Below are 288,358 nucleotides of genomic sequence, written 5' to 3'. Positions count from 1 at the left end.
TAGATGTTGGTCCAGCAATGTGTGTGCTTTGTACATCCTCTGGTGGCAACATATGGAAATGCCTGTCTTTCTGTTTGCTGACCTAATGCTCTAAATGCATTTGTGTTACCTTTTCTTTAACATTGGCTTTGCTGTGTGTATGGGAAACAGAGATTTCACAAGCAACCCAAAGCGCCAGAAGGACAGCTGCCCTACAACACATAGGAATGCTTTCAGCAGATATGCAAGTGTTTGTTTGCTATGTAGTTTCAGGACAGCTGATGGCACTATCACTCCACAGGTCTGATATTGCATGCTGCTGTTTCATAGAGAAAAACAACATTGGCAAGTTCTTGGGTCAATCTTGGGTAACCAAGAAATCTGCATTCTAAATTGGAAAAGAGACTCAGGTATTTTCTTAAACGTAATATTGTCATCACCAGGTGCAGGTCAGCAGTGAGACTGCTCATGTCAGTAAAAGTATATATATTTATATGTTTTAAAGATAATGGGGGAGGCAAAAGTGGCAAGTGTATCCTCTTTAAAACATATAAGACTTTTATGGGCTTGAATTGTATATATACTTTTACTGACACGAGCAGTCTTATGTCATATGTGAACATAATTTTGAAACGAGTTACATCATCTAAGTAGGTAATTTCTTCAGAGGATGAAGGTGGCACTGTCTTAGGGCCAAAGCACATGTTTCATTAGCTATGTCTTTAAATGCACAGGTTGTTTTTCTTTCACACACAAATGGCCAATGCAAAGGGCCTGATCCAGATTGAGAAATCAGTGTAGGGAGCTTGTTTTGTAATTTAATTTTGTATCAAAGCCAGCTTGGCAAAGTATTTACATTAAAGTGCATCTCAAAAAATATTTTTTTAAAGCATTTACCACATTCCCGCAGTGGTTATGATCCAGCTCAACACCCCAATCCACTCAGTGCATGAGAAAAAATCATCATCTTGTTTACTTCAGTGGGCGGTATTTTTTCCATGCAAATTACAGGGTCCCCAGTCCAGATAGGATCCATGCGGGCAAGATTTTGTGTCGCAATCTGGATCAAGGGGCCCTGCACAAGCAATTTGTATTTTTGAAAAATGCACGCAATTGCATTGAATAAATAAATGAAATAATTCATTAATTAATTGGCAGCATCATTGGTAGCTATAGTCCCCAAACCAGGTGGAAGCGGGCCAGAGAAAGTAAGAAATCTGGCCTTCAAGGAAGTAGCAGGTGGTTTCCAGGCATGTTGAGCACCTCCAGGATTGATTAGGCAGAGGGAGGCAATGTCCTCAGGTAGCAGGTGCAGGGGGGAAGCAGCAACCACCACTCCAGCCATTCCCTTGAGCTCCCTGGCCATTCCCTCTACTGAAGGAAGTCATCTGTCAAGTCTGGCTGACTGCTGTACATGAAATTGAAGGGATGGGAAGTAGGAAATTTGTATTTTGCATCAGGCAGAGAAAGAGTTTGGGGCAGCCTTGCCAGCCTCTATAGCCAGAGTCAGTTGGAATTGGGCCAGACAAAGAGCAGGGTACGAGGGGTGACTGGAAATTCAGAGCTAGAAGAAATAATCCAAAAAGATACCAGCAGTACACACTGCAATGAAATAGAACAGATCTCTCTTTTGTATCTAACAGATGGCATTTGGGAGAGTCACGGACATTCTTTTCTAAAATATACGCCTCACACCTGGAGCAGTCAAATGCCAAGATAGCAGGCTTGATTCTCCATGCGCCTCTGAGTATCTGTGTACACATTACATGCATTGCCCACCAGCCCCCTGACCCATGGGACACGTCAACAGTCAGTAGTATTATTGTGTTAAGATGAGTTATGGATATGATCTACTAATCACTTTTGGCACCAACCTTTCAGTTATGCCTACTCACTTCTACTGAAGACAACAGACACTATCCAGAGCAAGATAGGCATACTTGTATCTCACTGAAATCAACACACGATATAAATGCACAGTTAAGCTTAATGGAGTTGTCCTTGGCAAGAAGGGTCTTTGTGTGTCCTCTCCAACATATTTCATTTTACAGTGCTGTTACAGTAAATGTAGTGTATTCTCTGTGTTTGTAATAGACACATACTTGTCAAAAATTAGAATAGGTCTTTGGAGTTTGTTTGGTTGACTGTTCATTTGCTACATTTCTATACATCCAGCCAGACAACTTTTTTTGAGTAATTTGCATAAGGAAAGACAATTTGCAACAAACACCAATTTATTCCGCCCAAAAATAAGTTGCAAAGCAGAAAGCCCAGTAAAAATGCAACTAATGATTTGCTAAGGAAGTGTGGGCTCCCTTCCCTCAGGCCAGTTTTATGTATTTTAAGCAGACCAGAAGGTGGACGTTAGTGAAGAGCTCCTTAAGAACAATTTATACATGACCCATTGAATGAGCAAATGGTTCTATTCTGCTACATGTCTTAAGCATAAAAGAAAGCAGCAGGCGGATATTTTTCAGAGGCTGGTTGAGGCTGCCATGGAGGGTCCTTCCCTGCACTCACCTACTCCCATGCCAAGGGCTAAAGCAAGTTCTGGGACAGGTTTTCTTGACCACAAAGAAGGAGGCTGATGGCTGGCTTCTAGTGACCAGGACAAGGTGGTGTAAGGTGTGCCCATGGCACTTTTACTTCAGTCCATGGGGGAAGGTAAATGTTGGGATGGATCTCCAGCAGGTGCCATGGTCAAGCACTGACTAAATAAGCAAGGACTAGTTAGTTCACATGGCTGCTGCAAGCACATGATGTGGTTGGTCTGCGCAGACCACCGGAAGCCTCTTTGCAGGTGCAATATCACATCACCTGCAATGTATAAATTAAAATCTCCCCCTCCCATTTTACATGCATAGCTATGAGATCTAAAATCCCATTTAAGGCTTCAGTTAATCACATTGTGCCTCTAACAATCTTCCACTTTCTCCACACCGCTCTCAAGAACAACTTTAATGCTTCCCTGGACATCAGACCAATAAATAGGTAAAGGCTCTATTGCCTGAAGGTTTAGAAGGATAATTTAACTCTCACAACTACAGAAATCTAACTTTGGGTCCTGGTTGTTTTTATTCATCCAAGTGCAGGATCACTCTAATACAAGCTGAGAAAGGTATAACCTTGCTCCTGTCCCTATTTTCAGAGTTCAGAACTCACATTTTGCTCGCTCACTCTCTTTTCTTGTAGATTAGAGTATTTCATTTAAATAAATGGTGAGTGTGTTAGGCACTCGTGATTTCCATGTATTTCTACATGCTGTTCCACATTGGTTGCCACTCCTTTAACAAATGCTTGCTTTCTTGTAATGAAAAATCTCACTTTTTAAATAAGCCTTGTATGATTATATGTTTGGGGGACTAAATAAGGGTTAGGTAGGCCCACTTTGGGGGACGCGGGTGGCGCTGTGGGTAAAAGCCTCAGCGCCTAGGGCTTGCCGATCGCATGGTCGGCGGTTCGAATCCCCGCGGCGGGGTGCGCTCCCGTTGTTCAGTCCCAGCGCCTGCCAACCTAGCAGTTTGAAAGCACCCCCGGGTGCAAGTAGATAAATAGGGACCGCTTACTAGCGGGAAGGTAAACGGCGTTTCCGTGTGCTGCACTGGCTCGCCAGATGCAGCTTTGTCACGCTGGCCACGTGACCCGGAAGTGTCTCCGGACAGCGCTGGCCCCCGGCCTCTTGAGTGAGATGAGCGCACAACCCTAGAGTCTGTCAAGACTGGCCCGTACGGGCAGGGGTACCTTTACCTTTACCTAGGCCCACTTTAGAACAGCACTTGATTGCTTCTCCTGCAAATGTTCCCACCTCTTATGAGTGTGTGTCTAAGGTCATGTTTGAAGTCCATACACCTGCATGCTCCTGCATGCATAGCAAATGTTGATGACAGAAAGGAGAAGCTTGGTTCCAATTCCTCAAATAATCTCAGGAACATATCACAAGCACTACTGAACTGAACAGAAGCAACACATGTTTTTCTGCACATCTATACCCTTTGGTTGCTGTAACCAGGTTTGTGTAGGAAACTTCTCATTGGATCCTGCTCCCACTGACTTCCATTAATGCCAACAGGAATCGAATGCATTAGCTGTTTGGGTTGTCTGTTCTCAAATAATTGAGTATCACCTTTAAACAGAAGAGGAATCAGTATGTCTTTTCAGCTTCCATTCTGTGAATCTTAAATCCACTGCTGTGAGTCAAGGATTAGGAAACTTTCTATGTTCTTTTAAAGTCACTCATCCACTCACAGTAATTACAGGGTGGGTGGGTGGGTGTGGGTGTAAAGATATCACAGCAAAGGAATGCACTGAAGAAGGCAGGGTTTATGAAACTCTTATAAAATATATTCTCTGCTGGTGATTGGCTTCTATATATACCCCGTTTCCTGGATATTTAGCTGAAGAAGTGGCTTAATCCAACACAAGCATCCTTTCGGATGCCTTCTTCCATGTGTATGAAAGGCTTAAAAGAACCACAGGATCCAGGAGACATGAAACAGGAATCTGATTTCTTTAACTGTGGAAATAAGTAACTATTTTTTATTTTCCAGAAGTCATGTTGTGCTCCAAAATTTAAATCTTCCATCATTATAAAAACTGAATCTGCTGGAGAGTGTGCCCTATATTTAGTTGTATGAAAGTAAACATGCACCTTGATACATTTGAAGCTATAGAGGTTTTTTCCCCTTTGATGCAGTCCCTTCAGAACCCAGGTATAGAGGGTTTTAATACAAAGGTCTTGTGCAAGCTAAATATAACTGTTGTACAATACCTCTGTATCTGGTTTTTTTTTAAAGCACCACACCCAAAAAAAGCACAAGCTTCCATTGTGCCCAATTTGAAACATGATAACTAAGGGCTGTTAATGTTTGCTCTTGCATACTTCCTGTGAAAAAGAAATACCGTATTTTTTGCACTATAAGACTCACTTTTTCCCTCCTAAAAAGTAAGGGGAAATGTGTGTGCGTCTTATGGAGCGAATGCAGGCTGCGCAGCTATCCCAGAAGCCAGAACAGCAAGAGGGATCGCTGCTTTCGCTGCACAGCGATCCCTCTTGCTGTTCTGGCTTCTGGGATTCAGAATATATTTTTTCTTGTTTTCCTCCTCCAAAAACTAGGTGCTTCTTATGGTCTGGTGCGTCTTATAGAGCGAAAAATACGGTAGCTTAAATGTCCATGGCTCAGACTCAGAAATATCGGCATGCAGGGTCTGAACAGGAAAAGGTAGTGGAGGGTGAAAGAGGAATTATTGAGGTGAGGGGCAAGAACGCTTAGTGGCATGGACAGGACAACGGTAGTATGTTGTTGTTGTTTAGTGGTTTAGTCGTGTCCGACTCTTCGTGACCCCATGGACCAGAGCACGCCAGGCACTCCTGTCTTCCACTGCCTCCCGCAGTTTGGTCAAACTCATGCTGGTAGCTTCAAAAACACTGTCCAACCATCTCGTCCTTTGTCGTCCCCTTCTCCTTGTGCCCTCAATCTTTCCCAAAACAGTAGTATAGCTATGTGAAAACAAATAAATTAAAATTGCACATGTGGGATTCTCACATGCCAGGCTCCTGTTAAAAGACCTACTTATTTACCAACACACTTGCTGTTTATGAATAAAAAACTCTTAGTCTTTTGTTTTAGATCTTGCCAATATTGTGGTTTTCATGTATTGATCTTATAGAGATTGGATTACATTGCCTGGAACTCGTTTATTTATTTTAATGGAGGGTAGTATAGAATTGTGTTTAATAATTTAAATAGATATTTATTCCCCAAATAAAACATGCTTCTTATCTAAGACTGCGCTTGAGTATCTTGGCTATGAGATGGAGAATATGTTGCAGAGTAAATGACGTAACGTCTCCCCTTTAAAGAAACCATTATTTTCCTTTCCTGTGCTCCTTTCCTGTGTTTATTGTAGTTTCAGTTATTACCTTAACACTGTAATTTCCAATGCTGAAAGCTGCACAGTGAGAAAAGGTAGTTGATCAACATGTGTATTTAAAAAACAACAACCCACAATTACTACCCAAGCATTAATTTTGAGCACATTGGCCCAGATCCAGTGCTGGTCATGCATGATAATGAGAAGCTCCTGGGGCAAGGATGCACATCCACATCAAATCAAGTGATTTTAACAGGGCCCTGGCAGATTGTTTATTTCCTCAAAATATCCTCATAAAAAACAAAAACTTAAAAGAATTCTTCAAATGTTCCTCCACATGAAAAAACCAAATTCATTTCTAGAATAAAGGCCATGTTTTGCTTACTAAAAATTGTGAAGTTGGCATAAAAATGGCTAGTTGTCACCACAGTTCTGCTGGTAAATGGCCTGCCTCTTTAAGAAGCATGCTTGGTCTGTAACTTGGGTTGCAAGTAGTGAAAATCCAGAGCTTTTTAAAGAAAATTCCCAAAGCTGAGATTTTTCGGTTATGTTGACAAAAATGTGGACATATGGCAACCCTACAGTGGGTGTGGTTCCCTCCATAGTTAAGAGGGAACTGGTTAGAACCTTAGTCTTCCCTATAAGTCCAGGCTCCTATGCTGAATATTACTCTGTACTAATAAATCTAGTTTTTGATGTTATCTTGATTCATGCTGCTTCCTAGTATTTGGGCAGACTCATTGCAAGGTTTCCTCACACAGTGAGTACCCTTCCCCAACCCACAGGATGCTACACACATGGTCTGCTATCTGAGATAACTGTTCTCAATGTTTCCTTTAAAAATGCCCCCTTTTAAAGAAAAAAGCCTTGTTCCCTGCCATCTGTCCTGAATCAAGTTACATTTTCTTGAGTCAACAAATGCTGGACCCTTATGAATCTTGTGCTACCCCAATACATATCCAGATATACATTTGCCTCTGCATCACATGTAACCCTGGCAGCCTAGCCCAGTCTATGGATCTTCCTTCCTGAATAGAAATGACCATATTTATATTAAAAGAATAATGTCCTAGCCTATTTACAAGAATATCCTGAAGGTTTCGGGAGTACAAATTGTCTCTTTTAAAAAATGAGAAAATGATAATGGGGCATTTGGGTGCTTAAAGAGCCTGTGAAGAATTAACATGCAGCTGCTTAGGCAGCCATGTCTGAGCTTGATTTATTTCCTTGTTGACCTGCTGAGGCCAAAAATCCTGCAGAAGAATGGCAGTCGGGACATCTAAGGACTGAGATGGGAACTTCTAACATCTTTGCTGCCCCAGAACCTCCTGCATCTGCCCCCAGGTTCAGAGGCTATGGGAGACATCAGCAGTAGCCCAGGGAGGGGAAATTTGGCCTACAGAGAGCTATCACCAGGCTGCTTCAACACTCTGTTCCAGGCCCTGAGATTCAGATCCAGAGTGGCAGCTGGAACATCTAAAGCCTAAGGTGGAACTCATAGACACCTTTGCCCAACTCCAGTTACTATTGTATCATTGCCTATTATATTGCATTTAAACTACATTATAAGCTACTTCAAGAACTTCAGTTAGTAGGCAGCATAAATACTCCAAAAATAACAACAACAGGTCCCGGGTTCAATGCCTCACAAACCCAGTTGAAAGTATGGTGGAGCAAATGATGGTGTTGGCCTAAGATGCCAAAGAGCCTGAGCCTACAATCTTAGGCTTAGCTCAACCCTGGTACAAGGCAAGCTTTCTACGTTTGTGGAAAACGCAACAGAATTTTCTTACATTTGCATGACTTTGTCACTGTGGCTACCTTATTCCGTCTTGATTTATTACCACAATAAACTTCCTAAACACCTTTTCCTAAACTGAAAAGTCAGAACTCTTTGTCAGGCTTCATGTTAACTGGAAACAAAACAAAGGGATGGGGTCAGGGACAGAGAAAGATGTTGCTGGATAAAAGCCCCAGTCTTCCATTTTTGTAATAGGTTTTAAGATTAAATGGAAGTGGTGTCACGAAAACTTGATTAGGTAAGATTACGCCAAGTGTAAAAAACCTCTGGTTGCCCAAAGCATAGCTGGGGGATGGGGTGCTTTGGATCTGTCTTCAGAACTACATTTCAAAGAACACAGCAGAAATAAAGAAAAATGTTGCCATCCTTATACTGTTACCTGTTTCTACATGTTATATACATTTACATAAATATAAATGTAAAAGTGTATACAGCACATGGAAGAGTCCTTATTTTCATGTAAATTTTCCTTCCATTCCTAGAATGGGTTCTATCCAGTATAGACTACCATGAGTGGAAGGGGAGGAGCTGTTTTAGTTTATTCCCCTCTCATCCTGTAAAAACACACCCACACATACACATCACCTCCCATGCTTTTCTCCAATAGGGTATGTGCAAATTTTCAGACAGTAAGAGAGCTTGATGTGTGTTACTGAATGCACATGTCATACTTGCAGGTCATATGATGTTTAGCATCAATGACTATTGCAAAGGTAGGAGATATATAACCATTACAGATGTCTTCATGAATGGCGAGCCTCAGGATATTTTTATTATTTTTGCATTTCATTATAACTTGGTCTTACCAGCTATCCCTTTGTTTCACAATCACAAAAATATGATTTATATGGTTTCCAATCTCAATAATATAATCTTAATATTCCCTGTGATGAAGGGGATATCTCTGGCCAACTCCTATAATGTTTTTGGCTACAATCTTATATGCTCTTGCCTGGGAGTTAAGTCCCATTGAACCCATTGAACTCAGTACAGTTGTACCTTGCTTCTTGAATGGAATCCAACTTCCAAAAACGTTTGAAAACCAAGACATGGTTTCTGATTATCTGCAGGAGCTTCCTGCACTCAATCGGAAGCTGCAGAAGCCACATCAAATGTTTGACTTCCAAAAATAGTTCACAAACCAGAACAGTCACTTCCGTGTTTGTGATGTTCAGAAGCCAAAACATTCGAGAACTAAGCTGTTTGTAAACCAAGGTATGACTGTAGTCCTGTGTCTGTGTAAATATGTAGAGGATTGCATTGTTGTTGCTGAAACAGCTTTGGCCACTATATCCAGGCCTTTGACTTCATCCCCTACCCAATAGCCTAGCTGCTTCAAAAGAGGAGGTGTAAGTTCTGCACTAATGTTTTGCAGTTGTGCAGTCAAATCTGTGCAGTGTGGCAAAGAATAGCAGTGAACTGTACTATGTACCCAGATATATAAGTCAAGATCTAAACTGTAATTAAATTTTGTTCTCATTTGAGAAAGGACCCTAATTCAGTGATTCAGCTGCAGAAGTTTCCAGGTTCAATTACTGGCATCTCCGGTTAAAAGGAATATGCTACAGGTGCTGGGAAAGATTTTTGTCTGAGACTCGGGAAAGCCACTGCCAGGCAGGGTAGACTAAGGATAGCCACTATGGTACTCACCAGATACTGTTGAACTACAACTCCCATCAGTCCCAGCTATGGTCTGGGATGTTGAAAGTTGAAGAGCAGCTTCTAAAAGGCACCACATTGGCTCTCTCTGCAGGGGACAAATCTGTACAAAAGTATGGCCTGCTATAAGGTTTGCCTAGCCAGCATTTTAAATCTCTTTGTGGTGGTTAGAGCTTCCTTTTTTGCAGCATCACTTTCCACTGGATATAAAAGCAGTGGTTTGGATCTGTCACTTTTGCTCTGTTTGCAGAAGGGGCTTCCATTTAGATCACGTCAATGAGTACAAGTTGCCTTCCATTAATGAGGGTCCTGTCAGGAGAAAAGGTAGGCAGATGATGATGATGATGAAGATGATGATGATGATGATGATTATGGAGCATCTGCACCTTTTATACTAGAATGATGCAAGAGAGGAGAATACTAAAAAAAGATGTTGAGAGCTGTCATTATTTATACAATCCCTTTGAGGTGTGTTGTTTACACTCATAATTTCCCCACCAAACATGCTGGGAGTTGCAGACTACTATAGAGTAGTGCAGTGCAAAACCTGGATGTCATGAGCAATAAAAAGTTAAGACTAGCTAGTTGGGAGTTTTAATGTGTTTTCTCCTTGTAATATAAAGCTCATTCCCAGAATTTCACTGGACCGTGTGGACAGGGCAACTGTCATAGCTGTCTATCAAGGCTGAATTAGATGAAGGCAGACAAAGCAGGCTTTGTGGCGAGACTGAAGCTGCAGCCTCAAACGTTTCCATTTCTCATCCAAAGGCACTGTGGGGGCATTGTCTTTCCCCTCTCTGAAAAGAGAATGGAACAATTATGTTACTGAAATTCCACAGTGAGCCTGAAAGACTGTTTATGTCCAGCCAGGGAGACAGTGAAAACTGAAAGGAGTTTCATGACAGCAGGGGTGGAGGTTTCTCGATATATTCTTCAATAGTATGGTGAGCCTGACTCTTCTCTCTCTCAGCAGTGTAAATCAGGAGAAAATCCACTAATGCTAATGGAGTGGAACTAGTTAGAACAAGTCTCACTTATCCCTGACATTTTCATCGAGTTGCCTCACTCTGTGCACTGTGAATTTTATTACTTTCAATCAGTTGCGTACCTTCTTTCCAAATGTAACCTAAAAGCCTTATGTTTTGTACAGAAACAGAAAACAGCAATGTCTTGAATGGTGCACAGAACTTTGGAAATTCCCACAGTTTTTGCTTTGAACAAATCCTCTGTATACAACTATAATACCAAGTTTCCCTTCATGAAGTAAAAAGGAAAAAGCTAATAGGAGTCCAGTTGTTTAAAGTTCCCATAGAATATTATACATTTAGTTCCTTTTGATGTGCACATAGAGGACAATGAAATCCCCACAGCTCCTAAAGCAAATGATCTATCACTCCTGGGGTGAGTCAGGAATAGCCACCCATAATTCCTTGGTAACTTCCCAGCTGCAACTATAGATTATATCAGTCTGTTTAATAGTGTTGTTTACTGATATTAATTCTGCACCAAGAATATTATAAGCATGTAAGAGCAAATGCACAGAGATTATCTTAAGCAGCATGCTCTCCTTTCACAAGAAGTTACTCTTGGGAGTAAGTCCCAAAATGAAGTGGGACTTCGCTGCGTCCAACACTGCTGTTCCACACCTGAAGCAGACTTCCATTTACACAGTAGAACTTCCCCTTCCCCTTCTCTCCTTTCCAGGGCTCCATGCTTCTTGAATCTCTCTCCACCAGCAGCACCTTCAAAACAGCAGTGGGGTAGACTGAATAGCTGAAAAAAAAGTCAGCCTTTCATGGCACACATAGTCTACATAGTCAAACTGGTATAAGGCTTTGATTTGACGTGTTAACTTTACTTCTGAATTATTTGGAAGCTGAAGCTATTGTTGCAGATTTTCTTAGTTGCTGCACACACACAAAAAACCATCCTAGCTTATAATTGGAAAGCTGCACCAAACTCTAATGATTATGGAATGGTTAATTAGCATTATGGAGAAAGCAGCCTTGCATTTTGCACATGTAGTCAGATTTCCACAGATGTCTTGTCAACTGATGTCTTTTATTTTCAGTCTTGCACAGAGTTTTTGCTAATTGCTATTTTTTATCATCGGAACTGTGAAGATGTTTGTTGTTCACTGACTTTTACTGCAGCTCTCGCTTTTACTGAATAGATGTTTCACACTTGCTTGCACTGCCTTCAAGATCACCTGTGAGCTCCCTGATTGCCTAAACTCTTTTTCCTGAGCATCTCACAAGTATTAATTTGAGTATGTCTGATGGTTGTTGCCCCACCTTTGGAGTGTGAGCTGTCCCCAGTTCCTCTCTATACCTTACAGGATCTCTTCAGTAGCTCACATTCTAGAAGTTCTTGTTTGCTTCCATGATCAGAAGTCTGGTTTTGCTTTTTTCTGCTAGCCTCTAATTATAACCTCCAGTGTTCTGTGTTATATCCAAACCTACAGAATGATCCATCACTAACCAATTACTTCCCACTCATGCTTGTAGCTTTTCCATGTGTGATATTCCCCTACTGTTGATTTCTTCCTCCCTACACCTGCAGGACATGGCCTGGATCGAGCTCTTAGATTTAGAAATTATTCTTCCATATCAAACTTACATTGTACAGTGGTACCTCGGGTTAAGAACTTAATTTGTTCCGGAGGTCCATTCTTAACCTGAAACTGTTCTTAACCTGAAGCACCACTTTAGCTAATGGGGCCTCCCGCTGCCACCGCGCCGCTGGAGCATGATTTCTGTTCTCATCCTGAAGCAAAGTTCTTAACCCGAGGTACTATTTCTGGGTTAGGGGAGTCTGTAACCTGAAGCGAATGTAACCTGAAGCGTATGTAACCCGAGGTACCACTGTACTTTCCATATTACTATTGCAGTCTTCTCCATGCTCTGAATTATCAGCTGTTGGTACTTTTGCCAGGCCCTTTTGGCATAGTAGACATACTGGCTTCAGACTTTACTAACAGCACTTCAGCTATAATAATAATAATAATAATAATAATAATAATAATAATAATAATAATAATTTTATTATTTATACCCCACCCATCTGGCTGGGTTTCCCCAGCTAAGTGACTCATGTATCAGTTTTCCATAACAATGTCCAAAACAAGTCTGTACTATAATATTTTGACAAGGTACAACTGGGTGCAACTGCACCTATGTAGCCACCCAACAGATGATTGGCAAAATTTGCTTTGAAAGTGCAAGCCACCTTTCAGTGTGAGCGATTTTTTTCCTCTACTCATGTAGCCAAATAGGTGATTGCATCACAGGCCATTGCTAGGCACTTGACTAAGTCAAGCAGAATCACACCTGCGGTCCTCAAAGAATTACCAGTGAAACAATGAGATAAAGAACCATTTAACCACTTCCCAGGCCTTTGAGGGACTAAGCTGGTTTTGTTCTGCTGTTAGCTTCCAAAGCTTCGTGTGACTGTTATAGGGGGTAGATATGTGGTGTTTGTGAATGAATTGTCGGTGCTGCATGAAAATGTTGATATTATATATTATTCCCCCTCGCCATGGTATATTACAAGTTGCTTTGAAACCTTTTAGATAACAGGCAGCTAATAAGTCTAATAAATAATAAGAATGAACTGTATTAAGGGTCATATTAATAGAAGTTAAAATTCTGAGCTGTGTTGGATCTCAGTTGCATAAATTACAAAAGTCACCTTCAGTGAATCAGGCTCATCTCTTGTAAATAATAGAAGGATACAATTACAGGAATCTTTGGCTCATTGTTTGGCTATTGACTAAATGAGAAAATTAGTACAGTACTGATTTAAGAGAGCACAGTTTACACACACACACACACACACACACACACACACACACACACCAAGCAAGCACTCCTCAGAGAAGATGAAAACACATAGTTTAATTTGGGCTGTGGCTTACTGTGAAAGTTCCATGTTACAATATGCAGAAATAAACTGAAGCACTGTTGTTATGACAGCTTTTGCTAAAATCTATCTCATGGCAGTCACATACTTTCTCAGCTTCAATTAGCACTAAACTAATTAACACACTGCTCTCCCATATACTTGTGAACAGTGGCTTTTTTCTTTCTTAGCCAGTCCCAAGTGTGATGTAAGAGTGATTGAGTAGCTAATTACTCTTTAATTGAATTTACACATTATACCCTTTTCACTTGTTCAAGCAGAATATTCGTTCAGAAATGAAATTAAGCTGTACCAGCATGTGAAATATACCCACTGTATTAAAGAAATGAAACATAACTATAAGGAACCATGTGAAAGCGTGTTTTATTGCATTTATTATAGCTGTGTTGAACAGGAGGCGACACAAACAGCTTTTCGTGTTAATTATAAATTAGGTTAATTGAAAAGAAATGTGTGACCTATAGTTTTCCTTAAAGGTAAAAGTCTCAATATAAAAACAAATCTTAATATGAAAATTAGAAATGCTTTAGGAAAAAGTTTTATTGGAAATTATCAAATAAACACATCCCAACATTAGGTGTTGATTTTGGATATGGATTTATATCCCTTTTTCATATATTCATGTTATTTATTTTTGTTGGTTTATTTATTTATGTTCCACCTATATTATAGCACAGGTTATATTTGATGAGAACCAGTGTGGTGCAATGATTAGAGTGTTGGACTAGGACAGAGAAGACCCGGGTTCAAATTCCCACTCCTGGGTGATAGTAGGCCTGCTCTGTGCTTTCTTTGTAACTACCTCAAAAGGTTGTTGTGAGAATATAACAGAAGGGGAAGAAAACTGTGTATGTATGCACCTTTAGAGAAAACGTAACATATAAATACAATAAATAAATATTAAAGGCCTGTGTGATGTCCTGACTTGAATGACATTCATTTGAATTAAATATTAGCATAACCCTGTCAGAAAAAGCTTACAGAATATTGGGAGCTCAGGGTTCCATCAATACATTACTATACAGTGGTACCTCAGGTTACATACGCTTCAGGTTACATACGCTTCAGGTTACAGACTCCACTAACCCAGAAATAGTGCTTCAGTTTAAGAACTTTGCTTCAGGATGAGAACAGAAATCGGGCTTCGGCGGCGCGGCAGCAGCAGGAGGCCCCATTAGCTAAAGTGGTGCTTCAGGTTAAGAACAGTTTCAGGTTAAGTACGGACCTCCGGAACGAATTAAGTACTTAACCTGAGTTACCACTGTATTGTCTGTTTTACTTTTAACTGGAGATTATTCTACAGCTTCCAAAAATGTAATTGTGAAACTATTGGCTGAAAACCCAGGAAATTTCTGGAAAACCAATGAATGTAGCATTTGTTATTAATAAGTTTAATCAAGGGAAAAACAGTCCTCATCATTTGCAATGCTGTTTAAATGTAATTATGATTTGGTTGACATAGAGATGCATACTCTTCTTGCTATAGTGCATGCTGATCAGTAAACAATATTTCAAATAATTAGTACTAATACATATTGTGGACAGATTACGTTGAAGCAAGTTCAAAGGGGCTCATGTTTTTTCAATATTCTGAGAGTGAGATTTGTTACTTCCTAAGTCCTATTTTTCTCTTCTTCATGTTAGAGAATTCTTTATTCTCTGTCTCTTATCTTTCCTGTCAGGCCTCTTCATATTGGCAGGAGCACATCTGATCCCTTTGGTAGAGACCGTCTGATCTCTAGATTCTGGAAATAAAGAAATACTGACTTTCCCTCATTGTTATTTCTTCATTACTTTCAATAAATTAATATTCATATTTTCAAATAGGCTTATGTTTGCATTATTAAATAAAAAAACAGGAAAGAGAGAAGAATGACTTATGGAAGACCATTCCAGCTACTGAGTTAAGATATTGGAAAAGGACAGAATTCTAAAACGTTATATTCCTCTCCCTCAGGCCACTCCTTAGTATGGCTCAGAAATCCACAAAGGCTTCTAGTAATCAGGATAGAATAAATACATATCGACTCGAAACATCAAGGACTCTTAGAAAACATCAAGCCAGCAGAAATCAACTTATTTAATTCAATCTTATTTCACAGGGATATACTGTATCATGTATAATTGTTTATCAAAGCATATGAATCGTAAATCACTTCAAAATGTGTAGGATACAGAGGGAGTCATATATTTACCAGCATTACACAGGTTTTACTATGCATTTTTCAACTCTTATTTTCAAGAGGATGTTAGGGTCTCATCTGCAAAATAGTTTAAAAGATGTATTATACCACCTAAACAGTCATGACTGTAGTTTATTACGGATGGTGAGAGTTGTTGGAGATTCCCGTTCCCCTCACAGAGCTGAAATTTCAAAGTGGTTTACTGTATTTTCCCATGTATAAGACAACCTTTCTTTCTTAAAATTTTTAGTAATAAAATGGGGTTCATCTTATATTCAACAACTTCCTTAATTTTTAATTTTTTAAATTTTGGGCTCCCAAAAATACTGTAGTCTTATACATGGGGTCGTGTTATACATGGAAAAATACAGTAACAATCAACCCCTCTTCCCCAGGGACTTCTGGGGATTGTTGCTCTCTGAGGGGAATAGGGGTTTCCTAGCAACTCTTAGAACCCTTAGCAACCTTACAGTTTCGAGGATTCTTTGTGGAAAGCCATAAAGTGGTACAGTAGTGCTTTAAATGTGCAGATGGGCCCTAGAATGGGTTAGCTATGTGTGACAAAAAAATGGCAAATGTTTTTCTGGGGTGTAGTGACGCCTCGCTTTCTGCATACCTGTAGATGCCTCAAATTACCTTCAGGCCTATTCTTCCATTATTTGATTGCAGAAGTAAAATAGACAGTAACATAAATGAAATAACACTTGAGAAGGATACAATAACTACTTGGACTTTTCCTATATGGGAACAGATTCCAAGATACATTTTCCTTCAGCTCTCCTCCAGCAAAAGTAATAATCATGTATTCAACCAGGCACAAGATGTCCTATTCCAGATGCAGTGGACAACTTCTAGATCCTGGGCTAGGCCATGGATGACTGACTCAGGTGCTTGAGGTTACCAGCAGGTGGTGGAAATTTGTAATTGGAACTGAGCAAGTAGTGTAGAAGGGTACCAAAGGTCTGCCAAACTTAGAACAGCTTCACAGGTAACAGAAGTTGCTCCAATAAAGGCTAAAATTCAGTGCAATCTGAAGGCTGTCTAAGCTGAGGTTGAAAGGAACAGTGTGTTCCAGATTGCATCCTAGCTCTGTGACATTGATGAATGGCCTAATGTTCCACATCCAGTCATCTTTACTGGAGAGCCTACAGGGGAACAAACAGTAATAGGTGAGTTGGTGTGTTGATTCAGAATCCCTGCTGGAAAGATCTGGTTGACTGCTCTTGAGAACAGAGTGCAGCAGCATGTCCTCCTGGAAAGTGCTGCCTTTGAGGTGTACTGCCCACTGATCTGTTTAGGTAAATCTGGGGGACACAGAATCCCCAGGGCAGGATCCCCTAACTCAAGATCACTATGAAGAGCTCTGTCATGACACAACATGAATACTTTAATATTGTATTGATTACTATTGGTGCACACTTTTTACCAGTTTCTCAGCATTAATGTTGGCCCAGCACTGTGACATAACCATGGCCAAGGGAAGAACCAATACTCCCTGGGATCTTGTGGGGTTTCCTCCTCTTGCATGGCCCAGCAAGATCTTGGGGCCATTCTAGTCGTCCCTCACCTTGTGGCTGGAGGTGGGTTTTCCTAGCCTACACACACACAGAGGTCCTCGGTTTTAAAGTCTTCCATTGAGGCATTGAGTGGCTGCTACTTAACAGAGCTGGAAAGTAATCTTACTCTTTAACCACAATTAGCCTTCAAGTTGAGAAGTTTCTTTCAATGGATAGCAGGTGACTGTTAGGCATCATCTACATAGCTGTTGATCATAACTTGGGCTTAAATGGCATTGAGTAGGATCTCAAGGCCCTCTTAAGTGGTCTTGAGTTGGGCACACCAGCTCTCCAACTGAGCTCTGTCCAGGCCAAAGCCAGCGCCATTCATCTCAGGTTACTAGCAGGATTCCAGTCACATGACATCATCCCCCAGCTTCAGATCTTAGGGGGTTAATGAATCCTGACCCAATGCCATGCCAACCCCCGTTTACCTCACTTTGGTCAATAAATATTGTGGCCTGTTTCTACCCACACCCGTGTCCTGTATTATTTAATCTCTACCTGGTTTGGGAAGCTGACCACAATGCGCCTGTCAATGTGGTGCTTATTGTGGTCAGTCAGGGATGAAGGGAACCAAAGATTAACAGGATCCGAAGGATACTAAATTGCTGTGTGGGATAAAATAATGTGTGGCAAAACACATTCTTTTGATTCTAAATTCCTAAATTATTTAATTGGCTCAACCTTTCAGTGAATACCCACTTATATTGTTTTGAATCTAAGCATTACCTTATAAATTAGGGGCAGGTTGACAAAGCTGTTCCCAAGAATTATTTTTAGATGCTGTTAAATGTATTGAAAGAGATTTGCCATTTCAGATCAATACTTTTTAGAAGTAACTCTTGCATGCTTAAAATTCAAAGTCATCTCAAATAACTTTGGTGCTACTGATATTTGAATTACCGGCAGTGGCCTTAGGACATTATTCATTCTCTCACAAATAAAATTTACATGAGTATGTCTGTGACTTCCCCCTCAAGTAATCTCTATGCAGGAATCCAGATGCATTTGAAATCACTCCTTCCAAAAACAAAGTAATTATATTGTGGAACTGCAGAAGAGTACCATATAATTGAAATTCCAATATGGTGAAGGGTAGGCACACAACGGGAGAACAAGCAAAAAATCAGGAAGAGAGGGCAGTGGTTCCTTGGCTTATGCAGTCATCTGCAAAGTTTTCAGATGTGGGACTCACATTTAACTGAGTGCCAATGCAAGAAACACTGCTATTTCTATGCCATGCATGACTCTCTCTTTTCTTCTCTGCTCATGATAAGGGAGACAGCACTCCTCTATCTGTAGGCCTTCAACAGTTGTGTGGAAGAGTGAATTTTGACAGGTGTAGCTTGTCCTGTAAGGATGAAGGCAAACTACACCTGCCCAAAATCTAAGTTGGACACAAACCTTAAAGAATTCTGCGCCCTTTGCATTTGGTCTCCACTCCCACATGTCCCTTTCTATTTTGTTTTTACTTACCTACATTATGATTATTTCCATTATTTGTCTTTGCTACTGGAAGGCAGCCCTTATGACTCTGTCACTTAGTGGCTGTGTGGGTCTAAAGTTATCTCCTAGTGTTCCATCGCTGCCTTCTAGCAGTTCTGCGCCTTTAACATGTGTCCTCAGTCTTCGAAACTCTTCTATCTAATAAAAACAAGGAAACAGTTGTTGTTTTATACATCAGCTCCATTGTAAGGAAATGTTAATACTGTTTATTTTTCTCTCTCTCTAAACTATATCCCACCATTCTACTATTTGTGCTATGGCTTTTCTTTTCTTTTTTAGAAAACCTTATAAAATCAGGAATCTTATTATAATCCCTACACATTCCTACTCCAAATCCTGTAGAAAACAGGGTTTTGTTTACAAGTGAGTTTTAATGTTCAGTTCAGTGCTGGTACTAATTCCTAGGCCCAGAATTCTTTAAGTGCCTTGTGTCTTTTGCGCCAGACTGTGGTTGGCAGATCTCAGGGTTCTAAAAAAAACAAAGTAGATCCCACAAGTTGCCTTCCCGAATTTTGACAGGGCATTCTTTGTGATAATGCCCAGCTTGTGGAACTCCCTCCTTGGGAAGGTACGTCTGCCCCCATACAGGCTTTTAAACACAAATGAAAAACATATCTGTTCTCCTGGGCCTTTGAGACATGAGTGTTGACTGCAATTTCAACTGGTGGTATTCTTTTAGCATATGGGTTTTTTTCTGTTTTGTGGTATTGTAACACATTTTCATGGATTGTTTTTATGATGTTCACTGCCCTGGGTTCCTATGGGAAGCCAGGTTGTATAGAAGCAACAGGAACAACAACTTCTTTACATTGATGAGCAGCAGCTTGCCAGGGCTTCAGATGTGTTTCCCTTCCACACTTTGCTTGGAAAGGCCAGGAAATGACCCTGGCACTTCCGGCATACAAAGCATGTGATTTGCTACTAAGCTCTTCCTTAAGCTTCTTTCTCCCAAAGCTCCCACTACATAATGAGCCATTTGCTTTGGGATCCACACAATAGCTGAGATGTTAAATATATATTGCTTAGAGTCTAAGACAAACCTCTGCAATATGAATTTTTTTTTTAACCACTTGGTTCTTATTAATGTTTCAATTATATTTTAATGCAGTTTTTTCTGATTTTATTCTTATTAGGTTTACACCTTCTTGATATATTTTTATGAAAATGTGGGTTATATGCTAAGCAAGTACAGGCGTACCTTAGATCTCAAACACCTTGCAGCTCGAATGTTTTGGTTCCTGAACTCCACAAACCCGGAAGCGAGTGTTCCAGTTTGCAAACGTTCTTTGGAACCTGAACATCTGATGCGGCTTCCACAGCTTCCAATTGAGTACAGGAAGCGAGTGTTCCAGTTTGCAAACGTTCTTCGGAACCTGAACATCTGATGCGGCTTCCACAGCTTCCAATTGAGTACAGGAAGCTCCTGCAGCCAATCGGAAGCTGCGCCTTGGTTGTCGAACGTTTTCAGAAGTCGAATGGACTTCTGGAATGCATTCTGTTTGACAACCAAGGTACAACTGTACTGTATTTTTCCATGTATAAGAAGTCCCCATGTATAAGACAACCCCTATTTTTTTGAACCCAAAATTAAGGGGGGAAATCACCCCTAAAATAGATAGCATTTCCATAAGGTGTATCATATATTCCACAGGACGTACGTTCACACCCCCATGCTTTAAACACAACAACAACAACAATCTGTTCTTGCCCTTACCCAGATGACAAATTTTACTCCTCATAGAAAATATTGCCAAGGTTTAAGAACGGGGACAGGAGGCTTCTCTGTGTGCAAGTCAGTGTAGGATTAGATTCAACTCAAGATTTATCTTCACATTGGTACAGTGCAAGGACAACGCCATTTCAGAAAATAACTGTAATTGTGGTTGCCATCTACTTCAAAACTGACTTCTTTCAATACGCTTGTTTATTTGATGAACAGCTTGGGTTGCTAAGATTATTGTTCCTCAGAGTAGTGCTTTTGAAATCCATATTGTTTCTTTTTAGCTTTGAAAGGCAGAATGGAGCAGCTTTCATAGAGGAGATGAAAGGAAGGAAGATGATGGAGGTTCTTGGGAGATACTTAAAAGGGAAAGTTCAGATTGTGAAGATGTTCATTGATTTTATGTCTATTTAAGTGGATTAAGAAAAAAAAAGTTTCCCTGAAAACGTAAGTATCTTACAGAAGAACAGTAAGATCTTGAGTATCTTACAGAGAGGTAACATGGTTCAAATGAAACCTGAACTGAAACTTCACTAAGATAGTTTGATGTCATTGCAGTTTAGGAAAAAGTGATTTCTCCAACACACTTCAAAAGTTTCAATCTTTGGAGTCTTGGAGAGATAAAGCAAACAAAAATGAGATGAGAAAAAAGCTCCATCACAGTTGCAGTACTTCTGAGTAGTACTAGGAGACCTTCAAATAAATGCATGTTGAATAGAGTGCCTCACACTTGTAACAAAAGCTTTATTTTAATGATGTTTTCGATAAGGGAGGGACTCAACATCATTCCGTGGGAAGCACTTCTCAGTCCTTACTTCAGTAGGAGAAGTGAATACCAGATATACTTAGCAACTGTTTACTCCGGACAACCATAACAGAACATAAATGGGCAGAGAAATCCTAAGGCGGTTAGCAGGGGGAGGATCTGGCAGACGTGCCCCTTCACTGGGTTCTTCTGATGAGGGGATTCCACCACCAGTGGCATGCGGTGAAATTTTTCGTAGGGGAACAGTTAGGGCCAGAGGTGCTAGCTTGCAAGGGGCATGGGGAGTCGGTGTCATGCATGGGGTGTTGTGATGTCCTGACGTTGTGCACATGAGCATCGTGCCTCCCTCCCTAAGCCAGGCAGAAGCTTCCCAGGCTTTGCTAAGGAGGTGCCAGGGCTCTGACAGGATGACTAAACTCCCCCCCCCCCGCCTCCTTCCAAAAGCCAGATGGGCTTTGGGAAGATGGTAGGACAGCTCTTGGGCCCATCAGAGACTTGCGCCTGCCTCCCTAAGCCGGGCAGAAGCTTCCCGGGCTTTGGGAAGGAGACACCAGGGGAACATTTAGGGGACTAGCCTAGTCCCCTTCGTCCAGTGACCACACTGGCCACCCCCATGGGGACCTCTGCTGCACCCACCCAAAGTGCAGCAGGTTGCAGGATACCATTGGAAGTTAAATGCTTAATGTAGAAGCACTCTCACACACACACATGCCAGCAAAGGTTTTGGGGTGGTCACACTGCTTCGTTTCACATTAGCTCATTTCTTGTAGCACCCTGCTGAAATCCCATAGCTTTGTATACCACAAATATCCTGGTTTAATTTTGGTTTTGTTGCGCTACAGCCCCTCTGGTAGGATTGCGGAAGTGTTGCAGAACAAAGTAAAGCTGAAGAAATGTACCACTAATGTACTGTTACTTTGTCAATACTATATGTTGCATAATGCATCCCCAATAGAACAGGAGCCCTGTGTCTGCGGGGGGGGGGGGTGTCAGACGTAAGCAGGCGGGCATGTTCAGTACCCACAGGAACCCTCACTGCACAAACACAGCTATTGTGTGCCTTTGTTCAAACAACTAGCAGTAATTATTTAAAGGCAGACGATGACAAGGGGCTACATTTCTTTTTTACTCTGTGATTTTTTTTTGTCTTTCCCATATATATATATATATATATATATATATATATATATATATATTTGGCGCATAGAATAAAAGTCAACAGAGTTCTTTTTTTTTCATTTCTGACCTTTCTATTGCTTTCAGTGACACAAAAGATTTAACCTTTATTTTAAAAGCCATGCTCCAACTGATCTAATGAGATCTTGAAGATGAAGCAGGTATCCTGCCCTGCAATATATTTTGCACGCTGTAACCTTTCACTCGGAATTACATTCTAAGGTCATTATAAGCACAGCCATTACCTGAAGTTGGGATACAGTTAAAGGATATCTAAATAAGATCCATGTAACACCTTCGCTGCAGGGGGGAACCGTGAGAGAGCCTTCGTACACCCAGTAATCTCGTAGCAGGGGGTCTGAAATTAAATGGAAGAGATTGGTTTGAAAACCTGCCATTATGCTCCATCTTTCTTTTTAAAATCAAGGGCATGATCCTGTCTTCAGTCTAGAGCTGTGCCAGGAGCAGCTGGCAGGGAGCATGTTGGAAAACTTTGCTGCAGGCACTTCATCCCCAAACTACATCCCTGCAAAGAGATGTTGAATGGAACATCAGACTGCAGCAAACTGCATCTGAATGCTTTTCCCAAGAAGGGTCTAAGATGGGCTGCAATCCCCACTGGCATGGGATACTCTCCTCTCGTCACGGACTACCAGCAAGGGCTTTCACTAGCATGCCCCTTCTCAGTTTATGTGTCTCTCTGTGCAACACCATACCATAACAAGGGCTTTCCTCAGTAAAGCCCAGATTTCCCCAAATCCAGGCTGTCTGAGCATGTCAAATATGAGGGTCAGCCTGTGCTCCTCACTTGCTGCCATCATTGTGCAAGGCGCATTCCATGGCCAGGTAACTACCTTCTAAAGAGGAAACATGCCTAGAGCAGTCATGGTACAGCCATGGGTTTGCCTCTATCAAAGCTTTCAGGGTCTGGCTGCAGGCACTGGCAGCACCACTCTTGGCCTCTGTAGTCTTTTGTACATGCATGGTGTTGTGGCATACAAATAAGCACTTACCTGGTAATAATGTGTTGGGATTAAAACACGGTATTGTCTTGGACTTTCCCTGAAAATTTAACAGAAATCAGTCTTGTCTCTCTTGTTTTTAAGAGAGAGCAGATTTTGAAACAATTGACTATCTAATAAAAATACCAAATTATAAGATAAATTATTTATCAAACTCTCTCTTTTCTATTTTTCTATTTTTACAAAATGATGCCGCCTATGTTGGATATAGCTAAGCTACTTAATAAATCAGAGAACTCAAATGTAGCCTGCAGCTATCATACTTAGTTCATTTCAAAACATTTTTAGAAAGCAGAATTAACAGCTTTACCTTATATTGGATGTCTTGCAGAATTTCAGTAACAGCCTTCAGGCCTGAATGCTCTTTTCCTATCTGAAACATAATGCACAATAAATAAAGATAAACGCACAGTATTCCCTCCTCTGATGAAACACAGGTTTCAAAGTTCTCAACAAGTGAAGTCAGTTCCGTATTCATTTCCACCAAATTGGATGACCTTTTGCATGACGTTCAAGCAAAGATGCAGAATGAAGTAATTGACAAAAAGGTAAATAGAGTGGACAAGATAAAAACAAGAGTACCAAGCTATCAAACCTCAGGATAAGCCAACTTGCTTGCCATAATCAAGCATCATTGCGTGACATAGAGAGCAAGGTTATCGTTTGCTCATCTCCCAAAAGTACACGGATAAAGTTCAGATCTTTGACTCCTCTTGTTCTGAGTGGATCTGCACATTACAAAGAGGGCAAGAGTAAATTATTTTACTCCTGGCACTGTATCCTGCCCTTCCTCTGAGCAGTTCAAGGTGGCATATATATATCCTCCCCACGCCCCCCCCCCCATCTTATCCTCACAACCACCTTAGGAGACTAGCCCAAGATTACCTTAGGGAGCCTCACTGCAGAGTTTGAGCCCCAGTTCAAATCTGATATAACCTACTACACAACTAGCACAACTAACTACTACACAGGTAGCTGAAGACCATATGCTATGAACCATGAGGATAATGTGCATGCCAACACCATACACCTCACTCGGGTTTTTGAGAGCTAGAAGTCTTTACAGAGAGCTGGTTCATTGTGACTGAAGAGGTCAGCATGGTTTCACTGAAAGCTGCCTTATACCATATATCCGGAGAAGGCCAGGAAGCGAGCCCTTCAGTCGCTTCAGTCATGTTGCGGGGGGTCCTGTGTACATATGGGGCTTCCATAACTCATGAGTAGGGTTGGAGGAGAACTTCAATCAGTTCACATTTAAAACTGAATTTGTCCAATTTGCACTTTCAAAAAATAATATGAGAACCATATCAAAGACATTCGTCAGCAGTTGCACTTATCAGAATTTTGCAGTGTAATTCTCCAACCCAACAACACTTATGAACATGTGTAAATCAGCGGGAAATGTAAATAAAAATGAATGCATTGCTGAAAATAACTTACAGAAATGCATTATTTTAGGGGAAATTGCTTGAAAAAATGTGTATGTTGGTCAAAACTGCATCCAGAACTGTGGTTATTAGGAGAAATTCTTCAGGATTTTTAAAAAAGAAAAATTCACAACTTGCTGGACAAATGTGGAGAACTGAATTTAAGATTGATAAAAATTAGAAACTAAGAAAACTCAAATGTGCCAAGCCTTCCCTCACCCCTCATGATAAAGTAAATGGAGGACACTCCCATCTCAACATTGCAGGGTACACGGGACTCTTGTCAGAAGATTTCTGTTACTTTAGATAACTTTGTTTCAGATGCCAAATTCAAACAACATGTTTAGAAGCATTTCAAGTGTCAAAACATTCACCCCAACCCAGCAAGAGGGATCCGTATGGTTAAACAACTTTATACATGTGTTGCCAGTGCAGACGTACCAATGCAGATTGCCATCTGTTCAGCTTAGCATCAGATTTGCTTTAAGCCATAGGCCATAACAAGAAAAATGTCAGACCAAAGTAACCACTTAAGCAATAAATAAATCTCAGCGATCAGGGAACAGAGACACAAACAGCAACTTTGAAACGTACACAGAAAGTTCTTTAAGAGCTTGCTTCTTGATTACTATCCATTTACGAGAATTGTAATAGATCTGTCATTGTTTTGCGGCTGTCAAGGCAAAAGTAGCCATGGTGCCAGGAATGTCTTTGTTTTCACTGGCCAGAAAAAATTCTAATTTTGTGCAGTGTTGACCAATATTCCTCATTTTTCAGCTGCTTGATAAGAAAGCTATTCCTTGAATATTTCAATGTAATGTAGGAAACTGTCTCATACTGAGTGACACCACTGCTCCATCTTGCTCAGTTGTGTCTACACTGACTGACAGCAGCAGCTCCCCAGGATTTCAGGCAGAGATGTCTCCTAGCCCTGCCTGGAGATGCTGGGGATTGAAACAGGACAACTACAGCTGGATGAAATCCACTGAGTGAAGTTGGCTTTCTTCTAGTAGGCCATTAAGCAAAGGGCACCCAACTCTCCATCTAGTTTAAGGATGCAGTGCAGAAACATTTTCAATTAAAATAAAAATACTGAGCAACGCAAAAAAGAAAAAAGGGGTGGGTGGGAGCCCCTTGATTAAATTGAATTGAAAAAGTGGAGAGAGATTATTAAGCTAAAGAGTTTTATTTAACAATTTTACAAAACTTTCTGAGTAACTCCAAGGTTAGTTCTGCTGAAATTGGAAGGCTGCTTCAGAAGCAATTATGGAACAGTCCTCTAGGATACAAAACCGAGTGAACTGAGAGCTGCTTCCATTATTTTTAACAGTCCTATTTCTGCATCAGGACCATAATCAATACACTTTTACATTCAAACAGTCTTGGAGGCATTTATAATCATATTATAAAACCTGACAAATTAATAGAAGCAAAAAAATAAATAAAAACCTAACCCAGAATCAATTTGAAACGTGAAGGACAACTTTCCCCACTCCATCCATACAATATTGAAATGGCACAACTACTTATGAAAAGGCAGCCTTCACCAACCTGGTGCCCCCTGGATATTTGAGACTACAACTCCCATCAACCGGCATCAACGTGTTCTTGCTGGCTTGGGCTGATGGGAATTGAAGCTCAAAATATGTGAAGGGTAGAGGGGTAGCCCAACCACCTGTTTGGGCTGCACAGAAGTCTTAGATTTGTGTAGTCTTCTTTGGCAACTCTGCTTCCAAGGTAATTTGTTCTGGCTAAAACTGCAATCCTAAGCATACTTAAGTAAAGGTAAAGGACCCCTGACCAGTCATGGCCAACTTTGGGGTTGCGGCGCTCATCTCGCTTTACTGGCCGAGGGAGCCGGCATACAGCTTCTGCGTCATGTGGCCAGCATGACTAAACTGCTTCTGGCGAACCAGAGCAGTGCACGGAAACGCCGTTTACCTTCCCGCCGGAGCAGTACCTATTTATCTACTTGCACTTTGAGGTGCTTTCGAACTGCTAGGTTGGCAGGAGCAGGGACCGAGCAATGGGAGCTCACCCCGTCGCGGGGATTCGAACTGCCAACCTTCTGATCAGCAAGTCCTAGGCTCTGTGGTTTAACCCACAGCGCCACCCGCGTCCTTAAGCATACTTACTTGGAAGTAAATTGAAATCAGTAGGGCTTACTTCCACATAAACATAGTTAGGGTCATGGTGCACAAATATGGCTCATAAAGGAGCATTTGCCTAGTACTTAAAGCAATAAACACTCGTGAATTCTTCTGCAGTAAAGTTGTTTTTCCACAGAAACCCCAGACAACCACTACACTCAAATCCAGTGCTTTTTTCTAGGGGGACGCAGGGGTCGCATACCCCTAAACATTTTCTGAATCTAAGTTTGGCCTCATTGAGGGGCAGTATTTCAATATGAGTAGGAAAATGAGAGTACCCCTAAACATTTTTTTAGGGAAAAAAGCACTGCCCACATCCCTTTCACTTTGACATAATCAAACCATTCTTTCTCTGTATATATTCCAAGCACTTAAATAGATAAGCAGCATGTTTTGTGTAAAGTTGAATTTAGATCGGCAATTTATATCTTAATATAAAACACCATTCTCACTTAGGAATGTTGGAGAATTCTGGGGGGAAATGGAAAGAGAAAGGGAAATTGGCATCAGTTTGCATGTTTGTCTGTGGTCAGGAACAGAAGTCTCTTCAGCGATTGGTAGTAGTTCACATCATCCTTGTTAGTACACATACAATACGTAATTAATGACTTAAAAAACATTTTGGCATTTCCTTTACGTGGAAATGAAAGGAAGTTACATAAATAGTTACACAAGTCATCCAACTTACATTAAATAGCAGACAGCAAGATGATTAACACAGTATTTGGCAGAAACCAAAGTGCAGTGGAATGGAAACAGTGCTGATGGAGATGAAAACAGATCAGAATGGGAATTGCTGCCTTAATTCATTCATTCATTGCATTATTCCTGTTCTGATTGCTGTATGTCATCTACAAACTCAAATAAACCACAAAGCTGAACTTTGAAAACCATATTCATGCTCTTCTGCAAAGAGATAAGCTCTGCCATATCATAAAAAATAAGTCCATTTGCAGCTGTCCTTATTTGAAATATTATCACTGCACATCCTAAGTTTCTTTAACCAAGTCATTAAATCTGATCCATTTTGATCCATTTTGATCTTGTAGACTTGTTCTAATGCCCACTACAAAATAAAAAATAATGTTATTTTCTCACCAGCCCACTAATAATCCCACATAATCATTTTCATTTCCAGGGACAATTTATAACCTAAGTTTGACTATGTTCAGAATGCCTTTCTCTTTCTTCTCTTAAACCTAGTATTTCAAGGTATTCTACTGCACACATGATGACATTTTTTGAACACAGCGTTTACAAGAAATAGTCATGATAAATGGTCATGAGCTGCCCGTGGCAAAAAAGCATCTAATGAATTTAATTATGATTATGATTATGACAAAGACAGTAGAAAGTTACCTGCACAAATAAAGCAATAATGGCTATGCCGTTCTTCTTCCCCACTGCTTCATCAATGTTGTGGTACATTGTGGAGTTCCAGTGAACTAGATGGAGCTAGGGAGAGAAACAGAGAGGGAGTTACAATATTTTTGTCCTATCTTAGCAGAGAAATTTCCAAAATGGTTCACAAAACAAATTTTAAAACTATCACATAGGAACAGTAATATAGCATAATCAAAAATACTAAAAAAAAAAAAAAAAAACCCCAAGCAAACACTGTAAAAGCCATAATAAATCAGCACGCTCCTTACGGGAAAATATTATTTCCCCACTGCACCTGAAAAAAAGGAGTTTGCGCCAGATTGCTCTTTTGGAATTTGGGGTGCTGCATCAGAAAAGTCCTTCTCTAGTAGCACAAAAGGGAATGGGAAGCTATAGCAGGCCTTCTAATAATATCATCAGTAAATTTGGCCAAGTTTACATAGAAAAAGGACATCCTTCAGATACCCTAGCCCTGGGACTCCTCTACACATGGTTTTTAACACTAAAACTGAGTTTTAAAGGGTTATGATATAGCCCATGGGTAGACAAACTAAGGCCCGAGGGCCGGATACGGCCCAATCGCCTTCTAACAGACAGTCTGGGAATCAGCGTGTTTTTACATGAGTAGAATGTGTGCTTTTATTTAAAATGCATCTCTGGGTTATTTGTGGGGCATAGGAATTCATTCATGTATTTTTTTCAAAATATATTCCGGCCCCCCACAAAGTCTGAGGGACAGTGGACCGGCCCCCTGCTGAAAACGTTTGCTGGCCCCTGATATAGCCATATACAGTGGTACCTTGGGTTAAGTACTTAATTCGTTCCGGAGGTCCGTTCTTAACCTGAAACTGTACTTAACCTGAAGCACCACTTTAGCTAATGGGGCCTCCCGCTGATGCCGCACCGCCGGAGCCCGATTTCTGTTCTCATCCTGAAGCAAAGTTCTTAACCTGAGGTATTATTTCTGGGTTAGCGGAGTCTGTAACCTGAAGTGTATGTAACCTGAAGTGTATGTAACCTGAGGTACCACTGTAATGTTCTTTAAAATGTTAATGATGTGTTATCAGAATGTGACACCAGAGGGTGCTGCAGAGCTTGCCCCGTCAAATAAGTGGGTAGACCTTGTAGAAAAGGAAGTGAAAACAAATGCCCTTATGTTTTAAAGTGATATAAAAAAAAAATATCATTCTAAGAACATTTAAAGAGTGAGTATAGATCCAGCCCTAGAGTGTTTAGGGCTTTCTCAGTTGTATTCCCACTGACAGTAGCTGGCAGCTAACGTGCAGATCTTATCTGCCCCATTCCTCCCCCTTGAGCCTTGCCCAGGGTGAGAGGCAAGCGTCCATATGCAGGAATGGCTCCCTCATGCCATTAAGCCCTGCTGCTGCCTACCAGAGTCCGGAAGAGTATATCACTGCATCCACTCTCAGAATTTGCAATAATCTTTTGCAAGTCTTGTTAACATGTGATAAAGGTATGTTAAGTGTCTTCATCAAGTATATGTTACAAGATGAAAAATGAATAGTGAAACCCAAGCTTCCAAAATTTAAGTGCCTAATTCTAAAGCACTCGCCACCAGGGCTGACCCACCCATAAAGGCAAGGTGAGGCAACTGCCTCAGGCAACCACCTTTGGCAACAGGGGCCACAGGGGCCACAGATCCCAATACAGTGGTACCTCGGGTTAAGAACTTAATTCGTTCTGGAGGTCTGTTCTTAACCTGAAACTGTACTTAATCTGAAGCACCACTTTAGCTAATGGGGCCTCCCGCTGCCGCTGCCGCCACCGGAGCATGATTTCTGTTCTCATCCTGAGGTAAAGTTTTCTCTAAACATGAGGTACTATTTCTGGGTTAGCGGAGCCTGTAACCTGAATTGTATGTAACCTGAGATACCACTGTATAGATCATTACCCCCCCCCCCCCCGTTCCTGATGTATTTCTTCACTTGCTCCTACTTTCCTGGCAGAGAGAGGGACGTCGTTTTGTGGTTCACCTCAGGCACCAAAATGTCTTGGGCTGGCCCTACTCGCCACCAGCTAGTTAAGTGCTGGACATTGAAAAATCTTCACCTGTAAGGTATTCAGAAAGTGTGGCATGTTGAATGAATATGAAGAAGCAAATTATGCTGTTATACTTCGCTCTTTTCAGTTGTTTGTCAATTTTACAAGCATGCTTAATTCTACCTTTGACTAATGTTAAATGATCCATTTAAATACCAAATCCTATGTTGACATTTCAGCCCCAGTCTCTTCTACAGGAAAAGCAATAGAAATGAAACCACATTATTCAGACGGGATATTGAAGTCTATGTGTGATGGGTGCCCCAAGACAAAATGGCAAATTTAGGTTGCACAATTACGGTTGATTTGGTGCTCTTGCAGAACAAACCCAGTTTCTCCTCTGCTCCCAAATCAGACAAGGAAAGTAATGGGGAAATGAACTGGAAAGTGTAGGATATGCAATGTCAGTCACATCTGCACTACACATTTAAAGCACTATTATACTGCTTTCAGTATCATAGGGAATCCTACAAACTGCAGTTTAAAGGTGCTGATCACACAAAGCTACAATTCCCATCCCAGGGCAATGTGCAGAGCGATTTAACTCTCTTCACAGAGAATTCTGGGATTTGTAATTCCCAGTATAATTTGGGGGAAGCCATGGCTGTTTAAAGTAGTATCATAGTGCTTTAAATGTATGGTGTGCATGTGGCCTAAGAGGTGGGCATGACTGTCATCTGACCTCTCTGCAAATGATTTGGAATGAATGCTTATTAAATAGTCAAAAAGAAATCAGGATGTATGCTTAATAAGCAGGTCCATCTGGAAGCAACCTGCATCTAATCTCCTAGAAAACTTGGTACAAAGAAATAAAGATTAATGCTGAATGAATGGATTGTCTAGGATTGTGCCTTTTATCGATTGCTTTTGCTCTTGATCGCCACAAGAGGGCACTCATGCCGCCTGATGAGCATAATATATACAGCGCGAAAAAGAAACTCCATGTATGGAAAGATACTCATTGAATTAAAGAGTTAACGTTTTAGCTACTGACCCTATTGGGAAAACAATGCTCAGTTCCACTCCTATTGTTATCTTGTTAAGGTCAACATATACCTTGCTGTAACAATGCTCCAATGGATAATAACCAAGTTTAGAGTGACCACTTTGCCACCTCTTGGATGGAGCTACCATGACTTTCTTGACGGGTCACATTTGAGAGGTAAGGATCTGAAGCAGACTCCCTCCCCACCCCCGCACCGAAGCCCCCAAAACTAATATATATCTGGGAGTTATTTTAGGATTCTTAAAAGAAAAGTATGTTTGTGTGTGTGCTCCATAAATGAGAGAAAATATTGTACTCCCCATTAAAAAGAGCCTAACTATTTTGTGCAGGGCAATCACATTTTATCTTTTAACCTGAAACACAAAACTTACTTATAATACTCCCCAAAAACTTGAGAGTAAGGCTCTGTATACACTGTCCTGTTTAATCTGCATCCGGGGCACTCCTGCTGCTGGTTTGGGAAGCGCTAGTCACTATATGGATCTTGTTGTTTCTTAGCTTTGCTTTAAGCAGGTAACGTTGTACTGAGATGGGCACTGGTTGTCACTTTGATTTTAATTTACAGTTTTAACTGTTTTGCTTTGCTTTGGGACACACCCAGAGAATTCCTGTTTTGGGAAGTGATATAAATGTAGTTAATAAATGAACAGACCCAATGTAACTGGCTTGTCCATGTTGCTACCCTCCCATGGCCAGTTATTCTGCATTGAACCAACTAAAAACAAGCAAGCCTGGTTTCCTTTCATGCACATAAAGTTCTGTTGGTTGGGTGTGTGCATATCCAATCATACTTGGAACATTTGGTCCTCTTCCTACTGATATTAATTCTGCTGCATCTTTCTTGTCATCCGTGGCCTTGAGAGGTCTTCTGCTAACTCCACCAGAGTGATTGGCCCCTTCCTAATTCTTCATTTTGCCAGTAAGGCAATATTTTTTGAGGACATATGTTCTCCAATTAAACCATTTCATTTCTTGAAGGACCTTACGTTGGCATTCATGACTCTCCTCTTCCACATTTTACCCTCGCAACCCTGAGACCTAGGCTGACAGGGAATAGCCCAAGGTCACCCAGGAAGATTTCATAAATGAGTGGTGATTTTAACCCTGTCGTCCTGCACTCTAATCCATTTACTATCACCCCACATTCTGGAAAGAAGGCATAGAAGCGAGTAAGTTGGTGGCAGGAGGAATAAAAGTTTAGGGGGGGACTTTGTTAAATAGTTCTGTGTGGCATCTTTAAGACTAACCAGTTCAGGCTCCAGTCCTATCTGGGAGCTATCCCCATGGAATTTAATTGGGCTTACTTCTAAGTAATATATGGTTATTGCAACATTATCCCATACTAGACATTGTGACAGCAGGGACCACTTCTAAACCAAGGTTGGACACACACACACACACACACAGAGAGAGAGAGAGAGAGAGAGAGAGAGAGAGAGAGAGAGATCATTATTTTCCATATATTCAGTAAGTGTTTTCCACTCTTCTTTAAATATAAGTTCTTCTTGTTCTTTTATTCTATGTGTTAAACCTGTAAGTTCTTCATATCCTAACATCTTAAGTTGCAAATCCTCTTTGTCTGGGACCTCACTTATTTTCCATTTGGGGGCTAACAAAACACAGACCACTGTTGTTACATACATAAATAAGCTTTTCTGACACCTAGGAATTTCTGTCAGGGTTATTCCTAATAAAAAGGACTCTGGTCTTTTGGGGAAGGTAATTGTAAACATTTTTTCCAACTCATTATAAATCATTTCCCAATATTCTTTTACTTTTTTACATGTCCACCACATATGAAAAAAGGCCCCCTCCTTTTCTTTACATGTCCAACACATATCTGATGGTACTTTATATATCATAGCCAACCTACTCAGAGTTAGGTACCATCTATGAATCATTTTCAAATAGTTAAGGTTGGACATTTTTCAGGTGAGTTAGGCACTAAGGGCTGTAGTGTCTACACCTTTGCATAGAATGAGAATGGGAAGAAAACCAGAACTTTGGCCTGCCCATGTGACCACATTGGCCCTGCCTAAATGGCCACTTTGGGCACAGGCCACCCTACCAGCTCTAGGGGTTGTCAGACACTACAGCTTAGCCTAACACCTCTTTTTAGATAGTGGGTCTGTTGGATAATTAAGCTGTACAACGCTTCTGAAATTCACAGCAATATTTAACCTGTTGCAGCTGTTCATGAAATCATCCAATTCATCTTTGAATAGATGGGGGGAGGGCAACATGGATGCATGGAGATATAATACACTTATATTATGCACATATAATACACACATATACATATTGCACTGATTTGACTGTATGGCTAGTAAACATCAATAACTGATGTGAATATGAACATGCATCTTTTCAAATAGCAGACTCAGATTCCAGGAATTTGCCATGATGTTGCACTGTCATCCATCATTCACAGTACAAACAAGCCAGAGATACCAGGAAAACAAGTGAAGGTTATGTACAAGTTGCTCAATCTAAGACTTTGATTTACAGTAGCTCCAAAGTTACTAAGGAACAGTGCTCGCTTCAGCAGCACATATACTAAAATTCAAAGTTACTAAGGAACAAAAACATACACAAAAAGCCACACAGCTATTGTGCTACTGAATTATTTCAAGTAGAAGTGGATTGGGATCTGAAAAAAAAATATTTGGCTGAATCAGCAAACATTTACAGAAAATGGTTACAATATTTGAGAGAGGGTCTTCTATGCCATAAAGTTGTTTGTGTTTAAAATACAGGGAAATAAGAAATTTTAAGCAACTAAATATCCCAGTTGTGGCTGGTATGAAATTGGAAAATTTCCATTTCAAAATTGGAAATGTAGGAAGGGGGAAAATGTTTCTTCTTTAGAAAAATTACATGCAAATAGCATAGTTCCCTGGGGAGATTATGGACTCTCCTTCCTTGAAGGTTTTTAATACTTCCTTTTAAGGTTGGACGGTCATTTGTCATGGATGCTTTAGTTGAGATTCCTACATTGCAGGGGGTTGGACTAGATGACCCTTGGGGACCTCTTCCAACTCTACAGTTCTATGACTTCAGACTTTTATGGGTGCTTCCACATGAGCGTTTATTGGAGGATCAGTGCTGCTCATGCATGAAAGGGTTTTTTGGCAGAATTTCTGTGGGTGCATTGGCATCAAAATGCCAGCCTGCACCCCCCCCCCATTTAATCTGGATTTACCCTCTGAAAAGATGGCAAGTTTAAAAATGCTGCTCCCACTTACCTGCTTGCAATATCCAATGAGCCATTTAGAAGGGCTCTGTATTTTGGAATACCAGAACAATTATTTTCAATATCAAAAGAAAATGGCCTGGAGAAAAGCAGTTCTTTAAATGGACTGTCAGTACTACTGATGAAGTTTTTCTCATTTAAAACAAAGCTTATTTAGACAGTATTTGCTTTTGAAAAATAAGCTTCATTTTTTAATATGGGGCTTGCAAAGGTTGTGAGTTCAGAGAACAGAAATATTATATTAAGATCTAAGAGCATGCACTTTAACCCTGTTACCAGAATACACACCAAGAAGCCCAGCCAGGAAATACTAGCTCAGGTGCCTGAACTCAGACATCCAGGAATACAAACTGAAGATTGAAATGTAGCTCTCTTGTTCCTCCAAACTGTTCCTAGCTGACCATATCCTCCAAAGAGCAATGAGGTCAATATGAACCCCGCCTCTCTCATTTCCTTCCGTCATTCTTGAAAAGTACATCATTTGTGACAAGCTTCTGTGTAGCAATGCCCTGTGAAAAAGCCACAGCTCGTTTCCTCTTACTACAGCACCCCAAACAAATGTAAGCATATTGCAATTTGCATACTAAGGCAAGAACGCTGATACTTAGCTCTGCAATTAGGGATTGTACCCAGGGAAAGATGAGCCATTTGTAGCTCACACTGCATTGGACTGGAAGCAAGTGGAAGCATTTCTCCCCTGAATGCAGGAAAAAGCTTGCTTCCTTTCCAGGCCAATCTGAATTTGATCTACCACCTCAAAGGATAGCTTCACCAAGCAGGAGATGGAAATCTCCTGGCAGTGCAAAGCAGGCCTAGGTACACTTGCCCTGGGCCTCAGAGGGCTAAGCCCATGGGGGTCCTGCCATTAACCAGCTGCTTTTCTGTTTGAGTTTATAACTGCATTCAAACAAGACTCCTTCCTTGGGCCTCAGACAAGCTTTGCATGGGCCTGGTGCAGAGTAATCTGCAGGCAGCCAGAGATCATGGGAGCTTTGGACAAGTTAGTACAGCCAAATAAGGTCTCTCTTTCAAAAGCTTTGACACTGGATTGCTCAGAGTAGTGCACAGAAAGGGCCTACCACAAAGAAAACCACACAGTGTGGGACAATGGTTTTAAGGGGTGCAGATTTTTTTCCCCATTGATGCAATTCAAATGGAGACAGTTGAATCAAATGTGCTGCTGGCAAAAACACAAAAGGAAAGAAAAACCACAGGTAGAAGACAAACAGCCCAATATCACCACCACCAAGGAGCCCCGGGCCAAAAAAGAAAAAAAAAGACCTGGGTAGACATTTGCTTCTCATTTGTTTGCTTCCTCCTTTTCCTTTCCTGGAATTTGAAAGGAATGGGTGGGGAAAAATGAGTATTGGAGGAAAGGCCAGTAGGAGGCAAGAAGCTGGGGGTGCTTCTCCAGGGGTCCTGGTGCTTACCTCTTCTTTGAGAATCCCAGAGGTATACATATTCAGGCCCAAGCTCAAGGAGTTTTCATCACATTTATGGTATATGAGCAGGACATGAAACAGAAACTATGGTAGGAAGCTGGCTCAATAAGTTCAGCTGTTTCTCTCCCACCCCCTTTGAAAGATCGGTTCACATCATTTGCTAGAAGTATAAGAAACTGGTAAGGACACAGTGACCCTGGATCTGGGCACCAGACGCCAGCACATCACAGGAAGTCTGTGGCAATTCCACGCCATTAGTCCAGACAGACTGAAGAGGCTTAGAGCAGAGGTCTCAGCACCCACTGCACGAAACCAAGACTAGTAGAGGGATTCAGATGGTAGGTCCTTCCTCTTCCTAGAAGCACATTTCGGGCAGCATTCATTTCAAAGCACATTTAAAGCACATGACTCCCCCCCCCCCGAGTCCTGGAAGCAGTAGTTTGTTAAGGGTGTTTGGAACTATGGTTCCCAGGGTTCTTTGGGGGAAGTGATGTGCTTTAAACGTATGATGTATACACTTAAACCAGGCATAGGCAAACTCGACCCTCCAGATGCTTTGAGACTACAATTCCCATCATCCCAGACCACTGGTCCTGTTAGCTAGGGATGATGGGAGTTGTAGTCCCAAGACATCTGGAGGGCCGAGTTTGCGTATGCCTACTTACACCTATAGCCTTGGTGCTATAGGTGTAGGAAGAAGCAGCAATTGAGAAATACACCATTGTGAAGTAGGATGACAAAATTCTGGAATGATGGGTAGATCCACAACAAAAATTTAAAGAACATCCAATGCACTTTTAAAACACATGACATTCCTCAAAGAATCCTGGGAACTGTAGTTTTGTCCTTACAGAAATACATTTGGCCAGCACCCTTAACAAACTTAAAGAACTACAACTCCCAGGATTCTTAGATGTGCTTTAATGTATAGGGAAGATCTGAAACACACCTGGACAAATATGTTTGTAAATTTATTCTGTGGTACCGGTATATATCATTACACCAGGGAGAGAGACATTGTGGCTCTTCAGATGTTGTTCTGACAACTCCCATCAGCCCCAGCCAGCTTTGTTTATTAGAGTCGGAGTCCAACAACAGCTGGAGGGCCACAGGTTCACCATTCCTGCCTTACACTCCGTTTTCTAATTTCTTTATTTAAAATTCTGTGCTGCCAACATTAAGGGGGGGAATTGTGGCAGTGAACATCATAAAATCAATTGCATTCATAAAGCAAATACAAAACACATGTAAACACTGGATCAGATTAATACAGCAACATAACTAGATCACCCCGCAGGGAAAGCTTAGGTGAACAGATAAATTTTAAGTAGATGCATAAATGCTAATACTATAGGCATTATTATTTGAGCTAACAAGGCTGGGTTTTTTGTAAGTTAAGGTGTTGAATTGGGAATACATTGCATACAAGTGACTTTAATGGTGTGCTAATATGAACCTACCTAAACCCTTAGATTGTCATCAGAGGTCCCACCTCAGCTGTAGCTCCCTGTCTGTGGAATACTCTCCCCAGTGAGTTTTGCAGGGCACTAACAGCATGTATGGGTGGCTCCATAGCTCAGTGGTCTTGTAAACTAGGGGTCATGAGTTCAATCCTCACAGGGGACGCGGGTGGCGCTGTGGTCTAAACCACAGAGCCTCTTGCGCTTGCCGATCAGAAGGTCAGCAGTTCGAATCCCCAAAACAGGGTGAGCTCCCATTGCTCGGTCCCTGCTCCTGCCAACCTAGCAGTTCGAAAACACGTCAAAGTGTAAGTAGATAAATAGGTACTGCTCCGACGGGAATGTAAACGGCGTTTCAGTGCACTGCTCTGGTTTTGGTGTTCCTTTGTGCCAGAAGTGGCTTAGTCATGCTGGGCACATGACCTGGCAAAGCTGTCTGCGGACAAACACCGGCTCCCTCGGTCTGTAAAGCGAGATGAGTGCCGCAACCCCAGAGTCTTCTGCGACTGGACTTAGCTGTCAGGGGTCCTTTACCTTTAACAGGTTTTTGGTGCCAAATAAAATCTTACCTTTCCCCCAGGACTTTGAAATACTGTTGTTTTTGTTTTATTGTTAGTGTGCTGTCAGAGCTTCTCATTGCTTTGGGGGGGGGGGGGTTGTATTGTTTTTTATATGTTGTAGGAACTGTTAGTGTTTTCTATTACAGTATTTTTTCTATGGTATGTTTTTAATTGTAAGTAAATCTCTTGGAGACCTTTGGGGCTTATTGAGCCAAATATAGGAGTTGATTTCAGCATAGTAGTAATACCTAGATGACCTCTTGAACCTACAAATGCTACAGTGATTTTAAAAGCCTTTGCTATTTAGCCTAATAGAAGCAATGGTGGGAAGCTATATCTGTTGATCAATAGCTATTATAAACTACTTAACATTTTAGCAAAATGTAAAGTTGGAAAACCAGCTTCTATAAATAAAAATAACATCTAGTAATTTACAAGAATCTACATTAGTACAAAGTTGAAAACTTATCTACGGTAGATCAATTGAGAAAGCCACTAAGGATCCTGATATGATAACTGAGCTCCATATCTTCACAGGAGTTCATTCTGACTTGGTGATACTAGAGCATTCAATTTCAATAAAGGTGATTTAAAACAATATATGTTAGCCATTAACCGCCTGGAGGAGGAAAGGAACAGAATTAAAATTCATAGAATCAGTATGTGGGCTGCTTAAGAAAACAGCGTAGTGGTATTTTGGCATTGCCCAAAACAAAAAAAAGAGCATTTTGCATCAAATAGGAAATGGAGAATGGCAAGGGGCAAGAGTTCAGCAGAACTAAAGATGCATGTTTTAAAAGTGAAATTTAGCCAAAGAGAAATAAAACTGAACAAATGCAAATCTGGGGGAAATGTAGGCTGTCTTTACTGTTCTCCTTTCTCCATGGCAGCAGATATTTTACAGGCTGTGGGAGCAACACTGATTCTGTTGCATTAAAGGGGGCTGTGACTGAAGCCCACATGGTCTATGAAGTGGGGAAAGAATAACCATTGGGTAACCTGACCCTTTGTTTTGGTGAAGTAAAGAATCCAATATTATCAGCAAAGCTCCTAAGCTGTGATGGACTCATAGCTTAATTGTAGACCATGTGCTTTCAGTCGTACCTCTGGTTACATACTTAATTCGTTCCGGAGGTCCGTTCTTAACCTGAAACTGTTCTTCACCTGAAGCACCACTTTAGCTAATGGGGCCTCCTGCTGCTGCCGCGCCGCCGGAGCACAATTTCTGTTCTTATCCTGAAGCAAAGTTCTTAACCCGAGGTACTATCTCTGGGTTAGCGGAGTCTGTAACCTGAAGCGTCTGTAACCTGAAGTGTATGTAACCCGAGGTACCACTGTATTCATAAGTTCAGTCTATTATCTCTCCAGCTGAAATGCAGCAAAATTGGGAAAATTCTCTGTGGGACACTAGGTAGATAATAGTAGGCCTTACAGCTGGCATCTGTCTGTCTCGGGAGAAAATAGAGGAGTGCACCTTTGGGGATGAAGTCAAATGGTTGAAGAGTTCCAGTGCCCACTTTGGCTGTAGAGACCAATACAGAAGAGACATGTTTTGTTGAAGCTGGGGCAGATGCTTGTTCCCTCTGCACTCCTCCCAGTGGTCATTTCTCCTCTGGTCACTGCTGTGGATACACAATCTGACGGTCTGTCTCCAAGCACTGTACAGTGGTTACCTCGGGTTAAGAACTTAATTCGTTTTGGAGGTCCGTTCTTAACCTGAAACTGTTCTTAACCTGAGGTACCACTTTAGCTAAGGGGGCCTCCCGCTGCCACCGCCACGTGATTTCTGTTCTCATCCTGAAGTGCAGAGTGTTTGAAGACCGGGACATTTGCAGGGAAACCAAAATGCTTGTTTACAAAGCTATTGTACTACCAACTTAACTGCATGCTTGTGAAACATGGACCACTTATAAATGTCATCTCCAACTCCTCAAAAGATTCCATCAGCGGTGTCTCAATTTTGCACATCACCTGGGAAGACAGGCGAACTAATGCCAGTGTACTGGAAGAAGCAAAGCTCACCAGTGATTCTTCAACATCAACTTCGTTGGACTGGCCATGTTGTGCGGATGCCTGATTATCATCTTCCAAAGCAACTACTCTACTCCCAACTTAAAATTGGTAAGCGTAATGCTGGTGGTCAACATAAGAGGTTCAAAGACTCTCTCAAGGCAAATCTTTAAAAATGTAGTATAAACACCAACAACTTGGAAACACTGGCCTGCCAGCACTCCAGTTGGAGAACAGCCTTTATTAAAGGTGTCATGGGCTTTGAAGATGCTCAAACTCAGGACAAAAGGGAGAAGACATGCTTGGCAAACCCTCACCATGATCAACTCCCACCTGGAAACCTATGCCTCCACTGTGGAAGGACGTGTGGATCCAGAATTGGCCTCCACAGTCACTTACGGACTCACTGTTAAAACTGTGTTTATGGAAGACAATCTTACTCAGCTATGAGTGATCCCTAAAGAAGAAGACTGGTGTAGCTGTAGCCACAAGCATTACTATAGCAGCAGTCCATCTAAGTAACTACATGGCACAGATGAACATGGAAATGGAACAAGGAAGGAAGATGCAGCACCAACAACAGTTCCTTACAGCTTTCCAAAAGCCACTGGAGCACCCCTGCCTCCATGCATGATGCATCTGATTGTAGACTCTACAAAAGTTCAAGCTGCAATAAATTAGTTAGTTTTCCCAGCTGGCCACGGGAATCTTTGTTCTGTTAGCTGCAATAGATAATTACATGGCAACTTTCCCAGAACTTGCCTGCACTGTGCCAGTGAAAAGGCATCGCAGCAAAGCATTTTCAACAAGCAAGTGGAGAAAAACTGTAGGGTTCTGCCCGCTGTATGTAACTTGCAACTGGGCAAAGTTCCTCCCTGAAGTGTAGCAGCTGAACTGGCAGCATAACATCACACTGCCAGTCTGTAAAACCATTGGAAATTTCTTACATATTATATGGATCTTAGTGTTAGTGGTTATAACTGAAAAAGAAATTAAAGGAATCATGGTTCAACACCTGATTAAATCTAAGTATTCTTATATAGTCATCTCAAAGTAGCAGGATTTGAATGGTTTTTGCTTGATTGGACAATGGAGATTCCAGCCCATGTCATCCTAAGAAATTACCGTAAGTGGTACTAAATCATCTTATTTAAACTCTGGACAATTTGTTCCACTCTGAACCTCAATGCACTTCATGAAAACAAAATCCTATGCAATCTAAATCTTTGATCTGAACATTTCAGTGTTCTGGGTAGTAGGTTGACTGACTCCACCCCACCTTACAGCTGGATTCCTGGCAAAGTGTCTCTTTGATTCCAAATAATTGCCATTTATTGAGTCTATGGGCAATTTTTCAAAAGATATTATGGCACCATGGCTTCCATTTATTTCAAGCTTCTGCTCAAATTCTGAATGAGTACAAGTGCTCATTGTCATGGCCATTGACCAGGACTCCTTGGAGGCACTGTCCTTCAACTGCTGCAGCTCTGAGGAGGAAATGGACCCACCCCCTGGTTTGTACAATGTGGGTCTGCAGGCACCAGAGCCTGCCTCCCTTCCTCTGAGCCATGAGGAGACATTGGTGCCACCAGACTCTGATGGGCTGGTCCACAGACGCCTTAGGGCAGGGGTCTGCAACCCGCGGCTCCGGAGCCGCATGTGGCTCTTTTACACCTTTGCCGCGGCTCCGGGGCGGATACTAGTGAGGGGAGGAGGTGCATTGTGCGCCCCGACACTCCCCACTGTGGCGGGCGCTGTACTGGCTGTGACGTCGCATGGGGGCGGTGCGTGCATTAGTCACGCACCGTCCCAGTGTCACCTTCCCGCCCGCTGTCAGATCGCGGCTCCGGAGATATATTTGTTTTAAATGTCGCAATGGTTTTGCGGCTCCCAGTTGTTGTTTTCTTTGGAAACGGGTCCAAGTGGCTCTTTTTGTCTTAAAGGTTGCAGACCCCTGCCTTAGGGGCTCCAGAGAGCCCTGAATGGGAACCGCTCCCCACCTCAATGGAATGACAAAAGAAGGTTCCAGCCCTTTAAATGTCAAGCGGTGAGGCCTCCAGTCAATGACTATGTATCCCTGCCAGAAATTCAACCAGTTGCTCCAAGACCTCACTAAAACAACTTGAATGTTTGACCCCAGCTTCAGGGGCACAGTTGGTCATCCTGAACCAACACCTTGACTCCATCTCCAAAGTTTTGCCTTGCCAGTCAGGAACTACTAACCTTCTCTGTTGCACCATCATTTCTCTCCGAAGTAGTGAGCATCCCTGTGGATTCTAGGCAATCCTATTTTCAATACTTTTTTGGCTAATAAAAGTTTCAGAGTAGACATGCTGCTTTGTTCCCAATCGTTGCTGAAACTCTGCGACTTTTCATACCACAGATATTTTCGGGGTGTGCTTTTGTCCCACTTTCGTTGTGCTGTAGCACAATGGTGCTCCTCCTCCAGAGAGCAATAATGCTGTCTCATTGGGGAAGCATTGCAGAACAATTTAACGGAATGATTTCTGGACGGTCCAGTATAATCCCACCATTAATGCACATCAATGCACATGTACATCAATGACATGTTGCCAAATTCTCACACACACACCCCAAAAAAACCACCAGCATGGAAGAGCCCTTTGAAGAGTTGTTAGGTATGAACAAAAAATTGTTCACACTTTAAAAAAATAGATTTTTTAAAAAAAGGATATACAGACCTTTCCCCAAACTGTCATGAGGAATGCACATGAACAAAGCCTTCCCAAAAGAACAGAATATTAGAAACAGTTAAAAATATTGATGCAGAAGAAAGGCGGTGTTCTTCACTTTCTCCCCGCATCCTTAGAGATGGATCAAGTAACTCTGATAAAACTCTACTGCTCACGTAGATGGCTAGCTTACTGTGCAATCAGTCCTGCCAGCCTACAGCACTTTGGGGCTCATCCTCAGAGCTATGCATTTTATGCAGTTTATTTATACTTTGTCTCCCAAGACAGCTCACAAAAAGTTAAACATTACAATAAAGCAGATGCATACAGTGTCTCACCAGTTTGGAGCTGACTGGGCAGCGTGCTTCACAGCCAGTTCCTCTCTGGCGTGGCAACATCGAGCTTCAGTGCCAACTATGCAGTAAGGAGAGGGGGTGGCCCCTAGGTTGTCGCCATCCCCTTCCACAAAAACCCTTTCCAATAATTGCCTTAAAGAACCACAAGTTCTCAGCCTCCTGGCTCACTGAAAGCTTTTCATGAAAAGGATCCCCATTGAATATAAAAGCTATCCATTTTCAAAGGACTTATAACGAAATCCTGCTAAAGATCACTCTGTTTAGGCTGCAGCTCTATATACCCACTTAAAGGTAAAGGTAAAGGTAGCCCTGACCATTAGGTCAGTCGCGGATGACTCTGGCGTTGCACGCTCATCTTACTCTATAGGCCAAGGGAGCTGGCGTTTGTCCGAAGACAGCTCCTGGGTCATGTGGCCAGCATGACTAAGCCACTTCTGGCGAACCAGAGCAGCGCATGGAAACGCCGTTTACCTTCCCGCCAGAGAACCTATTTATCTACTTGCACTTCGATGCGCTTTCAAACTGCTAGTTTGGCAGGAGCAGGGACCGAGCAACGGGAGCTCACCCCGTCACGGGGATTCGAACTGCCGACCTTCTGATCGGCAAGCCCTAGGCTCTGTGGTTTAGACCACAGCGCCACCTGCGTCCCACTTACCTGGGAGTAAATCCCCTTGAAAAGTAAGCCCAGCCGTGTATAATGATCTAAGCCCATGACATGCCAAATTATGAAAGATAGCAGTGCACACCCAGAAATGCCAGGCATGAGTGAGCTTACAACTTGAAATGAGAGATAGCAAGCAAATACAATAGACAAGCCTCAAACTAACAGTGAAATGTTATTGCAGTAAACATAGCAGCAACTCAGTGAGATGAAGCTGATTATATGTCTGGAATGATAAAGTGGGCAAAAGCAGGAAAGCTCTGAATAGGAAAAATGGCCAGTTTGAGAGAATGGATTTGTTGATGGGATAGTGCCAAATCAGTGTTTGTTCAGAACATTGGTTTTGGGGAAACGATGAATAGTTAATGATATGGAAATCTCAGAGACCACTGGAATTATTTCGTGCTTAATTGAATGGGGCATTAAGCACCACGCAGAGCACAGATTTTACACCATTCCTATCCACAGAGCAGCTGCAACAGTTTTACAGGCAATGAAGTTAAGATTTGTTGTGAATTTGGAGCAAATGGTCAGACAGAATGCTTGCCTGAAATTCAAAAGATTTCAAGAAGTAAACTGACCTGATCCATTCGCTCTTCTTAACATTTCAGGAAAAGTTCTATGTACAATGTTAACAACTGCAACAGCAACAACAAAAGTTCTGGTGCAGGGAAACAATTGTGGAAGATAAAGTAGAAGTGGGATATCTTTACTTTAATCAAAGAGTGTACATGTTAGTAACCTCATTTCAAACCAAACAGAATAATTTTTTTTAAAAGTATTATGGCATTATCAGAAGAACTTCCCACAAGGGCAGAGATTTAATATGGTAAGATGTTGTATGCTAGTCCAGGCTAGTCCAGACTAGGTACCTTGTCAGGGACAGGTTTCCAGAGTCTCGGTTCTTTGGCACTACCTAAGATCTGTTTCCTTTCCTCAGCTCCCATTTCCTGAGGGTGGATCGGCTTAATTTGTACAGCACACACCTAATGGGACTGCCATGTAATGCTGGAAAAGAATTTTCAGCCTAGCAAACTATGTAGCAGGAGGGAATTTTATTTTTCATGAATATGAGATTAGAGACCATGCTTTTGACTTAGGCAACATGGTCTAATGAACAAAGCACCCTGGGGTAGATCTGTTCCGGCTACTTTTGTAGCACACTGTTAATTTTCAGCAAAGCATGAAACGTCTCATGTCACCTTATCCACTTCTGGAAGGCAATCAGAAGCCGTGTGGCTTCTTATGAGAAGCTACACACCACTGCTTTCTTTATCTTCAGACCCATTGCTGCCTCGGCTAATGTAAGAGGAATAACACTGAGCATGGCGATAGGATACGAAGCCTACTCCTAACAATCAGTCCCTCTGGAAGGGCAGCCAACCACCAAAGGCTTCCTCTTTGAATGTGCAGCACAGAGAGGTTATGCTTTCATGCCAGTCTGCACACTTCACTAGCTGCATTCACGTATCCCCGTTGCCCTGCTGCCCTGACTTGGAGGAAAGAAGGATAGATGACTCATTCATCCACAAACCCCTTTTAATCCCTACACACAAACCCTTTTATTCTGGTTTTGCTTAGAAATCCGAGGTGCCACAAAAAGTTGAGAAGAGGGGAAAGAGGGGCAGTGAGGGTACCACTATAAATCTCTGCTCTGCAGTTCCCTGTACTATTTCAGCAGCCTAGCTGTGGCAATATTGTTGTGTTAGATTTAAACAGCATCACTCTCACTCTCTTGTCTTACATTTATGTGCAGAACAGATCAAAAGAAAAACACCACTTCCAATCAAAATTCTAATGTTATTGTTTCAAATGTAGCCGTAGAGCAGTTAGAAGGATCTGTTGTTTGTTCTGTGTGCCTCTGTAGGTTTGCAGCATCTGTCTATATCTATGCAAAGAAATAGCTCTGGAAAATATGGAGAATCTGGAGCCTTAAAATGATACGTCTTTTCACTTTCAGCTCTTCTGTGATCTGCTTACTTCCATAGGGTTCAATACTGCTTTGAGTGGTATAATACTGCTTTAAATGTATAGTGCAGATGGGTTCCTAATTCATGGCCTTTTTCACTATGCTATTATACTGCTATTTAAAATATTATTTGAAGTATTTTAAATTAGCATCGATGCATATATATATATATATATATATATATTTGCTTTCGTAGATTTTCACGGGTACAGGAATGCAGGTTTTGGTGTCCTCGGGTATCTTCCCGTGTAAAAGTTGGGGTGTCCTAGACACCCCAACTTTTACACGGGAAGATACCCGAGGACACCAAAACCTGCATATATATATATATATATATATATATATATGCACATTATACATATCTGTATACTCCTTGTCCTCTTCTTTGGATGATGACTTAGCTTTTGAGGCCACCCTAGCTTTTCCTGCAACATTTCCCAGGAAAGGAGACCAGTTTTTGAACATGCCCCAGGTCATGACAGCAGTGCAGCGCCAAGTTGTTAAGTGTTCTATCTGCAAGTAATATGTGTCGTTAATATGTCTTAGTTAATTAGCAGCTGCAGTATTCAGTACCCTCATTACTCAATTACCTGAAACCAAAGTCCATCTCAGGCCCTGCGAATGTACCACTTGCATCAAATAAAACCTGATCAAACAAACCTAATATTCTGAAGACCTTATCAACAGATAATAAAATAACTGCTACGCTCTCATGCCTCTTCTTTGTATTTAAGGGTGGTATCAACTGCTTCCCGCACACACACACACACACTTTTCATTCTGTGACAGAAGGTTAAGGATAAGACTTCAATTTTATAAAGCATACAAATTTACCATTCTCTACAATCTGCTACTAGGAAAACATTGAATGCATTTAACAACTGTGAACGTAAGACTGTGAAACATCTGCTGTTGCGCTGTTCTCTATGCCTGCTCTAAGGGTCAAACAAGATGGGGTATTAAGTGTGTCATGAGCGCTTACATTAGTGACTTTAAAAATGCCTTTCAACAGGGGTGGAGGGTGGGATGGGAAAGGGACAATGGCCTGGGGAGGAGAGGAGCTTTAACCCTTCCCCCCCCCCCCGTTCTAATCTGAATTTGGACACCAAGCTTTTGCTATTTTTCCAGGGGGGAAGCTTTCATTGAATGGAAGCTTTCCTCCTGGAGCAACTAGCAGGCACTGGGGGTCCTAGTTTTGATTGGGACCATAGTGGGGCAAAGGAGTAAAGCATTCTTTCTCAGCATGCTGATTTTTGTGGAGAGGGCTGAGCTTTTTTAGTTGTGGCTATGAGTAAGCAACTGGGAAGCAGATACCCTTGACTATCTACTGCAAGTCATCCAGAGGTCTACCAGGAGATTCCAATCTACCTTCAGCCTACCCCTGGTCTACCATGCCTGGCTGCAGCTGTCCAGAGCATTTTTGTGAAGATTGTACTGAATGTTAACAAAGACATCCAAGAACAACTTCTGAATTGCATAAGGAGATTTGGTCAAAAGACAACGCAATAATTAATTTTGAGCATGTCAGTTTCCAGAGGTCATACTGGAAACCTCTAGTTAGCTAATCTGTTAAGCCATGAACCAAAAAGTCCTAACCTTGAGTACCAGTTTCCCAGATATGCAGGAAGAATGAAATTACATTGTTTCACTTAAAGATACAGGATGTTGTTTTATTCTCATTTTACAAATGAAAAACAACATGGAACTTGGCAGTATTGAGCTCCTCCAAGTATTGGAAAAAAATAATAATAACATTCTTCTCAATGTTTCTATACGGATATATTTTTGGTATTCTGCAGCTTTCTGGCAGAAACTAAAATGAAAAAGCAAGTGAATATGCAAAGCTAGAATCTTTTGTCATTTGCTCCATTGGCTTCAGTAGATTTAGCTATCTAACATCATTCAGTAGCTAAAGCCTGTGGTTCCCGTCTTAAAGCTGTTCACAGATTTAGCTAAATCTCTTTTTGTACCACATGATTAGCTTTCTCCTTAAAACTTTATCCAGATTATTCATTGTCAGTCTTTAAAATATATTCCAGTCTTTAAAATATATTCCAGGTTTCCAAGGCCAAAAAAAAAAAAAAAAGGATTTTAAAAATGTATTTTAACATTACGCTGTATTAGCTAGAAATTTTAGGGCCTATAATTCTGAAAATTAAGCTAATGTTCTTTTTATTTTTTGTACAACTAGAGGAGACAGAAATACATGAAGACCTGAGGTTCACAAGTTATGAAATTAATGAGTACACACCTACATGTATATTATGAGTATATTTACTGTATACATTGAGAGGTAGGTGATGATAACGTGCAATTTATAGGTTGCAGAGATCCCAAGCCAATCGTGCTACTCCACCTTATGCATGCAGTTTTTAAAGGGCATGTTTTCTCTTTCATATTATTAGGCAATGGGGGCTGGTGCCCATTGAGATCAGCAGGGCATCCTGTTTCACCACTTGAGCCACCTTGCCACTGCTGCCTGCATTGCCAGCCCCGCCACCTCCACCACCAGTTGAGAAGCAGCATTAGCGTCACGGCCAATTTGAGGCAAGATCTCATGTGCTCCAGAAGATTCAGAATGTTTGGGCCAAAAGAAATAGCATCCTCTCCCATTGATCCCATTGGAATTCCATCCTACTTTTTAAAAATCAGGACAGGGCTTTTGATTTTCAAAAGGGGGGGGTGAGGCAGGCCTATTTCATTTGTATGATCTTTATGAAAACCAGCAAGCTTCAACAGGCCCTCAGACAGACTAAACTGGGAATAGTTGGAGGAAGTTGGCATTGAGGCTGTTTTCAGATATGAATTGATTGCAGAGGGCTGCAGCTGCAACATTAAGTATCCAGTTTCTAGTATAAACTAAGCATACCATTGGGACATGTGACACTCTCAGCAATGCCCCATCTGAGGAGTGCAGTTTCTGGGCAGGGATTGATGAGGCAAGGTGGTTCCTTAGGTAAATTGGTCCGAGATTTTATGCGGAAGATGTAACATGAGACTTATTTATAACCAGATGCATAGGATTTGGTTAGGAGCAGCAACCCAACGTACACATAGAGCCAAACTAGCGGTTACATTCAAATGCTTGTTTTTAAACCATGGGGGCTGTTTTGTATGGAAAGGAATGATTTTCGGGGGGGGGGGGGAGGAAGCAGGGGTGATTACTCATCCCTACTTTTTCCTGCTGCAATATCACCTCCAGGTTGTCTTTCCCTGCCTCTCACTGGGATTGCCTCCAGACTATGAGCATTTTGTGTGAAAGATTCAGCTGAATACCAGCAAATTCAGTTTTGTACAATTACAGTAGATTAACGTGCTATTGCTCATCAGAGCCGCTTGTTTTTTAAAAAACTCACTGTCTGTGGTAAGGAAAACAATGGAACATACATGACTAGTAAATGTGGGATAACGATAGATGGGAAGTTGTGTAGCTTCCACACAAGCAAATCAGAATGAAGCTCAATAAACAGGTCACCCGGAAGCAACCTGTGGCTCGAGAGCAGACAAAACAGTTCTGAACTTAACTCTGTAAGAGAACGCCTGCCTTGTGCTTTCAAATTGTTGCACAACAATCATACAAAGATTCAAATTGTGTTTAACTTCCTTAGTTCCAGTAGAAAAGTTTTCCCCTAAAATGCATGTTTAGAGGAGGAGGAGGAGTTTGGACTTGATATCCTGCCTTTCACTCCCCTTAAGGAGTCTCAAAGCAGCTAACAATCTCCTTTCCCTTCCTCCCCCACAACAAACACTCTGTGAGGTAAGTGAGGCTGAGAGACTTCAGAGAAGTGTGACTAGCCCAAGGTCACCCAGCAGCTGCATGTGGAAGAGCAGGGAAGCAAACCCAGTTCACCAGATTACGAGTCTACCGCTCTTAACCACTATACCACGCTGGCTCCCAGGGAGTTCATACACCAAGGATGTGATCTTAACACCACATACCTGGAAGTAAGCACCACTGAATTCAATAAGACTTACTTCTGAGTAGGCACACTTACCTAGACCTCAATGGGATTTACACCTGAGTAGACCTCTGCACTGTGATTTATGCTCATTTTAAGAACAAATGACGATGAAATTCCTGACGTTCTAAAGGAACAGAACTGGCCCTTCCCACTTTTAATTTTCTCAATTAACTGCTCAAGGTTTTGTGCAGATTTTCAACTGTTTTAATGTTTCCCTTTTAGTGACAGAGCAGAGCTAATGTCTGAAGTGGGCCCAAAATCCTTTTGGCATAGTACTTAAAAACAAGCCTTTATCGCAGCAGCTCAGTGCTTCGTAACAAATCCCACAAAGAATTAAAATGGCAAGGAAATTTGTTTTCAAGCTTCTAAGGGGATTAAGATAAATAGCATGAAAATATTTAAAGCCAAACAAATATGCACTGAAAGAGCTTTTATAATATAAAAAGATTAACTGCATAGCATGAGGAAACACTTGAATATCACCAACTAGCACCGTAAATGTACGCATGGAGTTGGACTACCGCACATGGCTCACATTGTGGACTGCAGTAACCCTATACCTGTTTTTCACTAAAAACTGGAAACCCACTGTGGATCAGTACCATTCAAGACCTTGCTTTTAAGTAGTGAAAGCTGTTTCCGAACAAATCCATTGATAATTTTGGCTTGGCTTACATTTATTTGTCAATTAAAAAAAAAAGGAAGCCAGGTGTGCCTCTGCCCATGTTCCAGCTAGTAGTCAAGGAAATGCTAAGTTTAGCAGAGGTTGTTAGAATATTATTAATGCAGAAGTTAATAGTGCTGAAGGTTAACTTTATGACCGATTAATCATGCAGTAGAATTTGCACCAGAGGCACAATGCTATACATGTTAATTATAAGTTCCCAATGCATACTTAAGATGACAGCCTTTAAAAGTGACTATAAATCAATAAGCTGCAGGGTTAAAATCAAACCAACAGGTTTTTAGACATTAGTTTCAAATTCACAGGAAAAGTGTAAGGCTAGATAAGGGCAAGACCACTCTTACCTCCATGGGGAAAGCTTTGAAATTAACAGTGTGTTCAGAGCCACGCTGATTTTCTCTCCCCCAATGAAACCGGACATCGTGCAGTTCAAATTCATGCCCCCGAGGCAAGGGTCCTCCTGCTAACACTGCAAAAGAACACAAATAATAGCAGGTGACATTCATAGCCTGCCATTTTCTGAAGATTTTCTCAGCCAACAGAACAATAGTTCTTCCATTTAGTGAGAATGAGAGAGAGGTCACATGTGACAAACAGTGCTCCATGGCTGCACACTTCTTGTTGCGCTCTTAATTTGATGAGGCAGAGCAGTTTTCATGAAGAAAAATTTTCTGGTCTGTATTTATCTCTTCTAGGCGTGAATGTGTACATATCCATACATCAGGCCTGCATCTTTACTAGCTGATGGAGTTCTGTGCATACTATGTAACTTACTTTTGTTGTGAGTAAGCTGAACATGAAAAAACTAAACAAATTCTCAACCATTTTAGTCATATATGGGCCAAGTCTAGTCAAGTGCAGGCACAGCACCTGTATGCATTAAAGAGATTAATGGAGCCCTGTTTTCCCCATCCAGCATGTCTGGAGAAAACATGTGTCTATTGAGCCTGGCAGGGTCCCTCTGAACATGGGTGCTGCATCCATGCTCATCTGAATTGGGCCCATAACAGCTAACAAACTAACAGCTTGTCCTAACTGACAGACATAGATGGATAAGATAAGCTTGAATCCTCAGCAATATCATCTTATGCATGAAATAAACTGTCTATTATTCTATGGCCTTGCTTTTTAAAAAAGTATAAACTTGCTAATCTTTCACAAACCCAGGATATCCAAATGTCAGAGCCCAGACGAAGAAAATCAAAATATATATCTGCATATAATTTCTACAAGAACTAGAACACTGAGTGAATGATCTACAGTGATATGGCCTGGATCTACAAGTCACAGCATTATATATTTGGAATATTGCCAAGAACACTGGGTTTTTTTACATGTCTACATAAAAGCACCAAAGTGACCCAGGTTTGACTGACACAGATTGTAATGAGATATGCAGAAGGAAGGGATACGAATGGATGATAATAGAAAAGTAACCATGACGTTCTGCAGAGAGTTGATTCAGTCCTTTCAGAGCAGAGAAAGTAAGGAAGATCTCCCAAGGCTGACTTTTCAAAAGACATTATTTTGCCACATGCCTGTAGACTCAGTAGGCACAGGGCTTTGAAGAACTACTCTCAATTCTAATGGGTATTTTATGAGTCCCATGCTAGAAGCACTTCTTCCAGGATGGCTTCCAGTAGATTCAGGGCTGAGACTCAGAGGATGGTCTATAGAAAAGCCATTACATGAGCAATTAGTGATCCTGTGTTCCCCTGGTTACGGAAACTGGCAGAGTCGGTGGCAAAACACGAGACTGTCTTGGATCCTGTATATAAAACTGCTACCTTTAAGGTTGACAGTCAGCTTCCTCTTCATAGTTTTTCTCCCTTTGAAAACTGAATGCAAATTTCCAAACTGGTAAAGGAAGTTCTATAGCAGCTCAAAGACTAACTCGTTTATTGCAGCAGGAACTGCTGCATACTGGCTTTCATTGTCAAATACTTACGTTGCAGCAAATCAGATAGTCTTTTAGGTGCTATAAGACTCTTCATCTGCTTCACTGTAATAAGGCTACTCCTCCAGAACATGCATAGAATATATTGACAAAATATGCACATTTCCACCTTTAACCATATAACACATCTCTTTTGCTATTAAAAGTTAACTCTACCCATATTATCTATTCATGGTTTGCTCTCTGCTGAAAAGTAGATATATACTGTACATGAATGATCAGTTCTAGAGGTGCAGTAAGGACATTTTCAGTGGGGAATGTCTGAAATGTTAGGTTTTTCCCCATGAGATACTAGCAGCAGTGAAAAAGTTAGTGATTTTTATAGCCCTCTTCCTGATATTGAAATACCATGGACCATTTCAGACATTTTCCACATAAAGTAAGAGAAGGATGACCTGCTATGCTTCTAGATAATATTGCTGGGGGGAAATCTATGCGCATCCCTGAGGATGTGCATTCTGCCCTGAATTTGAAGATATTTTCCCATACGAGTTAGATGCTTTTCTCCAATTTGGACATGGCCTGCAAGTGTGGGCAGATGAAGCACAAGTCAATTGTACTTCCTCTCCTGTCACTTCTGCAGAATATTTTAAGTGGCTCTAAGAAGAGCAGCAGAAAGGGAGCCTCCCTCAAATACCCCCACCAGTAACTGTGGGATAAAGGGCTCTTGTAACATCAGCACCCTCTGCCTCTCAGGAAGAAAATTGGCAAGGGGAAGAGAGACTGAACTGGCTTTATCCATTGGCCACTGAAGGAGCAGCTGCACCAAAGGTTTTCCTCTTCCCTCCCATTCCTTTTCCCCTTGGTATCATGTCTATTCAATTGTGAGCCTGCAGGTAGGGACTGCAGGTGGGCAAGGGCCATAGCTCAGCAGTAGGTAGAGCTATGCAGAAGGTACTGGGTTCAATCCTTGAATGTCCCCTGCCTGAAAATCTGGATAACTGCTTCTGGTAAGTGCAGACAATACTGAGCTGGATAGACCAAAGGACTGAGCCGCCTTCCTGTGTTCTTCCCAACCTAAGAGTTGCAAGCATCCGGTACGGGTCCATTGACAAATATTTCCTGCTGACCAGCCAGCTAGAGACACAGTGAGAACTTTCCTTGTGGTCTCCCAGCTGCTTCGTAGCATTTAGAGACTGCCAAGAATATGATAAATAAAAGGCTCTCTTCCTATTGCTAACTCTTGATGCTGGTGTCGTATGTCAGCATATAGTGGCAAGTTGGAGAATTCTCTTTTTAATAGAAGTAAAAAAAAAACCATAGAGACAATTTTAAATTTGGGGATGAGACATGCATGTGAAGACCCAAGAACATGGAGAGGGCATTTTAAGTGTTGCCCATTTTTGCCAAGCCAGTTTCCATCACTGTTACAGATTATTACAATTCTGTTGGTTAGAAGCCAATTCTAGCATTATTTCTCCCTATTTTATGTGTCTGAACCAGAGGAAGGCAGGCAGAAAGTGGCTGAAAACACATATGCTTGAAGCTTTGTACTCCTTGCTTGAACGCTTCTGGGACCTTCTTCACAGTCTTATGACTTGTATCTGACCATTTTTATGTTACAAACAAGCATCCACAGAGTTTTCTCTGAGAGTTTTTCAATAAAGAAAAAAGAAGGGTATGTCTGTGGTTTATGACTTGCACAATGAAGGTAAAAAAATGAAATGGAATGGGAGCCTGTGTCTGAAGTAGCTAAGAGTGTGAAGCATGTCAGTCAGTCCCTTGTTCAATGCTCACCTCAGCTGTAGACTTGCTAGGTGGCCTTAGGCAAGCCATTCTCAGCCTCAGTCTTCACACCTGTAATATGGGGATAATAACACCGACCTTACAGGGTGCTTGTGAGAATATTGAGCTAATGTGTATGATACTGTATGCTTTTTGTTGTTTATAAGGATAGCATAATTTTAAAATGTGACAGCAATGATGGTTTGGACATATCCCAAAGCAAACAATAAAGAATAGGAGAGCATACCTGATTTGGACTTTAAGAGGATCTGAACCGAGTGTCCATCATTGATGACCTCACAGTCACGGCACACAACATAGTTTGGTGATAAACATACTTCCAACAACAAGGGGTCAAATTTTGCTTCTCTTGAATTCAGGTTAATAGGAGACTGATATTCTCCATTAGCATCAGGAAAGATTAATCCCCACTCAACCCCTAGGACAAAAGAAAACATACTTGTTTGAAATTAAAAATTAAATTATTTCTATATGCTCTTCGAATCATGAGCCCTAAAATATATTCCGTCTACTTCCTTATGCTGAGGCAAGTTTCTTAAAACTCTTAAAAGGATTCGCCCAAATCTTCCTGTTCCTTCTAGATGTCCAAAGTACAAAATAGTAAAGGTAAAGGGACCCCTGACTATTAGGTCCAGTCGTGGCCGACTCTGGGGTTGCGGCGCTCATCTCGCTTTATTGGCCGAGGGAGCCAGCGTACAGCTTCCAGGTCATGTGGCCAGCATGACTAAGCTGCTTTCTGGCAAACCAGAGCAGCACATGGAAACACCTTTTACCTTCCCTATTTATCTACTTGCACTTTGATGTGCTTTCGAACTGCTAGGTGGGCAGGAGCAAGGACCGAGCAATGGGAGCTCACCCCGTCGCGGGGATTCGAACTGCCGACCTTCTGATCAGCAAGTCCTAGGCTCAGGGCCAAACTATATATGATATTAGGGGACATGGGTTGCTCTGTGGTCTAAACCACTGAGCCTATGGCTCGAATCCCCATGACAGGGTGAGCTCACTGGTGGAGGAAGAGGAGTGTGGGGGGGATGCACTGCCCTTGGCAGCGCAATCCCGGCAGGGTGCCGTCGTGGCTGCCCCCTCCCATGCTGGGCACCACACCCCTGCAGCCGCACGCCCTGCCTCCGCCTGCTCTCCGCCCCCCGGTGCAAGAGCATGAAGCTCCGCCAATGAGTGAGCTCCCATTGCTCGGTCGCAGATCCTGCCAATCTAGCAATTCGAAAGCACGTCAAAGTGCAAGTAGATAAATAGGTATCGATCCGGCAGGAAGGTAAAAGGCATTTCCATGTGCTCTGGTTTCGCCAGAAGTGGCTTAGTCATGCTGACCACATGACTCAGAAAAACTGTCTGCGGACAAACGTCGTCTCCCTCGGCCAGCAAAGCGAGATGAGCGCCGCAACCCCAGAGTCATTCGTGACTGGACTTAACTGTCAGGGGTCCTTTACCTATATATCTATATCATCCGTATCTATATCTATGATATTAAATGCAGAATCTGTCCTCATAGCGGGGAGCGTTGTTGGCCTCCTGACCCTAGTGTCACTGGTGCGGCAGGGTAGTGGTGGCGTTCGGAGCTTTGTGGGCACATTTGCAGGAGTGCAGGATTTACTCCATCAGTGCCAACACAGCCCTGACATCTTGTCCCCTGCCTCCCCGCATCATCCAAATAAATGGCAGTAATGACAGTGTTAGGAGGGTAGTTCTGCAGCACCACCCTAGCCACTACTAGTTAAGTGAATCTTTACATTTACTGCGCCTATATTTTAAAACTGTTAGGGTGCTAAAAGTAATAAGATCCACAACAGATAGGGAGGTGGATTTTAACGCTCTCCTCCCCTGCTGTAGTCCTGATGGGAAAACACTCATTGAAAGCTGCTGTTTGCATTAGGAGGAAATTTACATTTGCCATGAAAACAGAAACTTCAAAGAGCAATTTTCATCAGGTTATTCTCTCCTACCTACCAACTGCAGTCCTGATATTTATCATCCCCCAGCCCAGCCCAGCCCAGCTCCTGCCGTTCATATTTTTTAAAAACATGCACATTAAATGAAAGGGCACAGTTAATTTGGTCCAGGTGGCTGTGAGACATGCCAAAGAAGTTTCATTAGGGGACAAAATATATTTGAAAAAAGAAATTAACATTTCTATATTCCAAGAAGCAAATGTAAAATGCTTGCCATGATCACTGACCCATCTGAACTGGACAGCAATGTCTTTTCAACCAGCATCTGATTCAGTTAAGCCCAAATCATGGAAACCCAGTTCTGGTTTTGAAGAGAAACTTTTGCTGAGACAAAATCAGTTTCAAACAAAACATCATGAAGCAAATAAGCAAGTATCTGTGTTCACCAGAATGCTTCTTCAGATTGAAGAAAATGTCAGACTATGCTTGCACCCAAGATCTTGATTTGCTTAACACAATCTAATCTCATTAAGTTTTCATAACATCTTCACTTCATCATAGAAACTGTAGACTTGGATCTTTTCACCATATCCAAGCAACACTGCGGGTAATACCCACACACCCCCACCCCCACACACACTCCGTAAGCTTGAAAGTTCACCCACTACTTCGTGAAGGTTTAGTTGGCTTTAATAAAGAGGTATTACTAACTTGCTAACTTGCTATCTTTTAGGATCCCCCGCTAGTGGGCTAACACATCTAACCAGCAATTTTTGTTTTTCTTAGCCTTCTGTCACAAGACCATCATTTCCACAACTCATATGCAACTGTGACTGTCTGCTTCATTTACACATTGCCATTTGTGAGTCCTAGCCATAAACATTTCTGTACCCATGTATTAAATTCAGCTTGGATTATCAAATGTGAGAGGAGATTAGAAATCCCTTTTGATTTCCCTCAGTCTGTGCTCACTGGACAGTAAAAAGCAACAAAAGCAACCCAGCTTTTTGTGTGTACAGCCAGTGGCGCTGTCAGAGCTACAGTGTTTGACTTTCAAACACAGCGAGGGAATGTGCAACTTATTTGTGGAAATGCTGCATCTTTGCCTTCGGAAAGAGAAAGGCTTACTGCTGAAGCAGTTCTAGAGTTTCTTTGTTTTGTGTTGGTTGGAGTTTTTTTAACCTAAAATTAAATAACATGCTTTTCTTAACCCAATAGTTTGCACACACACCCTTTTTCAATGTGCTAAAATGACACCTGATCTTCAAACAGTATTTCCAAGGCGTATTGGTGACAAGAGTAAATGTGAACTTTATATTTAAGTTTTCTCTCTCACACACGCACACTCAGGCACACAATGAAAATGCTTCACTCGCTCAGCCCACCTAGCAGCTCACAGTTTCAAGCCCCAACCGCCTTACCTTCTTCGTAACCCCACTCCAAAGTCTCCTCTTTCTCAGGAAAGAGATCCGATTCCTCAATGTAGCTGTCAGCCATTCCCAGGCGCTCTCCAGCAGCTCCGTCTCTCTGAGCACTCTGGCTGTCTCTGGAAGGCTGCCTTGCGGAAGTCTGTTCTCCTCAGGCAGCCAGGCTCTTTTTGTGTGTGTGTGTGTGTGTGTGTGTGTGTGTGTGTCTGCGTCTGCAAAGCAGGAGCTGGAGACTTGCACTGGAGAACAGCTCGTCTATGACTGCGAGTGACACACACATATGAGAGTCAGGAAGCTTGGTTGATGTTTGTTTGGCCCCTGCCACTTTTATATACGTTTCTAGAGAATCCTGAAATGTGATGGTATTATTAGTCAGTGTATGATCTGGGTTAATGAAATATAATACACTACAGGGATGGGTGGGTTGGTGGAGCAATCGAATCCAGGCATTTAAGGCAAACAATTAGGCTGTGAAGAAAGATAGATGCTCTACAAGGTGAAGGGATTTGTTTGCCTCCAGGAGCCTCTAAAACAGGGGTGAGGACCCAAATGTTGTTGGAGTTCAGCTCAAATCAGCCCCTGCCTGCATGGCCAATGGAGAGGGAGGATGGGAGTTGTAGCCAACAACATCTGAAGGGCCACAACTTCCCTGTTTGAAACCAACTCACTGGAGAACTGTGACGTGTGTGTCCAGCTGTGTCTAGACTTTTAGCTAAGCCGACAACATTTGAGCAGGAACTGTCCCATGTTAGAATGCATCTGTTCAAAGAACAAAGTACAGTGGTACCTCGGGTTAAGTACTTAATTCATTCCAGAGGTCCGTTCTTAACCTGAAACTGTTCTTAACCTGAAGCACCACTTTAGCTAATGGGGCCTCCTTCTGCTGCCGCCGCGCCACCAGAGCCCGATTTCTGTTCTTATCCTGAAGCAAAGTTCTTAACCTGAAGCACTATTTCTGGGTTAGCGGAGTGTGTAACCTGAAGCATATGTAACCTGAAGCATATGTAACCCAAGGTACCACTGTATTGCTATGTGGAAAGACTGGTGAAAGATATGTTGCAAAGTCCCGGGGCAAGTTTACTCTGTATGCTGGAGAGCCTCTAGCGATCTGTCTTGATTTAGACTCACTTGCATTTTAAGAAAGGAAGACTACTTCTTTTTCATGCCCTAGAATGCTATTACTAAGCATTCCAGACTCTCATTGTTTTGAGGGAGGGGTTCAAGTACATATCTGAAGTTTATGTTTGTGTAATAAAAACGGATTAAAACCATGCTGCAACAAATTAATTTTTTTAAAAAACATGACTTTTTGCCATTTGGAAAGTGATGGTGAAAATGCACTAAAAAGTGTGGGGTGAATGAACGACTAGTAGGAAGGCATGTGTAAAGGCTCTACAAGCATATCAGGATGAATGAACAAGACAAATGCTCATTGTCTTATAACTCAATTGCCACACTCAAATGCATGCCCAATTTGACAGGACTTTACTTAGGTACCAATTATCCTAAACCTCCAGCCTGTACTGATCACTGTGGAGAGCAGGATGACTTCTCAGGTTAATTTTATAAGAAAACACCTTAACAACCATATCTCAGGCTGTGCATGCCTTGGAACCAAACTGGAAATTTAGAAGTTCCTAGTAGCAACAGTAAATAAAATATAGTGCTGTAGGGCCTCTTCACATCAGGCTATGCAGGTAGTGGGCCTATCCTGAAGCCACTGATTAGTCAACCTATTGTGGAACAGATCAACATTGCTTGCCATACACAATCTGATGTACTGAACTAGCCCAGCTGAACCCTTCAAAAAGCCCTGCCTGTAGTTCTTTACACCTGCCACAAACATCATTTAAAAGTGGATTTCAACATGGCTGTTTTGTAGCAGTGATGCATAGTGTCCTGAGTGACTTCCAAAGTTTCCCTTAGCGTGCATCTTGGCAGTGAAAATTGTAGACACATTATACACAGCTGCAGAAGGTGCTCAGAAACATGAGAACAAATTATGAACTACATTTTGTGCTTGTACATTTTTATTAGAGGAAGGTGCAAGAGGAAGAAGACAAAGAACACCAAACCCTGAAACAGAAATGTCAACACAAGCTTCATTTTGCAGGACCTTTGTTGTTTGTTCTTTGATCAACGAGCAAGACTCTGAAGTGAGTCAATGTGCTGAATCTAATTTGACCCTTTGGGGACCAGAAGGTTATTCCTCTTTCTACATTTGCTTTAAGCAAGGATGTGCCCAACTATAAGTCTACATAGCCACAAGGGCAGTGAGGCTGTGTAAACAAAGCTTGGGGGAAAGATTAACTTTTCAGAAAAACAAAAACAGAAATGCATACCTTATATAATAGGGGTTTTCCATAATAAAGAAGGTAACATTGCTTATTCAAGGTTGTCTCTGGGCCAGAACTCGGGGGGAATTTTATTGTACTGCCCACCAGCATGGGTTACACAATGTGTGCACTTATGTATAGTAGATACCCATCACTTTTACTTGTTTTTAAGAAAAGCAGCTCTGAGAGGAGATGGTTGGGAGTAGAGGAATTATGTATGTGAGGGAAACAGTGTTTAATTATCTCAACACCCTTCTCCAAATTGCCCTTTTTTGCTCTCCCAAGAGGTTTCAGAAGTGTTACTGCCTGCACAAAGCACTCATTTTGAACATTAAGGGTAGAGAGTCACTAGGGGAAGTTTTGGGATAGACATATGGTTGTGAATCTTCCCTGCTTGACCCACATGATCCCAGTCGATCAAAGCTACTTTTCTAAAGGGGAAAAGGGGGCATCTGTTACCCCCTAGGCTATCTTTCCACACCCCTAGGCTATCTTTACATTGTTTGACTGCTGGTTAGTAGACTCAGGCTAGTAATCCTGGTGGCTATCAAATATGAAGGATACATCCATTGCTTTATAGTGTGTGTGATGACCTACCAATATGCATATATACAAGCAGTGATTCAGTTCCATGTTTAACAAGGCAATGCTAAATCTGAAGAACACTATGGGAGGGGGAAAATTACAGCTACAACAAAATTCAGTTTGGCAAGATAGTTGAAAGACTTTCTAAAATATTTAGCCAAAGAGGAAAACAAAAGAGGAAACAAGAACTTTGTAACGCAGAGCAAGGGAAGGGGCTGACACACAACAAGGGGTATGAAATAGCAATATGGAGCAGGATTAACCAAACAAGCTCCATCAGTGGAAGCCCTGTGCAGAGGCTTCCACTAAATTGGCTCAGGGGTCAGTAGAAACCACAGAATGACACACAGGGGGAAGAGAGCGAGGATCATTCTGTTTGGAAAACTGAAATGCTGGTGCACATGGAATGTCTGTCATAGCATGATGCTGAATTTCATCCATGATGTCTTTGTAGGAAAGATGCAGGATACGAAATGCACAGCAACATAGGATGCAGAAAGTTGCCTTGTACCAGATCAGACCATTGGTCCACGTAACTTGTCTATGCTGTCTGGAGGTAGCACCTGCCCTGGGTTTCAGGCAGGAGTCACCAGTCCTACCTGAAGACCTTTTTGCAATAAAAATATGTGCTTTATCACTAAGCTATGGCCTTTACCATAACTCAAACTCAATAAAAGGAATAGAATGAGATTTTCTAAACAAAAACTGCCGTCATGAGGTGCTGAAAGATCATTCACCTAATCTTAATCAGGTTGAAAGCCAGAAGGGATTCCTGAAAGAATTAGGGAGACTAATCAGGTCATTTGGGACACTCTTGGCTTCAGTTGGTCTTTTTATTTATTGTGGTGGGGTTAGAAATTAAATATTACCTAAAGTAACTGAGTGACCTGGGAGAAGCTAAAGATTCATGTGAACAAACAAGGGCTGGAGTAAAAGGTCACATAATATAAGTGCAGTTTTTAAAACCAAAGAAATAATGAATTTCAAATATTAGAATTAATTATTGCCCAGCCTGCCTCCTGTTTTGTCTGCTTACGTAATACTTACCGTATTTTTCGCCCTATAGGGCGCACCAGCCCATAGGACGCACTTATTTTTTTGGGGTGGGGGGAATAAAAGGGGGAAAAAATTATTTCCCCCCCCCCCAGCCCCAAAGAGCAAAGAAGCCATGACAGCGAGCGGGATGGATCCCGCTCGCTGTCCTGGCTTCGTTTTTAGCCTCAGGGCTGGGGGTCCGGGAGCAAAGGCAAAGTTGTGCAACCTCGCCATTGCTCCCGGAGCTTGTGGGGCTGGGGAAGCCCGAGCTTTCCCCGCCCCCAGCCCCCAGCATGGGTCCCAGAGCGATGGCGAAGTTGCCATGGTCTCTGACCATTTTTAATGAAGGAAACCCACTTGTTGAACATATTAAGAGAGGAAAATACTTTGGGTGTAACACAGGTAGTGAGAACAAGGGTGAGATGCCCCATCAAGTACCGGTAAATATTGCTTATTAGGACATAACACAGAAGCATCGAAAAGCGACACAACTTTTCATGCTTCTGAGTAAGAACCGGTTGTGGCTTGCACTTCTCCATTGGGAGACATTTAGCTCACACTGGTGCCTGCTTCCTCAGACATTACTTGGGAGCATAGATATATGATGTTCTTCACAGTAATGTATAAAGCTGATCAGGCCCACCTAGCTGAAATGAAGCATTTTCTGCCTCATCGGGCTGTTTGCTAATGTGCAAAAGTTGCCCTTGGACATATAGAGATATGCAGTGATAAACCAGTTTAATGTTATGTACATGACCCTCAGTCTCTTCTGTTTCCCCCACTACTCTTTTCCTCCTCTGCATGTAGGAGATCAGAACCATCTGCTCCCATTTTAAGCTAGCAAACGTTGTTTCATCTGAACTATGGTTTGCTAGAACAAGCCAAGACCAAACCAAGATCCTGCCTTGTTCAGATAAACCTCAGTTAAAACTAACCACAGCTTTTAGTTTGAACACAACAACAAAATGGTTAGTTTAAAACAGAAGTGGAGGCTTCCCATCTCCTCTTTGCATCTACACTGAAGGAGATGGGACTGGGGAGCAAGCTCATACATATAGCATTAAACTATGGTTTAGCTCAGTGCTGGGGAACCTGTGGTTCTTCAGGTGCAGCGCCAGATTTAGGGCAGTGCAGGCAATTCCCCCACACAGGGCGCTGAACAAAACTGAGAAGATCTATTTGGGGGCACAAAATTTTGGCCTCACATAGGGCCCCATATTAGGGACGTGGGTGGCGCTGTGGTCTAAACCAGTGTTTCCCAACCTTGTGCCTCCAGATGTTTTTGGCCTACAACTCCCATCATCCCTGACTAGCAAGACCAGTGGCAAGGGATGATGGGAATTGTAGGCCAAAAACAGCTGGAGGCACAAGGTTGGGAAACACTGGTCTAAACCACTGAGCCTTGGTCTTGCCGATCGGAAGGTCAGCAGTTCGAATCCCCGCGACAGGGTGAGCTCCTGTTGCTCAGTCCAGCTCCAGCGGGAAGGTAAACGACATTTTCATGCACTGCTCTGGTTTCGCCAGAAGTGGCATAGTCATGCTGGCCACATGACCTGGAAAAACTGCAGACAAACGTCAGCTCCCTCGGCCAGTAAAGCGAGATAAGCGCCACAACCCCAGAGTCGTTTGTGACTGGACTTAACTGTCAGGGGTCCTTTGCCTTTTTAGGGCCCCATATTACTAAAGATTAGGGACGCGGGTGGCGCTGTGGTCTAAACCACAGAGCCTAGGGCTTGCCGATCAGAAGGTCAGCGATTCGAATCCCCGCGGTGGGGTGAGCTCCCATTGCTCGGTCCCAGCTCCTGCCAACCTAGCAGTTCGAAAGCACATCAAAGTGCAAGTAGATAAATAGGTACTGCTCCGGCGGGAAGGTAAACGGCATTTCCGTGCGCTGCTCTGGTTCACCAGAAGTGGCTTAGTCCTGCTGGCCACATGACCCGGAAGCTGTACGCCGGCTCCCTCAGCCAGTAAAGCAAGATAAGCACCGCAACCCCAGAGTCGGCCACGACTGGACCTAATGGTCAGGGGTCCCTTTACCTTTATTACTAAAGATTACCCACGTCCACCTGTCCCAAGGGTTATCAGACTCTCATTCTTGTTATTCCCAATAGTCAAGGATGATGGCAGCTATAATAAACCAACTTCTGAAAAGCCACAGGTTTCCTATTCATGTTTTAGTGTTACTTCTGAACCTGATCATCATTATAGAGGATCATCTGCTTCATCAGTGAAACACAAAATGCTTCTGCACAACTCAAAATGCTAAACAGAAGATTGTAGAACAGGGAAGCAGAATATCCTGCAGCTGGTCTAGCACACCATTTCTTCATACTTCAATCCTCAATTCTTGGATTTTTAACAAAGTAAATTGGTATAGCAGTTAAAATTTCATTTTAGTTGGGTACCTCTGAGCACTCTAAAATACTAAAGTGCTGGATATTATTGCTAACATTTATAATTAATTGTTCATGTTCTAGCTTGTTAACTGGCTTTAAATTTAGAGCAACTGCAAGTACTGAGAGTCTTATTTGGGTTCTTTTCATTTGCCTGTGTGATGATGAGATGTTATATTCCAAAACATTAATGTACTCAGCATTTACAAGTAATATAAAAAACCCTAATGAACAGAGTTCCAAAGTGACATTAAACCTTCTTGTTGACAAATTTGAAATGAAATCTTAGCTTTCTGAAGGGCAATGCAGTAAAACACCCCTATAAAGGCAGAAAGAGCCATGTGCCACAAATATAAGAAATGGCAATGTTCATTGAAGCTGTTTTCTTTCTGCTGCATTCTCTCTCTCTCTCTCTCTCTCTCTCTCTCTCTCTCTCATTTTCTTTAAAAAAAAAAACCCAAACAAACTTTAATGGAGGGTGGGGTAATCATAGTGCTGATAGACTTTGCCAAGCTAGCCAAGATTACGAATGGGTGAAATGTTAGTCTGTAAAATTTCTTTATCTGTAAAACAAAGCAAAGAAACCTACTATGGAAACATAGTTTAATTGTTGTTAGCATCTGTGTGAGCAGTGCAGAACACAAAACCACAAATCTGTTACTGTATTTCTAGGAATGAATAGGCATGTGAATGACCTGCTTTATTTTTGTCGATACTTGCCCTCCCCCACCCTGAGTTGTTGTTAGGGGACACATGACAGTGGCAGACCCATGTCTTTAAATGCAGCTTTGCCCCAGTCATAGGCGGGCGGGCGGGGCGGGAGGGCTGGAATGTGAGACAGGTGTCTTAAAATACAAATGGGGACAAGGACGAGGGCTGTTGAACTTCTTATCACCCGTCACTCCCTGTCATACACTGTCTGTCCACTAGGGTCACTTTGCTCTCAGCCAGGCTCAAGACTTTGATTACTATGGCCATCTGAAGTGAGGCTATTACCTTTTCTCTGGGCTTTCTGCAGATCTGACTGGCTAAAAGGGTCAGTTCATGGGGAACCGATGACTACAAAAGGCTTGGTTAAACAAGCAATAGTGGGTTTCTTTTAGCTTATAGCTATCAAGCACACCTTAGCTGCTTGAGTGGAAGCTGGAGAAATACAATTTGTAGTTTCTGAAAGCAAAGATGGAGGAAACATGGGGGTGTTTTACAACTATCCATCAAGGAGAAGCCTGAGGAGATCCAAGGGTATGTTGTTTACTAGGGATGTGTAGAGGATTCAAATAAATCCTGCACTGAGGCAGAGGGATTTGGGGCTGGCCCAAGACAAAGCAGGATCTTTATGCTTTTTCACTAGTTGAAGCAGGAAAAGTCCTGAAGCACTTTGTGGTGATTTAGGCAATCCGTTTTGTTTTTTTCCAAAAAGCTACAGACAACTGTCTACTAAAAGGGAAACAATGTCTCTAAGTTTATAAGCTTATTGTGTGAGGAAAAGACCAGAGTGTGGATGAGGTGGAGGAGGAAGCAACTTTGCAAAATTAATACCTACATCTAGAGTTTAAGGAAAACACAAGAACCAGAAGGCAGGAGGGGGAACTCCTTTGCAACTAATAGCCCTGGCTTGTAGTCAAGGGGGGATGACTTCACCCAGACTGTGAATTTCTCTGAGTTCCTCCTAAACCCAAATAAACTGAGTTCAAATGCTTGTGGACATATCTGCCTGCAATTTGACAGATTTCTTTTCCAGGGGCACCTTACAGACCAATTGCTCACAAGACACATGGGGAGGTTAAGTTATTTCTTTTATTTCTCTCTCTCTCTCTTTTTTACACTGCATTGACTACCCTTAAAGGAAAATCAAGTATTTAGAAGGGGAGACACTGCCTGCAAATTTTATCAGCTTCTGCCAAAAGCAAAAACATTATAGCTATTTTTGATTTCTCAACAGCCAAAGGTGGCAGAGGTGGTATTGAGAAATGAAGTAGGCTCAGATAGGCCCTGGGCAGACTTCAAAACACCTCAGACCAAAGTGGAGTGCTCCATGAAGTGACAAAGTTGAGTCTAAACCCTACACTGTGGTTGGTGCACACTCTTATTGTTTGCTTTGGCAGAAACTGACACTGGTTTGAAGATTTAACACTACACCGCTAATCCTTGTCTCCTTCCCTGAGCTCAGCTTGTATATTTCCAGATAAACAGATGTTACAAACAGCACTATTGTATTCCAGTACAGTGGTACCTCAGGTTACAGACGCTTCAGGTTACAGACTCCACTAACCCAGACATAGTGCCTCGGGTTAAGAACTTTACTTCAGGATGAGAACAAAAATCACATGGCAGCTGTGTGGCGGCAGTGGGAGGCCCCATTAGCTAAAGTGGTACCTCAGGTTAAGAACAGTTTCAGGTTAAGAACAGACCTCTGGAACGAATTGAGTTCTTAACCTGAGGTACCACTGTATTCTCTTCTCATAATGAAATGGAAGTTGAAAAAATCTGCTTCTTGAACCATCCTGCTCCTTGTAAAATGGGGAGCATAAAACATTAGCTGTGAAGGACCAACAGGTGTTTCACTGTTTGGGGCTACTTTGTCTGTGCTTTTCCAATAGCCATCTGGGTGGGGACAGGCTGGTAGGAAGAGTGTGATATATGTCATTTAGGGTGCAGCCTGAGCAGAGGCCCTGCATGTTTGGATGCTTTCTACACACCTATAGCATACCCACAGTCATGTTGCCCATGAGAACTACACTACAATTCTGTACTAAATAGTGATGAAAGCTTTGAGAAATTGACATTTGCAAGCCTGCCTGTTCCGTTTCTTGTTGTTTTGAAGCACTAATTTCACACACTGCTTTTCTTGTAGTGTGCTGAGGCAAAGGAAAACAGTGTGTCTAATGTTCAGCGTGCCTTGTCAAAACATGCTGCTTGCATCTTAAGATGTGGAAATTGTAAAACTCACAGATCTGAGCTCCTAATTTACATATTTCACAGGGCTGAATGAAATCACCACACTATAAGGTTTAATGGCACATGCAAATAAACAAAAATATATAAGCAGGGTTGGTGTGAGTCCACAGTGGGTGGAATAAAATGGTGAAGAAGGCACTCAAGCGAGGGAAAGGCTCCTTCAGAAAGCTGTCTATCACTAATGTCACTACACCGGGAATTGAGAAGCAGTGGCCCTCCAGATGTTGCTGGAGTGGAACTCCCATCATCCCTGAATGTAGACCAAGATAGCTGGTGCTAATGTGAGTTGTCGTCTAGAAGCATATGGATGACCACAGTTTTCCTATCCTTGCCCTACAGCCTCCAATGTATTCTGTGCCCCACACCAACAAAGTTTTCAGTAGAGACTAGGAGGCAGAAGCAAGTTTAAATAAACTTGTAGCCAGATTGTCAACCACTTCTTAATCCCTATATGCACAATTGTGCACATAACTGGGAATTACGGTAGTTTTTTAAGTGTGCAGTGGTGCCAGAGGTTTCTATTTTTATTTTTGGAGGATTATTCCTCCCCCATAAGCACACTCCAGAGAACAACTCACATTCAAGCTTGTTTTTCGGGGGGAAAGGCAAGTTTGCCAGTTCACATTGCAATGCTTGTTTAGCTGTTTGTGCTTCTGTTTAGTTAGAAATTGCTTCTGCGCTATTAGAGTGTGGGTGTGTGCTCAGTATTCATATATAAATCGTTTGTGTACCAACACCTAGCACACAATTGACATTCAGTACAAGATAAAAGCAGTTTTATAAAAGAATCACTCACCTTTCACCCAGCAAGACTGCAGCAGGGCTGTGAAACGAACTTGGCCGAGACATGGCAAATGCTGTAGACAAACAGCCACAGATTGAGAACACAAACCATATGGCCTTGAACTGATGTCGCCATAGCCTGGATCACACTGAGGAATGTGCAGAGGTGGCATGGGGAAGTCAGACCTACCTGGGGTGCCACCAGCCCTTGGAAAGAAGAACAATAAGTAGCTGGCATTGTTGGCACAAAAGTGGAAGACTGGTGCCCAGTGAAGATCACATCCTAGACCTGCATTTCAGGCAGATGTGGCAGTTAAGGAGCTCAAGGGTGAACTGCACCTGGACCTCCACCTGAGGCTTCCTGTCCAGCTCAGCTCAGAGGTGCCAGGAATGCTTAGATGGGTTATCTGAAAGTTTGGGGGAAATGGATGAGGAAGGTTTGGGGCCTCCGTTCTGCTCTCCTCATTATTCTGCACATTCTTGAGGCCCAGGGGGAGGAGAGCTTGTCGCAGCAGGAGAGGGACACACCCTGGATTCTTCAGCAGCCTCTTGACCACCTTCCTCTGCTTCAGCCTCTGAGTCTGAACCTGAGTCCTCTGCTTCAGCCTCTGAGTCTGCTCCCTGTCACCAGCTCTTCCTGCTCAGTAAACCTTGTTTCCCTTTCAGCATCCAGCCCCTCCTCCCAATCTTCCCCCTCTGAACTCTCCTCAGTGTCCCACCACCAATCCCCTGGCTCTGAGCCTTCCTCCTCTGGGGGTTCCCTTGGGGGTTCCCTGGCTGCTGCCTCCCACCACTCCTCTTCACCCAGCCAGTCCCTGACTACAGCCACCCACAACCCCAGATTAGGTACAACTGAGGGGCTTACATGACCAGGCTTTTATATTGCCACCTTTGATTTCTGCAACCAATTGGACAGGGCGGGGCAGATAGGAGGAATCCATCCAATTGAAGCAAACATCTCTCTGCAAGCATTTCATCTGCTGTTGCCTCTTCATCATGACAAGAAGCAAAAGGTTCCTAATTTCCCTTTGCTGAAACCGAAGAGGCAATTTCTTACAGCAAGGATGGGGAAGTTGCAACCTTACAAACGCTGGTGGAGTCCAGAGCCCGCAGGGCCAGAGATTATGGTTCTGTGGCTCAACAACATCTGGATAACCACATGTTCCCCATTCCTGCCTTGCATGGATACTCTACACTCCATGTTGTAGATGTCAGCCATGCAAACTAGACAGGGATCACGCAGCTTGTGCCTTTCTTCTTATGCTGCAGGATTCAAGCTACAGCGCCATCTGCCTCTCCTGGAGCAGTTGTGAAGTTGTTTAAATGTCTTCCAGGATAAATTGCTATCTAGAAGTGTTCCAGGGTCAAACTCATCTAACCGTCTAATCTATTGATTCATTTAATACATTTCTATACCCCCTTGATTCAAAATTTCCAGAGTTGTTCACCATGATCACAATTGCCTCTTCACAAGTTATATGTTTTCATTTGATTGCCTCCCCTCTGCACAAATACACACAACCTTCTTTGAAAAAAAGAAAAAAGTACACAATGATTGCCAGAACAGCTTCTGTGCATCTCTGCTTTCCCCTGATGTGTGAAGCAATTTAACCACGGCATGCACAATACGCTTTTTAACAGTTGTTATATTTAGCTTCTATTAACTATTCCTCAATAAGAGCAAGATCAGAAGACATTCAATTGAGGGTGACTTTCCGCTACTGCAACCGTACTCAGCAATGAAAAGCAGTTCTATCAGGTTTACAGGCTTTGCTGCTGTAGGAAGACAAAGGAAGCATTCATGTCTGGCATGCACATGATCTATGCAGCCTAATGGCATTAGACCAGCTCACTGAAGCATTCAGCAAGTGAGAAAGATAAGAGCACACCCCACCTTTCCTGCTAGGCCCCCAAGGGAAGGGGTTTTGTTTTTGTTTTTGCAAGTAATCTTCCTTGAAACCATAGGCATAATGAATGGGATTTTAAAACAGACGTTGTTTGTGTTCTGCCAAAATATTACCAACTGGAATGCTACTTTGAGGTCACTATATATCTCAAAATACAGTATTTATTAGCTGAGTATAGTTCTGGCTCTTACTCCTTCACTTCATTATATACATGCTTACTTCAATGTCGAAATAATTTATTTTATTTCAGTTACAGAAGCAGATGAGATTTTTAAACCCCTCCCTTCCCTTGTGGATTTTAAATCGGCCTTAAAGAGTGGGAGAGTGATGGGCAGAACCTGAGGTACCACTGTACTTGAGGGAACAGCTCCCTTTTTGTGTAAGATGCACATGACCAACAAAGATTTTAGTTATTCTTAACAGAGGCTATTTCACTTCTGGGCAGCCCCTGCTTTTACTCTTAGCATTATATACATATTGCCATAGATATGCTCTGCATAGCCAAAGGTGTTGTTAGCCATAGCATTTCTTTCATACGGCAAGTGACCACAGGTTTGACAATGCACACAGTCTCTGGGGATGTCTTGTCATCTCCACTTTTCATTGTTTATACCTGCCAGTAGGAGTTAGGCATGCAAAAGGGGGCTGCTCAGTATGAGAAAGTGCTTTTGTCATAAGAAGAGCTCCAAGCCAACACAGCCTGAGAAGCAGAAATATTAAGCGAAAATCCAGCAGGATTGATTGCTTATATTAACCTCATTTCCTCATTTAAATCATTTTAATATTAGTTAATAAATCAAAGGAATAGGCTTTGGTTGGAAGCTGCATATTTATCAACATCATAGGAACACTCTTAAAAAGACATTGCTCTTCATCACTAGATCAATCGTCATATTGCCACATTCATCATACTAGGTGGACTCCACATTAGGTTAGCAATATGTAATAAAGCCTTCATTTACTTTCCCTGCTCCAGACCTTCTCATGGCCTATTTTTCACATATATTCTCCTTATGCAATGTGGCTTGATACAGACCTGTATCAACACTGGGATACATTGTGGAATGCAAAACTGAAAACTGAATGCGCACTTCCTTGATTCCCCCCCCCCCTTTTGAATTAAACTTTTCAAAATGCATGGAGAAGGGGGGAAGTAATTCGGATTTGCTTTTCCTCACTAGTTCCTTCAAACAATTTGTATTAAAATACCAGAGCCTATTGCTGTGCTATATATATATATGTCAGTTGGAATTCTATACACAGGCACCCTGATTCAGTAAAGTAGCTCTGTGGATGAAGACTGGTGGTCATGTTGTATGAAGGATGATTACCCTTTGGGATCCAACCCTGAGCATGTTGAGGAAGAGGTGGTCAACATCCTGAGCTTCTCCTGGAGACTTTGCATCACATGCTCAGCTAAACTGATGTCTCTGGCAATGCTCCTCACTGCAAAATCATCTCCACTTTCAGCAAGGGTAGAAGAGATCCTTGACTTGCAGTATTACTCATACAGGACAGCAGTATAGTGGAAGGGGAACTTGGGCGAGAACAGCTCCCTCTGGGACCTTTTCCTCCAAAACAGAAATGATGATGTCATCTGCTGGAGTGCCAGGGTAATTAATGGACCTTCCTTGCTCTCGAAAGCCACTGATAATGGGGCTTTCATGTTTGCTTTTGACAGATAAGCATAGAAGAAGTCAGAGCCCATGTGGCTCCTAGCACTACCCAATAATCGCTGTTCTGTTATAAGCTATAAGGACAACTGCACTTTCCACACTATCAGGAATATTGCATTTTTCTATGAATACACCTCACTGTGTTCTGTCCACAAAAGTGGGTGTGACATGGCTGCTGTGGGGAGCCATTTGCAGTTTGTCTAAATTTGTATACCACCCTTCATCCAAAGATCACTGGGCAGTATTCACTATAAGCCTTGTGCCATTTCATGACCTTGCTTGTGTTTCATTTTTAATCAAACTTTTAATTATTGCTAATTATTGCTAGGGATTAATTTTTTAAAGATCACCTGATACTGCTGCAGCAAGCCACATAATTAATGCATTGTGTAGTTAAGTGTTAAGTAATTTTAAGATTGTGTGCCCCTGCTTCCTTCCTTCTTAATATGGTTTCCTTTCCCTAATGCCTCTAGATTAGGTGTAGCCAATGTGCTGCCCTTACAGTGCCCATCTGCCCCAGCCAACATGACAAATATTCAGGGATGATAGGCTGTAGATGATACTCCCTAGTTATAGATGATCTTTAGCAAAAATGTACTTGTTAAAAATGTGCAAATACTACACAACATCCCTTAATCTATAGCTATCCTCTCAAACTTTCCCAAGAGAGTGCAACCTGAGCTTTATCTTAACACTAAGAATTGCCAGAAGCCTTCCTCCCCCCCCCAAAAAAAAACCCCCCACACTATAACTGACTTTTTCATTCAAGATTCCTCAAGGGAAACACTTTCTTGTCTTCCATTATCTCATTTCCAGCTGGTTTTCACTGCAGTTTAGCTGTTCGTATCCACATGAATTCAGTGACAACACTATTAAGAGTTTACTCTTGCAATGGCTTTATTTATCCTTGCACAAAATGATGGTGCCAGCCAAAATCTTTGCAAAGTAAAGAAGTTCATTACACATATATTCTAATTTGCGACTATTTCTTTTCTTGGCAAGTGTTCCACTGTGATTTTCAGCGCTATAGTTACATATGAAAGTTCACATAGCAGTAAACACAATCATATGGATTCAGAGTCCTGTTTATGCTCAGAGAAAAGGAACAGGGAACTAGATATTGTTGGATTCCAACATGCTTTATGTCGGCTGGGTGGTGTCTGACATCTTCAGTAAATAAACCAAATATTATGCTTGATAAATGAAAAATAACAACTCAGTAATTTTTCCTAGGCACCAGCAGTTAAGCCTTCTATTATATACATATAATTCACAATTAATCAATTAATATTTCCCAGGAACTTGCAAGAACTGTTTGCAAGAAAATACAGTAGATAAAAGACTGACATACTAAGATTCACTTACTAAAAATATAATTTCATTGAATTAATATGGCTATACTTCAGTGTTAGATACATACTTGAGGCAAGTTCTCCACCTAGTGGATTGATTTCTAATCCTAGAAATGAAACATAATGGTTCCTTAACTTGTATTGTATAGCAATATAAGGAAAAAAGAGACCAATAATACAATAAGTGTCAGATAAGCCCTTACAGGCATTTGTTCCGAAAGATGCTGGGTATTGTTGCCAGCAGCAAACTTTGGACTCAGGTTATCAAGTGAAATCTAGAATGTTGTTAAGATCACGGCTGCATATTCTGAAAGCAACTAATTAGAACATCAAATGAGATTTTTGGAGACCCAAAATGACATACGGAGTAAATGTGCTCACAGACAATTAGGTTAGGCTTCTCACATAAATAGCCATCATTCATGCACAGAAAAATATGCAGAATTGACTCCAGATTTCCAAGGAATGCAAACAGGATCACTCACAAACATGAATATTGCCAAATAAGAGGTGAGAAGAGGATCAAAAAATTTCAAAGACACCTCCTGCCTGATGACTGACAGTCTAGGTATTGACATGAAAGATCCAGTGTCATCCATGAAATGGAATGGTAGAAGATTCAGGAAAGACAAAAGGGATGCCTTCAAACACTGTGCATAGTTAAACTATGAGATTCGCTACCACAAGATGTGGCAATGGCAACCAAATCAGATGGTTTCAAAAGGGGAGACAAACTCATGGCATACAGTGTATCAAAAGCTTCTAGCCATGATGACTATATGCTACCTCCAGAACATAGCTGTCAACTTACAGATTTGAAAATAAGGGACCAGCATCCTCAAAAATAAGGGACCAGCAGCCAAAATAATGGGTTTTAGTCAACCAGCTGAAATATGAAGTTAAAAGGGACCAGATAATTTGGGAGAGCAGCGCCGGTTTTTAGCCCTTCGATTCCAGAGGTTGCTGCTCAAGACACCAGCTGATAAAACACTGCAATTAAATAACTACAAGCAGCAACCACTTTTTGCACAAAACGAAGTCCAAGCTACGAAGATGCTGCTGCAGTTCTGTATGTTTTCTCTCGTGCTCCATCCGCAGCTCTCAGTTCCATCAGGCGAGGCGGGAAGGGGGGGGGGAATAGTGCCCGAAGGAAACCCGCAGATCAGACCATCTATGCTAGTCTACCACTACAAATCTATTGAAGAAGCGCTTGCGGTCCTTCCTCCGCTTTCCCCCTCTATGGTTAGCCCTTGGAACACCTGCCCACACCTCCTCCTCCTCTCTCTGAACTGCTTTCTCTATGGTTGCCCTCGCTCTCCTCTCAAGGCTCGTCAGTCCTGGCGGGGAGGGGCTCCCGGGGGCCGAGGCTGGTGAGAGGAGGCCGGAGGGGGGGCGGGTAGCCAAGCAACACAGTTGGAGCCTCCCTGGGTGGCAGGGAGGGAGAGAGAGGAGCTGCTTCCTTTGAAACGCAGGAAATTTAAGGGACATCAATAAGGGACAGCAGCGGGACATGGCACTGGGATAAGGGAGTTTGCCACCAAATAAGGGACGGTTGACAGCTATGCTCCAGAATCAGAGGCAGCATGTTTCCAAATAGTAGTTGTTGGGGATCACAAGTGGGACAGTGCCATTGTGTTCATGTTCTCCTTCTAAGCATCTCTAAAACATCTGGTTGGCCACTGTGAGAACATGGTTTCTGGATTAGAGGGGCCTTGGATCAGATCCAGCAAGTTCTTCAGATAAAGGACAGGAGGAGGAGGTAAGAATATGTAAAAAGATAAAATACAGTGGTACCTCAGGTTACATATGCTTCAGGTTACAGACGCTTCAGGTTACAGACTCCACTAACCCAGAAATAGTACCTCGGGTTAAGAACTTTGCTTCAGGATGAGAACAGAAATTGTGCTTCGGCGGCGCGGTGGCAGCAGGAGGCCCCATTAGCTAGAAGAAGAGAAGAAGAAGAGTTTGGATTTGATATCCCGCCTTTCACTCCCCTTCAGGAGTCTCAAAGCGGCTAACAATCTCCTTTCCCTTCCTCCCCCACAACAAACACTCTGTGAGGTGAGTGGGGCTGAGAGACTTCAAAGAAATGTGACTGGCCCAAGGTCACCCAGCAGCTGCATGTGGAGGAGCGGAGACGCGAACCCGGTTACCCAGATTACATGACTACCGCTCTTAACCACTACACCACAAGTGGTGCTTCAGGTTAAGAACAGTTTCAGGTTAAGAACGGACCTCCGGAACAAATTAAGTACTTAACCCGAGGTACCACTGTAAAACTGTAAAAAATTACTGTTTTTGTTTATGCTATAGGGCAGGGATGCTCAACAGGTTGATCGTAATCTACTGGTCGATTGCAGGGCATCCCTGGTTGATCCTGGTCGATCATGTATTCCTGATCGTGATCAGTGCTCCCCCCAAAAAGCTCAACAACTTTGGTCAATACAATGGGTAGATCACTACTAGTTTTTTTTAAATTTGGAGTAGATCACAGTCTCTTGGAAGTTGGACATCCGTGCTGTATGGCATGGTTTTATTTCTTATACAAATTGTAAGGTACACAGTCACTTGGTGTCACCAGTATATGCAAATGTTTGGCTCAACTAAGATGTTTTAGAACCTTTATGTGCAATAATGCACATAAAGAACTACGGTAACAGGTGGAGAATACTTTTGTCTTTACATATCTTTGTTTTTTGGAAAGGGAATCTTTGTATGAGCTATCCCTTTGGAGCTGTGCTATATCTTTATACTTTTCTCCTTCCAGGATGTGACTCTTTATGGTTTACATTTTGTGTGTGTTTGCTCTCTTTCTTTTTGTTACGTTTGCACTTTTTAAACAAAATCATTAAAATATTAAATGTTTAAATGTTAAAAGGGGTGATTTGTAGAAAGTAGCACTTCAATCAATGGCAACTCTGTTTCCAATTTACAAAAATAAAACCAACATATTTAGGAAGGAGAACAAAAAAAAAAGTTAGGTTTTTAACATGCACTTTAAAGGAAAAGGCCTGTGATAGAGTGTCGCAAGAGGAAGAATTCCAGTTATAGAGGAAAGGAAACAAGGGCAGCCAAAAAACAAACAAACCAGTCCAAAGAAAGAATTAAAGGAAAGGCAGGCACAGAAAACAGAAGAGTCGTAGATAACAGAAAAGGAAGGCAGTATCATCCTGTTTTTAAGTAAGGTGCTGACATGATGACATGCTGGATCAAATATCTAGGCCAGGCATGGCCAAACTCCAGCTGTTTTGGGACTACAACTCCCATCATCCCTAGCTAACAGGACCAGTGGTCAGGGATGATGGGCATTGTAGTCCCAAAACAGATGGAGGGCCGAGTTTGGCTATACCTGAACTAGGCAGTCTCAAGTCAAATGGCTGGCTGTTAAACCCGAAAGCAGAAGCTCAGCCATCCTGGCTTCTGGGAAGTGGGGTGGGTGGCTAGAACATGGAACCAATTGCACTGCTAGATTGTCAGGCAGAAGCACTGGTTAAAATGGTAATGCAGTGTGTGTGTGTGTGTGTGTGTGTGTGTGTGTGTGTGCTATGTACTGAGTTGAATAGAATCCTAAATGCAGCAGTCTGATTGGTCCTAGAACAATAGGATTTAGAATGCAGCAGTCTGGTCCTAGAACAATAGGATCCAGAATGCAACAGTCTGATTGGTCCACAGGAGCCACCCAATCCAGCTCCAGGTGGAAGTGAATCCGCAACCTGATTGGCCTACAGGTGAATCCCGGAATTAGCCAATCATGTGGGGCCCATTGTGTAAATAATGTATATAAAGCAAACATTCTGGGGGAACTTACATTCCTCCTCACCACTATGAGCTGAATAAAGAGCATGAAATCCACTCTCAGCTCCGAGTATATTTCAGTGTGTGTGTGTGTGTGTGTGTGTGTGTGTGTGTGTGTGAGAGAGAGAGAGAGAGAGAGAGAGAGAGAGAGAGAGAGAGAGAGATTGGAACAGGGCAAGGTATGCCAACAGAAAGCTAAAAAGAACTTGTAAGTGTAACATGATTTATGAATTATCTGAAATACCCAGAGTCAGCAAGCACCCAGTCATGTGGCAAGTATACCAATTATATTATTGAGGCAGCTGTAAGAAAGTGAATATTTTGAAGTATCATGAATCATTGTTCCATTCATTTTTATTGCTTAAATGCTACTGTCACATACAGCTTGTCGCTACAGTGTTGAGTGCCCTGTGTTGTTCACAGGACATGGATAACTTTTTATCCCAGTTGGTGTCAGCACTGGACTTGAAATTGTTTCAACAGTATATGTAATTGTTTTCATATGTTTGTTTTAACTGGCTTGTATCCAGTGCAGCGCTAAATAAGCTCCCATCAACGCAATGCTTCCTGCTTTCCCCACCCTGCTCCTCCCGCACCCTCTTCAAATCTGCTCCAGAGTATCAAGGGAACCCCTAGAACAGATTTAGGGGAGGCACAAGTGGAAAGTGAACAACCTTGTGCCGACAGGACACTTCTCTAGGGCTGCATTAGAGCCAAGCCACTGCTTTTATAAATGCATTTTTAAAAATTATGTTGTGAAATCACTTTGAGATGCTTCATAAGAAGCAATTCATAAATAAATAGAAATAATAAATAACTAGCTTTACTGATTTTACAGTTATTATCTGCATGTATCCTAGGCTCATAACGTATCAAATCACACTTGCAATTGGTGACGCTTCTGAACAATGGTGAATTAACAGCCTTCTCGTCCAAGAGTGAAAATACAATGTTGACTAGAATTAATAAGTTATGGAACTTTTTCCTATCCAACATTTACACAAAAACAATAAGCAACTTTTCATACAGTGGAAACAACAACAACAACAACAAAGGCAGTCAGAGTATACCCAGAGTATATCAATTTTTAATTTTTTATTTTTGCTTGAAATCATCTGAACCTGAACTAACATTTGTTTCATGTGTCAGGTTGTTTTTGTCATTATTATTTTCTTATTATGAAAGAGCTCTTTGAACAGCTATAGTAAGAGCAAATACTGCTACTAGGTTTGTTCCCATATTATACAGCTGAAAGCAATTTTCGGCAGATTGCTCTTTGCAGCTACAGGAAGAGAGGAAGCAGTGCTTAATTATATGATTAAAGTTGTGGAAAGAAATAAACTTCCCTTGGGATGGAGTTATACTTCAAAATTCAGTTTTTCTAAAGATGATAAATAATGGATATGTATCATTTTGAATATCTTTTGCATGTTTTCCTACATGATAACATGGAGAGGGGGGAATCCATCCTTTTCATTAATCAGACATCCTGATAGCATAATACTATGCATACTTTCTCCATGGTTTGTTTAGGATTGCTGCCTAAACGCTGAAAGCATGGTGACAGTCCAAGAAATTTGATATACAATAGGGATATTGTTACAAGTTTGTTAGATTCCTGGATCTAGTAGGAGTTAAGGCTAGGTGTTAAGTCTGGGTTCCAGACGCATAGCTGTCAACTTTTCCCTTTTCTTGCGAGGAATCCTATTTGGAATAAGGGAATTTCCCTTTAAAAAAGGAAAACGTTGACAGCTATGTCCAGACACATGTGTACTAAGCCAGACCTGGGTGTATTAAGCTGTGTGTTAGACACTTCTAAATCCTGTAATCAGCAAGCATTAAAAGCAAATTAAGCTAGAAACTTGAAATTAGCATGTGTTAAAGGCTAATTAAAGGGACACGGGTGGCGACTTGCTGTTCATAAGGTCGGCGGTTCAAATCCCCGGGGTGAGCTCCCGTCGTTCGGTCCCAGCTCCTGCCCACCTAGCAGTTCGAAAGCACCCCTAAGTGCAAGTAGATAAATAGGTACCGCTTTCTAGCAGGAAGGTAAATGGCATTTCTGTGTGCGGCGCTGGTGCTGGCTCGCCAGCTGCAACTTCGTCACGACTGGCCCGTACGGGCAGGGGTACCTTTAAAGGCTAATTAAGCCAGGCTAACATCCTCATGAGATGGGGTATGAGTCATTAAAGGAACACAATGGATCAAAGGAACCTGGTATGAGATGACAAATGAGTAGTGCCTTTCACTCCACAGAAGCAACCGCTTCTGCTGCTTTTTGCTGATTGCAGGAAACAGTGCCTTTTGGGGCAAATAGCAGCCAGGGGGTGGTTTTCAGCAGAAAATGAACACAGGGCCCTGATCAAGTTGCTTTTTCTCCAACACAGATGAGGCCAGGTTAAGCATCTTTTTAAAAGGTGTGAATAATATGTGTAGCTTATATATGAGATGGTCAGGAGAGTACCTAGGGTTTGACCAAGTTGGCCCCCGCCAAGGGCATAGGCCAGTGGGAGGGGGGGTGGCACAAAAACTGTGCCTCTCAACTCTTTATTATAATTATTATTTTTTTATTAAAGATTTTCTTGTTTTAGAGAAGTATGTGTAATGTCTCTCGTATTTTTCCATGTAACATTTCTACAAATCAGTTTCATTTGTTAAGACATGGGGGGGGGAGGGGGAAGATGGGGGGTGTCGGGTGGCGATGTTTCTATTTTGCTTAATGTATGTAGGGTTTGGTGTCAGCGTTGTCCGTGCTGTTCATTTGTGTTTCTTTGGTAGTGAGAGAGGTTGGGGTTGGCCTAGGGTGTGGTTGTTTGTGATTGGCTGTGGTGATCTTTGTTTTCGTGTGTGAGTGAGGTGGGTGGGTGTTTTGGATCAGGTTAGCCATATTGATTTGTATGCTGTTGGTGGATTATTGTCATTGTCCTGTTGGGCTGTGTATGTGATAAAGGGCAGCCATACTGGGGTGAAGGCGTCTTCTTCTGTTTGTCCCCGTGTCAGTTTCAGTTTATTGGTTAATTTTTCTAGTAGGGCTGTTTCCCATACTATTTGGTACCATTGGTCCATGCTTACTCCTGACAGGTCTCTCCAGTGTCTGGTTATGTTGTTTCTGGCTGCTGAAAGTAGGTGGGTTATGAGTTCTTTGTGGTGTAAATGGGCATTCTTGTCTTGGAAGATGTTTAGTAGGGCCAATTCTGGGGGTGATGTCTAATACTTGCTTAGTTATTTTACATATTTCGCGTATGGCTGTCGTCCAGAATAGTTGGATTTTGGGGCACTCCCACCACATGTGGAGGTATGTGCCTGTGGAGGTGCACCCTCTCCAGCATTTTGGTGAGGTTCCTGGGTGTATTAGCGCTAGTTTTCTTGGTGTTAGGTACCACCTGTAGGTGAGTTTCAGAGTGAGTTCTTTTCTTTTCGTTGATATGGATTTAAAGGGGGGTTTAGACCACATTCTGGTCCATTGAGTGGGATTAATCTCATTAGGAACTGTTATAATAATTTTAAGGATACACACACACACACACACACACACACACAGCCCACATGTCTGAAAACAGTACAGGAAAAAGTCCTGAAACCATTTTGTCACTCCCAAACTGATCTCAAATGTTTCTCTGCAAGCAGGGAGGAAATGAGAAAAACCTCCCCATTGTCTCTTTGTTCACAAATCCTGTCTTAAGGGTGTGTCTGTGTACGAATAGGGTGAGCCTGTGACCTGGATTCAGGAATTAAGTAGTTATCATCACAAAAGAGTGGCCAAATGACCCAGGTAATGCAATCAATGATCCATTATTAGGTATCCTGGTAGACAGGAGAAAAACAACAGACTCAGATTTGGGTTGTAGACACCCCTTCTGTGATGTATGTATAATGGGTAGGCAACCTAAGGCCCGGGGGCCGGATGTGGCCCAATCGCCTTCTCAATCCGGCCCGCGGACAGTCTGGGAATCAGCATGTTTTTACATGAGTAGAATGTGTCCTTTTATTTAAAATGCATCTCTGGGTTATTTGTGGGGCATAGGAATTCGTTTATTCCCCCCCCCCAAAAAAAAATATAGTCTGGCCCACTACATGCTCTGAGGGACAGCCCATGGCTGAAAAAGGTTGCTGACCCCTATGGAGGGGTGGTGGTCTTGGGCTCCAGGGTGGGCAATTTCAAATGTGTCTATAGAAGGGCTTGCACACCATTGTTTGGGGTCCCTCCGGCCTCCAGCGTGTGGTTTGTGAGCACCCTGTTGCAACAGTTAATAAAGATCAGGCTTACCAGCTGCTTTGCTTCTCAATATTTTCTGGTTGGCCTCTGCTATTTTCTCCTACCGATAGAGAACCTACAAAAGGACTCTATATGGGCCCTCAGGTACCCCATAAGGGAAAAGGAGCAGTTTTTTTTCTTATAACAGAACCCACCCACCAATCTGTGCACTCCCCAGACCACTCTTCCACTGCTCTGGGTGGCCAGGCGAGGCACACAGGCTCCTCTGGGTGTCTTGATGGAGTGTCTGGGTATCTTGATGGAGCTCTTTGCCAAGGGCGCAATGGACACAGAGGGTGCCGATACAGCTCCTTGCCAAGGGCAGGAAGCAAGCCTAGGTATACCTGTGGAGGTGGTTGACAGGAAGACAGCTCATGCTGCACCAAGCTGTGTGTTTCTTCTGAGTTACCTGATGTCAGTCCAAAGCAGAGGTAGGTGAAGGGCAAATGACTGGGGGAGGGGGGGAGGCAGAATATGCGTCCATCAAAATTGGCAGCCACCAGCTTCTAAAGCAGTAATAAAGAGGCTTCTTAACTCACACACAGAGTTGTTTTCCACCATAGACTAATCACACCCTGCTTGAAAACACCTGTATTTTAAGACAGCGATTTCCAAGTCAGAGGTAGTCACTTTCAAGCAAGGTGGAGCCCTGGTACCTCTCCCTTTTAGAATTAAGCAGTGAAATGAAGTGTAGGGAATTGTGTGACATACAGGCAACTGTGCATATTTCTAGCACAGTTTTATCGAAGCACTAGAAATTTGCTCCCCCCCCCCACTGCAGTTCCAAAATGTCATTACAGTTGTTACGTTGTAAAAGAAAGCATTGTTCTCTCGTTCTCTCTTTTTTTTATTGTCCAAGGAATGACCAGATTATTTCAGTATTTCGTTCAACTTATACAGTGACTTTCACAGTACTGAAGAGTAGTCCATGTGTTTATTTCTGCTATGATTTGATTATGAGTTAATAGCTACTGTGCAGAGCTACTGCAGAGGTTCACTCGGCAGATGACCAAACACTCTGGTTACCCAGTTGAACAATAAAGAGCTGTCTCTTTGACAAACAGATCTCCAATTGTAGCACAGCATTTGTCAAAAGGCCCTTTCTGTCCTTAGTTGCATTAGTCTCATAAATGATACACAAACACATTATGCTCTTTTCAACGACAGTGCAAGCACTTGCAGATGTCACTTGTAACTGTCACTTTTTCTATAATTTAGGCAATCTTAAGAATTTTAACAAAATGTGTACAAAGCCCAATTCAGTTCCTACTATTTAAGGCAGTACACTTACCCTATACATGAAGTTATAACAAAGAGAAAATTGCAGATGGCATTTAGGAAAGCACTATATTATCTCTTTCATGAAAATGCTTTGTACGTATATCTCAGCTACGGTTGCCCAAATGACTGCATCAGTGTGTCAAATTCATATGTGTCCTTCTGAAGTGACACGAGTCCTCACATAAGGGGGACTCTGTAATCTCAGTTTCATAGTAGAAGCCATTTGGCTTGAATTGTGTCTACATGAAAACCATGGACCATCGCACCTTATCTCTGCCAAGGTTGTACAAATAACATATACATTCCAACATTTACACACAAAACAAAAAATCTAACAGCAGCAAAAGTAAAAAATGTTACACAGCAACAGAACTGGGTCTTGCTTATTAAACATGAGTCAAAATAAAAACATATCCAGCTTCTAGCAAGAGACACAAAAGGAAGCTGGACAAAGAGTACTTCAATTGGAAGGGTGTTGCTGAATTGCTACATTACAACAGAAAGGTCTTTTCTTTCATGTTCACTTTCCAAATCTCCTGAGATGGCTCTAAGAGGAAGGCCTGGGTAGCTGCTGAACAAGGCAGCCATGTCCTGGTAGCTAGACCTTTGCCTGGAACTGGAACTGCCTTTCGTTGTTTATGTAGGGATGGATTTAGACACCAGGAGAGAATATATTTAGCTAGTACTTTTCCTTGTCTACGTTAGTGAGATCAGCAGAGTACCATCTTTCGTAGCTTAAACTTAGAAGCAAAGATAAGGTTGATTTAACCTTCTAGAAGCAATAATGCAAGTGCTTTCAGGCACACTGGATATTACTCCTTTTCTCTACCTTAAAACAACAACCACACAGAGTTCTGTGAAGAAATATAAGTAGTATTTACCTACATAATATGTAGGTATGAAGACAGGTTTAAAAGTACTATTTAAGTTACAAAAGTACAAAAATGGTGAGTGATCTGCAGAGCTCAGACATGTACACGTGGTCAGCTTGAAAGAATGATGGAGAAAAAAAATGTGCAAGCAGGAAGAAATATGTAGTGTTACAGCTTCCTGCCAAGGCAGATAAAGGAAGTTATCTCAGAGAGTTCTCTCTAGGAAATTTTTATAAGAAAGCTTTGTGAGCCTCAGCTCCTTCATACACCCATGTGGCAAAACATGAATTGTGGTTTGACTGAAATAATGTCCCCGAGTTTGTAATTGTAATAGTTTTTAGAATGTTTTAATCTGCTATAGAATGCTTTTACTTTGTTTACGTTTTTAATTGTATATTTGTTTTGTGGTCCTGAGCTCTTTGGGAAGGGCGGGATATAAATTAAATAAATATGACTGTAACATAATAGCTCTACATAACCTCCAAAATTTCTCCAATGAAAACAGAGACGTACTATTTAATAACGATTTTATTATGTTAACCCGCCCATCTGACTGGGTTGCCCCAGCCACTCTGGGCAGCTTCCAACATATATAAAAACATTTAAAAAATTAAACATTAAAAACTGCCTTCAGATGTCTTCTAATGGTTGTATCTCCTTGACTCGGGGGTCATATTCTCCAACATTTCTCTGATGAAAATAGGGACGTCCTAAGGAAAACCGGGGCATTCTGGGATCAAATCAGAAACCGTGACAGCTTCTGTGAACCCAGGAGTGTCCCTTGAAAACAGGGACACTTGGAGGGTCTGTTGGTTTATCTCTTCTTTTCCCAGAGTTCCATTTGGTTCCATTTCTCTTCAAGAAACAGGTACATTAATAATAAAGAGAAATATTAAGTGGGCTTTTTCGGTGGTGGTGCCCTGATTACAGAATGTCCTATAGAGAGGCTTGTCTGGCAACCATGCTATAGTCTTCTTGGCACAATGTAGACTTTAGTGCTCTCTCAGACACAACCTATCTGGTGTTTCGGTTTTTCATACCAAACTATCTCTTGCTGGGTTTTCAATCATTTTAGCAACTGGGTTTTGTGCTGGGATGTTTTCATTCGGTGGTGGTAAGGAGAGGGCTTTATACTGCTTTGGTTTATTTTATATTGGTTTTGGCTTTTATTATGAATTATATTTTATATTGCTAAGATAACAAACAATAATACAAGTGTAATAAATAATAGAATTATAAATACTTTCACAACTGCTCTGCTGATCCCTTAGCTGGTGTCTGTGCTCAGTGAAAACGATGCTATTATGTCATGGACAGATTATTATGTATTGTACCAATGCCACTAACGCTATTTCCCCTGCTTTTTGTTCTGAGGGTATTTTAAAAAAATGTTTGTTGTGGGATGGGGGAGTGGGGAGGACTAGCTTGCTCTGTAAAAAAAAAAAATCTATGACCCCTTTACTGCATTTTTGAGATTAAAGGTATATGAAAAGCTGCTGGCCCAAGTTTCTCACATGATGACATCTGTAGGCCCCAAAGATATGGCATGGCAACCACACTATGAAGTTAATGTATAAACTGGGCAAGTGTTGAAGTCTCCTTAAGAATGATTAACAGCTTAATCCTATTGATGCTGGAGCTTCCCACTCACAATCTTTCTGTTCTTTATCCATGGGGTGTGTGCATACATAGGGACGCCAAAGGAGATTGGTATGTATGACACAACCAGAGTTCAACAGTAGAAATTACAATAAAAATGCACAGGGCAAAAGAAAACACTCACTGGCAACAGTCAGCAAGTCATGTTTGGTGCTAGATATTATTTTTGTGTTATTATTTTTGATATATATTAAATTTATATACCACTCTTCATCTGAGGATCACAGGGCAGTTTACTGTGTAAAACCACAAAAATATGTAATAATAATAAAAAAAACACCCCCAGTTCTTTAAACAAGTTTAAAAGGCCATAGATTTATTTAGCCAAAGACCTGGAAGAAGAAAAATGTTTTTGTCTGCAAACGTTTCAAGCCATTTTTAAAGCGACAGCAACATACGACTGTAATTCTAGAAACTCATGGGCATAACCAGGATTTATGGGGGGGGGGGGCAGCCTTCATGTTAGGGGTGGAGCAGAACCTCAGTTAAGTATTTTTATTGATTTACTTAATTTAGGGGGCACTTGCCCTCTGTCTACGCCCATGTAACCACTGGCAACTTCTAGAGACTTTTTGGTTATTTGTGATATGGAGCAGACTTGCACAAAAAGAAGTCATTGGGACATTCCAGTCCATTGCTCTTATACCATTTCCATCTCAGCTTCCCAATAATGTAGGCTGATCAATGCACAACATCTTTCTGCACTGAGTAGAAGGAAAGAGTAGTCCAGCCGCTGCCATGGCTTTCGTTTTGTATACAGCGACACATTTGACATTCCGTTTGGACCCAGAGGGAAATCTGAAAAACTGCCAGAAGTGATGTGGCGATCCGCAAGCCCGTATGGTGCCTTTTGTTTTACTTCCCTCGCCTCCCCGCCTCCAAAAAACCCCAACTGGCTCTAGTTAAAAGTGCAAATGTTGCTGTGCCAGGATGAGGCCGCTGAGATCCTCCAGCCAGAGCCGGGGCGACGAAGCGCTTCGCAGCGACCCTTCCCTCCAGGAGGCAGCGAGGGCTCTTCCTCGGCCTGCAGCGGACAGGGCGGCGGCCCAGGAGCCTCGGGCCCCACCCCAAGGCCGAAGGCGCCAGGCGCTCGGCCGCCCCGTCCCTCGCATCACTCCCAGGGATCCTCCCCTTCGCCCGCACGCCGAGGCCGAGGCACCGGCTGCTTCAGCACTTCCGGGTCGGCGGAGAGAGCGCTGCGTGACGTTGCCGGAGCGTTCGGGAGCCTCGCGCCTGTTATTGTTCCTGCTTCCCTCGCTCTCTCCCCCACCCCCGCCCGCCTTCCCACCGGCCCTCCGTCCGTTCCGCGAGCCGCCTGGAACCGAGCGCTCCTCGGGACGCTCTGAAGGCACCTCCAAAGGCCCGGCCGGGGAAAGAAGGGGAGGCGAGGCGCCCAGGCACACGCGGAAGGCCGGCGTGGGAGGCTCGCTGAGGGAAGCTGTCAGAAGCCCGAGGGCGGTTGGAAGGAGCTGGAGGAGGGGGGCCCGCTGCCAACGGTTTCGAACCTTCCGTTGCGCGAGCCCTGACAGCGAGGGGCGGGGGAGTGCGCGCCGCGTCACCAAGCAGCGAGCAGCCCTAGCAGGAGGCGCAGGAAGGCGGCGGCGGCGGCGACTGGAAGGACATGGCCTACGCGTATCTCTTCAAGTACATCATAATCGGGGACACAGGTAAGGGCGGCCCGCCGGGGAAGGTTTAAAAGGGGCCTGCGCTGCTGGCGGCCTCGGCGCTTCCTGCGCAACGCCTCTCGGCTGCCCCATTTCCGCAGTGTTGGCTGCGCCGACGTGGTGGTGACTGGGCTCGGCAGGGGGAGGTGCTCGGCCCAGGGCCCCGCCCGCGGCCTGGCGAGGCCTAGGGCTCGGCTGCCAGCGCCTCCAGAGCCCCCTCGCTGCCGTCTGGTTTCAAGGCCTCTCCACCCAGAGAGTTCCCGGGAAGGGAGCGGGGCGGCGGCGGAGGCCCTGAAATGGGTGCAGCCGGGGCCTCGGGACAGCGGGTGGGGTGCTTGTCGTTGACCTCATTTCGGACGCGTCCGAAGAGCCCCGTTGGCCACGCCGGACGCTTCGGTGAGGCAATAGGGGAGTGGTGATAACAACCCCGGGGGGGGGGGGTTGACAAGGCCTCGAGACGCGCTGGGCCTTCCGCCAAGACTTCTCACTCCAGGCCTGTCAGACACGCCTTCGGAGCAAGGCCCTAAAGGATCACACCATTTAATCCCTCTCTGCCCAAAGATACACTGACCTGTAACTAAAGCACCCTCCCCACCTCTGGATATGTTTTACGTTCCAAGAAAGTCTACCAGATAAAAGTGGTTTCCACCATTGATTGGTCGTTGCTCTGTTCCTGGACGTTTGTTTAAAGTATTTGCTGCCACTCCTTAGCCGAAAAAGCTTATACTATATAGTGACAGTAATAAACCTAGAAGGGATCAAGCTGGGGTCTTAAGTGACAGAATTCTTGTAATGGCCAGCTGGAAGGAAGAGTTCAAGGGGAGGAGGAGCCAAAAGTTGGTGGTGTTGCAGCTGAGCTTTATGGAGCGGCCCTTTAGTGCCATCTCTCTGACTTGAACATGATGGAATTTAGCATGATAGATGCAGTATAGTGACCTAAGAGACTGAGCTACCAAACAAAAAGGATCTTGTATGCATATCATCTCTGCATAAATTCAGTAGGAGGCCTTAGACAAGCTACTCTTTGCTCCATTCCCCCCATCAGCAGCACAGGATATAATGATACTGATTTCCTTTACAATTGAAGGATCACAACTAGACAATGCATGTCATGTAGTTTGAATACTAGAAAGTGCTATGCAACTACCATGTTAGAATAAATACTTGGGGTTCTTGTTTCCCCAAGTGAATTAAGCTTAAACGTCACACATGGTGTTGAATAATCTAATACACCTTCATGCCTCGCAGCCACTATTTAAAAACTACATTTTTAGATTTTTAGTGTTTATTTTTAGCTATTTATTTATGAAAATAGTTGAGTTGGGAAAAGTGTGAATGTGTGTGAGAGAGATTTCTGTCAAACTTACCCAAAGGCTAGAAATCCTTTCGTGAAGGACCAATTCAATACATTATATAATACACATATGTGCAAAGATATATATCAACATTTTCGCCTTGCATGTATCAAACAGATAAGGAACTAGAATTGGCTGAAGCTTCTGCCATGAGTATACGTAGCTGAAAGTACATGTTAGCCACCATATAATGTGAGGGGTGATGCTGAAAGTTTCTTGACAAGTATATGATTGGACAAACATATTCCTTTACAGTGGTACCTCGGATTACCGACGCTTCAGGTTACAGATGCTTCAGGTTACAGACTCCTCTAACCCAGAAATAGTACTTCGGGTTAAGAACTTTGCCTCGGGATAAGAGCAGAAATCACGCAGCAGCGCGGTGGCAGCAGGAGGCCCCATTAGCTAAAGTCGTGCTTCAGGTTAAGAACAGTTTCAGGTTAAGAACGGACCTCCAGAATGAATTAAGTTCTTAACCCGAGGTACCACTGTATTAGCTGTTTATAAAGTTAGTAGCTTTCTCTTGAATGCTTATTCCCTTTCCCCTTCCTCTTATCCTTAGGGGGGAAACCCTAAAATACAAAGGTATCTGTATTTCATTTACTTCTTCTGTCTATCCTCATTGAGATTTTAGCCTATTTACTCAAGATTCCTCAGCTCTAGAATACATAATAGGTTATATTTCAATCACTTTTTCCTCTTTTAAAATGCATTTTTTAATTTTTTAAAAAGACTGTGGCACAAACATATTTACAGTCTGATTCTATAAAAGTTCATTTGAAGTAGGTACCACTGATTCAATTTCTTATTGCTGTATTATGCAGTCTGGAAGTACTCAGTCAGCAAAGTAATAGAATGTTGCACTCCTAGGCACACTTCTGTTCACATTGGAACTTACTTGATTAGACTGCATTTGCACTTCTATTGATTCTTTAGGTCTTGCGATATTTCATTTTAAAAGAAACAGCAAACCAAGATTGGCCAACTTTCATTACTTAAAGCATAGAACTTGTATGTATGGTTACTAGGAAAGAGGTTCTATTAAGCCACATTTCTAAACAGTCTTTGGTTGGTTGCCTATGGTGAGATGAAATACCCTCTTTTTCACTCTATAAGACCATAAGACACTCTATAAGACCATAAGACACACCTAGTTTTTGGAGGAGGAAAACAAGGAAAAAAAATATTCTGAATCTCAGAAGCCAGAACAACAAGAGGGATCGCTGCACAGCGAAAGCAGCGATCCCTCTTGCTGTTCTGGCATCTGGGATAGCTGCACAGCCTGCATTCGCTCCATAAAACGCACACACATTTCCCCTTACTTTTTAGGGGGGGGGGAGTGAGTCTTATAGAGCAAAAAATACGGTAGTCATTTGGTGACCAGGCAGGGAAACTTTTATAAATTTGAAATGCGCCCTCTCATTTTCAGGCAGTTTATATTTCACAAATGAACAACATAGGGATGTGTTGACTGGCAGGCTAGGAAATGTGGCTTGTTTACAAGGCTGCATTAAATTCAGTCTAGCTTACTTCCAGGTAAGCATGTGTAGGATTGAGCTATGTAATCAATCTCTTCATATATTCAGTATTTGATTCTAACATTGCAAGCAGAATCCAGGAGATTCTACAAGTAAATTAAAAATTATTTTAGCTAGCCATGTTCAGTGCTGTAGTCAATGTATTTTCAGATCCTCTTTCTATAATCTGAGAATTATTGGAGAACAGGTGAGGTCTCTGCAGACTGGAAACGGGCAAATGTCCCCATATTCAAAAAGGGGAGAAAAGAAGACCTAGGTGAGCTGACATTGATACCAGGAAAGGTCCTAGAAAAGATAATAAAACAGTCAATCTGAGAGCACTTAAAAAAGGATGCCGTGATTATTAAGTCCCAGTATGGCCATCTCAAAAATAAGTCATGCCAGGCAAATCTCATTTCTTTTTTTTTCTTTTTTTGATAGAGTTACAAGCTTGGTGGATAAGGGAAATGCTGTGGGTATGGTGTGTCTTGATTTCAGCAAGGTTTTTGACAAAGTCCCCCATGATATTCTTGCAGAAAACCTGGTAAAATGCGGGCTGGATGAGGTATCTCTTAGGTGGATTTATAACTGGTTGACTGAACCCAAAGTGTGCTCACTAAGGGTGCTGCAGCACTCTGTCCTGTGCCCACTGTTGTTCAATGTCTTTATAAACAACTTGGATGAAGGAATTGAGGGGATGCTCATCAAATTTGCAGATGACACTAAACTTGGAGGGGTAGCTAATGCATCAGAAGAAAGAACTGGGATTCAAAATGACCTTAACAGATTGGAGAACTGGGCCCAAACTAGCAAAATGAATTTAACTAGGGACAAATATAAGGTTCTGTGCTTAGGCAGGAAGAACCAGATGCACAAATTTGAGGTGAGGGACACCTGGCTTATTAGCAGTACATATGAAAAAGATTTGGGGGTCTTAGTGGACCACAAGCTTAACATGAGTCAACAGTGTGATGCAGCAGCAAAAAAAAGCTGCAGAATTATAGTGTCCAGGTCAAGGGAAGTAATAGTACCACTCTATAATGCCTTCATTAGACCACACCTGGAATACTGTGTCGAGTTCTGGGTGTCACAATTTAAGAAGGATATTGACAAGCTGGAATGTGTGCAGAGCAGGATGCCCAAGATGATCAAGGGTCTGGAAACCAAGCTTTATGAGAAACGGTTGCCGGAGTTGGGTATGTTTTAGCTTGGGAAAGAGACTGAAAGGAGATATGATAGCCTCCTCAAATATCTTAAGGGCTGTCACATGGAAGATGAAGCAAGTTTGTTCTGCTCCGGAGGGTAGGATCTGTATCAATGGATTCAAGTTACAAGAAAGGAGATTCTGACTGAGCATCAGGAAGAACTAACTGCCTGATAGTAAAAGCTATTCGACAGTATAACAAACTCCCGAGAGGGGTTGTGGATTCTCCTACATTGGAGTTTTCTAGTAACTAGCAACTAGCAACTAAAATCACCCCAGGTCCAGGTAGTGGCTCACATCTTTTAATTTGCAGGCCAGTGTTGATTTGCATTGCTTTGCCCTTTAAAGCAAAAAACTTTTAGCCATATTTGATTCAATGCTGATTAAATTTCTTCTTAACAAATTTCCTGCATTTTTCAAGATTCACAGTATTTTAACTTTTCATTACTTTATCTTTACTCTATGATAATAGTGGACAACCTGTTGCCCTCCATATGTTGTTGGACTCCAAACTCCTATCAGTTCCAGCCAGCATGACCAATGGTCAGGACTTATGGAAATAATAGTCCATCAACAAAAGTTAGCTACCCCTGTTCTTTGTCTTGCTTTTTGGAAGGAGTTCTTATCTCCTTGCATTTATCTTTATCTTGTCAGTCTGAACCCTAGGGAAAGGAGTGAAGTAAACTTAGCTGTTTGTATTTGACAGAAGCTGTAGATGCTTTGAGTGAAAGTAGACTGAAAGCTGCCTTTGAATAGAGATTTTTGGACATTTATGCAAGATTGCAGAAGTGCTCTATAATGGTCAGGCATAATTTGTCCACATTTGCTTGTTCTTGAGCCTTTGCAGTAAAAACAAAATATGGCACCAGTTCAGATAGGTGAGTGTTGAGGAGATACGGATACTGTGCTGCAAAATCCTGCAATTTTATTTTGTTTTGTTTTTAAGTAGGTGCTTAGTCACAATCAATGTATTGGTCAACAATGAAATGCTCTTGAGCAATTGTGATTGTGGCTTTTCTGTTTATTCCCTTGTATTCCTTTTTGAAATTACATCAAGGTAAAATAAAAAAGTACTCAAAAGCAGTGGCAGAGGAAGAGGAGTGCAGGGGGAGTGCACTGCCTCCAGCAGCGCGATCCCGGTGGGGTGCCATAGCGGCTGCCCCCCCACTCCCTCAGGGAGTGCCACTCCCCAGCGCACCACTCCCCCAGGACGTGCACCAGCCCCGCCCCTGCCTGCTCTCCGCCCCCCCCCAGTGCCGGAGCATGAAACTCAGCCACTGGTCAAAAGAGGTTTTCTCACACCAAAAAGTAGTTTTACATTTTATGTGTGTATTGGTAGACTGTTGTTGTTATAATAAATTGTTGTTGTTGTTACTACAGTTTAATAATTTTTTCAATTTCACAATTCTAAATTGTATCCACAAGAATTATTACAGTGGTGCCCTGCAAGACGAATGCCTCGCAAGACGGAAAACCCGCTAGACGAAAGGGTTTTCCGTCGCGGAGGCGCTTCGCAAGACGAAGTTCCCTATGGGCTTGCTTCGCAAGACGAAAACGTCTTGCGAGTCTCGCCATTTCCCCCCGCTTTCCCCCCCATTTTTCAAAGCGGCTAAGCTGTTAATAGCCTTTTAACAGCTTAGCCGCTAAGCTGCTAATAGCGCTAAATCGCTAATAGCGCTAATCCGCTTAGCCGCCAATGGGGTTGCTTCGCAAGACGGAAAAACCGCTAGAAGAAAAGAATCGCGGAACGGATTCTTTTCGTCTTGCGAGGCACCACTGTAGTCTGCAGAAAATTTTTACAAGCTGACTGGTGGCTAGCAGGTAAAGGCTAGAGCACCAAGTACATTTCAGTGCTTGGTGTGGAGGGTTTCTTTGTTGAATGCACAGAAGTGATGTATTCTGCCTCTCCCCTAGCAGCCTGCTTACTTACTTACATGCGTGTGTGTGTGTGTGTATTTTGCTGCCAGTAGTTGCCAGGCAAATGTTGAAACGCCAAGCCAATTTATTTGCCAAATTTCTTTCCACCTAAAGAAAAATGGACGTCAGTCCCTACATCTTTTATCTACTCAAACCTCTACTGTTGTTTAAAACCATGGTTTTCCTCTCAGTGTCGGTCCACCCTCACTTTACTCAGACATCTGCCTCTCCTTGAGTACTGCAAGACAGGAGAAATACTGAAAGGGGGGGGGGGGGCTTTGTTGTTTTAAACTTCTTCCATTCCTCAGCTGCCTCATGGAAGAGAGAAAGAATGTAGAGCATTCAAATATTCCATAGTACCTTCCTATAGTATATTTTACTCCTAGTACCATGTATTGTCTTCAGCATGCAATTCTAGATTCACTGTAGTAATTTAGATCAGGTATTTTATTAACAAGCAAACATCCCGATATGTACAACAGCCATCGACTGAACTTAACATTCTCTAGCTGAATAAGCTAACTGACAACCTTGCTACTTATCTTAAAGATACAGCAACATATATTAGTATGGAGCAGGGGTCAGTAAACTTTTTCAGCAGGGGGCCGCTCCACTGTCCCTCTGACCTTGTGGTGGGCCGGACTATATTTTGGAAAAAAAATATGAACTAATTCCTATGCCCCACAAATAACCCAGAGATGCATTTTAAATAAAATGACACATTCTACTCATGTAAAAACACTCTGATTCCCGGACCGTCCACGGGCCGGATTTAGAAGGCGATTGGGCCAGATCCGGCCCCTGGTCCTTAGTTTGCCTACCCTACCCATGCTATTTGCAGAGGGGGCTTCAGAGTAGAGGGGACTAGGCATGGAAATGGGGGTGGTGATCTGTATGCAAGGGAGAGTTGAGAAAAGTAAGAAGGGTGGAAGAAAAAGGAGTGAAGGCGAAAATGGGAGTGCAAGGGGAGTTACAACAAAGGAGGGAGTAGGAGGCATGGGAATAGGGTTGAAGATGAAAGCAGGGGCATGAAAGAGTCTGAATAATAGGAGAGTGTGATAACTTCGTAACTGAACAAAAGGGGGAAAGGGTGGTTAGTATTTGCAACGTGTGGGAGGCAGAACATGCAGGAAGTTACCATGGACATGGGGGGTGAATGTCAAAATGGGTGGTGCAAAGTGGAGCTGCAGAATAGGATATAGAAATGACTTCAGAGATTGTGTGTAAACAAATTGTTATTCAATCCTTAACTAGCCTACAATTTTACTCAGATTCAGAAGATCAACATAATCATCCTCAATGGAGATATCCTACCAGTCTTCCAAGAGCAAAGAGCTGTGATAATTACCACATGCATCTCCCTTTGAGAAGTCACACCCTGCCTCAGTTCTGGGAATAGATTGACTGCTGCTCAAGTCAATTTTCTCACAGCAGTGCTCCTTAGAGGAATTTTAAGAGGGTCTGTCATGTCTCTGGTACCCTCCTCTTCCATCAAGCTGGAAAATTCCAGATTTAACCATGCCTCAAGTACAATTCCAAACTGCACCAAAGTCAACTCTCCCCTCTCCTTTAATAACTTGGAGTGTTTACTAGCCTACATTGCAGGAGATCCATTGAAGCAGGTAACATGTTTCAGTGGCTTTTGGATGAATTGTATAAAGAAGCTGGTTATATGTAGGTCATGGAATTCTTATTTAAGGCTTATGTATAAAACCATATTTATTATCTATTACTGTATAACATAGGATTGGGCTGTGCATGCATATCGGCTTCATAGCACTTGATCTTAAAACAGAGAATGTCTGAATTCTTGATAGGAAACTTCTACCTCTGGGGTTGTTGTTTTTTTATCTTTGAGGTGTAACTCATGCAAGTTGCCATTTTATGTTATTGTTGACAGATGATTCACATGCGTATGCAAACCAGCCCTTTCATGTACAAATATATGAAGCCCAAAAGTTTCCTTGTGAAAGTGGCATGTGGTAGGTCCTTGCAGGAATTAAATACATTTTTAGCTGGAAATTTGGTTGTTATGCACAAACTGTCTGTTCCTGACAAAAAGTTATAGCTGTTTGGTCCATTGCTAGCATAGTTTCTACGCTAGAGCTTGGGCATTCATGATTCCTACATATCATAGTTTCTTAGATTTGTCATTGCTTACGTTTATCTGTCTTGGACTGAGAAAGCAGTTCTTTCACTTCTACTGAGGGCTATTTGAATCACAGTCCTGGTTTGAAGTTCTCTCAGCAACACCTGAGCTATGTGCTATTTATCGTGTGAACCACCCTGAGATCTTTGGATGAAGGCCATATATAATAATAATAAAATGTTGCAAGAGGTAAAACCACAAAAGTCTTGTGAAAACAAGTGTCCTACCTTGCATCATATTCTGATGTAAAATACCTGTTTAACTTACATTTAAAACTATCAAGAGTGGCAAGAAATTGTTTCTTAAGTTTTTCTGGCTAGAAAGAAATTGAGAATAAATAAAATATAAGGAAGAAAAGCCTGTAAGAAGAGAGGATTTGTAATCTCTTATTTAGAATAGTAATATGAAGCAGGTATTTTGACACGGGTGGTGCAGTGAATGATGAAAGAGTGCACCTTGTACTTCACTAATATTACACATAATAGAAGATGAGTGGTCCACTTATGCTTCTTTCATGCCAAATTTTAAGGTCACCTATATAACTAAAAAAATTAGAGAAAATAAGAACTTGGGAACAGATGAAGGAACAAATGATAGCACCACCTTTAAATACATACAAATAAAAAGTATTCTAAGTGGACTGAGACAAAAACAGGAAGCGAGAACCGTAAAACAATTTGAAAGGTTAACAGGGAATGGCACAGTTAAATGGTTTTCAGCTTTATGTCAAGTTAGTTAATGCATAAACATTCAGAGACAAAACTTAATCATATGATGAAATGGGAAGGAGAATTGCAAACAGAAATTTAGGAGGAAGTATGGAAATGCCTATTTGGAGTAGGAACCAAATTCATGTCAGCCATGAATTTTAGAGAAAATTGCAGGAAAAGCGTGGTGCAATGGCTTTGGATCCCTTGGAAAAGCAGAATGATTTCATACATATGATGGAAATGATATTGGTTATAAAATGACATAATTTGTCATTAGGCTTTGCAAAGAGTCCACTATTATGTTTGTTGAATTACATCAATGATTCAAGAACACCAAAGAGTGAGTGTATCCAAATGTTGTGCATTTTAATAGTAACCAGGGTTATGTATGCACAAGTGTAGAAGGATAGTCCAAAACCAGGAAAGAAAGGATCTGTCAGAAATATTTGGGGAACCAAAAACAAACCCCTGTGTTGCATTAAGAACCAATCACAACAATACAAACACAACATGTAGGCTAATAGTAAAGAATATATAATAGAATAATAATATCATTCAAATTATAGGAATAAGCAAGTCAAAGTTCATATGTACAGTATAACAGATGGGAATATTTGGGGGGCCAGTGGCGATTGTTAAGCTGAATATAATGCTAAGGAAACATTGAAGGAAAATTGGAGAGTTGAAGTATAAAGGTAAAGGGACCCCTGACCATTAGGTCCAGTCGCAGACGACTCTGGGGTTGCGGTGCCCCTCTCGTTTTATTGGCCGAGGGAGCTGGCGTACAGCTTCCAGGTCATGTGGCCAGCATGACTAAGCCGCTTCTGGCAAACCAGAGCAGCACACAGAAACACCGTTTACCTTCCCACCAGAGTGGTACCCATTTATCTACTTGCACTTTGATGTGCTTTCGAACTGCTAGGTTGGCAGGAGCAGGGACCAAGCAATGGGAGAGCTCACCCCGTCATGGGGATTCGAACCACCGATCTTCTGATTGGCAAGCCTTAGGCTCTGTGGTTTAACCCACAGCGCCACCCGTGTCCCTGAGTTGAAGTATAGTCGTGCAATAAAAAAAAGAGGACTCAGGATAGAGGGAAGTGGAGCAAAAACAATAAAAAACAAATGTAACATTTAAGCAATATTGAAGTACTTTTAAATAATGGTTATTTCCTTTTCAAGTATACAGTGCTTGATTTAACAGAATAGAAAAGTGTTTTATGAAAATAGAGTTGGGTTTTCTAAGAGGTTTAAAATGTTTATACACATTACATATATATATTGTAATTGCATAGTCACATTAACAAAGTATGTATATTTTAAAAGAGCAGCAGAGTAACTATAGAGGCTATCTGAAACTAGCTACTAAGTGAGAGTCTTAAGTTTCCGAATAGTACATGTACGTAATGAATATGATTTTGGAGGAGGAGTGGGATTTAGTAATTTGGTTGCTACGGAGGAGCATTACAAGTTCCAAGGGACCTCACTGTTATCCTTTGTGTTTCTTTTGGTGGGCTCTGAACTGTTATGCTAACACCAAGGAGTAGTTTTATCAGTAATTTGTAATGGTGTGTAAAGAAGTCTGAAATTTTGAAATATTCTCACTCTTTGTAGTACTTTATATTTGGAAATTCTTGAAATTGATTTTTTCCCCTTCCAGGTGTTGGAAAATCATGTTTATTGTTGCAGTTCACAGACAAAAGGTTTCAGCCAGTGCACGACCTTACTATAGGTAAGTTATTTTATGCAGGTAAATGAGTAAAGGTCATGGCAACTGCATGCATCAAGTTCTGAAATGGAATGTCTAGAGCAAGGGTTGTCAACCTGGTCCCTTTCACCCTCTAGTGGGTGTTTCAGGATTCCAGGTGGGCGGTAAGGGTTTCTATGGCACAAGCTGAATCCTCCTTCCATCGAGCTCTGGTGGGCGGTAAGGAAATTTTACCATCCAGAAAGATGCATTAGTGGATGGTAGGTATAAAAAGGTTGACTACCCCTGGTCTAGACTTTCAACTAATAGTCATATATTTGCAAGGTTATAGTGGCATGGGTCAGTGGTGCTTAGTCTGATAATAAATAAATTAGGTTCCTATTGGACAAAATTACATCCAACTATCCACTGTTAAAAGTTACTTTGCTTAATTTGTAAAGAGTGTTTTCCATACAGAATGGTTTCAGCTTAACAGTGTTATCATAATTGTCAATTTCTAAAATATTCTTATCTGAATATGAAATATCATTTTAAGATTTTGTTAAATCTAAGTTGTAACCCTCTTCTAAGGCTAAATGATGGTTTCTTTGAAGGGATTTAAGTAGTTTAATTTGAGTCTGACTCAGTGAGATTTGAAACTTTCTCACATTCTGCAGCTGCTGTGACTGCCTCTGAATATTTTCAAACCACACTGCAGTGTCATAATTTTAAAAAGCATTTTCTTCCTTTACTGTTATTGCAGTTTATATCCCACCTTTTCTCTGGAGAACTCAAGGTGGCATACATGGTTCTCTGCCCCTCCCCCTTATATCTTCACAGAATCCTTGTAAGTCAGGTTAGGCTGTGAGACTGTAACTGGCCTGAGGTCACCCAGTAATCTTCATGGCTGAGTGGGGATTTGAACCCTGGTCCCTCAGGTTCTAGTTCAAAATTCTAACTATTGCACCACACTGGCTATGCTAGTGTTCTTATTTTTTTCTACCTCTGTTGAAAGACTTTTTTTTTTTGCATCTGTTAATCTAGAAATGAGTGTATAAAACTATGACACAATACAAAACTGTATAAAAGTCTGTTAACTCTTCAGTATGTGGCATGGGGGGGAAAGCCAACTGAAAGCATGAAGAACAATGTTGCTTCCTACTATGAAAAAGGTTGAAGTAAATCCTGATTTCATTTAGGATACTGGATAGCATTTCATTGCTGCGTTGGAGCTCTGTTACAACATTTTATTTTATTATTCAGGTGTAGAATTTGGTGCTCGAATGATAACCATTGATGGGAAACAGATAAAACTTCAGATATGGGATACGGTAAGTGTAGGAAAATTTTCTGTGCAAATTTTATTTAAACTGTGGTTCAAAGAACAGGAGCGAGGAACTGAAACTCTGAAAAAAGCACCAGTCAACTGTTGTAAAACAAAAACAAAAACAAACACTCAAAAATGGTGTAAACTGAAAAAATGGTGTGAACTATCTCCCAAGAAGGCAAACACAAGACCGTGTGTGTGTGTGTGTGTGTGTGTGTGTGTGTGTGTGTGTGTGTATTCGTGTTCCATGATCCGAAATAATACTAGCTGCTGCAAGCATTATTGATTCCTGTTTATCCTGGATCAACGATCTCTCTGTATATGGATATAGGGTTTGTTCTAACTCCCTTGAGTTATTTAGAAGATTTCTGCTAACCTGCCTGTGAAAAAGCAATCTTAACTATTGTTTACGTATTCTGGGATAAAGGACCAGTGAGGAGAGCTTCAATTTTTCTTCTTTTCGATACGCTTCAGGCTCTAAACCCAGTAAGCTTATGTATGAATCAGCTTGATATAATTTCAGGGGTAAAGGTAAAGGACCCCTGACAACTAAGTCCAGTCGCGAATGACTGTGGTTGTGGCGCTCATCTCGCTTTACTGGCCGAGGGAGACGCCGTTTGTCCACAGACAGTTTTTCCAGGTCATGTGGCCAGCATGACTAAGCTGCTTCTGGCGAAACCAGAGCAGTGCATGGAAACTCCATTTACCTTCCCACCGGAGCAGTACCTATTTATCCACTTGCACTCTGACGTGCTTTCTAACTGCTAGGTTGGCAGGAGCTGGGACTGAGCAAAGGGAGCTCATCCCGTTGCGGGGATTCAAACTGCTGACCTTCTGATCGGCAAGACCTAGGCTAAGTGGTTTAGACCACAGCGCCACCCGCGTCCCTAATTTCAGGCGTAGTTATTCATTAGGTCACTGGTTTGTGTAGGGGAGAGGGTGCAAGTTAGTAGCTACGGTGTGGAATGCAGCCTAAATGTCATTTAATTGTATTGCCTCATTTATTCAACTGTAAAACAGGCTTGTCGTTCACTCACCAGTTTTTTGAAGTACCAAATTTTGAATTCTTGCTACACTGTGGTATCTTAGTAATATTATGAGATGTTTCTTAAGCTGGAATGTGCTCATTTATTGAGAGTATTGTGCCTTTATAATAAAGAAATATAAAGGCAAAAGTTTAGTGTGCATTGGTTTCATAGGAACTATACAAGTGGAACATGTACCAAAATGTTTAGGTGCATCGCCACCCTGCAGGAGTGTTCTTGTTCAGGGATCCAGTTAGCAGACATCCTAACCTTCTGCTCTCAGCTGTAGTCTAAATTTATTTATAAAAATAGTTATACCACCCACGTACATAAAATATCACAGAAGTGTACAAGAATGTATACACATACTATAGAACATAAAATACAAAATGTCATAAAAATAAATCTATCTATCTATCTATCTATCTATCTATCTATCTATCTATCTATCTGTTGGCATAAAAAGATCTTCAAGAGATTCCTAAAAATTAGTAGTGAGGTTGCCTGCAGAATCTGTGCTGGAAGGGTATTCCACAGCATGGGACTGGCAACACCAAATGCCCAATTTCTGTTAGAAGCCAGTAGTGAAGTATGCAGGACAACTAACAGTGCTCCTCAGGATGGTTGAAGTGGGATATAAGGACTCAAGCGATCCTTGAGGTATTCTGGATCCAAGTCATTTAGGGCTTTCCTCCCAGCTTTTCTGGGTTCCTCCTCCCCATTTTTCCCAAGCCTGCACATCTCTCAGCCCCGTAGTATATGGGCAGCCAGTGCTGATGTTATAGCAGAGGTGCCATGTGCTATCAGTCATCTGCTCCCATCAGCAATCTGGCAACACAATTCTGCACAAGCTGGAACTTTTAGACCAAGGTAGTGAGCAGCCAAACATAAAGCACAGTGCTGTAGTCCAGTCCCGAGGTTACCCATTCTCATGGATTGCAGCGGCCAGGCTTTCCTGATTCAAACACCTGTACCAGGCATATCAGAGGAAACTGGTAAGAAGCACTGCTATCCGCAAAGGTCACTTGGGGCTCTAATGGGAGGGATGTATCCAGAACTACCTCTAAGCTGCTTACCTGCTGTTTCTGAAATGTGTGCATTCCTTCATTCCCTCATCCACCTCAGCAGGGAAGATGAGAAACTCAGTGCTTTGGACTTTACACCAAAAGCATAAGTAAAACAGTCTTCTTACATATTTGGGATGGTCTGAAGCTACTCATAGCCCTCATTTGCCTTCAGTAATGTGTGTTCTTAACTGGTCCAGCCACTGGCTTCTGGGAATTACCTTTGCTGCCTAAAAGGGACTTCTGGGTTCTGATCATGCAGTCTCTCTTACAATGCTATACTAGGGCATAGTTCTTGCAAGTAGGATAGGGCACAATGAACCTGATTCTTGACTTTATCACTACAACTGCAGAGGGAGCTTACATGATTGAAAGTTTTCTCCATATGAAACAAGAATCCTCTTAAAATAGATAAATAAATGTTTGAGAGAAACATAGCCATCTTCCTGTCATGTCATGTTATCAATGTCAAGAGAATGAAATAGTTTTGTAACTAAGCCCTTGGGCTTGCCTTCCCGCCCCCAACATGGAACTGATGGTCAGCAGAGGAGGCTTAAGAGAGAGAAATGGTGTGTATGTGTATACACCTGCTTCTTTTATGTATATGCCTGTCCCAGGTATCTAAGGCAAACATGATCTTAAAGAATCCCACACAGGTCATCCATTGATCTTGAATGAGATGCTACTTCAAAAGTTATATAGGTTGGCAGTTTTACCTCTATGTATATTCGGCATGCATATAGGCTTAATACAGGGGCTCCATAAATCTCAGGTTTTTGCTGACTGCCTGGATGTGGTCAGCTGCTAGGTCACACTTGGTGAAGATCTGGTGAAACTCTTGGTGCTTTCAAAGTCTTGAATACTCTAGAAATAAACTCCCTAAACATTGTATGGAATTATGCTACATCTGCTACATAGTGAATAGTTTTTAATACTTTATCTTTAATTTTTTTAACACAAATTCTTCATAGATGCTGTTAACAGTTTATAAATATTTTTCATTTATGCTGGCAAATTTAAAGACATAGTTATCTTTATGTGAGATAAGTTTCATTTCCTTTTTTGCCATCACAAAAGACTATGGGTGGAATGCAACACCATGTGAAGGCGATTGTTCTGCCTGGCAAGCAAAAATGCTTGCACTGGTCGTAAAATCTTCCCCCCTTCTCTCCCATATGCTGTTCTTGGAGTTCTCCTAGTTTGGGGAGGAGGTAGAAGGAGGAGGAGGTCCTTCTGACTTCCACTAGTGTAACAACTTGGTTGAATATATGTACTTTAAGTACTAATCACCTTAGTGTTAATGGGTAAACATTGTAGTTCCTGGAGAAAAAGTGGGAGGTGAAATCTTACAAGTATTGCAAGCATTAGCTTTTGCCTAACATCTGTGGCAGGGTGAACTTTTCTTTTCTATGGCTGTTAATAACTAAATAATTTAGTGATAGAATATAGCTATTCAGTGTTTGGGATTACTATGTCCAGTTCATAGTGACCAGGTCAAGGCTTTTTTAAAAAGGTTAAATATATGACCCATACATATGTTTTGAAGCAGAAAGGAGGGCTATAGGATGACATCAGTGTAGCTCTATGACCAATCCCTTTTGAAAATCTAACATAAAATTTTAAACTTAGGATGTTCTATTAGAATTCTTTTTAAAAATCATTTTTATATGATATCTGATGTTTTTCATTTGTGGCAATCAAGGCACCTTCTTGCATGCTTTTGACAAGCACTCTGTCAGAAGCACAGGAAATTGATTAAATGTATAATAGAATTATATAAAATCAAATTCAAAACCATTATCTGTTTTTTATAATAAAATGCTAGTGGGAAGAATTCCATTTGAAGATTGTTGAAAGCTGGCTGCAGTTTATGATATAACGGATAAAATCTGCATCCTTGGCCTTCCTACAACCTTTACACCAGCAGATGGTGGGCGTAAAGATGTCATTCATCATTTATTTACAATGGGCTTTATTTATTCTAGTGTCAACAGCTGCCCCAGGGAGGGAGTTATTGAATTCAAATGTGAAGCACTGGGTTATTTGCTTCCTTTCAAATTTGTCTTCAGAGCTTAGTTGCTAGGAGTCCATTCTGTACTCTAATAATGATTCATGTATTGTGAAGCCATTCAGTAAATTGGGTTGTCAGGGATTGCCAAAAAAGGTTTAGAGGTCTTGTTCTTGAGTCCCCTCCCCAATGGTTCTGTGCTGTAGACTTTTTAATTCGTGGCTCCTCTTTTCCAGAATTAGTGAGGTTTTGTCCTTTCCCCCAATCCCTTACACAATAAACTTCTTAGTGTAAGTATGCAAGACTCTTACTTTCTTCACAAGGAAACACAGGAGACAAAATGAACTATGAATCTTGTATTTCTACAGGCTGGGCAGGAGTCCTTCCGTTCTATCACAAGGTCATACTACAGAGGGGCAGCAGGGGCCTTACTAGTGTATGACATTACAAGGTGAGAATCTTTCAGAATCCTTTAGACTTTTGTAACTAGCTTTTTTCTGTATGTTTTTTTAAATCATTAACAGATTTCAGTGTCTAAAACTGGTTTTCAACTAGTGGTGGAAGCAGAAGGGAACTAAAGTGACTTCCACTGCACATCAGTTGTCCTGTGTATAAGTCCTAGGTTAACAACTGGTAAAGTCATTAAATTTTCTGTTTATATATATTTTTAAACTTTTGCTTTGTTCGTTATTTGTTTGTGCGTTGTTCCTCACTTGCGTTTTGGTCTCATTTTAGGAGGGACACTTTCAACCATTTGACAACATGGTTAGAAGATGCCCGTCAGCATTCCAATTCTAACATGGTCATTATGCTCATTGGAAATAAAAGGTATATATATATATTTAAAAGCCTTTTGAAATGGTGTGGATTAACAGTTAATTAAAAACCTGCTCCATAACAAGTAGCATATTGAGTACATGACCTTTATTTTTTTTAAAAAAATAATTTTAACATTTGATGATCCTGGTTTGAGTCAGCTGAGTTGCCAAAAGAAAAAAACCCCTGACATTTTTGATATTTTTTTTTAAGTAATATATCCAATTCTAGATTTGAATGCCAATTAAAAAGGGGTAAAAACAATTAAATTAAACAATTAAAAACACAGTGTTTCTAGATGTTTTGGTATACATCAGCCTCAGCCAGCATGGCCTATGCTCAGGATGGTGGAAGTTGTAATCCACAACATCTATAGGGCATCACATTAGCTATTCTTGGATTAAAAGACTGAAATGTTTATAGTCCCTTTAACATTTAGCTAGCTTCATGTCTGAGCTGTCCTACAATGTGCTAGTTCTTTTTCAATCTAGACTCCTTTGCAGTTGATCTCAAGATTACCACAGTGGAACTCTTAACTCCAGTTGGAGGCTTGTTGAATATCTTTGATCGGCTTTACTGCAATTCTTAATATAATCCTCTGGATGTTTTTTAAATGTCCTACTTCATAGTATTATCATCATTGATGAACAGATAATCTTTGTTGTCTGGAAAAAATGTGTTGTACTCACAGAAGTACAACATTCAGTTGTTCAATCAATGCTGTATTATTAACATGCTGAGCTTTTTCAGATTCTGTCTAGCACTAGTAGTTCACACATAGTTTGGACCGAATGATTTAAAGATTGTCATTATGCTACCAATAACTCTTATGTTGGCAACAATGTATTGGAGAAAGCAGATTTCCCAAGTTCAAGGAGAAGAAAACTTTATCTAAAATGAAGATAAAATTTCATTGGTGGTGATCATAGTTGTATTTCTTGCATTTTGCAAGCAGTGTAGTCCCCCCCACCCCCCAAAAAAATAGCTTACTAGGTGCTGCTAGGTGGCTTTCTATACCAAGACTGAGGAATCTTTTTAAGTCCAAGGCCTGTACTCCCTTATGGGTGGCCTTGCATAAGCCAGATGCCAGTAGTGGGTGGGGCAAATGTAGGCAGAGCAACTGGTTTGACTTTTATATTTGTACAGTAGGCTACACCATAGTCATGCAAAAGCCAGAGTTTCTGCACGCAGTTCAGTGACAAGGCACAAGCACCCGAGGCAAATAGCCAGAGAGAAGTGTGGCCTGGGGCAAGTACCAAGGCCTGATAGAGAGGCCTGAAGGGCCACTTTTTAAAAGGTACTGTTATTTATTAATTGATATGCAATGGCTCTAGGGATTACTTATTCTGTTCTACACAGTAGTGCAGGTGTAGCACCAGTGAGAGGTGTAGCTTGATAGAGGGGCCTGGAAGTCCACATCCGATGTGCAGACTCACTCCACTTCTACATAATAGACCAATCTGTGTGGTGAGGTTTTTACATGCATCACTGTAGTTACATAGGAACTTCCTGTTGTTCAGAACTGTTATTGGGCTGCCATTATTATTATTATTAGTAGTAGTAGTAGTAGTAGTAGTAGTAGTAGTAGTAGTAGTTGTCTACCACCCTTCATCCAAAGATCACAGGGCAGTTCACAACATAAAAATACAAAATGAGAACCCAAAATACATAATAAAATCAAGAAAAAGAATAAAAACCAACAACTCCCCTCCCACAATCCTACTCACTGAATTCAAAGGAACTTATTCCTAGCTAAGTGTGTGTCATAGCTTTAAAATACGGATAATCATGAACGTGTCTGTTGTAACCATTCCTCATAGGGGAGGTTGCCCCCTGATTCTAAACCGAGAAAAACCATTTAGGCTAGTCGCCAGCACTACATCTTACATTGGCTAATTCCATAACTTAAATAAGTGTTGAGTGAAGAAACATTGCATCTTGCGTTAGGTTCCAACAGTGTCATAGAATCATAGAGTTGGAATAGACCACAAGGGCCATCGAGTCCAACCCCCTGCCAAGCAGGAAACACCATCAGAGCACTCCTGACATATGGTTGTCAAGCCTCTGCTTAAAGACCTCCAAAGAAGGAGACTCCACCACACTCCTTGGCAGCAAATTCCACTGTGGAACAGCTCTTACTGTCAGGAAGTTCTTCCTAATGTTTAGGTGTCAAGGCCTGCAAGAAGAGAGGGGCTGCTTGCTCTAAACACCACCTACAAAGAGTGGTCCCCAAGACCAACTGTCTGGGGTGAGGTTTTGACAAACATCAATGTAGCCACATAGGAACTTGCAGTAATTCAGAACTGATCTTGGGCTGCTAATAATACATGTCCCATATAACTTATGAAAAGAGATTTTGGAAATTTTGGAGGAAGGACTGGGTAAGAGTGACCAGCAGGCATTTGTATGTAAATGAAATGTTACTGTATTAATATCCATTCAAAATTTATATTTTCTGGTTATGAACTTAGATAGAAGCTGCTGTTAGAAAGCAATACCACAAAGTAGCATAAGGATGCATAAGCTGAGAAATGTAGACAGGAATGTCCTGTTTCCCACAATCTGGCTAATGAGGTTCATGAAAATGGCAGCTGGGATCCTGTCTGAAAAGCTGCCGGGAGTCATTTTTCCATATTATGCTGTCAGTGTATTTTTGAGGAGATGCCTCTCTTGTTAGAAATCAACATTGATAGTTCTTTGTCGTGATGCTTTTGGAGTGACTGCATGTCTTCTCTGCCATCCTTCTTCCCATTTTTCTCTCCTCAGCATTGGTTTTTAATAAGTAATAGTGAATAAATTTCTTTTTAGTCACTTAGAAGGTGATTAAGGTTCTATATTGGACTTCATCAAATATAGGTATGTGGTATACCTAGACAAATGGACTTAATTTTAAGTAAAGATATGTGCCTAGGTGAGTTAGCTTGTGCTTGTACAGGGAACAACTGATGTCTTGTTTTCTTAGTGATCTAGAGTCTAGAAGAGAAGTGAAAAAGGAAGAAGGTGAAGCATTTGCACGGGAGCATGGGCTTATCTTTATGGAGACGTCTGCCAAAACTGCTTCCAACGTAGAAGAGGTAATTTGGTGTAATTTATTTTATATTACATGATTAATCTCTGAGTATGATTTAGGTGGGAAGTTAGAGACACAGCTTTGAGATCAAAATAATGTCTCTGGATCCAATCAAATCTCCAGGATCCTGATCTGGTATGAGTCATTAATAAATGCCAAGGAGTAAGTTTTCTCTCTCTCCATCTTCTCTTCTGCTAGTTATTTTCATCATTCTAGGTTTTGGAAAAAGAATGTGCATCACCAAATAATATTTTGTTAATTGAATATAAAATACAGGTGTCCTCCCACTTATGTGTGATCGACAGACAGCTAGAATGTAATAATATAATTATCAAAGGGTGTTTGGACAGGGGAGAAAAATAATTGACAAATTAATCAAGAAAAATAAAAGTGATTTGGAAAATTGGAAAGAATTATTTTCCATTCTCAGTACACATGCTTTTAAAATATACTTGAGATGGTCCTTTAGATCACTTTCCCAGAGGTCATAGAAGAAATGCTGGTGCTTGAATAATAAATGAGGCTGGGGGGTGGGGAGCAGGGAATCTTGGAGATAATGATGGCAGTCATGTCTCACACCGGAAGTTACTTTCAGAAGAAAGATACTAAATCAGGAGTGTCAGTTACAAATGGATGTGCAGAACCAGACTCTAGCCAGTGAACAGCTTTCACTGGTCACATCCACAATTTTCATAATTTTACCTTACTTAGATGCCCAAATATAATTGTATTTAAACATTAGATTTTTCTGAAGCTTATTCCCCCCCCCCTTAAAACTGGGTAATGTACCCATGTAATTGTTGCAAGTCCAGGGCAGACTGTAAGTTTCTTACAGAAACCTTGAGGCATGGAACCCCATGTTGGGCAAGAAGATTAGCCCAGTGGCTTTCAGAGGGGCAGACTTGAACTTTTTGTCCCTCAATTGGGACATATAAAGTTTAACTCAGTCACTTGAAAGCTGAGTTAATTGACCCCCATCTCTCCACCTTATTCCTCAGTTCCACATAGCTTTAATAATTGCAGTCCAGTGCACCTTCCTCTCTAGGAGTAAAAGGTAAAAGGACCCCTGATGGTTAGGTCCAGTCGTGGGCGACTCTGGGGTTGTGGCGCTCATCTGGCTTTACTGGCCAAGGGAGCTGGCTTACAGCTTCTGGGTCATGTGGCCAGCATGACTAAGCTGCTTTCTGGCAAACCAGAGCAGTGCACGGAAACGCCATTTACCTTCCCGCCAGAGCAGTACCTATTTATCTACTTGCACTTTGATGTGCTTTCGAACTGCTAGGTTGGCAGGAGCAGGGACCGATCAACGGGAGCTCACCCCGTCACGGGGATTCGATCTGCCAACCTTCTGATCGGCAAGCCCTGGGGTCTGTGGTTTAACCCACAGAGTGGGTGGAGTTTACTTGGTGGAGTTTACTTCTGAGTAGAAGTTGGGGTCTGCTAGATAAAAAGAATATGTGGTTTTCTTATCTTCACCTTTTCTTACATTAAACAAGTTTTTTGTATATAAACTAATCTGATGAAGGCAGGAGGCAGATGCTTCTGCTTTTATCAGTGAACAGCAATAATCTACAAATAAATGAACTACTGTGCATCAACAAAGCTCATGTGAAAATGCTCAGGTAAAGCTGGGAAAGAAATGACCTAGCTGTAGTTTTTGTGTACAGTGGACGCTTGGGTTGCGAACATGATCCGTGCGCTATGCATGTTTGCAACCCGCAGCGGCGTGTCTGCGCACATGCGGGTTGTGATTTGGTGCTTCTGCACATGCGCAAAGTGTGATTTAGTGCTTCTGCACATGCACGACTACTGAAACCCGGAAGTAGCCTGTTCCAGTACTTCCTGGTTTTGGCGGGTACATAACCCGAAAAAACGCAGCCTGAAGCGTCTGTAACCTGAGGTATGACTGTACTCAGCCATCGCCCCATTTTGCCTTCCCCAAATGCTTGCTAAACGTTCACACCAAATTCTGCATCCAACTCCATTTTCTTGTCTCATTATACAGTTTAACACCTTCTGAGCTTTAAATATGAAATTGAAAATGTCATATGATTGTCCACCAGGGTGCCCATCCAGAATTCATGTTGCTAACAAGTGGTAGACTTCAATTTTATTCATTATCCTGTGATGTTAGGAGGATAACGGGTACAGTGGTACCTCGGGAGTTGAACGGAATCCGTTCTGGAAGTTCGTTCGACTTCTAAAACATTCAGAAACCAAGGCACAGCTTCTGATTGGCTGCAGGAAGCTCCTGCACCCAATCGGAAGCTGCAGAAGCTGCATCAGTCATTTGGGTTCCAAAAAACATTTGCAAACTGGAACACTTACTTCCGGGTTTGCAGTGTTTGGGAGCCAAAATGTTCAACTTGCAAGGTGTTCATGAACCAAGGTACGAATGTAATGGGAAATTCTCTGGGACACAAATAAAGTTGAATCTGACCTTAATGGTGGAAGTGGTTTATGCTCCTGAGATTGGTCCTGCTTTAGTGCAAAACTTTTTTGGGAAGGCATAAACTTCTTGATTAATATTTCTTCTATAGTTCCACATTTTCTCCAACTTCAATGTATTAAGTCTTTCATGTTAGCCAAGGAACATGAGATTTCTATCATCCCTTAGTAATGTGCTCGGATCATGTGATAGGTGAGGATTTTTTCCTGGTGCATTTTGTTCATTTTACTTAGGTGTTTGTTTGTTTGTTTGTTTGTTTTTTGCAATTTTATCTTGCTTTCCCCTCTACATATCACTGTGTTAGCACTCTTGCGCTCAAGTCCTACTCATGGGCTTCCCGTAAGTGCTTGGTTGGATGCTGAATTAGATGGGTCTTTGGCCTGATCCTGCTGCCACATGTGTGATTTCTTCCTTCCTACTCCAGTTTTCACTATTTTTTACTTTATATTCTGCACTCATGACTCTCCCCCCTCCATTTGCCTTCATCCCACATCTCTCCTTTCAGTTCTCACTCTATGGCCTGCAAGTTTTGGGGTCTCTTGCTCCTTTCCTTTCTGTTTTCTGAAACTATTGTATTGCAGTGGACCCTCGCGTTACATTACCTTTGGGTAACGTAACTCGGGTTGCGAACACTGCAAACCCGAAGTGTATTCTTCTGGGTTTCACCATGCGCAGAAGCGGCACCTCTGCTTGCGGACTTTTCGGGGTACGTACAGACCCCTGGAACGAATTACATTCGTATCCAGGGGGTCCACTGTACTTTCCACCACAGATCACATCCTCTCACAATTTAAGTCATCATTTTTATTTCCTTCAGCCATCTTCCTTTCTGTTTTCACAGAATCCTCTCTAGTTTTTCCTTAGTCTTTTCCTTTTCCATAGAATTAGCTGTACTAGAAGTACTTAGCCTATCTGCAACTAAAATTATTGATAGAGATTAGCCCAATAATAAAATTGTTGTTGTTGTTGTCATTATTATTTACTAAAGTGCTTATCTACCTTGTTCATCTTGTCTAGATTACCTCAACATTCTCTATTGTTTTTTCCTACTACAGTGGAACCTCGGTTTTCCAAAACGTTCGAAAACTGAGGATCAAAGGGCTGTCAGCAAATTCAATGGGGGAAAATGTAAAAACATGCCTTAGAAGCCGCTTGACTTCTGAGGCACGTTCGAAAATGGAAGCATTCACTTCTGGCTTTTTGGCAATTGGCTTTTGAAAAGTTTGGCAGCCGAAATGTTTGAAAACCAAGGTTCCACTGTACCGCTTATCATCTGTCACTTCAGAGTACCTTGCTAAAATATGCTGCTGTTGTAATTTCTCCCTTGTTCGTAAATCTGGTTTCCTCTCAATTACCATGAACTTCAGAGCCATAGTCCTCAGAAAGCTAATTCATTAGCTCTTCCTTAAAGTCACCGTTCATACTTCATGGTAAATTATAGTTAATAGTTCTTCCACTGGGGAGAAACAAACCAGACTCTCTGGCTTGGCATTATGTTTTGCTCAAGAAAACTGATTTATGAGAAGAACAAATTTGAACTATCATGGTTTGTTTCCTCCATGTACTAGTGAAGTAGTGTGGTTTATTGTTTAGTGCAAATTGGTGCAAAGAAACCCTAGTACAATTGTCACAAATTCAGGGCACTTTTAAACTAGTAGCTAATATACAAAAATTAAGAAGTGCTTCTCAGTTTTTTAAAACTTGCAGACACAAGACATGCATCTACCAGCAACCAAAGTAAGCATACAGAATTTTATATGTAGCACACTGCTGTGTGTTCAACGTCTGTACATCAAGTCACAGATTGAATGTTGGCATTGTTGAAAGGACTATAACAGATTGTTTTTGGGCTTCCTCCTAAAAAACTGTCAACTAGAAAAAGAGGGAAAGGAGCTTCTGTATTTGTGGCCTCAATATTATGCTTGGTAATAGTAGCTTTGGCTGCAACAAAAAATGGCTGCTGCATGGATGCACGCACCAGAAAATCTGGCCCGCAGTTTGAGAACCACTAAATTTTAGTGTCAGGGAAGATTTCTAAAATATTTTAATAACAGTGCTTGAACATGCCAAGGGTTTGTGGTTTTGATGGCTTGTGGCAATGCATAGGGTTTAGTCAAACACTGTGCATAAACAGAATGGATTTCTGCTCACACAGCAGAACATATTCTTCCTCTCTTACCTGCAGCCCCTCCGTGCCTCCAAAATGTGCTCTGACAGGCCCCCAATCTACCAGAGCAGATTTGGGGGGCAATGAAGGGGAAGCAGAAGAAAGGGAAGTCCCATTGCACAAACAAAAGTTTGTTTTCATAACATTGGATTCCACCCACATCCTCAAATTCTGAGAAGCCTAAGCTCTGATGCATAATAATATTTAGTGAATTAGAAAAAAATTAAAACTATACTATTAGAAATTTTCTAGTTTAATATTGAAAATAATTGACCATTGTAAGTATAAATTAATATTGAAAACCACCAGGTGGCAGCATGTTACATGAAGAGAAAAGTCAGAATCTGATTATTTTAATGTTCTGTAAAGAGAAAGTATTTTTCTTTTTGTAGCAAAAGTCATGTTCATAAATTTTGAGTTTTATTAAATCAACCAACCATTTATTTATAGGTGTTCTTGTTGTGCATACTAGTATGCCAATAAATTTTGCAAGTTTGTTGACAAGCTGCAACCAACATATTGTCTATCTTTAAAAATGTGTCTTGTCTTGTCCCCATGTTAAACCTATAACATTTCCATAATTTGCATCTTCAGTCAGATTATGCGGTTATGGATTTATTTAAACTAAGACAGATTGGCATACCGCTGAATCTTGACACCAAAAAAGAGGATAGAAACATGTGAGACTTTGGCCTGAAATCACACAATGTCATTAGGCTTTCTCAGTCCTACCAACTGATATCTTTTCAACCAGAGATAGAATCATAGAATTGTAGATTTGGAAGGGATCCCAAGGATCACCTAGTCCAACCCCTGGCATTGCTGGAATCTCAAGTAAAGCATCCATGACAGATGGCCATCCAAGCTCCTTAAAAACTTCCAATGTGGAAGGAGAGCCCACAACCTTCCGAGGGAGTCCATTCCACTGTCAAAACAGCTCTTACTGGGTCCTACCTTCCAGAGCAGGAGAAAACAAGCTGGTTCTCTCTTCCATATGACAGCCCTTTAGATATTAAGAGGGCTATCATATCTTCTCTCAGTCTCCTTTTTCCTAGGTTAAACATACCCAACTCACTCAACCATTCCTTATAAGGCTTGGTTTCCAGACCCTTGATAATGTTGGCTGCCGTCCTCTGCACATGTTCCAGCTGGTCAATATCCTTCTTAAATTGTGGCACCCAGAACTGGACACACTAGCCAAAGAATCCTTTTTGTATTATCTCTTGCAAGCTGGAACTCATTCTGAGCTTTGGCCCACCTGATCTTCTCCCTGCAACTGTTGTCTACTCGTTTATACTCTTCCTTTGGGATTTCCCTTCCATTTCTTATACATTCCCTTTTCCTCATCTCAGTTCCTCTATAAGCTCCTTTTACAGCCACACCGGTTTCTTTAGATGCCTCCCGCTTTTCTTTCTTGTTGTGCCTTCAGATGTTGGAGTTAATAAATGCATGGCACATTCATAGTCTACCACTGACCTATGATCACCTTCATAGGATATTGGCATTATTTCGCCATTATAATGGATAATTGTCAGAAGCCACGAGTTTTGTTGGAGTGAAAGAATAAGCATATTTTAACAGTTATACGTTTACATAACATGAAATGGAGAAATTGCAAGCGTTTTATCTAGGTTATAAAACTAAGAACAAACCTTGGTTTTTATTTGTGACTTGTTTGGGAAGTGCAAACTACAAACCACTACCTCTTGTTGGCATTTGTTTCATATTGGCTTGCCATGACATGTAGCTTAGCCACTATCTGTGTAGACAGTCATAAAAGAGCATGGGAGCCTCCCACATATATGGGACTTCAATCATGACATTTTAGTTGCTGTATCATGACCTTTATTTGCCATTGGTACACTTCTTAATAAATGTCTAAATAATGCCATACTCCTCTTTGCGTTTGCACATGATTTGGATTTAATGCCTGAATTTTTAAAAAAGTATTTTAAGGGTGAGCCGTCAAGATGAACTAATATTTGAGAATTGAATTTTTTAAAAATTGTTTTATGAAAACAAAGCAGATTGCATAAGAGATTACAGTTGTATGAAGTTCCAAAGTTATAAGTAGTTTTCAATTACTATGGCATATTATGCCCTTGCAGTAATTGGTGTTTTATCAGAAGCCAAAATACAATGTATTTCTTTTTTTATATTGAAAACTTCCATTTCTGAAGAATGCAAATCAATTCAGAGTTGGCTGAAAGCCAATTTCTGAGCTCCAGTGCACGTTTGAAAAACCTACTCACTTCCTAAGTGCCTTGTGAATCTGCAATGATTAATTCTTCTCATTATTTTGCTGCAAATTCTCATGACCCTCTGTGATGATTCGATCACCCACTTAGAGTTTATGCATATTCATATCTTTCCACTCATGGCTGCAGTTGTTCAAGTCTCCTTCACTGGCTGTGGTATGCACTTGGTGCAGTAATTGAGCTGCAGTAGATTGATTACTCTAGGGAGCTGTAAGGCCTTTAAAGGTGAAAACATATCAGTCCTGTTAATTAGGAAACAAAGCTCTGGTGGCAAGTTCAGCAGTCAAATGCTTCCAGTGTAGAAATGAGGAAAGGTATGATTTGTTCCCCTCCATGAACTCTGTTTACTTTTTAATATTTGAATTAGATTTGTGGCCAGGCGTGGCAAGCTTGAGTAGATGATAGCTGCATTGTAGGGTTGTATGGAGTCAAAAGAACTTGATGTGCGATATTGGCTAACTTTGCTACTGCCATTAAAATCTTACATAGTATATTGTCTTTCAAATTCTTCTCATAGTATTAAATGGGGAAACAAAGCCATTTTGTGCATTAAATAATAATTGGCTAATATGTTAGGCATGGTAATAAATTAAAGTCAATGTTCCCTGTAGACTTTTGGGAGCGGGAAACATTTTCTACTTTAAGATGATATCTTTCCATCATATGTAAGGTTGTCATTTTTGTGAGAAATTTTGAAAACAGTGGGAGGGAAGTTGGGCTTCCTTGAGCTAAAATGCATCTATAGTAACACTGCTTGCTATGTAAACAATATTAAAGATAATTCAGTTTCAGAAGCCTAATGATAAAATGCAAGGAAGGAGAGCAGGGGGATGAGATAAAAGTTCAGGGTGATAAGGATCAACAGGAACTTAGTTCTGTGGACATAGGCAGACATTGCGCTGTGAAGACACAGAAGTTACTCAATAGATGTTCTGATCAACACTCTTGCACTTATGTATCTTGTAGATATTGTTAATATACTTCCAATTTTTTGACTATAGCTATATAAGCAACTTCACTAAAGACCCCTGAGTAAACTTAGCAGCCATGGAATAATGTGAGATCGTTTTGTGGCTCGGGACCTGGTTAAGTAACAGGAATCTGAGAGTAGAAATAAATGGACAATGCTGCAAAGGATCAGATAGCCAATGGGACAAAAAATTTGTCCATGTGAGACTGCATAGCCACATTATGGGCTAGATTTACAAGTAGTTTGCTTAAAAAGTTGCTAAGTAGCTATATAGTAAGGAGTGGGCACTATCTAGAGAATGGGAAAAGGAAAAAAGTTTTTCCCTCTTTATGAAACATCCCCATTTAGTTCAAAGAGGGGGCTCTGCTTAATCTCGCTGCATACATACACACAATCCTAATCCCTCCCCTTCTTGCAAGACTTTCCAGCAGGCACTGGAGAGCCCTTCATGTCATCTTCACTGGGAGATTCACACACACCCTACCTTTACTGGGAGAAAAATTCTGTGCTTCTATTGTGCTATATTTCTGTACATATCCATAATTTGGGTTTAAAGCCTCAAACTTTATTATTTATTTTTCAGGCGTTTATTAATACAGCAAAGGAAATCTATGAGAAAATACAGGAAGGCGTTTTTGACATTAATAATGAGGTAAGTTCTTCAAATGTTAGAATGCTGTAAGAGACAAAATAACAATACTCACATCTTGCACCAAGCTTGTTACACTCATTGAACATATGCTGAGCTCCTTGTATACTCTGTTTTGGGGTAGATATAGTTAGAATTGTGGAGTATGAAGTATAAAGTTTCTCTCTCCAAGACTCAACTTTAAATCTTCCAAAGAAAAAGTATCCATCATTTGTATCCGTTTCTCCATATGATATCAGCAACTTTCAGAAACCATTTTCCCAGTACAAATGCGTAGTCAAAAGGATAATTTGTCTGCCACATGTGAGTTGGGTACTATCAGAGACAGAATAAATATGAGACTTGCATGAAATTTTTACTATATTCAAGATTTAGCATGCCATCTTATGTGTAATTACATCAGAGTAAGGCCTCTTGAACTTGGGGTTGTTTCCAAGTCAGTAGCCATAGGACTGAGGTGTTAAATGGCTAGGTTCTATATATGTGGAATTTGTCATCTCTAGTTTTGCTCATTTTGAGAGATTTGAAAACCATATTTCAAATAGGTGTACATACCATCCATGTCTGCACATTCTTTAGTTCATGGGTGTCATATTGATGTATGCTGAGATCTCTGTGGTATGTTCTTCAAAGTCTCATAATCAACTTCCTTAATTGAAAATGACAGATTGTCATAGACTGGATGGTCAGGGCTAGTCTTTCATCTCTAGGTTACTGATTCATTAATTGGGAAGCTAGTGGCTGGAATCCAAACAACCACACACATCATTTCATATATCCTACGGAGCTTTGAGCATGTTTCTTGAAAATCAGACTGTGTGCTGCATTGCAAACTACTTTTGAAACTGAGAGGGATTTCAAAAGTAGTTAGTGGTTTTTCATGGGATCTGTTGCTAAAAGAATAAAAGTAAAACCCCATTAGGCACATCCAATCTTTGGGAATATCTAAAAACTATATTGGGATACAGCCCTTATTAGGTGTAGTACATTTTATTATGTTATTTCCTGTTTGCCTTTTATTTGGCAAATGGCTGTGATGAAATCGAATTCTAATATTTCAGACCTAGAGGATATTAACTGTCAGATGAGACCTTCCTCCATTTTTACTTTCTGTTGAAACACATTGCTCAGTAAAATGCTTTGTGTTACAAACTCACTTCTCTGGCAAACTTGTCATATGCACTTACTTTTAGAGAGGTCTCATCTGCTCAGCATCTGGAGATTCCAGTATGACCATGCAACAGTTCCTCCCTTCATTTATGAGACTGTAGAAAAGGGGCAACCACATTGCAGGGTTGTCTCCAGAGTTATTCTTCCATTCTTCTTTATTCTCAGTTCTTCTGAAGACTAAATACAGTGGTACCCCGCAAGACGAACACCTCGCGAGACGAAAAACTCGCAAAACGAAAGGTTTTTTCGTTTTCGAGTTGCCTCGCAAGACGAATTTCCCTATGGGCTTGCTTCGCAAAACGAAGCTTGCCCCGGGGACAGCGGGTCTTCTCTTTTGAAGCAAGGGGCGGCGGGGAGAAGCGATCTTCTCCCCGCAGCCCCAGGTCCGGGGACAGCGGGAAGCGCTTCCCGCTGCCCCCGGACCTCTTTTGAAGCAAGGGGCTGCGGGGAGATCGCTTCTCCCCACCGCCCCTTGCTTCAAAAGAGGTCGGGGGACAGCGGGAAGCGCTTCGCGCTGCCCCCGGACCTCTTTTGAAGCAAGGGGCTGCGGGGAGATCACTTCTCCCGCTGCTCTGAAGCGGGGCGGGGGGGCGGGAACACCTGCCCCAGCCGCCCCGCTTCTCCCGCTGCTCCGAAGCGGGGCGGGGGGGCGGGAACACCTGCCCCAGCCGCCCCGCTTCGGAACGCTGCCCCGAAGCGGGGCGGGGGGGCGGGAACACCTGCCCCAGCCGCCCCGCTTCGGAACGCTGCCCCGAAGCGGGGCGGGGGGGCGGGAACACCTGCCCCAGCCGCCCCGCTTCGGAACGCTGCTCCGAAGCGGGGCGGGGGGGGCGGGAACACCTGCCCCAGCCGCCCCGCTTCGGAACGCTGCCCCGAAGCGGGGCGGGGGGGCGGGAACCTCTCACCCCGCCGCCGGGCATCGGAACGAGGTCCTGGACCTCTTCTGAAGGCAGGCGGGGGCAAAAGTCTTTGCTCCCCCCGCCTGCCTTCCCGGGACAGCGGAGACTTCTCCGCTGCCCCGGGCGATCTTAAAATGCTGGCGGGCGGGAGCGAAGCGTTCGCTGCCGACCCCCAGCATTTTAAAATCTCCTCGGGGCAGTGGAGACTTCGCTCCCGCCCGCCAGCATTTTAAAATCGCCCCGGGACAGCAGGGGCTTTTAAAATGCTGGCGGTCGGCAGCAAAGCCCTCCTGTCCCCGGAGCTTGCGGGGCGGGAGGTGGGAAGAAGGGCTTTTCTTCCCACCGCCAGCCTTCAGAACAGCCTTCTGAAGGCTGGCATTGGGAAGAAAAGCCCTTGTCCCCCCGCCCCAGCCTTCAGAAGAGGTCGGGGGACAGACTGTCCCCGGACCTGGTCTGAAGGCGGTTTCCCTAGGAACGCATTAATTGATTTTCAATGCATTCCTATGGGAAACCGTGCATCGCAAGACGAAAAAACCGCAAGACGAAGAGACTTGCGGAACGAATTAATTTCGTCTTGCGAGGCACCACTGTACTGGGAAACTAATATGAGTTAGTTTTACTTTTCTTAAATTGTGCTTATTTTTCACAAAGTTTTCCTTACTGGTTTTCTCTGATGAAGATTATCAGTCTCCAGTAGTGAATATTTAATTTGAATGTGGTCTTGTGTGTTGAGAAATTATTTTTATTATCTAAAAGAAACTGTCTGAAAACCAGCATGTGCCCACAAGTCAAGGGAAAACTTCTTTGAACAGGATAGTCAGCTCATAAAAGTGACGGAGTGAATTCATTTTGTTATAGTGTCACCAAATCCATATTAGGGCAATTACCTCTTGAGACCATCCAAAATATCACAAAATAGTGTGCAAGTTTTCAAGTTCTCCAGAACTCTTCATCAGGCTAGATGGTAAACAGGGTGATGGGGTGGAGAGGAGCTTTTTTGGCTGGACAGCAGGTGCAGGCTCCATGTCTTCAGTGACAACTATTTTCTTATAGGTCTAACGGCTATCTTTATATAAAGAAACCAAATAAATCTAACTGTTCAGTGTTATTTAAATTTAAAATTTGGCATATGCAATACTTTCTGAAAATGAAGCTTTCTTAAAGCAAACGTTGCATCTTCACAAGTTGTATTACTCATTTTGTATTAGTTCTGTCCAGCCTCCTCTGCATATGAGAGGAGTTTATCCATAACAGCACATATTATAACCTTCCCCTGTTCATGCTGGGCATGTTTCTGCTGTGCCTTGAAGAGCCTGAAGAGCTGCAGGCCCCTGGATGTGTGTAAATGAAGTGTGGCAGGGTCTAGGATTATCAGAAATAGTGGTATGACTAGCCACAAGACCAGCATGAGAAGGCAGGGTTACACTATATACTATGTGTCTCTCCTTATTTTCCCTAGTACCATTTGAACAATCTCATTCTCATCTGATAACTAAAGAACATATGGTTTGAAGTTAGCAGTGGATAGCATATATATTGGACAGTAATCATTGGCTCTGAAAAAGAATGCTTGTTGTATCTGTCAAGTTTCATATAGAATCTGACTGCTTTACTGTGCCTTATGGAGATTTGATTGCCTTATGCTGTCAAGAGCCAACAGTGCATGCTATTTACTTGGCTCAATGCCAAGTCTGGCTCCTTGATTCCTCAAGAAGTTGCTACCAGCCCAGAGGGGGCAAAACCAATGAGCCATAGGGCATGCTTTTTATTAAAGAGGAGTCAAAGAGCGAAAAGAAACCACATCAGCTGCTGTCAATACTGAGCTAGTGCCAGAAACCCCAAGGCTACTACTGTTGCAGAACAACTGCCAAGCACTATAAATCTGAGATTTACTGTGACGCAAAGTTTCCTTAAGAGCTTAATTTCTGAAGCTACTGTATTACTTTTCTTAAAGTGCTGTATTTTTAGGTAAAATCCACTTGAGGGAGTGTGGGTTAGGATATAAGTGTAAGTTTGATGAATGAAAGAACTACTCTGTGTGTGGTTCTTGGCAACTTGCCATGTCTTTGGGGATCATAGAAATTATTGATGACACAGAACACTTGTATGCCCTTAGTCTGTACAGCTGACTCAACATAGAAGGAAATGCAGTCAAGAGAAGAAAAGGGTTTGCTGTGTGAGACCAGAAGAAACCTGAACTTACTTCTTTTGGTGGGACCAAAGGTTTATTAGGCATATTAAGAATTTCTACTGTTATGAAACAGTTTGAAAACCTTCTGTGTATAGGTTTGGCCCATGCTACATACATTAGTACTGGCAAGGATAGATTATTGGATTCTGTTGTACAGAAATGGTGAAAAAATGAAATAATATATCCTATTCTTGATTTTTGTTTCCTTAATTGCTACCAGACATTGTTTTTAATAGGATTTTCCCCCTACAGCTTGATTATCATGAAAAGGAGACAATAAGTTTAGATGTTCATAAATCAGAAGTAGATTAAGTACTTTAAAATGCTGTAGCCTGTGGCAGTGTTCCAAACATATTAATGTGCATTCAACTTTTATTATTTCAGGCAAATGGCATTAAGATCGGCCCTCAGCATGCTGCTACTAATGCAACACTTGCAGGCAATCAGGGAGGACAACAGGCTGGTGGAGGCTGCTGTTGAACCTATTTTTACTTCCTAGCTGCCTGAAGGGGCCTACTAACTTGTTTCACCCTCCCCCGCTCAATTTCAACTACGACATGAAATTATTGTAAGATGGCATCATGTTGCAGAAGACTTTATTCTTCAAATTCTTGTACAACTTTGAATAAATGGTTAATGTTCACTTAAAAGACAGGTTTTGGAGATTGTATTCATATCTATATTTCCATTTGATTTCTAAGTCAATTGATGTGATTATTTTTTGTTAAATGTTGTCTTGTGCCCTTGACTACGAACTGTATTAAACACTACAAAGTCATCTGAGTATTTTAATCAGTTTGTGTAGTTAGGTTGCCCAACTACAGTGGTTTCCTAATGTTTAATATTGTAGAACTGTCTTCAACTCTTGTCCATTTTCAAGGCTCTAAAGAAAAACAGAAGGACTCTTTTCTGTATTTATCATTTACTTTCTGTATATATAGTTTAATAACTTGCTTGGGTGTATTTGCCAAGCTATAATTCTTTAATGCATTTGCATAAATTCTATACATTTAGAGCTTGGAACTACAGAAGCATTATTAGGAATTTGCTTAGATGCTGAATTTTAAACCTTATTGACATTGTTAGCATGTTTGTCCTTTTGTCATTATCCTAGAGTCCAAAAAATGCTTTATGTATAGTATTAGAAGCTACATATGCCTATTTTAATGCCAAATGTTTGCTATTTGCTCACAACTTCCACAGCACCTCTTCAGAAATGGATTAGCTGTTTGCCTTAATTATGTAGGTTAAACATATTATAATGAATGAAAAATACAGGAAGCATTGAAACTCATAAAATGGCACATTATGAAGACTTCATATTTCTTAAAACGTTATTTCGCCTCTTCATTTCTAGGTATATTTCCATCAAGGATAGTTTTTCAACTTAGATGTACAGTGGCTGTGTAAAGTTGATTTGGTTCTTTTTCTTTTTTGGTGACAACTTGTAATCTTAATATGGTAAGCATCTTGTCTATTGTGAAGGGGGTGTGACAATAAAACTGCCAGATTGAAAATCCTGATTAAGGCCAAACTTGGAAATGCTTTAGTGCTGTACTCCACATGATTTTTTTCCAATTTCCCCCATGCTTCTAATGAATAAGTATACATCACTGCAAAATAAACTCCTGTTTAATTATATATTTCAAGTAGAGAATATTAATGGCACTCTATAACTAGATGAAAGCATCTTTTCTTGACCCTAATCTGTATTGCTGGGTTTTCCAGGGTAAACTATTTATAGATATGTTCAAATGGAATTACACAATTCTTGCTCTTCCATATTTAGGTTGTCTTGCTGGGCATACTTTAGCTGAAGAACGCATTTTGGAGTCCAGTTATTTGTTAAAGCTGTATCTCATTTGTTCCTCTGAGTTCAGAGCAGCGCTTGAGCTTCACAGCAATCATGAGGTGGATTAATAAGAGAGATGGTGACCAGTCCGTACTTAGCAAGGAGCCAATTTTTGTTGACAGGTAAAACAAAGCTTATCCATTTGGTGCCTGTTGCTGAGAACTACTTCGTACATTTAAAAATCACCCCACCCCAAAAAATGTTATTTAACAAAGTGAAGGTTTGTAATTTTTTCCAATTTTGAATCTACACATTTAAAGTGTATTTAAGGTCTATTTCTAAGCTAATCTTGTACAAGTGATTTTTCCTTACATAATAATACACCTGCACAAGAACTCACAAATGCATTTCTCGATTAATTGCAAGCATGTGTATAGTCTCAATTTAGCATTTAGTTATTTTAAGCATTTTCTTCTCTTCAGCTGAAAAGGCACCCAGGGTGGCTTAAATATGATCTGTTTATTCAAAATATTTGCATACCACCCATCATCCAACAGATTTTGTGAACAAGGGTAAATAATGAATTGTTTCTATCATTAATACTAAAATAAGCAATATTATCATTATTTATTAAATTTCTGTACTGCCCTTCATCAGAAGATCACAGGGTGTTTTACAATATAAAGATGCATACCATAGTGACAAACAATAACAGCCCCACACAGTTTTAAAAGCCATAGATCGTTTAATTCATCAAAGGCCTGGGAGAAGAGGATAAATAAAATGACAGCATGGACAATATATGAAGCAGAAGCTAAAAACATAAGGTGGCAGGTTGCGGTACTGCACAAATTAAAATGCCTGGAAAAATAGAAATGTTTTCACCTGGTGCCAAGAAAAATAGTGTAGGTACTAGGTTACCTTTTAAAATAGCATATTCCATAACAGGCACCAATGTTGAAAAAAACCTCTTTATTACATAATACACTTAAAGAAAAGAAGGTACTTGGAAGACCTACATTAGAAATTTTCAAAACATGGGTAGGCTTCTATGGAAGAGGCCTCATTCTGGTGTTTTTCAAGTTTAGTTCTCCTACAAATTGTGGCTAGAAGGGAAAAGCAGCTGGTGCAGTTCAATAAAGGCTAGTTTGATGTAAGCAAACCTAACTTAAAAGCCTGGACCTCTCCTGACAGGCTATTCATTGGGATGACCAGGTCTGTTTCAGTGCCAAAACCAGGCCTGTGTCCAGATAATTGGTTTCATTGAAAAGTGTCTGGTGTTGGATAGCTACAACCCTCTCTTACACTTACATCAACCACAAGAGACTGTTTAGACCCTGATTTGTTGCTTTAGAAAGCAGCTTCATGCACTCCAGAGCACTTCAGAGGCTACCAAAAAAACGTTTCTGCATCCTCCATTTGCTCGCCACCACCCTTTGACTGAATTGAATGAAGTGTGTGGGATAATGAACATGCCAAATTCAGAGAAAATGCTCCAGTGTATGACTCCCAATTTTTTATGAAAAAACTTCGGAAGAAACATTTTCTTATACACAGAAAAATACGGTACATATTCTACCTTGCTTGAGCTGGTTCATAGCCTACCTATTGCAGATTTGGTACTAAGCACCTAATAGACTTTTGTACTTCAAACTATTGTTTCTCAACAGGTATTGTTAATTCTCCTGTCAAATCAATACATCACATATATTAGAGGTGTTGCTTTAGCATTATGAAACTGTAGGTGCTGCAAATATGGTTGGATGAAAGAACTTTGATATGACACTACTTATGAGATCTGCCATACACATAGTTGGCCATTGCCACATTAAGATAGTGATTACAAGCACCAAGTCAATCTGCTCCATGTTACTGAATGGAACTTAAATATAAAAGCAGTTTATATTTGCATAGAAGTGGGTACAGTAGATCAGATGGCCACTAGAAAACTCCATGGCTGAAGCTTTGTAGGAAGAGACCCCAGCAGTGAGATACATTTTTCTTAGGTGTAAGTGTATTCCAGAGTTTCCATTTACATACAGTTTGTATGCATTTTATGACAGGGTTGGAAAATCTGTGGCCTTCCACTGTTGTTTGACTACAACTCCCATCATCCTTGACCATTTGTCATGCTGGCTGGCTGATAGAATTAGAATCCAACAACATGGAGGCCGATAAGTTCCCAGTCCCTGCCTTTAGACTAACTTTAGAGTTCAATGTAATGTAAAAGGTAAAGGGACCCCTGACCATTAGGTCCAGTCGTGACCGACTCTGGGGTTGCGGCACTCATCTCGCTTTACTGGCCGAGGGAGCCGGCGTACAGCTTCCGGGTCATGTGGCCAATGTGACTAAGCCGCTTCTGGCGAACCAGAGCAGCGCACGGAAACGCCGTTTACCTTCCTGCCAGAGCGGTACCTATTTATCTACTTGTACTTTGACGTGCTTTCGAACTGCTAGGTTGGCAGGAGCAGGGACTGAGGAACGGGAGCTCACCCCGTCGCGGGGATTCGAACTGCTGGCCTTCTGATCGGCAAGTCCTAGGCTCTGTGGTTTAACCCACAGCGCCACCCACGTCCCTTCAACGTAATGTACTCTTTCTAAATAACAGCAGAATCTAGTGCATGTCTACTCAATAATTTCCACTAATTTCAGTCAGGCTTACTCCCACATAAGCAGGTTTAGAGTTGCAGTATAAGCATTTGTAGTTACATATTTTGTCATCTGTACTTGTTAAAATACCTTTATCTTCTATCTGCCTCAATATGAGACAAGCTATGCAGTTTTAAAACTACAAAATATTAAAACCGTACTACAAATATAGGGGAAGTACATTTTTTGCAGCAAAAAGAATTGTATAACTATTCTTACATACACACAAATGTAATTAACTCCACATATTGGTGATCTCTCCCAAGAGGAGGCTTATATACATATGTTCTTGTACTGCTCCTTTTTCACTGGTCGAGGTGCAGAGTTTCTTTTCTAACTACATCGTAACTTTGTTAATAGTATACCATACTAATTTTGTTTTATTGTGCCACTGAAGTCTCAGTCTGTAAATAATCCATGTCAGTACTATGTAAGTAGCTGATGAAATGTCTTTACTAGGTTTGCTGCGCATGAAAGAAACCACATCATTTGGTAATAAAAACTACTAACAGACTCTTAACAAAGCCAAGACCATGACAAAAAGCAGCATGTTATGGATCTATCACTTCTATTCTTGGGACTGATTTTATTATTTTTGGACCTATTACAAGCCCTGTGTTAAATATTGTGGATGATAAGAGGAAACAGACTCTTGGCAAATGTGGAAAACCAATTACAGTATATTACCCTACTCAGGCTACAGTAAAGGAGGATCTGAGCCAGAGGCTTATTCCCTGCTTGCATTAGCAGCTGAAAAGTTTTTCCTACTGTAGAATTGGCTTGAGTTAAAAGACTGTTGCTACAAAAACCTCACTGTAGACAGTGCTGACTAGAGAGGGTGAAATTGACCCACTAAGTAGGGCTGTAGTTCTGTCAAGGGGTGTGTAATTAAATAAATCACCTTTTCTTATAGATAAGAATGCTCACTTTAGAAACTAAATGTGCCCTTTTATACAACATTCAAGGACCTCAGCCCTTCCTTACATAGGTGAAAAGACTAATGAAGTTTTACATTAGATTTTTTAAAAAAATAATCATAAATGCATCTTGATTTTTTTTTTAAGCACTAAAACATTTCAAATGTTCTGTTTGGCATGACTGGCGTTGTAAACTTTGGTAGACAACTGCAATACTAGGAAGCTACTCACATACCTTTTTCTCAACTTATCCACAGCCACATAAAGCAAATGCTTTAATATTCCTGAAATATGTTTAGAACTATAGTCATACCTCGGGTTAAATATGCTTCAGGTTGAGCGCTTTCGGGTTGCGCACCGTGGCGACCTGGAAGTAACGGAAGAAGTTCTTTCTTGATTTTTGTAATAGCTTCGTTTACCAAGTGCAGTTCTAAACTGAGTCAAAGGACGGTTGCCCATTACTACTTACATGTCTACGTCCCTTGTTTTTGAAATTCTGCTCCTTGCTCACACTTAGTGGGCTCTTCATTTGCATTGTGCCTCTGAAATAAAGGATTCTATATGCAGCCAGTGATAATTACTTGTGTGCCTGACACCATCACATGTGAGAACTGTGGAGGGACATCAATAGTAGGAGTTATCTGGTACAATTTAGTTTCAAAATAAGGTACCTCCCAACCAATACTTTTGTTTTAGGAGAACTGCAGAGAGAACCTTAAGCTCAGGCTTTGGCGACCTTCAATGCACATGGATTTTATAACTATTGAACTAACAGTGCAAATGCCTCTGTTTGGGCTTCAGTTGTGAGAAAAGATGTGTTAGGCCCAACAGGCCACAGAACACTAGTGTGAAGTGCTAGGTAACCCAGGGCACAGCACTCGTGAAAACAGCACATTCCATGATAAGGATAATTAGGAAAGAAACTGAAAATAAAACTGCCAGTATAATAATGCTGTTGTACAAATCGATGCTGTGATAGTATTTAGTTTAGAATACTTGCATATTTTCCACAGACATCTGATAGGATGCTGGACTAGATGGGCCATTGGCCTGATCCAGTGGGCTCTTTTGTTCATAGAATCATAGAATTGTAGAGTTGGAACGGACCCTGAGGATCATATATGCAGGAATATGCAGCTGTCCCATATAGGGATTGAACCCGAAACCTTGGCATTATCATCACCATGGTCTAACCAGCTAAGCTATCTGAATATTTCTTTCCTTGCTGTAGACAGTACCACTCACACACAACCTGCAGTTAACAGCAACAGCTGCCATGGGTACTGCTGACATTACATTTTGCACCCTCCCACCTGTTCTTCCATTTTTAAGTACAAAAGACTCAGTCTAGATCTGAGTTACTTATTTTTTATTAAGTCATATTTAATGTGCAGCATAAACCAGACAATTGCCCATCAATAATATTCCACATATGGGACAGTGGGTGGCGCTGTGGGTAAAAGCCTCAGCGCCTAGGGCTTGCCGATCGAAAGGTCGGCGGTTCGAATCCCTGCAGCGGGGTGCGCTCCCGTTGTTCGGTCCCAGCACCTGCCAACCTAGCAGTTCGAAAGCACGTCAAAGTGCAAGTAGATAAATAGGGACCGCTTACTAGCGGGAAGGTAAACGGCGTTTCCGTGTGCGGCTCTGGCTCGCCAGAGCAGCGATGTCATGCTGGCCACGTGACCCGGAAGTGTCTCCGGACAGCGCTGGCCCCCGGCCTCTTGAGTGAGATGGGCACACAACCCTAGAGTCTGTCAAGACTGGCCCGTACGGGCAGGGGTACCTTTACCTTTTTAATATTCCACATGTACAGTATCCCTAATCTTTGCAGTCTCTTAATTTAAGGCAGAATACTGTAATCTAATTTCACAGTGACTTCTCATTTCCCCCCTACTTTTATTCAATGCAAAGGGTCAAGAAACATTACCATACCCTCAAACATTTCTCTGATGAGAAAAGGGATGTCCCATTCCATAATGATAATTTTACTATTTATACCTCATACTGGGTTGCCCCAGCCACTCTGGGCAGCTTTGAACATATATAAAAACATAATAAAACTTTTTAAAAACCTTCCCTATACAGGATTGCCTTCAGACGGCTTGACAGTTGGATAATACCATACCCTCCAACATTTCTCCAATGAAAATAGTGACATCCTAACGAAAAGTAGGACATTTCTGAGCTCAAATCAGAAACCGGGACAGCTTCTCTAAATCAGGAACATCCCTGGAAAATAGAGACACTTGGAGGGTCTGCATTACCTTTCCTTTGTGGTACTCCAGACGGTGATGGACTCCAACTCCCATCATTCGTGCCTCTCGGCTTTGTGACGGGTGATGGGACTTGGAACCCAGCAACATCTTCTGTTTAGTCCCGTCACCCCTGCTTTTGGGGCCTGGTGCTTCTAGAGCAACTTACTCGAGAGAAGAAAAGATTGTGCGAGATTAAACTCTGCATAGATCTGATCAATGCCAGGTTTTTTTGTTATTCTAAATTACACTTCAGGCCACGTTGCTAGTTTAGACAAACGTTTCTGCCTGGGCACCCTCTTTCCTCCTTTGCAAAGCGGGAAGAGGAGGGAAAACACGAGCCATTTCTCAAAGCTGCAGAGAAAGCGATGCCTTTGCAGAGTCACGACTCTGCCGCTATCCTGAGCCCGGCGCGGTTGCTTTCTGAATACAAACGTGCTTCAGGATCGCGGCCGAAAATGGCCCGCAGGCGCGCGAGGTACCGAGGCCGGCGCTCTTTTGTGAGCAGCTCGGCGGCGTTTCCTGCGGGAAGCGCGGAAGGGCTGCCAGCGCGGCGGCGGCGGCGGCTTCTCCCATTTCCTGTGGGCGCCCTGCTGAGGGAACCGCCGGCGAGGCGCGAGGGACTCTCCACCGTCCCGCTCCGGGGAGGAGGAGGAGGAGGAGGAAGCAGGCGGAGGGCGGACTTGCAGCGGGTGGGTGGGGTCTCCGTTTCCTTGTGAGGTTTCCTGCCCGGGTCGCCCGGAAGGGTTGTGGAGGACGGCGGCTTTTGTTGTGTGTGGAGGGCGGGGGGGGGGGGAGCGACTCCCTGGCTGAGGCGGCGTTTTCTGCTTCCTGCGTGGGATACTGTTGCGCGGGGAAACTCTGCTGCTGTGAGGCATGGGGGGCGGGGCGCACGACGGTCTCGTTCGCGCGCGGAGAAGAGGAGGAGGGTTGCTCTGTGGGGTGGCTGGGAAGTGTGTGTGTGGCGGAGGGATGCTCTGAAATAAGGCGACTTCGCCTTTTCCCGCCTCAGGGAACACTCGCTGCCTCTTCTCCCCTGCAAGCCGCTCTTGCGCCTGCCCTTTTAAATCGGCAGGAGGACCTCTTCGCGAATTTACGGGATTAGCCCGGAGCCACCTGGTGCTTGAGATTTCCCCTCCCCCCCTCTCTCTCTCTCTGTGTCTCTCTCTCTCTTTTCCCCGCCCACTTCTCGAGCTGACCCCCCCCCCCGCCCTCCCTTGGGACCGGGGAACCTGCCCGCGCCTCGCCAACCCAGCTCAGAGAATATATTTCTCTGAGGGGGGGGGGTGTCTTTTCCCATTGGCTCCGGTTCACAGCCAATCGGCGCGGCGGGCGAAAGTGCCGTCAGGGAAAAGGAAAACCCTGAGACTGTGACGTAAGAAACGGAGTGGAACAAGGGGCGGAGGAAATGGAATCCCGGGAGGAGGAAGGAGGACTCGGCGATAGGTGTGTGCGAGAGAGGGAGGGAGGGAGGGAGGAGTGGAAACGGGGCGCGCAAGATGCCCCCCCCCAAAAAACCAAGGCTGTTCAGTCTCGAGCCCTGGATATGATCGGTGGCTTCTAAAGAAGAGTTGGGAAGGAAGCAAAATTCCGGAAAGGGGGTGTGGGGATCTAGGAGCGCACCCAAAACTGGGGTGGGGGGGGGAATGAGTGCAGCTTGGTGGGAAGATCATTGTGGGTTGGGGAGGGGCACATTGGAGAGCGGAAGTTAAGAGGTGTTTGTGAAGTAAGGAAAGGAAGAGGTTACTAACCAGAGGAAAATGGGCTTGGCACCCTAATGTGGAAGTGGGGAGGATGGTGTTCTTACAGTCTGGACCAAAGGGTTTAGGCTGACGAGGATGTGTTTCAGACATAATGGAGCAGGATCCAGCTTGTTCTTGCACATTTTTCTTTTCTTCTCTCTTGCAGGTTATGAAACCCTTTTCCTCTTCTTACCAGTATGCCATTAAGCACATATTTTATTATCTGTCATCAACAGTCCTTACTAATGTTTCCCCGAAACTCTTCCCGATGAGAACCTGTTTTTCAAGAATAGGCAATTTTATTTAGCTAACTTATTATAACTTTCCTCTTCTTTCCCTGTGCTTTGACCTACTTCATATATTCTAAATGATAACTACTGTATTTTTTTAAGGAATTGTTTTTGGCATAGTTTCATATTTGTACTGTATATATGCAGGCAGACTTTGCAAATCTCATGCACAAGATTATTTTGAGCAGTTGCAAAAGCATTTCTTGCAGCAGATTTTGCAATGTGTTTGAGTGATTCACTTTGGATCTTTTGAACTTGGTCACATCTTCTCATTTCAGGAAGTTTGCTTGTCACAACACTACCCTAGACCTCAATCCAGTTCCAGCTAACTTCTTCTTTTACTCAAGTTTACACTTCCTGAGACACACACACACTATATATATATATATATCTCACACACGCACACAGCACAAGTTAACTAATCCACCTGGAAACGTCCTGCACTGGAGCATGATGCCTTTTCAGGTTCTCTCCCTTTCACTTGGTCCCATCCTTGCCACAGTGCCATAGTCCCTTATCCCTTTAGGTTAGTACCTCATAGTCATTTTTGCTGGTATAAGATTTTTTTTAAAAAATTGTTAAAAATCTGACAACTAATATGCAAGAGAGGAAGATAACGACTCAATTTAAAGCAATTATTCTAAAATTATTCTTAAAAAATCAAATTGTAGGTTCCCTGGGCTTTTTCTGACATAACATTCTGTTCATTTAGTAGCTTTTTGAAGTGCTAGTGCAAGCGTATACCATTAGAAATCATTTTTCTCCATAATGTTCTCTGGGACAATCCTGGGAACAGAATCTTAACTTCTTATTGGATTTTTTTTCTTGCTGAATCACCTCAGGAATAGTTTCTAGTCAGTGTAACCATTCTGCATGTCACAGAATTCTCTATAGAAGCAGAGATTGTTAGCTAAACAAAAGTATCCTAATAAGAATTAGCCTCCTATTTTGTTTTGCATTCAGTTACTTCTTTGCTGCCATTATTAATGCATAATGATTGTTTCAAATTAGTGTGGACAAGTCTTTTATAATTTTACATTAAAATAATAGTTGTGATTTTTATGATGAATGATAGCAAAAGCTATGTACTTTTGTACTTGTTTCTTGCCATGGCAAAGGCTCTCAGTTATGTATATACCGTATTTTTCTGTGTATAAGACACCCCCTATTTGGGGGGACTCCAAATTAAGAAAACACCCTTCAGCACTACCTGTGTATAAGACGAGCCCCAATTTTAAACCTAATTTTTTGGTAAAAAAACCTAGTCTTATACATGGAAAAATACGGTAAATATATTTGTTATAAACACTTAGAAGAACTTCCTTCCAACGGAAGTCCAGTCTAAGGCCAATGCAATAGAACTGGGCTTGGCATTTCAATCTGTGTACCATGCATCTTCAGATATACACATATATAGATGTATGTATGTTAATAAAAGGGAGCCCCTGCTCAGTAAAATAGTAAATATATAAGAGTTTCCAGAGGGATAGCCATGTCTGCTGCAGCAAAACCAACAAAGAGTCTTGTGATATCTTGAATACTAACATGTTTTATCGTGTAAACTTTTATGCATTAAATTTCAAACTGTTTAAAGCTGTGAACATTTTGAAGACTTGATTTTCCACATGGATTTCTTGGCTTGTTTCGCTGAAGGATTGATTTGACAACACTGTGGAATATATTAGCTTTGTATTTGACTGGGTTCAACCTGTATTTTGCTTGAACAACTCTTTGCATTCTGTTGCCTTCCTAGAAGCTACAAATACATCATTGACATGTCATGTAATATGTGAAAACCATGACAGTACATAGATGCCATGTTGAATTACTTGTCACTTAGTGAATAGACGGATCAGCTTCTATGTATTAGGAGGAGGAATCTTTCTTCCAAGAGTAGGATCCTGTAGACATTATCTATGTTCTTGAATCTGCCATGAACCAATTAATTGCAGTATGACTGACAAACTTTGTTTCCTCGTTTAAATCCAAATTGTAGTTTGTTGATGTGTACACAGAGGAGGCAGTGATCGCATGTACAATTTTTGAAAAGCTGACACTGTTTTCACACCTGGCATGAATCCAGCTTAGCAGCACATGTGTCTGCTCCCTCATAGTGAAGTTGTGTTCCATCAGCTGTCTGATGTCCACACCAGCAGGTCAAATACTGGAACAGCTTGATGCATCTACTCCAAAGACGCTTCTGTATACTTAGAGAACGTTTCACTAAGGATCTGGCTAATATGAAATCTTTGAATGTCACTGAAATAAGACGTGTTCTTGCTTCACCATTCAGTCTTCAGGTGGGGAATGCCTTTTTTCTGGACTGGTATGCATGCTTTCCTGGTATATTTTATCTTCCCATTATCACTTCTCCATTATTCCTTTTTGCCAGCATGAAAACAATCAACCTAAACACCAAGAAGGCCTTACAAGCAAAACCTTGGCCACAATAAAGGCTCCACTAAAAGAGAAGTGGTGATCAATGTGTATTTATGATACTTATTCTAAGCAATATACAATTATACACTAAAATGTAAGTGCTGTTTTTTTCTGTCCATGACCTTGTAGGAATGTTTTTGTGTGTGCACTTACATGCATGATTCATATGCAGTGACAGGGACCATAAATTGTTGCCATAGATGAGTAGGACTGGGTGATGAAAATGTAGTCTGGGGAGAACCATTTGAAAATGGTGCATTTGAAAGAAAGAAGACTGGAATGCAGCAGAGGTAGAGCTGGGGCATGGGCCTTGGAAGCAGTACCTGTCTGGGCAGTGGGTGGCAGGCTTTGTAGCTTGAAAGTGTACTGTCAGTGAATGGGGAACACCCATGCTTGGTGAAACCACAGTCAACTCACTTTCAGGAGAAATAACTTGAGGAACCAGTTCATACTGCTACTGTGAAAAGGCCATCAGTAGCAATAAAGGTGAGTATGCATTCATGCACCTCACTGCACGTAACATGTTACTTATATATGCATCCGGCATTAAGTTTCTAATGACCACTGAAATCAATAGGCTTAGGTGTGCTTAACTCTGTGTTGGTATGTAGCTTATCCTGAAAAAAATACTTTTTGTGTATACTTTGTTAAAAGCAGTAATTCAAACATTGTTTTGACACTGCTTGCTGCAAATGCAGTCCTATACACTTTTACCTGGGAGTGAGTCACATTGTGGGGCTTCTGAGTAGGCATGTATAGGATTGCATTGTAAGACTATATTATGAACCACCACAATTTGCAGCTGTGACTTTAAAATACTGAATTTTATATAAATATAGATTAGTTCCCTTTCTCCATGTTTTTAATATTAGTAATAAATAAAATTGATTTAAAATCAGTAGTTTACCTTTTTATTTAACAACAGCGTTAACTAATTTTTAAAAATAACTTATATTGTTGTTTTTAATGGAAAATCGTAGCTAATCTATGTTAAGTGATCTTTCAGTATTCCCCTTGGGATCAAATGGGTGATGGGAATAATATGGGACTCAAATTTGTTCCACATTCCCATTATATAGGGTAGCATATATTGTGAGGCCTAGTGTGGACTCTTAAATAGTGTTAGTGAAGTATACCCACAGTAGTTTTCTCAAAACTTTGAGACCTTTGTCATTATATATTTTTAGTCTGCCTTTTCTTGAACCCAAAGCAACATAGGTTCTCTCATCCTCTCTATCCTTGTGACTCTGGAGTGAGCAGAGAATAACAATCATAGAATTGTAGAGTTGGAAGGAACTATGGGGGTCATCTATTCCAACCTCATGCAGTGCAGGATTATTTTGCCCAACATAGGGCTCAAACCCACAACCCCAGGATGAAGAGTCTCGTGCTCTGGACTGAGCTATTCAGTAGAATGAGAGACTAGTTGAATTTATTATGCACCTCTTACAAGCAGGCATAGTAGAATATTTTGGGAAGTCATGTTAAATTATATGAACACACTAATCAAGTGTACCTAGAATACTTTAAGAGAAAAAACAAAACCAATTTCTCTTCTAGATTCTATTATATGAACCTGAGAACAACTGCCAAAACGGTCTGTTTCTCTAGCTGTCCATACAGCTAATCATGTCAGCTACTAGCATCCATCCTGGACTCAATATTAACAGGAAATAGTTGCCTAACATAATCTGCAGATTACCCATAGAAAGTTACATGCATCTGCTTTGCCTCCCCTCCTACTGCTCAGTCATCCTTTGCTCACTTCCTCCTTTGCACACTGTGGGGCAAAACCAAAGTTCTGATTGCTACAGTCAATACTAGAAGAGAGTAGGCGAAATGATGAATGGAAGAATGGATTGAGGGGTTGGGGGCTGTAACATCCTGTCTCTGCCTGGGATCTTTTGAAAGCTCAGCAATGATTTATGGGTTAATATTTGGCATTCCTAGAACAGAATCTTCTGCCCACTACAGTTCCAAAGTCTCCATTTTGATGTGATGGATTTTAATACTAGAGGCTTCCATAGTACCCAAGGGCTTGTTATATACCTCCCCTCTCTCCTTCAATAAGCATTGAGCACATTCTTAACTGCTTAATCAAGCGTTTGTTTCTACATATATGCTGTTTTCCAGTTTAGAAAAAGTAATGCCTCTGTGTGAATATAACATATAGCAGAATCTAAAACTAAGCTATGTTAAGTGCTACACTGTACTTTTCGCACCTCTTAGCTTCTTCAATTTCAGCTAACAATGTTTCAAGATACAAAATTTGTGGTCTGGATTTTGAAATTCAAAGAAAATTAACTGATTTAACAGATTATAAACTCATACTGAAAGTAGCAGCTAGTATAATGGTGAGCTATCTTGATGCAGGCTAGAGATGTTTCGAGATGTATATTCAGAATTGCTTAACACATAAATGAGTTGTTTAAAACTCTTTACTCACAACAGGTGTTGAACTCACAATATATGTAATTAATGGGTGGACTCACCCAACCCCCTTCCAGAGCTGAATTATGAAAGAATTCTAAATGGTGCACATATGGAGCAAGGGAATAGTATTCTGGGCTAATTGACATGTAACGTACACTTATGATCTTGTGCGTATATGAAGTCCATGTAACACCTAAAATTGTGAACTTTAACCTCCAAAGACTTACAATGAAATCTAGTCTAACCATGCATCAAATTATAGCAGTGCTTGAGCCACTAAACTAAGTTGGGTATCTACTTATCCCGTGAGTGCTCTGGTGCCTTTAATAATTGTGTGGCATGCAGATGTTTCAGACTTGCACCTGCTAGATATGTCTACCATATGTGTATATATAAAGTACAAGAACACAGTCTTGAGTCAGAAATTAAAACTTCATTGGGGAGCTGCTGGGAGATGCAATGGCATTCATGTGTGATGGGACTTCAGAAACATGAAACCTGAGGATAAGCAAATGTCCAGCACGCTTATGGCCTATTCACATGAACACTTAAACTACATTAGCAGATAGTTTTGTCAAATATTAACCTGGATGTGTTATCCCTACACTTAAAAGCCCTGTTCTGGACCTTTCAAAGGGACAGGCCTGATCTCCTAATTGGACTCTTAAATAGCATTAATTCTTTCTGTTCCCCGGAACACAGACTTGGATTCAGAGAAGCAAGCAGAGTTCGTCCCCACCTTCACAAGTTTATCGAAAAGCAGTGGTATTTTCTGTGGAGAATTTGGTCGTTCATGGGCTCCTTGAATTTAGAAATTATTCCACGCTTTATCATTTTACAGTAAGGACGAAGTATCGCCTCCCACCCCCACTACACACGGAAGATCCTGTCTTTATATATGGCCATAAATTGCTAAATTTTTTGGGGGGTGGGCGGAGAGACACGGGACATCCCATGATGCAGGCAGGAGGCGGGCCGTGGTTCTCGGACAATTCCAGCACAGGACACATGGCGGTTGTTTCATCGCGTGCACAACTAACACTGTGCCCTTCAGGCGGACGCGGTTCTAGAAGATCACACGTTTAAGGAGAGATTGGCAGCGGCATGTTGGAAGCACGACTGAACACACCGGGGCAGGCAGGATTCTCCCCTAGAAACGAGGCGGCGGCGAAGTCCTTTGGAGAGTCTTTCCGTCGCAGGTGCTTCTCCCACCCTCCGCGCCCCCTTCTTCTCCCATAATAACTCTGCGGAAGGAGGGTCCCTTCTTTTCCTCCCGGGCGCCGACGAACTTTTCCACAGCACCGGCGGGAGTTGCTCCACTCCGCCTGAAGCAGCGGCGGCGGCGTGTTCTGTGCGGCCAGGTTAAGCTGCGTGAGGCCCCGAGCGAGCGGCGGCTCCGTCCTGGGAACGCCGCCCCTCTCTGGCCGGCCATTCGCCCGCGGGCGAGGCAGGGCGCCACCTCGCTATCTCCATGTCGATATCTGGGTCTTGGACGCCGTCCTCCTCTCCGCCCCGCCCCCCTTCCCCTCCCGTCGCTTGAGGGCGGCGGGCGAAGAAGTGGGTGTCGACTTGTCTGAGCCCTTGTGTACCCGGCGCCCTGTCAGCGCTTGACGCCCCCCTCCCCCAACCGTCCATCTCCCTTTCCTTCCTTCTTTCCTGAGGGCGGAGGAGGAGGAGGAGAGTGTCCTCGTGGAGAGCGGAGGCCGGGGGGGGGGGAGGAGAGGAGGAAGGAAGGAAAGAAAGCGGAGGAGGGAGTTAGTGACCTGACCCCCTCCCCCCGCTGCCCTTTTAGGAAGGCTGGATTCTTGCATAAATTATGCCGGTGGCTGATGACGTGTAACCATGTGGGGCGGGGTTTGCGGGCGCGCGCACTCTCCCTCCTTCCCTCTCCCCCCCCCCCGCCCCGCTCGCTCGTCCGCGGGAGGCAGGCAAGGAGGGAGGGAGAGAGGGCAAGTGGCGTCGGGGACGCGCCTCGTGGCGGGCGGAGGGAGCGAGCGAGCGACGGGGGCGGGCGAGCGGACAGGCAGGGGGCGGTAGCAGCAACGGCAGCCGCTCGGCTGGCTGGTGTGTCGCTCGGCTTTTGCGGACGCGCTCGGGAACTATCGGATTAAACTTGAATCGAGTGAAATTACACAAAGGAGCGAAGCGGACCCGGGACCCGGTGGAGACCCGGAGACCCTCGCTGACCCCCCTGCCCGCCCTTCTCGCCGGCCCTGGTCAGGGATCTCCGCCCGCCTCGCTTTGACCGCCCGGCCGAAACCAACTCCCGGTGCGTGTGCGCGTGTGTGGGGCTCTCTCTCTCTCTCTCTCTCCGTGTTTGTTTGTTTGTGAGGGAGAGGCGCTCGCTCTCTCGCTCGCTCTCCGGCTCTCTCGCTCCCCCCCCCCCGCCCCGTCCGCTCCCGAGGACGCCTCCGCCGCGCCAGCCCTGACCCCGGTGAGTGACCCGCGCCTCAGAGCCGCCTCGGAGGCAGCCTAGAGGGCAGCGCCGGCGCGCCGGGCGAGAGAGAGCGCGGCTGTCCGGGGCCCACAGCCGGTCCGGCGGAGGGCGGGGGGGAGCGGAGGGGCGCGCGGTGTGTCGGCGAGCCTCGCCTGGTTCTCTGGTCCATGTGCATCCCTCGGCCGAGGAGCTTCCCAGGATGTAAAGCGGGGGGTGGGGGTGGGAGAGAGGAAGGAAGGAAAGAAAGAAAAGAAAGAGGAGGAAGGAGAAGAAGAAGAAGAAGCGACGAACCCACACGCCGGTGAGAGCGGGAGCCCGAGCGAGCCTGGCGGCTCTTCTCCGCCTGACCTCTCTCCTCTCCCTCCCCTCCCCCACCTCCCTTTCCTCGAGCGCAAGTTTTGGAGGGCGATTAAAAGGAGAGGAAAAGTTGGGCGAAAGTCTCCGCGGGAGGAGGAGGGGCGGCGGGGCCGGATCGCGGCGAGCGGGATGAGGCGACGGGCTGAGCGCGGCGGCTCCCCGGGAAGGCTCCCCCCTCCTCCGCCCGCCCGCCCGCCCGCCCTGCTGGCCACGCTGAGCGCTCCCGGCCCTGGCAGCACAACAAGCGCTAACAAAGTGCGGGGGCCGCCCGCCTCGCCCCCCTCCACCCTCCCCGCCTCCTGCTAGCTTGACCCGGGGGCTCCTCGCGGACACATGGAGCCATGGGAGGAGGAGGAGGAGGAGAGAGAAAGAGAAGAGAGCCCAAGGAAATGGAGGTGATGATAGAGGAGGAGGAGTGGTGGTGGCGGCGGGGGGGGGGGGGCGGCGAGAGAAGAGAAGAGGCACGAGGTTGTGCCGGGGTTATTTGTCTTCGCTGGAGAGGAGCGGGGAGGCTGGCGGTGGGAGTGAAACGGGAATCACACGGGGGGGGGGGGAGAGAGGAGATCACGACTGTTTTCCAACAACCCAAGAAGAAAGCGTGTGTGTGTGTGTGGTTTTATGTGGTGGTGGTGGGGAGAGACGCTCCCCAGGCAGCTTGGATTGGGGCTGGTGGCGGAGGCGATAGCAGTAGCAGCAACAACAACATAATAGGAGACTTAACCCCGCGGACCAAGTCTGCTTCCCTTTCTGTGTGTGTGTGTCTCTCTCCCTCTCTCTCCCCCCCCCCCCCCCCGCCGGGCGATCTCTTCCTTTCGCCTGCGCGCTTCCCCCTCTCTGTCTTTTCCCCTGATCGAGAGCGGGTCGCTGAGAAGGTCTCCCTGGTGGCCGTAGTTCCCCCCCCTCCCTTCCCGAAACCAAGGCCATTTTGAGGGTGAGCGGAAAAGGTGGTTTGAGGCCAGGCGGTCAGGGAGTGTATGTGTTTAGGTTTGATTCATAAAGGGAAATGGGGTTGGCCGGGAATTTTGTTTCTCCTTTGGCTCTGGTGGGTGGGTGCTGAATGTGGGGCTGGTGGAAGTGGGAAGCGGACGCTGGGGATATGCCGGGGGGGGGGGACACACTGGAGGTGGGTAGGGAAGGTTGTTAGTGGGTCACAGGGAGAAGGAGCAGCCATCATTATATTGCATTCATTTTTCCTGATAGCATTATATAAGGGGACACCCTTCTGTATTAGGAGGCACCCCCTTAATCTAGCGGTGGGGCAGGCGGGGGGGGGGACACATTAAGCTCGTGGGATTTACCACATAGGCAATAAATCGGATGAGTTTCTCCAGATCACTTTGGGATAGTGCTCACGCCTCCCTTTTAAAGTACTTTTAAAACGGACAATGGACAAAAGAAAAGTAGCAACGCGCTGGGAGTTTCCTTTGAATTACTAGAGATTTTTTAGATACAACAGCCAACTCATTCTACTTTGCCTTTGCTTTTGTTTGGTGTAGTACTGAATGTGCTTTCCAAGCTGATCTTGGTGAGGTTTTTTTTCCATTTGCAGTGAGCTTTTTGACCACTTGCTACTCATAGATTTCGGTTTGCAAACTTAAAATTTCAAACCGATATGGCCCTTCTCTCCCCCTCCCACTTAGGAGATGTGTTCCTTAGAATATATATATATTTAATAGAAGCTCATCAGCTTTTATCCTGGTGGAAATACACTTTTATATCTCATATTATAATAACTACAAATCTGAAGATAAAAGTTGAACAATTTTTTGTTTTCTTGCAGATCATCCATTCTAACGGAGGCAAAAAATCTTAGTGACTGTGACCCTAGCAGCATGGGTAGCCGATTTATCCCAATTACAAATTCAGTTAGTTTGCAGTAATGTGTGAGTATTATTTTGTTGTTGTTGTTGTTGTTGTTGTTGTTGTTAAAAAGCACAGTTGCTAACTATTTTTTGTAGGAATTGATGTTGATATTTTTTCCAATTAGAGTGCTGTGTCTGTTGCTGAGAGTATTTTTGTATTGCTGTTGCACAACAGAGGCTCTTGTCTTTAACCTAAAATGGCAGCTTAATTTGACTAGGGCCCCATTCATTGACAGTGATAATAAAAAGGCTGAAAGCTAAATGTAGCTGGATGCTTGGAGTACATTTGAGAATTCTACCTTGCATTACAGGATGGCACAGAAAGAGCAGTTTCCATCCAGAGTACAAATGTTTACAACAAAACATCTTATTTTGAAGTATTTGTTAATAAACAGTGGACAGAAAGTTGAATAATCATGAAGGAGCTTGGAAGGTTTAGCATTTCCCTCCCTCCAGATCCTGTCCAAAATAGAATTGAACTGCTCTCAATATTCACTATTGTTTGAAGTAGTGGGCTCCATTTCTGAAGTATGAAACAGGTGACTGTCATTCGTGTCCATATTTTTAAACTGGGCATTTACTGTTTCTCATCACAGTAGTTTAATACTAATTTGGGGTATAATTTATTTCCTGACAAATTGTTACTTAAGCATATGAAACATCTTGTACATTCCCAAGTTTTTATAGGAGATGTCCTATTTCAAATCATGTATTGTAAATTGTGTTAGTTATCAAAATATTCTACAAAATACCAACTATTTCTGGAAGATACAGATATCTACCTTATTTTTGAACCATTTAATTTGCAAAGGGTATTCTATTGCTTATTTTAATCCTTGAAATTTGAGATAACAACAAAAAAGAATTTGGGATTCTTGCTAGCTTCTTAAAAATCCTGCAAGATTTCTTTAAATAGTAAGTCTAGGAAGGGTTTTTATTACCTTTAAAAACTAATACATACTGAATTACTTCGGTGTGAGGATTTTTTTCAACTTCACCGTGGTCTTGAAGAATATCAGATATGATAAAATGTAATGGTAATGCATTGTACTTGTATAACACAAGGCTAGAATACCTATGGTTTTTGTCAATTCCAATAGCTTATTTTAAGGTCCACTACATTTCAGATATACGTTAGAAATATTTTTCAGATTCAGTTGGATTCAAAGGTTCTGTTCTATAAGGAAGGGTTCATTTGAGCCAATCCACCAAATCTAGTCAGTTACAAGAATATTTTCAATTTCATAATACATATTATTTTGTAAGCATCCAGGGAGCTTATATTGGTTGCTGATTACTTTTTTATTGAAGCATGTTGACAGAATTTTTTTTGCAGCTTCTAAGTATGGTGCTGGGGCATGGAAAATTTAATATATTACACTTTTCTAAATACAGAAGCAAGGTAATAAAAGAAAGTCCCAATCTATTCTTACTATTTGAAGGGGATAATCTTCTTACTTATTTGTTTTATTTTGCCTTAAAATGTTTGCTAAGTTACAAGATTTGGAACTTCTGGAACATTGCCTTTTTCATACATTTGTATAAGAAAGAGCATAAAAATCAAGTGTGGTGGTTATATTTTTTTAATGGCATGTATGATTACTGGGAAGCAACATCCAATCAAGATTTCCAACGATCAACAGTTAAAAAGTTGAATGTGGCATGGTCTGAACTCGGCTCTGGAAATACTTGGTCCTTCCTCTTATGATAAGCTGAGCCTTGAAAAAACTTGAAAACCACTGAAAGTTTGCTGCTTTTTTAATGCTCTGAAAGTCAGGACAATCATCACCCTTCTCTCTGGCTTGGCACTGGAAAGAAATGGGTGACTTGCCTCCATCCTTATGCTGAGCCTTAGATGTTCTGCAACCACCTGCCTCTTATTCTTCGGGGAAAGGTGGCAAGCACAGATTTTGGTCAGCTACTAAGGCTATCCATAATTTGGGGGCCTCTGGAAGTAGCTGTATATGGATATATTTTTGCAATAAGCCAGTGCAGAGTTTGAAGTTTTTGAAGGAAAAATAGAGGTTGTAAAAGTGTGGCTCCTAAGTAGTTTTTGTCTTTTATGAAGTTTGCACTTTCAGCTCCACTTGACGATATGCTGTAGTAGGATCAGGTCTTTTTGTATGTGGAAACCCAGGATCAGGTCTTCCGCATGGTCGATCTATACTTTATGTGGAAACCACATTTGTTACTGACACACAAAGGTTGTCCATAGCAAGCAAGTAAATTATGCACATACATGTGCATGTGTCCTAGCTGTCTGATCGCACAAACTGCTTTCAGCGACATGTTGTTTATTTGAAAGGTATTGTACTTCTGAATCCTTGGAAGATATTCTAATTTTCAGACAAAGATGCATGAGCCAGAGCAATATTTTATTGCACAGGCTGACCTCTTAGATAGTAATGCTGTGCTATAGAAGTAAGGGCTTCACATAGGCCCTGCCTAATAGTAATGGCTTCAGTTGCAGATCACCTGTGCTCAGGCACAGATGAGGTACCACTTTTTTATAGTTTGGTGATTGCCCCATCTGCTTTTTCTGGAGTCCAGAAAAGGCCAGGAGCTCTCTCTGATCTCATGCTCAGCCTCCAAGACTTGGAAAGCAGTGGGACATCTACTCCTTAATCTGTCCAAGATACAGTATGACAGGGACACGCCCCTTCCCTTCTACCCAGCTTGGAGATGGGAGTTGGATTTGGGATCGCCTTTGAAATCTTATGAATCTCAGATTAGGTCACAATCAAGACTTCTCCCATCAACTCATTGTTGATGAGTGAAAATGTTTGTTAGCTATTTTGTTAGCTTGGTCCAGTTTGTGGGCTGCTGTTCCAATAAATCAAAGAGTGGCTAATGTGGTTAGAAAATGTATGAATTGCACTAGTCCTTATTTCAGAACTCAGGTTTATGCATGTTCCTATATGTAACAGTGCTGCACAGAATGAGTAGGCTATTGTTGGATCTGTATGATTGAGCCCAGCTTTCTTTCTATATGTAGAGAAGGCCAAAGTCATAAGCAGATAAGACACCATTTACTATGTTGATTTCAAAATAGTTGTACCATACTGCTCTGATATTTCATAACAGTTTTTGTTTCAAAAATAAATACCATCGTACCTTGGTTGATGAATACTTTAGCAGTTGAACGTTTTGCCTCCTGAAGGCCGCAAACCTGGAAGTGAGTGCTCCAGTTTGCGAACGTTCTTTTGGAAGTCAAACGTCCAGCGGGACTTCCGTGGCTTCTGATTGGCTGCAGGAAGCTCCTACAATCGGAAGCCATACCTTGGAAGTCGAACGTTTTGGAAGTTGAACGGACTTCCGGAACAGATTCCGTTTGGCTTCCAAGGTACGACTGTATCTACTAGTGAAATGCACTAGGGAAACTTCAGTAACTGCCTAGGTTACATAGGCCTGCATCCTGATACTATCCAAGTCTACTCACAAATCATTACCACTAGCACATCAGTGAAGATTTCTAACAGGTACATTTGGATTGCAGCCTTGAGGTATCCAATATTGTCCATCTGGTGATGAAGGGCATCCCAATGGAATGGGGTCAGGTGGCAGATTTCAGGTATTCCTGTCCTGCATCCCTCATGTCACATTAAATTTGCTAGAGAGTTTCCCCCAGCCTGCAGAAAGATTACTTTCTTCTTCCCCTGAAAGATGGCTTTGGACACCACCCATACAGTAGCTTTTTATGTAGAGATCATATTTGGTCCAGTTTGTTGTGGCCATTTACCCTAATTCCATATTTTGCAGATTATTATTATTATTATTATTATTATTATTATTATTATTATTGCTTGCCTGCAGACCAAGACACATCTGTTTCATGATATACTGCAGCGCAGAACCAAAATACAACACATGTTTTTTTCTGAGAATTAGTGGTTGGTGTAGGGGAGTGGTACTTATGCTTTAATCAATTACTGATTTCTACACATCAATTTTCTAAATTAAGTATTCTGTAACTTAGAATACATTCCAAAGCCTTAAATATAATAAACCTCTTAAAGATGTTCCTAAGTATACACAAGCTGATTAGCTCCTAGCTTCTAGCACTTTTTGATTCTGTAAACATAAAACTAGGGAAATATGTAGTGGTTAAATGTTTTAAATCTTCTGACACTCTATAAAAGTCTAGATTACAATATAGACATCAGAACGTATTCTGCATACAACATAATTTTGTTGGAGCTCCTTGGTTCTAAGCTTACATGGAACAGAGCATAAGGAGTGCAACTGAAGGGTGGAAGTGGCTTGGCTATTTGCTGTGAGATGCAATTATCTGTTATAAGAATCTTTGAGTAGTTCTTCAAGAACTTCTTTGTAGTAAGGTGCTTTACACCAGGTTAGACTGTTCTTATAGCTCAGCGTTTCCTCTGATTGGCAGTGGCTCTCCAGCTTCTCAGACTGACATCCTTCTCACTACCTGCTACCTGACTCTGTAGCTGGAGATGCTTGGGACTGAAACATGGGACCTTCTGCATAAAAAACATGTTCTTCCATGGAACTATGGTTCCGTTGCAGTAGGAAGTGCACTGATTACAAACATCTTTTTTTAGCAGCACAATCCGCTGAATTCAGTTTCAGTGTCTAAAATTTTAATAACAGATTCTTTTTCATAAACTTGGTGTGGGTGGGTTTCCTGTGGTTAGAAGCTACTTTCCTGGAATTTGGCTTGCTGCTGGTAGAGAATCCAGCAATGAATGCCCTCCAAATTTACAAGCTAAGTCTCTTTCTTGGCTGTTTATATAAATTCAGAATTTTGTGACAGTTCAGGTCTTGAGAAATTAAGTTTTTAATAGATATCCAAATTATTATAGATTATGTGATATCCAGCACTGTCTGTTTAAAATAGTTTCTGCAGTGCAATGAATGATGCTATTGAAGGTAGAATTCAGAGCTAATCATAGTAGGGGGTGTTTTTAAGAAGATACTTGGTACTTACATTTCTGCTTTTTGGTCAGTATGCTTTATTAGATTTTTACTTTTAAACCTTTGCTTACAGTTTATGATGTTTGCATGACACAGTTTGCAGGTGCTAGATATTTTTCAACAAGCAGATTCGAAAGACTTTTCTGTTTTAAAAAAAGCATATTCTTGTTGAAGTAAGAAATGAATGTTTTTACCCAAAAAAACCATTTATTTTTTGCAAAACCATTTTGTGTGAAAGTGTACAGAGATTATTGTGTTTTGATTTCTAAAAGTTTCAGCTGCAATCTGCATGCATCAGGTTGCTGTGTGTAAGGAAAGATGGTAGCACTTCACATGGGATTGAGATGCAAATATCATTTTAAAAAAAACTATCAGAACAGGTGTTGAGCTTCAGAACCTAAAGACATAATGCATGTATACATACAGACAGGAACCATTTTACGCATGTCTGATTGACGCACAATCACACACATCCTTGTTGCTGACCTGGAAGTGGCCCCAGAATGGGCTGGTCTGGTCTTATGTGCACTCTTCCAATGTGTGTGGGGAGCAGGAATCGAACCCCTGTGCAAAATGGTCACCTACCTGTACAACTTGACAGTGACTACAGAATAAAAGCCTATTGTAGATATTTGTCTGACATCAGCCCTTGTTTTATGGCATTAGATTGTGCAAAGAGGTTGCCCAAGTTTATCTTTCTCAACTTAGGCAGAAATGCTTTAGCACTAGTGGAAAAAACATGCTGAATTTTTGTGCCAGGATTTTCTTTTACTTAAATTTTACGTGCTAGATATAATGAATTATATGGAAACTAGACTTGGTTAGTTGCTTCATAGAGCTAACTGTAAGAATATAAGTAGTATTGCATTGGATCAACCAGATTTACCTGGATAGGTATTTGAAGTTATCAGTATTTGTCCCTAAATTGAAGAAGACAGCTGCTAGTATTTCAAGCTTGTCTGGCTTGGCCATCATTTGTGTATGCCTAACTGTTGACAAAATTGGAAATTATGTCAGCTGCCCCTTCTACCATTGACCTGATTCTCATTTCAGTTCCCAGTACTTTGCTTCTGCCTGTTGCCTACTCTTCCCCCTTCTGCTTGATCACATCTCTTAACTTTTCAAGCTCAGGCATGTGCCAGCCAATTATAACACTGGATATATTTGCAAGGTACGGTCGTACCTCCGCTTACGTAAACTTTGGGATACGTAAAGTATATTTCCAGGTTTTTGCTGTGCATCCACAGAAGTGGTCTCTCCAGTTGCAAAAACCTCGGGATCTGGCCGGACCTCCGGAACGGATCCTGTCCGCAACCGGACGTACCACTGTATACAGCCTTGCCCACACCTCTCCCCAAAATGAGGGAAACTGAGGATAAGAAAAGGCTGTATATTATTTGGTTCAGTCAATAACAACAGGTGAAAGTACTTTTGACAAAGAGGCTGTGGTGGGCTGGAGGTGGTAGAACCTAAAGCAGGTGTAGGGAACCTTTGGCCTGCCAGATGTTGCTGAACTACAACTCCCATCAGCCCAAGCAAGCATGACCAGTGGCCAGGGGTGATGGGAGTTGTAGTTCAGCAACATTGGATGCCCACATCTGGTCTAAAGTCTTCAACCTAAAGCTAGAATTAAAGAAAGAAGCAACAGCTGCAGCAGAAAATTCATTGGAATATAATTCTAGACAGAGATGTAACTTGGGGAAAATATTTTGTGTCTTACCTGAGAACAAAAGCAAAAGAAACTTGCCTGAATGAATATTATTGAGTCATGTATATGTTCCACAAACCTCTGTCCTAAAAACAGAAATGGATATTACATGAAGAGTAAACAGTATATTCGTTGGTACTTTTTTGTTGTGCCTTTCCAGGGCAATTGGAGAATTCTCATGGCAGCAGGGAGCTTTTGCTCCCTAATCTTGCTGTTAAAACTTTTATAAGGGCTGGAAAACTTTTAGGTGGGAAAATGACATAAAATGGACTGCCAGGCTATAGTTCCAGTTTTGGTGGATATCTATTCCAGCTCTGCCACTGGAGTTGTTTAAACGAGTATATTTGGATGTTTTGTTAATGGAGCATGGAAAGATATCATTGCTATCATAATTTAAGCTGGTGGTTTATTTCCAGTTGTTTCCTGAAGGGACTGTTTGTTTATGTTGTGTTTGCATGATCTTCTGGTCTTTCTGGTAGCAAAGAGATGACGGACCTCTGGGCCAGGGCTGAGTTGATGAGCAGTAGCTTCCTTATGTGCCTGTTTATACTGCTGTATTGCTCCATTGTTGCGTTAACGAAAACGTGCACCTTGGTACAGAACATGATGGGCGTAATAGCCGAATAAACATTTGTTGTTGTTGGTACAGAAGAATGCCTCTTTTAAGATGGTACCTACTATGACACCCACTGCTTTGTGTATATTCTAAAAGCAATGTGTGCTTTTCTTTTGAATAGCTTTTCTTTATATGTTAAATTCTTCTGGTTTTATTAATTGAAAAAACTTGTGTGATCAGCCGATATGACATTTATTGGGTAACAGCCTTCATTTGTGCATATCGTAAATAAACTCACAAAAGTTGCTAGCTGCAAGTTCTGTTTGGGCTTTTTTTTTAACTAATCTGCTCATACACTAATAGTCCAAATATCCATGCTATAGTTGGAAAAAGAAAACCCCCTCGCCCACAACCAACATGGAAACATAGTACACTTGTAATGTTAGGAGGTTCTTTTTAAAGGTTTCAAACTGAAAACGCTCATTGGGAATGAGATCTTGTTTTGCAAGAAGAAGGTGGTTGGAATGGCAGAACTTGTTTCATCTGAATATAGAGAGGGGTAGACCGTTTTCACCCTCCCCCCAAATTTGAAGAACGCTCTTCCTAAGGAGGCTCATGTAGCACCTATTTTAATGTTGATTTGGCACTAGGAGAAGACTTTCCCTTCTCCCAGACATTTTAATCATTTTTTAAACAGTTCAGTATTTTATCAGAATTTACTTTTGCCTTGCTTCATCTGATGATAATTGTTTTCAACTTATACGGAAGAGTTCCTACAAAACTCAGATTTTTAATAGAATTGTGCTGGGGTTGAAATTGCTGTTGCTGAGATTAAATTTTTCTCTATTCATTAATAGTTGTATGGATTGTATTTTATTGTATGTCACCTAGAGGCTTTGGCTTGAGGTGATGAGCAACTTAAATAAATAAAGCAAGTTCACAACCCCTGTCTTTTTCTTTTTTAAGAAAAGCTATCTCAAGAGAAACTATACATGAAAAATGTGGGGAAATATGTTTTGCCCCCTGAGGACTGATATTTTGGGGAACACTGATTAAAAACTCAAATGAAATATTTTACTAGATGCCAAAAATTCTACATTTATGTAGGTAATGTATGGTGTGTTGCAGTCTACAAGAAATATTCATAATTTGCTTATACAAAATTAACACATTTATACTTTTGAGGCCTCAGTCCTATGCATGCTTAACCGGAATAAGCACTGCTAAACAAAGTGGAACTTGCTCCACAGTGAAGTTAATATACAAAGGGTTGTGCTATAAAGTTAATAAATATACCAAATAGTACAATTTTATGTACTAAGTTGTAAAAAATGCATTTTATGTTGCTAAATGAGTAAAATTAGTTTAGGTTTGACAAGGAAGGAAGTATTGCATGTATTTCAATTTTCTCCAAAACATTCATCCCCCCACAGCACATCAAAAGGGAAACACTTTCCCCCATAGCTTCAAAATATCCAAATACTTTGCATCACTAGAGAACATTGGTACTTAAATGCCTTGTTGTAACGTATTTACCAAGTTGGAAGTAAGTTGTGCTAATTTTCTTAGGATGTGAATTACCTTGGAGCTGGTTCACACATGATAATGGCATGTAGGATTTCCGTAGTATTTGGAAACCTTTAAGGGGAATCAGAGACTTCAAGATGTCCTACGCACATCCAGATCAGACCTAGGTCACTTCTAGTCACTGTAGCCAATACTTTGCTATATGGACCCTGTGGTCTGACGCTGTATGAAGCTGCATCCTGTGATCCTAAGATTTTATCTACTATTTTATCTGGAACACAGCCTTAATCTGGACAGGGAGATTTCTGGTAGAGGTGGGGTTGGTGTTTTTGGGGGTGGGGAATAAAGCTTACTAATGGAGAAAATGAGGAATGTAGTATATATTGTAGCCTCTTTTTTGCCAAACAGGTGTTTTATAGCTGAGCAATGTTTATTAGTAGGTTTTTCTACTGGAGTAATATGTTACATTGTTGCTTAATTTAAATTCATTGACATATACCAATGAATATACAGTGGTACCTCGGGATGCGAACGGGATCCATTCTGGAGCCCCGTTCGCATCCTGAACGCAACGTAAGACGCGATGCCACACGTCGCATTTTGCCACTTCCGTGCATGCGCGCGATGTCATTTTGAGCATCTGTGCATGCGTGAGCGGCAAAAACCGGAAGTAACGCGCTCTGTTACTTCCGGGTTGCCGTGGAGCGCAACTCGAACGCGCTCAAACCGAAGCACATTAAACCCGAGGTATGACTGTACCTTGGTTATTGAACGCCTTGGTACTCGTCCGTTTTGGCTCCGAAACACCTCAAACCCGGAAGTGAATGTTCCGGTTTGCAAATGTTCTTTGGAAGCCGAATATGCAATGGGGCTTCTGCGGTTTCCAATTGGCTGCAGGAGCTTCTTGCAGCCAATCGGAAGCCGTGCCTTGGTTTCCAAACGTTTTGGAAGTCAAACGGAATTCCGGAATGGATTCCGTTCAACTTCCGAGGTACCACTGTACTAATATGCCGTTTTGGCTTGCCATATATGCTAGATGTCACATAGTGCATGAAAAAGAGGTAAAATGTGATTGTATGAATTGGAAAATCTGCTGAAAAATCCACGAGGCCACTCTTGGATTTTCCTGAACGTGGTTGAAATGGAAGGTTTCCAATCAGTGTAACTGTAACATATTTCAGTATAGACTGAGCACTTGCAGTGTTATGTAGTCATAGTTCTCTAGAGTAATAGAAATTGACAGTAGGTACTTAAATAACATTAATATATCAGTCAAGTTCGGGATGAACATCTTACATAAATTTATTCTAAGCATTTTAATGCTGTATTAAGACCTGACTGCTAAAGGCTTCACAGTCTTGAAAATAGGCATTCAATGTAGCAAGTAGTTGTATAAATGGCTAAACTGCTAGTGCTAAAAGGCGATACTTCTTAGTGGGGTAAAACTTGGGACAGATGTACAGATTCAACATTTAAGCAGGATGCAGTCATCCTGATAAATTTTGAAAATTGAAATCGTCCTCTGACTTGTCTAAGAAATGGTTAGAAATGTGGATATCTTGCTTTGTGGCCTAGAAGTGATAAAGGTTGCCTTAGAGTGAGCACTGGTCATACTGGAATGACTATGTGACTACTGGGAGACTAAGCTGAAAGCTAAAAGGGGATTGTTTACACATGCATATTTTTACTTGATGACTGAAACATCATGATCCACTTCCCTTTGTGAATGATCCATCAGAGATCAAGTACCTTAAATACAACTTAGAGTTAGTTCATCTTTTTAGTCTGAATTATATACACATGCGTGAACCATCACTAGGCAAAAAAAGAGTGCAGTTCTGAATTGTGCTCCCAAGGAATCAAGGTGGCTTGATATGTGGAAAGTGCAGCATACTCTAAAATCCCCATTTTTGTATAAATGTAGTTGAATTAAGAAGTAACCTGAAATAGTTATTTGAATGTGTGAACTACTCTGTGACTATCACTCATTAGCTATAAAGTCTACCTTATTTGAACTGTTTCAGTAGGTTTCACAAAGCTGATAAAATTGAAAGTGCTACATATGTGAACTTGTGGTTGGTAGAAATGAAACATATGTTGGTAACAATAAACATAACTCTTCATTTTATTGTGTAATGGAAAATGATCCGGAATTACCTGCTTCTGATTAGCTGAGCAATAATGCAATTCTAAGTTCAAAGCCAAAAATAATAATAATAAATCAACTGGTAGACCTTTTTTGTATTGTATAAAGAAGTTGCTATAGAGGACTTCAATTTGTAGCTTTAAAGGTTGTAGGGAACTGTGACTAAGTTGCTTCCATCCAAGTATGGTGTGGAGTATTCCCTGCATGGAAGGCAAAGTACAGTACTGTATCAGTGCCCGACAGGATTAGTATGTGTAGGAATTTGTCTGACTTATAGTTAGCAACTTCTGCATGTTTTATGAGCATGTCCTTGAATCTCTAATACATGCAAAAGTAACATTTCCATAATTAGTAAAGTGATGCAACATGTCGGGCACCACTGCTTTTGCTTTATAGAAAGTTTGTGCTGAGTTATGGAATCTTTGAGGGATAAGAGTTGATATTTCCATTCTGGGTTGCCTTAAGAGAAAAAAAGAGATGAACAAATCTTTCTTCTGTGAGAATGGTACAGCTCTCACAGCCCTTCCTTCCTGACGAAACACCATGCACAGGCATATTGTTGCAGCTCTTTTTACCTGAGCTAGGAGGAGCGTCATATGAATTTCCTTGTTTTAATTACTAACAGATGGAGCTGGGATACAATCTCAGTGCTACTTCTGTCTGCACCGATAGTACCAATGGAGGCAGGAATGGGCAAGTGGGGGAGGGAGAGGGGAATCAGTGGATGAGCAATAGGGACTGCAGGCTTGAAAGATATGAGCCTTTTGTCAGCAATGCTTGTGGCCAAAATAGCCACACATGAGTTTGATCCACTGTATCCACGGAGCAGTGAGGTCCAGATTTTGTGTTTTTTTTTTGAAAGCCTCAACTCAGAGCAAAGCCACATTTTCTTTTCCTAAGAGTTGGGCTTTTCACTCTGCTGTGCTAGCAGCAGTATCTCCTTGCTGTTTCCTGTAAAAATTGAAGAAGGGACACTATCCCTTGTTTTCTTCACAGAGAAAAAAGGGAGTGTGGTCTCTCTCCATTCCTGTCAGACTTCACAGAAAGCAACTGTGAGGTACTGCTGTGCTTTAGGAAAAGCAAAGACATAGAAGTCCAAGTTTCAGGAGGAAAAGTACCTTTTACAGTGGTGCCTCGCAAGACGAAATTAATTCGTTCCGCAAGTCTCTTCGTCTTGCGGTTTTTTCGTCTTGCGATGCACGGTTTCCCATAGGAATGCATTGAAAATCAATTAATGCGTTCCTAGGGAAACCGCCTTCAGACCAGGTCCGGGGACAGTCTGTCCCCCGACCTCTTCTGAAGGCTGGGGGGGGGGGAACAAGGGCTTTTCTTCCCACTGCCAGCCTTCAGAAGGCTGTTCTGAAGGCTGGCGGTGGGAAGAAAAGCCCTTCTTCCCACCTCCCGCCCCGCAAGCTCCAGGGACAGGAGGGCTTTGCTGCCGACCGCCAGCATTTTAAAAGCCCCTGCTGTCCCGGGGCGATTTTAAAATGCTGGCGGGCGGGAGCGAAGTCTCCGCTGCCCCGAGGAGATTTTAAAATGCTGGGGGTCGGCAGCGAACGCTTCGCTCCCGCCCGCCAGCATTTTAAGATCGCCAGGGGCAGCGGAGAAGTCTCCGCTGTCCCGGGAAGGCAGGCGGGGGGAGCAAAGACTTTTGCCCCCGCCTGCCTTCAGAAGAGGTCCAGGACCTCGTTCCGATGCCCGGCGGCGGGGTGAGAGGTTCCCGCCCCCCCGCCCCGCTTCGGAGCAGCGTTCCGAAGCGGGGCGGCTGGGGCAGGTGTTCCCGCCCCCCCGCCCCGCTTCGGAGCAGCGTTCCGAAGCGGGGCGGCTGGGGCAGGTGTTCCCGCCCCCCCGCCCCGCTTCGGAGCAGCGTTCCGAAGCGGGGCGGCTGGGGCAGGTGTTCCCGCCCCCCCGCCCCGCTTCGGAGCACTGGGAGAAGCGATCTCCCCGCAGCCCCTTGCTTCAAAAGAGGTCCGGGGGCAGCGGGGAAGAAGCGCTGCGCTTCCCGCTGCCCCCGGACCTCTTTTGAAGCAAGGGGCTGCGGGGAAATTGCTTTTCCCCACAAACCCTTGCTTCAAAAGAGGTCCGGGTCCCGCTGTCCCCGGACCTGGGGCTGCGGGGAGAAGATCGCTTCTCCCCGCCGCCCCTTGCTTCAAAAGAGAAGACCCGCTGTCCCCTGGGCAAGCTTCGTTTTGCGAAGCAAGCCCATAGGGAAATTCGTCTTGCGAGGCAACTCGAAAACGAAAAAACCTTTCGTTTTGCGAGTTTTTCGTCTCGCGAGGCGTTCGTCTTGCGGGGTACCACTGTACTTTCCTCCCGGGAGAGCCAAGGAGAAAAGGAGAGGTATTCCCCCGCTCGCCCGCCAAGCAGGGCTTTGGGTGGAAGCACAGGTGTTTGCCAGATGAGGGAGAGGTGTTTGCAAGTGGATTTATCGAACTTTGCCATCCTTGCAGCTGCGCGCTCTCTCTCTCTCTCTCTCCCTCTCCCTCCACATCCTTCCAAGAGGTAGCTGTGTAAATCTAGTCTATTGCAGAAAAAACAGCAAAGACCAAGAGATGTATCAAGTAGTCTTGTGTATAATATATGTATAGCACTTTTTTAAGTGTTCAGCGTTGTTTACATGATTATCTGGTTGTAGTCCTTACAGCCTGCTACCCTTGTTTCACCTTCAAACTATTTTGTACTTTTTCTATAGCATTCCCTATATCATTTCACCCAATTTCCTGTCCCTGAATCCAGTCCCTATTGGTTTCCCTGTTGTTTCACCCAACTCTGCAAAGAAAGTAGTTTGGATCCAGAGCACTTCCTCCAGCCCTCTTGGCTACTCTAGGGAGTTCCCGATGACGAATTCTATAGTGCAGCCAATCCCAGTGGGGCTCTCTGTCAGCAAGCATTAGCTGATTAGGGCTGACAGGGAGCCTTGCTTGCAAAGGAATAATCTGGATCTCATTTTAAACTCCCGTTGTTTCTTTGTAGCCACGTCTGTACCTCTTCACATGTGATGTTACCTGTGAGGTCAGATGTGAGCCAAGTGGCCGAGGTTTGTGGGAAAGGCCTTGCTGGCCAACCTGCATCCCATGCCTGGCCTGATTAGGCCCACAGGCCAGAGGTTCCCCACTGCTGCTCTAGCTACTACGCTACTCCAGTCATTGCAAAGTGTGTGAGATGGGCACACTTCATCAGACACACAGTCCTCATCTCTAGCTGTCACACCAAGTTTTTTAGTTAAATATAACATCAGACATATCTGTTTTTCCTTTGATGATTTCAAATGTTGTCTGACCTGCAGTTCCAGAGACAAAAATTAAAGGAAGCTTCTTCAGTGAATTGTTTGTTTACCTTGCTTGCTTGTAAAGTTACAATTCATTACATTTTTTTAAAAAAATTGTAATGAATTGTTTTTTAAATTGTTTTACAATAATGAGCTAACTTGTTTTTTTTGTAATTAACGTAAATACCCTTCTGAGCTTTGTTTTAGGGAAGTTGATGCTATAATTTTTCTGTTGTTGGCATCCATCTGCCTGGAGAGACAATGGAAGTGCAACACGGGGTGTGTGTGTGTGGGTGTGTGTGTTAAAGTCAAACCATTTGAGAGTTAGTGTTTGCTGTGACTGTAGAGACTAATAAGGGAGAGATAAGCATTGGCACCACCGCCTGAGGCTGTTGCCACCTTAGCATGGGTGGGTGATTTCTTTATACTTCTGCACTGAGGGGCGTACGGCTGCCTGCACCCTCCAGCAGAGCAGTTTAACAAAGCCCCCACCTGGCCTGGGGGGGCGGCTTGATCAGCTGAAAAGCCCCCTTGGCAGAAGGACTTGAGTGGCTGCTATTTCACCTGAATGTACAGCCAGGTGAAACCGCCTCACGGTCTGGCCCTCATACCGGTACTGGGTGATGTTTTGATACATATTGAGACCCTTCATTTTGTTTACTGTCATGTGCATTTTTAAATTTGGTTCCTGGACACTTTGGGACTAAAGGCATTGCGTTAGCTGTCAGGATGGCAACTCAGTTTGCCATTAGGCACATAACATCCCATTTAGCTTTTCTTCAGTCTATGCTAAAGTTAACAGTGGCAAGAGCTGTGGCAAAGCCCGAAGAGCAACATACTCTTTGAGCTCAAATCAATATGCTAGCTGTGGTCAAGCGTCTCTCTTGACATACAGGTAGGAGGTTTTCTTGATTTAGCCAAGAGTCGATACAGATCTATATTCACCAGTCTATGCTGTGGGGGCGGGGCATGTGTGCTTTGCAGGTCCCTTCTCACTGTTAAATATGTTGCTTAGGTGGCCATGCTTTTAATGCTCACCAAACTGCTGCAAACTCAGTCAGCTTGTCTGTACTATGTGACCTAGCTTCCTTTTTATGCTGCTGTTGTAAATCTCTACTCTGCCTACCAGTCCACCAATAATAACCACTCTTGTTTCATCTTCACCCCAATATAGATTCAGCCCATCATTGAACTAATCCTTTGCAGTGTCATAAAACAAGCTCAGTATAGGAACATCTGTGAATCACTTTACCACAAATAGGATAATTAAAAAGGAAAACTATCTGGATAGGTGTCAGTGGGATTTGGGAGCTAACTGCCAAATATATACACATATATACAAATATATATACAAATATACATGTCTTACCATGTAGTCATAATGGGCTGAATTTAGTGACCTTGATATAAAATTGTATTTATTTTCAATGTCTTGAGACTTGAAAAGCTTGTATGTACACCAGCATATAATGGTTTATGAAACATAAATAAACCCTGATTAAAATAGTATAAAAATAGTCCATAACTTGCTTTTCAAAGATGGTCAAACAGCATTATTTATATGACACCCTATAACAAGCATTCTGTGGGTTGCTTGCAATGTAAGTATAGCATGAATGCAAAAAGTAAAGGGAACTGTGTTGGCCTATAAGAAAACTTTTTAAAATCTACCTTAAACAACACCTTCATTAGGCCAACAGAAAATGTACACAAGTGTGTTCTTGTGAGAGTTCTCTAGAACTCTTCATCAGGCTAGAATAGATGGTAAACCAAGTTGGGGTGGCGATAGAAGAAAAATCTGAAGCCACTCTGAAGATTGAATCTGGGAGGAGGCAGTGGACAATCCAATGGCTAGCTGCACATTTCAGGTTCTACCAAGGTCCTCTAGGGCAGAGAAACATATAACTGTCAACAGATGAATCTCTATTCTTAGGGGAAACACACAAGTTTTTTGATAGTTGGAAAATAGGAATAAAGAGAAATTACATAGTTTTTATATTAGGTAGTGTGCAAGGTTAAAAATCAGTAGAAATCGTAACTTTACCAGCAGTTGGAGAGGGTATGGCAAGAGCGGTTTTTATACTCTGACCAGATGCAGGCTTGATGGCTTCACCCTAGCCAACATTTTTCTTCCCCCGGCCTCTGTTCTGTTCACGGTCTACCATGATCAAGAGTTTTGGACAACTATAAAGCTCTATATTTTCCCTAGGACAGGACAAAGAGAGCCTTGAACCTGGAAGCATCTACATACATATAAAGCATGTGTTACACCTGCTATGGTTCTTTCCCACCAAGGTCTCCCCACCCTGGGGTGGCAGCGGCTAGAAACATCACAACTTGTGAATGGAGTAAAAAGAAGAGATGATCTCTCAAACTTTATTCCAACTGTGGAATGAGAAAATGGTTGAGCTTTATTCCATCTGTAGAGGAAGAATATGGCTCTCTTTGCATTAAAGAAGAACAAGTTGATTTGCTTCCAACCTTATCTGCATGTGAACAAGGAATGGGAAGATTAAGAGGCTTGTTTGGAGGGGTAATATAATCAAGATAGGAATGTTTAAGGTTCAACTGAGATAGATTTGATTAGGGTTACAGGCATATAACCATTTCTGAAGAGTTCTGGGGGCAGACGTGAGGTGCGTGGACAAATATATATAGATTATTAGAAGCATCAGTATTTCCTCCTTATGAGGTTGTGTATAAAACATTAGAAATTTCTATTAGCTGGTTAATAACATCACCATTTTATCTGTCACAACTTTGTAAATAGCCCCATAGAGACGCTTTTAACTAGCAGGGAGTGGAGGGATAATGCCCTGGTACTCTTCCAGGAGCCCACTACATTTCGATAAAGGGCATGAAGAAGAGGGGTTCCTTTTGGTGGCAGCCAGCCTGCTTGGTTTGTTTGTTGGGCACAAAAAAGGGATGCCAGCAGTTCACACACCATGCAGTTTGTTGTTGCCTGTGATTACCAGGCAAGTGCTTAAATACAAGACTGAACTATTTTGGTGCGGGATTCCTAATACAAAATATCACATTTTAATACCCTGTTAACCAAATGTACTATGACCCCTTGTAGTTATATCCATTTCTGATTTTGTAGAATTCTCAAGATTTGCTTTGCAGAGTTGGGAGTTATACACACAGGGAGAAAGTTTGTCAGAAATTTATATCATAACAACATTCACACACCCTTGCCACACTTGGTTGAGCACACTTTTCCTTTAGGTTTGCTTTACTCTTTTAAGTCTTGGTGCAAATTTCATCATTCCTGTGGATTTTTGTGTATGGTTATAACTTGGACATTTGGGCTGCTTTTTGAAGGATTTGTTCAAGCACTGGCTAGCAAATGTGGTAAGTGATTTCACAGCACTTGATCTCAGATCCTTTTGCTGTTACCTTTCCCTGCATAGTAACTACTTTCAAGTCTTGGCTTGGGCTTTTCTATTTTCATTTTCCAGATTGTTGTTGCTTGCTTTTTGCATTTGAGTCTGTTGTAAATTTTATACATTGCTGTGCATTCTTTTCAGTGATCGGCTGGCTTCAGCACTGGTTTCCAGCCATGATAATGTGTATCAATCTTTTGAGTAAGCAGTTAGGGCAATTATGGAGTGAATGGGCATTATTTACCCAGGAATTGATTATATAGAATCATAATTGACTCTTATCATGTTGAGGAAGGTGGTGCATATTAATGATACAAAATAAATGCTACCTTTCTGGATGAATGCTGAGTGTTAAGAGCATAATTGCTGTAGATGCCATGAACAGGGAACTGAATCCTATATTTCTTGTTAATGCTCTATAAAACAAACTTCTCCCTGCATTTGTTTGTTCCTGGATGTTGGGATACCTTTCATGTGAGGAAAGGCTAAAGAACTTGGATCTTTGATTTTTTGGAAATTGATAATTAAGGAAGGATGTGATTAGATAAGGGAGAGAAACTTTTCTTTCCCTCTCAGCTTGGAATCTCACTATGAAGTTTATTGGCAGGTAGTTCAGGACAGTCAAAACGAAGACTTTCACACAAGTCTTGTGAAGAGAAGCTTATTGTAGTACTATGGTGTGGCAACAAATGTAAAGATTTTCTAGTCCTAGATTCCAAAATTTCCATTTGACTGCCAATGGGAGTGTTCACCTGTAATAAGCTTGCTGACTTAGAGATCTTTCAATTTAGGTTCTTGTTTGTTTGAATTGAGTGGTAGCTGCATGGTGATATTTGATTGTGATTCAGTTCTATGGTTTTGTCCGCATTTTCCAGCCTTATAAGCTATAGACAACATAGTTATCGTTCATACCACAGCTGCCTGTTCACTAGCAGCTGTTTGGTCTCCAGCATAGCTCAGCTGGTTCCTTTTTGAAAGGTTTTGGCCCTATCAAACTTCAGTATCTGAACTGGTCATTAATAAGAGTAAGTAAGGTGTTCCAGGTACAGTATTCTTGTTTATTAAACTTACTAGTCACTTTGCACAGGCATCACAAAGTGACTTAAAATACACAATGCAACATATGAAAAACAAGAAAAGTAAAAGTGAAGCACCATATGTGGTAACCAAACCATAGGAACAATTCCACCATCCCCTAGCCTAGATCTGACTACAGTGGTTAGCCTCCAAAGGAAATTTATACACCACCAGCTGTTGTAAGGGGGGGGGAATTAACACTCAGGTGTCTGGGAGAAAAGAAATGTATTTACCTGGTGCCAAAAAGATGCTGGTGTTGAGCCTGCAGCCAGAATCTAGGCAGAACCAGCAACTAACTGCTTTTGCATTTCAAGTCTCATATTACAGACTGTATCAAGTGTTGCAATATTAATTTATGGGTGAAAGTTGTGAACTTAGCTAGAATTGTAGTCAGTGACACAAACAAGCTTGTACATTGTCCAGATCCATTTGTTTCATCAGGCAGCAGTGTTGAGGCTGCACTACTACTTAAACTGGGTTTCAATCTATGTGCTTCATCATAGATGACTCCACTTTTTTCTATGTAAAGACAATCCCCCCCCCCCAACTTCTCTAATAACTTGGTGCCGTATTTAGCATAGTGATTCTTCTGTATGGAAACTGCTTTGGTTGCCCTGTATGATTACATCTTTCAGGAGAGAGACAAGGGAAATGTTTCTTGACCACCTGTGGCTTTTCAAGTTGCTGCAGTTGCATCGTTTGAAAAAGTTTTTTAAAAGCCTGAGCATAAGCATTTTGTTTAAAATCAGAAATGTAGCTGTTCCAAAATGAGACCAGGGAATGATTAAAATGATCTATTTCATTGGGTCTACTCTTAATCATTTGGATCCAATCCATAAGACTGTGCTTGCACATGGTAATTTCCCAAGGCTTCGGCTTACGTCACAGTTTTCTTTACTTTTTAATGGCGGAGGTAAAGTATAAGTTCTTGTTTCTTAGCAGCAATTTAGTTGGCAGCAGATATTTCAGATGTGGTTAGCATGAATGTCAAAAGATAATTGATACTTTCTATAGCCATATTTCATACAGAAATATTATTTAGTACTTGGTGTGTACAAAAGTATATTTGTTGTATAATCCATATTGGAAAAAAGTGCTCCTGGGCAACTTAGCTGAGCTGTTAGTGTTTTGATGTTTAGGGTTTCATCATATGTAGTGTTTCTTTCATAATGAGTAATATGAAATGCGAAATTATGCTTAATGCTTCTGTTTTGCATGTCAGAAAACGAATGAAGCAGCCATGCATTAACAACCACAGCCCAGTGCAAAGCCTCCAGCTTACTGTTGTGACCTCTGCCCCTTTGTATCCTGTGACACTCAGCTTGTCTTTGTGCTCAAGTTTATTCCTGATGGATATGTTTCCCTCCCAATCACATATGTGGTGCTCTTGTAGAGAGAACAGATAAATTATTTTCAGCTGCAGCCCTGCCAAGCTTGAAAAATGAATGTTCGTTGTGTGCACAAGAGGAGCTTGTTTGAGCAGGGCCCTCTATAGCATGGCAAGGACAGAGAGAAATCTCAGTAGTCTTCTACAATGTGAAAAACATAGGCTTTCAGATCCTTTTTAAATGCAGGAGAGGTAGGAAATTGCCAGATGATTTAGTTAATGAGTGACAAATGCAGGAAATGTACAAAAACTTCGTCCAATAATGAAAGTAATAAGTTGTGCTTGGTGCTTTTTCAGGACCTTGGGATGTAGCTATTAGCCTTGCCTCTTGAATTGTCCCCTAGCTTAGTGTCAACTTTATATGACATTGTAATTGCTGTGAGATTTTGATGTTGGTTGGCAGCAATATAGCTTTTCCTGTCCCCACACTCCATTTTGTTCTGGTCATTTTGACATAACTGTTGCATATTCATTGGAGCAGTAGCTTGAAATAGATAGAAATAAGGTTTATTTCACTGCTCACTTTCTTCTTGAGAAATACTGCAATTGTAAAATACTTTGGAGTTTAAACATATGTATTCTGAATGTTTAACATTCCTGTGAAGGTTTTGAAAACAATCCCTGACACAGTTTTAATGTCTCCCTTGACCTCCTGGTAGCTTGTGTTACCAAAGCATTTTAATATTATAATCAATTTAGCATTGTTCTTTACTGATGAGCTTTCTGGCTCTATAGCCTAGTTTTAAAAGCTCACCACACTTTTCTACATTTCTCAGTGCACTGAAGTGTAAGGGCTTCTGTCAGGGGTTCAGGAGCAGAGGGACAGGAAAGGGAGGGATTGGAGACCGAGGGAGAGGAATCCGAGGGAGAGGTCAGCGATGATAGCCATCCGAGGTCTCTAAGTCTCTCCAGCGAATCAGAGGATTCACAGAAAGGGGCTCCCGTGGTCAGAGCTAGGGGGTTGCCAGAGGGAACACCCCAGGAAGGAGGGGCCAGAGGGGACTCAGAGAGCAGCAGCTGGAAATCGGGACCAGCTTCCCCACCGGAGAGCAGTAAGGGGGAGGAGTCCCAAGCATCGGCAGCAGGCAGCTTTCCGTCAGCGGAAGGACATGAGTCAGGGTTAGCCACGCCTGCATCAGAGAGCGAGGCAACGGTCAAAAGGAAGGTCAGGGGCAGCGCGCGCGCGCCAAGTTCAAATGTACAAGAGGGGGGCGCAATGAGCAGCCCGGAGAGGGAGCCGGGTCCTAAAGCCCGGCGAAGAGAGGGGGAGGAGTCCGAAGGGTCCGCTTCCGAGGCGTCCAGGAAGGAAGGCACCCAGGGGGGTAGTCGGACCCAGAGGAGGAAGGAGAAACGTAGACGGTGGAGTAAGGCTAGAGTCTTAAACTGGTGTACAGGGGGCGGAGACTCAGACGAGGCTTCGCTGGTCTAGGGTCTAGACGTAGAGACGCACGCTAGGGTTTGAAAATGGGAACTAAACTTCAATAAAGACTTTGTACAGTTCTGCTGGCTAGCGTTGGTCTTCTGTGAGCTGAGACCTGGGGGCCGTCTCTGACAGTAAGCCTCGTCTCACAGTTTCATCGGTTTTCTTCGCCTCAAGCATCGCTGCGGGAGCGAGGCAGGGAGGGCAGAAGACTGGTGCCTTGCGAGCTCACAAGAGTCAGGCGAGATGACTACAGAACAGAAAATAGCTTCCCTGCAAGAAGCGGTGACACAACTCAGCGCTGAAATAATCGCATCCAGGAAGAGGGAGGAAGAAGCGGCAGCTGCCTGCAGAGATCTTCAAGCCAGGTTGGAAGGGCTTGTGAAGCAGGGGCTACCGGGACCCAGATCCGAGGGAATTGGGCTGGGGAAGAGAGGAGGCAGCATTGTATCTCATTTTGATGGGAATTTGCAGCAGTACCCCAATTTCCGAGCAGATGTGCTGTTTGCGCTGCAGCTGCTGGATAGAGACTTTAGAGATGAGCGGGAGAAAGTGGGGTTTATTTTGTCTCATCTGCATGGGGACGCGAAAGCATGGCTGCGCAATCTGTGGAGGGATAATGATCCAGCGCTCCAAAGCGCAGATGCATTCATTAAAGCAATGGACTCCTGTTTCTTATCCAACATAGACATTGACATTGCCCGGAAAGACATATTTGGGCTAAGACAAGGGAAAGCCAGCGTAAGGCAGTATCATTCCCGGTTTTTTGCATTGGTCAACGCGCTGAATTGGGATAAGGATTCTCCGCCAGTTAGAGACCTTTTTTTGGAGGGATTGAACCCACAAATCAAGGATGAGATGGCACGGGGAGAGAGACCCACAACCACTCAGCAAGTGGTTGAAAGAGCGCTGTTGATTGGGGTGAGGCAGGAGGAACGCCCATGGAGCAAAGAAGAAGGGCGTTGGGGACGCACACCAGCGAGAGTGCCCTCCCTCTTGCCTAGAGAGGCAGCGCGTGCGCAGTCCACGCCTCCACAGGGAGGGGGCGACGAGCAGATGGAGATTGGCGGTGCTAGGGCTCACTCAGCTACCAGAGCCTTAACACCGGGAGCAGTAAAACCGAAGCTGCCTAGAAGGAACAGGAAGTGCTATATATGTGAGAGTGAAGAGCACATGGCGAAAGAGTGTCCCCAGAGGATCCACAAGCACACTGCAGCTTCAGTGACAGTATTGGAAACAACTCAGCAGAGAGAAACACAGCAGGGAAACGACCAAGTCTGGCTGGAAACGGAGGCACTGGGGCCCAGCCAGACGAGTCAGTGAAGAAGTCCCTAGAGATTTTACAGCCCACAGACCCCCTCCCGCCCAAACCAGTGGTGCAGCTCACCGCATCGCTCCAGCTGCCCAATGGACTCACCTTAGAAGTGCCTATTACAATTGACTCTGGCAGTAATGCAGACTTTATAGGACTGGAGTTCATTCAACAACACAACGTAGCTTTACTGCCAGCCACGCTGCCCCTGAAGGTTGTCACGGTGGATGGCAGGGAACTGCTAGGGGGGCAGGTGGTGCAGCAGACGCCGCCGATGGTGATGCAAATTGGGAATCACCGGGAGGTCATCAGCTTCAATGTCACCCAACTGTCGGACACGCCTGTAGTATTAGGCATGAGTTGGCTGCACAGGCACAGCCCAGCATTGGCTTGGTACCAGCGCCAACTGACTTTTGGCTCCTCCTACTGTGCAGAACACTGCATTATACCCAGCCCAGAAGGGGAAGAGGAGGACCCGCAGTTACAGTTGGGCACGCTGCAAGCAGTACCCCTCAAGTATGCGGAGTTTTTGGAGGTATTCTGCGAGAAGGAGGCGGACAAGCTACCTCCTCACAGACCCTATGATTGCAAGATTGACCTCCTGCCGGGGGCGACGCTGCCAACTGGGAAACTGTACTCCATGTCTGAGGATGAACTGCAGGAACTCAGGGAGTTCATAGATCACAATTTGAAGCGTGGGTTCATCCGGGAGTCGAAAGCGGTGGGAGGCAGTCCAGTATTCTTTGTGAAGAAGCGGGACACGCCCCAACGGAGGCTGGTGGTGGACTTCAGAATTTTAAATTCGAAAACCAAGCCCTCAGCTTTCCCCATGCCCAAGATAGACGACCTGCTCGCGACGGTGCGGAAAGGACGCGTTTTCACCAAGTTGGATCTACGTGGGGCGTACAACCTGATTCGCATGCGCGACGGCGACGAGTGGAAGACGGCCATGTTCACGCCTCTGGGCACCTACGAATACAGAGTTATGCCCTTCGGATTACAAAATGGCTCTCACACTTTCCAAGCCTTTATGCATCATGTGCTGGCGGGGCTCCTTTACAAGAAGTGCGTATGCTTCCTGGACGACATCCTGATTTTTTCCGAATCGCGAGAGGCGCACGAGAGGGATGTCAGGGAAGTTCTGCAGAGACTGAAGGAGCACAGGCTGTACGCCAAGCTGGAGAAGTGCCAGTTCGACGTGACGGAGGTGGATTTCCTGGGCTACAAGTTGTCGGACAAGGGGCTCGCCATGGACAGCGCCAAGGTTCGCGCAGTTTTGGATTGGAAAAGCCCGCGCAATCGGAAGGAAGTCCAGCGGTTTGTCGGCTTTGCCAACTTTTACCGCAAGTTCATCAAGGGATTTGCCATGCAGACAGCGGCCATCACCGACACGCTCAGCTCCAAGAAGAAGAAATTCATCTGGACGGAGCAAGCGGAGCAGTCCTTTCAGAAACTCAAGCGTCTCTTCGCGTCCGAAGAGCAGCTGCTGCATGTGAATCCCAGCAGACCCATGAGGGTGGAGACAGACGCCTCAGACAGAGCCGTGGGAGCTGTCCTGTTGCAACAAGACCAGCAGGGGGACTGGAGGCCGTGCGCCTTCTACTCGAGGAAGCTCAGCAAGTCGGAACAGAATTACACTATCTGGGACAGGGAGTTGCTAGCCATACATGCAGCATTCAAGGCATGGAGGCACTTCCTCATCGGAGCCAGACATACAGTGCAGGTCCACACGGACCACAAGAATCTGGAGTACTGGCGCACGGCTAGGTTCCTCAACCAGAGACACATTAGATGGGCAGAGTTCTTCGCGGACTTCGACTTCAAGATAGAGTACATCCCAGGCGACAACAACGTGATGGCGGATGCATTGTCCAGAAAACCGCAATACCTTGAGGAGGCGGCACCGTCGGCGGCCAAGCACATTTTCGCACCGGAAGCGTGGGCATGCGCGTCGGCAACCGTGGACCTGGACGCCGTACGTCGCGCGCTGCGGGAAGACCCCTTCGCACGGGCCAAGATGGAGGAGGTGCACAGGGGCACAGCGAGGGCCGACGAGTTCCAGATACGCGATGGGTTGCTCCTCCACAAGGGAGCACTCTACGTGCCGGGAGACGACCTCCGCGCAAGGGTCCTGCAGCAGCTACATGACGCTCCCACCGCCGGGCACTTTGGCAAAGAAAAGACTGTCGAACTCGTAGCCAGAGACTTTTGGTGGCCCAAGATGCGGGGGGAAGTAGCGGATTACGTCTCGAGATGTGACACCTGCCAAAGGGCCAAGTCAGTTCACAAACCGCCGGCGGGACTGCTGGAACCGCTGCAGACACCGTCTGAACCGTGGGAGAGGGTGGCCCTGGACTTCGTCACGGATCTGCCCAGCTCGAGGGGAAAGACAGCGGTGCTAGTGGTGGTGGACATGTTTACTAAGATGGCACACTTCATTCCGTGTGCGAAGGTAGCCACGGCAGAGCAGACCGCCAAACTGTTCATAGACCACGTGTTCAAAGTCCACGGTCTGCCACGGTCTATTCTCTCCGACCGGGGGCGACAGTTCATCTCGAACTTCTGGCAGAAGCTGATGGGCATTCTGAACGTCAAAGTCAATTTGGCGTCGGCGAGACACCCACAGACCAACGGGCAAGCGGAGAGGGTCAACGCCATCATGCAACAGTACCTGAGATGCTACGCCAATCAGCAGCCCACGACATGGGTGGACTACCTGCCACTCGCCGAATTCGCTTACAACAATACAAAGCACGTGTCGACGGGGGTGACGCCGTTCTTCGCCAACAACGGGAGGCATCCCAGAACCTTCCCGGGTTTAGAGAGAGTGGGGGAGGGGGAGCCACAGGCAGCGGAAGCCTTAGCGTCGGAGTTGCAGGAAGTCCACGAACAACTCAGGAGGCAGTTAGAACTAGCAAAGCACGCATACAAGGTGCAGGCTGACAGACACAGAAGAGTTGGGGAAGACATACAGGTGGGAGACTGGGTCTGGTTAGCAGCGCAAGCAGTGCCGACCAGATCGTTAGCGAAGAAGAAGCTAGGGCATAAGCAGCTAGGACCTTACCAAGTCCAGGCACAGGTCAATCCAGTGGCCTTCCGGTTGGCTCTTCCGGAAGGTTCCAGAATGCATCCGGTGTTCCATAGATCGGTGCTCACGCCCTACAAAGCACCTCAGAGATTTCAGGAGCCAGACACAGCACCAGACCCGCTCAGAGAAGGGCCCAGAAAGGGGGGGTCGCCTAGGAGGGGGCACATCAACGAGGTCACAGAGATTTTAGACTCGAGATGGGGGGAAGAGGGAGTAGAATATCTCCTAGCCAGAGAGGGTACCCCGGCCAGTGCCAACAGCTGGGTACCGGACTATGCCTTGGAGGAGCCTCTGCTCAAAGAGGAGTTTCATGCCATCTTCCCGCACAGGCCCATGCCAGCAGAGTATTTCGACGACTGGCTCTTCACACCCACTCTTTCAGCCAGCACATTCCAGGGGTTCGCCTCGGACGAGGAACAGGCACCAGTCCCGAGCTCCCAGGTGGGTTCGCCACCAGGGTCTGCCTCAGACCACTCGTATTGGTGGGACGATCAACCAGAGGAGCAGTGGCGCAGGAAGTGGCTGCGGGGTCCTTGGCTGGGACCACCCGAAGAGGGGGAGGGGGGCGAGACGGACATGGACGTGTTGGGGGACAACGTGGGGTTCGAGCACGGAGACAGAGAGATGGAGGCAGAGGAGAGCGAGGTCGACGAGTACATGGGGGACGAACTGTATCCTGCACGCACCCCCGCTACGACGGAGCACCCAGTACCCACACCGGAAGGAGGGGAGGGGGGAAGGGGGGGCTTCGAGGGGGGGATGGATGTCAGGGGTTCAGGAGCAGAGGGACAGGAAAGGGAGGGATTGGAGACCGAGGGAGAGGAATCCGAGGGAGAGGTCAGCGATGATAGCCATCCGAGGTCTCTAAGTCTCTCCAGCGAATCAGAGGATTCACAGAAAGGGGCTCCCGTGGTCAGAGCTAGGGGGTTGCCAGAGGGAACACCCCAGGAAGGAGGGGCCAGAGGGGACTCAGAGAGCAGCAGCTGGAAATCGGGACCAGCTTCCCCACCGGAGAGCAGTAAGGGGGAGGAGTCCCAAGCATCGGCAGCAGGCAGCTTTCCGTCAGCGGAAGGACATGAGTCAGGGTTAGCCACGCCTGCATCAGAGAGCGAGGAAACGGTCAAAAGGAAGGTCAGGGGCAGCGCGCGCGCGCCAAGTTCAAATGTACAAGAGGGGGGCGCAATGAGCAGCCCGGAGAGGGAGCCGGGTCCTAAAGCCCGGCGAAGAGAGGGGGAGGAGTCCGAAGGGTCCGCTTCCGAGGCGTCCAGGAAGGAAGGCACCCAGGGGGGTAGTAGGACCCAGAGGAGGAAGGAGAAGCGTAGAAGGTGGAGTAAGGCTAGAGTCTTAAACTGGTGTACAGGGGGCGGAGACTCAGACGAGGCTTCGCTGGTCTAGGGTCTAGACGTAGAGACGCACGCTAGGGTTTGAAAATGGGAACTAAACTTCAATAAAGACTTTGTACAGTTCTGCTGGCTAGCGTTGGTCTTCTGTGAGCTGAGACCTGGGGGCTGTCTCTGACAGCTTCTAACTTACTTAAAATGTTGATATTTCTAATTTGGCATTATTTTAAATTATTTTTTAAATTTAATTTAACTGTTTTGATTTTGGGGGATTGTTAAACTTTGGGTGGTATTCAGCTACCACATCCCAGCAGCACAAGTATTACCACTTGCACAACATGAGTCTCCTTTGTTCTTGCTCCATGCCGTCCCTCAGATCTGCTCTGAAGGGTTGGGGAAAACCCTAGGGAAAAAAATAAGTGTGTACAGAGGGAGAAGAGGGAGCAAAGTTCCATAGTGCAAGCAGAAATACTTGTGTTGACAGAATTGCTTACTTAGCACTACATTTAATACGATCCCTAGTTTTTTCCTGGAGTCAAAAGATAATGATTAATAGTATTTCCTGTTTAGAGCTGTGGGTTAAGGTTAATTGGCATTGGGGTACCAGGTTTTTGGGGCCTTTGGGTACCTTTGTGCACACAATCTTCCATTGGCTGCAGTGGAATGCTTCTTTCAAACATAATTTCAGTGAGTGGAGGGGCAGCTATGAGTACCAGGGGCAGCTTCTTTGGGCACATGAGCAGCTGTAGGTGCAACATTGGCAACCCCTTACAACAGGCATAGGCAAACTCCAGCCCTCCAGATGTCTGGGACTACAATTCCCATCATCCCAGACCACGGGTCCTGTTAGCTAGGGATGATGGGAATTGTAGTCCCAAAACAGCTGGAGGGCTGGAGTTTGCCTATGCCTGCCTTACAAGAATATGGTGTATGTGTAATACAGTCTCATAAATAGCCACTTGCCTGGCAAGCTTTGTCTAGTAAGATTTGCCTTCAGGTGACTTAACAAGTTCCCATTCTCCTTCATATCAGGCTTTCTGTCGTCCTGCAAAGGGACACATTCTGGGGTTTTCACACTGGGGTTTACTTGGCTTAGTAGCCCATCAAGCATCCTATTGTGTTCTCAAGCAATCTGTGCATTTGGCAATGCTCTATCCCATTGAGAGAAATAGAATATAGTGCCTACAAGCTGCCAGAATGCCATTCTAAGGGGGAAGCAGAAAGGGGAAGATACTTGGGAAATCTAGGGCACATGTATATATGGTACTTATTTTCTTATATTATTATTCTACCTTTATGCCATCGTGGAACCCAAGGTGGTGTAAATGTGGTTCCCAAACTGACTCCCACCCAGGTCACCTGACCAGACATAGACCTCCTTAGCTCCAGCAAAACAGTGCCTGATGGTACCTTAAATTGAGCCCAGAAACAAAGTGGGGACCAGTGCAAATAGAAAACAATGGGAGTAATGTGTGACTAATGCCTAACCTTATGTGACCTAGAAGGGTGTGTTTGTGTTTGTGTGTGTGACTTCAAGAGGCAAGGCCTACTCAGTGGTGATAACCCAGCCAGGGAATTCCCTCCCTGTTGAGATTTGACTGTCACTCCCATTATCTTTATTCAGGCAGCTGCTTAAGACCTATTTGTTCTGGCAGGCCTTTGGAGCATAATGGGAGTGGCATCATTTGTTTAAATTAATGCTGATTGTTACATGATTTTGTACATTTATTTTGTTTTGTACCCAGTGCTCTTGTGAGAAGTATTGTTGACACCTGTCTTGAGAGACAATAGTGCACCTCTGGGGGTGAAGTCACACCACTGCTTTAGGAGCACCGAAGTGACCTTCTAGTGCAAGCCTGAACAGTGTGCATGGAGTTCCTGGGCTGCCCAGACAACAACAAAACCCCTCTCAGCTTTTCCAAAGGAAAGCAGAGCAATACATTTGGCACCAGCTTGGCTGCAGAAGTTGCCAGAAGGAGGTGTACAAGGCACCATCCAAGCATCATAGGGACTCCACTCCAAATTTGTATAGGGTTTTCCCCTTAGCCTTTTATTCTCCCGAAGATATCCCGCAATGTAGTGGATGTTTTCTCCTCCTAGATGGGTTACCTTCCCAGGTTGATGAGCCCCATCTGCCCCTAACTTCCCTCTACAGCATGTGCACAAACTGCCTTTTTGACAGTTGGAACAGCTATTGGCCTTGTCCGCTCAATCTGCTGGAGACTGTCTTCTCATGCAAGGGAAGTCCCTAACTCACCAGGGGTTTAAAACCCATTGACTACCCTCACTTGGTTTAGCTGGCCAGTCAAAGCTCTTTCCTCCAGCAACCCCAGCCAACAACTGTGGCAGAATATCATATTTTAGGGTCAGACTCCCCATCTTTTGGGGATGACGCCAGTGATTTAGAGGCCCAGAAGCATTTGCACCAGAGGATCCTGCTGTGCCAATGCTTCTCCAGTCTGAGAAGATTGTTTTGTCTTGTGACTTCAGCTCAGTAACCCTAGTGCAGTCTTCCCCAATCTAGTGACCTCCAGCTGCTTTGAGCTACAGCTTCCATCATGCTGCTTGGGGGCAGTGTTAGAAACTCAGATATATAAGCAAGGCACCAAATGGAACCTTAAAGCCAAGTTACAGTTGCCAAAACAGAATGACTAATTGCCATTTTTTGGCAAGACAGCTCTAAAGTTTTAGTTTTCAAATGATGATTGATTATCAGTTAAATACCAGACTACTTCAGATGACAACCTTAAGCTAGGTTAAGAACTTTGAGAACTTAAAGAAGAAAAGTCATTTGACCCAGGGACAGTCCACATATATATTGGCCTATTCCTACCTCTTTTTCCTAATGGTGACACAGATCATTCATAGTGTGAGAATATTTTTCACAACTGTGAACAGGGCAGTGGCATGGGGTATGTGAAGACAAGCTACAACAGTTAACTATAACATTGTTCACTGCTCCTGCTCAGGTTGCACAGAAAACACATTTTAGTTCCTGAAATTCATTCCGATCGTGCAGATAAAATATATCTGATAGAATTCTACAGGATGTGGCATTAGTGTGTGAAAAGACTCAAGATCCAACGATCCCCAGGCATGCACCTTCAGATGGTTAAGATATCAGGTGCCATACAGGCATCTTCACTTGGTCGCAAGTGGCTGATAGCCAGGCGCCAAATGCATTTGGTGCCTGGCTATTTTCAAACACTTCCTGGAGACCTTGGCTCAACCTACTCTACCTTGTCTTTCCTCACTTCACTCTGCCCAAAGCTGAATTGTTACCTTGGGTCACAGACCTCATACTGTTGAGGCCATCACTCAAAGCAGAACACAAAGATATCAAGACCAGGCTGATGTGAATTCTGCAGCAACTGTCTACAGTTGTGAAACACGTATGGAGGGCATGTGAAAGAGGCAGGGGAAGCTAAGGTGGAAAGTGGAATGGAGACCCCTTACAATCTTATTTACAAGGCTGATGCAATGCTTGCTCACAAAGGGATATTATCAAAAAGTTAGGTACCTTGTTTTAGATCTTGAAAACTGTAGGCACCTTGTGGAATGGGGATCAGTGCTGAGGGCAAGAATATTTTCCACCATGTTCTCTTCTGTGTGGGGGAAATAATCCATTTCCATGCATGCTTTTTCATAAATTAATAACATTATACATACGTTACAAGTTAAACTGTGCAGTTCCAAAGTTGTGCTCAACCTTTTCCCAGCGACAGTTCTTAAGTTAGGAAGGTGGGAGGTGGCTGAGAGAGAAGAATTTCACACTGAAGAGTGGGTGGCAATTTCTAAAATAAATAAAATTGTTATTTCACTTGCTCACCTCTTTTGGCACACCAAGATTAAGGTTACAGTTTTCAGTGCCTTCATTTCTTGCCATTAAAATTTAAGCTATTTAAGGAAAGTGTGCTATTGAGTTGTCATTGTTTACAAGCATTGAAAAGGATTTCTAATACTGTAAATGCTTTGCATTTGTTGGAATAGAACATTCAAACTAAATTAAAAGTTGTTTTATCCCCCCCCATTGGAAAAAGTTTTGTGATACTTGTATACCACTTATACTGCAAGTGGGCTAGGCTACTGTAATGTGCTGTATGTGGAGCTACCTTTTTGCCTGGTTTGTGCAAAATGCCGGATCGCCCACGAGCAAGCACGCTCACGGGAGTGTGCACCCCCGTGCACATGCGCTCCCACCCACCACACTTTCCCCACTGGCTTTTGGAGCCATGGTGGCGGGGTGTGTGTGTCTGCAGCTTTCTATTGGCTGCAGGAGCTTCCTGCAGCCAATAGGAAGCCATTGCTGCTCACTTGGTCAGTCCCCGCGCGGAGTTAAACTGGCGCACCGTGCTGGTTGCTCTGCACGGGGACTGACTTCCAGGACGCAACCACGGCTTCCTATTGGCTGCAGGAGCTAAACCGGTGCTCCGCGACTGACCGAGTGGGCGGCAAGGGCCGCGGGCCAGTTTAACAACCCCCTCAGGCCGTATCAGGCCCGCAGGCTGTAGTTTGACAACCCCTGATGTAGTTGCTAGGGTGCTTATTACACTAGTGTTCAAAGATCTTCACCGGCTGCCTGTTAACCACTGAGCCAGGTTCAAGAAATCAATAATTAGTGAGATTTAACTCTGAAACTAAAGTTACAAAATAAATAGTTTCTGCATTTTTATGTATTCAGGTATTTGAGAGAAGCTATTTGCTAACATGCTAGGTATGTTAAGTGAAAGTTTTTACAGACATATATCATTTTAACTGATTTTCATAGTTATAAGGAAATGATGAATTTTGAAAATGTCAGCACGGAAATTTCACCAGCTGTTATATAGACAAGATGGACTAGTGGCTTTTTAAAAAACAACAACCTCTTTTCTGTCTTTTTCAGAAAAATAAATTGATAAGCCTCTGTTTTAGTTAGCTAAAGGATAAGTTGATTTGTAGCACTTTTTTTTTTTTAGAAAGTTAAAAAGGGTTAGAAGTTTGCTGCTTAGGATGCGTTGCTGTTAACAGTCTACACATTGTACAAGTAATAACAATATTTTTAAAATAGTATGTATCTCTTCAGCGCACTAAGGTTAACAAACAAACAAACAAACAAACAAACAAACAAACAAACAAACAAACAAACAGGCTATTGCAGACAATTCCATGGAGCTAAAGCTGAATACTGTTTTAAGAATGTGTCAGGTTCTCTTGTATAAGGGCCACAATTTTGGATCTACTTAAATCAACTTTAGCTAAATGAAAACACTTGCGTTTTATCTCCCCCCCCCCCCTTCAGCAAATAGTGTAGAAGATAGGCCTTTAAATATTATGTATCCGAGAGTCTTGGACCAGTCAGTTCTCCCAGATGTTTAAGCATCTGTGTAAACCCATTATCTCGTTCAATTTTGTGTTCACTGTTTAAAACCGGAGTAACACAAGACTGGGAGTTACTTTTGCCTTTAAAAATATGCAGTTGTCTTTAAATGGGAAGACAGTGATATAAATCTTTTTCACTTTTATTTCAGGCAGCCTGAACATACATACTTACACAGTACAGTATTACTTTTTTGCAGCCATATTTTAAGGAAAAAAATAGTTGTAAATAGAATACACACTTCAATCATGCTTAAATGGTAAGGATGAGCTCTCAGATACTTCAAAGTGCAAAAATTACATTTTCTTATCTAAACTTTATGCCTCCTTTGTGATGTTTGAATTTGGTATAGATAATCCATGCAATTTCGTACTCACTATTTTTCCTCTGTGTGTAGTGTTTACTTCAGGTGGCCACTTAAATATTTTGTTTGGAACATTTATACTTCACATACTAATTGAAATTATTGCAGTGGCTTACAAGATATCTGAGTACAGTAAAACAAGTGAGTTATTAGGGATGGGCAGAGATTTACAGATGTTTCTCCCAGTCCTCAAGGTCAAACTACATATGACATTGATCATGGTGGTTTCCCTCAAGTGCAGGGTTTTTCTTGCAGAAGTGGCCAGCTCAGAGACTCCTGTCTGGATTTGAAGCCGGGTGTGAGAGTTGGATGGCTTTAGTCCTTCATACCTTGTTGTGAACCCTATCTAGATCATCTCCCCTCCACTCTTGGCTCTTGGTGTTTCTGCAGTAAAGATTCTATTTAGAAGTGCAAGCAACATGATTAGCATCATGTGTAGGTTGGCTCTCAGATGTTCCAGCTGATACTCTGCTTCCCATGACTGTTTATTACAATTTTTTTATATCCGTCCTTTCAGGGTACAAATCCTTCCAATCCCCTTTACATGTAACATTAAATTGCATTGAAAAAATCCACAATAAACAATACTGTAATAGCACATAATCAGCTTCTTTCCCACAAGACAGTTGGTGGTAGAAAGATGTGTGAATGTCTACTCAAGTGTCCCACAGGGTCCAGTAGGGCTTTCTCCCAGGAAGCTAAGTAGAGAATTGCAGCCACAATGTCAGGGGTAGGTCGGGAAAAAATGATCTGGTGGATCAGCAAGATACTAGTCTGTAACAGAGTGGGACACCTTCACCCAGGCTACTACTACTGCTCTGTCTTGCGGTTTCTGGCTCCAGATGGAAGAGACACTGAAAGCAAAGGTGTTGACAAGTTTCCCCCAAATGTTACAAACACACACATGCTTCAGCATTGTACATAGACCTGTATAGACAGCCCCCATTATGCTTTTTTCTTGCCTTAAAGGTATTTGGGGGGGGGGCAGTGGCATATATACATGTGCAAATGCAAATGTGCAAATATATACATGTGCAAATGCACACTGCTGAGTAGCTGGGGCCAGTAACAATTCCCAGAAGAATTTCACTGAAATTTTACTGAAGTTACTTCTTAAATTTATTAAATAATTAAATTATCACATACATAAATTCTGGTCTCTTCACATTTTCGAACTTCCACTTCTCCTGTTACTGATCGTTTTTCTTATTTGTGTGTGTACTATGACCTGATTCTGTTTCTGAGCCCAATTTAAAATGCAAGTTAAAGCCCTAAACAGCTTGGGACCCAGCTTGGGTAACTTAACTACCAGGGAGAACCTTCCCAGAGAGGCTTGTCTCATACCAGCTTTGTGATCTTTCTGTTCACCCAGGCCTGTTAAGTAGTTTAGGTCAGGGTAGACGACATGGTGCCCTGCAGAAGTTGTTCAACTACAACCCTAATTAGACCCAGCCAGTGTGGACAATGGTCAGGGATGGTAGGAATTGCAGTCAACGCATCTGGAGAGCACCACATTGCTTACCCCAGTTTAGGTAATCTTGGACTCCATATTTTAAATTTGATTTTCATTTTGGGGGTTCGGCAAGATATGGGTTCTTGTATTTACGCAGTCTTCTACCACTTTTAATATTTTTAAAAACATGTATTTTGTAAGCTGTCTAGAGAATGCTATGTTAGGGGGTGTAGTAAATAAATTCTTTAGTTTCTTGTACTGATCCATGTTCTCATACTTATCAGTTGAGCTCCGCATTTGTTTATAGACTCTGTTCAGTATGCAGTTCCAGAGGTTAGCTTTCAGAGAGAGATGAAAGTCAGGAGGCAATACTTGGCTCTGATTTGCAAGACTTTAAAGAAAATCTACAAGCCATGATGTATAAACTTAAAGAGGACAAAGATAAAGGAAAAAATATTCACTATTGGATTCAAACACTGCATATTGATTCTTTGTGATTCTATATATTGAACTGTCTGGCTGGACTGAGAACTGGGGATGAAGCATAAGGTTGGGTCTTGCCAGTGTGGTGTAGTGGTTAAGAGCGGTAGTCTTGTAATCTGGTGAACCGGGTTTGCGTCCCGGCTCCTCCACATGCAGCTACTGGGTGACCTTGGGCTAGTCTCACCTCTCTGAAGTCTCTCAGCTCCACTCACCTCACAGAGTGTTTGTTGTGGGGGAGGAAGGGAAAGGAGAATGTTAGCCGCTTTGAGACTCCTTAGGGTAGTGATAAAGCGGGATATCAAATCCAGACTCTTCTTCTTCTTCGTCTTCTTCTTGTTCTTCTCCTCCTCCTCTTCCTGAATAGTTGCTGAATGGCTTTGCTCAGTATCACCACACAGCCTATAGAGAATGTTATTCATAGGTTTGAAGAGTATTGTACGTAAATATACAAGCAATGCCCAACTCGATAATGCTGATTACACTGGAAGTCCCACCCCAGGAGTGCCACTAGATTTGCATTTGCTTTTCTTATAGAAAACAATGTATGCTTACCTCATTCCAAAATCTTTTGTTGTCATCTGTTAGCTTTTAAACTGGTGACGGTTTTGTAATACTTTATTATAGATTGCGCTGGATTGTATTTGTTTGGTTTTCATAATTTGTTACCTATTTTTGACCTGTCTTTTAAAGAGATGTAGGTAAGAAATATCAATTTTAGGTTAGTATTTCCAGCAGATACAAGTCAACAACCTCTGAAAGCTCTCCAGTGGGTTTTGAAGACAACAGTCATCTCCTGTTCTTAATCGCTCTCCTCTAGAGGTTCCACTTTGCTCGCATGGCTTAGAGGTCTATCACTTTCTGTTATCCACAAATCTGTCTTTTTAAAGCCATCTAAGCTGTGCTTCTGAATACCATAAAACTCAGCATTTCTATAGCACTTTGAATGTTATAAAGTGCTTCATAAACATTATTCAGTAATCCTTGCAGTATCTCTGTAAGAGAGGTCACTATAACTATACAAGTGAGACATGTAATAAAATGTTGCTTTGTATTCCCACCCTAGGAAAACTCTTGTTCTAGTCAGGCTGGAGCCCTTTGGTGCTGTTCAGGGCTTTTGGGGTATGGAGGTGGGGAAAGGGAAAAGGACCCACACTTCTAGGCCTTCCCCAGCTGTCCTTTGTAATGCTTGATAGCTCAGGCTTGGGGCTAACTGCCAGTCCCAAACCTGAGCATTCACCCTCTCCCTCCCTCCTCCATTTCCCTAGAAGCTAGAGGTCCACTTCCTTCCTTTATCTGAGATCCCAGGAGAACCGCCAAGCAGTCTGCTCAGTCTTCCTCTTTCACATCAGTGTCCAAACGAGCATCTGGAATGACATTTATTTCCAGTTGGGCTGGGCAATGTTTGCTTTCCAACATCGTAATATATCGCCAGCTAAACCTCGCTGATATAGTATGATGTCAGAAAGAAGGAAAGAAGGTGGGGAGGAAGAAAGCAGTTGCTGGCCATACAGATAATCGGCGTCACCCTGCACAGCTTCTGCCGCTTCCTGGTGAGGCCAGGTGGGCGGCGCTACCCTAGGCAGAGTGCATCAGCTGGGGCACCACATGGCATGGCACGGCACCTCATGCAAACGTGGAGCCCCGGAGCACTGCCAGCATCCCCAGAGCTGCCAGTCACAGCTCACCCTGTCAATAGCCTCTTGCTGCGCAAGCTGCGGCTCCTGGGAGCCACCATTCCGCTCAGCAGTGGGGGCACTAACAAAACATGTTCTGCTCAGGCTCTGTTCTGCTCAGCGATCAGTGCAAGAAGGAAGGGAGGAGGCAGCCCACCAGCTCTCATGTCGCCAGAGAAATAAGTGAAGGCGCTGGCTGTAAGGCAGGCAAGCCCCATTCGCATCTCAGCCTACCGAGGTTGGCGGCTGGGCTGCGGAGGAAGGGAGTGGGTGAGCAACAGGTGGCCTGAGTGAAGTGTCAGGAGCGAGCGGGAATTCGTGATTGCCTTCTCCAGAATTCTGAAATCTCTCACAATTTCAACTTTATTATTATTATTATTTTTTAATAATATTTTATCACAATTTCAACTTTAAACTGGTTTCAGGCAATATTTATATCCCCCGGCTTTAATTTCCAGTTTGTTGGTTCTTTTTAGTGGGTATTTCTTTAAATGGAGGGTTTTCCTTATCTGTGGGTTTATCTGTTTTATGCTGTGTTGTTAATGGCTTCCTTAGGCCTAGGTGGTGTTGAGGTGATAAAACCGGCAACTAAATTGTACCTCTTCAGGTTGTGGGCTGGAATTTATTTAGTTAGGAAAGTTATTCTCTCGTTCTAGTTATTCTATCATTCAACATTGGACTCCAAGTCAGTTTGCAAGTGTATAAATATAATATAATATATCATAACACACAAGAGGCGCACATAAAGCCAGTCCTCAAATCAGTTAAAAATCATAAAACTAGCAAATGCCATGGATCAGCTTTCAACTGATGCCCTAAGAATAACACTGTTTCCAGCAGCCATGTTTGTGAGAGAAGGACAATCCCCTTTAGGGGCACCACCTCTGAGAGAGACTGTTCTCATATCACCACATAATACACCAGCTCTGATGTAAGAGGTTGCATTGAGTAAATAAAGTTAAAGCTTTGAAGCTGCAAAGCTTGCCCAATATTGCACTTGCAGTTGTTACCCATTCATTGCTACTAATGAGCTTATGATAAAGAAAAGTTTCTCAAGGTAAAGTCCACAGCACTGAATTTTTCACCTCAGTCAGTATTGTACCATTAATTTCAGAAGGTTTTTTTTTTAAATACGCAATTAGCTTTTTATTTGCTTGTTTGTTCTTTTTTTAAAAAACAACAACTTGTAAGATGTAGTACAAATCAAGTTGGAAATCTTGATGACATCTAGGCGTTCAGTGAAACTTGATTACTTGTTTTAAACATTTCTACATTGGTTACTCGTAATTACCCCCATGTTTGCCAGGGAGTTCAGAAATTACGTTCTTCATTTAAATAATTGTTTGCAGAATAAACTAGTCTGATTCCTGGGTGCCGTCTTCCCTGTCCCCATAAGCATATTGGCTGTATATGTCTTCTATGACCGTAACAATTCTTTATTAAATAATCAAATAATCTGGTACTAATCAGGAAGTTTCCAGTTCGAATTTCACTACTGCCATGAACTTGCTAGGCAGCTTTGGGCAAGCCATATGTTCTCAGCCTTGGTTACCTTGTCTGCAATATGGCAGATAATACTGACTTAGCTTTACAGGGTTGTTGTAAGGATTATGTCTATGGTAATACAAGTAAACACTTGAAAGTAGTAGCTGGTATCCAGTGTCCTCCGTATGCTAGCACAAGATCTATTGCATTAGTGGGTGGTTGAGCTTTAACAGAGGAATCCAGTGCAGCACTTGCACTAGTGGAAACTCGCCGTGCAACAGATTGTGCAGTCCATTGTGCCACAGAGTTACCAACAACTTCTTTATGCATTCTGGTGTGCATCAGTGTTCTGCTGGTGCAACCTTTTCACCAGCAGAGCCAATGTATTCATAGAACCTTTGAGTTGGAAGGGACCCAAGGGTCATCTAGTCCAAACCCCTGCAATGCAGGAATCTCAGCTAAAGCATCCCTGACAGATGGCCACCCAACCTCTGCTTAAAATCCACTGAGGAGGAAGGAGAGTCCACCACCTCTTGTGGGAGTCTGTTCCACTGTCAAACAGCTCTTACTTTCAGAAAGTTTTTCCATACGTTTAGTCGTAATCTCCTTTCTTGTAACTTGAATATTGTTTAGTGACTTTAACTTAGTGCTGCATTGGATACAAATGTTAAGAATTAAGCCTGAATGTTGCATTAATACAGAACTCAATATCCTGTTTGCAACTTCATTGCGTATCGAGTGTGCCTTATAATTTATTTAAATGTGTAGTTAGTTAACTGAGCAACAGGATTTTGTGACTACTAGAAGAAATTAACCTTAAGAGCTAGGCATATAACTGACTTAGCTTATTGTAGTTCTTGCTACTGCTTGCTCACTCATCTGATTACTCTGCTCGGGGGAATAAGGTTAAGGACATGCTGTTGGTAAGAAGAGCATTTTCAGGGTTTTAGTTCAGCAGATGGGCTGTTTGGCTATATTCATACATTTGACTGCCTGCTGTGGCAGCTGCCTCAGCTGCCTGTTGTGTTCTTTTGTTCTGTTCTATCCAGGAATGGAACACAAGGAAGTGTAGTGAATGGATTAATTTAAGGTTACTGTTTCCTGGCTTTCTAGTTTCTTATCATAATCAAGCTTCATATGAGGTTTTTTTAATGAAATATTAAAAGCTCAGGATTTGTAAAGGCTTCATTTAGAATTGCAGAAAGCTATAGGTGTGTTTAACTACAACTTGTGTTTTTACTTGCAACCTGATTTTAAAAATTCTTTCTCTTCTTTTTTTTAGGACTCGTAACACGAATTTGCCTGACACTCTGTGGTCCAAAAGAATTAAGGAAATATGGAATGACATGAAGGCGATTAGTTGAGGATTAAAGGCTTTGAAGACAAACACCTCAGTGAGGTGAAGCACGAACTAGTATTCTAGTTGTGGCTCTGAGACGCTGCGTGCTGGAACAAAGATGGCAGATCCAGGAATGATGAGCCTGTTTGGAGAAGATGGGAATATTTTCAGTGAAGGACTGGAAGGCTTGGGTGAATGTGGATACCCCGAAAATGCAGTAAACGCTATGGGGCAACAAATGCCTATTGATCAAGGATTTGCCTCACTGCAATCACCCCTTCACCATCCTCCTAACAGTCAAAATCAAGCAAAGTTGACCCACTTTGATCATTATAATCAGTATGAACAGCAGAAAATGCATCTGATGGATCAGCCCAACAGAATGATGAGTAACGCCCCAGGGAATGGTATAGCATCTCCTCACTCACAGTATCATAATCCTCCAGTTCCTCACGGTGGGAGTACCGGTAGCCAAATGGGTGTCTATCCTGGTATGCAGAATGAAAGGCATGCACAACCCTTTGTAGATGGTAGTTCTATGTGGGGGCCAAGGGCAGTTCAAGTGCCAGACCAGATAAGAGCACCATACCAGCAGCAGCAACCACCACCCACTCAGCCGCCACCACCAGCACCATCAGGACCACCTGGACAGGGACATCCTCAGCACATGCAGCCAATGGGAAATTATATGGCTCGTGGTGACTTTTCAATGCAACAGCATGGTCAGCCACAACAGCAGAGGATAAACCAGTTTTCTCAAAGCCAGGAAGGTCTTAATCAGGGAAATCCTTTCATTGCCACCTCAGGACCTGGCCACATGTCTCATGTGCCCCAACAGAATCCAAGCATGGGCCCTTCTTTACGACATTCAGTGCAGCAATTTCATCACCACCCTCCCACTGCTCTCCATGGAGAATCAGTAGCCCATGGTCCCAGATTCTCCCCTAACCCTCCTCAGCAGGGTGCTGTTAGGCCACAAACACTTAATTTTAGTTCTCGGGGCCAGACAGTACCTTCACCTACTATAAACAACTCAGGGCAGTATTCTCGTTATCCTTACAGTAACCTTAATCAGGGATTAGTAAACAATACAGGGATGAATCAGAATTTAGGCCTTACAAATAACACTCCAATGAATCAGTCTGTACCTAGGTACCCAAATGCCGTAGGGTTTCCATCTAACAGTGGTCAAGGACTAATGCACCAGCAGCCCCTTCACCCTAGTGGCTCACTTAACCAAATGAACACACAAACTATGCACCCTTCACAGCCTCAGGGAACCTATGCTTCTCCACCTCCCATGTCACCCATGAAAGCAATGAGTAATCCAGCAGGTACACCTCCTCCACAGGTTAGGCCTGGTAGTGCTGGAATACCAATGGAAGTTGGCAGTTATCCAAATATGCCCCATCCTCAGCCATCTCACCAGCCGCCTGGTGCCATGGGAATTGGACAGAGGAGTATGGGCCCTCGGAATATACAACAGAACCGGCCGTTCATGGGCATGTCTTCAGCCCCACGGGAAATGGGGGGCCACATGAGACCAAATGGCTGTCCAGGTGTTGGCCTTGCTGATCCACAAGCAATACAAGAACGATTAATATCTGGCCAGCAGCATCCCAGTCAGTCATCTTTTCAGCAGCAGATGCCAACCTGTCCTCCCATGCCACCTCACCCAGGCATTCACCACCAGTCTTCACCACCACCACATCCTCACCATCAGCCTTGGGCGCAGCTTCACCAGTCACCGCAGAACACACCACAAAAAGTGCCTGTCCTTCAGGTAGGTAACATGCTATTGAAAGTGTAATTATCTTCAGGTATTTTTATTTTAAGCAGTTTTATATTGATCCTTTTCTATATTTATGGATATATGGCTATCCTGTTTTGCTTGTGGTAACTAAATGAGATAGCTATCATCTCCAGATGACTTCACTCTCTCCTCTGTTAGTTGATTTGTTTGTCAGTGTTTTTAAGAATCAGTTCTTTTTTTAATTTTCTTAAAGATTATTTTATGCTGCACTCTATCCTGGTATCAGTAATGATTGAGGATGGGATATATATAATTTTAAATAAATAAAATTAATGTATTCACTGAAATGCTTTGGTTCTATAGAATCTTTGGAACCATCTTTGGGGCTAATTGCTTAATATTTCAAAATGTATCTTAAATTGGGGCCCTGTAATTAAATATAATTATATTTTTCTGGAAACCAAGGAAAAGTCAAGGTGAAGGAATAGTTAGATGTTCCCCTGGAAATAAGTTTACAATACAATTGGAGAACAATAGATCTGGTATTTCCTGTTGACTGCATGTTAATTTTAGTGTAAGAGAGATGGCAAGACCAGGTCTCAGGTTTGGGAAAAAGGTTTGTCTTGGATTAGAGAAATGATTTATTTGTTTGTCCCCTCTTTCTTCCAGTAATAGCAAAGGTTTAACACTCTGACCGTATTTTTCTCACTGTTAATAATGATGTAGAAACAAAACTGAGCAAACTGTCATTTTACCCTTCTGTCTGGAATGGATATGAAAGGACATTAGTGCTTGCTTAAAATAAAATTGCTGTGGTCAGAATCTGGGCTGTCAGTGGAGTTTTTGTTTAATCTCATATATAGAAAACACACAAAAGAAGGGGCAATATGATAAACCAATTTTACCCCCTTCATATTCTAAAAGCTGCACTGTAGTCATTATTACTTGTCTGACTTTTGCTTTGTTTGTGATACAATAAGGAATAAAAAAGTTTCTCTTACAGACATGTATGCCATCTTTTGGGATTTTCAAGAGTAGCAAACCTTTCCTGCTTGTGAGATTAATAATTGAAAAAGTCCCAAACAGTTTGTGCTGTAACCACCCAGACTGTAAAATGTCTTAGGTGCTTTGAACTTTTTCTTGGTAGGATAGTTTTTTTCTTTTCTTACTGTATTACTGAGGACCGATGTGCTGAAAAGTTCAGTTTATTGCAGTTTTAATCAACAAAGACAGCTATATTCAGAACCGATTTTCACAAAAATGGCCAAAGATGTATTAAATGCAAAGTCTCATGAGAATAACACTTTCTACTAGAGATGGAAACTTTTATGTAGCTGCAGAAACTTGTCTTTTGAAATCAAGATAGAAGGTCATTGACCTTTGTATGAATTGAAATGAATGACCTGTGGACATGAAAGATACGGTGTGTGTTTTGTATAAATGGAATGGAAATATTTTTAGTAAGCTTCTGCTGAAGGGCCACCAATTTGTTTTATTCCAATTATAGTTTTCAGACTTAGAGACCAAATTGTCGATTAATTCTATACTTTGGGTTAACAAACCATTCATTTTACAAGTTAAGTATAGCAATTTCATCCATCAGTTGACTGCCTAGTTTACTTTGTTCAAAAATGCCACCAGACATTGTGAAATATGTAGTGATTGGTGGATTTGAAACATGCCCCCCCCCCCCAATTTGATGGCCTTGGCAGATAAATTCTGTATCAGCGTGGGCTAGGGACTACATAAAACTGCTCACACCACACCCTTTAATTCACTGTGGTCTTTTGGTGGTGGTGGTCAGCATGCCAGACATCTTGCTATCATTCTATCCCGTTTCCAACTGAGGTCAGCAATGCATTCATCAGTGAAAGGCTTATAACGGTGATAAATCACATATTGTCATACAAAACTGCCAGGCACATTTCCATTGCTTTGAGTTCTTTTGCTGTGAAAGAGAAATAAAAGCCAGGTTTCATTCCACCATGTTGCAAAATTTCTAAGCAGGGACATAGGATTGTGTGGATTCATTGATAAAATAAGTATAATGTTAACTGTTGTAAATTCAAATTATAGAGTTTAATTTCTGTAATGAAGACATTCATAAAAATGTGAATTGAAAAATTTCCCTTTGCGCAGATTATTCAAATTTTCATTGGAAAAAATTCAGTTTGCACAGGATGGGGAACCTCTGGCTCTTTGGATGCTATGGGATTCTTAACTTCTACCAGTTTCAACCAGCATGGCCAGGGTCAGGGATGGTGGGAGTTTTAGTTAGATGACTTTTAGAGGACCACTATAGAGATAAATAGGTACCGCTCCGGCGGGAAGGTAAACGGCGTGTCCGTGTGCTGCTCTGGTTCGCCAGAAGCGGCTTAGTTATGCTGGCCACATGACCCGGAAGCTGTACGCTGGCTCCCTTGGCCAATAAAGCGAGATGAGTGCCGCAACCCCAGAGTCGGCCATGACTGGACCTAATGGTCAGGGGTCCCTTTACCTTTACTATAGAGTGATCTAATTTTGCATGTTTATTTTACTTGTATTTAGTAAACAAAATTAAAAACTTTGAAGCTGCCAAGCTTGCCCAGTATTGTATTTGAAATTGGTATTTGTTCATTAATGATAGGTGACTTCAGTTACCCTCACATGGACTGGCTACACATGTGTTCCAATCACAACAAAAATGTAAACATTTCTGGATTCTCGTAAGGGATTATGCTCTGAAACAGTTGGCCATGGAACTGGTCAGAGGGCTGGTGACCCTGAATTTAAGCTTAAGTGGTGCCTAGGATGTAGCGTGAGGTGTAGTGTTAAAAAGGAAGGTGAAAGGCAAAGTCAAAAGGGTCAAATTTTCCAAATGCTTAGGAGTTGTTTAAAACCCCACAATATTAGAAGTTTAGCTAGAATCTATACTGTAGATAAAGAAAGATAACCACCACGGCCAAGAGGATGCCAGCGTGGTCAACCGTGTGTCTGCTTGAAGTAACACTTAGCTGAATAGTAGGGCTGGCAATAACTGGTTTTCAACATCGCAATATATCACCAACTAAACATAGGAATATACTAATATATCACAATGTTTGAAATAAGAATGTAGCTATGTAGAGGCATTGCCTGGCTTCACGGTTTTTCCAGCATCATTATTTTTGCGTAGTGCATATGTGCTTGTGCGCCTGTGCACACACACACCATGTCTTGCAGGTTTACCTTGTGGGATTCAGTACACCATACTCACATTGGCCACAACGGCTTCCTCAACATCCAGCAAGGTTTAAGTGTCCTCTACCTCAACTTTTGATGCCTGAAGGGGCTCTCCAACAGTAACCTCACCTTACTATGGTAGTACAGTCATGCCTTGGTTGTTGAACACCTTGGTACTCAGACGTTTTGGCTCCCGAACGCTGCAAACCCGGAAGTGCGTGTTTCGGTTTGCGAACTTTTTTCGGAAGCTGAACATCCGATGAGGCTTCCGTGGCTTCCGATTGACTGCAGGAAGCTCCTGCAGCCAATCAGAAGCCGAACCTTGGTTTTCGAACCATTTCGGGAGTCAAACAGACTCCCGGAACTGATTAAGTTTGACAACCAAGGTATGACTGTAGTTAATATTATTAGTGCTGCCTGTCCTTGGGACATGTAGGCAGTAATCAGCCAGTTTACAGTGGGAATGTCTTTTCTGTAAGGATGAGGGCATACACTGGAAACATGTTTATCATCAGTACACAGGCAGTTTTGTGGAAGATCTTATAAACTGTGGATTTACCTACTTTGAAGATGGTGTTGAGAGCCAGTTAACCTACTGTCAGGTTGGGGTGGTGGTTGCTCGTGAGTAACCAGGCAGGACTCCGACCTGTCTTTTACAGGTTTTATTGGTGCAAACTATTGACAGTGCAGAACCCCACAATTCATGTCCGTCTTAGTCACTTGCAGAATCCTGGAGTGGCCCCTTCTGGTTTCTTCCCCAACATAAGAACTTAGACACCCCAAATCTCCACCTCCCCTCCTTACGTTTCACCCCTCTGCACAAGCTGGACAACGAAAACGGCATGTCTGTTTCCTGGCCGGCCAGGCTAGGTGAGGCACTTGGGCTCTCAGTAGCATCTTCGAGCCCTCCCCTCGCTTGGCTACCCCCTCCCCCCTCTGCTCCACTGGAGGTGTGGCTTTCCCCACCGCTGGATGAGGTGCTGCTCCTCAGCAGCTTCGGAGGCTCTCTGTATTCACCTGCCCCCCTCCCCTGTTCCGATGGGAGTCCCCTGACATCTACATTGAAGTCCTCCTTGTGCAGGATCAACATGAGTCTTCTTCCAGGACACTGCATTATCTTAGGTTGTGCTTGACATTCGGAAACGCCTTCTGAATGTGCATCGTTCTCAGGAGGATCAATTTCCGCATGGACTTGCCAACTTCAGCATTCAGCTGAGACAGTAGCGATCGCAACAATCACCCTTCCAACCTCTAGTGCATGTTGTAATCAGAAACCCCAAAGAAATGGGTTGTAGCTAGCAAGAAGTTCTTTCTGAGCAGAGGATGGTGTCAACTTCTCTAAAACAACCTCTGAACATTGGACTGCATGAAGGTACATATGGACTGCATGTGGATATCCATCTTCTCTTCCATTTCATTTGCTAGGACTTGAGCATCTGCCACCATTTTGTCACAGTTTGGTGTAGGTTCTTTTTATATGTGTAAGTCTATGCTATTTCTAAGATAGTGTTTCATTATGTGAATAGGTTATGGGGATTGTGCCAAAAGTTTCATGGAAAGGGTAAATTTTTGAGGAGGTATCTGAAGCAAGCAAGGTCTTGTTAAATCATGGGCAACTAATCTTTTACCATCCATTTATTATTGGACTCCCAACAGCATTGCTAATGGTCAGGAAAGTGAGTGTCTTAGTCTAACAATGCCTGGTGGGTCATAGGTTAGCCATATGTCAAAACATATGCAAATTAAAATTAATCTCTTCATCCAAGAATTGGAAAATAGGCAATGAGCGATATTTTTTTTAAAAAGGGATGTGACTAATTTCTTTCCCAGATTAACTGGAAGAGCACACTATTAAAGTGATAATTGTTAAGTAAATAGAAGAACAAGCTTTTATGAAGTTGAAGGTAGGAGTAAACAGACATTGTTTACTTTGAGGGAAGTCTTATTAAAGAGCGCTTCCTCCAAATATCTGCATTGGATTCATGATATTTAATATTCACAAATAACCTGAAATCAGGAGTGAGATGTGAGTTAGCCAATTTGAGTGTGACATCAAGTTATTCAGGGTAGTGACAGGTTTGGAAGGACTTGAACCCTAATAGGCAGATTAAAAATATGTTAAATAAAATAAAGTATTTTTCCAAACTGAGTGAATTGCACCTACATAACAGTAAAGTTTAATGTAAATAAATAGAGTGTAAATAAGTGAGACATGTTATTTATGCAATACTGATATGGTCTCATATCCTGTGATAAGTTCCATCTTCAACATTTGGAGCTAGATGGCTGTTGTTGGTGGTTTGCTGAACTTAATTCCTGATTTCTCCACTGGAATATACACATGGAATCCATAAACCTGTCATTTCACTTTATAAGCACCCAACTGGGTTGTGTTCAGACTGTATTTTGGGAAACATTGGGCTCTACATTCTTCAGTGAGAACATAAGTAATGGAGGATACACTTCTTTGAAATTTAGCTTTCCATTCATTACCTAACTTTCTGTGCAATATGCAGGCAAAGGGAAGTATGAAGTATGTTTTAGGAAATGTTCTCAGTTCATGTGGGGTGATGGCAAGCTACAACAGGTTAGGTCAGAACTCTGCATGAAATGAGTGCAGTCACACCCCAAAATCATCTGCATCACTGTTGTGCAGGGTTCTTTGACAGGCAAGTTGATGTGAAAAGGCAGAAAGCTTGAACACTGCTGCCTTAAAACTAGTGCATAATTGGCATCTTGTCTTTCCCGTGATTTCTCTTTGACACCTTTCAAAACTATACTGCAGCAGTATTTAGCTAATTTAGAAGTTTCAGTCTTTCTGCTCGCAATTGGTACTTTTAATTTTAAGATGTATTTTAAGATGTGTCACCTATTCACCAATGTTTGAGAAAAGATGAGAGTAAAATAAGCTTGTTTGCTTTGATATTGATGCACTCCAGATTTTCTGTGCAACCATTAAAGTCTAAGTGCTACTTTAAAAAGGTCAAAGGACTACCGTAGGTTAGAACTGAGTTGCAATAAAGTATAGAGAGCTGTTAGCTCACCCCTTCAACATATCTTCTTTCCAGATAAATCATCCCATTCAACAATCTAAGTTACAGTAGTACCTTGGGTTAAGAACTTAATTCATTCTGGAGGTCCGCTCTTAACGTGCAACTGTTCTTAACCTGAGGTACCACTTTAGCTAATGGGGCCTCCCGCTGCTGTCGCCGCGCCACTGCTGCGCGATTTCTGTTCTCATCCTGAAGCAAAGTTCTTAGCCCGAGGTACTATTTCTGGGTTAGCAGAGTCTGCAACCTGAAGCATCTGTAACCCGAGGTACCACTGTAGTTTCACAGCATTTTATACTGTTAAAGATGCTTGATCTGAATATTTAACTGATAATCTAGTGTCTTCCTGGCATTTCACCAGTGGGATATCATAACTATTTTTAGGTTTTCGTTTTTGTTGTGAACGAACTCTTTTTATAATAGCCATCATAAATGATTTATCTGTTTCAAATTATTCAAATGTAAAATATGTAGTTTGTTAGTGATATTAAAAATTAGGCAGACATTGGTCTCCCCCCCCCCCCCACTTGCATTATCCTGTGTTTTATGTTTGCATTCCTCTCCCCCTTTCCCTATTTTAGAGAGGAATCACCAGTGTCACTCATGCACTGTCTGGTTATGATCTGATGGTTTAAAGTTGCAGCAATACAGAAGGAAGTGGCTCAGAACTCCTGCATGGTTGAATGTTAGGGCGGTGAAAGCTCTCACCTGCTTCACAGCAATTCATTTAGAGGTCAGCATGGTAGCAAGGAAAAAATGGTAATTAGACCTTTTCAGTTAATAGAGGCTGTACTATAGACTGGCTTTCTGTGGAATGTGACTTCTAAAATTTGCTTCTGCTGAACAGCTGGTATTGGAAGGGACCAGATATGTGGGAAGGCTGTCAACCCATCCACCAACTGGAGGTTTCCAACCCATGTTGGAACATGGACAGTATGTGAATGCCCCTCCCATCCCCGTTTGCTATTTTACTGGTTCAGCAGCTTATACTTCATAGTTTCTAATATGCACACAGTACCAATGTTTGTTTGCTAACATCAGGCCATCTTGTATGTTTTGAAGTGCAAGTTTCAGTGTGTTCATTCTATGTTGCTTGTCACCTTATCAACAGAAAGGGAAATCTGTTCCTTCTCACCACCTAGATTCAAATTCTGTCATTCACATGTTTTTGGCACTTAACGTTGCTGAAAGAGAGGCTTACAAACCAATCTTAACAATAGATTTGGCATGATGGTAGCCTTCCTTCTTTACTTTTGCCTGTCTTGTACTCTGCCCAGAGGGAAATGCCTTCTGTATTTTCCCTGCAGCTTCAGTGGTTGCATCTATCTTTACAAAGAAGATGTAAAGGCAGCTGCTGCTGGAGTGAATGACAAACTGGTTCCTTGGAAAAAATAGTCACCATCATAGAGAACTGGGCAGATTTATTGTGGGAGGGAGCACAGAAGTGGCTGGATGAGCTGGGAAAATGTTACAGTTAACTCAGTGCACGATTTGACTTAGTGATCCTCCCATTGCAATCCTAAGTGGGAGTTGGAGGTGTGTGAAGTGGCAAATCTACTGACACTTTCAAAATCCTGGTGACTTGGGTCTGGCCAGAAAGCTTTGGGAGTGGCAAACTTGTTTTCCTCACCTGCATGTTATTTGTTTGTTTGTTTTTTTGTTTTTGTGGGGAAAGCTCCATTCTCTTGTGGTGGAGGCTCTGATCCTTGGGATTCTTTAGAGAATATTGGGGCTTTTGATCACCTGATCCAAGGCTGCATCTGTCTCACCTCCTTCATGCTCATCGAATGCCCTGTTTGGGAGCCTAATTTCCATTGGAAACCCTTCTGGCAGCAGAGTCAAGCCCCCAGTGTTCTGTGGGTGCAGTGGGTTCACAGTGATGGAGATGGCCCCTCAGCAATGCATTTTTCCACTGGTGGGGTTCACTTCTGAACAAGCATAACCCCCCCCCTTGAGCCAGCTGATTCCTCTGTTCTTTTGAGTTCAAATGGTGTATTAAATATGTAACCAAGCTTATTTCTACCTGTCTCTTGCTTCCTTGTTCAGGAACAATAGATTATTTGAGGTTGCACCATTGCAACTGCAATCAAATATAAGATGTATAAGTAGTGAATATATATTCCAGACTACTGTTAATAAAAACCAGAATGGAAACAGTTGTGGACTCACTCAATATTCTTTTTAAATCCTCCCTTCTACAAATATAATACTTTGTTTTTAACGGCTCGAAATTTTGCAAAATTATTATCTCAGGAGGATTCTAGGCCTTCCTCAAGGAACCCCAGCAGCTTTCTTGAGGGTGGAGGTTGGATTACCCTCTGTGTCTGCCAGGGCCCATTTAAGATTCCTACGATTTTACATCAACCTTGCAAATACCTCAAACACCTTATTAGCCAAACAAGCCTTTGTATCTCTTCAAAAGAACACCACTTGGCGTCAAAACCTATCTGAGATCCTGGTTAGATACACCCTACCGGAGTTTAATATCCTCAAACTGTGGAGCCCGGACAAAGTTCGGGAATGGATCCTGCAGAGAGACGCTCTGTTAGATATCACAAAAATACAGAACCCAGGGTCCTCCCACTGGCTTCCCCGACTGAAAACAGTCAAAACCTGCGCCAATTACTTAGCGAATATCACCAATCCCACCCTTCGGAGAGCCTTCACCATGGCCCGTTTTCAAACCATTCCTACGGCCTATCTGTCAGGCAGATATGCAAAAATCCCAGTAGAGCAGCGTATATGTCCTTGTCATATGAGAACCAAAGAGGATCTCATACATTACATGTTGTATTGTCCCATCTATTCGGCCTTCAGGGATGCGATGTTACAAACTATTCCCAAATCAATAGTCAACTCTGAGGACCAAGTAAAGTTTTTACTGGTGGACGCTGATCCACGGATTTCTCACGTGGTAGCAGTCTTTGTGGTGAAGGCTATGAAAACTAGGGTATGGTTCCTGGATGAAACGGTGAGGTCCCTTCCATTGATCTCCTAACCTGTTGCTGTATCTTCTTTCCTGAATGGTGGGGTTTTTTGGGTAGTTTCCTTGCTGGGATAGCATGACATGAATTTTAGCTTACTTTTATAATTTTATTGTTTATCTTTTAACAATGTTTTATGGTATTTTGTGTAAAGGCATGGACCTCACAAATTTAATAAACTTGTTGTTGTTGTACTTTGTTTTTATTTTACAAAAAATTAGATAAAATGCAACCTGATTTTTTATATTAATGTGCTTAAAACTTTAATCTGGAGATATTTTAGCTAGATTAACATGAATATAAACAGTTCCTTTTCCTTGCCCTCAATTTCTTTTACAAAGAACTAAATAAATTGCTCTTTATAAGGGGCTGGAGTTTCCAAATTGGGTACCGAAATTGTTAAAAAGAAGATGGTTGTGTTGAGTAAGTAACTTTTGTTAAACTAGTTAGCAGCATTCTATCACATCTTGTGTCTCAGCTTGAAAAAAAGTATCCTGTTCTTTTGAATTATCTATTCACAAGGCTGGCTGAAACTAGTTTGCCCAATTAGCATAAAAATAAGTCTGCAACAGCAAGCTGATCTGGTAGGCGGCAGCATCATCACCTAGGAGGTTTCTGGGTTTGAATGTGCTTGAAAACCTGACCTGGATTTCTTGCACTGGAATAGTTACAATTCTCAGTTAGATTCCAAAATCCTGGCTCCAGATAACTGTGCCTCCTTGTAATTATGAATATTACAAATTTATGTAGGTATTTAAAAGTTATAGGGTGTTTATGGCCATAATGAAGTGCATGCCAGCTTCGGTTACTTACTTTTAACATGTGCTTACTTGGCACAGGATGTGCATCTCCTGTACTGTTGCTCAACAAAGATACATCACATATCAGCTTCCGTCCTTAACAAATGACCTGTAGGTCCCCAATACCCCTTTTCACAAAGCAAGAGACTTTACAGAGTGATGTGGGCTGAAGGGGAGGTTGTGTTCTGGTGAGGCATATTCTGGTGGTTAGAGAATGAACTATTAAATCATCAGTGAACTTACCATTTTGCCCTAAGAGAAGTCATTCTTTCAGCCTCCCCCCTCCCCCTTCTGCAATACAGAGACAGTACTGACCTTGGGGGGAACTGTTATTAAAATTGCATTTTAAACACTTTACCAGCACTTGGGAAACATTGGTAGTATTATATCATTTCTTCTTTCTCCTCCCACCTGAGAGGGAGGTGCATATTCATAGAGATCTGCTGACTTCTGCATAATGAGAACATCACAGTGGATGTAATGTACCGTATTTTTCGCTCTATAACACGCACCAGACCATAACACGGACGTAGTTTTTAGAGGAGGAAAACAAGAAAAAAAATATTCTAAACGAAATAGTGGATATATGATTTTTGTGGTTCATGCTGTGGCCACAGACATGTGATCTGACAGTGAGTTTGGAGTAGCCCAATGCAAAAATCCTGAGGATCCATGTGGATCCATGCTTTGTAACCACGGAGGAGGGAAGGAAGGGGAACCATGGATCCTCTGCTCACGACTGCAGCAGATCCCCCCCGCCACCCGCAGGCATTCGCTCCATAACACGCACAGACATTTCCCCTTACTTTCTAGGAGGAAAAAAGTGAGTGTTATGGTGCAAAAAATACGGTATATGGGACCTTGGATGACTGTAGGATTGCTTATACTTGCAGATTAACTGCAACATTACTTTTTCTGGGCCAAGATTTTGGTTCTCATTAGCCCAAGCTCCCAAAATATTGGTGGCAACATGCAGATCTGTATAAAGTGGAAATCATACCTCTTCATTGTTTTGTAGGTTGTAATAGCATAGGAAAATAAATATAAGCACATACAACTGCATCATGTACTATGGTAACTACTGTAGATCTTTGATAAATGGGGAGTTTGAATTGCAGCTAACCTGTCAGAAGAGCACTTATGCTAAAATTGTAGGTTTTGGAAGGCCTGTAGTTTCTTGTCTGCATAATGCTGGTACCATGTGTGGGAAATGTGTGGCTCTCCAGGTGTTGCTGGACTCCAAATCACATCAGCCCCAGCTAGCATGGCATGTGGTCAGGAATGATGGAAGTTGGAATCCAGCACCATTTGGAGGGCCATAGGTTGCCCATCCCTGCTTTAAATGGTTGTAATTTCTATTTTTATCAATTATGCATTCCTAGAAAATTCCTACAGGAAATGGAATCCTACATTCAAACTTCTGCAGTTGCATACAGAAAAAGAGTTTTTGAAACAATAGTAAAGTATACCAGCAAATCTCTGCCTTAATTTATATTTCAGTAGCAAACTTTTATGTAATGTTTACAGATTTTTGATCTTTCTTCACATTTGGTCTCTGCACATTTGATACAAGCAGCTGATACATTTAGTTTAATAACCACACTTCTTCAAAAGGATCCCAGAGTCGCATACAGCAACTAAAACAATACATACAATAAAACCATATCAATATTAATAAAAACATTAATTTATTACATTAATTAAAAACAACAAACTATAGGAATATATCTAACTTTGAACCATATATAAGACTCCCAAAACTTGAGTGAATATATTCAGAATTCATTTTCATCATTTGTTCTCATGGACAGCAGATAAATTAGTTGCTTTACATTCCTGCTGAATATGCATTTGTATTGATAACTCATATAGATTAATATGTCAGGTAAAAAGGTGTGGTTTAAATATTTTATATAAAAGAATGCTGTTGTGCAGCGGTTAAAACTGCTCATTGAAGTATTTATGCAAGGTCGTCTTTCTGGCACAGTCATATAGAAGTCTTTGGCCTATAAATGTTGTTGACCTACAATTCCTGTCAGTCCTGACCATTGGTCATACTGGCTGGGGTAATGGAAGATGTAGTTCAGCAACATCTGGAGAGCCAAAAGTCTCCCACTCCTGCTATAGCACATCTGGCACATCCAAAATCATGGTGCTGTATCTATGACATTCAGCACTCTAAGTTGCTTTTTCAAACATGCATGTGAACTCTCAAGATGGAATAATAGTGTCCTCTCTATTCAGTTTTATAAATTGGATTGTATGCCAGGGATATCATGAAACAAATTTTTCTAAAATACAGTAGTAATGGAGCATCCATAGATTGTGATAAAGACTTTGAAAGAACTTAGTTCCTTTCTACAGACGTAGTAGAGACTTCCCTGCATTAGCTGTTCTTAACATATTCAGAGAAAAACAGGTGGTGTGTATGTACATATTATTTGCCTGAACTTCCTGTGACAAAAATTTGCTTGATAGCATATTTATTTATCTGAATGTTCTTTTTGTTCCCTTTTGCCATCCACACAACACAATTGACTTAACTTCATAATTTTGGAGAAACATATGTGCAGATAAACAAAAATTTAATTGACATACTTTCCGGTGTAGTGAACAGCCCTCAGACACAAATAAAGGAGCGTTTATGGATCAGATCCTTTGACCATTCTGACCATGCTCATTCAAAAAGATTACTTCCAACCCTATTTGGAGAAGCTTCACTCCAGGGAGAGGTTTAAGGGGACGGCACACATGTGAACTCCTTGATTGTCCCCAATACCTTAACTAAATTGTTGAGAAGGCATTTGTTCCAACTTGATATACAGCATATACAGCCACTCGGGTAATAATCCTTCCCAAATCACTTCTCATTGAGAAATGAATTATGACTTTAATGATAGTAAGTGTTCTGTGAAAAATTGCATAATGCAAAAGAGACACCAGAGCTGATATGCTAAAGTAAGGCTTAGAGGGAAAGGATGGTATTGTTACTCGGGAGCAAATCTAGAAAGTGACATAGTAAGTAATTTCCTTTGTGTTTGTTTGTGTGTTGCTGATAGGTACATAAAATAAAATTAAAAAGAACGTTGAGATAAAACGCCAAAAATGTTTTTCAATGCATTTAGTGCTTCCTTCTGGCTTGTATTTTTGATCTGTGTATCACTTGAACTTTAGCTGTTTAAATTACCCGTGAACAGTTTCCAACATTCTGTTTATCCCTCCTAGTCCCATTTTCTCTCTCTTCCAGATGGCCTTGCATCCGCTTGCAGTTCTGGTACCCCATATTTTTTGGCCCTGTTAGATAGTGATAATGCTGTAGTTCTCCTTGCATGGGAGATCAGATCTGATCTGAAGTGGTTTGTTTAATTTTGAAAGAAATATTCGTGTGTACCAGCCAATTGTTGCTAAACACTCTGGGCTGTTTATAAATAGACCTTATGCTTCTGGATATAAAAATATTTACCATTAAAGCTGGCATCATTTTCATTTGTGCAAACTGTCATCTGTGTATTCCCAATAGCTATTGTTCATAACTTAGGGTCATGAGATAATGCAAAATCTAGTTGCTAGAAATAGAAAAAAATAAAGGTTCATCTTTCTTTCAAGTTACTTCTCTTTGCAGGAAATGAAATGCCTCTTACTTTGAGCTCTCAGTTGTGTAGGAGTGTAAAATACTTACTTTGATGAAAATTTTCAAACACAATTCTTTAAACAAATTTTTTATACATTATTTGGCAAATAATAGATGCATTTTACAGAGGAGTCATAGAGTGCATAATTTGAGGTGTGATCTTGGAGCTGGGATTGTAATACATAGAATTCGTAAAGCATTTGGGATATCTAGAGTGCCTTCATATATGATTTCTTAAAACAACGTCATATGGCTGGTCTGGAGTATTATTTCTGCCTTGCAGATAGGGATCTGAGAGAAGACCAACTTTCCTAAATGCAAGGGTAGCCAACAGGGCACCCTCTAGAAATTGCAGAATCAAAGGTCCCATCATCCCTTACCATTGACCATGTTGGCTGGGACTGATGGGAGTTGTAGTCTAGCAAACATTTGGAGGGCCCCATGTGGTGATACCCCTGAATGTATGTGGAGTGATTGAGCTAGACACTTCCTGTTCACTGCTTGTACTATTGACACATTCTACACTAGCCAATGTCTTGCTGTGAGACATCATCTTAACTTCTTTTTGCCAGCAAAAGGGAAGAACATCATGGGGGATGAGATTGTTTATGGTTTTACAAAAATGAAACAGGCAGGTCTGGTTAATTTGTGGTTGATTTAAATTTATTTTGAAACCTCTGTACAGCTGTAATTCTAGCTCAAATGGGAGAGTCTGTGGTAAAGCAGTTGAAAGTCTGTGGTTTTAAATTAATTTTCAGATGTTTAGAAATCCAGATTTCAGTGGCATGGGCATCTGCCTTCCTTTAAGTTTAAAGCTAAATGAGGGTTCTAAGCATGTGGGGAGCAGCAGGGAAATTGGAAATCTGGCTAGGGAGGGGACAGAGGAACCGACTCAGTCTCATCTATGCATGGACAGATCAGCCTATTGCTGCATGTCCCTGCATCTGAAATCATTTCTGGGTGGATTTTAAAAAGTTTTTTTTTAAAGTCATGAAACTATACCCCCCCTCATTCTCCCCCCCCCCCAGCACAAAATTAGACTGGTCCACAGGTTGCTTATTCCTTCCTTATATGAAGTTAAGAAGACTCTCAGCTGAAGCACAGTATCAAGGAAAATATTTGTTTAACGTCAGCTGAGTCTATCTGAAAAATGGTTTGGATGCTGAGAAAATCATAGAATCGTGGAGTTGGAAGGGATTCAAGGGTTATCTAGCCCAACTCCCTGCAATGAACTCATCCCACCTCCTTTATTTCATTTTTTTTACTTGTGATTTTGAAGGGAGTTCTTATTTCCACTCTTTCAACTCCACCTGCCCCCCAAAACCACACCAGTTTGCATACAAATTTTCTTAATAAATGAAAGCTTACAGAGGAAAAGTTGACCTTGCATTCTACAAACATAGCAGAAGCGAAAGACCCAAAGAGGTTTTCCCATTAATTTTATGGTTCTTAATTCATTCATGCTTTGGCAGTATTTTGATAGCCACATTTTTCTTTGCTTTGTGTGTAACAGTGCTTATTGTTACAAGTTATATTTTCAAAGTTTGTTCTGAGTCCTACGGGGTAACTAATCCTATTGTCTTGATTACTTTTTAAAATTTTGTGCTGTCGACACTTCAGATTTCTCGTCAGCCGATGCTTGTAGTCATTATCTTCACAGAACTCTAGCCCAATGGTTGCCATCAATTTGATTTGAACTGATTTTATAATGAATTGATTTTAGAATGCTGTATTATTTTACTGTTGTTAGTCGCTCTGAGCCTGGCTTTGGCTGGGGAGGGTGGGATATAAATAAATTTTTATTATTATTTATTATTATCTTTCAGTAGTCATTTCTATCTATCTATCTATCTATCTATCTATCTATCTATCATCTATCTATCTATATTACTCAGTCAATATATTTAGCCTTCCCAAACAAGACAGGTTTTTTTATTATTGCAATACGGTGATTTCTTCAACTTTATAATTCTATTCTTTGATGCAAATCCACTAATTGCTCTCATTTGTTGTAGTGGTATTTGACTCTGGCTTTGATCTTCATTCTTATCATCTACTCCAGATTTTCAAAGATGCCATCCATATTAGGTTTCAGAAGAAATCTGTATTACATGGTCCTAGCAGTTTATATGTATAAGTATAATTAATATTAGAAGTACTACAAGGCTCCTTGTGCTAGTGGAAGTTTGTTTCCTGGCTTTTAAAATACGAGGTTCCAATTGAAGCTGTTGAAAGCCCTTAGGAATCTTTTTGGGTGTTTAAAATGCTGTTGCTTTAAAACTGTTCTCTAATAATAATCCTAGGGCTCATCTATAGAACCAGTCTATTTAGAATCTCTCAAGTTGCCTTGAAACCATACCTATATAGTGTAATAAAAAGCAGAAATAAGGACTTGAGAGAGCCAACAGTTTTTGCTAAAATTCCATATCCTATTGTGAGTTCTTAATCTATTAAATAATGTATTGCTTTATGATAAATTGACTAAAATATTTTCAAGATGTGATATTTTATTATAATTATTAATTCGATTTCTTACTCACCCTGCACCATGAGGTTCCAGGGCGGGTTACAACAATTTAGAAATACAGTATTAAAATCAGTCAAAACAAATCAGTAAAGAGAACAGGGCAGGTCCTATAAAAGCCTCTCATGTGCCAAAGGCCATGATAGAGAAGTGTGTCTTCAGCATACCATGAAAACGACAGTCCAAAAGTATCAGAGGGAGGGAATTCCATGTCTTAGGGGTTGCTACACAGAATGCCACCTCCAGGACCACCTTTCTTTGAATTGAGAACGTTGAAACTACCTCAGATCCCTTTGCCCAATCTTAAGACCCAAGAGGGTCTGTAGCAGTGTTAGAAACTGGGATAGAAAAGCTAGGAGCCAAATGGCTCCTGGGACGTAGGTTGTGGGCACCAAAACAGAATGTCTAGTCCCCATTTGGGGGGATCAGCAGCACTTTTTATTTATTATTTTGATAAGCATGAACTAATACACAATTCACATAAGTGACACATTGTTAACCATATTTTAAGCAGAAATTGGTAATACATGTTTAATTCGGTGTTTACAATAAAAATCGGTATTATACTTCAGTTTTCAAAACACTTTTAGAGTGGTACCTTGGGTTAAAAACCTAATTCGTTCTGGAGGTCCATTCTTAACCTGAAACTGTTCTTAACCCAAGGTACCACTTTAGCTAATGGGGCCGCCACGTGATTTCTGTTCTCATCCTGAAGCAAAGTTCTTAACCCAAGGTACTATTTCTGGGTTAGCGGAGTCTGTAACCTGAAGTGTCTGTAACCTGAAGCGTATGTAACCCGAGGTACCACTGTACTCTTTATTGTTAAACTCCTTAACATATTCTCTATCCTTAGCATGTTTCGAGGCTTCAAAGCACATACATTTCAGCAATCCATGAGTGTCCGCCAGCCACAAAAAATGGCACCCAGACTTTTTGAGGTGCTCGCAAATGGAAAATCTTCAGGCGCAAAATGTGCCTGGCGCCTTGCTAATTTTGAATGCTGGGGAAAGAGGTAGCTTCTCACATCTTTGAAACTACTTTAACCTGATAAAGCACACATATTTCTAGTAACTGAACAAATAAACTGGGCAAATAAATAAATAAAGCATTTAAAATCACTAAAATTAACAATAATAGAGATTAAAACATGCCAACACCTGTGTCTGGATATATAGATTATAGTAATGATTTAGCTTGAAAGTTCTTTGCATGCATCTTAAAAACAAAAACTTATCTAGAAGGTGTTTCCACTTTTTACTGTGTTCTAAATAGATAAACGGGACGCGGGTGGCGCTGTGGGTAAAAGCCTCAGCGCCTAGGGCTTGCCGATCGAAAGGTCGGCGGTTCGAATCCCCGCGGCAGGGTGCGCTCCCGCTGCTCGGTCCCAGCGCCTGCCAACCTAGCAGTTCAAAAGCACCTCCGAGTGCAAGTAGATAAATAGGGACCGCTTACTAGCGGGAAGGTAAACGGCGTTTCCGTGTGCGGCTCTGGCTTGCCAGAGCAGCGATGTCACGCTGGCCACGTGACCCGGAAGTGTCTGCGGACAGCGCTGGCCCCCGGCCTCTTGAGTGAGATGGGCGCACAACCCTAGAGTCTGTCAAGACTGGCCCGTACGGGCAGGGGTACCTTTACCTTTTAAATAGATAAACCTTGCCTTTCAAGTAAAGTGCTTGGGCTGCAGTCCTGCTTGTAATTACATATGCAACTGATTTAAGCCGAGGTAACAGGGAATGCTGTGAAAGTACATGATGCAGTTCTAATGCTGAAGGTAAGCAAGTATGGTTCTGAAGCTGCCCAGACTAGCAACTACAGTGTGATTTCAGCTTTACATGGTTGAAGGCCAGCCAGCTGAAATCGAACAAATTAAATGCACAGAAGGTGGAGAAGTAAAATGCTCTTATTGTGCAGGGTTTCCCCAGCGCAGAATAAGCTCTTAAGCTCTCCATCTTGCTTTCCGGGCTCTCAGAGACTCTTGCACGGACCCTTGGAGGTTCTTGCAGGAACTTGGATGTGGCCTCATGATATCGCGCAAGACCCTCCCTCCCATAGCATAGCTGTCAACTTTTCCCTTTTCTTGTGAGGAATCCTATTCGGAATAAGGGAATTTCCCTTTAAAAATGGGAAACGTTGACAGCTATGTCCCAGAGGCTTGTAAGCAAGACAGAGAGCTTAAGACCACTCTGCCTAGCAGGGAGGAGGGGAGAGAGCAAGACCTGTTTGGTGTGCTAGCTCTGGAAGGTAATCTTGCTCGCCCAGGGGTGGTTCCAAGGAAGTGGTTGGACTATACGTGTTCCTGCATATACACATAGTCCACAGAAAATAACCCCCACTCAAGATGCCGCTGAGCAGCAAGCTATAAGCTTAATAATACACATGTAATTTAGCACAGGACTTCAGCTTATATTAGTCTGGGTGAACACTCAAATTTGAGCATGGTGATATCGGTTACAGTGGTACCTCAGGTTACATACGCTTCAGGTTACAGACTACGCTAACCCAGAAATAGTGCTTCAGGTTAAGAACTTTGCTTCAGGATGAGAACAGAAATTGTGCTGCGGCAGCAGCAGGAGGCCCCATTAGCTAAAGTGGTGCTTCAGGTTAAGAACAGTTTCAGGTTAAGTACGGACCTTCGGAACGAATTAAGTACTTAACCTGAGGTACCACTGTATATATGAACAATGCTTAACCTAAGATGTACCTAAGCTTTATCAAAATGTTCAATCAATCAATTTATGCTTATCTGCCATACTCCTTCCTTTGAAAATAATGGTTCCGCTTGCAAAGCGTCCTTTAAAAAATAAATATAAAATAGCATCCATCTTTTAATAAGCTTCAGAATAGATACTTCTTTAGTTGCACTTGTTACGTCACTTAATGACATTACATTGGTCATATAAAGAGAGAGACTATTTTCCAGCAGTGTTTGAAATACTACTAATTCCCCCCCCCCCCCCCCGTCTACCTTAACCTCCATTTGAGTTTAGGGCTATAATGGAACCCATTATAGGTAAAAGGTCTATGACTTAGTCATTGAGCCTCTCAAATCTTGCAGCTTTAAAAATTGCTGCTATTAAAACTTTACTAGTATTGATGTTAAATTCATTCATGTTAACATACTGTATTACCTTTGCTATCACCCGTTCAATTTCTGTGTTTTTCTTCTGTAAATTGGTATCCTTGATTTAATATCAGATCTACTTATATGCAACAAAATCTTAACACTGGAACCGCTTCTTGAATTAGATTTTCATTCTTAATCTGGTGGAAGAATTATATTGAACATAGTATTTGGCCACACTTAAGAGATCTTACTTGGATTTCAGAGTCTGACCATCTCAATACATAACTATCAATGTTATTGAAGTGCTAGGAACCTCAGCTTATTTCTCCTATTGTAATACTTACCTTTAAAAAAAACCCCACTAATCTTATTCTGTATTTATTGTTGAGATACCAGAAATGGACATTGCAAGCATAGCTTGAAGCGGAAAAAATGGAAGTGAGGAAATTCAAAGTGAAGGTTAAATTTCAAATGTTGAAATCTGCTTTGTTCTTTTGCCTCTTTCCAGTAGACTACAGCTTCACATTAATTAATCATGTTGCAGTGAATAAACAAGGTATAGTGTCTGCAGAATAGTCGTGGAATTGAGAACATCTAAAGAACTCCTAGCTGCCCTTCACATATGTTGTGATTTTATTTCTAAAGAATAGAACTATAATCCTATTTGCACTTACCTGGGAGTAAGACAAATTAATACTTCTTACTCCAATGTCTAAACACAGCAAGACTTACTTCTAAGTAAATATGCAAAGACCTAACCTTTCAAAATTAAGGATTTACAATTTTAGAATTCTCTTGCAACTTATATCATTTTCTTAATAGATAAAACAGCTGTTTGTTACATGCTTTCAGTTATTTAACGATTTCTCCCTCCTCTTCCTCCCTCCTACTTAATGATACACATAGCCAGTAGCTTCAGTCTTCCCTCCATTGACTTATATTTAGCACAGACATTATTGCTAGCCCAACAGTGTACAGCATAAATGTGGCGAGATACCAGCCTACTATTTCCCACTGACTGTAGAGTAAGCTTTTGGTAGTAAATGTGACCCTTAGGAATGTTGTAAGTTGTAAATTTATCCATATGAGTAGCATGGATTTCATATCATCCAACTTTCTGCAGGTGAAAATATGGACATTCATCACCCCCCCAAAAAACCCCTGATCCTCCTCAACCCCCCATTTTTACTGTGCACCGCTCTACTCCCCCTTTCTTCCCACGCAGGGCGATCCTGTACCTGCCCCTAGAGGCAGCCTCTCTTCCTCCTCGCCCACTCTGTTTGAGTATGCAGGATTACAACTTCAACTGAAGATCCTCATACTTTTATTATTGGAGCTCTGTCCATATATTACTGGAAGTCTTCCTTATTTCTGTAATTTCACATCAATTTCCCTTCCACAAGCTTCTTTCCTGAATGTTTTTAGTGAATGATACTGTTTTTCCAAAGATTCCAACTCCTTTATCCTAAGCTTCAGTTTTATAGGCCAATCATAATCCTATGTCAAAGAAAGAATAGATTATTTTTTTCTTGATGCATATCTTTTAAAACCAGGACGCCACAACTCAAATCACTAGGGTCATATTACAGTTTTCATGGCGAAAAAGCATTTTTGTTGCTATTTAATTGGTTTTTAACCCATTCTCTTAACCCCCCCTTTTTCCTTTCTGAACTGCATAGAACGTGAACCTCCTTTTCCTTGTTCCATAATGGGTCTCCTTTCTGATCCATTTGTTGCCTGAATTTTTTGTTTCCCTGTCCCAAACACCTCTACAACACCATCTTTGTCTCCACTTTTTCTTGTTCTTTTTGCAGCCTATACCTCATGATTTAAAAAGCAAGAAAAGGGGTGATTTACATGGTAGTTTTAAATCAAGTTTCCCATTAACACTACTTAATATGTTTCCTAACTAATGGTGCATACCAGACTACTAAACAGTGTTAACAACTAAATACAATATTATTTTCACTGTTGTTTCATTCTTGCAGTTAAAGCTTGTGTTTCTTTGTTGCATTTGAATCCTGTATACATTTTGAATCATTTCCGCCTATAGAGCAAGGGTTGGGAACCTCCAGCCTGTGGGCCAAATGAGGGTCTCAGTTTGGTCTCTGAGGCTGCTTTGCCCAAACTTTGACCAACCACTCCAAGCCTGACAACATATGTAATGTCTATAGGATAGGTATTGAGAGGACTTCAGAGGAACAATCGGAAGTGAAAAATGAGCTCTTGATTGTTCCTTTGCTGCTGGAGCAAGGTGAACTGCCAGTGTCCATCAACTTGATGGTCTGTGAGGGTGCATCTGGGTTCACAAAGCGATTTCCATTAAAATCACTGTTGGAGGTTTCAAGAGTAGCATGGGCTGTTTGCAAAACTGCTGTGGAACAGCTCTTGGGATATCTTTAAAATATTGCCATATTGAGGCTTCCATAAAAATTTCTGAGGTTAGCAGTACAATCTTACATGGCATCTTAGAAGAAAGTCAGTTGAGCTCATTGGGTCTTATTCCTAGACAGGTGGGTATAGGATTGGAGCTATGGGAATATAGGAACTCACACAATGATTTTATTTTATTTTTGCCTTTTCTTCTGCTTTCTGATATTGTTCCCTTTCAGCCTCATTCTGCCTTGACCTAGTGTAATCTTCTCAAACCAGTAGCAAATGAAAACAAACTGCCCATGACTAATAAGTTGAAGCAAGATAGTTAATAAGTAGACTAGAGCAGTTTACTTTTGCCAGGTGAAGATGAAATGCCTGTGTTTGGTAAGAAGAATGTAAATATCCATATTTGAAAAATGATTGGATTTGTACTTAAATTGAATTAAAGATGACATTTCTATGTATCTGGTAGAGACGTTGATTATGTTTAGAGCTCAACTCCTAAATAAAGCTCCAAAAGTAACCAACCTTCCCCCACAAAGAAACAGCTTATTGGGGGCTGGCTGGAAAGAAGTCTGCATTTCTGTGTTGGGTGCAGAGGCGGTACAAAACCATCCAGCCTCTTCCACTAGCCCACTCGCTTTCTATGAGTTAGCCAATATGCCTGAATCCTCATTATGAAACTTAAGAAAATCTCAGTTTTGTTTGTGAATGCCCTTCCCCTGGAAGCATGCTTAGCACTGACACTTACTTTCATTCTGGGGCCAAGCAGAAGTGCTGCAGTTTCCCCATGCAAGCCAGGAAGACAGGCATAGCTTTGTAGTCTCAATGAGTGGATAAGATAATGGTTCCAGGATACGGGGTTGTATTTGTTAGGCACTGGGGAACTGAGGGGGTAAAGCTGAGAGGAGCGCAGGAGGCAAATCTCCCCCTTGGTGTCCTGAACTGCTGGCCTACCTGGTGGCAAGTCAGTTTGTCAGCTCCAAAGTCGGGGTCAATCTAAGTAAGCAGAGTCCAAAGGTCAGGAGACACAGTCCAGAGTCAATCTAAGTAAGCCACCTCTGAAGTCTAGCAGTCAGGATACAGTCCAGAGTCAAACCTAAAGCACAGCCCCATAGAGGTCCAGGTGCACCCAAGCCAAGGTCCATCAACATGGGCAGCACCTTGGTTCCGCTTCCCTTTTGTTCTTTGCATGCTGATTGCAGCACCTGGGCTTGATGAGGCATGTGACCCTCACCTGTTCCAAGCTGAGGAATCACACACCTCCCAGAGCTAGCAAGCCTCAGACAGACAGCTAGGAAGCTGGGCTGTGGGCCCTTGACTGCCTCAGCCTCCTAGAGTGCCACTCCTGCTGCTATCTATGCCTCAGAGCCCACTGTGTTCGTGGGGACGGGGCGCCTCTGGCTCTGGTGATGGGTCCTGCTGCTCTGGTTCATGCACACTGACCATGGCCATCCTCCTGTGACTCCTTTCTTCCCCACCCCCTGCTTGCCCCTGTGTGTCCTCACCAGGATCCTTTTCCTCCTCCCTGTTGTCCTGCCAGTTCATGACACTTGGGATGAAGACTATAAAACTAATAAAAATTTAAATTGAGGTGGTAGGGAACTAGGCATTGTATGTTTCTGACTACTCTGCGGGATTTTCCAGTGGATAGAGCAGGTGACCCTCTTGCGGATCTGGCTTCACTATGGAGTGGTGAGACTCATACGGCTCATGCAATCTCTCCTTGGTGCATGTTCTAGTGGTGTGGCATCAGTTTTGCTCCTTGGTATACTGAGGAGCTTCAGTTGATGAATTGAAGGGTTGGAGCGTCAGTGGCATAAATCTCCCTCAGAAGCCAAGCAAATATGTGTTCAGGTTCATAATCAGGCCTGCCACTTTGCAGTGAGGGCAGCAAAGAGATCCTACTTGACTACCTCCTTTGCATTCACAGGGAACCTTCTGGTGTAGTTCTTCTATGTGGTCCGATGGCTGGTACGCCTATCATAGAGGCAGACCGCTGTGGTTTGTTGTTAACATCTGTCTGTCTTGAGAGACAATAGAGTGTGACTCAGGGGGTGAAGGCAAACTGCTGGAGAATCACAGTGTCTGTTGTGGATGCAGAGACTAGTAACTAGTAACTGCTGCCTCCTATGTTGTTTTTGTGGCCTCTTTGGGACTCAAGGATGTGTGTGTGAGAAGGTCTTGGGCTGCCTCGCTGGTGTGGTCCAAAGGAAAACAGAGCAAGACATTTGGCACCTGCTTGACTGCAGGGGTTGCAGGAAGGAGGCAGACAAGATGCCATTCAGCCATCTTAGGACCTTCTCTCTGGATTTGTGTAGGGTTTACTCCTTATTTAGCCTTTTCTTCTCCGCAAGGCAGTGAGTACTGATTTTTTCTTGGGGTTATAATAATAATAATAATAATAATAATAATTTATTATTTATACCCCGCCCATCTGGCTGGGTTTCCCCAGCCACTCTGGGCGGCTTCCAAAAGAATATTAAAATACTATGATACATCAAACATTAAAAGCTTCCCTAAACAGGGCTGCCTTCAGATGTCTTCTAAAAGTCTGGTAGTTGTTGTTCTCTTTGACATCTGGTGGGAGGGCGTTCCACAGGGAGGGCGCCACTACCGAGAAGGCCCTCTGCCTGGTTCCCTGTAACTTGGCTTCTCGCAGTGAGGGAACCGCCAGAAGGCCCTCGGTGCTGGACCTCAGTGTCCGGGTAGAACGATGGAGGTGGAGACGCTCCTTCAGGTATACTGGACCGAGGCCGTTTAGGGCTTTAAAGGTCAGCACCAACACTTTGAATTGTGCTCGGAAACGTACTGGGAGCCAATGCAGGTCTTTCAAGACCGGTGTTATATGGTCTCGGCGGCCGTTCCCAGTCACCAGTCTGGCTGCTGCATTCTGGATTAGTTGTAGTTTCCGAGTCACCTTCAAAGGTAGCCCCACGTAGAGTGCATTGCAGTAGTCCAGGCGGGAGATAACCAGAGCATGCACCACTCTGGCGAGACAGTCTGCAGGCAGATAGGGTCTCAGCCTACGTACCAGATGGAGCTGGTACACAGCTGCCCTGGACACGGATTTAACCTGTGCCTCCATGGACAGCTGTGAGTCCAAAATGACTCCCAGGCTGCGCACCTGGTCCTTCAGGGGCACGGTTACCCCATTCAGGACCAGGGAATCCTCCACACCTGCCCGCCTCCTGTCCCCCAGAAACAGTACTTCTGTCTTGTCAGGATTCAATCTCAATCTGTTTGCCGCCATCCATCCTCCAACCGCCTCCAGACACTCGCACAGGACCGTCACCGCCTTCACTGGTTCTGATTTGAAAGAAAGGTAGAGCTGGGTATCATCTGCATACTGATGAACACCCAGCCCAAACCCCCTGATGATCTCTCCCAGCGGCTGCATGTAGATGTTGAAAAGCATAGGGGAGAGGACAGAACCCTGAGGCACCCCACAAGTGAGAGCCCAGGGGTCTGAACACTCATCCCCCACCACCACTTTCTGGACACGGCCCAGGAGGAAGGAGCGGAACCACTGTATGACAGTACCCCCAGCTCCCAGCCCCTCAAGACGGTCCAGAAGGATGTTATGGTCGATGGTATCAAATGCCGCTGAGAGATCCAGCAGAACTAGGAAACAGCTCTCACCTTTGTCCCTAGCCCGCCGGAGATCATCAACCAGTGCGACCAAGGCAGTTTCAGTCCCGTGATGAGGCCTGAATCCCGATTGGAAGGGATCCAAATGGTCCGCTTCTTCCAGGCGTGCCTGGAGTTGTTCAGCAACCACTCGCTCAATCACCTTGCCCAAGAATGGAAGATTTGAGACTGGGCGATAATTGGCCATCGTGGCCGCATCTAAAGATGGTTTTTTAAGAAGCGGTTTAATAACCGCCTCTTTCAACGGGTCTGGGAAGGTTCCCTCACGGAGGGAAGCATTCACCACCCCACGAAGCCCATCGCCCAGCCCTTCCCGGCTAGCTTTTATAAGCCAGGATGGGCAAGGATCCAGGAGACAGGTGGTTGGTTTCACTCGTCCAAGCAGCCTGTCCACATCCTCGGAGGTAACAGATTGGAATTGATCCCACGCAATTTGACTAGACAGGACTCTAGCACTCTCCCGCCCTGGCCCTGCTCCCACGGTGGCGTCTACCTCTTCCCGAATCTGAGCGACTTTATCTGCAAAAAACTTTGCAAAATCATTGCAGGAGATCATGTGGCCCGTACTGGGTTTACTCCCAAAGCCTTTCTCTTGAATGAGGATAGTCGCAAGGCAGCAGAGGTTTAGACCAGAGTTTACATCCTCTGAGATGGGCTACCTTCCCACATCGATGAGGCCCATTTGCCCTTCATTTCCAATAACACCTCTCAATAACTTCTGAAACAGGAGAGGCTATAAAAGCCTCTGGATTAGTGTCTGAATGCAGTGATGGACTGGAAAAGGGTCAGTAAACTGTGCTTGTGTGCTGGACCCAGTGCTAACCTTAGTAATGCAGTCCAGGTCCGGTCCCGAATCCCAGGGTTCCGCGATGAGTCAGTCCAACAGGGCCGAGGCAGGAAACCAGGCAAGGTCAGGCACAGGATCACAGGCAGGTTCTGGCAAACAGCAACGTTGCTCCCGCAACCTGGGGTGGGGTCCAGCAACCTTTTATCTCTGTCGGGGTAATGGCTGGTCCTGATCCCCTGGTGACTCACGTCCCTGTCTCGCCCGAAGGCGAGCACTGCTCCTGCAAGTACTCAGGTCTCTCCTTCTCTCAGTCCTCAGTCTCTGCAGCTCGGGAGATGTCGGTGGGTTACTAGACCCAGAGGCCGCCTCAGCCTCCCCTGACCCAACTGGTAGTGGAGCAGCTGTAAGTGATTGCACAGCTGAAGGCAATGAGGTAACCCCCACATCTGGAGCCAGGGCAGGCTCAGGCCCCTGACTTGGCCCAGCTGGTGCTAATTGCAGGGGAACCTGTGCAGACTGGGGCTCTTCAGAATCAGGCCCCAGACTAGGTTCAGCTGCCGCCTGAGGCAAAGGATCTGTTGCGGACTGAGACTCTTCTGGCTCCGAGTCTGACCCCGAGTTGCAGGCCATCACACCTTGAATCTTGGGAAGACAGAGGTTCTTTGGGTGGCTGGTTCCCATGTTCGGGAAGTTGGCAATCTACCTATTCTGGATGGAGTTGCACTCTCTCTGAAGGAACAACTCCCTAGCTTTGGGGCTACTCCTGGATGCATCTTCGTCACTATAGGCCCAAGGGTGCTCTGTGGGTAGGAGTGCCTTTTATCAGCTTTGTCTCACCAGGAACAGCCCCATTTGTGGACAGGAATAACCTGACCACGGTACTTGGTAACCTTTAGACAGGACTACTGTGATGTGCTCTATGTGGGACTGCTCTTGGGTCTGGTGAGAAACTCCAGCTGGTACAGAATGCAGTAGCCAGATGCTGAAAGGGGCATCTGACTGAAAATGTGGGATGCTTCACTGGCTGCCTATCTAGTCCCGAGCCAGGTCAAGGTCCTTGTATTTTCTCTGGATCCTTACACCTAGAGCAGGTATCTTCAGTCTTTCCAGACTCAGACCCCCTTTTTAACCCAAACATGTATTGGGGACCCATTTCTTAATATTTTACTATATATTTTCATGGTGGTAATGTTCCTGCTGAAACTCAGCTTGGATCAGGCTGCGACTAACTAGTGAAGACCAGTGACCTAGAACAAATGATATATTGTTTAGAAGTAGCTTAGAATACATTAACTAAGGAGAGAAGGAGGAACACTCGCACACTCATGTGAAAATGACCTTTGCAACCTGACTTGGAACATGATTTCAGTGGGACCTGTATTGTAGATTGTCCCACAGTAAGGTGTAAGCAAACAACCATTGAATGAATGGAAGCTTAGTCTGTTTGCCTTGCTTGAAATACCATGTGGTCCTTCTGCAAGAGACAAAGAAAATGCTGCTTTTGCTCCCCTTCCCTAGTGTGTCTTGAGATAGAGTGGGCTCCCTACCTAAATTTATTTCCTTCTGCTGCTTTGCTATTGGAATCCTAAGGTAGGGAAGGTGTTTATTCACTTTGTCAATAGATGCAAATTCCATCAGAGAGCCAGTGTGGTGTAGTGGTTAAGAGTGGTAGACTCGTAATCTGGGGAACCGGGTTCGCGTCTCCGCTCCTCCACATGCAGCTGCTGGGTGACCTTGGGCCAGTCACACTTCTCTGAAGTCTCTCAGCCTCACTCACCTCACAGAGTGTTTGTTGTGGGGGAGGAAGGGAAAGGAGAATGTTAGCCGCTTTGAGACTCCTGAAGGGGAGTGAAAGGCGGGATATCAAATCCAAACTCTTCTTCTTCTTCTTCTTCTTCTTCTTCTTCTTCTTCTTCTTCTTCTTCTTCTTCTTCAGAGGAAGTGCCTCAAGCCTGGGGAACAACCCCTGACCAATCAGAGTCAATGGGCTGGGGCTTGAGCTGTAGACAAGGAGCAGGTAGGAGAAGGAGGGAATTAGGAGCTGTTGTTGGCTGGCTCCTCTGGAGCATCCCTTGGAGAGGCTAGGCACAGTAATACCATAGATCCTCTCAAAAAGGAGCCAAGTTTCAATTTGCATTTCCCTTCCTCTTCTGTTTATTTTTCCTACTGACCAATGCCACCTCCTCCAGCTGAGCTCAAGAGTTGGCTTTAAAAGATTATTCAAATTCATGAAGGAGAGGGCTATCAATGGCTACTAGGCAGTGATGGCTATGATCTGTTGGAGGCAGCAGTGCTTCTGAATACCAGTTTCTGAAAACCATTAGAGGGGAGAGGACTCTTGTGCTCAAAATCTGCTTATGGCTTCCCCACCGGCATCTGGACTAAATGGGCTATTGGCCTGATCCAGCAGGCTCTTACGGTTTTTTTACTTTCTTTCCAGTTTTGGCTGGTGACCAAAGGACATTGCAATCTGGACACTGATAACTTGACCTCAGTAGTTTGTGTTCTGGTAACTTCACAGTTAGATTACGTCAGTGCCTTATGCAACAAAAGATAGGGAAATTATAAGCATGTTTGTGAGAAGAATATTATGGAAGATTTTGCATCATAACCCGAGGATCATAAAATGAGAATTAAGCGAGAAGTCATGTTCTGCTCAAAATTCTAACCCGATGGCAAAGAAAAGACATTTTGTATACATTTTTAATGTTTTCTACCAATTTTGCAAGTAATGCTGAAACTTGATAGTTTTTCCTAACCTTTCAGTATCAGTTCACCATTGTTTCCTTCTGAGCCATGTTGCTGGGATGACACTTGGAGGCATGGTGTTAGCGGAAGTTCCTGTCCATTCGGGAGGGAGTGACCTAGAAGGTGGTGCTGGGGAATTTCTGTTCCACCTCGTGGTGGGTTTCCTCGGGGTTCTGTGCTGTCAACATCTTCATGAAACAGCTTGGAGAAGTCATCCAAAGGTTTTGACTGATATGTTTTTTTCAGTATGCGAATAATTCACAACTCTATCTCCTCTTTTGCATCTAAAAGTCCCAGGGAGGTTGTGAAAAGGCTAAACAATTGCTTGGTTGTTTTGAGGTGGATAAAGGCAAACAATATGATCCTTAATCCAGGTATGACAGAGGTACTGGAATTAGGAAGTATACTGACATGTTTTATATTGGTTTGTACTTCTCCAAAGACCCAGTTTGCAGCTTTGGGGGTTCTTCTGGACTTGACAGTAAAGTTGTGCCTTGGATCCTGAACATCTTGCAAGTTGAATGTTTTGGCTTCCAAATGCTGCAAACCCGGAAGTGAGTGTTCCAGTTTGCGAACGTTCTTTGGAACCCGAACATCCAATGGGGGTTACACAGCTTCCAATTGGCTGCAGGAACTTCCTGCAGCCAATCAGAAGCTGCGCTTTGGTTTCCAAACGTTTTGGAAGTCGAACGGACTTCCAGAATGGATTCCATTCGACTCTCAAGGTACAACTGTATTTGTGAATACATTATGTAGCACTGTTGGCTTGGAGTGCCTTTTACCAACTTAGGCTGGTTCACTAGATAGAAACTTTTTCCAGAGAAAGTGGACCTTGCCTCAATCACACACTTCCTCGGTTACACATTCAGATTGCATTGTAATTTATGAAATTTAAATTAGCACAAAATGTAGCTGCTTGGATGCTTATTGGGCCAATTGTTCAGAGCATATATCACATATACCATGCCATTTGCATTGATTGCTTATGGGTTTCTAGACCTTATTTAAATAGTCAATGTTGACCTTTAAAAGCCAAGATATTTTGGTACCACATTATTTCAAACCCTGCTGCCCCCATATGAGGCTGTTTGGCCTTGTACAATATAGAAAGTTGCTCTAACTTAACACTCACAACCTACATTCTGGGATTTCTTACACTATGTAAACAAATCTGGAAATTACCATACATTTGAAAAGTAACTTTACAGTCATACCTCATGTTGCGTTAGGTTCATGTTGCGTCTTTTTGGCTTGCGAACACGGCAAACCTTTAACTGTATACTTCCCAGTTTTGCCGTGTGTGCATGCGCAGAAGCGTTCTGCACGCTTTGCACATGCGCAGAGGTGGCGCTCTTGTTACGGACTTTTTGGGATGCGGAAGCCCTCCCCCCGGAACGGATCGAGTCTGTAACTAGAGGTACCGCTGTATTTCACTACCTGCATTGCATTGCAACATTACTTCAAATGGGTGGAGAATTACGAGGCAGCACTAATATGATTATAAACTAAAAATAAACAAAAGTTTTATAATAAGCTTCATTTGACAGAATAAAACTTGTAAGGAGTTACAAGTTAATACCGGAAGTAGATATTTGTGTGCTAAAATGGCCTTCATGATATGGGAATTTCCACCCTTCTTTTAAATGAGATTTTGGGAGAGCCCTTAATTGTATTGAATAAGTGTCATCCTGGAAATGGATGACAAAACAACAACTGTAAAATTAATAGCATTACTGAGGAAGGTATCATGCGGCTGGTTAGGGAGGTGATGCAGTCCAGTAGTCTGTTATATGAGTATTAATGTGAGCCCCAGGTTTCCCCCACATGATTAAAAGAGGCCATCTGTTCTTTGTTAAATGTTTACAAAAACAGCTTTTCTCTAAAAGACTTAGGGTTATGGAAGTCTAATAAATACTGAAATATTTTTGAACACCTTTCCCATTTCAAGTAGTACAAAAATTTTTTTTTACTGCTAATCAGACAGGATTATTGACTACTTGTGTTTAATCTTTACTGATTTCTTTCCTGTAAAAGATTAAATTTTGAGCCAAGGTGTTGAACTGATTGCTTAGAGTACAAATTACAAAGTGAGTTGAAATAAGAAGATACCATGATAATTTGTAGAATATCGCTACGGTAAAGTGGCTTTAAGAGTTTTTTAAAAGTAAGTAGGAAAGGTAGGTGAAGTGACTGGTTGCTCACAAGTTACTGGAAAGATAATATGCAGAAAAATCTGTGTCCCTCCCCTTTAACCACCACCACCTGCCTGGAAAAATGACAGATGTGGAGAGCAGCACATGGTTTAACTTTAGCAGGAGAGAGCTGGGTACAGGTATGTGCCCTCCATTATCTGGAAAGAGAAATTGGGATGAAGCAGTCCTTTAAGCTGTCTCACAGAGGAGACTTCCAGCACCCTGAAACTATATATCTGTTTTACCTTTTGCAACTTTTATGGGGGGGAGGGAGGTTATTATTATTTTAAATTATAAGGTGCCCTGAATGCCTTTGCAGAAAGTTGGTGCATGAGTGCAATCAATAAACGATCTACACATTTGTCCAAACTGGGCAGTTGGAGTTCACCAATAGTTCTATGATGAACATATTTTCAAGAACAAGAAAATACCTCATGAATAATTTCTGATTTATTAGCCCTGGTGTAAAACCAAACCTAGGTATGAGAATCAGACAAAAAAATTAGAAGAAGAAATTGAAATGAGATTGGAATTAGAAATCTAGACAGCGGTGACTAGGAATAAGAGGAGTGTTGTATGATAAGAGCAACATGTCAACAAACAAATGAGAAAATGGCTGTCTAATCCTAGTACAAGTAGAGGAAGCAGAAAATGATAGCGGTTGCTTCATTAATTGTATTTATAAGGATAGATGGGACCCAGAAAGCTGCTGAATGCTTTTGGTACTCCTATGAGCAGTCACTTTGAGAAGCACCTTATTTGGAGAACTTATTTGGAGAAAATACAGCTATACATGTCTTTTTATTCAGAATCACTTACATTTTAAAAATAAATGGACTTTTTTTGTGGATGAAATGCTTATTTTTTCACAGCTTATTTTTTTAAATCATTTCTGCCCATGCCTTAGTTCATAGCATCTTGTCTGTGTATTGTTCCATCAGTCACTAAATATAATTGGAACAAATGGGTCAAGGCAATTCTTATCAGTTATTCATTTAATATGAATAAAGCAGTAAATAGGTCATTTTACACCAATGTTGGCAGAAAAGTACATGTATCCTCTTGCTACCATACAGATCACCTGTCATATCTGATCACTTTCTGTTTTGTTCCAATCATACCAGGGTATTAGTGGCCCCATGTGCTCTACTGTACTCTCTGTTGTAATAGAAGTAAAGCCGTTTCTAATGTGACTTTTATCATTAAGTAATTATGATATAATAATTCTCTTTATAGGTGTAAACCTTACATATTAATAACTTAACATGACTGTTCTAAATGTTGGATTAATTTTGTTTTCCGAATGACTGCCTGGTCTCCTGAAAAAAAAATGCAACATTTTCTTTAATCAGTAAGATTTCCAAGGCTGAATTTTAAAGTTGTATTAATTTAATGCCTCATTTGTTTCTCCTAGCATTCTCCGTCAGAACCCTTCCTTGAGAAACCAGTGCCAGACATGACTCAGGTTAGTGGACCGAATGCCCAGCTACTGAAAAGTGATGATTACCTTCCATCAATTGAGCAGCAACCACAGCAGAAGAAAAAGAAAAAGAAAAACAATCACATTGTTGCAGAAGGTCCCAGCAAAGGATTTGGCAAGGATGGCTTTCCTAGTGGGCTTGATAGCCAGGATCCTACCAGGAAATCTCTAGACTGTTCCCAGGAAGAGAAAAAGAAAAAGAAAAAACCCAAGGTGAAAAAAGAGCCGAAGGATCCGAAAGAACCTAAGGAGAAGAAGGAGCCTAAGGAACCCAAGACTCCCAAAACCCCTAAGATCCCTAAAGAGCCAAAGGAGAAAAAAGCAAAAAACACCACACCAAAACCCAAGGCCAACAAAAAGGCAAGGTATGTACTAGCATTCCATTTTTTTTTAAAAAAAATCATTTATACGTTCTATTTTTAAAATAGATTTATGTGCTTTGAAAACATATAGTACGTATAACAATTGGAAGATCTTTTTTTTCTTTTTAGATTTCCAGAATACTTACTAGGATGAACTGACATGAACTAAAGTGACATTTACCCCTTTGTTGTTAGTAGTGGCACTCATTTTTGGTTTCCTTGTTTTATGTATGAAATGGCAGATACTTTAGGGATATGTATTAGAGGCACAGTTCTAGGCAAAGAATCATAGGCTTTGATTTTAATCAATAATGCAAATTTTTGAATGAATTAAAAAGGAGGAATGCTGTTGTCACAAAGCCCTCCCCATCTTGTTTTTTCAACCTAATTAGAACAAGAATTGCTTGTCACACATAGCACTATAACACTTTAAAGGACGGTTTCAGATTCTGCTCAGTTATGTGAACAAAGATGTACTTGGCTCTATTCTGTGGTGTGCATAATCTACCCAACTCCTTACCTTAGAAACATGATTATAAGTCTTAGGTGATGTCAACTCTTGGAGAATTGGAATGCAGTAGATGAAATTGTATCTTCCGTGTCACAAAACATTAATATCAATCATTTTTTATTGTATATAGCCAAAGGCCTTTACAATGGACAACAGAGAATAAAATGAAACTTTCATCTAAAATCATACACGTAATCGCAGTTTACAATATAAAAAGAAATATACAACATTAAGACTTAAGATTGGAGTGCATTCACATAGCTGGAACGGAGCTTCTTGACTGCCACTGCAAATTTGGCTATCTAGTGTGTAATATATAGATGTTTATCTGCTAGGAGTTCAACTGTCACTTCCTTTGCAGATTGACCTGGAAGCCAATTAAGAATTGGCAATATAAATGGCCATTGTATACAAGGGGCAAGTCAGCAGGTGGTGTGTGATGTCCTCTGCCTGATTACATCCACGAATACATTTGTGATCCCCTCTAAATATGCCAAGGGCATCTGTTGAAATCTTCATTTTACTAAGGCTCTGTGTGATTGTGGGCAAGTCAGAGTCTCAAGGTAACAGGGCCTTGAATGATTGGTCTTGAATGTGGGGGTACCAAGTTGAGTAGTGGGCAGCAATGATGAATGCTCTGTCTTGGTTGGCATCCGGATCAAAAATCCAATTTCTAAGGTCACGTGGGCTAAGGGTTAAGTAGTTCTCCATTTGGAGATTATAAGCCCTAATCTTATCTTGGAACTTTTGTGCCCAGCCCTCTGTCCTTAGTTGCTCTAACCCAGTGTTTCCCAAACGTTTTTGGGCAACGGCACACCTGTTTACCGGAAAAAAATCTCGCGGCACACCACCATTAAAGCCCCGCCCCCGTGACGTCATTCGGGGAGCCGGCGGCCCGGGCCTGAGCTGGAAGGAGAGGCGGTGCTTTTCGGCACAAGGCAATCGGCCTGGAATTGTTTCCCGCGCGCTGCGAAAGGGAACAGCTGCGGTCGCGCGAACCCTCCGGCGCTGGGAGGGGAAAGGGCGGAGTCGCAGAGCACCAGCTGGCCGAGCGGTTGCGCGCAGCGTTGCGCTTTTGGAGAGCGTGCGGCTGCTGCTAGGGGATCCGGGGACGTGAGCAGGCCTGGCCCGACCCGGGTTGAAGGAGGACAAGCCGGCAGCGCGCCAAGTGAGTTCGGTTGCGCACGACGGCCCCCGCTCCCCCCACCCCCGCCGGATCCTCGCCGCCGCCGCCTCTCGCCCGCCTCCCTCCCACGGCACACCACCCGATGTCTCACGGCACAGTAGTGTGCCGCGGAACACCGGTTGGGAAACACTGCTCTAACCAACAGAGCTTAGTACAAGCATGATCCTCGAAGGCATTTAGCCTGTGCCAGTATCTCAGATGGGCTAGATCAATTCTGGCTGCTAGCGAGGGAAGGCCCAACTTGGCTCTGAGGTGGGCTTCCGGTGTACTGCAGGGAAACCCCCAAATCTAAAGTTATTTTGCAGAACCTCTTATTTCAGATTTGACAGCAATTCCCCATATCTCAGCTGGGCGATGATTTTAGAGACAAAGATCTTAATAGCTGGGTTGATTAACTGTCCGCCTTTTGAATGGAAGAACCTATATAGCTGCCCAGTAGAATGGGAAAACATCAATAAGACTTTATAGTTGCCTTGGAACAGAAACAAGTTTAATGAAAATTTGGGCTTTGAAAACATGACTGACTTTGCATGAGCACAAATTGAAGAGAGCCTACATTATTTGGGGACAAGAACTATTACAGGTTTTGTTCTATGGAAATGTTAGTTCTTTTGTACCTGCATTGACACCATGAGAAAAACTGTCAAGTGTTGGGGCCTTATCTTCTATTGTGGGGAAGGGATATGATATTTCATCCCAATGAATGATGCCCTTGAATTTATTTATTTATTTATTCATTCTTTTATTTAAAATATTTATATACTTTATATTTTAAAAATACAAACAGAAATAATAACATGCAAACTTGACTGTTTATTTGTCTTTCTGAATACAAAAGATATCCTAAAATGAGGTTGATTTGTGTCACCCTATCAAAGTTTGTGTGGAATTTCAGAACTTTCTATTGGCTGCATCTATGGAAGAAGCTTTATATCTGTTACTTCCAGGGCCTACCTCTTGGCTGCATGAGTGTGTTGCTGTACTTACTCTGTAATTAAGTATTCTATTGTTAACACTGTGTATTGTCTGATAGAGAAGGGAAATGGCTAATGAAAGCTTAGGCCTATTGGAAAACACCCTGAACCATTATACAGGTAGCATGAACAAATTAAAAGTGTAGTGTTAATCATGGGTTTTAAACCTATTTATAAGTGCACATTTTAAAGCTTGTACTAATGCTAGCTTACTGAATTAATGGAAACTGTGTTGAAAGCGGTGTAACATCTGTGAGGAAAACTTGTTTTTATATGCCAGGTGGTGCCAAAGGCTAAGAAACTCATAATTGAATCAAGGTTTTAGGTTAATCAATAGGCTAAATCATTAATCTGCCAAGAACCAGCTACGTACTGAACTGATCAGACCAATCATTTATTTTCTTGATTAGCTGCAATGCTACAGAGAAAGAAAATAATAAGAATACTAAAATCTATTCAGCTAAGGATAAATTCTGAGCACAGTAACATAACTAAGGGTGTGAGGCAGTTCTTTGCATGGGTAGCGAAGTGCAGGTGTGCAGCTGTATCTGAAGCCTGTCACCAGCTTGTAAGGATGTGTCCTTGAAGGTGGCAGTTGACTTACTTTGCTTCTGCTCATCCCTTAGGACACATCCTGTTGAATTATTGATCCTCCCACCCAAGTAAGGGTTGTATCGTACACCTTGACAGTGACTACCCTGAATTGAAAATGGCCCTTCACCCCCTACGGGAGCAACCTGTATGTAAGGGTTGGTCAGGGGGTCTGCCTAGCATGGCTGTGGAAGGGGGCAGGAAGAAGTTTGATATATATGGCAGCAGGATCGTTTGGACAGTTCTGAATGCTACTTTGTGCATATGAAGCCACCTCATTGTGTCTTCTGTATGACAGAAGGGAATCGTTTATAATATATTGTTCTTTGAATGAGAAATACTTTGGTTATAATTATTATTGGTATATAAAACATGTAAGCCCTGCTTTATGCTTATTATCTTATTCCAGTATTCTGTGGAAGAGTTAAGTGAGCATACATGCTATTAATGTCCATTCGTAATGAATTACAGCAGTTTCCAACCGAAAGAGGCTTTAGGGGAAAAGAACATAACTCAGTGGTAGAGCATATGTTCTAGATTCAGGCTCTGGCATCTCCAAGGTGGTCTGGAAAAGACCAGTGCAGAGTATACACTGAAAGTCCATGTAGACTAGAGGCAGGGAACATAACCGTCCTGAACACAGAGAGGCACACTTCGCCATTTTGACAGGTGGGTGAGGTCCCCATCTGTTAGTTACAATGTCATCAGATGACTTAAAAGTGAAAACAGTTACTTTGTGGCTGCAGCTTGAGCTCCTCCTACAGAGGAAGAGCCTTTGCATCATCACCTGCAATTTAAGCCAGCAATGCAAAAGGATACTTGTGCTTACAGCAAGCCCCAGTAAGTGCAGATCTGTCTATGGTACTCGATTCCATGGGAAGAAATAATGCCCACCAACTTGGATGGCTTTAATGGAGGTTAAGACTATATGTGACTACTAGACGTGATGATTATACTCTACCTGCACAGTATCATTCTGAATGCCAGTGCTTGAAACCACAGGAGGGGAGAATGCTCTTTGGCTCAGGTCCTGATTGCACCTGTTTGGCCACTGTGAGAACAGGATGTTGGACTAGATGTGCCGTTGGTCTGATCCAGCAGTCTTTTCTTAATGTTCTTGCTGCAAGTGCCAATCAGCTGCTCATGGCTCACAAGAAGCCTACTGGAATCACCCTTGCTATGGAGTTCCCAATGCTTTTACAGTTGATCAATGCTAGTTTTCTTTCACTGCCAACCAGTACTTTAAGGCTTCTGATCATTCCTTGGCAACCCTATTTCACATATCAGGTCAGTTGGACATGGTTTGAGGAAAACAGCCACACAGACCAAATTGGGACCCATGCTGGAACCCAACAAAAAATCATGTTAAGAACAAATTTCTGTTTTCCAAAGCCTGCGGGCTAAAGAACTACTTCTAAGAAGGATGGGTCAACACTGCTGGAACTGGTTCTTCTTCTTCTTCTTCTTCTTCTTCTTCTTCTTCTTCTTCTTCTTCTTCTTCTTCTTCTTCTTTGAAAAACTGGTATAGATTTTTAAGTATTTTCCAGTATTTCAGCAATCTTATTTGGCTGTTTTAAAATGTTTTCTGCATTTAAATTTGTAAGCTATGAAAACCTGCAGTGTTCTGAGAGAGTGCAGATGACTATGAATTGACTCTTGTTGATAGCACTGAATTTGAATAGACTTAACCTTGAGAAATTGTGATGAAACCTATCAAGTAAAGGCAGAGCATGCTGGGAAAGTAAACTCTTGTGGTTTTCCTTGGTGTTTGTCACAGCACATTTTTCTTATAGTATTTAATTGCAGAGGTAATATAGGAAATAATTACTGTGAAACTCAAAACTAAGAGAAAGTTTGCTCACAATTTTAGGACAATTGGTGATCAGACTGAAGCATCCTTTCTCAATGGTGTTTTGCAACTCAGTGAGACATGTGAAACTAAATATCCAACATTTATTTATATAAACAGGGATTGCAAATTGTATAATTCTGCTGCCTGTTGTGTATCCCAAATGTTCAGTTCAGTAAGTCTTCCAACTGTGCATTCCATTGCAGCCAAGAACTGAGTTGGTTGAGTGGTCTTCTGGGTTGAGAAGTGTGTGGTTTTGTATGTGCCAATAAGCTTATAGTTACTGCCCCAGAAGGGCTGCAGAAGTTTCAGTAGAAAGCTTATATAGCTGGTCCAGTGGTTCATGAAGGTTAAGGACATACAACCCTAGACAACTTTAGAGGAAGGGAGAAAGAAGAGCATTTTCCTTTTTGCTTGGGGAAAGCTAGTAGGCTTGCTGCTGTTTTTTGCACTTGAAGGGTCTCTTTCCCTTCTGACCTGTAGGATAGAAGGATGGAAAGTGAAGTAATGTGTATCTATAGATTTGCGTAGTGAAAGGTGGACCAGGTAATTTTGTCGAATTCATTTTCTGGGATAACTCAGTGTGGGAGAGCTCAGTTGGTAGAGCATGAGACTCTTAATGCCAGGGTCATGGGTTCAAGCTCCACATTGGGTGAAAGAATCCTGCACTGCAGGGGTTTGGACTAGACCATCCTCAGGGTCCCTTCCAACTTCATAATTCTATGATTCTGCTCCAGTGTCTCCTTTTCTTCTATCTTTCTCCCTAGATTATTCATGGGAAAGAATGCATCTGAACAGCATAGTGATCTAGCCTTTGAATAGTCTCAGATTTGCACACCCAAACTCTGTAGCCTTTTACCTGTTGAAAGTTGGGGAGTATAAGAGACCTAGGATAGATTTTGCAAGATGGGAGAGGAAAGAAATAAGATAGAGTGGGAGGAGGAAGCAGAGCACTTGGGAATTCTGAGGAGAGAGAGTGATTGTCACTTTTCCACACTCTTCAAACACTTTCCTACTCATAGTCTATTCCTATAAAAAGTTAGTATTCCAATACAATGCACGCTTATAGGTAGAAATATAATTTAATGTATGCATGTGACTGTGAATATAAAGCTGCTGTGCAAATTAAGTTAGCATACATAATTCTGAGCTCTGAATGAGTGCTATAAAACTTTTTAAAACACAGAATTCTCTTTGCATTAGTGCAAACAGGGCCCTTCACATATTCATGGAAGATGCTTGGTCAGTAGTGACCCCTTAAAATGGGATTTGACAAATTCATTGAAAATGAGGCTGCCAAGGGTTACTAATCACAATAGCTGTCTTCGCATGCTAGGGAAGTCCCTAACTCATCAAGGGTTTGAGACTCATTGGCTACCCTCACCTGGTTTAGCCAGCCAGTCGAATCCATTTCCTGAGGTGTGGCCACAGTCACATGCCAACAGCTTCTAGGAGCCACAGGTGAGGCCTGAGTGCAGGGGGGAGACCTAAGATCAACAAACTACCCCAAAAGGAGCACAACATGTCCCCCACCAGAGGTACTATCCCTCCCCTAACACCCCACAGTAGGTTATACATACTTAAAAAAATCCTCCTTGTGGTCTTCTCATAGGTATCTAATTAAACACTCTGGGTAACAGGACACTGGAAAAGATAGGCCTTTGGTCCAATCCAGCAGGATCCTGCTTACAGTCTTATGCTTCTCTACAATTTTAACATAGCTGGGGTGTGGGTGTGGGTGTGAATAAGTGAGTGTGTGAAAATATCTCAAGTACATATCTCTACCTGCTATGCAATCTACCGAAAAGATGCCAGAAAGGTCTATGCACTTAGTATACCTATATCATTGCAGTGTCCTTTAATATATGTTATTCTATGGGATAGAATACATCTTGGTGAAGTGTGAAGGGAACCAAAGAGTGCCAGCACTCTGGTTGTTGTTTTTTGTAAAATCTATCTTGTAGATAAAATCCTTATTTTTATTACCATCATGTTTAAGTGTGAAATGATGCTTAAGAGACATGAAGTTCAGTACCATCATAGTGTTCGGAATTCCCGTTGTTCTAGGCACATTTTGCGACAGGGAATTTCATTAGTGTGAGCTATTTCTGAGCTCTGAGTATTAGTGGGGGTGGGCTGGGGAAGGACTAGACCATGTGAAAAATCAACATAATATTTTAGCTGCTGTTCATTTTCTGTTTTGTATTCTTGTTATTCAAAAAGCGCCTAGACATTCCGTTGTGCTCATAACCTAGGTTTAAGGAGCCATTTAGCTCCTAGCTTTCATATCTCAGTTTCTAAGACTGGTTGTTAGAAGCCATAGTTCCATTTTTCATTTGATCCAGCTTCTGATTCATCGGTGCTTATGCAGTGTATCTGACTGGGGCCTGGATGCAAATAAACTTATTTCTAATTCTAGATAATCTCATTCTAAAGTAATCATAGTTGTCAGGCTTTTTAATATGTTGGGAGGGGGAAATTGGGAATACCTGACGCTGATGAAATTTATTTTCTTTGTAACTTGACCTTATATCTTGTGGGTTCATTCAGGATCTGCTCTTGACATTGCCACTTTGTGAATAGGACAACTTCTCATCAATTCCATTTTATGAGAATTCTTTAACACTCTGTCATAGATGGCCCCTGTGAGTTTGGTCCTTGTAATATGCTTTATGTGTTTCTTTCCTTGATTTTCCAGAGGTTCATAGAATCATAGAGTTGGAATGGGACCCATGGGTCATCTAGTCCAACCCACGGAAATGCAGGAATTTCACCTAAAGCGTCCATGACAGATGGCCATCCAACCTTTGTTTAAAAACCTCCAAGGAAGGAGAGTCCACCATCTCTCGTGGGAGACTGTTCCACTACTGAACAGCTCTAACTGATGCAGATCATTCTGTCCTCATTCATAAACAATACTGAACGAAACCATGGCTTAGCTGCTTAGCACAAACAAGAAAATGTACAGACTTCCAGAGAGATTGTCATTGCTTTGTTCCTTTCTAGTCATTCTGTTGTTGTGCTGAGTTACACCATTGTATTGCTTAGTGTGTCATCCTAATCTAGTCTCATGGTTTAGATCTCGCAGACAAACCACGAACTTTAAACCATAGGACAAACCTTGGTTACAACTCGTTATTTCTTTGGAAAGAACTAAACTATGAGCCTGGGTCTGGGTGACAAGCTAAGTCAAACCATGGTACAGCAGCAGAAAAACTGGGGAGAACTGGCTGCAGTCTCCTCACCAGGAGCCCACATATTTGCTCACTCCTTCTAAGTCAGGGGTTGGCAACCTAAGGTCCATGGGCTGAAAGTGGCCCATGGAGGCTGTTTAACCAGCCCACAAGCCACCCCTGAACCAAGCTGCCCACTTGGTAAGTCCCTGCGCATTGCGCTATACTGGCACATCATAGCGCGGGGACTCCCTTCCGTGGCTCGCTTCTGTGCTTGCCCAGATGCCAGTAATCGCTTCTACGCAGGCACGATTTTCGGCATCTAGGCATGTGCAGAAGCGATTTCCGGTGCCGTGGACATGCACAGACACACTTTTCTGCATCACGCTGTGCCGGCCCGGCCCATGGAGGATCTCTGCGGGAGTGATCCGGCCCATGCCTGGTAAGCCTTGCCGACCCCTGTGCTAAGTCATGGTTTGGCTTAGGTGAAAGCCTGATTGCACACGATCTCCTAACACAGAATGCTTGCTGATATTTTTATACATTTTTTTGTCTCCTCTGACTACTAACAGTGTTCTCAGCAAAATTTAATGTGCTGGTCTTAATGTACAGTCATATCTCGGCTCCCAAAGGCGTTGCGAGTCAAACATTCCGGCTCCTGAACGCTGCAAACCCAGAAGCGAGTGTTCCAAACATCCGACAGGGCTTCCGTGGCTTCCGATTGGCTGCAGGACCTTCCTGCAGCCAATCAGAAGTCGCGCTTTGGAAATTGAAAGTTTCAGAAGTCAAACAGACTTCTGGGACGGATTCTGTTCAACTTCCAAGGTACTACTTTATATATTGAGCCCGTTGTACCTGAGATTATGCCTAGTTTCCCAAAGTAGTTTTTAAAAAATGGTTTATGGAAGTATAATTATCATTACTGACGATCTCACGATCACTGACCATTACAGTAGCAGCATACAATATACCTCCCAAGCAGTAATACACCCAAATAAATCAAGGCACCCATATTTCCCAAGCATAGGAGCTAACTCCTAGGGGTAGATGTCCCCACACTCCCCCATAAACTAGTTGAGGGGCCCAGGCACCCACAAAGTTAGTTTGCATTGCCATTCAAATGGTGTGAGTACACCACATCTTGTGATCAATTAAGTGGGGTGGGGCTTATCTCCCCCCCCCCCCCAATATTTTATTCAAGTTGGCACCCCTCAAGCTGGCATGGATGATGAATGTTGACCATATAAGCATAAGAAATAAAACCCCACTAGATGATGCAGAAGACCCACAATTAGAGACTCACAATTGAATAGTCGCCCCCCCACCACCACCACCACTGCAATGGCCAAAGTACAAGGTTTATTGACCTATTAGTGTTTCCTGTATATAGGTATAAAGACATTTTGTATTAAGCAACTAATAAGCTGAAATGGTGGTGGTGGTGATGATGATGATGATAATGTTCTCAAGGTTTCATAGAGAGCTGCTCTTGGTAAGTGCCTGAAGATTGTAGAGTTCACACACACACACACACACACACACACACACACACACACAGAGAGAGAGAGAGAGAGAGAGAGAGAGACTCAAACTAGACTCTCATACTTGTTTGGCTAGCCTTTTTAAGGCAGGGCTTGAGTAGTAAAGAGTGTTGTGTTTTAGCACCTGTTTATTTAATTTAGTAATTACAAACTTGTTTAATATGTGAATTCTTTGTTTTTATGTATAAATGATGATGGCAGTGTAGCCTGTCCTCGAGCTTCGGAAAATTTGTAGAATAAGCTTGTAAACAAATATATCTCCAATTGTATCAAATGCTAATTTTGCTCCTTCAGCATTGGTTGATTTGGCCCTGTTGGTTGCTTCTCAGCTGCATGTTTGTCAGTAGTCGCTTTTGTAGTTCCTGCCATTGAAGCCTTTTCTGTTGTTGTGTTGCTAACTATTCTTTTTAGTGTTCCCTGTATTTCTTTATCTCTAACTTTATTTTACTAGTGTGCTATTTTGCCCATTCCGCATCATTATACCATACTTGACATAGCTTATCCATGTTGCACAGGATGTCTTAATGCAGGCTTGATTCTGTGCATGTGTGAAACGTCAATATATCTTGCTACAGCAGCTCTCAAAATACTTGTAATTTCCCCTCTATAATTTTTTTACAATAAATAATACTTGTAAGAGCAGTGCAGTCTCCAGTTGTCCCAAATGTACTAATTATGAATACAATGATTAGGTGTATGAATGTTATTGTGTGCATGCAGATAATGGCTATGGTTTTTTTTTTGGGGGGGGGGGGAGGGTGTATATGCATTACCTGCAGGTAAATGTGGCTATGAATACCTTTTGGGTGCCTTTGAAATTGGACTATAAGTAATTGTTGCCCATTGTAGACAGTTAATGTTCCAAATCAGCAGGTGAAATCTATATTGTTTATCACCAAGCTGAAGACCAGGGATGTAAATGCTCTGAAGCTGAGACAGAGCATATCTTCAACTTTTCTTTCTAAACTACCTGCTACAGAATGCAGACCATCCTTATCAAATTGTTTCCTTTAATTTGTCAAATATTTTATTAAACAGATAGGTTTCCTGGGCTTGGCTATTTGTCTGAAATTTGGAGTTGAAATAAATTGGATTCTAGGTGTGTTGTCTTGCCTCTTGTATGAATAGTGTGCATTTGTGCTTCTGTTTAGAAGGAATATAACAACTATTGGAAGTCCCATGTCAGAATACTGCATAGGGAGGGAAGTTGAATTATATAGGTCATGGACGAGCAGAAGGTAAATCAGCATCTACTGGATGGCTTGCAGTAGATTTATAAAGATTCCCAACTTTCAGTCGGTCAACAATAGCAACAATAAAGCAGAAACAAAAAAATAGGCTGCTGAAATAAATAAAGCTTGGATTAGGATTGAAATTAGGATTGAATTTTTGTGTGAAAGGGTAGAGCTCAGTCCTGTGAATGAAAACAAATTCCTGGGCTGAGCATGTGTTTGAAGGCACCCTGCTTTTTAATTGTATGCCTGTCTCCCCGAGCCAATATTGTGCACTTTGCTATGGATGGTGGACATTGAGGTTCTAGTCTATCTACAGTGGTGCCTCGCAAGACGAAATTAATCCGTTCCGCGAGTCTCTTCGTCTTGCGGTTTTTTCGTCTTGCGAAGCACGGCTATTAGCGGCTTAGCGGCTACTAACGGCTTAGCGGCTTTAAGAAAAAGGAAACAAACTCGCAAGACGTTTCGTCTTGCGAAGCAAGCCCATAGGGAAATTCGTCTTGCGGAACGACTCAAAAAACGGAAAACCCTTTCATCTAGCGAGTTTTTCGTCTTGCGAGGCATTCGTCTTGCAGGGCACCACTGTACACTTGAGGTAGGTCGCCAGTGATGAAAATGTTTTAGTTCATACTCTTACTTATTACTAGCTAGCTAGAAGGGAGGAAGCTTTCTGAATATACAGATATTCTGCTTAAATTTCACTATGTGGCTTGCATGAAACCTCCTATGTTGCAAGCACTTGGAGATTCTTTATGTCCTGAACAATAGAAAAGACTGGATCATTAGCACTTTCTAGCCTTTCAGCAAATTGACATTTTATCAAACCTGCCCTGTGCTGTTCTTCAATATGTTACGCCAGTTACTCAAATGCAGTAGTGCACCCAGGGTACACTAACTGTTATTAAATTAAATGGTATGCTTAGCTCTGATTTATAGAGGTCACCAGCAAAAAGCACTAGCCTGTCAACTTGCTTTACCTGGCAGCAGCTCAACTACGACAGGCTTACCTTTGATTTAAACAAATTTGAGAAATATGTAAAGTTTGGGAAGCAGTTTTGCACTGATTTGATAAAAGAAACCACAAAATGCTGCAGCGCAGGTGTTGAGAATGTTTGAAAGCTGATTGAGGGAAGCAGATGGCTTTAGTCAGTGGCATCCAGCCAAAAGAGCAGGTGCTGGTCATGTGACCACTGGTTACCAGGGTAATCTGATTGCTCTTGGCGTGCAGATGAAAGGAAAGGGGCCCAGTGTTCAGCTGTAGTATTGTATAATTTGTGGCAGTTAGAGCGGAAATAAATGCTGGAAATGGAGCCTCATAGTAGGGGAGACTTCTGTCCATGTGTAGTATACACACTAGGGCAGTTGCAAAAGGAACTGTTGTACAGATTGATTAAAAAAATTGTCTTGTATCCCTTCTAAAGATATTAAACATTCTTAGTAATGTCAGGTTCTCATAGACATTGTGTGTGTGCGTATATTGTTCTTCATAATCTGAGTTTTGGAAATAACAAATATTTAAAATTTGTATTCTTCAACTGCTATATTAAAAAAGAAATGGAGCACTTAATTAAGGTACCTCATGTTATAGACCATTATATGAAACACACTGTTTTCAGTTTATAAATGTTCAGATATCTCCTGTCTTATTTTTCTTCTGTTAATTTTGAGTATTTAGGTTAAAAGCCACAAATATGTTTGGCAGAAGCAATGAATATAGGTGTTTTAGGAACTTAAAATTGGGAAGGGGAACAGAAGTGGATATTGGATATGTATGTTATTTCATCTTCCTGATACAGTTGCACTTTTACACACAAGAACCTGTATGTGTGTGTGAGAGGGGGGGGGAGAGAGGGAGGGATGGAAAGACAGAGAAAGAATGAGAATTGCAAAATGTATCAGAGGAATGACACCTGAGTATTCATAAGAATTTTGATAGGAAAGCTGCTTCCGTAGAAAATACTCCCAACATTCACATTGAGCTGACTCAGAATTTTATTTCTTTATTGTTTTATACATTGTGCATATGGTATTCAAAAACCTCAAGTTGAAGATAATGGTAGCTTTGAATTCTCGCATGGCTTTGATATGTTGAAGGGGAAGCACCTAACCCTGTTCTGGCAAGTAAAAACTTCTATCTGCTTGCTGCCGGCATTCTGAGGTCAGAGTTACTGAGGTTACTGGTTTTAGGAGAATCAGGACTTTCTTTACTAGGGCAGGATTTTCCTGCATGTCATCCAACTCTGTCCTTTCCCCCATTTTAATGCCAAGGCACATCCTGTGGTATGATTTCCACTTTTAGAAATATGAAAACTTATAAAAAAAAAACAAACAAGAACAACACAAGCCCTTAACATACGCTGGTTTTTAAAAATACAGTGGTACCTCGGGTTAAGAACTTTGCTTCAGGCTGAGAACAGAAATCACGCGGCGGAGGTGCGGTGGCAGCGGGAGGCCCCATTAGCTAAAGTGGTACCTCAGCTTAAGAACAGTTTCAGGTTAAGAACAGACTTCCAGAACAAATTAAGTTCTTAACCCGAGGTACCACTGTACTGTTATAAATCATCCCACTGTAAGCTCCTGTGTGTCTAATAGGCACTGGCTGTTGAGCTAGCATGCTTTTTTTCTTTTAAGTTTTGTGTTCTACTGGATGGATCTAGTAGAAAAGTATATTGCAGAGATTTAACAGGTAGTAGTAATAGGATGCATTTAATACATTTTTAAAATTTTGAATTAGGTTGGAGTTATTGAAGTAGCTATGATGAAATGATTTCAAGTGTTCCATTCCATGTGGTGTAAAAAGCTTTGTTTATTCAACCGCTCATGTTTTAGTAACAAGAAACCAGAATTGGAATCCAGTGCTGTGAAGAAAAAGGTCAACAAGGGAAAAGAAGGTTCTGAAAACTCAGATTTAGAAAAAACACCACCAGGATCACCACATCCTGAAGAAGAAGATGATGCAGGAGTTCAGGTAATACCACTGGTTATATATTTCATGCATAATTATAGAACACAACGGCCTCATTTAGAAATAACACTGAACTATGGCTTAGTGTTAGGAGAAAAAGCAACAGTGAGCCTTGAGCTTGTGTGCTCCCCTTCCTTCTCTAGCACTGCTAGGATTCTGGAAGGGAGCCACTGTGCTTCCTCCTCTCCTATTATTCCTACCTTCTGCATCACATTGTTAAGGAATTTCTAATCAATAAGAGGACCTGTTCTCTTTTTATTTAACTAAATTATCTTACTGGCCTTTGATGAGAGGCTCTGCCAAAAGCTTTTTCAAAATCCAAGTATATAATGCCTACTGAGTCACTTCATATATATTTTGGTTGACACTCTCAAATATTCCTAAAAATTTAGTGAGTCAGAAACCAATTCTCTCTTTTCAAGTCTTGTTTAAGAACGCTCCTCAACTTCAGAGTCTTTTCAGTTCCTCTGCATCATCTATAAAGATGCAAGTTAGACATGACACCTCAAGCTTTTTAATAGATCCAAAGATTGTACAGTGGTACCTTGGTTTTCGAGCATCTTGGAAGCCGAACGCTGAAAACCCAGAAGTAATTGCTTCCGTTTTCAAACATGTCTCAGAAGTCGAACAGCGTTTTCTTCTTCTTCTTCTTCTTCTTCTTCTTCTTCTTCTTCTTCTTCTCCATTGACTTTGCCAGCTGCCCTTTGCAACTCAGTTGTCAAAGCGTTTCAGAAGTCAAGCGGTCTTCTGGAACGAATTATGTTCAACAACTGAGGTGACACTGTATATCTCTTGTTTTCTCTTCTCTGCCCTAAGTACGAGCAGCAGCAGTTTTGAAGTGAAACACTTACAACAGAAGGGCTCTCCATCTCCAGTCACCAAGTTTCAGGGGACAATAGGCTTCTAAGTTAGATGGCTTCAAAACTGGCTATTGGGGCTGTTCAGAAAGTAGTGTTGAATGCAGAATCCAACATTCTCCATTTTTATTCTAAAAATGCAGCAGTATATACAAATTTATATTTGAAACAGGGCAGTGCTTGGAAAAATGGGAACACAGTAGTGATTAATGACCAGGCGGTTTATAAAAAGATTTCTAAACCAACTTTCAGGATATAAATGCTCTCACAAGACAGTTTACAGTTCTAAAATCAAATGTGATAATATATAAAAATAGCAATTTTAAAATGCATGCATCCTGTAAAATGACCAGTAAATCTGAAGCACAGCAGTTAATGAAGTGCAGAATGGTCCTGTCTCCTCCTGCCACTGGTGCCTCCATGGAAGGTAGCTAATCCAGGAGCGGCCCCAAGTTGCACACCTGCCTCTTCATAGGGAGTTGCTGTATTACAACAATATCTGCAGGGCTACAGGTTTCCCAACTCTGGTATAGATGTTGACAAACCATGGGGAACAAGGTAGAACCTCGAGGCACCCTGAAAGCCTCTGGTATAGGAACGGAACAGAAATCTCCCAGCATTGCCATCTAGATCCATTCCCCAGAAGGGACCATAACACCATGTGTCATCCCAGACAGGATACCATGGTCAGTTCTATACAAAACTGCTGTGAGGTGCGGCAGAACCATCAGGGTCACACTTTTCACATTGATTCCCTGGTGTAGATCATCCACCACGGTGGTTTCTGTCCCAAAACCAAAAATAAGATAAGTCTGTAGCTGGGAACATTCCTCTTGTTCTTGGAACGTCATTAAAAATGGTAAATTTGAGATTGGGTGATTAATTTTCCGGAGCCAATGGATCTAAATTTTTCTTCTTTATAATGATTTTACCACTTCCATCTTCAAGGTAGCTGGAATTAGACCTAGTTGCATTTCTCCTGAAGGAACAAGTATGTAATCTGTTCCTTGATTCAACCTTTCAGGCATATCATAGGACCACCGGCCCTAAAGAAGCTGCAGTGGCTGCCAATATGCTTCCAGTTTGCATTCAAGGCAATAATGAAAATGCTGAGACTAAATAGCTTGGGACCTCAGTACCTGGGGGAACACCTCTCCACATATATTCCTGCCCAAGAATTATGGCCTGCTGGTGGGTGGCAGCCCTACTCACATCCCACCTCTGGGAGCTGTACAGAGAGTTCTTTTTGCTGTAGTGACCCTGTTATGGAATCGTCTTGCCTTGGAGGCCTAGCTGTGCCCGTTGTTGGCTGTATTTCACCACTAAGTTAAAACCTGGCTTTTTACTCAGGCATTTGGGTCATGGGGGGGGGGGCGTGGTTCAGTGTTTGACCTGCTTATGTTATTCATTGGTGTTGAATATTTTTATGCTGAATATGGCTATTACGAATTAGGCTATTACAAATTATTATGTTTATATTTTTGGTGTGCAAGAATTGTTGCTGTGTGCCATCCTGAGATGAACTAATGGGCTAGATTAGAAATATTTAATAAATATCTAAACATTTAAATAAATAAGTAAACAAACTACAGAAGTTACTTAACAGGGTCTGTATAGATACCCAGTCTTGGCAGATTTTATTAGCAAAGATGAGCAAGAAGCCAATGTGCCGGGTCATTGATTTCAATGCTCCAAGTAGTTTGTCAACATCCTCAACAAGCTAATAATAATAATAATAATAGTAATAGTAATAGTAATAATAATAGCAGCAGGACCACGTAGTGGCCTGGCTGCATCCCTATTGGGTTCTGACCATACTAATAGTTTTCTTCTGCAAAATGCAGCAAGTAGGCACATTGATTTAATGGTCTTAGATATTAAGATATTAAGATGTTGCTCTTGTGTTAAGCAGGCATCTGGTCACTTAAAACAGCTACAACACTGTGAGGATGCAGTGGTGGCAGAAAAGCAGGCTTTCATTGCCATCATCCGTGCCAAATAGTAGTATGTATGATCGAATCCAGTCTGTGTTTGGCCACATTCATCATGATTTTTTTCTGCCACCTGTGCTCCGTTTGTTGACTTTGTCATTTAACAACCCTCAGATCCTAATACAAAGGAGCTTAATTAACACTATGACTTTGCTGAAGACATTCAGGAGCGATCATACTGATAGCTCTACTCATCTCCTGATTCAAGAGCCAGCTAGGATTTCAATAAGATCCCTGGCCTAAACTTCTGGGAAATTCCCCAGCATAGGAGCCAACTTCTAGGGGCCGTGGGGGCTTCGGCCCCCACACTAAAATATTTTAGGGAGGTGGGCATGAACTGCGTCATGTGATCAATTACGCAGGGCAGGACTTACCTGGTCCCCCATAATATTGTATTCAAGTTGGCACCCCTGTTCCCCAGGGATATCAGTAAACATTCTGGGTCTCTAAATCTTCTTGTTCAGACCATCAAAATCATTTCTCTAATCTCTCCAGAGATTGGATGCAGCATTCCACTCTAATGTCCTACCACTGAGAAAATAATACTGTAACTTATTTGGTGTATTTCTTGTTAATTGGTAGCATGAAAATATCTATATGGAATCTTCTAAAGCGAAATTTCTCCAGGAGGCACACTCTGGCCTCTTTCCTGTTGTGCTCTTTCACCTGTGGCATCTAAGTATATATTTCTTCTATTTTTATTTGATTTACTGCAAAGTTTTAATTGTGCTTCATAATGAAAAGCAGAATCATTTCCCATTCTGTAGAATGGGTAGGGCACCTGCTTTTGTGATAAGGCCCTTGAATTCCTTCTGTCCCTCTGCTTTCAAAGGGGAATAGATTTCTCTCTCGAGGACTATAGTCCTGCTAATCAATAGGATGAAATTTTACAATGCAGGGTGGTTTTTTTCTTTTTCAGAAGAGGCGCTCTAGCAGGCAGGTTAAGAGAAAGCGTTACACAGAAGACCTCGAGTTCAAGATTTCTGATGAAGAAGTTGATGATGCAGATGGTGCTGGAAGAAACTCCCCTTCAAATACTTCTCAGTCTGAGCAACAGGTCTGTTCATATTTATGCTCTTCAAATGGGTTAGACTGAAAATTCTCTATAACCATTTAGGCTGTAAAACATTTAAGTGTTGACTTTGCTTCCAAGGGACTTCCATCTCAGCTTGGCTCAACATGCCAAAGGAAATTAGTTGTTTAGGTTCTTAAAGGCTGTGCTCATTCAAGTTTTCTTTACAAGCCTACAATATGTAATTCAACACAATTTAGTGAAATTAATGGTCTCTGTTGTAAAGCCTAAAACTAGGCTCCAAGGAGACTGAATTTACCTCTGTGAATTCAGTGGTCTGGCTTCTATGACTTAATAAACCACTTAAGCTTGTCTCCTGCTGTCAGGCACTATAAGAACCCCTTTATGAAATTACTGTCTTGTAGTAACCAGCAGGATATGCTTTATTTTCTATGCAATGTAAATGATGGATAAAATAGGTTGAATAAAATGAAGGGCGATAATGTGAAATGACTCCTTTAACAATTTTTTTTTGTAGTAGTAGTAGTTTTTTAATGTCGCTACTTCACTTAACTAACTTGGGAAACCATTGCTGAAAGTGCGCACACACTTAAATATTAAATTGGTAATTAATATGTTAAGTTTTCTTAAATTTTATTTCTGATATCTTGAGCTGAATATCTCCAAGAGGAGGTGTGTGGATAAGGGGCATCAATATTGCTTTGAAATTTGATGTTTTTGATCAGCTACAGAAGAATTTATTCTTATTCTCTGCCAAACTGAGGGTGTCATTATTACTGCAAAGCTATGTAACAACAAAATGACGGCGACAACAAAATTCCTTAAGATGCTTTCTGGGTCAGATCTTTGGTCCAGCTACTCCAGAACTTGCTTTCCCACAGCAGTCAGCAAGATGCTTCCAAGCATGAAAGCTGGATATGAAACTGGAAGCAAAATGCTTCTGAACATGAAGATACCATACAGCCATGTGACTAATAGCCATTCATATCCTCATGGATCTATCTGATCTCCATTTAAAAGATACCTGAGTGACTGTTACAACATCTTGTTTTAGTGAGTTCTATAAATTGTGTGAAGAAGTACTTCCTTGTGTCGATCCCAAATCAATTACTAATCAAATTTGTAGAAAGCAGTGTGGGTTAATTGTGTTGTGCTTATTTTCTTGCCTATTAATGCTCCTCTTTGTAAAGTGGTGACTGTGAATTCTAGTATTTGGAGTGAAGAAGAAAAACATCTCACTCATCCTCAAACAGTCTTCACACCATAAATAATTTTATGAACCTGCATTATGTGCCTTTAGACATTTTTCTCTTGGTAGAGAAAGGCCAAACCTATTGGCTGTGAATTGGTGGCTAACTTGGAGCCACCCAGTGAGCCTCATAGCCAAGTGGGGATTTGAACCTGATCTTAGTCATAGTCTGGCTCTAACTGCTATACCACACTGGCTCTTACAACTCACGATGGCTATATATTACCTCCTGTATCAGGCATTTTACATATGAATGCTGGTTGCTGGGGATCATGAGTAGGAGAGTGCTATTACACTCATGTACGTCTTGTAAGCTGCTCATAGACATTTGGTTGCCCACTATGAGAACATAGTACTGGACTCAGTAGGCCTTTGGGCTTCTCCAGTATAGCTCTTCTTAATGTTGGTAGCTCCAGAAGCATAAGCTCTTCCTCCTTTTTTTCTTTTCTTCCAGTTATTTATCCTTCTCTTTCCATTTCTCTTGCTCCTTTTTAGAATGTGAAACACTGCTAAATATATATACACAGGGAATCCTTGGAAATGTGGAAAACAAGAGAGAGTGTAGGATTTATTTATTTATTTAGCTTCTTGGTAGTTTTTCAGACACGGGAGGAGTCGGAGAAAATTGGGGGGGGGGGTTAACACCATGAATATCAATTATGCCTCAGCTACCATTAACTCAGAATTTTCTTAAAATTTGTACCACTGAACTGAACTCCATAATGTTCACTCTCATGTTGAAAGAAAGCATTATGAGTTCATCAGGATCTCTATAATCAGATTGGTTGCTCCTTTGCACTTTTTTTCACCTATGTAACTACTGTGAAATGTTTAATTGTAGGAGTCTGCTGATGCTGAAGGTCCTGTCGTAGAGAAAATCATGAGTAGCCGTACAGTCAAGAAGCAGGTAATTTAAACAAAACAAAACTTCATATCTCAGTGCTTGTTTATTTCATAATTGCTAAACAAACAAAAAAAGGATTTCACAAGTGGTTTTAAACCTGTATATGCAACTGAAAATGCATGTTTAATCTGCTTATCCCACTAGATTAAATTAAGGTGATTTTTAAATCAGTGATTTAAATCACTACTTAATAATGAGCAAGATACTGTGCAAGGAAATTGGAAAATGGGAAGCTCACAGTGAAAGATCATGAAACACTACAAAACAGCTTCCTTAGACAAATAGCAACAAAATACTGGGGGGGGGGGGGATACTGATTGGGACGCTCCATTATTGTAATAGTGGGATCTTTATAGGGAGTTACTATTAGATTTGTATTTTTGCAAGTGTTATCGTGTCATGTGAATATTTGAGACTCAACAAGTTCTGCATGCTGCTTGTTCACCGCCTTTTGTTCCTGTGATATAACTCACTATTCCAAGAACATTTAGCCTGGATTAATGTTTAACTCACAACATCAAATACTTTTTCTGCATTGGTGCAAGGAGGCACAAGATAGAGGCATTCAGAAACTTTCATTTTTGCTTTGAAGCATTAAACTGTAGTTAACACTTAAGTAGTGTAAGTTTTGCTCCAGTTTTTAGAATATTTTTAGTATAATTACTAGTTTCTGATTGCAAACATTGTTTCTTAATTATGAGTTCTTTTCATTTTTTGAAAAATATTATACATATTACTATCATTATTTTGGTGAATAATCTCCTTCGTCCAATAAGCTCCTCTGTTGACAGTTTGGAATTGTTTAACCTCTGAAGTATCTTATATTGTGGCCTTTTTCTATTGCTTCTGCTAGATATTGACTATCTGATGCTCAACTTTTTCTAATATTATTAAAAATTGTAGTCCCTTGATTCCTCTAGGACCATACACTCTACTTTTAAAAAATCGAAGTCTGAAGGCTTGTCATACTTTATTGTAAAGTTGTTGTTAATTCTTCTCCCAGCTATGACTACTGAATTTGTCATTTGCCATAAATCAGAATGGGCCTTTTCAGTGGTGACCACCTGTATGTGGAATGCTCTCCCCAGGGAATGCCCAAGGATGCCTCGTGCCATCATTGTTATTGGGCCTATTGCCTCAGTAACTCCACGTGATACATGCCCATGCCCCTGGGGAGAGCATTCCATAGCATGGAAACATTATGTCAGGCACCACCCACTGCTGTGTGTTGGAAACAACCAGATGCCTTTGAAAATGTGTGCACTCACATGCCAATCACGGACATAGACCCATATCTAAATAACCCATTTCTGGTAATAAGCTGAGATCTGGAAGCATCCTGGTTGCAACCAAGTTTTAGGCCTGATTTTGACACCAAAATTGCCTCGGTCACCCTGGTTGGTTACCAGTGCAGGGAGAGAGAAAAGAGGAGTGCAACCTTCTTGGTTCTTCAGACTCTTGGCAGCTTTTGATACCATTGGCTCTGGTGTCCTCCTTGTAATGCTGCAAGGTATGAAAGGGTTCCTTTCTTTCCACTAGGCTCTTTAATATTAATATGAAGCCACTTGGATGAGGTCATCTGGGGATTAAGGGGCATGGTATCATCAGAATGCTGATGATGCCCAGCTCTGTGTCAGCCATATTGGACGAGGCAGTGCAGGTGCTAGACTGCTGCCTGGAGGCAGTATCGAACTGGACGAAGGCCAATAAACAGCCTGAATTCTGACAGGTTGGGGGCACTGTTGGGTATGCCACTGAACACCAGTTGTGATGGTTAACAATGGGGGAGAATGCTGTGTTCTGATAGATAAACAGGGTTGTTCTTAAGGTTGCATGATTTGCAGAAAAATAGATGTTAAGATTCTTGAAGCTGAGGAAATGCCCAAGTGAATAGAATAAAATATACCTTTTTATCCCTCTGGTTTTGTAAGTTAACACTTTTTTTTTTTTTTTTTTTACAATATATGACCTGAATTACCACAAACCAGTGTTTCCCAAACTGATCCATGGAACCCTGGGATTCTGCAAAGCAGTCCCAAGGGATTCCATGAAGAAAAATGTGTGATTTCCATTGATCCTCTGCCATGGGGATTAAATGCTGTACTTGGGCAACTGTATTGGGAATCCCTACCCCTTCTTTCCTTCCCTCTCTGTGCTGTTGGGAAACCAGGAAGGCAATGCTGGTTTCCCCCCACAGCCTTGCTACTGGGTAAATGTACTGTTCAAGGGCTTGTCCTTGGAATCCCTCATTCAGCTGCAGCCTGATGCAAGGGTAAATTTTACTATGGGGATTAATTCTACTCTTTAGTAAAGTGTTGGCTTTAACACTCTCATAGAACCAACTTTCAATATTGTATTCATATTTTTAATACACTTTGGGGTGGAAATCCTGTTAAGACTATTGAGGGATAATAGGTCCCTTCAATTATTTACTATGAATCCAGTATTTTTTTAGTGCATTTTAGGTTTCTGTTTTGCTTTCTCTTCTATTTTCTCTTCCAGAGCTTCCCAATAGCCCAATAAGGAGTTTTAAGTTGTCACTGAGGAATACAGTGTTCCCCAGTTGTTTGTAATTTGTGTTACATTTATTTTTATGAATATTGAATATGACACCAATAAAATATAATTAGTTTGTCAAACTAGAGTCATATTCAAATCAGTTATTAACTTTTATTTCCAGTTAAGAGTTGGGTGTGAGACCAATAGTGTCCCAAATTCTTTAAAGGCATTAGAAGGAGGAAACTGGCTTGGGAGAAGGTTGGATCTTTGGACATGAAGGGGATTAAGTGTATGCTAAAGGTGGGAATAGAGATTGCCACCTATTGTGGGTACCTTGAGTCATGTCTAAGTCAGTGATGGATCTGGCAATGATCTTGGGCTACTGTACATGTTGATGCATACATGCAGTCACTCCAGCCTATTTCTGATGACTTTACACTGTTGTAGATTGGCCAGGATATTTAGTGTACTCAAAAGTGAGGATGCTGGCATTCCACCACCAATCTGAGTGTGTATAAAATGTTCCTGAAGATGTTGTGGCACCTTGAGGTGGGGAATCATTGGAGAGGGCAGTGGGTGCAGCACTAGAAAGGCATGTGCTTCAAAGTAGTAACAGTGCTGGCCCCAACCCTGTCCTGAAGTTGAAGGAATCATGGACCCCAAGGGTCATCTAATCCAACCCCCTGCAATGCAGGAATCTCAGTTGAAAGTATTCATGACAGATGGCCATCCAACTTCTGCTTCAAAACCTCTAAGGAAGGAGAGTCCACAATCTCCCATTCTATTGTAGAAAGGAGCCTTTCTGGACTGGCCGGGTGGCTTGCAGTTGTGGTTTCTTGGGAACAAACAAGTCTTGGTTAAGCTAGTCAACTTTGTTCAAACTGTCAAACTATGGTTAAACTATTCAAACTATGCCTTAGTGTTTTGTGCACACCAGGTCAGAAACTTAAAACTAATGTTGTGCCTGGTGCAAGTGACTTGGTTTCCTGGATGATGATGATGATGATGATAATGATAATTTATTTATATCCTACCCATCTGGCTGGGACATTTGGCTGGTCTGGGTCTTTCCCCTGAAGAGGGTGGCATTGCAGTGGCACATTTCCTCGAAGAGCCGGGGGAAATGGCATCATTCAGAAACTGATCTGCAAGGCCTTCCTGTACATGTGGTAAAAAAGAATGATGAACATTGTGACCTCCTCATCCCATGCCCTCTGAGAGTCAAGGGATGCTATAAATTGGCTATCCTATCTGTCCTCTTCAGCCAGCAAAGGCAATAGTTTTTAAAGGTTTTTAAAGGGGAGGCCATTCTGGAGGGTTGCTACAGCTGACCAACACATCATTTTGCTAGTTCATTGCACTAGAAAATGGAGCAGATGGAGGCAGATTTCAGAATTCCTACTGTGGGTCTGGAAAGCCCACCTCTTAAAGAAGGTGCAGAATACACACAGAAACACAAAAACACCAAGGTCAGGGATTATTGTTTCTAGGTTTGTGAAAACAGAATGGAGACTTCGGGGCACCATGTGGGTTGTTAATCAGATGTTTGCACAGAAAGTGCTAATTACCCTGAAGCCATGAGTTGCAAGTTGCAAGCAATAGTCCTTTCTTATGGGCAGTATTGGGTGTTGATTGCAAGCTCACGTGAAAGTTTTTTTTGGTCCAATAAAAATATTTTTCCCAACAATTGCTGGGTATCCCTGTTTTTAAACAAATCATATATAAATGGTGCTACAATTTAAGAAAGTAAATTGGTGTGTGGTGTATGGTTGGTTTAACTTTGTTGCTTCCTTATTCATCCTATTTTAGATATTAGTAGGGTGAACTGGCCTGTGGTCACTTTAAATTTACTCCTCCTTGGCAGCAGCTGCAAAGCTACCTGCCTTGTGAGGGAGGACGTAGAGAGAGGCAGGGAAAGAAGTCTGTTGGTAGGCAGAGTTAGGAGTGAGTTTATGAGACAAAGCACCAATGAGAGCCACTGAGCCATGGGAACGGATTTGTTTTTCTACCTCTCTTGCCACATGGTTTCAGTGAGCATCTGGGGTGGGGCAATAAACTATATCAGGTTTGCACATAATAAGCCAAGCTTCATAAGTCATCCACAAACCATAGCTTATGATTGTGGTTTGTTGGGAAGAAACAAGTTATGGATGAACTACAGTCATACCTCAGAAGTTGAATAGAATCTGTTCTGGAAGTCTGTTCGACTTCCAAAACATTTGGAAACCAAAGTGTGGCTTCTGATTGGCTGCAGGAAGCTCCTGCAACCAATCGGAAGCCCCATCGGATGTTTGGCTGCCAAAAGAACGTTCGTAAACTGGAACACTCACTTCTGGGTTTTGATCGTTTGGGAGCTGATTTGCTCAGGAACCAAGGTGTTTCAGATCCAAGGTACGACTGTACTGGGTTGGGTTTACACAATGGAACAAATAATGGTTGATCTAAACAAACCATACCTTAGCATTATGTGGAAAGCAGGCCAGACTTCAGGATGAAATTATACCTTAAACTGTATCAAAATCTGAGGTTTTCTTTCTGGGGTTTTTTTAAAAAAAATGTTGAAGTTGCAGAACGTGCCACACAGCCTGCATAAATTTATTTTATTGACACTTAGTATTGGTTTAAGATTTTTTGTCACAGTTTTAGCCTTATTAAATGTTATATTTTGGGCATTAATTTAATTTGGCTGCTCTGCATGCAAGGTCACTTGTCAGGATGAATTTAATTGCACCGTTGAGTAAAACTAACATCATGAACAATAACATGTTAAAACTACGATTAGAAGTGAAAGGTTCAGTTTCATACAGTTTCTTATTATCAGTGCTAACAATATGGAAGCATAAACGCTGTTAAAACACTACTTGAACATGTTACAAAAACCACAATATAAAGTTGCCAGGCACCAGCCAAAAATAATACATATGGCATTCACGAGTGCAGTTGCTAATTGGCTGCTGCCTGAGAAAATGGTACACTTGGCTTCTCCTTAACACTGTTGGTTTGGCTGGAAGCCAGAGTTGGGGTCAGCTTGTTGTGAATGAAGCTGCATGCGGTTAGGGAGGAGTTAAAATGATTCATGTCTTGGGTGTTGTAATAAGTAGTGCAGAATGTTCATGGGCAGACAGATGTAGAAAACCCTTTACCTATATCATTCTTCCCCTTTTCTTTAAAAAAATGCCATACAATAAACCTTCCTATTGTTAAATTCCAATCTGTGTTACATTATATATAAGTTGGAGGTGATATCTTAATAGCAGAGTTCATAATTAACATCGTGAGTATCTTTTTACAGATGGAGAATGGAGAGGAAGTAGAAACTGAAGAATTCTATGTAAAATACAAAAACTTGTAAGTAAGCAATAACTTCAAAATTACTTGAAGTACAGTCAACTCCCAACTTACGCACATTTAACTTGTGCAAATTCAGCTTTATGTGCTTGGCCAGAAAACCCCCAAAAATAAATAAAAAGGGACAGGCATCCAGGAACAGAATGTCGGCAAGCTCATTGCAATTGCACTCACCTTGAATAGCATTCATAGGTTCAGGGAGAATGTTCAGTAGCCTTGGAAGAGTACATGCAGCCTTGGGAGAGTATTAAGAGTCACAAGTAGAGTGTGTTTTTTCTGTATGTGAGTTTGGCTTTAGACGCTATTCCTGGAACGTAACCCCGACATAAGTTGAGAGTCGACCTTGTATTTAAATTTAATCCATCATTGCCATCTAACATAACTGTTGCTACTGTGCAAACCTTAATCACGAAAGAGTAAACACATTTTTTCACCCATTCAGTTTAGAATTACTGATCTTTATTTTTTTGCCATCATTTTTCTCTGTAGCATTTTTAGGTAAGAAATAAAATTTTTATTTCCATTTTTTTAAAAGTGTTTTTGTTCAAGGTTAGTGCTTCTGTTATGACTTGCAGAGACAAAATTGGGGTAGGGCTCATCACCACCTTACAAAGGTTCACAAGGAAGTGGGTGCAAGCATCAAGAGATGCACATTCTAATGGCAGAGGAGACCAGACCAATAGTACATTTGCTAAGCTAGTTGTGTAGTTAACTAGTTGTAGCAGAATAAGATGGGGATACACCTCCATTCTGTTTCAGCTAGTCATGTAACTGAATGCAGCTGGAGCAGGATTGACTTAGAGATCTTGCTCTGCATCACTAGTGCAATGGACAATGATCTCACCAGTTTAATGATGCAATACAAGGATCACTGTCTGGTTGCCTGGGATGTAGTCCACCTCTAGTTCCCCCTCCTATTAAGGGTGTGGGTCATCAGAAGGCTTTGTTTACATTTAGTGGTTATGACTCATAGCCAAATGTGATTGACTGTTCAGTGCCTTGATGTTGCATTGTTCATTACATGATCCTCATTAGCCAGGTTGACTACTAAAGTTGCACTTTTCGAAAGCCTACTTTTCACCTAAAGAAAAAAATCACAAAAAAGGCAACATGGCATTGGTTTTCTTTATTTTTGAGAGTTATACCCTACTGTTAAGGCAGGATAGTTTACAAACAGATTTAAATACAATAAAATTAAATTAAAATACAATAAAAATAAAATATCAATACAAGTCATTAAAATAAGAATGAAAGGTGGCAGCTCATAATAAGATTAAAAGGCTGTTAAATGGCATTAAAACATGGGTTGTTATGACTCCATACTCATCTTTTATTATTTGAATGTATTTAAAGCAACTTGCAAATTAAAATTATAATAGAGCAGCATGTTCCAAAATTGGGCTTACAGTCAGTCACAACTCAGGTTGTTCACACAACACATACTAGATATACTACAGCAAAAGTTGTAAAATCAGATTAAAATCAATTTGTTTACAAATATTTAAAAGAACTTTAATTCTGTTGAAATACTTAGTCTCTTTGATTTCAGTGGGACAAGGCAAATTAACTTTTGTTGGATTATGCTTTTTGTCACAACAGTCACAGGAGTTGTCTGTTGTTGTGCAGGCTTTACAGTACTTTTCTCTGCACAGACTTATGCCTGTGGAAGATCAGTGCTGTCTCATGAACAAAAATGTATATTGTGAGCTAATTCCATGATGATGATGGTGATGATGATGATTTATTTGCACCCCGACAGAGCTGGGCTCAGGTCAGCTAACATCACAAAACTAACACAGTATACAAAGAACATAAAAGCATAAAAACAGGCAATCAATTAATTAAAATACATCTTAAAATTAGTTCAGGGCAAATTAAAATCTGGACAGATGGCAGTCCACGGGTAAAATTGAGTGTGGTTAATATTCTCCAGGGCCAACTGTTACCACTGGTCTTTAAAGGACCTGTGAGCAGGCTAGGAGGCCTCTTTAATGCTTGTTCTTATACAGAAAGAAAAGAATCAGACTGAACCCTGACCAAAGGCCTGGCGGAACAGCTCCGTCTTGCAGGCCCTGCAGAAAGATGTCAAATCCCGCAGGGCCCTGGTCTCTTGTGAGAGAGTGTTCCACCAGGCCGGGGCCACGGCCGAAAAGGCCCTGGCTCTGGTCGAGGCCAGTCTAATCTCCCTGGGGCCTGGGATCTTCAGGGTGTTATTATTTGCAGACCTTAAGATCCTCCGTGGGGCATAACAGGAGAGGCGGTCCCGTATGTATGAGGGTCCTAGGCTATATAGCACCTTAAACCTGATCCTGTACTCCACCGGGAGCCAGTGCAGCTGGTATAGCAGCCGATTAATGTGCTCCCGTGGCGAGGACCCCGTGAGGAGTCTCGCCGCGGCATTCTGCACCCGCTGGAGTTTCTGGGTCAGTTTCAAGGGCTGCCCCACATAGAGTGAGTTACAATAATCAAGCCTGGAGGTGACTGTCGCATAGATCACAGTGGCGAGGTCAGGGCGAGAGAGATAAGGGACTGACTGCTTGGCTCGGCGGAGATGAAAAAATGCTGCCTTTGTTGTAGCTGTAACCTGCGCCTCCATAGAAAGGGAGGCGTCTCTTGACGGAAGGCGCTGGCACTAATTGCGCCCCCGTAAGGGATGGGAGTTGGCCCCCCAACCCCATATAGTCCTGACCCAGCCAAAGGACCTTGTCTTTGAAGGATTTAACTTCATCCGGCTCCCACGTAGCCATCCAGCCACAGCTTTCAAACATCAGATCAGTGTGTCTGGGGCCGATGATCATCATCATCATTCGGAATGAGTAAAAGAGGAAGACTCCTTGACCCAGTTCATCTATATTCAAATGTGTGTGTTGTGTTTTTCCTCAAAAATTAAATAAGGATGCCTTAAAATGGGAGAGATTGTGTCCTAATTTGTACACAATTATTTTTCATAAATATCAAGCTGTGACTAAGTGCTTAATAGCTGGAAAACTAGGATGTTGCATGTTTGAATTTGTGCTTTCTTCCATTTATTTTTAGCTCTTACCTTCACTGTCAATGGGCATCTGTGGAAGTATTGGACAAAGACAGGAGAATTCAGCAAAAGATTAAGAGATTTAAGGCAAAGCAGGGGCAGAATAAGTTCCTTTCAGAGGTATGTTGATTTTATTGTTTTAAATTCAGTCTTGCAACTAAGCCCCAAAGGTTACTGACTAGCATTTTAAAAAAAGAAAAACCCAGCCTGGTAGGATCTGGCAGTGTAAGGACAGGGAGCTGCAACATGCAAAGGAGAGAGCTTCCCTCCTTGGGTGCCGGGCAGTGGCGTAGCGTGGGTTGTCAGCACCCAGGGCAAGGCAAGTAATTTGTGCCCCCTAACCCATGGATTTGCGCCCCCTAACCCGTGGATTTGTACCCCCTAACCCTAACCCCCAGATGTTGCGCCCGGTGCGGCCGGCCCCCCCCCCCTGCACCCCCCACGCTACGCCACTGGTGCCGGGTGAAGAGGAGGGATGGAGTATTTTGTTCCTTCATGTACCTGCATTCAATTCCTTGGCATCGATGGCTACTAGCTGAGCGCTTAAATACAAGGCTGTTTTAGTGATGTACTTTACATTTGCATAATTCTTCAAACCTGGTGACAGTTATTTGTGTCTCTGTCGTCTCAGTGCTATGTATTGAATGCTCAGTTGCTCTTGAAGACTGTATGCCACATATACACTGATTTTAGAGCACTGACATTCTTGATGGGTGACTTTCAGTAATGGAACTGTCCCCATTACATGTTCACTAACCCATGCCTGTATGCTTTTTGGAAACTTTGGGGAAATGGCCTAGTCAGGCTGGCAATCAAGGTTTGCAGTTAAGTCTGTATGCAAAGTGGGGAATTTCTCTGATACTTCGGTACCAGTGAAATTTTACTGGTTTGCAAGTGGGGTTGGAGTTGCTTTGGATATTGGTCTAGACTTTCAGAATTGGGCAAGCTGTAACCTTGAATTTATTCTATGCAATCCATATGTTCCTTTCTCCCTTTATGAAATATTCTGATTGCAGATACTTAGGCACTTATGTTTGCCTTTTTGTTTTGTTTCCCCCTCTAATAAATTACACACGGCATACTTCAGTAAACAGGATGCTGCTTGTTCATTTCCAGAAATGTTTGTGCTGTTGTGGTTTTAATGTTTTAATGGTTACAGCGGTGTTTTGACCTAGGGTTTATATTTGCTTTTAGTTATTAATCTCTGTACAAATTAAGAGAACAGCATCAACTTAGAGATGGAAATGTTGGAATGTTAAGGTTCTCATACAGATAATTACAAACTTGCGGTATTATAGCTACGGCTTTTGCCAGATTCACATTTTGCGTTGTGTAAATTAGCTTCATCTGGGTTATCTTCTGGACTTTCTCTCTTGTGTATTAATTTTGCCTACCCTTCTGATGGCTTAAAGTTACATCTGCACTAACTAAGCATGAGGGTTTGCAACCATCGCTTCAGACCCTCATTAAATGAGATGCTGGTTGCTATTAACCATAGTTAGAGGAAGAGGGGCTAAGGGTATATATAACCCCAGTCTGCTCTGAATTTCTTAACCATTGTTACATCTGCACCATGGAATCATTTACCCCAGGCATTGCCAACTTTCTGGACCCATGCAAATTTGTTGTAGGCATCACTCATCCCACACTGCAACCAAACACACACTTATCTGCTCCGCCCTGCCCCACATTAGGTTTGAAGAAAGTGCTTTGGCCTGTAATGAGAGTAGAGTGTTATGAAAGCAAATGATAAGGAGTTAATGCTTTCTTCCCATGAAGATCTCCACTGCCACCCATTAGGCTTGAAAACAGTTCTCCCCTTATTGCAATTAGGCTTGAAAGAAGATATAAAGCCTTCTACTGAAACCAATAGGACAGTTCTTAGAGGCTTAATCCAGTGCAGGGAATTTTTGGTTGGGAGACGGTACAGTCACAGCTGGGGAGGGTTAAAGCTTCCCTTTCCTTCTGACGTATCTTGAAATGAACCCTCCCTGTTGAAATTAAACCTAATATGGTAGCCAATACAAGGCTTCTTTCAAGCCTAATTGCAATGCAGTGGATCAAGGCTGAGGAGCAGAGTGAGGCCTTCTCCAGCTGTGGCCACTCCTGAAATTGGTCTCTGTACCACAATTAGTCTTGAAAAAAAGGCTTTTCTCAGATAACATTTTTCAAGCCAAATTGCACTCAAAAGGGGGGCAAGGTGTAACAGGTCGTCTCAGTGATACCAGGTAGGGCTTTGGTAGGCCCCAAATTGGCAATCCCCTTAATTTTACCCATTTAAACAAAGAGGTTTTATTTTTTATTCTTTTCTTTCTCACATTATGTATTGTAAATTGTGGGTAATTATTCAGATATGACATGCGAGTGTGGTGTTTGGAAATCTGTCATCTACATTTCATGCTTTTAAGCTGTGTGAGAAACATTAATAAACAAGCAGAGTGGATACATTTTAGAATCAAAACAGTTAAAAACCATCATATAAACAAATTACTATAACTAATAATAATGCTTAGTATTTTTTATATAGAGTTGGATCCAAAGTTCCATGTCAGATGCTCCTACTGGTGAATCTTTCCCCCCGTATCATTTCTGCACTCAGGGCTTTAAAGGTCACCACCTTTCATTTGTTTTCTAAAAGGGGGGAGCGTCACTGTCACTTTAAATTGGGACTTGATATGCAGTGGCAACCAGTGCAACCAGTACAATACAAGTTTAATATGACATCTTTCCCTGCCTGAAAGAGGTGCATATTCTCCTAACTAGCTTTGACACATCAAAACAGACTTACGTCCTACTTATTGATAGCCCAGAAAAGTGCACCCTTTTCACGACTGGGCAAGAATGATGAAATTGATTGAAATAAACAGGTTCAGATAGTGCCTGATTTTGTATTTAGTTGTGACCCTTGAGCCATGCTGAAATCATGCAATTTTCTCCACAAGTAGCTAGCAAATTCACCACAGTGGACTGATTAAATTTTTGGTGGAGACAGTCCAGATTTAAAAGGCCATTCACCATCCAAAATAGCTCAGCTGGATAGAACTTTGCAGAGGCACTGGCAGCTGAGAAAAAAGGGATTTCTTCTCAACTGTAGTGATATAATCCTTTAAAAGGGATCTAGGCCATAATTTTTCAGATTTGGCATGAATCAAGAGCATCTGTACTCTAGGCCTCTCTGTTTCATGCACCTTGGGTCCCCTGTAAAGCAGCATAGTGAAGAAGTGGAGGGAGGAGAGGATGTGTTGAGACACAAAATCACAGATGAGCCAGGCTAGCTGACAGGGTAGCTGCCCAAAGCTAGTGGGCAAAGACCTCAAAGACACCTGGTTCTTTTCATCTGGAGACAGAGCTTTCCAACTAGTTCTGATGGGCAAGGAATGGGTAGAATCTCTTTTTGTGGGAAACAGGAATTCTCACAATGATACTTGTGTCATATAACTACTACCAACAACTACAACTACTGGTTCCAGGCCATTATTTGTGCAATACCAGTGTTACTGTGGAGTCATGACATGCTTATCCCGAAGAACTGTGCATGTATTTCAGTAATCCTTAGCCATGTAGCTTAGGTCAATAATATATACCCATGTTGCAGATGAGAATATCTTAGGTTAACTAGTGTATTTTGAGGTGAAGTGAGAATTGGACCAGGGGCTTCGTGGCCCACACTCTTAGACACCACAGTACACCAGCTCTCAGGGATTACTTGAGCACACATCATAAATAGGAAGCTTACTGATAAAGATAGAGAAGGAGAAAAGAGTGAGAATTTTGCAGTGGTCTTTTTATTTACTTGTTCAGGAATAATAATCTATTTTATACAGCAATTATGCAACTTCTGTACTTGCGTTTTTATGTCACTTAGCATACATGGCTCTAGTGGTTTTTTTTTACTGCAAGCTGCAATCTTCAAGAATTCTAAATGCATTGCATGCTATAAGCCTTTTCGATTGCTCATTAGTGAATTGTAATTTCACACTTCATTTAAAATATTCTTAAACATTCTCTCACAGTAAAAGGTTTCACACAGTAATTAAGAGGCCCAGTTAACAAAGTCTGAGAAGTCTGATTCCCTCATGGGGAGCAATCTTACTGAATTGTTGCATTTCAATTAACATGTTGACATTTGTCAAATATACATTACGTATTACGGTGGCCCCCAATTTTTTTTGTTTTCTGAGAATATTTGCTGATAGAAATTTCTGATATTCTATTTATGCTTTTCCCTCTTAAACAGATAGACGATGAACTTTTTAATCCCGATTATGTTGAAGTTGATCGAATAATGGATATTTCACATAGCAAGGATGATAATGGAGAGGTAAGGGAACCTGACAGAAGTGTGTATTTATGAAGTAGCTCTGTAGAACTAATATTAGCAAGATGACATGCTTTAGTTTAGCTTCTTGTTGATAGATGTTGCCATGTTGGTCACAGAGATTGATATACTTAATGGGTTTTGTTAGTGTATAGGTATAGAAGTCTAAATTATAGAGAAGCATTCAGCTTGAAAACATCCGTTTCTTTGCTAGTCAAAACATTGCCTTACCTACTTATTTATATTACATTTAATAGTGGTGATAAGAATATGCCTAGGGAGAAAGCAGAATATATGTATTTATGGGACAAGAAACAGAGGAAGACTGTTTCAATTTGAGCACTGTTTTTTCCATCTAATGGCACTGATCTTTCTAGTTATAGGATTTCATAATTACATTTTTTTGCAATAATAGTATTGCATGTCTTATTTGAATATTTTTGCTCTTTAGCTTATAAAAATTAAGTTTGACAAGGTGAATCTCATTTTGCTAATGAACTACATGTGGCACTATATTAAAGTACCAAATATTCTCAAATTTAGAAATAGCCCTAATTTTCCTTTTTTAGTGTTGTTCTCGTTTGTTAATCAATGCAAGCATTTCTTCAAGTCCTGCATTATATGGTAGCCAAGTAATTGTTAAAATAAATGTCAATTTCATCATCATGGTATTTAGATGCCAGTTAAGGAGGCTTTGGGCAATGAACTAAATATTTTGTTATTCCTTTATAACCACTTTCCTTGAGCTGCATCTCTTCAAAGAAACTCTAGTGGGTTATTTTAAATAGAAGAGCAAGTTGTTTTATAAAGGAACTGTTAACCTTTCTTTATCATTGTTTATTTAAAAGTGTCATAAATCAACATCTGTCATCTTAATTATTGTAAGTTGCCTGCTGGGAAATTTTTGCTTATAAATTTATGGGGAAATCTTGTAACTATTTCTATGGATTTTCTTCAAAAATATAAGTCTTAGTGTAAATCTTATTCGGTCTGCAAAGTTCCAGTATAGTTATGCTTTGTTTCTCACTTAATCTCATTTTTGTTTCCTAATTAAAAACAAAGCCTGTGACTCATTATTTGGTGAAATGGTGTTCACTTCCATATGAAGACAGCACATGGGAATTAAAGCAAGACATAGACCAAGCTAAAATAGAAGAATTCGAGAAACTTATGTCCAGGCAGCCAGAAACAGAACGTGTGGTAAGATTTGGCTCTGAATAGATGATGTTACTTAAAAATAACATAGTAATGTGGTTTTTGTAAATCACTAATGTGTTTTGCTGTATTTGAAACAGGAGCGACCTCCTGCTGATGACTGGAAGAAGTCAGAAAGTTCCAGGGAATATAAAAACAACAACAAACTCAGGGAATACCAGTTGGAAGGAGTAAACTGGCTTCTTTTCAATTGGTACAACACGTACGTGTTACAACTTCATTGTAAAAGAAGAGAATGGACATCTTAATTGTTGAAGTTTAACATACACCGCTATTTTAAAATGTGATTATTTTAAATGTCCCAGCTATATAAAATAGCAAATTTTATGATGGGATATATGTGTGTGTCTTTTGCATCCTCATATAAAATCTAGAGATTATTTTAAAAACATACTTTATAGTAACAACTTCCTGATTTTGAAAGAATAGTATTCTTTCCACATTCAAATAAGCAAAGCAGTTGCATTGTGGGAGTTTCGTTTTTTTGAGAACTGAACATTATTTATTTATTTTATGATGGAATATATGTGTGTGTGTTTTTAACACTTGACTGGAAGCCGCCCAGAGTGGCTGGGGAAACTCAGCCAGATGGGTGGGGTATAAATAATATATTATTATTATTATTATTATTATTATTATTATTATTATTATTTATTTATTCCAGGCGAAACTGCATTTTAGCAGATGAAATGGGATTGGGAAAGACGATCCAATCTATTACATTTCTCTATGAGATATATTTAAAAGGAATCCATGGTCCTTTTTTGGTTATTGCCCCATTGTCCACAATCCCCAACTGGGAAAGGGAATTCCGTACCTGGACAGAGTTGAATGTTGTTGTATATCATGGGAGTCAAGCCAGTCGAAAGACCATTCAGTTGTATGAAATGTATTTCAAAGACCCACAGGTAAATGTTTCTACTCTAATAATAACATATGACTTCTTTCTTGTATACTTTATTCTGAATCATTATCCTCTATTAATTAAGGTGGACATGGGCAGCCTAGGACCACATGTAGCTCTCTACCTTATTGTATGAGGACTTGGTTGTGCCCCCTGTTTCATCCTTTCTATTATCCATTCCTTCTGCCCCACTTTGTGATGGGGAGGGGGACAGAGAGTTGCATGTATGAGCTCAGCCATGGAGCATGGCAGCAAGAGCAGTGTAGCATTCTTCAGAAAGGTGCTCTAACCATACATCCCATATTTAGGCCTCCAGGTTCATGTGTGTGCCTACCTCTCCGCTTTCCATAGCCTCTCTGAACCACACCTCTGGGTGCGGCACATAACAGCACAAATTGCCACTTGGCAAAGAAGGCAGACATGGCACAGTGAGCCAGGCAGACAGAGTGCCCAGAAGAAGGCAGGCATGAGCAGGGGAGTGGTTAGAACAAGCTCATACCTCTTCTGCTTCTGCAGATTTTAGCTCATGTCTCTTGTCTCTTCTCTAGTTCCAAACCTATTCTATCTATGCCATATTTTTACGGATTCTTTGAAAGTGTCCACCCTTCTCAGCTCATTTGCCTGAGTGCTCCAGCATTGCATAGCTCCGTTGCAGTACAGTGTCCTGTTTCTCCGTGAGGTCCAGCATTCAGCATATTCTGTTCATTCTAAATAACATACTGTTGAGTTTACACTTGATCTTAGTCAAAAGGCTGAAAAGCGTCAATCAGTAACACATGAATATATTTTGGTAGATGATAATAGGTAATTTTGGTAGATGATAATAGGTTGATTCATTTTCAGTGTTGTGTAACCTGATAAAATACTTTCTGTACTTTTAGGGTCGTGCAGTTAAGGGGTCATACAAATTTCATGCCATCATCACTACATTTGAAATGATTTTGACTGATTGTCCTGAGCTCCGTAACATTCCATGGCGCTGTGTAGTAATCGATGAAGCTCACAGGCTGAAAAACAGAAACTGCAAACTGTTGGAAGGGCTCAAGATGATGGACCTGGTGAGTACTAATACTCTCAAAGCTCCAAGAGATGTCATCCCATTAATCCGATGGGAAAGCGGGTTTATGTTTCAGATGGCTTTACTTCTCTTCTCTTTTTCAATATAAAATTATGAAAATGCAGAGATCAATTAACAAAAATCCTTTTTCATTTAACATGTTGTGTTAAGAGCTTTCCGTGCTCACTCAAGCTCCAAAATGCTTTGAAATTGCAGCTTGTAAGGGTCAAAGATGCATTATTTAGGCAATATGGATATGCTATGGTATCCTATATTGTGATTAGTTCAAGCTTCACCACTACCTTAGAGGTGGATGACTGTCAGTGACAGATTAGTAGACCTATGTCACAGATTTGTGTGTTCACTGGAATAGAAATATGGAGTCTACGCAACTGAAGCTACCATTCCATGCTACAAGCACCCAGCTGACAACCTAAACCATTCACACAGAATGATAAGATCTAGAAGAGACCTTGAAGGTCATCTGGTCCAACAGCCTACCACAAATAAAGCATTTTATTAAAGCTTCTGGAATTGGAAAATATGAAATATATGCATAGCTTATAAATACAGCCTAATAATTTTAGGATAGAAACTAGAAAACTTATCTTGGAAGAATATGCAGCTTCAGAGTTCAGGATTGTAGACTATTCCAGATTCTTTGTTTCTTGCAGGAACACAAAGTGCTTCTTACAGGTACTCCATTACAAAACACTGTTGAGGAGCTCTTCAGCTTGCTTCATTTCTTGGAACCAACTCGTTTTCCTTCAGAAACCACTTTCATGCAAGAGTTTGGTGATCTGAAAACTGAAGAACAGGTAAATCACCCAGTATTAATTTACTTCACTATATGAAACAATTGCTGATTGCTCCAAAACTTGTGTGGCTTTAAGCTTCTTCAGAACCATTTTCTCTGCTCCCACATGATCACTTACACAGTGGGGGACAAAGCCCTCCTGGCAACCCCTGAAACAGTCACTGGTCCAGAGTGGTGGTGGGCTGAGTGAGGCATGGCATGCCAGATGGTAAATATCCTCTGAAGGCTGACTAAATTTCTGATGTTCAGTTTAGCTAATCTCAAGTACTTGAGCCTGAGACTCATTCCAGAGGAAAGGAAGTAATATTTGAACATGACTTATCTATGCAGAGTATAATACTGAGACTAAAAACAAATTAACTTGTGAAAAAAGAAATACAACTTTTAAAAATGTGAAAAAAGAAATACAGCTTTTAAAAACTTTTAAAAATTCAAGGAAATTCTCAATAAAAGTGAACAATTTGCATAACATTTCTCTTTTGCTTTTATTTTGGAATACTAAGATCCACCTGTTGTTGTTGCTCTTGTTGTAAAAACTGAACTCTAAACAGAAATAAAGCAAATTAAAAACCAAGAACCAGTTTTTATTAAGAACTAAGAACAGGAGATCAAGTAGACAAGCTGCAGCTTCAACTGGAGGGTATACTCTGTGGGTCGTGTATCAAATAAGATTGAATTCAGGTGACCTTTGCCATTGATTAGTGCTTTTCCTGTTGCTTTCTGGAGGTGCCAGCAGTTATAGCAGGTGGCCAGTAGAAGCTTTGCTGTGCTCTATATTTGCCCCTGACCTCTGCAAGACTAGGGGGAAGCACGCTTCACTGCTGACCTTGCTAACAAATTAAACCATAATGAAAAGAGAAAAAAAGAACTTCTACCTGCAATGAGGCATTCTTGCTCTGTGAAATATTTGACAGTCCATTGACTGGAATGCCAAACCTAATCCCCCAACCCTTTGTTTTAATGTATCTAGTTGGTTGGTTGGTTGGTTGGTTGGTTGGTTTGTTAGTAAGTCACTTTGGGTTGCCTTGGGCAAGATAAATTGACTAACAAATTTAATAAATACTAACAATTTCAGTATCTTACATTCCAATATAGTAAACAATTATGCAGACCTATGCAAAATAATATTACATATTTACTTGTTTATTTGCACATAATAACGAACATTGTGACCTATTTGTAACCCATAGAACTTGCTTCCACATAACATGCTTACATAAGAGAGAGAACAAAATTAAGCTCTAGAAGTTAGAAAATCTTTCCTGTGCAATCATGTTTAATAGCACAGCATTATATCTGCACAATGGTTACCTTTAAAAGCAAGGCTAGAAACTGTTATGCAAACCCTCCTTTAAGCTAGTCAGGGTTAGCACCCATGTAAATGTGACACTGCACCATAATTGGTGCATATCAGGGAGACTCTTATTTTCTCAGACAATTTGCTTAATTCAGACCTGTGGCTGTATACAGGGGACTAAACAATACATAAAGTATACCTTCCATAGATTCACAATCATTAATACAGGAGTGTCATTTGACTAGAATGTTATTATGTGTTCCTTTCAGAATTTCAACTGTTCCTGCTGCAATTACTTGTAGAGCCATAAATTCCTTTCTTAATTACCTAAATGTTAAATCATACAAATAGGTTTCTGATTGATTATAGAATGTAAAGAAAGGGTACCACAGAAAAAGTGTTATTAATTATATGTAACAAGTGTGACTGAATTTGCATAGACAAGGAAAGAAAGGAAGGAAGATGATAATTTGAGGCAACTGTACACTCCCAGTCTTCTAATCTTAGTTAGGAGATGAATCACTAATCAAACTAATAACAAGTAGTGCAAAGTTTAAGTATCAAATGAAAAGTTGAGGAAGGCATTAACAAGTGAAGTTTACCAAAATTATGAATAGTGCAAGGTACTGGAGTTGCTAATAACATTTTAATTTATTGGTGTATTAGCCAAGGTCACATCAGTACAGTTCCTAGAGTTCCATCATGGAAGACAGGCAGGAAATCTATAAACAAGTGGTGAGCCATGAGCATACTTGAAAGTTGTTGCTTATATTCTGACACTGCCCTCTGCCTATAGTGAAGCCATTGGTGTCAGCACAGGACACTGTCTTTAGCAGTACATCTCCCTTGCCATATGACAAAAAGTTATAATTGTTGTGGTCCATCTGGCTCCCACTGTCTCAACTTTCTGATATCACAAAGAATATTTACACTGTGGGGATAGAACCAAAATATAAAAGAGTATGCAAGATTATTATTTTAAAGTTCATTCATTTATTTAACTAGGTGCAAAAACTCCAAGCTATCTTGAAGCCAATGATGTTGAGACGTCTCAAAGAAGATGTTGAAAAGAACCTTGCACCCAAGGAGGAAACCATAATTGAAGTTGAATTGACAAATATTCAGAAGAAATACTACAGAGCCATTCTTGAAAAGAATTTCACTTTTTTGTCAAAAGGTGGTGGTCAAGCGAATGTACCCAATCTCTTAAACACTATGATGGAATTAAGAAAATGCTGCAATCATCCATACCTTATCAATGGTAGGAATGGCTTTTTTTAAAAAAAGAAAACAATGAGGGGAGTTTGGCATGTGTGAATAAAAATTAGAAAGCGTTTTTCAGTTGAGCTGAATATATTTTGCTAAATTTTCCTTTTGCATTTTAGACCAGAGTATCAGGACCTAGGCTCCTCTAACTCTCAAAACACTAAAAGGGTAGTAGGACAGGAATGAATTCTCAGAGCTCTAGGCAGCAGCAATAATTTCTAGCTATGTGAGATTGATTAGATCTACTGCAATTTACATGCACGTCCTCATGCATTGGAAACTATGACCGCACTGAGGCAGGACTCTGTGGTGTCCTAGGAAATGTTGTGTGGCTTCTTTGTGACATGATGTTCAGTGATGGGGAAAAGGACAACCCCGTCTGTTCAGTCATGACAGAAACAGCGTAGCAGTTGAGAGACTCACCTTTCCTCTTCCAGTACTGGGAAAAATTCAGCCTTCACCACCATAGCTAACAATCTACCACAGCTAGCCATCAGTGGCTACCATCCTGATCCTATTGGTATTGTGGTTGCAGGTTCAGGATCCCATTTCACTTTGATGTCCAGCTAGCTTCCCACAGCAAGTACAACATTTAACTCAATATTTGCCTTGCTGCGCTCCCTCTTAGAGGCTGCAGTCATTGAGGATGCTAAGTGGAATTTCTCTGTTTCTACTGTAGAAGTGAGCTGCATTCTACACTGGGAACTGAGTCAGGGTGACAGCAGACTGGGATTGTGCCCAGGATAGATAGGAAAAAAACAGACATGCTTTAGCAGAGAGCGTGGAAAATACTGACATTACTATTGAGGCGGGGAGGCTGCAGAGACCATGCCTGGTCAGTACACATTCAGTGTATGGACTGGAAATACAATTCCTCTTTACTGCAGTTTTGCAGTGTAAAATACATTGTGGGGTTGCAAAGAATTGTAGGGTTATGGTGATAGAATAAACAATGGGGAAATCCCCACAGACCATTCAGGTTTAGGATGTGGCAGCCATCCTTAAATCTTCCCATGAATAGAGGATTTGAAGGTGTTTAACTTACGAACCATTCATCAGGCACACAACCCCCAAATGGGACTACTCTCTTAGCAGCTTGAATAGTCCTTGCTGGGAGTGGGAGATGCTTTTATTGTCTAGTCCCAATTAACTACCCACCATGATTTTTTTTAAAAAAAGAAAAGATTCAGGGGTGGGGTGTCGCATCCCTGATTCCAATTTCCTTTTCTCCATTCAGACCTAGAATGAAGGGAGGCACATGGTAGGCTAGCCAGCATACTGAAGTTTTGTGCTTATGCTCAGCTTTCATGCTTTTCGTACTCTTAGATTTGGTTTTACCCCTTATTTAATTTTTTTTAAGCCAATATTTTAGTATTTTCCTACCTAATGCTACCCAGTAAATTATATGTTTGAGCAAAGATTTAAATCCTTGTTCCTGCCTTGCTACACCACACTGGCCATTTAAAGAGTTTGATATGGTACAATAATAGAAACAATATTTCAAAAACTTGTATACCATTTAATCACATTCCTCCCTAAGCGAGCTGTATATGCGAGCTACCCTTGCTGCTCAGCTGTTACTGATTCCATCAGAGTTGTAGGGGAGGGAAGGTGGCTAGAAACACTTTCTCTGAGCTATGAAATGTTTTTATCCCTCTGTAGGCTGAGGGTTCCTGAGGTATGAGTTTTATAGCCTGTTGCAAGTGGCATAAGTCTCGCTCTGAAGCTTGACTGAACCCGGTTAGAGCACATAATCGTACCTACTATGTGGCAGTGCAGGCTACGAAGAAAGCTCATTTTTCAGCATGCATTGCAGCCTCTAGTAGCTGGCCAGTGGAGTTTTTTGGGACAGTCTGGAGCTTACTGACTCCCACTGTGGGAAAGAAACCTCTGGAGCATTCGAGGACCCACTGTCACCCACCGGCAACACACTTTGAGGTAGCTCAACTTCAGAGTGGTCTTGACTCTGCACTTCCTGCAGCCCCAGTTGAAGTACTCAGTGCCAGAATTGATAATGTGTTGTGGGATTGGTTTCAGTTTATACAGTCAGCTGATGTGGACAAGGTTCTGGCAGCAATATATTTTCAACCATGTGCCCTCTTGACCCCTGTCCCTCCTGTCTTATTAAACCTGGTCTGACTGGTTGGGTACAGAGAGTGGCTAATGTTTCACTGCGTGAGTGAATAATCCCTTCTGCCTTGAAAGAGGTGGTGGCATGGCCGCTTCTAAAGAAACCAGCTCTGGACGCCTTGGGCCCTGAATGGGGTTATACCTTCACTGTCTGGAGGTACTTCTGGAGGCAGCTTGTCAGTGGAGGCTAGAAGCACCTTTACCAGCTGTCACTGGTATGACAGCTAGGGCCGTTTATGGGGTGCAGGATCTTGGCTACAGTACTTCCGACATTGCTTACTTCACGTTTGGATTACTGCAGTGTGCTCTCTGTGGGGCTTCCCTTGTGCTTGTTCAGAAAGCTATAGTTAGTGCAGAATGATGCAACATGATTGCTGACAAGAGTGAGACCCTGTCAGCATATAACACCTCTGCTCAGAGACCTGCACTGGTTGCTGATCTTCAACCAGGCCAAGTTCAAGATGTTACTATAAATATATAAAGCCCTTAACAACTTGGGAGCAGGTCCCTTGTGAGATCATTTTACCCTACAAATGCCCACCCGACCGCTTCTATCTGCAGAACTGGCACTGTTGCAGGTGCCACATAATACTTGCTCTGCACTCACAAGAAATTGATCTTTAGTGTGGCAGCACCTATGCTTTGAAACTCCCTGTCTATTGGTGTCAGGCAGACACCTTTACTGTACTCTTTTTGGTGCCTGCTAAAAAGCTTTCTAAAAAAAAAAAATGCAACCCTATCCAGACATGTAGAAGCTGTCGTGTGTTTTAATCTGTTTTTAGCTTATTGTTCATTTCAGTTATTTTTGAAAGTTGTAAATACTTGCTTTTACTGTTTTTAACTGGCCATTTTATTATTTTTATTCTTTTCATAAACTGCTTTGAAGTTTTATTACCATTAAACAGTATATGAATGTTCTGCAATTAATTAAATAAATAAAATGGCCTTGCTGCTCAGCTGGCTAGTAACACCTTGTCTGAGTTATAAAATATTTTTATCCCTCCATAGGCTGCGGATACCTGAGGTATAATAGTTTTATAGTTATTGTACATTAAAAATGCTCTAAAACTCAATATTAAGGGGTTTGGTTTGTTGCTTATTTAAATGGATTATCCCTGCTTTAAAAACCTTGTTGTTGAGGGACAATTTCTTGGATGTGTTTTCTGTGTCTAAACCTTCCCCCCCAGTTACATTAAAACCTCAAAAATTGGTTGTAATAGCACAAGTGGTACTAGGACTGTATGTGAGAGATCCAAATAGAAAATAGGAACAACATGTTGGCAGCTGATCTTCTAAAACTTATTTTGACAAAGTTAATTTAACTAAGCTGATAAAAGTCCTGCTATCAGTGTTCTATTTCAGAAGATGCACATATACATTTAAATGTGGCAAAATAAAAGACTATAGCATAAATGTTCTTTATATTTATGTTTCCACCACATAACTTGCTATGTTTGCAAATGAAATGCATGTTTGTACATGCTTTGTGCTAATGTTTTAGTCTTAATTACTACTTATCAGATGTAAATAAGATGCGAGTCCTCCAGTTCCACTAGAGAAGAGGGAGTTTCAAACTTATAACATATTCTTGCTTTTCATAAAGTCTATGTGTTCATGTTTATCTTGTTGATCGATAATTAACATATTTATATGCAGTTGCTTTGTTTCTTAAAGAAGCATATTACTATCATAGCAAAGCTTTTCTGATCAACTGTGTTAGCCACCCCTGCTATAAAAGTTAATGGCTGGAAAATTGTCAGAATTAAATATTGAGTCAGTAGTGTGAGATGCTCAATGTGAAGCTGACTTTTTACAAGGCAGTACTTTCTAGACATATGAGGACACCGGAACAATCAGAGGAAGATTTTGCTGTGTCTTTTTTATATGATATAGATAATTATAGCTGAAGATACTTGGTTGGTTCGCCTTATTTCGTCTTGGACTCTTAGCAAGTTACTATAATTTGTGTATGATTTGAGCCAGTCAGACAGGCTAGAGCACAGGATAGTCATGGCAACCCTCCGGTGTGTATACGCTTCTGCAAAGCCAGAGTGGTGAGTGGCTAGTATGTTGGAAACCCAGGTTCAAATCCTTGCTCAACACTAAAGCTCCCAGAGCAAGACATTATCTCTCACTCAGTTGTCATTCTAAATGCCTCTGAGGAAAGGAAACATGTAAATACTAAAACCGGCAGTACAATTTGGGAGATAAATAATTTCCTGCATTTTTACTGCAAGAGTCTCTGGCATGTCTTAAGTAGGAGTAACCTGAAAATAATCACTTGCTTTCCTTATCTCCTCTTGCTTTATCTCCTCTCTACTGAAGTTGGCAAGACTGGTTGGCAAAGCATCCTCCATAACAATATTTTAGGATTTATGGAGACTAGTTCTTTCCCCTTAGAGGCACAATATGGCCTAGCTGCCACCGTGCGTCATAAACTTCAGTGTACTTTGTTGGTAGAATGTGGTGGTATTACTCTGGCTTTAAAAAGGTATTGCTTTGTAACTACTTAAGGAAAGGTAGCTTGGTGATAGAGCACCTGTCATTCATGCAAAGCACCAGATTCAGTCTTTGGCATCTCCAGGTAGGGCTGGGAAAGATTCTTCTTTAAAAACCTGAAGATTCACTGCCAGTCAGTGTTGAGCCAGATAGTCCAATGGTCTGACTTCATATAAGACTGATTTCTATGTTTTATGTACTGATCAGAAACTTCATTAACACCACATGTGTGTTTTCATTGAAATAGGATACAAACTTGAGTGTGTGTTTTAATAGGAACAAGCAACATCAGCACAACTGTCTACAGTGCTAATGAACATGAAACATGGGCAGGAAATAGTCAGAAAATGGGTTGTTACTTATGCTTGATCCAACTGTCAGGCACTCCCTGCTGGAAAGGTGATAATGCCTGTTTGGACCAAAAGTGGACCCATGGCTATTGGACAATGCTGCCTCTAAAGACTTGGCATTAGAATGCATAGTATTTCTGGGGGTCTCCCCTGAAATTTTTTAATAAATGTCCCTTGGGAAGGGGTCATAAGTGTTTCTGTTGGGACCCCCTAAGGCCCGAGCACACCAAATTTATGTAGACTGCTTGTTCCTCACTTTGTAAGCTAACAAGTGTCCATTTTGCCTCACACTAATCTTTGCCTTGTAAAAATTTGGGACATTTAAATTAGAATGTGTTTATCATCAGAATACTGCTACCGTAATGAACTATTACTATTGCACTTTGACTGTTAATACTGATAGATTTCTAAGACCCTTTTTGAAAAAGGATTGGCTTTGCCATTACATCTTTCAACCTAGCTGTTAGATATTGTCTTTATATCCTTAATTTACTAATTAATTATTCAATCACTCCTTGCCCCCTAATTTGTTATGACTTCTGGCTTGGCACCTCTTTGTTGTTGTGAAACTTGTTTGCTGGAAGCTTTTGGGTTCATTGTTCATTTGCGCTTCCATATTTTCCATGTTATTTTTAGCTAAGCAAATGCAGCTATGTAAATATTTCTTCACTTATAAAATCCATAGACATTGTATAGGGAACTGGAAACAGGCTCGTAGTTTTATTAATAAAACCTTTAGAGTATTCACATATTGCTGTCCAATCTCTGCAGGTGCTGAAGAGAAAATTTTGGAAGAGTTTAAAGAAACACACAATCCTGACTCTCCAGATTTTCAGCTCCAGGCAATGATCCAGGCTGCTGGCAAGCTAGTACTGATTGACAAGTTGCTGCCAAAACTGAAGGCTGGTGGCCACAGGGTGCTTATCTTTTCCCAGATGGTGCGCTGCTTGGACATACTGGAAGACTACCTCATTCAAAGACGGTGAGAAAAATATAATCCAATTCTAGGAAATAGCAGTTATTCAACGTGCTATCAAGTATTTAACCTGTATTGCAAAATGTGGAAACAATGAAACAGGCGCTTAACATCATGAAATGGGAAAGTGGATAAGTATAGCAATAATTGTTCTGTTGGTTGTAACCTTTCACTCACAATCATAACAGACCACCATTATATTCATGGTTAGGCTTGACAACACTTTTAGAATAACTGGTGCACATTATGACTAGGATAAAAATGTGTTTTCTACTAAAGACATATTCGGTCGTAAATATTACTCACAAGCTAACCAAGCTAATACAAAAATATTCTGTACCTTTATTCTTCTGCTGCCTCTTAATGCTGGCTGAAATATTAAAACAGAGCAAGAAATCAATAGCATGAGTATTTTCTTAACCAAGTTATTTTGTTAACTTGCACTCATGCTTTCAGGAAAATTCAAGATTATTGTCAATGTGATTTTGAAATCAAGTTTGAAAACAAGGGAAACATTTGCTAAAGGCAGAAAATGGGAGTGAATTCTATCTCCTCTTTATATTTGCTTCCCTTTACACTCTACCATTTGAGCCTTGGGCTGGTTGGCATTCATCTGTCTCAGAAGACAGGGGAAGAGGGCGCCTTCAGGGGTGAAGTCAAACCATTGGAAAGTTACAGAGCCTGCTGTGACTGTAGAGACTGATACGAGAGAGACATGTTTTGTTGCAACTGGGGCAGCAAGATTTAAAAGTTATGGGGTGAGGAGCACAACTATAAATATTGTACTTGTTTAAGTACATAATGTTGATTTCCCCCCCTAAATTCTTTGCAAAGATACTCGCCTTGTTTTTTGGTTCTGTTTGTAATACAGTACTGCTCTTTTTCCCAGGTATCCATATGAGCGAATTGATGGAAGAGTAAGAGGCAACCTACGTCAAGCAGCTATTGACAGGTTTTCCAGACCTGATTCTGACAGATTTGTTTTTCTATTGTGTACAAGAGCTGGGGGGTTGGGCATTAATCTTACTGCCGCTGATACCTGCATCATCTTTGATTCAGACTGGAACCCTCAAAATGATCTTCAGGTATTATTGAAAGTGTCCACTGACAACCTTTTATCTTACTGCTGTCTGGAAAGGAGTAGTCTCTTGAGAAATATTATAAATTTGCAATATACACAAATAGTTTCTTTTAAGATTTTATTTGAATTAATGATTGTTCTAAGGGTTATACATGCTGCTTTTCTACAAACTGAAACATGGTAACAATTCCATATTTTTCCAGGCTCAAGCTCGATGTCACAGGATAGGACAGAGCAAGTCAGTGAAAATCTACAGGCTGATAACAAGAAATTCTTATGAAAGAGAAATGTTTGACAAAGCAAGTTTGAAACTTGGTCTTGATAAGGCTGTGCTTCAGTCCATGAGTGGAAGAGAGAATGCTACAAATGGGGTAAGAACAGCATTAATATATTCATTCAAAAGCCACCTAAATTTGCAGTGCACTTTCCATATATTCTAATTTCATCGAAGAGCTTGAGTTTGCACATACTTTTATTCTTTTCGTAAACCGCTTTGAGGTTTTTTCTTACAATCAAGCAGAATATAAATTTTATGAAATAAAAAAACTAGACATGATCTATTTTTACATTTAATGTACTTTTTAAAAAAATGTGAAAAGCATCCGTTGGGAGGGCTCATTATTACTGGGATCGTGGCAGGCAGAGCTTCAATATTCCTCCTAAACTGTGTTCTAGTTTTGCCTCCCCATCCCAAAAGAAGACTGTTAGAAGCCTTTTCTTTGAATTTAGTAAACATTTCTTAAATCAGTTTTTGTGTGTGTGTGTGTGTGGAGAAAGCTGATTGTAAACTGTTTTACATAATTTTAACAAGAGCTATTTCTTTTGCGCACATATTACAGGTACAGCAACTATCTAAAAAAGAGATAGAAGATCTATTGAGGAAAGGCGCTTATGGTGCTCTAATGGATGAAGAGGATGAAGGTTCCAAATTCTGCGAGGAGGATATAGATCAGATTCTTTTGAGGCGGACACACACAATCACTATTGAGTCTGAGGGCAAAGGCTCTACATTTGCAAAGGTGAGCATTAACATTTATGGGGTTGTGCCTCTTTATAGCTTAAAACCCTTATATCCCACAAGGCAAGCAGGACCTAAGGAGCCACTATGCCAAAATATATTCCAAAATTTTCCTCAGTCCTGCACAAGTGTGTGTTGACACAAATGCAGCCTCAAAATCATGCTCTTTGTATGTCTGTGAGCCCCACAGAGGACAGGTTGAAAATCTCAGAAGAACATAAAAAGGCCTTGGCAGACTAATTCTTCTCTTACTTTCTTTTTTAAAAAAATTATATACCACTTAAATGTAAAAATAGATAAATTACAAAGCAGTTTACAGATTTCAAAGCAGTTTAGATTTCAGATCTAAAGCTGACACAAATGGCCGTAGAGAATATGTGTTTTGGTTATTGGAGCACTTAACCCCATTCTTCATGGCATATCAGCAGTGAGCATTGATGGCAGTTGCAGACAGGAGTGTAGTCTGTTGCATCTTAAAACTAGATGGAAAGTGGAGATGGGCCTAGAGCTCGCAGACCCTTATTGCAAAGTTCTTTGTACAGATAAGCAGTAGCAATTCATAGCGGCTTAAAATGTGTCTCCATCAATGGTTTATAGAGAAGGCTACAACCCTATGGGAATATATGGAGTAAAATGCACATGTGTGCGCACAGATAAGCATGCACATGCACATATCAAAGCAGTCATCCAACCCCCTCTTCTCCAGTTTTTGCTGCTCTGCAAGAGATCTTTGCCCTATCGCTGAGAATAGAACAGGTCTTTTTTTCCAAAGGGAATTTTACATTTTAAGAGAAAGCATATCTACCCAACATTCAGACACTTAGTTATTTAGAGTCTCAAGCACCTGCAGGTAGCCCATCAGAGTACCTGACTTTGTTGTCAAAAAAGGGGCCCAACCATTGCTTAATTTATAACTTGATACCTGCAGCACCTAGCAGACTTTTATTCAAAGTGCAGGCCTCATGGCTGCAACATCCAAACAGTTGATTTTATTCCCACCCCCCACAGATATCGAGCCTCACAGAGCTGTAGAGAAGTCAAAAGGTTGCTCACTGTTTTGTGGTGTTTTGGTTGGTTCTAACACAGGTATTGCTCAAGTATGGATTGGGGGGGGGGAGTTTTTCCTTATAAACGCAGCTTGACTGCCTTTATTTTTATAGGTATTTTACAGTGGACCCTCCGGATACGAATTAAATTTGTTCCGGAGGTCCATACTTAACCTGAAAAGTCCATACCTGGAGGTGCCACTTCCGCGCAATAAAGCGCTTCTGTGCATGCGTGCGGCACACAGAGCGCTTCTGCACGTGCACGGGTGGCAAAACCCGGAAATATACACTTCCAGGTTTGCTGCGTTCACAACCCAAAAGTTACGTATCCAGAGTGGTACGAAACTCAAGGGTCCACTGTACTTACATTGTTATACCATAGATGTAAAAAACCCAAGGTGAATAAATTCATATTTCTTTATTTTTGTTAACATATATCTTTGAATATTGATTGGAGATCATTGTTGTATTTTAGGCTAGTTTTGTTGCATCTGGTAACAGAACAGACATTTCATTGGATGATCCTAACTTCTGGCAGAAGTGGGCAAAAAAAGCTGAGCTTGACATTGATGCCTTAAATGGAAGGGTGAGAGAATGAAACCATTAAATACTTTTAGATCACTATAATGTGATTTTTTAAAAAAACAAACAAACAAAACATCTCTTTTTTAATTATAGAACAACCTAGTTATTGATACACCAAGGGTAAGGAAGCAAACTAGACTATACAGTGCAGTCAAAGAAGATGAACTGATGGAATTTTCTGATCTGGAAAGTGATTCTGAAGAAAAACCCAATATAAAACCCCGTAGACCACAGGACAAATCTCAGGGTTATGCACGAAGTGAATGCTTTAGGGTGGAAAAGAATCTGTTGGTTTATGGGTAAGTAAAACGAGCCTCAAATGACTTACTGCCGTAAATTTAGCCAGACTGCCTTAATGAACTACCATTAAGGTGAGATTAAGAGCCTCTGTCTAAACTTTGCTCCTATAAAGTTGTATACAGTTATTACAAATAAAGGATTACAGGATCAAGCTCAAATTGATCCCCAAATCTCAAGACTGCAGAAACAGCTCTGGAATAGAATTTCCTGAATAGATTTTCCTGCTCTGAGCCTATAAGGGCTATTGGCATTAAACATGTGTATTTTATTATTTCCAGTATAGTTAAATTGTGGCTTTTATGAGCAGTGAACTTGCTGCCTGCTCAGTAAAATAAATATTCTTAAGTCCTTGGTGCTAGAAACTGGATTCCCTGATGTGACCTGCAAATTCAAAATGTAATGCTAAATTTAATGCTAACACCAGAAGCCCCATTCTAGCTGTCATTTGGGAGCTAATGTCAAAATGTGAAATCCAGTTCTAGGTATGTACGCTTTCTATTTTTCTTGTAGTTGGGGACGATGGACTGATATCCTCTCACATGGGCGCTATAAACGCCAACTAACAGAACAAGATGTGGAAACCATCTGCCGAACAATCCTTGTGTATTGTCTCAATCATTACAAAGGGGATGAAAACATCAAAAGTTTTGTCTGGGATCTAATCACTCCCACTGCAGATGGACAAACACGAGCCTTGGTTAACCATTCTGGTAGGCTTTTGCACATTTTTCTTTTGTATCAAACTGTAGCATGCCTAGCACAGCATTCTAAAGCTGAGATGGGGAACTTGTGGCTCCCTAGATGCTGGGCTCTAGCTCCCATCAGCCTTGGCCAGCATGGCCAGTGCTCAGGCATGCTGGAATTTGTGGTGCCATAACAACTTAATCACCATATTTGGTGCGGTGGCTTGGTGTTGACTTTGAGATGGGAAAACCGGAATAAACTCCCTGTTGTAACATTTGTTCCAGGTAACCAACAGATCCTTGCAGTCCTTTCTTATAATGATTTTTCGGGGGGCATGAATGTACAAAAGTATTTCCCCCCCCCCAAAAAAAATTCACAGTGCTCTTGAATTGGTACAAATTAAAACCAAATTTATGATGGTGGCATTTTTTAAAACAACTTTTGAGAAGTTGTTGTGGAAGAAATGGACCCTAGTTAGCTGACTTAGGTGTTTAGCAGTTTCATTTTTGACTCATTTCAATAAGGGTAAATTGGACTGCTAATAACTTGGAAAGTTAAGCATATTTTTTTGAAGGGAGCGAACCCTGAAAGGGCAGGGGTGATGGCTAACATCAAAAGGCAACTAAATTGGTTCCAATTTCCTTTCCCCCTTTTTTTTCTTTTAAAAAGGGTTTAACAAATATTTAAAACAGCTGCTGGGGTCGCCTTTATAGCACAACAGGATTGAAAATAAAAGCTGAGATTCTTAGGATGTTGAATTGTGCTACAAGTACTACATTCTGTACTTTTCTTTGTTTCTGCCATATCTTCCTGCACCTGCAACCCTGATTGTAGTCTCACGGACAGTAATGCAATAGTGAATGAGAATTAGCTTTCCACATGTCACTCTGTGCGCACTTTGCAGTTTGTCAGGAGTGAATGCTGAAAGAAGAGCTATATGAAAGTGATTTCACAGATGGGTGTCCCCCTTTGACATAGAATCAGTGCTAATGCTTTCTGTTGAAAAATCATGCATGTGTGTGTTTCTTAGGCTTGTCTGCTCCAGTGCCCAGGGGAAGAAAAGGCAAAAAAGTGAAAGCCCAGAGTGCACAACCTGTGCTACAGAACGCTGACTGGCTTGCAAGTTGTAACCCAGATGCCTTATTTCAGGAGGACAGCTATAAGAAACACCTCAAACATCACTGTAATAAGTAAGTTTTTAAATTTCCTTGCTTTTACCCAATGACCTAGACTTTGATGTTTTCTCAGTATTCTTATCTTAGTACCATGCAAAGACCCTATAGATTGCTGTGGCTATTGCATTTAATTTGTGGTATATCACTAATCAGCTCCAAAGTTGACTTGGCTGTTAACAAGCTTTCTCTGAGTGATTAATTTTAATCAAGCCTTCTAAGGATGCAGTTTTTATTTTATCACAAAGAAGTGTTGGTAACTGTCATGGCAAAAATGTTCCTTGCATCTGTTATCACCATCATGATAATCATTTATTGCCTGCACTTCATCCTAATGTGAATAAGATTGGTCCTAGGAAAAAACACACCCCAGGTGTCAAAAGCCAGGGTAAAGAGCCAAAATGATTTCTCTACAAATTTATCTGTATAAATTGCTACCTTTCCTCTAGCTTTCTCTGTTTGTTTAAATACTTGGTAAGATGCTTTCACAAGTATACCAGATTGATTTATGGTATTCTTATGAATGATACTGATATGTAAAAACGGGGGGTTGTAAATTCATTGGAGTGCTATAGCTTACTGCTACTCGTGTACCGTGTGTATGACATTAATCCTATCATGCTACTCAAAGTGATGCAAAGTGTCCTGTGGGTGTTTTGGGGAGAGAACAGATATAGGTTGTAATCTTACTTGGAAATGAGCGTCATTGAAATCAATAGAACTTTAAAGTAAATATGAGTGGGATCAGGCAGAAACTTTTATAAGGATTTGTTGTCTTGAGCAAAGAAAACATTTCACTTAACAACCTGATGATGAGTTCATAACAAACCCGCTGTATACAATTTAAGCAGCTTCCATAAAATCCACTTGTAGCATTCAGTGCCTGTTCAAATGTGTGTCTTGCAGTATAGACTTGGTGTCCTGTCCTCTTGTTGCATTACAGTATAGGAAGATCTAAACTACAGATTAAAATCATTCCAATCTCACCTTTTGTAAATATTATTTCTGTAAGTGTAAAACAATGTAGTTTAGAGTTATGCAGAAAACTCTGTCAGAGCATCTTCTTTGCCTACTTACTATTTGCTTCTTACACCAAGAATGGCTAATTGCCGTACAGAAGCAAATTAAATCCTGGAAGAGTGAAATGGGGGGGGGGGGGGGAGAAAAGGGGAAATAGCCATCACTTTTTTAGAGTTGCTTTAATTGGTGAATAAAGAGTCTACAAATCTTAATGGAAAAAGTTTGTGCTTTTATCTGCATGCTATATTTCCACAGTATTAACCTGTAGTACCGTACATTCAGCTGCTTAAAAATGCTGCTGCTGCTCCTTAAAGTGCTGTATATAGATTATTTGGGGCACTTTCTCAAGAGGTACAGCTGATAGATGCATGCCTTGCAGTGGCGTAGTGTGGGTTGTCAGCACCCGGGGCAAGGCAAGTAATTTGCGCCCCCTAACCCGTGGATTTGCGCCCCCTAACCTGTGGATTTGCCCTAACCCCAGATGTTGCGCCCGGTGCGGCCGGCCCCCCCTGCACCCCCCACGCTACGCCACTGATGCCTTGGACTTGCTTGTGTTCCTTGAACATCTCCTTCATCCCTTCTTCCCTTCTCTCCATCACTCCCCCTCCAAAAAAAATAAAAAATCTATATGGCAAAAGATTTCTGAAATTGAGCAGAGTTATAAAAGCAGTTTGTGATATGGCATGAAGGTTTGGCATTAAAGAAAAACAAGTCAAAAATTCCACTGGGTGAGCAGAAGCCCTCGGGCATGTCTAATGTTGCTCTTTGTATCCCAGTCATTGTGCTTGTATGCGTATTATTTATTGGGTGCCCTACTGAATAACAGATGTGGTGGTTTTTCTATGTCACAGCTATAGACATTGCAAACTTGTCTTTGGATAGATGTACATTCAACCTGGTGACATGACCCTAGGTGAACTGCATGTTTTGAGCACAGAAGTAACTAATTAAGAAGTTTCTGTAGAAGTAAAGCAACTAAAAATATAAGAAGTTGTGCCAATGCTTTGCATCCAGATACTATAATGTATGAAGCGGAACTTACACAGCTTGCTGTATTCAGATCCAGGAGCCCCTCAGGGTCATGGATATTTCTTCACTTTTTACAAACCCAAGAAGATAAAAGTGCGATGGTACTCATTTTTCTGTACCATGAGTATCATATTGTTATAAATTATTGTAATTTTTTAGAGCTTCTCAAGATTCCACTGTATCCTGAGCAGGCCCATTCTGTGAGTAGTTGTATTTTTATCTGTGCTAAATCAGGAATGGCCATCTCCTTCAGCCTGGGGTACAGGCTTTCTCCAGCCAATCTGCTCAGGGACCATCACCCACTCCTGTAATCCCTCCACATTGGTACATTGGCGAAGGATAATCCAAGCATCTGGTTTGGGGACTGAATTGGACTTGGTCACCCTTAATCAGGAAAAGGACAGAGGAAATGTGGCCCTGTTGCTTCTGCTAGATCTCTCAGTGGCCTTTTGATACTATTGACCTGGGTGTCATACTGGACTGGCTTGGTAGGTTGCAGGTTTAAGGCACTGTATAGACCAGATCTCCAGCTCTGGGAATTAGGCACATTGCCTGTTCCTGAACAGGGTTCCTCTCCTCTTGAAGGAATAGGTATGTAGTCTGATGGGTGCTTCTTGAGCCATCATTGTCACTGAAGGCCCAAAAGAAGCCTTTTACCACCTTCAGTTGAAACATAGGTTACATCTGTTCCTGGCTGGGGTAACTTGGACACAGTGCTCCATTCAGGGTTTTTTTTTCAGCTGGAACTCACAGGAACTCAGTTCTGGAACCTCTCAGATGGGCGCCGTTGCCATTATAAAAGAACAAGGTTCACGGTGGGCTCTGGCACCTCTTTTTCTTGAAAAATAGCACTGGATCCATGCACTGGTAACCCTAGGGCAGTCTAAACAAAGGTGCCTATGGTTATTAGGTGAAGTTACGTACAATGAATGTGTGATACACCATTAAAAGGAATTGCTTTAACTGCCAATCTGTTGCTGACCCAAGTTTCAACCTGAAGAACCTGGGAGCCATATTACCTGAGATTACACCTTCTTCCATATAGACCTGCCCATTCATAAAGCTATTTAGCTGATACCCTCCTACTACCTGCCGAAATCCATCCTGTGGCAACCCAGATGAGGGCTTTTTCTGTGGTAGCACTCAGTTTGTGGAATAGTCTTTCTTCTTAAAAAAGGCAGGCGCTAACTCTGAAATGTTTTCAGCTCTTGGTAGAAACATTGTTATTTGCCCAATCTTCTGGCCATTGATACCCATTTTTCAAATTGTTCTGGTTGTTTCTGTATTCATGTAGTTTTAATGTTTATTTTATTGAATTGTTTTATATTATTGTTGTACACCGCCTTGCAATGTTCAATAAATGCAGCATAGAAGTATTTTAGATTAATAAATAATAGTTTTTCCCATTTTCAGATAGTTTTCTAGCATCATTGGGAGTGAATATAATTGTGTGTTTGGTTATATCAATTTAATCTTTGACTGGGAGCATACAATTATAGCTCCAAAACAGTTTTACAGCATGTCAGAGGTGTTACATTGTAAATTTGAACTAGGTTACGTTCCGTTGTCATCCAATCTAGGCAGGTGAAATAGTAGTAAATTTGGCAGAACTTTTTTTTTTTTAAATCCTGTCTTTAGGAAACACTGACTTTTCCGTTCTCAGAAGCAAAAAAATGTACAATCGTAACAAGCCTGACATTCCATATTGGGGGTTTATTGTAAGGTAGTAAAACCAGATTTTATATCTCGTTTATTCCTGCAACTTCTGATGTGCTTCCAAAAATGGTATTAAGGCAGCAGCTGAGGAAATTTTATGAGATAATGAAGCAGAACAGTTACTGAAAGCCATCTGCTCAGTTGTTTACAAACTTGCTTCAATACTTCAGAGGCAGTGGTAGAGTACGTGTCTAAACTTCACAAGCTGCACTAGGTAGAACTAAATGAAATGCGCCTGGGTTGGGCTGAGCTCGATCCCTCTCTGTGCAGTCTAAGCGGTTGCCAGGCAGGCCTGTTGGAAGCCAGCAGAAAGCACCACACAGAGGTGATTATGTGCCACCATCTGTCACGCTTCAAGCCTACCATACAGCATGGCTAATCAGCCTTGGCAGGATGATGGATGAACAGCAGCAGCTGCCAAAAGCCACTGTTGGCAAACAGTCCTGAAGTTAAGAACTTTTTCCCCTCTCTGTTTTCCTCTCCAGGGTCCTGCTGCGTGTCCGCATGCTGTACTATCTGAGGCAAGAAGTTATAGGGGACCAAGCTGACAAGATCTTGGAGGGTGCTGACTCAAGGTTAGTGCAAATTTAGGTTGATATGTTGCTTTATGCGAGCTGTAACCTGTGCATATTTATTTTAGATCATAGGAATTTAAAGATTTAGCAGTTGCACATCTGTTCAGGGCATTTTATCATTTCATGCTTTGAGTGTGGTTGGTGAGGGTGAATATAAGATGGGTAATGGGGATTTTTCATTTCATAGTGAGGAAAAATTCACTAATACCTGCTTTGATAGGGTGGGTCAGATTCTAATATTTAATAAAAATATTTTAGAGAGGGGAAAGTATTAATAAATAAATAATATTAACACTTCTATTGTTTATAACCACTTTGGGTTTTTTCAAATCTTGATGCCTTGTGTAATCAAGTTTGCTTTTCCAACACTTAGTGTGAACACATTTAAATGTGATACCTAACCTTTCAGAGGTATTTCCAAATGTGTAATTCTTTTTATAGTGAGGCTGATATTTGGATTCCTGAGCCATTTCATGCTGAAGTTCCTACAGACTGGTGGGATAAGGAGGCAGATAAATCCCTTTTAATTGGAGTGTTCAAGCATGGTAAGTGATGTCTCACTTCGAACAGAACTCCTTGGTAAAAGCTTTCTGTGTATACCAATATTCAGTCACAATATTAACAAGTGTAGTTCCAAAGAATTGTTGGCTTCTCGCTCCTTTTTTCCTTCTGCATTGAAAAAAAAAATCTATTTGAGTTGTAAATATCAGATGCTGTTTTTAAATGTTTGCAGAACATTTCTGGAGAAAACATTACTTCCTTGGCTGTAAATAACACAAAACCATATTTGTTTAAATAATAGCCAAGTAGTATTATAGATCTCCATAAACTCCGCTTCCAGCACTGTTTCACTTGCTAACTCTGCCAGCCAGTGTCAAAGTGGACGGTGGGCTTAACCTCTGCTATTAATCTGTACAAGTGCCTCCTGGGCTTTGTTCCAAGCAATATTTCACAAATGTCAGTGCTGAGAACTCCCGGCTCCCTTGAGTGGGATGCAGCCTTGTTAACTTTGAAAGGCTGGGGATGCAGAGCTGGCATGATATATACAGTGAGCAATTCCTGATTATAATCCCAATTCTCTGGAGGTTGCAGAGGTATTCTCAGCAGCCCAGCCTGACTAAAGGGGAGAATGATGGCTTATAAAACCTTTCATGATTACAGTTTGGCTTGAGGCTCTACAGCAGTTAAGGACAGTGTGTTGTAGTACAAATCCTAATTGAATTGTGCTGTTCTGCCTATGTACAGCAGCTCTGTTTTGTGGGCTCAGCTGAGGCAAGTCTAGTCTAAAAATCATTTTCTTGCTGTGCACTGTTGGGATCTGCCATTTTCCATCTAGTCAACTTGGATGGCACAGAAAAGTAAACAGCAGTTTGAAAACCATGGAGGGAACGGTGTCATCTTACTGACATGCGTCATCCTAAACCAAATAAGACAGGTTTGCTGGCCTTACGTATTTTCCCATGTATGCATTTCCAACTGTAAGTGCCAGTTTCAATAGGGCTAGTACCATTGAAAGGAAGGCGAGTTGGGGGATGTTAAATCTAGAGGTGAAAGGGTAACTAATAAAAAGCTTTGTGCATGGCTACTGCTCCCATTTTTTGCCTTTCTCGCCCACTCACCCAGCCAAACACTGCCTGGAAATCTTTAATGTCTCCATGCTTTCCACAGGTGTATGGCACATTCTTGTTTGTAATGAAAGGAAGTAGAAATGTGGAAGTAGAACTTGTCTTCACACATTCTTGTATGTAATGGGAACGGAAAAGTAGAAATGCAGTTTTCTCGTTCTGCATCAGTATAAAAGTGTCATTCTCATGGAGCTATTTTGTTTATACTTGTGGGTGCTTGGTGTGTTTTTCTGTCTGGGTGCAGGCTATGAGAAGTACAATTCAATGAGAGCCGACTCCACACTCTGTTTCCTGGAACGTGTTGGTATGCCTGATGCCAAGGCCATAGCTGCTGAGCAGAGAGGAACAGATATATTAACAGATGGTGGTGATGGGTAAGGACATTATAAAAATTTAATAAACTTTACAACACTATCATAAATACTGGCCTGGCTTCACCTATTGCATCACATTTGAGGATTCTCTTTCTTACAACAGTGTTTCCACATATATGGTGAAGTAGTTAAAAAGCAAGTTTGGGATTCATTTTAATGGATATATAATTAGACATTAAGAAGCTTTTTTAGTCATTTAACATTGTCCCTCATGATACTGCATAATAAGGTTTGGAAAGGATTTGTTCTTTAGCTCTGATAGTTGTGTTTCTCCCCCCCCCCCCCCCCCGCACATCATATTTCCTGCAGGGGTGATTTTGATAGAGAAGATGAAGATCCAGAATATAAACCAACCAGGACTCCATTCAAAGATGAAATTGATGTAAGGATCTTGACATGCTAATACATGGTTTCTTATTAATGTGTAATTTTTATTAATGTGTAATATTTGAAGAAAGGTTATTTGAAATATTAATGTATTGTCTCATGTAATGTTCTTGTGTGTAACAAAAGAGTTATTTTCAGTTTTTTGAAAGGTCATTTCCTCTGCTTCCTCAAAGCTAAATTTTTGAAAAACAGATGCTGAAGTAACACTCTTTTTTCCTAAAGGAATTTGCAAACTCTCCTTCTGACAAGGAAGAATCCATAGAGCTCCACACAAGTAAGCCTGGGAATGGGGTGAGGGAGAAGTGTTAATAATCAAATATTATCTAATGTTGATTGTGGTACACAAGGCACCAACTTTTTGTGCTTTAATTTTCAGAAAAATTAATGGCTTTATATCTTTTTTGTAATAATTTGCCACTTACATATACTGTTGCTTTGTATATGCTTCATTCAGTTTGGTTACATAATGGGATATGTGTAGTGGCAGAGCCAAAGCTATAACCATTTTGGAGAGGGATAACCATTTTAGCTGTGTGTTGCCACCAGAAATTCACTGAGTGTGTTGTTCACAATAGTGAAGTTCAAGACGTAAATGTTTCAGAATTCATCTTAAGAGGACTTCAGTGTTAGATATTTGATTTGTGGGGTTTTAAACTCAATGTGCTTTTCATATATAGCAAATTAGCATTTGACTATAATTACGAATGTCTAATATTAGCTTTGCTAATATTCTGTAGGCAAGCACAGTGAAAGCAATGCTGATTTTGGCCAACTCTACTGGCCTAACACTTCAACCCTGACTACCCGCTTGCGCCGCCTCATTACTGCCTATCAGCGTAGCTATAAAAGGCAACAAATGAGGCAAGAGGCGCTAATGAAGACTGACCGACGCCGTCGACGACCTCGTGAAGAAGTGAGAGCATTAGAAGCTGAAAGAGAAGCTATAATAACGGAAAAACGTCAAAAGTAAGTTTCTTTAGGCTCCGTTCTCATAGAAATGAGCATCTGCTTGCAACATCGCTCATTTTCTTTGAAATAGATCCTGGTATCTGGTATCAAATTGGGGTGTGAAAAGCTCTTAGATGTGTCCTGACATGCTAATCTCTTCCTTTTTCCAGATGGACAAGAAGAGAGGAAGCAGATTTTTATCGTGTTGTGTCTACTTTTGGGGTTATTTTTGACCCTATAAAGCAGCAGTTTGATTGGAACCAGTTCAGAGCCTTTGCCAGACTTGATAAGAAGTCTGATGAAAGTTTAGAGAAGTACTTCAATTGCTTTGTAGCTATGTGCAGGCGAGTGTGCCGAATGCCATCCAAGCCAGATGAAGGTAGGTTTGCTGATAGCTGTAACTCTAATAAATGGAAAGTTATAAACTGAGACAAGTTCCAAGCAAAGGTGCAAGTGGATATTTAAAATATCTTCTATGTTTGCTTCCCCTTCACATATACTCACTTTTTTCAATTCACACACACACACACACACACACACACACACACACACACAGGTATTCATTCAAATGTAGAAAGTATATAAAAATCCTAACGTGTGGAAGATGAAACATTTGGATTGGTCTGTTCCTCTTGCACGAGACTCAGGCAGGAGCAAAGAATTGTGGGAAGTAGATAGCTCCTCATTTTTTTCCCTCCTGCCTGGACGGAGCAGCTTGACCCTCCCAGCTCTCACGGTTTTGTTCTCTGTTACTCAGCTGAATCCTCTTTAACTCCTGTCTTTGTTGTTCTAAGTTACTTAGTAATCTTTCTCTTGCTTACTTGTTTGTTGGATAAATTTTCCTGTCTTTGTTGCTGTTTGTGTCCTTTTTTTCTCCGCCACTGAGGTAACAAAAAAAAGAGAAAGAAGTATCTTACTCACTCATAGATGACTAATGCTACAGTCCACTCTTCTTTGCTTCACCTCCCCCATCATGCCATTTGGACCTAGTGTTGACACTTCTTAAAAACTATTGAGCACTTGGAATGTTCACCATTATTCCATAACTTCTTAGCAGCTGACCCAGTGATTTGGGGTATCTGAGTTCAAGTACCTTAAATTAGAGATCATAGCAAGATATTTAAGAAAATGCAGGTCAGTTATTTTTAGGGTTCTCCCCCCCTTTTGTTGAGTAAAATGTAGTAATTTTAAAATTTTCCTAATATCTACTTATTTATCTCTTTTCCTATAGAACCCCCTGATCTTTCTACTGTGATTGAACCAATCACTGAGGAACGTGCTTCTCGAACTTTGTATCGCATAGAGCTCTTGCGGAAAGTCCGAGAGCAGGTTCTCCATCATCCACAATTGGTGGAAAAGTTAAAACTGTGTCAGCCAAGCTTGGATCTGCCAGAGTGGTGGGAATGTGGCAAACATGACAAAGATTTGCTGATTGGTGCTGCTAAACATGGAGTCAGCAGGACAGATTATCATATCCTGAATGACCCTGAACTTTCTTTTCTTGATTCTCATAAAAACTTTGCTCAAAACAGGGGTGGAGGTAATCTGAGTACTTTGTTAAACCCATTGGGTGTCTGCTGTAGCCAGACAGCCTCTGTTATCCCATCCACACCAGCACAAGATGAAAAGTCTGCAGAACAAGCTGAAGTTAAACTGGAAGGACCTGAGAAAACATCAGCCAAAGAGGAGTCTGATAGTAAAGAGGAGGAAGATGCAACAGATACTGCAGGAAAAAGTGATAAGGAGGAATCTGAGGCTGAGGCTGGTCCTGTTAAATGTGAAATAAAGGACATGGAATTGAGCACAGAGGTAGAGCCAAAATCTATTTCTGAGAAAGGTTCGGAAGATGATGAAGAAGAAAAACTCGATGATGATGACAAATCAGAAGAGTCATCCCAACCTGAAGGTAATCGTGAAGAAAATAAGGGTTGATTCAGAATAATATTGTCCATATTTGGTACACCATATATGCAGTCTCCCATCAGACATTTTCGAGCTGAAAGGAGATCTACCTTTAATTTTATGATCTTACTCATACCTTTGAATATGCAGTTTTAGGATTGCATGAATTCAGTAGGGGTTTTTTAAAGCATTCTGTCTTCAGAGAGCCTGTCCATATTGACTTACCTGCCAAGGCAATCTCTACATCTGACTAGAAAACCTTGTACAATCCAGAAGATTTTGGAGTATGTTATAAGAACCCTTCCTGGATCTGTTTTGGCCTCGTTATTCCTTTGTAAGACTGTTGCATCCTTGAACAACTAGTGCTGGCCTACAGTTGGATACTGCATAGGGGAGATCTGTAGTTGTAGTGGGTAAGAGTTGCATAGGATGCAGTTTGAAAACCAGTGTTTTATTTGGTTCCAACAAAGCAGGTCTACAGAGCAGTATAAATGTTTTTGTTTTTTAAAAAACAACACAGAATTGCCTCAGTTGATAGATAATCCTGAGCTGACTGCAAAACTGGAATATTATCATTGTAATAAATATGGAGCACAAAAGAGCAGATATATATCATACTCTGTTCCAAACACCAAAGTCATGGAGCATAAGAAGAGTACTGTACAGTGACATGGCAAAATAGTATACTAAAGTCGGCTTGTTTAATTTGACAAATTGCCATCCAATTGCTGCTTTTGGGATCTTCATCTCATTAACATATCAAAGAGTACATTATCAACCTGAGTGAATGTTCAACATCTTTAATGTATAGAAAACTGCCCGTAAAGACTTTGTCAGATCAACACTACAATGATACTGTAAATAATAGTGGCTTACTTCTGTGACTAATTCTTAGTGATTAATATTTCTCAGCAGGAACAATTTCTCAGGGTAAGAATTTTGATGAAGAAAGCAATGCATCCCTGAGCACCGCAAGGGATGAAACACGTGATGGATTTTATATGGAAGATGGAGACCCATCAGTAGCTCAGCTCCTTCACGAAAGAACATTTGCTTTTTCATTCTGGCCAAAGGTTGGTTCAACAGAGAACACTTCCTACCATCTGACTGTTGAAAACTGATCACTTCTGAGGAGTGATGTGCTTGTTGCATTACTTATTACATAATGTAGTTTTTCTCAAACTATGAAGCAGGGGTGCCTTTCAGGGGACATGAGAGACACTCAAGGCATGGCAAAGGTTTGCCAGCCTGGTCACCAGTGGCTCAACTGCAACTGAGTGGCCTGCTGGGAGCATACATCCTTTCTAGTATAATAGCAGTAGAGGAAAGTCAAACTGCCTTTGCATTTTGCCAAGTCTTCCTTCCCTTTTCTACTGGCTCCATTGCTGCATAGATAAATTTTCCGTTGCCCCTGTGGGGCAACCTGTAGGCCAGATGTGGTCCATGGATCCTTGGGACTCTGAAGTCTAATTGTAGATAGCATGGTGGGGATATTTTGGCAGGTGGTAGCTGCAGGTGGAAGGATTAACTCAATATGTGCTGCCACCCCTTAAGAATCCCTCCCTGGCATAGCAAGAGGGCTTTTGGGTAAACTTTATTACCATGAAGGATAGAAAGAGATGATGGGAGGTTTAAATGACTGTATGTGAACAGGGGTTGTATAGATGGCTGTGCAAGGAATCTCCTGCCCACTTTTGGTCTCACTTACCATCGCTATTCAGTGCCAAACCCATTTCCCTTGGGGTGACTCATTCAGAGGCAACCCATTCAGAATTGGCAACTTTCCTAAATTTCCAGAACAGGTTTTTGGAGAAGGATGTTGAAGGAAGAGATATCTTTTTAAGTTTCTGTGTAGAGTTCTGCATGCTGTTCCTTGGATCCTGTGTATTTTTGGAGAGGGGGGGGGGGTTGGCAGGGGGGGGGAGAGTACATTCAGAAGGGTGGAGACAAGTTCAAAAGTACTGGAAAACACTTGACAATACAGCCTAGGGATTACATCCACTGTAGTGCTAAGTTAAAGTCATTTGCAATATACTTGTTTTGCCGGCAAATCTTTTTTTCTGGCAGTGGAATGTTACTGCACAAGAGAATGCATAAGTGGGTTGCTTGTAACTTTCTTTGCACAATAGGTTGCACAATCTGTCGCTTGAGTTTCCACTAGCACAACTGTTGCATTGGATATTGTGCATCATCATCATCACCATTTGATTTATATTTCACTTTACATGCCATATTATTAAATCTTGCCTGTTTGCGCAAATGCCCTTGCACTAGTAGACAGAGAATGTTGGATAGAGCCCTGTAGGTTTAGGTAGTTGCCCCCTAAAAGCAATTCAAATTAGCATACAGAAAGAGATGGGACTGGAATTATGAAAGCTATGTAAATATGCATTATCATACTTAATAGAACATATAAGAATATAAACTAAAATTTGGCGAGCTCTTCCTTTATGAATTGAAGGAAGTAAAATAAGGAAATACTGTAATCCTAAATAGCTTGTAATATAAAATAGGAGAACATTTGTCTAGTAGAGCTATCACTTTTATTTTTGTAACAATTAAAAAAACAACACTTTACTGGACAAAATGCAGCGGTGATAATTGTACTAGTTCTATATACCACTCAGGTTCTGGTTTCAGAGGGTGCTGGAGAGAAATAAAGTAGTAATAGTCTTAAGCTTCCTAATCACCATAACAGGGCCATCTGGTTTGGGGGGGTTGAAATAACCCCTGCTGTAATAGGCTTATTCCTGGGCAAAGCAAGCAGCTGGTTGCAGCTGCTGAGATCTGCTAGTGGCTTTTACACTGTTCAGGTAACTGAAGGTTGATTCTATTTAGTAATCAATAGCCAATTTTCAAAAGTTGATTGTGTATGCATGTATGTATGTGGGTACATGTTTGTGTGTGTATATATCTAATATGTTTATATTGTGTTTCCACCAAATTTGTTCAAGGTGATTTACAATTATGTAGAACAATTTAAATAAATCAATATAATGCAGCAATATAAAACAATTAGTAAAACAACAGGCAGTCAAAGCAGCAGCAAAGATAACATGTTTATGATGCCATTAACCAACAACTCGGGAGAATAAAATAGTCTTCACATGGCACCAAATGACAAAAGAATGGATGGAAAGCAAATGTTTCCAGGGGTGGTGTTTTGACTCCCCAGAAAGGGAAGTGATGCATCATTATGAACTAGTGAACTAAAAGACCATTAAACACATTTTGAAAATTATCCAACTAGGTTTCAAAGCCCTTTTCTCTATGCAGTAGCATTCATATTGTATTTGCCTATATTCTAAGAGGGCTTAGCTGTAATTAGAATTTTTTAATGTACACGCTTCAGTGGAACCTGAAGTGATAATGGGCGTGGAATGAAAATTGACATTTATTAGATGTCCCTAGGTTGGTGCCCGTTTCATAACATTGAACTTTATTAATAGTGACACTAATGAGGAACCACTTCCTGGGACAAAATTGCAGATGCAGCCTGTTGGCTCTGACATACCCAAGGCAAAGATGTTGAGTTACAAGAATTATACTACTAGTGGTTTAAATGATGTTTTGTTTTAGTATATGATAGCAGTACTGAGAACTGAGAAAATGTGTGTCAGATGGCTTGCAAAAGGCTCATGCTCCTCAACATTCCCAATAATTTAAATGACAAGTGCCTGTAATATTTCTTCTGATCTGGAGTTTCAGTTGCAGTTTTGTCAAGCAGTGCAGCCTGTTAAGCTGTGTGTGCATGGCCCGACTGAGCTCAAATGGCTACTTTCACATGACATTCATTATGTATTTCCCTTTCTGCAGGATCGAGTAATGATCAACCGATTAGACAACATCTGTGAAGCAGTGTTGAAAGGGAAGTGGCCAGTAAATAGACGCCAGATGTTTGATTTCCAGGGCCTTATACCTGGGTATACGCCAACAGCTGTGGACAGCCCTCTACAGAAACGGAGTTTTGCAGAGCTCTCCATGGTTGGTCAAGCCAACATCAGTGGCAATGAAGATATCACAGTCTCTCCTCAGTTGTCCAAGGCATGTTTAGTATGAGAGTCATAAAGTTGCTTTTAAAGATATAAAACCAGAAGGGGGTCAAAACAGTAGCCGAAAAAACATCCATAGTTATAAACCTACTCTGAGAAAGATAGTAATAAATATATTAAGGTACAAAATAGGTCTGATGTTACATTTTTCATTAAGATGAAATCTGTAACGATCTCTTCTTAGAACTAGTTGATCTGACAAGATGTAACTAGTTGGGCTTGTGCAATCCTATTTAACTTTTTCCATCATTTTAAAATATTTAGAAAATTGAAATCACACCAAAAAAGCAAGGGGTATTTCATTGCTCATAATAATAATGTGTTAATTTTTCTTTAGGAAGATGCACTCAATTTGTCAGTTCCACGCCAGCGGAGGAGGAGGAGAAGAAAGATTGAAATTGAGGCTGAAAGGGCAGCCAAAAGGAGAAATCTCATGGAAATGGTTGCCCAGTTGCGAGAGTCACAGGTTGTCTCAGAAAATGGACAAGAAAAAATTGTAGACTTATCAAAGGCCTCACGAGAGGCAACAAGTTCTACCTCAACTTTTTCAGCTGTTCCTTCAAAGTTTCTATTACCTAATGTTTCCACACCAGTGTCTGATGCCTTTAAAACTCAGATGGAGTTGCTACAAGCAGGTCTTTCACGCACACCCACAAGGCATCTACTAAATGGTTCTCTAATTGATGTAGAACCACCCATGAAAAGGAGGAGAGGAAGAAGGAAAAATGTAGAAGGGCTTGATCTGTTATTTATGAGCAACAAGCGAGCATCGTTGACAGCAGTAAGAGAGAAGACTTTTTCTTTGACGTTAATTCTGCATTATGTGAGGCAGAACACCAAAATTGGCATTTTATTCCCAGATATAAATATTCTATTTTGTATTTTCAGTTCCATATTAACATTTGGGCATGCTCCTGTTCTAATATACAAAACACTGGTCAGTTGAACACAGTAAGAATAAATTCACAAAATACCTCTTAAGAACTAAACTCACTGCAAAAGAAGAATTTCATTTTAATTCACCAGATTTGCTTTGAGCTGATGTAGAATAATAGCAGCAGCCAAAGGAGGAGCTGAGTGGATGGCAGCCAAGTCAGGGGGTGTGAGGAGAGGCATAGAGTTTACCACCAGCTCCCTAGGTCTGCCAAGATGCTGTTTCTGGGAGATGCTTTAACATCAAAACGATGCCCCACTGAGGCTGTGCTTAAGACACTCCCCAGATCAGCTCATCTTGCATTGGTGGGGCTGGGGAAAGGGAATGATATAAGCCAAGTCTTCTAGACATGGTAGGTTGAGCCACTGGCAAGCGCAACCCCAAAGAGGTTTTTGTTTAATTCTCTGCTTTGGAGTGCAACACAGGCTTGAGCTCACACACCTTCTAATTCATCTTATTTGGCATGGTTGTGTGATTGGGGTTTTTTCCCCCTCTGGGGAAACAAAGCTCCTCTCTCTGGGTCATTACACAGACAAGAGGCTGGAGATGGCCTGTAGAAGTGAGAGACAAAAGTTGTAGTGGATGTACAACATAGTAGCTGGCTGGCTTGCAAGTCAACTAGCCCCTTGCAAGTAGGATTTGTACTGGTTGCTAATTTGCTACCAGACCAAGTTCAATGTGTTGATTCTGACATATAAGGCCCTAATCAGTTCAGGACCTGGTTACTTGAGAGACCACCTTAATGCTTTAATACCCAGAAGGTCTCTGGAGTACAAGGAAGAGCTTCTCCTTCAAGATCCAAAGACATTAGAAGCCTGCTCTGCAGTCACTCAGTGTAGGGCTTTTAGTATGGCTGCCCATGTTCTGTGAAACAACATTCCTATCACTTATACAACATGTGCCCACTCTTTGCGCTTTCCAGAAGCAATTGAAGGTATTTCTGTTCCAACCAGCTTTCCCAGTTGGACAAATTGGGCCTCTGCTGTGAGGGTCTACTTTGTGTTCCTTTAATGTTTGTCTGATGTTATCTTCTGCGTTGTTCTAACTGTGTTTTAGCTGTTTGTATTGCATTTTGTACATCACTTTGAGACATTTGGAAGGCGATTTAATAACAGCAACTGAAGGCTGTATGTCACAAAGGGTGGGGCCAGGGCCAAAAAGTGGGCAAGGCTGTGGACACACAAAATGAGCCTTCTTCAATCTTACCTTTTTAAATATTATTTAATGCATTTGTTAGTATCTTTACATGGAAAAGTCTTCAAGCAACTTAATATAAAATACAAACAGATAAAACATTTGAAGAGCTAGAACATTTTAAAACAATGTACAATACAAAAAAACCCCAAAATGCTAATGTGAATAATCAGTGGTGCTATTTGCATAGAGTGCTTCTCAGGTGGCTCTGAAGATGGTTCTGAGGGAAACAGAGACTTGAAATGCCCAAATGCAGCCAAACGCTTGTGGAAATCTCTTCTTAAGTGTCTCCAAAGTGTTTTTTTCTGAGGGCTTGAGAACACTGAAGGAGTAGCAGGGCACAGGAGAACATGCACAGTAGGGCTGATTGCCCGAGACAATGCATGACCATGCTAGTCACAGCTGAATGACACTAGCAGATTGGTGGAGCAAAACCAAGGAGAGGGCAGGGTTTCAGAAAAGAATCTGGAGACCTGGACAGAGAAGCTGTCTGTGCTGGAGCAAGCTTGTGGGCTGGTATTTCCTCACTCCTGTTACAAGGATTATAAGATGATGCACATGAATTGTTTTGAATAGTCTGTACAGTTTCCTGAAATTTGTTCCTTTAAAAAAAGCATCTATCGACTCTGCAAACTGTATTCAAAATAGAAAATATTGTGGGTAAACTACCGATTAGCTTGAGTAATCAGTATTCTATGTATAACTGTTGAATGCTTATGAACCTGTAGGGATTCACATTCACATATGTCCTGGCAGGTACCTCCATAGTAGGCTTTCACCTTTCATACCTACTCAGCATGACCTGTCCAGCACATGCACCCATGGGAAAAAACCCTGCCCATTTGGGTTTCCATTTGCCATACTCTTGTCTGTGTACAAAGTGTATGGCCCCACTAAGTTTAATTGTTTGATGGAAGTACAGTTGTACCTTGGAAGTCGAACAGAATCCCTTCCAGAAGTCTGTTTGTCTGCCAAAATGTTCAAAAACCAAATTGTGGCTTCTGATTGGCTGCAGGATCTTCAAAGCCGCAGAAGCCCCATCAGACGTTTGGCTTCCAAAAGAATGTTCGTAAACCGGAACAATCACTTCCAGGTTTGCAGCATTCGGGATCCAAGGTACAACTGTATTCCCATTTTAAGTTGTATGCTTTTTGAAGCAACTCTTGTAATGTTCTCCTGAAAGTTGATATAATTGTCACCTTTCTCCAGGAGGATGCAGAAGTGACCAAAGCATTTGATGAAGAAATGGAAACTCCCCCATTGAGAAACATTCCATCTCCTGGGCAACTGGATCCTGATACTCGCATCCCTGTCATTAATATAGAAGATGGGACCAGGCTGGTGGGAGAGGATGCTCCTAAAAACAAGGATTTAGTTGAATGGCTTAAATTGCATCCATCATACACTGTGGATATGCCAAGTTATGTACCAGTAAGTGGATGTTAATCAAGGGTGGGGGGGGGATTACTCCAAAGCTTTAACTGTCTTTCAATCACTTGGGAAGATTTCCAAAAGCAATAATTCTTAATCCTTTGTCATAATTCGATTTGGATTTATTACATTTCTAGTTGCTTTTCATTCAAATGAATCCCAAAGTGGCTTATAAACAATAAATAACAATTAACATGATAGAACATAATTAATTAATTGTTCATTCATTACTTTTTTGTTTTGTAATGACTAAAAATGAAAGATGTACAAATTCTAATAATGTTTTGTTCCAGTGCTGAACCTGGAAAAAACTATATACATACATGCCTAGTGGGTTGAAAAGTTACTTCTATAGATGAGATAATGAAACTCCCCCAAGTAATGCACTGTACTTTTCCTCCTCTCTTAGAAGAGTGCAGATGTGCTGTTTTCCCCATTTCAGAAACCGAAGCAGAAACGGCACAGATGTCGAAACCCTAATAAACTGGATATAAACACCTTAACTGGAGAAGAGAGGGTCCCTGTTGTAAATAAGAGAAATGGCAAGAAGGTAGTGCTTTTCCTAGTTTGCTCTAACTCCAAACTTGCATTTTTAGTAGGATGCTTAGATTAAAGATTATAACCTTTAATTATATAATAAAAATTATATAATAATACCTTTAATTAGTTGACTTAATAGGCTGATGCAAGTTCTATAGATTTCATCACTTTGTTCAAAGTAGCATTCTGAATTTTGAGTTGCAGAAATCTTAGGATATTTGGCAAAGACTTTTTCCACACTTAATGCATGGCTGAGCTGAATTTTTGTCATGTTTTGATTACCAGCTCTGTACTTGTTCTCTAACAAAAAAATATACTTTGATAAGTGGCATATAAAGTATGTACTAGTAAGTTTTTGTTAATAAAACATAAAAATGTTTCATTAGATGGGTGGAGCTATGGCCCCTCCAATGAAGGACCTGCCAAGATGGCTAGAAGAGAACCCTGAATTTGCTGTTGCTCCAGATTGGACTGACATCGTTAAACAATCTGTAAGGAAAAGCTATATTTCTGGATAGGTTTTGCTTTTCATTTTTAACTGTTTTTAGAGTCTTATGATCTATATACTTTAAGAGCATGTTATGTGGCTTTATCCTGTCTTCCTCTCTGGAGCAGGATGGAGAAATGCTTCCAGCCAGCGGGCCAGATGCTTAGGTTCCCCAACAGTCATTTTGACTGTCACCTACCTGTCAATCACCTAACATCACAATGATGGCACGTAAAGTGTTTACTTTGCCTGTACAAATTGTCTGCATTTGCAGAGCTCTGTGCCTTTGCCAGCACTGGTGAACATGGTGGCACTTGGAAAGGCACAGGGCTTTATAAGCACCAACAACCAGCTGATCGGCAGTGCCTGCAAACACAGCTTTTGACAGGGAGCCACTTTTGACAGGGTGGGTGTGGCTTGTCTGAAACAGCCTTGCAGGTCAAATGGGGAGGCCTGCCGGGTCCATTTAGGCTGACAGGCCAGAAGTTCCCAACCACTGCTGTGAAACGGTAGCTACCCGCTTTGGCGGACATTTGTAACTGCTTCATTATTAGTGTACGACTGTCTTAGGAATACCTATTAAATACAAGATTAATACACAATTGATTATGGAATAAAACCTTCCATGCTTGTAATAAAACTCGTTCTTTGATTAAGTATGTAGACTGCCTTGTTTGAGTTCTGTGAGGAATTTCCCTGTTCTCAACCTCAGGCATTGGACATGGTGTGTGCAGAGGCATTCTGTTTCTTTAAACCTAGAAGCCTAGTACTTGTCAGACAAAGGACCACATCATGTTTAATTTGCTTCGGATTTTGCAAGGCTTTATAAATCTGGTGTGTTTATTGTATCAGATTTATTTGGAAGTCTCGTCTTCTGAGCATTACCTACTGTTTCTGGTTTCTTTGTTTTTACCATCGTTTTGTTTACTATATCATATTGATGATGTTGAAGGGAGAGCTTATTTACTGGACAATGCTCCAATGTATGATCTGGCCTTTAATGGGAGGAGGGAAAGGGCTGCTTTGTGAACAAGATCTAATTGGCAGCATACCTGTTCTTTTCCTTGCCCTTGGGATTGTACGCTCTGCTTTGTCATGTGAGCCGCCCTACATGAAATTCTAAATCGGTAGGCGTCCCCGTAGGTAGAAGCGTAACAGCATGGAATGTTTTTTCTTCCCCATATGCAGGGTTTTGTTCCAGAGTCCATGTTTGACCGTCTTCTCACAGGACCTGTTGTGCGAGAAGAGGGAGCAAGCAGAAGAGGGAGAAGGCCAAAAAGCGAAATTGCCAAAGCAGCTGCAGCAGCTGCTGCTGTAGCTTCAACTTCGGGAATTAACCCACTGCTGATGAACAGTCTGTTCGCTGGAATGGATCTCACAAGCCTTCAGAATTTGCAGAACCTACAGTCTCTCCAGCTTGCAGGTCTCATGGGCTTCCCTCCAGGACTAGCGACAGCTGCTGCCGCCGCTGCTGCTGCTGGGGGTGATTCTAAAAATCCAGCTACCATGCTGCCTCTGATGTTGCCAGGTATGGCAGGGTTGCCCAACATGTTTGGACTCAGTGGATTGTTGAATAACCCAATTACAGCTGCTTCTGGAAACACCACTATGGCTTCCAGTCAAGGAGAAACTTCTGAAGATGGCACTTCAAAAGTAGAAGAAAAGAAGACTGAGAATGAAGAGGAGAACAAAGACTCTGAGAAAAGCACAGACACTGTTTCTGCTACTGACTCCGCAAATGGATCTGTCAGTGTAACTGCTGCTGCTGCAGCAGCAACCACCACCACCACCACTGGATTGCCTGCCAACCCTCTGACCTTCAATCCTTTCCTTCTGTCCACCATGGCTCCTGGCCTGTTCTATCCTTCTATGTTTCTACCTCCAGGACTGGGAGGATTGACACTACCTGGTTTCCCAGCATTAGCAGGACTTCAGAATGCAGTGGGCTCCAGTGAAGTGAAGGTTACTGATAAAACTGAAGGAGCTGCCTTTAAAGATGAAGAAAATCTAGAGGGCAGTGATGCAGAGGAGAGCCTTGATAAAACTGCAGATTCCTCTGCTTTAGAAGATGAAATAGCACAGGGTGAAGAATTAGACTCGCTTGATGGGGGGGATGAATTAGAAAACAATGAAAATGATGAGTAAGCAGTACCAGTTACTGTTAAAGTGTTTTAAACTTTTGACAAGTGGTAGTCCTACTGTTTACACTCACAGTTAATGTCCATAATTAGTTTTTATAAGCTGTTCTGTAACATAGTGTAGCAAACAAAAAAGTTCAAGTCATGTTATACAGATGTGTCAAAAGGTATCTTGGTCATTAAGTATTGTGCAGTGCATTATTTATTATCCCTAGGAGAGATGAAATTGAGAGGTGATCATGTCTTTTTAAGGAAATTGACATAATGCTCTGCTTTTTTTTTTCCTTTTGGTACCATTGGTATTATAAAAGCAGCAATTTGTAATAGAGTGGCACTAAATAGAAGGAAGTGCTGCTTAAAAGGAAGTATGAAGTTATATATTTAATTTTTTATTTTTATTCTTTGCTGTGAAAGTCAAGATGAAATTTACCACACATATCATACTCGGGCATCATTTTGACTGTATGGGGGGTCGCTTGTGCATGTACACATACACACATTCTCTGACAATCTCCATGATAGTGTGAATGTCTCTCTGTCTTGAGACACAGCAATAATAAGGCAGCTGTTGAATGTGAAGAGTACCTTTTGGAAATTACCCACTGAAAAGGTTCTTGCAGGATAAAACTACAGTTAAATCGTCTCGTGATCTTGTAATGCACTGGTAAAACAAAAAAAAAAATTAAAATCAGGTACCTTTTTGAATTAAAGGACTTTGTTACTTTAGCCACAAAGCTAAACAGATTACCTCAACTCTAAACTAGCCTTGAAGTTTACAGACATGACTTTGTAAATGTATTTGTTTTTCTTCGTTGTGATGTCTTTTTTTTCCCTTGGAAACTGCTATCATGTAAGATAAGATGTAAATTGCTGCCAACTGTAGTAATGATGCTTTTAATAAAAGTGACTCATGATATGCAGAGATGTAATTTATAGAATGTAGTGATTAGGGAAATCACAACTGGTGTTTACTATTTTTTGTATTCTCAATAGAAGCAAATATATAATTGTGTTTCTTTTTTTGGTACCTTTTTTAAAAACTATATCTTCCTTTGCCAGCTTTTTCTGTCCCTAAATATACTGAATTGGTAGGTTGTGAGAAATAGACAAGAAGAAAAATCCTGAATTATGTTCATATTATTCCACTCTAGCTAAAGCTTCAGAAAGACACACAAAACCCTGCATTACTCTCTCAAAAGGGCTTGTGAGACTAGGAATACTTTCAAATGTGTTCAGCGTGTGATAATGTGGTACATTAAAGAACAAAAGGGTAAAAGAGAAATGAGGCTTTGATAGGCACAATATCTAGGTCATTTATCCTTGGTTAATGGGTAGAAAAACACAATGCTGTAGTTTGAGCAGAGGACATAAAGGCTCTGTGGTTTCCTGTAGACCAGAGCCTGTGATGCCAGAAACCACTGTCAAACAACCTACAGGAAACTACAACTGACCCACTTTAAAGAAAACTTAAGCTGCTTCTGGCAAGCTTCTGATTTGTAACTTCATATGACCTTTGATAATGTATCAATTGAGAGTTATTGTTTTCATTGTACTGTGTCGCCAGGATGAGCACACAGCAACCCTGACATAAAGTTAAAGGGTGAGGCACTTCACTGTGGAGGGTGAAAAGCTGGATCTGCTGGGTGCAGAGCTCTCTTTAGAGAAATACTTCAAGCACAATGCTGTTGGTGTACTCCAGAATCCACTAACAGTTGATAGAAATCTCAAATAATTTATGAAGCTCGTTTGCACATTTGTCTAGCTGCTGTGCAGCGCCCAATAATGCAAACTTAAAGTGACCTTTATTCTAAGGACCAGTTCAGTTAAAAGCACATGCGTATGATGACAGGAGAGGGCAGAATGTGGGAAAGAGGAGTCTCTGCGAACAATGAAAACAAAGTTAGTAATGAACAGCTGCAAAGTGAATGTTGTGTGAATGAAAGATGTGCACCGTTTGAATTAGTGAAGATCAAAATGTCTTGTTACCTCCACTTTAATAGATCATAGAGAGCTAATAGAGGTCAGGAAAGATTTTTTTTTCCTGTACACATTATTGCACAGTTGACTGAATGCATTATTCTTTCCTGTCAAGCCTCACATATGGAGCCGATCATAAAAATCTAGAAACCAACTTGGAGGGGCCATCAATCTGATCAAGAGTGGCATATCCTGTGTGTGCATTCATATTATCAGCTTGTTAAATTTTTCACTTTTTTTAATGACTCATTTTCAACAAACTCTGGAATTTATTGTAAAAGTACCACCGTGAAAGATTCTTTGTCTCTATTCCTAGTAATGCATTAATTTTTATACTCCCAGCAAGGAACTTAATGAAGGTTAATGATATCCCAGGGGAAGGAGTTTTAATTGTCAAGAGCAAAGGCAATTAAAAAACAAATAACACACACAAACCACCAACCTATAGCATCCTTTATTTCTGGTGGCTGTGTGTCCATTTTACGATGGTGTGAGCCCTCACATATTTAATGTCCTTGGAGAAGATGTCTGGTGTGAAACAACTCATTCCCTTGTGCAGCCAATAGAAACAGTGCAGAATCTATGAGAAGGTTCAGCACAAGCCCCACTTCTCTATCTGAAAAAGAGGAGGTCCTGATAAATTGTGACCATAAAGTCTATATGAATTAAAGAAAGCAATACTGAAGCCTTATCCTCCTTGATGCAGACACATTTAATATGATTGTGCTTTTTTCTTTTGGTAATGGCATGAGTGACTGAATGTTCCATGGAGAAGGGTGCAGTATCTACAGGTAAAACTCTTCATTCCCCACTAAGCTGTCATATGTGTGCACAAGCTACATACCAGGGCAGTATACGGAGACAATGTATATTCCTCTTATTCATACTATATAGCAGGGATCGGCAAGGTTTGCCTTGCCTGGGCTAGTTCACTCCAGCAGAGATCGCTATGTGGGCTGGATTGCATGCGCACCCGCAATTTCCGACGTCTGCACAGCTGCGATTTCTGGCGCCACAGAAGTGAGTCCCTGGACCGGTTTAGCGCAGTGCGCAGGGACTCACCAAGCAGGTGGCTCGGTTCGGGGACCAGTTAAATGACCCCCGTGGGCCACTTAGGTTGCCTACCCCTGCTGTATAGTCTTTGTGTGCTGGATCTTGAGTGACTTGCACAGCACAGGGTTGGATGTAACTAAAGAAGGCACACAACCACCTCTCATTACCCCCATGCTGTGCCCGTTGTGTTGCCCTCTATGTAGGCTGGGGTGGGGATGAAACAGGGAAATGTTCCCCTCTTCTCATGTAAACATAGCCACACTTAAGAAATTGAAGCAACAGAAATAAACAGGCCTGTTTAGGGAAGTTTTTAATGTTTGAAGTTTTATTCTGTTTTTAGTGTTCTGTTGGAAGCCGTCCAGAGTGGCTGGCAAAACCCAGCCAGATGGGCGGGGTACACATAATAAAATTATTATATTAAAATTCAGGGAGGTAAACAGAAAGGGAGAGTGGAATAGAGGCAGAGTTGTGGGACATGTTACAGTGAAGTGGGGGGACACCACTTTCCTTGTGGACACACTGCCATCACCCATGGAAAGATAGGTTAAGGATTCTAACCTGGAGGTATTTGGTATTCCTTTTCTCCTACCAGCTGGTTTCTAATTAAAATCAGGCACATGTGCTTTCATTTTAAAAGAATGGGATTCCTAATGGGAGCATAGCTACTTTGAGGGGGTGGCGGTTGGCTTAGGATGAAGTTTAAACCAACCCAAGGGACTGAGGGACTGAATCTTGATATGAAAGTGTTGGTGACTGGGATTGAACCTAGTGATCGGGGCTGAATCTTTGCATTAAAGTATTTCCAGTGTGAAAACGCTACTTGTTCCTCTTTAGAAAAGGATATCTAGTGAATGTGTGTCTTGAAAAATGGCTGATTCTGGAAATATTTGGCATATTGACATGGGTTGTTAGAATAGGAAATAATGATCTGCACTGACAGTAGGTTTTCATGAGTTACTTCAAGAAATTGCAGTATTTATATAATACTTCAATGTACTCAATTATTTCCAAATTTGTGGACTCCAAAAACCCATTTAGCAATTTCCACTCCAATTTCTGCCATAAAGAAAAGTCCAAAATCTATATGAAGGCCCTATTTGTAAAAGAGATGGATTAGAGAAAGTACAGTGGTGCAAATGTGCATAATTTGCACAACTCCTGCTTCATTTCATTTGTTTAATGTTTTAAAATAAATACAGTTCTATTGATTTCTAATATATAACAACAACTACAAAAAAGGAAAAGATACAAAAACGAAATCCCAACTTACTCCCCACTCCAGGACAGATTGATCTAGTTAAGTTTGCCAAAGTCCAATATGTGATTTTGGTGGGAGTGTAACTCATTCTTGTAGAATTTTGGGGACAGATTTGGTTTCAAGGGTAATCGCATACCACTTGAATGTCGCAAGCTTGCCTCAGTGAGGCATATAAGAATCTGGATAAATGTACAAAACTGAGAACGTGGTTACATAATGGTGTCAACTTTCCCAATATCTATTATAATTCATTTACTATACTATACAAACTTTTTCTGTAAGTGTTTTGGGCCCCAAACTGGAACTTTTGTGGCTTTCAAATTAATAATTCTATTTTCTCTCTTGCTAGTCTTGCTTTTATGCAAACAGACGGGAGACTTCTGACAAGTATCCTGATGTTCACTCCACCAGCACCATTTTAAATAGCCATGGAGATGAAGGGTTGCAATTTTGATAGTAGTACTGCAGGATGAGATTTTTAACGCTTTCCCCCTTGGAACATTTTCCTAATGTAATCACACCACCTAAAACTGCTATTAGCTCTGTTTAAAAAAAACAAAACACA

At 41.8% G+C, this 288,358-nt stretch overlaps 3 protein-coding genes and 1 long non-coding RNA gene across 14 annotated transcripts; 3 read left to right on the top strand and 1 right to left on the bottom strand.

Annotated features, from left to right (window-relative positions):
* Positions 1-13,577: 13,577 nt before the first annotated feature.
* CA8 (carbonic anhydrase 8) lies at positions 13,578-57,524 on the bottom strand. 2 transcript variants are annotated; one of them, XM_077932980.1, is made up of 9 exons: positions 57,273-57,430; positions 54,171-54,362; positions 50,586-50,710; positions 28,100-28,195; positions 23,474-23,536; positions 23,155-23,203; positions 22,387-22,499; positions 18,450-18,617; positions 13,578-14,976 (listed from the first exon to the last, which is right to left on the bottom strand). In XM_077932980.1, the coding sequence occupies exons 1-8, from the start codon at positions 57,346-57,348 to the stop codon at positions 18,483-18,485; spliced, it is 849 nt and encodes a 282-aa protein (XP_077789106.1). In that variant the 5' UTR covers positions 57,349-57,430; the 3' UTR covers positions 13,578-14,976; positions 18,450-18,482. The 2 variants fall into 2 exon arrangements, with proteins under 2 accessions (XP_077789106.1, XP_077789107.1); XM_077932981.1 differs by lacking the exon at positions 13,578-14,976 and adding an exon at positions 15,293-16,559 and having other exon boundaries at positions 57,273-57,524.
* Positions 57,525-85,319: 27,795 nt separating this feature from the next.
* Positions 85,320-120,066, top strand: RAB2A (RAB2A, member RAS oncogene family). The gene is made up of 8 exons (XM_028736877.2): positions 85,320-85,829; positions 96,336-96,407; positions 97,626-97,693; positions 102,155-102,237; positions 102,522-102,614; positions 105,565-105,676; positions 114,100-114,168; positions 118,810-120,066. The coding sequence occupies exons 1-8, from the start codon at positions 85,784-85,786 to the stop codon at positions 118,903-118,905; spliced, it is 639 nt and encodes a 212-aa protein (XP_028592710.1). The 5' UTR covers positions 85,320-85,783; the 3' UTR covers positions 118,906-120,066.
* Positions 120,067-126,340: 6,274 nt separating this feature from the next.
* On the top strand, positions 126,341-131,404 carry LOC144328701 (uncharacterized). Of its 2 annotated transcripts, none has more exons than XR_013393922.1 (2): positions 126,341-126,727; positions 127,944-131,404. It is a non-coding gene; the product is annotated as an uncharacterized LOC144328701 (long non-coding RNA). The 2 variants fall into 2 exon arrangements; XR_013393921.1 differs by lacking the exon at positions 126,341-126,727 and adding an exon at positions 126,757-127,481.
* A 2,482-nt stretch (positions 131,405-133,886) lies between these two features.
* On the top strand, positions 133,887-284,421 carry CHD7 (chromodomain helicase DNA binding protein 7). Of its 9 annotated transcripts, none has more exons than XM_028736872.2 (39): positions 133,887-134,138; positions 137,514-137,616; positions 176,848-178,687; positions 211,077-211,507; positions 225,391-225,529; positions 229,294-229,431; positions 231,498-231,563; positions 237,352-237,407; positions 240,444-240,558; positions 244,676-244,759; positions 245,819-245,956; positions 246,052-246,173; positions 246,636-246,879; positions 247,757-247,933; positions 248,607-248,750; positions 251,052-251,307; positions 257,063-257,273; positions 258,157-258,352; positions 258,552-258,719; positions 259,188-259,367; positions 260,888-260,998; positions 261,091-261,296; positions 261,808-262,007; positions 263,012-263,171; positions 267,404-267,493; positions 267,935-268,038; positions 269,363-269,492; positions 269,802-269,874; positions 270,102-270,153; positions 270,617-270,845; positions 270,998-271,206; positions 272,059-272,733; positions 273,642-273,802; positions 276,546-276,773; positions 277,119-277,562; positions 280,119-280,340; positions 280,750-280,890; positions 281,267-281,371; positions 282,556-284,421. In XM_028736872.2, the coding sequence occupies exons 3-39, from the start codon at positions 177,023-177,025 to the stop codon at positions 283,510-283,512; spliced, it is 9,027 nt and encodes a 3,008-aa protein (XP_028592705.2). In that variant the 5' UTR covers positions 133,887-134,138; positions 137,514-137,616; positions 176,848-177,022; the 3' UTR covers positions 283,513-284,421. The 9 variants fall into 9 exon arrangements, with proteins under 9 accessions (XP_028592705.2, XP_028592708.2, XP_028592701.2 ...); XM_028736875.2 differs by lacking the exon at positions 133,887-134,138 and adding an exon at positions 134,950-135,208 and having other exon boundaries at positions 273,645-273,802; XM_028736868.2 differs by lacking the exon at positions 133,887-134,138 and adding an exon at positions 134,950-135,208.
* Positions 284,422-288,358: the final 3,937 nt, after the last annotated feature.

Source organism: Podarcis muralis, chromosome 8 (genome assembly GCF_964188315.1).
Source record: "Podarcis muralis chromosome 8, rPodMur119.hap1.1, whole genome shotgun sequence".
Lineage (NCBI taxonomy): Eukaryota > Metazoa > Chordata > Lepidosauria > Squamata > Lacertidae > Podarcis > Podarcis muralis.
The sequence above is the reverse complement of the archived record's forward strand: the minus strand, read 5'-3'. Positions and strand labels throughout refer to the sequence as shown.

Coding starts and splice junctions, on each gene's coding strand:
- CA8 (XM_077932981.1), bottom strand. CDS start 57,348: ATGGCTGACAGCTACATTGAGGAATCGGATCTCTTTCCTGAGAAAGAG. Junction 23,537..28,099: donor TTATTGCTTTATTTGTGCAG/GTAACTTTCTAC, acceptor ATTATGTTTCAG/ATAGGAAAAGAGCATTCAGG. Junction 23,204..23,473: donor TGCAAGACATCCAATATAAG/GTAAAGCTGTTA, acceptor TTAAATTTTCAG/GGAAAGTCCAAGACAATACC.
- RAB2A (XM_028736877.2), top strand. CDS start 85,784: ATGGCCTACGCGTATCTCTTCAAGTACATCATAATCGGGGACACAG. Junction 85,830..96,335: donor CATCATAATCGGGGACACAG/GTAAGGGCGGCC, acceptor TTCCCCTTCCAG/GTGTTGGAAAATCATGTTTA. Junction 102,238..102,521: donor CTAGTGTATGACATTACAAG/GTGAGAATCTTT, acceptor GTCTCATTTTAG/GAGGGACACTTTCAACCATT.
- CHD7 (XM_028736872.2), top strand. CDS start 177,023: ATGGCAGATCCAGGAATGATGAGCCTGTTTGGAGAAGATGGGAATATT. Junction 246,174..246,635: donor CTTTTCAATTGGTACAACAC/GTACGTGTTACA, acceptor TATTTATTCCAG/GCGAAACTGCATTTTAGCAG. Junction 267,494..267,934: donor TTGGAGGGTGCTGACTCAAG/GTTAGTGCAAAT, acceptor TTCTTTTTATAG/TGAGGCTGATATTTGGATTC.